General features: G+C 41.9%; 1 protein-coding gene across 3 annotated transcripts; it reads right to left on the reverse strand.

Moving 5' to 3' along the window:
- Positions 1 to 21,550: 21,550 nt before the first annotated feature.
- On the reverse strand, positions 21,551 to 239,950 carry zgc:63587 (uncharacterized protein LOC393431 homolog). 3 transcript variants are annotated; one of them, XM_063040895.1, is made up of 14 exons: positions 239,832 to 239,950; positions 226,634 to 226,693; positions 212,116 to 212,164; positions 200,056 to 200,155; positions 199,065 to 199,151; positions 197,285 to 197,408; positions 152,818 to 152,952; positions 143,456 to 143,573; positions 117,981 to 118,082; positions 115,146 to 115,291; positions 89,930 to 90,013; positions 65,809 to 65,866; positions 41,236 to 41,343; positions 21,551 to 32,814 (listed from the first exon to the last, which is right to left on the reverse strand). In XM_063040895.1, the coding sequence occupies exons 3-13, from the start codon at positions 212,134 to 212,136 to the stop codon at positions 41,263 to 41,265; spliced, it is 1,056 nt and encodes a 351-aa protein (XP_062896965.1). In that variant the 5' UTR covers positions 212,137 to 212,164; positions 226,634 to 226,693; positions 239,832 to 239,950; the 3' UTR covers positions 21,551 to 32,814; positions 41,236 to 41,262. The 3 variants fall into 3 exon arrangements, with proteins under 3 accessions (XP_062896965.1, XP_062896966.1, XP_062896967.1); XM_063040896.1 differs by having other exon boundaries at positions 226,658 to 226,693; positions 239,832 to 239,937; XM_063040897.1 differs by lacking the exon at positions 226,634 to 226,693 and having other exon boundaries at positions 239,832 to 239,933.
- Positions 239,951 to 288,358: the final 48,408 nt, after the last annotated feature.

Raw genomic sequence — 288,358 nt, forward strand, 5'->3', positions numbered from 1 at the left:
CTTTGACTCTTCACTCATAATTTCTAGTTCTAATCTTACCCAAACTCTGAGATATCTATATATTTTTTAATGTATAGGATGTGGAGTGGGAATTTTCTAATAACCCATGTTGATGTTCTTAGAGGTACCAGTATAGAAAATATTTAATATTAATTACAAGATGCCTTGTTCTAGGCATGAGATGGTTATTAATAGGGAGGTTCCAATGGAGATAATGAATGCACCCTATGAAACACTATCAGTGGAATGCTGGTCTTTTTCTAAGAATGAATTGTTGGGAGCGAATTGCTACCTCTACTAGAGTTGGACACACATCAAGCTGTCTTTAGTTTACATCAGATTCAAGGTTGTATTTATTCTTCTCTAATCTGAAAATATGACTCAGGCCTATAATAATTATAAAAATGGACTGTGAAAATGCAGATATAATTACACAACTATGATATTATTTTCACTATTAACACCAAGTATTTTATGAACATAGATAATAGAACATTATAGCACAATATGGGCCCTTCAGCCCACAAAGTTCTGTAGACATATATCAACCTATTCCAAGATCAATATAACCCTTCCACCCACAGAGACCATAACCCTCCATGTATGTGCCCATCTAAGAGTATTTCAAATGTTCCTATTGTATTAGCCTCTACCACCACCTCTGGAAATGTGTCCAGGCATCCAAAACTCCCAAGAACGTGTGTCAGTTTGCAGCTGTAGTCAGGTTCCAAGTGTTTCTTTATTTTCCACTTTCTTTCAACTTACCAGGTTTTCAGTGAAATTCCTTATACCAGTGCGTACACATTTAAAAAATGCTTGGGTATTAATGTGAGTCGTATCCAATGGTCCAGAAAATATGCCAGTCTGATCTGCCGGATCATCAGAGTTTTACTGTTCATCACTTAGCATCCAGAACTAGTAATGTACAATGGAGGTCCTGCTATTGACAGAGAACTGAGCTGCAACGAAAGGGTGCCCTGTATTATACTACTGTATGTACAAGTCTAATCTCCTTACAATAGGGAAAACATGGAGGGAGTGAATCAAATGTTGTGGACGTTTATTTCTAGATACCGCACATAGTCATAGAGCAACACAACAGATACAGATATTTTAGATGCTGAAGAAATCAAGAGAAATGGAACTAATATGGGAAAGTAGGGCTGAGGTATAGGATCAGCCACGATTTAAATAAATGGAGCAATAGGCACAAGGGGCCGAGTGGTCTGCTCTTGCTTCTATTTCTTACAATCTTTTTTAAAAAGAATGCTTTTTTTGGCCCAAGCCCTAGGTGCAGGTCTGGAGAATCTCACAGCAAAGCAAGAATGCTTGTAAATAATAATTATAAAAATGGACTGTGAAAATGCAAATTGCTGGGTTTCAGACTTTAACCTCTGCCTTTTTTAGGACTGAGCAACGCCTTCTTACTTTATTTTAAGACAAGTATTGATGCAGCAAGATGACCGGGAGAGAGAGTTAAGAGAAAACAAGGAGACAACGATTAGATATTCTGGGTGGAGCGGCTGAGAACTGCTTCTTCCCTCTGTCTCTAGAGAAACATTAACATTTTTCTGCAGTCTGTATATTACTCCATTTCCGGCATAATACCATCTGCTCTACAACACTCTTCAATGTATTACACTTTCTCTTTCTAAACTGAGCTTCCCAGCTTTTTTATTGCACCTCCTGGAAGCTGGTCATCCTCTTATCTGGTAGACGCAGGGTCTGGTACTTAGAAGAGATTTCTATAAAATAAGACATTGGAGCAGAATTAGGCTATTTGGCCCATTGAATCTGCTCTGCCATATGATCATGGCTGATCTATTTCCCTCTGAACCCCGTTCTCCTGCCTTCTCCCCACAACATTTTACGTTCTGATTTATCAAGTAGCTATCAAATAGTTTCTGCTTTAAATACACTCAATGATCTGGCCTCCAAAGCTGCCTGAGGCAATGAATTCCACAGATTCAACACTTTCTCCCTAAAGTAATTCCTCCTCATCTCTATTCTAAATGGATGTCCCTCTATTCTGAGGTTGTGCCCTCTGATCTTAGGCTCCCCCACTATAGGAAGCATCCTTTCCATATCAACTCCTGTCTAAGGTTTCAATGAGAATCCACCCCCCCCCCAGCGTTCTTCTAAATTCCAGTGTACAGGCCTAGAGCCTTCAAATGCGAAGCCTTTCCATTCTGTAATCATTTTTGTGAATGTCCTTTAAACCTTTTCCAATGTCAGCACATTCACTCTTAGATAAGGGACCCAAAACTGCTACAAAACCTCAAATAAGGCCTCACCAATGCCTTATAAAGCCTCAGCACTATATCCTTGGTTTTATATTCTAGTCCTCGAAGTGAATGCCTTCCTCACCACCGACTCGACATGCAAGTACACTTTAGAGAAACCAGCATGAGGACTCCCAAGTCCCTCTACACCTCAGATTTTTAAATTTTCTCCTTGTTCAGAAAACGGTCTACCAAAGTGCATGACTATACACTTCTCGACATTGTATTCCATCTGCCACTTCATTGCCCATTCTCCTAATTTATCTGTCCTTCTGTCACCTCCCTGCTTCCTCAATACTACCTGCCACTCCACCTCTCTTCTCATCATCCAAAAACTTTGGCATAAAGATATCAATTCTGTTATCCAAATCATTGATATATAACATAAAAAGAAATGGTCCAAACAGTGACCCCTACTGAACTCCACTAATCACCAACAGCCAATCAAAAGACTGCCTTTACTCACAGTTTTTGCCTCCTGCCAACAGCCAACACTCTATCCATGCTAGTATCTTTCCTGTAATAACATGGGCTGTCAGCTTGCTAAACAGCCTCATATGTGGCCCCTTGACAAAGGCCATTTGAAAATCCAAGCACACAACATCCACTGATTCTCCGTTGTCTATCCTGCCTGTTATTTCCTCAAAGAATTCCAGATTTGTCAGGCAAGATTTTCCCTTAAGGAAATCTTGCTGACTTTGGCCCATTTTTTTATGTGCCTCCAAGTACCCTGACAACTCATCATTAACAATCGACTGCAACATTTTCGCAATCATTGAGATCACGCTAACTGGTTCTGTTCCTTTCTTCTCCACCCCTCCCTTCTTGGAGTGGAATTGCATCTTCAATTTTCCAGTCCTCCGGAATCATGTCAGAATCTAGTGATTCTTGATAGACCATTACTAATGCCTCCACAATCTCTTCAGCTGCTGTACCTGCTTCAGAACCACGGGTGTAGTCCATTTGGTCCAAGTAACTAACCTGCCTTCACACCTTTCAGCTTCCCAAACACCTTCTCCCAAGTAATGGTAACTGCACTCACTTCTGCATTCTGATACTCTTGAACATTCAGCATACTGATGGTGTCTCCCATAGTGAAACTGATGCAAAATACTTATTCAGCTCATCTGCCATTTCCTTGTTCCCCATTACTACCTCTCCAGCTTCATTTCTCAGTGGTCTGATGTCTGCTCACACCTCTCTTTTACTCTTTATACAAACGTATATCTGAAAAGACTTTTGGTGTTCTCTTTGATATTACTGGCTACCTTACCTTCATATTTCATCTTTTTAATCCTTATGGCTTTTTAGTTGCCTCCTGTTTATTTTTAAAAGCTTCCCAATCCTCTAAATTCCCTCTAATTTTTGTTCTGTTATACGCCCTCTCTTTTGCTTTTATGTTGGCTTTGACTTCCTTTGTCAGCCAGGTATATCATCCTGCCTGTAGAATACTTTTCCTTTGCATGTATCTATCCTGTGCATTCCAAATTGCTCCCAGAAACTCCGGCCATTGCTGCTCTGTTGTCATCACTGCTAGTGTCCCCTTCCAATCAACTTTTCCCAGCTCCTCTCTCATGCCTCTATAAACCCCTTTACTCCACTGTCATGGTGATACATCTGACTGTAGCTTCTCCCTCTTAAATTGCAGCCTGAATTCTATCATATTATGATTACTGTCTCCTAAGTGTGCCCTTACCTTAAGCTCCCTAGTTAAATCTGGTTCATTATACAACAAGCAATCCAGAATAGCTGATCCCCTAGTGGGCTCAACCACAAGCCGCTCTAAAAAGTAATCTCCTGGGCATTCTACAAATTCCCTCTCTCAGGATCAAAAATCAGCAATAACCTGATTTTCCAATCTACATGCATATTGAAATCCCTTATGACTATTGCCCTTCTGACATGCATTTTCTACCTCCATTGTCATATGTAGCCCACACCTTGGCTACTGTTTGAACACATGTATATAACTACCATCAGGATAGTTTTAATCTTGCAGTTCCATTAACTCTGCTCACAATGACTCTACATCTTCCAATTCTATGTCACCTCTTTCAAAGGATTTGATTTCATTTTTTTTTACCAATAGAACAAGGCCATGCCCTCTGTCTACCCTTATGATACAATGTGTATCCTTGGATGTTCAGCTTCCAACTATAATCTTCCTTCAGCCACAATTCATTGATGTCCAGAAAGTCATATTTGTTCATCTCTAACTGCACAAGATTATTTACCTTATTTCCCATACTGCATGCATTCAAATATAACACCTTCAGTCATCACCCTTCTCAATTTTGTCCTGCTGTTACACTGCAACTCATTCCATTGACTGCAATTTTGCCCCATCATCTTCCTGTCTTTCCTGACAATCCCACTGCACACTGCCTCTGCTTGTATACCAACTGCCCCATTGTCAGCCCTATCACTCAGTTTCTCATCCCCCTGTCAAATCAGTTTAAACTCTCCCCAACAGTTGTAGCAAACCTACCCACAAGGATATCGGTTCCCATCAGATTCAGGTGTAACTCATCCCTTTTGTACATGTCATACCTCCCCCAGAAGAGATCCCAATGATCCAGGAATCTAAAACCCTGTCCCCTGAACAAATTCCTCAGCCAAGCATTCATCTGCTAAATCATCCTATTCTTACCCTCACTGGTGCGTGGCAAAAGCAGAAGTCCAAATATTACTAACCTGGAGGTCCTGCTTTTCAGCTTTTTACTCAGCTCCCTGAATTTGCTTTTCAGGACCTCCTCTCTTTTCTTGCCTATGTAATTGAGCTAAAATGTACCAAGAATTGTGGCTGCTCACCTTTCAAATGCTGTGGACCCAATCTGAGTTGCCCCTGACCCTGGCACCTGGGAGGCAACATATCATCCCAGTGTCTCTATCACATCCACAGAATCTCATGTCTACTCCCCTAACTATGGAATCCCCTCTCATTACTGGAGTCCTCTTCTCCCTCCTTCCCTCTGAGCCCCTCGGTGCCAGAGAGCCTATCGCTACAGCTTCCCCCTGCTAGGTCAACCCCCAACAGCACCTAAAGAAGTATGCTTAATATTGAGAGGAACAGCACAGGGGTACTCTGCATTGGCTGCCCAGATCTTTTTCATTTCCTGTCATTCATCCAGGTACCTGCCTCCGGCAACTTATGAGTGACCACCTCTCTGGCGCTCACATCTATCACAAGAGCCATTTAGTTCCAGAAATGGAAGTCCTTCCGTCTCTGCATAGAACTGTGTCAAACTGAAATTTTATTCCAGCCTCTTGATCTGAGACCAGACAAGTTGCCATTACAAAATTGACTAAGATTCCAAGAACTGTGGTCTAGAAAGCACCAGCTAATTTTGCTTTTAAGAGTTTTCCTGCACTGGAAGACCAATAAGTCACAATGCAAGATAGAAAATGCATGGCTAATACGAGTGGGCATAATTTTAAGGTGATTCTGAGGGGGATGCTATTACACAAGCAGAATTGCCAACACTGGTGGTAGAGGCAGATACATTAGGGCCTTTTAAGAAACTCTTAGAAGATAGGCACAAGGATGACAGAAATATGGCAGGCTATGTGAGAAGGAAGGGTTAGATCAATCTTAGAGTATAAGATCAGCACTACAATGTGGACCATAGGGCCTCTATGGTGCTGTAGTGTACCATATTCTAAAAGTAGCCAGACAGTAGGAATAGCCAATGAAGATTTTACGCTCATACCCTCTGCTGACGATCTGTCCTAATTGAAAGATGTTGAATTCCAGACATCCTAGGTATAGACTTTGTTCATGCTTTAAAACCTACTGAGGTGATCTTAACCTTCAAGCATTAACATCACCTCATTCTATTACTGCCTGACTTTCTGCCAGCTCAGCCATTCCTTTTGTTCTCTCTGTTCTTGAATTAATCCTATGCACTCTCCTACTGTCCACACCCCGATAATATTGTCATCTACATTTCTCCTGCTGTGTACAACGTCACCTCCTGTTCACCGCCAGTGATGTACTATATTATCTACATTGGCTGATCAACTAAGCTGATTGGCTGATTATCTGAATTTGATCATTCTTACACTGGTTTCCAAGGCTTGCCTCGCCTCTCTATTCATCTGGATTCCTCGCCTTCCACAAGCCCTTTCATTGTTCATAAGCTGACCTTTCATGGATCTGCAATGTTAATCACTCAGGTAGTGGTTGGTTTGACTCCAGCAAGCAGGAGACTCACCTGTGCCTCTCAAATACTAAGAGCTGACAAATCAGAGCTTTACCTTCCTGAAATCCAGCAGATCTTTATAAGGCATGGTGCATAAAAACATTTTGCCTCTCAAAATTCTCTAAGTCTTTGTGATTATCCTTTGCACTAAATTTTAGTGATTTATTTACAGAGAAACTCAAATTTCTTCAATCTTCCACAACTGAACTTCTCAACAATTCTGGATGTTCTTTTAAATCTGAAGTACATGACCTCACATTCCTCAGACTGGATTCAGTCTGCCACAGTTGTAAATTACTGGCCTCTTTACAGTGAACAACAAATTAAAATCTACAATGTTATTCCTTTATCCAGGCCATTTACATTTTTGGTTAAAAGCTGAGGCCCATTACAAATCTTCCCTTGTCATTTTGCACCAACTGGAAATCTTCCATCTCCAATCTCTCTTTTCAAACCTCCATTCATCCTAAACTTCAAATGTCCTGTGCTCTCACTGTAAATCATAGGTTATGCTAATTCAATATCAACTCCTCTACTCACCTACACAATAATGACAATTTATGGGATGCAGGAGGAAACTAGAACCCTGAGAGGAAACCCAGATGGTCAAGGGAGAACGTGCAACCTCCACATTGACAGGTCTGGATTGAAACAAAGTCACTATGATGCAGCTGCTCTACCGGTTGTACTAGTCTGACAGCTTCTTCTGAAGATGTTGAACAGCAGTTGAAGAAAGTTAACAAGTTGTTGAACAGCAGAAATCACTAAATAGGCCTGTTCCTAATAAAGTGACCACTAAGTGTATGTTTGTGACCATCTGCTGCTGTAGCCCATCCACTTCAAGGTTCTAGGTGTTGTGCATTCAGAGATCCTATCCTACACACCCCTGTTGTAACTCATGGTTATTTGAGTTACTGTCACCTTCCTGTTAGTTTGAACCAGTCTGGTCATCCTCCTTTAACCTCTCTCATTAGCAAGGCATTTTCGCCCACAAAATTTCCACTCATTGAATGTATTTTTTGTTTATCACACCATTCTCTGTAAACTCTCGAGACTGTTCTGTGTGAAAATCCCATGAGATTACCAGTTTATGAAATACTCAAAACATCCCGTCTGACACCAACATCATCATTCAAAGGGCACATTTCTTCCCCATTCTGAACAACAACTGAACCTCTTGACCAGGTCTTCATGCTTTTATGAATTGAGTTGCTGCCACATGATTGGCTAATTAGATATTTGTATTAACATAGGGAATGTCGACTAAGACCATGAGAGGCCTGTGTCAGGCATTTTCATGCCTTACAAGGCGCAGATTGGAAATCTGTGTGGGGTGCCACTCCTCACACAGGCACTGGAGCAATGTGTAGTGCTGCCACAGCTGAGGCTTGAACTAGCAACCTTCAGATCACTAGACGAATGCCTTAACCACTTGGCCATGTGCCCAACATAATAACATAACGTAATAATAACATAATATAACATCAACATAATATACCTAATAAAGTAGCCACTAAGTGTATGTGCAGTTTTGTACATGAATTGGCCACTGTAAATTGCCACCAATGTCCAGGTAAGTGGTAGAATCTGCATGGGGGGGGGAAGAGAATAACGAAAAAATGGGATGCAATTTTTGATTAAATAACCTGGGAGGATGAGACTGCAATGTTGTATAAGTGGATTTTCATTGAGACTTCAATAAAGCAGTACACTCATCAGGCTTGCTAGGGAAAATGAGGCCAAGAGATATCCAAAAAGGGTAATGCATCCTGCATACAAATAATGGAAAAAAGATAGAAGACAATTATAGTGAAACACAAACACGAGGAAATCTGCAGATGCTGGAAATTATAGTGAAACGTAGTGTTTGGGGCAGGAGGACGGTATATAGTAACAGTCCAAAGATTCAGTACATGGATGCTTGGTAAGGGATGGGGAAGGATGTGGCATATACAGTATATTAAAAATTTGCAGATGACATAAAATTGGAAGATTCATAAAGAGGGAGGAAGACGTAGTGGGGTGGTTCGGGTTTAAACTGCTGACTCACATCTCAGACATCTGGGTTAAACCCTGACCTCAATGCTGTCTGTGTGGAGTTTGCATGTTCTACTTGTGAATGCCTAGGTTTCTTCCAGATACCCGGTTTGCCCCCACAGCAATAAGATTGAAAGAGTACAGAGAAAGTTTACAAAGATGTTGCTGGGATTTGAGGACCTGAGTTTATAGGGAAAGGCTGGAGAGGTTAGGAATTTATTCTCTGGAGACTAGGAGGTGTCGCAGTGGCATAGTGGCTAGCGTGACGCTATTTCAGCTCAGGGTGACAGAGTTTGGAGTTCAATCCCAACATCCTCTGTAAGGAGATTTATGTCCTTCCCATGGAATGTGTGGGCTTCCTCTGTGTGCTCCGGTTGCCTTCCACAGTCCAAAGATGTGCTGGATAGTAGGTTAATTGCTCAGTGTAAATCGTTCTGTGATTAGGCTAGGGTTAAATCAAGGGCTGCTGGCAGCACCGTTGAAAAGGGCAGAACAGCCTATTCCGTGCTGTATCTAGAAGTAAAAAACAAAATAAATAAATAGAATGAGAGGGATTTGATAGAGCTCAACAAAATTATGAGAGGTATAAACAAGGTAAATGAAAGCAGGTTTTTTTTTCCACTGAGGTCAGGTGAGACTGGAACTAGAGGTCATAAGTTAAGAGTGAAAAGTGAAATGTTTAAGGGGAATCTGAGAGGGAACTTCTTCACCGAGACGGTAGTGCGAGTGTGGAATAAGCTGCCAACAGAAGTGGCGATGCAAGTTCAATTTCAACAATTAAGATAGATTTGGGTAAGTACATGGAAGGGAGGGGTGTGGGGGGGGTTATGATCTAGGTGCTGGTCGATGGGACTAGGCAGAATAATAGTTTGGCATAGACAAGGAGGGCCAAAGGGTCTGCTCTGTACTGTGGTGCTTTATGACCCAATCCCAACAACATGCCAGTAGGTAGGTTAGTTAAGGTGCAGACTGAGTTGTTGGAAATGTGTGCAGAATAAAATGGGAACAATGCAAGATTAGCTTAAGTGGGTGCCTGGTGGTCAGTAGAAACCCAGTGAGCTGGTGGGGCATGTTTCCATTGTAAATGACTCTGACAGTGATAAATCAAACAGGCATGGATGGGCGAATCGACTAAATGAACACATGCTCAATGAAATTTAAGCCAGAAAGGTGAGGTGGCCACCGCTAATAGGGAATTGTTCATCAACAACATATGCTAAATAATAAATTTCAAAAGAAGTGCAAGGAAAGGACCTCAGAATACTTCCTCAAAAATTTATGCACATTAAAAATGCAAATTGGATCCAGATTTTATAAACTGAATCATATATTACAAAACCCAGAAAATTTTACTGACTTTATATATCTCAAAGTTCAAAATAAATTTAAATTTAAAATACATATATGTCAGCATATACAACTCTGAGATTCATTTTCTTACAGGCATACTCAATAAATCCAAGAAACACAATAGAATAAATGAAAGATCGTAACCAACAGGATGGACAAACAACCTATGCACAAGACAACAAACCGCAAATACAAAAGAGGGGAAAAATAAATAAACAATAAATATTGAGATTATGAGATGAAGAGTTCCTGAAAGTGAGTCAATAGGTTGTGGAAATAGTTCAGTGGTGCGACAAATGAAGTTGAGTGAAGTTATCCCCACTGGTTCAAGAGCCTGATGATTGAGGGTTAATAATTGTTCCTAAACCTGGTGGTGTGGGTCCTTCTGTATCTGCTTCTTGTTGGCAGCAGCGAGAAGACAGCATGACCAGGGTGTGGGGTTCCTGCTTTCCTGCAACAGCGCTCCTTGCAGATGTGCTCAATAGTGGTGTGAGCTTTACCCAGGATGCATTGGGCCGAATCCACTACCTTTTGTAGGATTTTACGTTCAAGGACATTGGTGTTTCCACCCAGGCTGTGATGCAACCAGGCAATATACTCTTCTCAACATATCTAGGAAGTTTTCCCTGAATCTTTGCAAATTTCTAAGGATGTAGAAGCTCTGCTATGTTTTCTTAGTAATTGCACTTACGTGATGGGCCCAGGACAGATCCTCTGAAATAATAACACCAGGGAACGTACAGTTGCTGAATCTCTCCTTCACGGATTATGTGACGAGGACTGGCTCATGAATCTCCAATTTCCTTCTACTGCAGTCTTGGTCTTGCTGACATTGAGAGGTTGTTGTTGTGGAACCACTCAGGCAGATTTTCAAACCCCCTCCTGTATGCTGATTCATCACCACCTTTGATTCAGCCAATGCCCATGGTGTCGTCAATAAACGTATATATGACATTGGAGCTGTGTGTACATCACAGTCATAAGAGTAAAGCAAATATAGCAAGTGGCTAAGCACACTGCCTTGTGATGCAGCTGTGTTGATCAAGATTGTGGAGACTTCATTGACAATCCGAACTGAGTGGGATCTGCAAGTGAGGAAATAAAGGATACAAGTGCACAAGGAAGTATTGAGGCCAAGGTCTTGAAGGCTATTCATTAGTTTTAATGGGATGATAGTATTGAATGCTAATCTCTATTCGATAAAGAACATCCTGATATATGCACCTTTGCTATTTATATGATCCAGGATTGAGTGAAAAGATAAAGAAGTAGCTTCTGCTGTGGACTTGTGTCGGTAGGCAAAATGGAGTGGATTCAAGTCACTCTCAGGCAGGAGTTGCTATGTTTCATCACCAACCCCTCAAAGCACTTTATCACAGTGAATGTAAATGCTACTTGATGGAAGTCATTGAGGCAGGTTTCCAAGGCACTGAAACCTGCTTGAAGCTGGTGGGGACCCAAGACTATTAAAGCTTGCAAATAAAGCTATCAGTGAACATTCCAGTCAGATGATCAGCATAGGTCTGTAAGTACTCAGTCAGGTACCCCATCTGAGCCAGATGCTGTACGGGTTCACTTGCATAAAAGGCATTGAACTCATCTGGGAGCAAAGTCTTGCTGTCATGTATGTTGCTTGGCTTCACTTTGTAAGCCCTGCCACAGCTGTTGGGTATTCTCCAGTGATTCAAATTTGATCCAGATTTGCCACTTTGTATGTGAGATGGCTTTCCAGAGACGATTTCTGGACCTCTTATGTCTTATTTTGTTGCCAGACCTGAATGCCACTGATCTGTCCCTCAGTAAATTGCCAATGTCATGGTTCATCCAGGACTTCCGGATGAGGAAGACTAAATGATTTTGTGGGGACACACTCATCTACGGCTGTTTTTTATAAAGTCCATGACTACAGTGGTGTATTCATTCAGATCCTCTGATGAAGTCCACCAACTTGAAGCAACCCCATAGCCACTCTGCCACTCGCGACCACCTCCTCGTAGTCCTTATCTCTGGAGCCTTGTTCTTTAGCTTCTGCCTGTGTGCAGGTAGGGGAAGGACAGTCAAGTGATCAGGTTTCCTGAAATGCGATCCAGGCATGGAACAGTAGACATTTATTATCATAGTATAGCAGTGGTCACGTGTGTGAGACCCCTAGTACTGCAGGTTATATACCGGTGATAGTTGGGCAGAGATGTGTCCAACCAAGCCTGACTGAAGTTCCTGACAATGATTTGAAATCCGTTGGGGTGGGCTATGTCTTGTTTGGTGATGGCAACATTCCACACCTTCAGAGCCTGATTAACGTCAGCTTTTGGTGTATGTAAACTGCAGTCAAGATCATGGAGGAGAACTCTGGTGGCAAGCAGAAAGGCTGGCACTTTATTGCTAGATGTTCTAGGTTGGGGGAATGAGAGTGTGATTGAACTGTCATGTCCCAGTACCACAATGAGTTTACCATGAAGCACAGACCCAACCCCAGAGCCCCCCGCCCCAACATTTTGCCTTCTACAAATCAGCAGTGTGGCCCATCCTGTGTATCAACATATTTGGCATGTCCAGAGTGAGCCATGTGTCTGAAACATAGGATGGAGCAATTCTTCACTTCCTTCTGATACAGCAATCTTGCCCTTAGGTCCTCAATCTTGATCTCTAGCAAATGTACATTGGCTAATATGATGTTGGGTAGAAGAACTTTCATTGCTTGGTGTTTCAGTCTGGCTTGAAGTCCTCCCTCTCTTCCAGCCATGGCGATGTACCTCCATTAAGTTAAAGGTGCCATACCTGCATGCTCGAAAGTTAAATCCGCTGAGTCCTCCAGGAAATGGTGAAGTCACTAGTTCATTAAGGCAGTTCAAAAGTATGTTGCTTAAAGGGAAATTACAGGCTGGAGATTACAGTGAGAGTAATTTAGAAGAGATGTATTTAGAGGTTTTGTAAGCAGTGCACAACATGTTGCTGTGGTTTATGGTAACATCTTGGTACTAGTTACACTACTCCTTAATTTTATGCCACTATATTGTACACCTAGGGTTATTTTTAACTTTCTATGTACCAATCAAATTTTGCCTTTTTCTCCTACTCTGAAAATTAATTTAAATTTCATTTAACACTGTCAGTTTTATTGGCTCTACAACAACATATATAAAATACATTTAAAAATTAACCAGCATCTAATAATGTTCCTTATGGGATGGACAGAAAGATGGGTGACACAGTGGAGCAACTAGTAACCCAGCAACTTGTGTTTGCATAGAGTTTGCATGTTTCCCCTGAGGCCATGTGGATTTCCTCTAGTTCAATCTCACATCCCAAAAATGTGCAGTTTTGTAATTAATTGGCCACTATAAATTGCCTGTAATGTGCAGTTGAGTGCTAGAGTGGGAGAGTGGGAGAGAGAGAGTGGGGGGGGGGAGAAAGAGTGTGTGCGTGTGTGTGAGTGAGTGGGGGAGAGGGAGCGGGAGTGTGTGTGTCTGTGTGTTAGAGCTGAAGAGAATGTTGGGAGAATAAAAATGGTATTAATGTAGGGTTTGTTCAATGGGTGATTGATGGTCAGTGAGCCTATTTCCATGCTGTAGCTCTCTATGACTATGTGGTTAGCAGTTGGGAGGTGAACAAAAGGAAATTCTTGGCCAGAGAGGCTGCAGCAAGAAGCAGTCACAGTAATAGACAGTCCAGTAGTTTTATAATCAATGTTACAGACAAAATCCAACCATAAGGAATAAATTTTGTTGGTGACAAGCAAAGTAGAATGTAAAAGGACTACATGATGTTCAGTAAAATCAGTTGAACATCTTAACTAGTCATAATCATTGTGCGTGGATCCTGCAATGCACAAATGTATGACATACTTCACCGCATCAGCTATAACATCTCAGAAAAAGATTGGATGAAGTGCCTGAGGGTGAAAATTCACAATAAAATGCTAAGTTTTTTGGAAAAGAAATCTCTTTGCCTACCATTTTACTTTGTTCGAAAGAGGACTTCCCTCAGATTTCCTTTACTGAATTCACTCAGTAAGTGTCAATTATTCTATGTGCTGCTCCAAACTTGCCTCTAACAGGTTAGATACATGTCACCATGGCACAGCTGGTAGAACTGCTGCCTCAGAGCTTCAGCGTGTTTGGTTCAATCCCCACCTCAGATCCTGTCTATACCGCCTCCCTACTGTACATGTGATTCCCCGGGATGCTCTGCTTTTCTCCCAAGTCGAAAAATATGTGGGTTCGAACTTCAAGGTAAATTTATTATCAAAGTACATACATGTCACCATATACTACCCTGAGATCCAATTTCTTGCAGGCATTTACAGAACAAAGAAAAATAGAATCAATGAAAAATGATATACCAAGACTGACAAGCAACTAATGTGCAAAAGAAGAGAAACTGTGCAAAAAACAATAAATAAATAAATAAATAAATCCGTGACTGTAAGATGCAGAGTCCTTGAAAGTGGGTCCATAGGTTGTGTTCTGTAATCAGTTCAGTGTTGAGGTGAATGAAGTTATTCACGTACACAACTAGCCTAAAGTGAGTGCTTAACGGTCGGTGTGGACTCAGTGGGCATGCAGACTAGGGTTGTGGAGGATAAATCATACAAAGTACTTAAGATAGAATTAGATAATTTTTTGAAAGATTGGTGGTCTTAGCAGTCTAAGGAATGAGCAGAAAGGAGGAGCTGATGGCTGGGATAGAGCAGCCAGGATTATGCTGAATGCTGGGACAGGTCAGAGGGGTCAAGTGGCCTGCTCCTATTTTCTTGTGTTATGAAGTTTATTTTACAAATAAATACATTAAACCAGCTGTAGAACAGTACCACTGATCCAGTTAGCCATATTTCTGTCTCTTTTCTCAATATGATACAATGCCATTTGATCACTATAGCACCCCACTAACCCCACATTCCAGTACTCAGGACTGCAATTTAAGTTGTGTAAAATTTCCAAAATTTCAAATGGATGCAAAGTTTTGAAAGCAGTGGAATTTCTCAGTTTTAAATTTATTTACATAAAATCATAAGGCATAAGAACAGAACTAAGCCATTCAGCCCATTGAGTCTGCCTCTCCCCGTTACCTTTGACATCCTTACTAATCAAGAACCTTTCAATCTCTGCTTTAAGTATACCCTATGACTTGTCCTCCTTGGCTGTCTGTGGCAATGAATTCCACAGATTTACTACCCTCTGGCTAAAGAAATTCCTCCTTATCTTTTTTTTTTCCCTGGCAGCCCAGTCAAATTGAGAACAAAAGAGGAGGTTACTCACTGGCCCGTAAGATTCTACAAAGGAGGTTTTTGCCAATTTCTGACAACCTAAAAAAAAAATCAAGATTCTTAGCATGGGCAAATAAAAATAAGGCAGAGATAAGTTCTGTTGGAGTGGGCAGGCCTTGGCTCATTAGGCTTGGGTGAGGTAAAGTACCTGGTAAGTTTCTTCTTCTTCATTCTTCCTCTTAGTACATAGTGCAATGAGGATAGCGCCAGGGGCTGTGTTGTGTTCTGCATTATATGTGGGAATTCAGCAATACATCCAGCCTCTTGGATAACCACATCTGCAGCAGGTGCACCGCGCTGCAACACCTCAGAGAAAGTGAGGGACTGGAGTCGCAGCTTGATGACCTTCAGCTGAGAAGGAAAATTGTGGAGATGAAAGAGAAGAGCTACAGGGAGGTACCTGGGTGGCCGTCAGGAGAGGGAAAGGAAATGTGCAGCCAAAGCAGAGTACCCCTGTGGTTGTTCCCTTCCATAATAAGCACACCACTTTGGATACTGTTGTGGGGGGTGGGGAGGAGGGGAGATAACCTACCAGGCGGAACCCGCAGTGATCAGGTCTCTGGCACTGAGTAGCTCAGAAGGGTAGTGGGGAGAACAGGACAACAGTAATGATAGGTGATCCCTTAATTAGAGGAGAAGACACGATATTCTATGGACATGAGAGAGACAACAGGATGGTATGTTGCCTCCCAGGTGCCAGGGTCAGAGATCCCATGGATCAGGTCCACACCATCCTCAAGGTGAGAGGCTGAGCAGCCAGAAGTCTTGGAACATATTGGCACTAACAATATAAGTAGGAAAAAGGAGGAGAACCTGAAGAGTGAATTTCTGGAGCTAGATAGAAAACTGAGAAGAGTAGTAACCTCTGGATTGCTGCCTGTGCCATGCCAATGAGGATAAGAAAACAATTTAGTAAATTGATGCATGGCTGAGGATCTGCATGGGGCAGGGTTTTAGATTTCTGGACCTGTGGGATTTCTTCTGGAGAAAGCATGACATGTACAAAAGGGAAGGGTTACACGTGAATCCGAGGGGGACTGACATCCTTGCTAGCAGGCTTGCTAGAACTGTTGGGGAGGGTTTAGACTGATTTGATAAGGGTATGGGAAACTGAGTGATAGGGCTGATAATGGGGCAGTTGGTATACAAGTGGAGGCAGTATGTAGTGAGATTGTCAGGAAGGACAGGCAGATGATAGGGCAAAATTGCACTCAGTGGAATGAGTTGCAGTGCAACAGGGGACAAAATCGTAAAGGATGATGAATAGGGGACCGAAGGGGTTATTGAAAGCATGCACTATATGAAGTAAGACAGATGATCTTGTAGTGCAGTTAGAGATTAGGAGGTGTGACATTGTAGGCATCACTGAATCGTGGCTGAAAGAAGGTTATAGTTGGGAGCTGAACATCCAAAGATAGACATTGCATCAAAAGTATAAGCAGGGAGGCAGAGGGGGTAGACTGGGTCTGTTCATTAAAAAGAAAAAGCATCAGGGTGCAGAGGTGCTATTGGGAAGCTGAAACATCTGAAGGTAGATAAGTCACCTGGACCAGATGAACTACACCTCAGAGTTCTGAAAGAGGTAGCTGAAGAGATTGTGGAGGCGTTAGTAATGATCTTTCAAAAATCACTAGATTCTGGCAATGGTTCTGGAGGACTGGAAAATTGTAAATGTCACTCTACTCTTCAAGAAGTGAGGGAGGCAGAAGAAAGGTATTTGTAGGCCAGTGAGCCTGACCTCAGTGGTTGGGAAGATGTTGGAATTGACTGTTAAGGATGAGGTTTCAGGGTACTTGGAGGCACATGATTAAATAGGCCAAAGTTAGCATGGTTTCCTTAAGGGAAAATCTTGCCTGACAAATCTGTTGATATTCTGTAAGGAAATAGCAAGCAGGATAGACAACGGAGAATCGGTGGATGTTGTGTACTTGGATTTTCAAAAGGCATTTGACAAGGTGCTACACGAGGCTAGCACGACAAGAGCCCATGGTACTCCAGGGAAAATACTAGCATTGATGGAGCATTAGCTGTTTGTCAGGAAGCAAAGAATGGGGATAAAGGGAACCTTTTCTGATTGGTTACCTGTGACTAGCAGTGTTCTGCAGGGGTCAGTGTAGGGAGCACTTCTTTATACATCGTATGTCAATGATTTGGGTGACGGATTTGATGGCTTTGTAGCCAAGATACGAAGATAGGTGGAGAGGCAAATATTGTTGAAGAAGCAGAGAGGCTGCAGATGAACATAGACCAATCAGGGGAATGGCAAAGGAGTGGTAGATGGAATACAGTGTCAGGAAGTGCATGGTCATGCACTTTGGTAGAAAGAATAAAAGCCTAGACTGTTTTCTAAACGGCGAGAAAATTCAAAAATCTGAGGGGCAAAGGGACTTGGGAGTCCTCACGCAGACACCCTAAAGATTAACTTGCAGGTTGTGGAAGGCAAATGCAATATTAGCATATATTTCAATTTCTACTAGAATATAAAAAACAAGGATATAATGCAGAGGCTTTATACAGCACCAGTTAGGCCTCACTTGGAGTATTGTGAGCAGTTTTGGCCCCCTTATCTCAGGACGTGCTTACATTGAAGAGAGTTCAAAGGAGGCTCAAGAAAATGATTCCGTGATGGAAATGCTCATCGTACAAGGAGTGTTTGATGGCTCCAGGCCTGTACCTGTATTCACTGGAATTTAGAAGAATGAGGGGTGGGTGGGGGGGGGGGGCGAATCTATTGAAATGTGTTGACTGTTGAAAGGCCTAGAAAGAGTTGATGTGGAGAGGATGTTTCCCATTTTGGTGAGGTCTAACACCAGTGGGCAAACCTCAGAACAGAGGGGCATCTATTTAGAATGGAAATTAGGATGAATTTCTTTCGTCAGAGAGTACTGAATCCGTGGAATTCGCTGCCACAGGTGGCTGTGGAGGCCAGGTCATTGAGTGTATTTAAAGCAGAGGCTGACAGATTCTTGATAAATCTGGGCATGAAAAGTTACAGGCAGAAGGCAGGAGAATGGGAAATAGATCAGCCACAATCAAATGGCGGAGCAGACTCAATGGGCCAAATGGCCTAATTCTGCTCCAATATCTTATGGTCTTAAGAGACATTTGTATTTATCACCATGATCAGACACTGCTGGCACAATATCAGATAATAGTAATGAAAAGCTCCAGTAACTTGGAAAATGCCTTTTCTGTTATTATTCAAGCCTCCTGTTCTTGAGTTTTTGACTATTTCATAACTTCAGTGTCATTGTGGCCGAAGCGCTGTCGGAATTTTCTTTTTTTTTAATTTTCCACTCTTCCAACTGCAGCAAGGAATGCCTTCACCCCCACCCCTGCAACCACCAGTGAGATTTCGCACATGCCCTTTTATACTATTTATACAGCATTTCAGGAAGTGTACCAACATACTCCAAATGAGTTATTTTTGTTGACTCCAAATCAACTGCTCAAAGGCTGGTGGAAAGCTGTTATTTCTCTAATGTCATCACATCCCATTTCTCTGATGTCATGCCAATGCACCCTTTCAGTTCCTCTGCTGAATTAGATTGGGAACTACGTAGTGTTCATTGTTTTAAGCATGACAGCCTCTACAGACAGCAAACAGAAAACAAACCTCTCAGAGTGAAAACTGGGCCAAGGTCTAAACACAAGAGATTCTGCAGGTGCTGGAAATACAGTAACACACAGAAAATGCTGGAGGAGCTCAGAATTCCTCTCTATAGAGAGGAATAAAGAGTTGGTATTTCAGGCCAAGACCCTTTATCAAGACAGGAAAGGAAAGGGGAAGAAGCTGGAAGCTAAACAAAAGACAAAACCATCCCTGTGCCTGGTTAGTTAATTTTCCCAGATATAATGCAGCCTCAGAGTAAAGGAAGATGATCAAATTGGCTAGCCCTGATACTATTGTGGTGGATGGTGAAACAGTCACACAACCTTGTATCTCAGGACTAACAGCCACTTTGGTGACATAGTCAAAGCACTCCAAGAGCGAAAAGGAGAAAAAGACCTGAAGGACAGGGAAGCAAGTTCACAATTCTTCTCTGAACTTCAAAAATTCAATTTCTACTGACTTGACAGAATTATGTAATGTTTTTGTTTGGATAGAATGCAATTTGGTTACCACCAGGAAAGTTACTGCACTGGCATGTACTAATTCTGAGTAGGAAGTGACTGATGTGAGCAGCTCTGTAGATATATTAGGTAAAAATAAAACTTCCCACAGAACTTTGGCTGATGAACATAGTTAGAAGGTTACAGTACAAATTTCACTTGAAGGATTTAGAGCAAAAATTGGCTTCAGCTACGCCATCGTTCACTAAAAGGCACTTCAGAGAGGCAATGGCAATTCCCCTGGTAACAAAAGTATGCAATGTCATGGACTGGATTTCTCCTGATAATCAGGACATTTACCAGAGGCTTTTATTAGTGAGTAAGCCGTTGGAAAGTTCGATGCAACAACTAATAGCAATCAAATTTCCCTTTAAAACAGAGTAACAAAAATTCCTCACGTACCTTCTAAATGCACAAGAGTTGGTGTCTTACAATAGAGAGAAATACATTTTTAGAATGCATTTTTGTGCAAGCTTAATCTACTGTTCAAGGATGAAGTTACATAAAATTATTAATTCCATAAAAAATCAGCACTAAATAATAAATAAATGCGCTGAAAATTAGCCTTTTGATTGTTGATAGATTATTAGTTCATTGGCACTGAAATGAGAGCATACTTCGGTTTGTTTCACAGAACTTGAAATAACTCTCCCAGACATACCCTAATGTGAAGCTTTAACTCACAAGAAGTCCCAGTTCATCTGATCCACCCAGAGCGTCCAGCTTACTAACACATCCCTCAACGGAATTTTCAACAAACCAACGCACACTCTCACAGCAAATCAAAATTAATTGCTTGCTTTCTTTTGTAATCTAAATTTCCACTTCTCAGAGTGAGTAAAGTTGCACTAAAATGAAAGGTACAAGATGTCAATGACCCATTACAGATCTTAGCATTTTAAGGCACTTAACTTCTTTTGTAACAACCAAAGTTTTGTTGTTTATATACTATAAATTACAAGAAGCTGCTTGCAGTTACTGATAGAAATATTTTGCCATGTAAAACAGATTTCTACTGCAAAAGTGCCAGTTTTTGGTCATGAAGGAATGCTAGTAATAGTATCTCAGAGAGCTTCCCCCCACTGCCCCCCCCCACCAACTTTACAGAGTACATAACAGCAACAGAAAACATCGACAAAATGTGGCTTCTAAACCTACGATCTTCACCAGCTGGTAGAAAAGACATTCACACTTCACGTATTATGCTGAACATATAGTATACAAGCATCTTTCATGGTCTAAACTGACAATTGCCATTGAAGCCTTGGTATTAATGTAAATTTGGCATTAGTTAATTAAAGAACAAACTGTAACTCAGACCAAAATGCAGGCTGTTGGCAGGAAGGGCAACCAAAGCTACACTGCAACCATGACCTTTCAGTCCCATTGACGCATGTTGATATTTAATAGCAAATCATGCACTGCCTATTGTGTTTCTAAATCCCAGTTCCCCTCAAGCACCAATCTAACCTAAATCACTATTCCTAAATATTTATGATTCCCACTTCAAAACAAGACTACAAATATCGTGGCCCTGTTGCAGAGCTGTACGCACCACAATAAATCCATTTATATTGGTTACTTTAAAATAAAAGACAAATTAAATAGAATATTCTGTAAATTTCTGCTAAACATTCCAACTGTGATCTTCAAGAATCTCCTGCAGTGCTTCTCAAATTATAACCAGCTTGCCAGAAAATTATCATTATTGAATCCCACATCCTCAGTACCACCATTGAGACATAAATATTTGCCTATATTATAAACTTAAGAGCTCCGTATTGAGTGACTAATCCAGATTCCCCAAGACTTTCCATCACCTACAGGGCATATCAAGAATGGGGTAGAAGATTTTATGCATTTATGATGGCCCTAGTTGTCTGAATCCAGGATGAAGCTGCCACTTGATTGGCATCCCATCTTAAAACCTGTTCCCTCCACCATTAGTGTCTCAGAGCGCTTCACAACCCCCCCCCCGCCACCTTTACAGAGTACATGACAGCAACAGAATCATCTACAGCAGAGCCTTCTAACCCCATGATCTTTACTAGCTAGTTGAACAGACATTCACACCTCACAAATTATGTGGAACATATACTACCATTCCTTTATGACAAAATCATGGAACCCTGCTTAATATTACAGTACTGATTGAAGCCCAACTGGAGACAGACACCACATCACAAGAACTAGTGCAAGAAGCAACACTTGTTAAAAATAGAAATATATTATACCATGTAAAATAGAATGCATTTTATTGAGATTTTGATGAATTCCATTTTAAGAACACAAACCCAAATTGATATTTAGGCAAGCATGACTTTGTACACAAATCGGTTTCAGACAAGCTGTCGGCATAGCTCCAAGTATGCCTGCTGTAAATTTCTGTCTGTGTGTAAATGATTACCTTTTTTTGTTTATATTTGCTTAGAGGCTGAAGATAACATTTTACAGTTGACTCAAAATAAACAGGCTTTACAACCAGTTAACATCTCTTTTCTTGTTTTTCTTGATAATTCAAGTAAGACTAGTGAGTCTTGCTTCAGTGGTTGGTAAGTTGATGGAGAAGATCCTGAGAGGCAGGATTTATGAACATTTGAAGAGGCATAATATGATTAGGAATAGTCAGCAAGATTAGGAATAGTTTTGTCAAAGGCAGATTGTGCCTTACGAGCCTGATTGAATTTTTTGAGGAAGTGACTAAACACATTGATGAAAGTAGAGCAGTAGATGTAGTGTATATGGATTTCAGCAAGGCATTTGACAAGGTACCCCATGCAAGGCTTATTGAGAAAGTAAGGAGGCATGGGATCCAAGGGGACATTACTTTGTGCATCCAGAACTGACTTGCTCACAGAAAGCAAAGAGTGGTTGTAGACGGGTCATATTCTGCATGGAGGTCGGAGACCAGTGGTGTGCCTCAGGGATCTGTCTTGGAACCCCTACTCTTCATGATTTTTATAAATGACCTGGATGAAGAAGTGGAGGGATGGGTTAGTAAATTTGCTGATGACACAAAAGTTGGATAGTGTAGAGGGCTATCAGAGGTTACAGCGGGACATTGATAGGATGCAAAACTGGGCTGAGAAGTGACAGATGGAATTCAACCCAGACAAGTATGAGGTGGTTCATTTTGGTAGGTCAAATATGATATCAGAATATAGTATTAATGGTAAGACTCTTAGCAGTGTGGAGGATCAGAAGGATCTTGGGGTCCGAGTCCATAGGACACTCCAGCCAAGAGGTAATGTTGCAGCTATACAGAACCCTGGTCAGACCCCACTTGGAGTACTGTGCTCAGTTCTGGTCGCCTCACTAAAGGAAGGATGTGGAAACCATAGAAAGGGTGCAGAGGAGATTTACAAGGATGTTGCCTGGATTGGGGAGCATGCCTTACGAGAATAGGCTGAGTGAACTCGACCTTTTCTCCTTGGAGCGACGGAGGATGACAGGTGACCTGATAGAGGTGTACAAGATTATGAGACGCATTGATCATGTGGATAGTCAGAGGGTTTTTCCCAGGGCTGAAATGGCTAGCACGAGAGGGCACAGTTTTAAGATGCTTGGAAGTAGGTACAGAGGAGATGCCAGGGAAGTTTTTTTTACGCTGAGAATGGTGAGTGCGTGGAATGGGCTGCCGGCGACCGTGGTGGAGGTGGATATAATAGGGTCTTTTAAGAGACTCCTGAACAGGTATATAGAGTTCAGAAAAATAGGGGCCTATGGGTAACCCCAGGTAAATTCTCAGGTAAGGACATGCTTGGCACAGCTTTGTGGGCTGAAGGGCCTGTATTGTGCTGTAGGTTTTCTACGTTTCTAATTCTCCATTTCTTCAATTTAAAATGTTAGTTCTTCCTTTTCCGAGCTCCCTGGATAACTGCACTTACTGGCAACCTGTGCCTAGGATTCTTTTAGTCCCTCTTTAGCTTTGTCAGGTGCATAACAGACGCTTGGACCAATATGCTCTCCAATCTGTACTTCTCCTTCCCAATGGGCATATAACCAGTTAATGCATTGTAGCTTCTCTGTACAATTTTAGCTCGTTTAAGCATAAGATTAGACTTCCACTGCTGAATGAAATAATCACAGGCAAAACATTGAGAACTGTTTGGATATACAGTGGATTCTAGTTAATTGGGCCATAGCTAATCAGGGCAGCCACTTATTTGGGACAACTCTTAAAGAACAAAAAAAACTAATTGAGAAAATAGCAGGGAAGATTCCCTTAGTTATTTGGTACACTAAGGCACTTAATTGGGGCAGAAGACAGTTGCTCAATAGTTTCGAACTAGTGCCAGACATGTGCATTTGTGTGGTCATTTGACATTACACAATAATTAGAGTGAATTGGTTTTAAATAGCATCAGTTGCGTGTGCTTATGTTCATAAAGTAACAACTTTTGTCACTGATAGTTGGCAAAAAAGATAAGCAGCATGACAATTCAGAACTGTTTTTCTTCCTGCAGTTTCAAGCATTCAGGCTTGGAGATGCCACAAACGGTCGGGAGTGGCACTGAAAGAATGTCACTTCTTCACCAAGTTAGGAATTAAGAATTTGAAGGCACCAACAATCATCTCGCATGTTACAATAGAAATGAAGGTTTGAAAGATGCAAATGTCAATAGCATTGTTTAAAAGCAGTTTGTTATCTACACTAGGTATCTGCGCTGATTTTGTTCACTTACGATCAATAAACGATCAATAAATGAATTCCTCCGTCGATAACTGGTAGGAACTAATATAGTTTTATAGTACTGTAGTAGCATTGGTAGTGCCAGCTGGTGGCACAGTGGCATCAGTGCCGGACTTCGGAGCGAAGGCTCTTGAGTTTGAATCCAAGTCAGGCCACCCCCCGAGCACGTTTTCCATCCGTGCCGGGTTGAGCATCGAGCTAGCCACTCGGCCTCATAAAAAACAAGGGTTGAGTCAGGAACGTTCACATTGTGACCCAGTTAATCCGAAAGAAGACCAATCCTGACACCACACGCCAGACAAGAATGGCTGACTGTCTGGTGCGACATGCTAGGAAGGAAGCATTGGTAGTGTTCTAATTTGTTTGGTGTTTCATTTCAATACAAAATTTGTTACTCAGTTACATGGTAGTTTGATTTTTTTTAATATACCCTTTCAACTATTTCCATGCAACTTGGACTAAATGGTATAGCTGCTTAATTGGGCCAAACTGTTCTGAACCTAACGTGTCCCAATTAACTGGAATCCACTGTATACAGAAAAATAAAATTATTACACCCATAAAACCAGACAAAATATTCCTCTTCCTTATACTCTTATGGCACAGCACTAGCACTGAAACCTTTTGACAGTTTAAGATTCTCTTGTCACTAGATGATTGTTTGTACATCCACTGCACAGCCAACTGACTGCTTCTGAGGACTAGAGGAAAGCTATTTCCTCAGCTTCATTTTGGCTAACCTCACAAAGGCCATTGAGGAAATATCAACACAACTTCCTTTAATAAATCACCGAGTAACTACATGGCAGAGTGTGCAGACAAAGGGCCATACTTTAAAATATTATATAAAACCATGTCACATTTTAAGCCAGACATCTCGCATAGTTAGTATCAACAACTTCTTAATGGCTACTTCCAGCCAATCTTCATGTACGAGTAAATAACTTGTAATTGGACACAATACATTCTTCACAACAGTACATTTATCATGTATGAAAACAGAAGTCACCTTAACATGCTAGGCATTACGGAAGTTTGTGTCTATCATTGTGTCCTGCTACACAAAAAGAGGAAAGACATATAATGGTTAATTGCACGACATTCTAACTATCCAGTCTGTGCAAGCTCTCTTTTAGAGCAACCTAAAAGTCCTCCCACAGAATCATTCCCCATAGGTCTGGGAATTTTTCTCCTTGTGTTGATCAAATCGGTAGTGTTGAAGGCCATAATTTAGGCAGTACATTTGCTGTTCCAGCCACACCACACCGAAGATTTTCCTCATGCTACTCTTAATTTTCTTCTTTATTTCACAACTGTGACTTCCAGATAGAACAGCTGTCACTGTCCTTGCCTCTCATTATTTTAACTACTTCAATCAAATCTCCCTTCAATCTCTATTCAAAGAAAAATTGAAACTAAATGACACAGATGACAACACAGCTTTGCTCCCAGATAAGCTTTCTATGCCTGCTTTGTCCTTCAAAACACTGAGGAATCTTCACAAACTCCCACAGTCCCTGATGACCCTGTGTTTTCATTCCAAGGCCAATGTGAGAGCATCTGGAGACTCAGTTCAGCGCAGAGCCAAGTAAATGTTACAGAGCAGTAATCTGAACCTGCCCGTCCCTCACCTCTGGCCCTGAGGTCTTGACCTTTTCAATCTGGCCGGGCATTTAAATCATTGTCCAAACATCGGGCTCTGTCACTCTGATAGGTGCTGGGGGCTTGGACCCCACCGCCTTGAATCAGCCTGTACCCAATCTTCCCAATCTAGCTCAGTACTTCGTCCAAACAATGGGTCCAGTCACTCCAGTAGGTTCTGGGGCCTGCCACGGCCTCAATTTGGCCTATACCTGACCTTTCCAATTCAGCCTGGCATGTCAATTGATTAAACCTCAGGTCTCTCCTCATTCTCGGCAGCAGACCTACTGCCTCGCCTCAGTTCTGCTTCATTGAATTGTCTCCAGCTCCAAAGGGAAGTTATAGGCTATTGCTTGTGGTGATTATTAATAGCACTTTTTCTGGTAAATGAAGTATCTTGTTGTTTCCTTGGTGCTGTTTGCTGCCAGTAAGTAGTTGCTGAGCTTCACCAGTGCCAACTTCTCTTTCATATTTGCACAGTTTGTTGTTCTTTGCACAATGTCTGCCCTGTTAGGTCCAGTCTCGTTGATTCCATTATGGTTCTTGTATTTACTGTGTATGCCCATAAGAAAACAAATCTCAGGTTCTATATGGTGACATATATGTACTTTGATATTAAATTTACTTTAAACTGTCCCAGGCTCTCTAATTTAACCTTGTGATTGTTCCCGTGATCCAATGAATCATTATCTTTCCTATAATATGGCACCTCGGAATGAACCAGCACTCGAAATGCTTCATTACCTTAATAATGTCCTCAGCATTCATGTAAGAGTTTCTTTTCATCCTTAGTAGGAACACTTTTGGAATCCCATTTATACTGAGTTAATCTTTTCCACAAACACACCTCTTCTCTCACGTTCACTACTAATTTTATTGTAATCAGGCTACTTCCTGCTAGTATGTCAATCCAGTAAACTCAGACCCCACTTAATGCTGAGAATGTGTTCCTCAGAGATGGAGCACCATGTAAATCAGCTCTTTGCAGGATCATTATAACATTACGTAAATGGATATGTGTGCCTGGTTTTTTAAAAAAATCAAACTTAAGATATGTAATGTATTATTTTATGTATACACAGTAATTGGTGGAGTAACAAACACACAAATAGGCCAAACCTGTGCATCAGTGGAACAGCAGCAGCAGAGGGAAGTGGGTAGTGTTACATCTTAGAGGAGGGACCAGGCTGTGGGTCCTCCTCTGACTTTGGCTCCTTCTTCTTCAAATAGACGTCAAGATTTGCCTGCCTTTGCTTAAGTTTCCTCTCATGAAGCAGTTGTCGGCAGCAGGAAATCATGTAAAGAACACCTCTCTTTGCCTTAGTGCTTCGCTCCCAGTCAGAGTCATCATAGATGAACTGGTCCATGATTTGTGTGATCTTGGTGATGCTAGTGCTGAGGAATTTTGTGGTTTTTGCTGGTGTTTCCTCTTCTCCATCCGTGTCCTCAGATTCACCTAGGATGCGCTGCTCCACCAATTCTCGGAGCTCTTCATTATTAAGGTTCTCACCATGAGAATGCAGTGACAGTTCAACATCGCCATCGTTAACATCCTCTATTCCCGCTTCATTGGCTAGTTCAACAATGTTCTGGATGACTGGTTCCACCTGAAACCATAGGATGTTGTTGCATGCTTCTGACCATAACTTCTTCACACTCTGCTCACGCAGTTTGAAGTTACTTCATTCCAGGCTGCTCTGATACTATATTGTCTACTGCTTCCATGACGTAGTTTTTCCAAAATTGCCTGGTTCCAAAATTGTCTTGACCATTTGTTTCCTCCACAAGTTGTCTGAATGTGCGACTAAGGTAGGAGGATTTAAAATTCAATATTACTCATTGTTCCCACTGGTTGGAGTAATGAAGTGGTGTTGGATGGAAGGTAAACCACTTCTACAGGAATGCAAGTCTGAAGCATGTCAAGATTCTCAGGGTGGCCAGGACTTTATCAATCACCAATGATGTTCTAGGTTCTAGGTCATGCTCCTCCCAATACCGTTTCACTGCTGAACAAAAATGTGAAACAAACCACCTTTGTTTCAACCGTCACCCAGTCTTTCTTGTTCAATTTCCAAATAACTGGTAGATTTGACTTTAAAATGTCTTTCATTGCTTGTGATGGTTTCAGAGTGATACTCAATCATAGGTTTTAACTTAAAGTCACCTTTAGCTTGCTTCCTAGCAAGAGAGTTAATTGGTCCTTTGCAGCCTTGAACCCAGATGCCTGTTTCTCTTCTCAGGGGCTGAAAGTACGAGAAGGCATTCTTTTCCAAAATAGGCCCGTTTCATCCACATTGAAGGCAAGCTCGGGAGGATAATCGTCCTTTTCAATTATGGCCTTCAGTGTTGCAGGAAAATCCTGGGCTGCCTTGTTTCTGCACTAGCCACTTCACCAGAGATAGCATTATGCAGGGCATGAGTGTATGTATCATACATAACCTTTTAAACTCCTTTTATTTTCCTCTTTCAATTATCAGGGAGGTCTAGGTATTTGTGTTCCCCTTGTCCCTGAATGGAATGTGCTCAACTGCACCCGATTCATTTCTTCCTTAACACAAAAGATTCTGAAGATGCTGGAAATCCAGAACAACGCACTCAAAATGTTGGAGGCACTAAGCAGGGCAGGCAACAACTGAGGAATGCACAGTCGATGTTTCGGGCTGAGATTCTTCCTTTTCTGTGTTCTGTTTACAGTTCTGTCTGCTATTTTTTGTTTTGCTTTACTCGGGTCAAATTGACTATCATCCCATTAATATCAACCTTTTTCTCTAAATAGTCACTTTTAAAGTTTGGATGGTTGTCTCTTTACTATTGTAACATTAAATATTGCAACTTTACGATCACTGTATGCTAATGTTCTCCCACCAGAGTTTGGTGCGTTTAATCTACCTCATTCACTAGACCCAGCAATGTTGTCTCCTAGAAACATACTGTTCTGGAAAATTATCCTGGAGGGGCTCAGAAACACTTCACCTTTTCTATCCTTACTATTATTGCTCTAATTTTACACTGGATAATTAAAGTCCCACTTTGTAATGATGCTGTGGTATTTGCATGTCTCTGTAAATTCCCTCCATCTTTCCCACTAGTTGGTTATCTACAGAATACACCCAGTCCCAGTTCCGTCTACCGTTTTATAGCCTTAACCAAAACAGATTTTATCTCGACCTTTCTGCAACATCCTCTTTCTTTAGCACTAATACTCTCTTTAACTGTCCTTTCTTCCTAAACATGTTTGCAAGAATATTTAAAGATCAGTTCTACCATAATTTTTCTGTTAGTATCACATTATATTCCCACCAAACTTATAAACCACAGCTGCACGTTCACATACATGTATAGTACATCAAGTTTATTGATAGAATGGATTCTGATTAATTGAAACACAGGACCAAACCAATGCTCCAATGACCCCAAGTTTTACAGAAATAGTTAAAAAATTATAAGAAAGACCAACTACTGTTTAACTGAGTAACAAATTATGTATTTAAATGAAATACAGAATAAATTAGGACACTACCAATGCTTCTACAGTGGTAAAAAGCAGTGTATTAGTTCCTGTTGTATTCCTCCTACACAGGAATTTATCTGGTGTCCACTACTGTCTCCGGGGTGTCCCGGGCAGGGGTAACATCTCTGGTGAAGGGGCTTGTCCTGTCCATTCTGGGGCAGCTCACCGGACACTCAGCTCTCACCTATGGCTCCAAGTAACCGTTTGCATGTGACAGCAGCCACACCCTTCAACAGGTGGGGCAAACCAGGCGAAGATACCCAGTGGGCCTCATACCCCAGTGAAGTCAGCTCTGGCGGACTGGGTGCTTGAGATCAACAGTGAGATACAATGGCCAAAAAGGCGGTTCTTCAACATTTGTGGAAAACTAAGGGCATGATAAAGTACAGAAGTAGTTATGGTTATCTACTGTAACCAAGACAGATTCCGATTTGTGACGACTACTTGTACTAGTAGACCTGGACGTCTGATATCAAGAGAGCAAAACTATCCCAGTGCAACAGCTTTTCTACCTTAAAAACCTTCTGCACAGGTTTCACCGTTACTGTTGGATACAACAGACAACCAACAGATGCTGTGTTCGCTTGATTGACTATAAATAAACAAAATAAGTGCAGACACTTAGCACAGATAATAAATTGCCTTCATACAAAATTTTCAACGATTATATCCTCCAAATCTTCATTTTCATTGTAACTTTCAAAATGATTGTCGATACCTTCAAATTCTATGTTGTTCCTAACTTGAAGTAGCTCTTTCTGACATTTCCAAGCCTGAATGCTTGAAACTTCAGAGAGCCAAACAGATCTGAATTGTCTTACTGCTTATTTCTCACCAAATATCAGTGACAACAATCACTGCTTTTTAAATACAAGCAAACGTAACTGATGCTATTTAGAAATTGTTCACTTTAAGCATAGTGTAGTATCTAATGGCCATACAAGTTCAGGCGATTGACACTAGTTAGAAACTGTTCAGCAACAGTTCCCTGTCCCAATTAAGCAGCATAGTGTCCAAAATAAACAAAGGGAATCTCAGCTATTTTCTCAATTAGTTTTTGTTCTTGAAGAGATGTCCAAAATAAATGGCTGTCCTGATTAACCAATGGAGCAATTAAGCAAAATGCACTGTATATCATTCTCACTTTATTTCAGTCCTTTCTACTGAACCCACAACCGCTCCAGTTATGCACTACCATAATCTTTTGGTTAACGAACTCCTTGTGGGAAAATCAGGTTAAATATATTAAAATGAGCACAGTTAGTTATTTCATTCCTGTACAGTTTATTGCTCACTATTTGATATAAAAACAAATGCAGGGTACAAAGATAAAAGCATTATATGATTATGTCTGGAATAACTAACGAAAGCTCCTCGTGGCAGATTATTGGCATTTAACCAAAAACAAAGAGTCCCAGTTCCCTAGAAAATTTGAAGTCAATCTTAAGGCAATTTGGTCAACAGAACAGTAGCTGGCTTTGCAAACAATATTAGAAACACAGATCCAAGCACCAAGATTCTTCCTTCCGGTATAATGAAATGCAATTTCATTAATAACATGTACAAGTTATACACAAGATGGCAGCGATATTATGCACAACAAAACAGTGAGCACATGCACTTCCAGGAACATTGGTGCCATGAAGTATTTTAATCATACTCAGGTGGGGAGTTTTCTGAAAATGGGGAACAGCAAGGGCAACAATGCCATTTAGTCTGTAGGTCCTTGAAAATCATATCTAGCATTTAGTAGTTTTAAGTGTTTGCAATTTCAAAACTATAGATCTAACAGGCGACCTGGTACTAAGAGTTTCCCAAGGAATGCAGGTTCCCCATTTTCAGACACCTACTTAAACTCTGATCAGGTCATATAATTTAAGTCAGCCATTCAAAATAAACTACATGTTGTTGCTACATTGCTGCAAACTAATGCTTGCACTCCAAAAAAAAACCTTACCTAACTATTCAAATAGTAATTAAGATTAAAATGGAAAGACTGGAGTTATAATTGGCATATTTTAGTTTCTCTGAAAGAGCAGTAAATTTGATATATTTAATTTTTAAATATAGGATCTGTGTTTATGCAATTAATCAAATTCAAACTTATCCCAACTGCCTCAGTTAAAACAGCATTTATTAACCGTTCATAGTTCTGTAGATTTAAAAAGGGTCAGTATTAAAATGAATAAATTATGCTTAGATTTGCAGTATGTGATTTGAAAAAAAAAAATCTGCCTGGAATGATCTGCAGCAATTCTAATAAGGAATATCAGTGGCCCATCTTAGTAAGCAGCCTAAAAGACATATGTAGAACTTGTAAATACCTCTGGGTTTCCTGCACAATTAGTTATACTGGAGTTATGTAAACAAAATTCAGGTCCTTTTAATGCTGCACAGTCTTGCAAATTGGAGCAAGGTAAATTAACACATCGTCAGTTATTGTCAGTGTTAATTAACTTTGACTGGACAAAAGGTGAACATCTGATCCTTTGAAAGAGCAAAGAGATTAAGAACATCTACCTGAGTTACCAAAGATCAAAATTCAATCCAAATATCAGTAACTCCATAATTCTGTACATCTTTGGTCCAGCACTGATCATCAGCAATAGATGGTGCACTTGGTCCTTGAGATGAACTTGAACCCCAAATTTTTGACTAATGTGCAAAACTGCCATCAATTGAATTATGAAGAACCTGTACTTATATAGTGCATCTCATGATTTCAAAATGCTAAAGATACCAAAAATGTGCAAACACATGACTAAGAATACACATATAATAAATACATGAAATTCTAATTATCAGTACAGTTATCCTTCAACATGCTACATTGCACCATGTTTAACAAAATCTTGGGCATGTCTGAGACTCACTTCTTCAAAACACTGGTTTACAAGGTTTCGTTTTAGTGTTTTGAGTTTCAACTTAAGGAATTTTGTATAGTAATACATTTGCTGGCATGAAACCCCAAGTTACTTAATGTTGAAAACCTCAAGGATTATCAAAGTCTACCACAGATTAATGAGTAAGCAATTTAGCTGCATCTGTTGCAGACTACAAAGTAAATGGGTGACTATAAGTTTATTTCAGCCCTTCATCAAGCTTTAAAATATGACAGAAAGTAATTATCACCATTAACCATTCTCACTTATCGGGAAACTTGTCAGCAGGAACGCCATGTGACACTAAGTAACTGTGCCAACACACAGAATTGAAAAACAATCATAGTGTTTGATTCACTTAACACATTGAAATACTGTCAGCAGCATATTTTTACATGGTTGGCAAATTAAAGAAGGGTTTCATGTACCAATTTTTTTTTCAATGGATCCCATTGGGGCTTCAATTGGGCAACTCTGCTGGCTTTCCCTTCTCCTCGTTAATGACTGTATCTCTGATGTTGATAGGAGCTGGGATAGGCACCAAAATCTGCCACTTGGAAGAAAAGGATTATATGCCTGTGAAAGCTCGAAAATGTGCAGCCATAATACATGAAGGTTTACAAACTATATAAAAACCGTATAAAGATTCCCATTGTAATCAAGTAATACCAGTACAAACAGGAGGGTAGAAAATATATCTGTGATTACAGTAAAGTGATACCAAAATTCCATGCAAGGTTTGTAAAGGCCGCCTCTTCTTCAGCTTCACTATAGAGTCAGTATTGCATCTGAGAGATAAAGAGAGTTTGCAACCACGGGATGCATCATATTCCATCCCTGCAGAAAAATAGAAAGGTGTTACGAAATGGCATCTTTCTCTTAATGTTTCTTTGAATTTATTTCTCAACTGGCAAAACATTAAATAATCCTAGAAACTGATCATAAGTGCTTCTCTCAAGTCCAATATAATTAATGTAACAAAGCTAAGACACTTTAAAGTTAAGTCATCCACAGCATACTTACGTAATCATATTTTTAGTGAACTCTGATATGGTAAAGTTAATATAAATATTCAGATGTGTTTCAATATCTGAACCCCTACAGATAATGTGATGTCATTGCTTATAGGATCATACATCAGAATCTTGCTAAATAAACACAATTTCAGCAGGGCTACCCAGAAGAATAAGAATTGCAAGGGCTTTTGTCACAGCAATATGCTTCAGATGCAAGTATCCATAAATATTCCTAGACATCCCATCCTGCAAAAACTAATTTCAGGGAGGTAGCACTCAAGATGAAGCTAACACCTTATATTCCATCTGGGTAGCCTCCAACCTATTGGCATGAACATTGACTCTCAAACTTCCGCTAATGCCCCACCTCCCCCTCGTACCCCATCCATTATTTATTTATTTACATACACACATTCTTTTTCTCCCTCTGTCCCTCTGACTATACCCCTTGTCCATCCTCTGGTTTTCCCCCCCCTCCCCCTTGTCTTTCTCCCCAGACCTCCTGCCCCATGATCCTCTCATATCCCTTTTGCCAATCACCTGTCCAGCTCTTGGCTCCATCCCTCCCCCTCCTGTCTTCTCCTATCATTTTGGATCTCCCCCTCCCCTTCCCACTTTCAAATCTCTTACTAGCTCTTTCTTCAGTTAGCCCAAAACGTCGACTGTACCTCTTCCTAGAGATGCTGCCTGGCCTGCTGCATTCACCAGCAACTTTGATGTGTGTTACCTGTAATCTGGTTCCTTTGATAATCCGGCACTGATTATGCCTAATGTGATCCTTCTGTAGTTCGGCATTTTCACTAATCTGGCACTCCTCAGGTCCCAATGGTGCCGGATTAGTGAAGGTGGGCCTGTATTATATTATATTATGTTACATTATCATGGAGTAATTTTTTTATTCTATTACAACATTAAGCAAATCTACAGGGAGTTTGGCCTCATCACGTAGGACATCAATAGAGTAGTTCCTTAGCAGCTAGCCAGCTCGTTTAAATAATGTTAGCTATGCTAATGAATGAATGACACCTGTTATACTCACCACAACATGTCTTTTACAGTCATTTAACCCACCATGGGCAATAGGTGCAAACAGTGCAGCGAGCAACACTGTCATTATTTTTTACCCCTATTAGGCAGGGGTACACTTTAGTGTAATCTGGGGTGCAGTACGTTTTATATTTTCTCATTTTGGAACACTCTGCCATGGTGTTGCAGGACACTAAACTGAACTGATGGACAATGAAAGAGAGAGAGAGGTCGACTGTAAAGCCCGCCCACAGAGAAAACTGATAGGTCTACTTAGCACAAAGAGAGACCAATCAGGATGCTCTCTCTGTCACTCTCTCGCTACATCTGTCACTCGCTCTCTGTCTCTCTCTCTTCCCCACCCCACCCCCACTCACTCGTTCTCAAAAAAACTGATTTCCAGGATATTGTATATAATTTGCGTTCATCAGGGAGCCGTTATCAATATGCAGGAGACTCCCAGAACTTCCAGGAGAGGTGGGATGTCTGTTCCTAGAACTTATGCACTTATTTCTGGTACCATGTATTGCAAAGGATGACAATATCACTTAGAGGTTACATTAAGGAGATATAAAATCTTTATCGTGGGTGTTGGGCCTTAGTTGTGTGAAGAAGCTAGATAAACTGGGATCATTCTCCAAACAGCAGAGAAAGCCAATAGAGGAGAACTTAAAATAATGGTGAAAGATTTTGCTCACAGCAAGCAAGGAGAAATCGCTTCCAGAGGCAGAAGGGTCATTACTCAAAGAGCAGATTTAAAGTGAGAACCAAGAGAACTTGGCACAATATAAAATATTCTTAAGGATTCAGAGTGTGGCTACAAATCTGAAGCACACCATAAAAGGGAGGTGGAAGCAAATTCAATAGTAGCTTTAATCAGGAAAGTGATAGAATACACTAAAATGCAGAAACCACAAGGGTGTGAAACTAACTGGGTGACTTTTAAAGAGCTAGTACAGATACAATGGACCAAAAGGCCTCTAGTGCTGCCTCTGATTCAGACAATACTAGACCTTGAACATATTGCACAATATCTGAGCAGAAATACTTTGACATGGTGTTCAGAATGTCTTGTCCAATGTCCACTTTATTTAACACCATTTACTTAATTTTGTAATTTATAGATTTGTGTCTTTGCACTGTATTGCTACAGTAAAACAGATTTCACACATATTGCAGTCATAATAAATCAAATACTGAATGTCTCCATGATACATCTTGCTCCAACTCATATTCCTACACAACAATTCTCTATTTTAAAAAAACAAAATAATTTCTATTTCTCTCCTTCAGGGATCGTGTAATCCTATATGCCACCTTTCTTTGGGAGTCTACAACAAGTCAGTTACAGCAAAGCTTTTCAATCAAAAAGAAAGCAAGATTGACTGTAATCCAGTGGTAAGTATTTTAGAGCACTCCATATAGGAATCTTAGAAAGAACTCAAATGTAGTATTGCTACCAAGATTCCTAGAGTCTGATTAACCTACAATACAGGCTGAACACCCATTTCCCAAGGATTACATTCAGTAAAGTGTTCCTTGGGGCACAACTGAATGTTCATTAATTAAATGAAGCCTAAATCTCTATTACTCTCCAAATTTTTACATCTGTCACATGACCGGCAAAAATGAATATAGAAATGAGTCGGGTTTTATGAAAACAAACAAACATTTATTAAACTTTGCTCAACATTAGTAAAAAGATAAACAAACGAAAACCTTAACTGGAAGTAAACTGCTATGCGGCCATTTAACAAACCACCAAACTCAGTACTAGTTCTTAAAGCAGTAAATGCGAACACAGTCTTAAAGTGGTAAATTAGAACACAGTTCTTAGAATGGTAAATCCGAAAGTCCAAGAGATTTATACAGTCAATTAGGAGAGCCTTTCCTGAAGTAAAGAATTCCTCGAAGACTTGACGTTACTGCTGATCCCAGCCAGAACCTGCCTTGTCCGCAGGATTCACGACGACGGAAATAAAACGGTTTAAAGGAACTGACCTGTAGAATAGACACCGCACAACCTTTTCTGCTTCAGCAGAGGTTATCTCATGCAGATCACTCTTTCTTGAACGAAGATTCAACAATGGTCGATCCTATCCAATACCGCCGAACGATATCAGCTTTACTCGACTCCTTCAGGTTCTGTACCTTAGTAATGTCTTCACTCTCCAATACTACTGAAAAAGTACACCAATAAAGCTGGCAGCTATTGGTGAAACTGCCGGCCTAACACTTCTGTACCTTACACTAGAAAGTAAAACTCCGTTTTAAAACTAAACTGCATCATGGGACGAATACGCAGCATAGCGGAGTATCTGACAATCTAACTGAAAACTAACTGTGTCACATCGAGAGTCTCTTTTATATACCTGTTGAGAATAGGTCATCATGTGACCGCACTGGCAGGAAAATTACATCATGTGACCTCCGCAAGACCATAACATCATCCTCATAAGACAGTCACAAGATATCCATGAAGTATGTGACACATCCATAATGGAACAGGAATGTGAACTACCTCTGGGGATAATGCATTTCACTAACTACATGATTCGTGGGGTGTGCCATAGAGAAATTAATCCTAATTTACTATGTTTTGCTAGAGACATTAGTTGATTGTTCTGCCACAGTGTGGAAGGATGCAAGAACTTGCAAAGTGACTGCAACAGATTATGGCAAATATGTTACAATACTGGCAAATGTTGGGTTATGATTTCAAAAGAACAGAGCATCTTCTAAATTCTGCATATCAAGCAACACACAAAAACCTGGAGAAGCAGTGGACCGGGAAGCATCTGTGGAGGAAAATGGACAGATGACCTGTGCTTTATTCCACAAGGAAATAAGAGAGCCCTGAGACCTTCCTGAAGGGGAACGGCAGGGTATAGGGTACAGGGACTGGACAGCTGTGGAAAATATGAGGTGGAACCGACCAGGAAAAGCCTTGGGGGCTGAGGGGAGAGGAAGAACAAGAAGTCGTGACCCAAAACATCAACTGACCATAAAAGCTGCCCGACTCACTGAGTTTCTCCAATTTTCAGGATTAAATACTTAAGAAAGAAATCAGGAGGGCTAAAAGAAGACATGAGGTTGCCTTGGCAGTCAAAGTGAAGGATAATCCAAAGAGCTTTTACAAGTATATTAAGAGCAAAAGGATTGTAAGGGATAAAATTGGTCCTCTTGAAGATCAGAGTGGTCGGCTTTGTGCGAAACCAAAGGAAATGGGGGAGATCTTAAATAGGTTTTTTGCGTCTGTATTTACTAAGGAAGCTGGCATGAAATCTATGGAATTGAGGGAATCAAGTAGTGAGACCATGGAAACTGTACAGATTGAAAAGGAGGAGATGCTTGCTGTCTTGAGGAAAATTAAAGTGGATAAATCCCTGGGAGCTGACAGGGTGTTCCCTTGGACCTTGAAGGAGACTAGTGTTGAAATTGCAGGGGCCCTGGCAGAAATATTTAAAATGTCGCTGTCTACAGGTGAGGTGCCAGAGGATTGGAGAGTGGCTCATGTTGTTCCGTTGTTTAAAAAAGGATCGAAAAGTAATCCGGGAAATTATAGGCCGGTGAGTTTAACGTCGGTAGTAGGTAAGTTATTGGAGGGAGTACTAAGAGACAGAATCTACAAGCATTTGGATAGACAGGAGCTTATTAGGGAGAGTCAACATGGCTTTGTGCATGGTAGGTCATGTTTGACCAATCTGTTGGAGTTTTTCGAGGAGGTTACCAGGAAAGTGGATGAAGGGAAGGCAGTGGATATTGTCTACATGGACTTCAGTAAGGCCTTTGACAAGGTCCCGCATGGGAGGTTAGTTAGGAAAATTCAGTCGCTAGGTATACATGGAGAGGTGGTAAAATGGATTAGACATTGGCTCGATGGAAGAAGCCAGAGAGTGGTGGTAGAGAATTGCTTCTCTGAGTGGAGGCCTGTGACTAGTGGTGTGCCACAGGGATCAGTGCTGGGTCCATTGTTATTTGTCATCTATATCAATGATCTGGATGATAATGTGGTAAATTGGATCAGCAAGTTTGCTGATGATACAAAGATTGGAGGTGTAGTAGACAGTGAGGAAGGTTTTCAGAGCCTTCAGAGGGACTTGGACCAGCTGGAAAAATGGGCTGAAAAATGGCAGATGGAGTTTAATACTGACAAGTGTGAGGTATTGCACTTTGGAAGGACAAACCAACGTAGAACATACAGGGTTAATGGTAAGGAACTGAGGAGTGCAGTGGAACAGAGGGATCTGGGAATACAGATACAAAATTCCCTAAAAGTGTCGTCACAGGTAGATAGGGTCATAAAGAGAGCTTTTGGTACATTGGCCTTTATTAATCGAAGTATTGAGTATAAGAGCTGGAATGTTATGATGAGGTTGTATAAGGCATTGGTGAGGCCGAATCTGGAGTATTGTGTTCAGTTTTGGTCACCAAATTACTGGAAGGATATAAATAAGGTTGAAAGAGTGCAGAGAAGGTTTACAAGGATGTTGCTGGGACTTGAGAAACTCAGTTACAGAGAAAGGTTGAATAGGTTAGGACTTTACTCCCTGGAGCGTAGAAGAATGAGGGGAGATTTGATAGAGGTATATAAAATTATGATGGGTATAGATAGAGTGAATGCAAGCAGGCTTTTTCCACTGAGGCAAGGGGAGAAAAAAACCAGAGGACATGGGTTAAGGGTGAGGGGGGAAAAGTTTAAAGGGAATATTAGGGGGGGCTTCTTCACACAGAGAGTGGTGGGAGTATAGAATGAGCTGCCAGACGAGGTGGTAAATGCAGGTTCTTTTTTAACATTTAAGAATAAATTGGACAGATAAATGGATGGGAGGTGTATGGAGGGATATGGTCCGTGTGCAGGTCAGTGGGACTAGGCAGAAAATGGTTTGGCACAGCCAAGAAGGGCCAAAGGGCCTGTTTCTGTGCTGTAGTTTCTATGGTTCTATGGTTCTATCTGCAGTCTCTTAAGTCTCTGCATTCAAAGATTAAATGATGAGACAGATTACAAGACTATGAATGTATTCCTTATCACAAGGAAGTCTGCAGATGTTGGAAATCCAAAATGCTGGAGGAACTCAGCAGGTCAGGCTACATCTATGGAAATGAATAGATCGTCAACGTTTCGTACCAAGACCCTTCCTCAGAACTCTGACATTCAGAACCCTGACAATGTGATTTTTATCAAAAATTTATAGATATTGTAGAACACTGATCTGGTGAATGCAAATTATTTCATCAGTTTGAGAGTCCATTACCTAAAACTTAAAGACAGTCCATTCGGGATTGAACCCAGGAAAAAAAAATACTTTAAAAAGATGGTACAAGCTTGGAGCTTATTCACCCTTTGAAGTAAGGTGAATTGTTAAAAAAATTTAAGTACAAAATTGATAGATTTTTGTGAACTAAAGATCTTGAAGAATGAAGGAGCATAGGCCATTTAGATTTAGCTCACAGATAAGCAAGGATCTCAGCAAACTGGCTTTGAGAGAATACACGGTTTCCTTTTATTCTTGTAAACCTCTCCCCAACCACAAGTCTGCTAATTCAGCACAAACTAAGGAATGAAACACTGCTTTCAGCTAATACGGGATTCCTCTTGTCAGGGACCTTTGCCGACTGTTTGATCCACACAACAAAGTTCTTGGTTGAAAATGGGAAAGGAATGGATTCAAATTTTATATCAGGTCCTTCATTCTTGGCAGATGGAAGAGGAGGGAAAATGGCGAATTATTTTATGCTGGGAGTTACAACCAAACAGATTGCATCACTTGAAAGGGTGATGAAATCAGATGTAAAAATAACCTTCAAAGTTCAGTTAGGTATATACATTAACTATTTGATGGGCTATGAATAGGGGCGGACGACAGACAAATTGGGATCATGCTTTCAATGAACAAGCATCAGCAAAAGAACTGAATGGACTTGTATTATATGATTAATTGAACAACAATGAGTTACCCCTATTACCTCCAAAGACTAACACTGCTGGAATTTCAACTTTGAAAATGTTAACATGGAGAAAAACACTAACTTTAATCTGAAGAAAAACAGCAACAGAAATGAGCACTGTGAACATTCAGAGCCAGCCCTGTCACTCAAACTTATAATCATCAGCTACAGACAAAATAACTCAAACCACCCACACTAACAGGAAGTTGTTCAGAGATACAACTCTCAAGAGTCGGTAATTTGAAGCATTCTGAAATGTAAACATAACTCCCTCACCTTGCATAGAAAAATGAAGGAAAGTGGGGAAAAAATATAAGGCATATCTTGTGGTCCATTTGACCTCTGGCCAGCCTCACAGCTTGAATTCCACAGAACTGCACAACAGTTTGATTGGACAGCTTGAGAAACATGCCGAGGTGGAAGCAATTAAACAGAAGCAGTGGGAGGATTCTTTGGGGCATTGTTTAAAATGCAGCTGACAGCTTCCCTATTTTTTCCAAAGTTTCAAGTTTTCACATACATTCCTATCCCAAATTAGAAACTCTGTGGTCGAACTGTACGATTCTAAACATCTATGAAAAAAAATTCACAGCCATCTTCCAGCTTTTGCTTCGTCAATTCTGTTTTGCAGCCAGACTTCATTCAGCCAAAAGGACAGAACGTTCGACAGCAGAGACCTGGCTGTATTTTTTGAATTAATCAAGAAAGTTCTCACATTAACTCTCTGCTTTAAAAAGCCATTTTCACAACATGGTCATAAAATGAAGAAGGCCTTTCCAGCAAGAATTGTCACACTACAGCTCTGGTTTTCTACCTTGCCTTCCTCCAGGGAGAAAGCTATTCCTATCTGCTAAAGGTAAAGGACTAGAGAATACAGACTTAGCATTTTGGCCAAGAACTCTAGGGGGAATGTGAGAACTACCTTTTTCAAACAATGGGGCAATTGGCAATAACCAGGAACCACTGACATGAGGGTGGAGAAAGTGAAAACAATAAATGATTTCAAAAAGAAAGCAAAAAGTAAACCAGTGGAAGGCTGCCTGAATTGATCTACAGAGCATCAGCATTGGCTCATTAGGCAGGATGGCTTCTGGCTTGTAATAATCCTGATTCTACGGGCTCAAGGAAGAAACTATGTGGATACTCCGTTGTAAGATTCAGGCAACTGATGGTTCTCAGGTGCAACTCCATTCATTTAACTGATATCCAATTTCCAATAACCCACAGAGAGATTGTGGGGTAGGCTGAGATCACTAATGGTTCTTACCTGTAAATAAGAGAACTAGTTCATCACTCACAGTCCATCTCCATTATCTGCAGGCTTCATTCGCATCTGTGCCTGCATCTGAGCAATCATTTCTTGCATTCGACGCAGCTGAGGAGAAAATAATTGTTCATTTATAGCATAATTTTACTGCACGGTTCACAGCAAATACTTGCACAAAGTGAGCAATGTCACACTTACACAACATCAATCTGCAAGTCTCATTTAAAAATGTAACTAGATATGACACAGTGTTATATTCTTTGTACACAAATATATAGAACATTAACTAAGAAGTTCTTTGATTAATAATGGAGAGGTAAACTGATAATCATAGTTACATCATAAACATAATTTTGATTTGTAAAAAAAAAGGACCCCCAAAGCAAGGCTCCCAGCAAGGACAGGGTCTCCTGACTTTTACAGAATATAATTCACACTCCACTTGTGGTATATTCCTTACAAAATATATTATCGGCTTTATGAGGCTACATTATAATGACAATACTATGCTTGGACTGGAGCAAGAGTAGGATGCTTCAAAGATCCTTTTATACCAAAAAAAAACAATGGGGTTTTGCATTCTGCCTCATACTCAGTGCTTTTAAAGACATCAACTCATTCTGCACAATACATTGATTTAGAAAATCAACTTCTGTCTCTAGCAATGGCTTGTAGATCAATGCCAATACTGGCTTCAAGTCCAGAGCATTCAAACAGTGGAAGGGTATCTACTGTTAACAATATTTTCAGGCCCAATACTGGCAGCTCTGAAACAGTCTGTGTGAAACTTTAACTAAAACATGCTATTTAGTTTCTTAATCTATGAAATTTCTTTGACAGTGAGATCATTTGTTGAGTGATTGTTTACTCTGGAGCACAAAATGAAATAACTCATACATTAATAAAGTGCATTGGAGATTTGAAACAGATTTGAATGGATGGCACTAATTAAAAATCACCTTAAATCCTAAACATTGCCAATTAGTGTCCTCATAATCTAAATTTATACAGCCCTAATAGATTGAGAGAACCTGGAGAGGTGCAATCATAGAGGTTACTTATTAGCATTCTCTTAATATGCATGGAGACACTGTCTTAGTCATTATGTTACACTGATAGAAATTAACCTTGAGTGAATGCAGTCCTGAGCATTGCACTATTTAGCAAATTATTGATGAATAGATGCTCCTCAACCTCAGTTTACTAGGAATGACAGTTTCTATGCATATGTAAACTGGATTTGGTGGAGGACATGCTCTGCACTGGTCAGTCTCTAGTTTCCCTGAGCATTCACACTGACAGTACTGTGCCATCCAGTGGCAAGCTCTGCTAATCACTCGACCGCCTTTTCTCTTTCCCTCCCCCACACCCGCCCATTTCTGCAGAGCAGCTGAACACTCACAATGAAATTAAATTCCAGACCACTGGCTGGGAATATTTAATTCTATCCTCAGCAGGCAAGCCTATATAACAAGTGAGGAGTGAAAAATTGCAAATTCGCAGGGAAGGCTTTGTTCTGCAGATTGCATGGAACTGAACAAAGTGGAAGGGTTTATCAGGTCTGATATTTTCTGCAAATATAACAATAGGAAAAAAATGATGGAAAAAAAGCAGGGCAAAATGACTGACAAAAATGTAACATATCCACAAGATGGTGAGCTTCCACATACAGGTAGTTGCCAGACAAGAGCAGGCACCGCATGTGAGTTCAATGTGATAAAAGTCAAACCTGAAGCAGCAAAGTCTGTATAATGAAAACATCTCCTCGGTAAGGTCTGTTCCTTAAAGTTCAATGGTTTACTGATGTAAATGATCCCCTTGAATAATCGGACAGAGAAAAGATGAAATCTAAGTACTACAGCCTACAATTGAGATGTTTGGCAAATTAAATTCCTTTTAAAAGTTATTCATCCATAGGATGTAGCAGTCACTGGCAATGCCAGCAAGTAGTGTCAATTCTTAATTGTCCCTGCACTATGACGACAGTTGAGTCAACCCTATTAGTGGATCCGAAGGCACCTACATAGCAGAATTCCTTATCCAAAGGGCATTAGTGAATGAGATGAGTTTTTTTTAAAAACATTCAGATAGTTATGGTTACTAATACTGACTATGTATGTGAATTCCAAATTTATTTAATCAAATGAATCATGCTGCTATGATGAGATTCAATAAATGAAGCAATGTTCCTTCCAGGCTATGGATGCTAGTCTGGTAACTTACCTACTAGGCAACAATATCCCTACAAATTAATACTCATCAGACACTTTCAGGCATTACCTTAGTAACTCAGTAGTTACTACTTAAACTTCTCAGAGCTCAGCAAGAATTTTTCAGGCCAATTATTTTGTCCGTTTGAATATTGATATGCCAGGTTTGAAAGAACTGTGGTCTCGCTCATAGAATGTGATTTCATGCCTCAAATGAGTATTATTTTAAATTAATGGATGCTATGATCAATTATTTGCACCTTCACAGTCTCCAGACTCATTGGTTTGGACAGACTCAAGAACCAACACAGAATTTAAACTCCCAATCTATACTAAATTGGTTATGGAAATACAGAATTCTGCACTCTGATCACTTGGCTAAATTCTCTGACTAGTTGAGATAGTTTACCTTTGTATTCTATCCCAAATAGAATTTAAAAGATTTAGAAGATGATCTTCATTTTGCAATTGTGCAAATGCAGGCATCAATACTCCCACTGGCATTGAAATTACTGATGAAAATTAAAGTCAGCATTCATTCTACACAGTTGGCATTGCTTTCTAAGACCAAATGACACAGACTCAGAATAGAAGGGAGTCCTTTTAGAATGTAGGTAAAGAGGAATTTCTTTAGCCAGAGAGTGGTTAATTTGTGGAATTTGTTGCCATAGGTAGTTCTGGAGGCCAAGCCTTATGTATATTTAAAGCAGAGATTGATAGATTCTTGATTGGTTAGGGCATGAAGGGATAAGGGGCAAAGGCAGGAGATTGGGGCTGAGATGAAAATTGCATCAGCCATAATGAAATGGCGGAGCAGACTGGATGGACCAAATAGCCTAATTCTGCTCCTATATCTTATGGTCATGGTTTGGCAGTAAGGATGGTCCGATATCAGGTACATCTGGGCTAGAATCAAGTATCATTACCTGATTATATAAACTATATATACATTATAGTATATCCTGTATCATTAACTACCAAAACACAAAAATCTTCAGCACAGTCTTGAACCATGGAGCTGCATCAACTAATGATTGAGCTCTCACGTATTCAATTAAACTCACAAAAGAACTGCAAAACCAAAAATGGTATCTATCCAAATGGATTCAAAAGCAAAATACTGAAATTGCTGGAATCTGAAATAACAAACAGAAAATGCTTGAAATACTTAGCATCTGGGCAGGGTCAATGATTATGCAATGAAACAGGGAAATACAGGTTTTGAGATGCAGTAGGGAAAGAAAGTGGAGAGAGAGTGAAGGGGAAGATCTGTTCTACAATAGAGCACAGGAACAATTAAATAAAACACGGGGTGCATTAAGTAAAACAAAAGCCAGAAGAGGTGAAAATACAGAACAAATGTCAGAATAACAACACTCAGTACTAATAAAACAGGGTGCAAGCTCCATGTAGTCAAATGGATATCAAGGCACCAATCTGAAATTTATGCTGTATTTGAATGGCCCTGATACTGGACAATTCTTATTCATTTTCACAACTTCAGTGAAAAATAAAATTGCCACTTTGGGATGTGCAACTGCTGTCAATACAAGCCAAACTTGGACACAGATCACTGTTCCCTCATTGTCAAAGGTTGAACATCCTGGAACAGCTCTCAGGAAGGTAGAAGTAAACATGGTAGAAGATCATTTTTCTCAAGTTAACAGTACTTAGTACTGAACACTGTCATCTGCCAGCACTGTGTGCTCCAAGAAACATGATTCACTACAGCCTTCTACAAGCAAATTGCCATAGGTTTGTGCCATTTCACAACACAGGAATAGAGTATCTGAAAAAAAGATCATTACTTGCAGATGACCAATTGTAAAGAGATTCTTCATCAACACAGAAGACTGCTTTGGGATTGTTGGGAACTAAAACAAATTCACGAAGTATGTAACAGATCAATGACCATGTCATACATAACAAGAACCATCATTTTAATATTGAAGATATTACACACCAAACAGCTTTGAATGTCAATACTTAATGGCTGCTGGAATAAGGAAAGGTTGCAGCTGTTGACTGAAACTGAAGCACACACCTGTATTGCACATGTGGCAGAAACTATTCAAAATACTATAGCAGTTAACAAGACCATTTACAGACAGAGTCAAAGCTTGGTTCGTGCTCCATGAGATCAAATGGTGTGGTTGCGTACTGCCCATATAGTTGTTATAATGTTGAAATGTAGATGAGGAACCATTAGACAGCAAGGGAACTTTAGCAGTGTGGCAACTCACAGAGTGCCTGAATCGCATCTCTATTGACTAGGTGTTCTACTTGCCTTACACTTATGAGTGGGTGGTTCCAATGCCAAATTCAAGTTTGCTGATGACACCACTATCTCAGGCTGAATCAAAGATGGTCATGAATCAGCATATAGGAGGGAGATTGAAAATCTAGCTGAGTGGTGCCATAACAACAACCTCTTACTCAATATCTACAAGACCAAGGAGCTGATTATTGACTTCAGGAGGAAACCAGAGGTCCATGAGCCAGCCCTCATCAGAGGATTAGCAACTTTAAATTCCTCTGTGTTATTATTTTGGAGGACCTGTCCTCGGCTCAGCAAAAGTGCATCTATGAAGAAAGCATGGCAGCGCCTCTACTTCCTTAGGAGTTTGCAAAGATTTGGCACAACATCTAAAACTTCCACAAACTTCTATAGATGTGTGATGAAGAGTATATTGACTAGCTGCAACATAGCTATGTACGGAAACACCAATGCCCTTGAACAAAAAAATCTTACAAAAGGCAGTGGATGCAGCATAGTCAATCGCAGGCAAAGCCCTCCATACCAGAATCAGAATCTCCAGCTCATATCATGAAATTTATTGACTTTATGGCAGCAGTACAATGAAATGCATGACAAAGAGAGAAAGAGAAAAAAAACGAGTTACATTAATACTTATGTCTATTAAATAGCTAAATTAAAATAAGTAGTGCAAAATAACAAGAGGTAGTGAGGTAGTATTCATGGGTTCATGTCCATTTCGAAATCAGATGGCAGAGGGGAAGAAGATGTTCCTGAATCCCTGAATGTGTGCCTTCAGGTTCTGTACCCACTTCCCAATGGTAACAATGTGAAGAGGGCATGTCCTGGGTGGTGGGCATCCTTAAAGATGGACACCAACTTCCTAAGGCACCACACCTTGAAGATGTCTTGGATATTATGGAGGCTGGTACCCATGAAAGAGCTGACTAATTTTACAAGTTTCTGCAATTCGTTTTGATCTTGTTCAGTAGTCTGCAGGCGGTGATGCAGCCAGTAAAAATGCTCTCCATGATACATTTGTAGAGTTTTTGAGTGTTTTAATTGACAAACCAAATCTCCTCAAATCACTGAGCACGTCTACACGGTTTTGTCACATCATCAGGAACCCCACCACCCAAGAAACGGAGACACCTCTTATTCCCTTATTAGGAGAGAGAGAGAGCCTGTGGTATGTCGAATACCAGGTAAACGAGCAGTCTTTGGAGTACTGCAAGTCTGTGTCTTTGATGTTGCTTTGCTCATGCTTGAGTGCTCGGTGGTGGGTGCTGATGCTTTTTTTTACTGGTGGGGGGAGGGTGAGTCCTTGCTTGCTGCCGCTTACGTGCTGGAGGGAGGGGAGCTTTGGAGGCGGGGACTTCGGGGTTCTAACATTTAACTGTCATTCATTCTTTAGGAACACTTCTCTGTTGTTATGAATGGTTGTGAAGAAAAAGCATTTCTCTGACATTAAATGTACCTTTGAAGACATGCTTTTGTCTTGCTGCCGCCATCAGGAAGAACATAGCAGAGCCTCAGGATTCACACCACCGGGTTCAGGGCAGATATTACCTCTCAACCATCAAACTCTTGAACCAAAGGAGATAACTTCACTCCACTTGCACCATCATTGAAACACTCCCACAATCTATGGACTCAATGTCAAGGACTCTTCATCTCCTGTTCTTGATAATATGCTATTTATTTATTATTTCTTTCTGATTGTATTTGCAGAGCTTATTGTCTTTTGCACACTGGTTGAATGTTCAATGGTGCAGTCTTTCATTGATTCCATTATGGTTATTATTCTATTATGGATTTATTGAGTATGCCTGCAAGAAAATGAATCTCAGGGTTGTATATGGTGACACATATGAATTTTGATAACACATATGAATCTTGATAACAAAGTTACTTTGAATTCAATCCTGACATCTGATGTTGCCTGTGTGGACTTGGCTCATTCTCTCTGTGATGGTGTGGATTTCTCCCAAGTCTCCTGTTTTCACTCACATCACAAGACAAGCTGGCTGGCTGATAAATTGCCCACTATAGATATCACCTGGTCTACAAGGGAGGGGTGAAATCTATGCAAAGTTGATGGGAATATGAAGATTGTAAATTACGGGAATTTTAACGTGAGCTGGCATAAACCCTTCAGCACAGGCCAGGAATTTGATGCTTACATTACAGAACTAAATGAAGCTTCTCCTGGCTAAGAAAAATTACAATCTAAACTATTAAGTTATTTTGTAAACTTACGCTATCCTCCATGGTTTCTATGCCAGTTTGAATATGGAACAGTCTTTATTCAGGATCAAACTATACTAAAATCATTAGTTTTGGCAGTGTTCAATGCAAGTTTTAATCATTAAAGTGCAATAGGAATTGCTTCAAACTCACCAATACTGAAATAATGCATGTACCTTACAGATTTATAATTATTATGATAATGGTGCTGAACGGCAACACTTCTGCGTGCATCTTCGGAAACAGCTCTATTTCTATCCTTAATATCGTTTCCCCTTGCAAGGTTCTTTTGAAGTCCCTGACCTGGAGTTACACTCTGACTTCAGTTCTTTGTGGGAATGGGGCCCACTCTCAGGGCCTCACGACCGGTGGTTTTTTGATAGCCCAAGGACGCGGCCTGGAAGGCGAGCGCTCCTTCAGGGTTCTGGATTTTCGTGGCTCTGGAGGCGGGCTAATTCAAGACTGGTACCACTGCCTGATGCATCGTGGGAGAACACGGAAGATCGGAAGCAGCGGGTTTGCTGCTGGCTATGTGCCCAGTGACCCAATGCTTTGGGCACAGAGCTCGGAAAAAGTGACGCACAGACTTTTAACAACGTAAATCAGCAAGTTATTTGTTATGTCTCCCCTCTCGCTGTGAAACAGGGACACCTCTTTTTCCCTTATTAGGGAGAGAGCGCCTATGGTATGTCAAATCACTGGGTAAATGGGTAGTCTTTGGGTACTGCAAGTCTGAGTCTTATCGATGCTTTGCTGCAAGCTTGAGTGCTCAGTGGAGGGCGCCGATGCTTTTTTTTTGCTGGTGGGGGAGGGTGCGCCGTTGCCTTGCTGCTGCTTGTGTATGGGAGGGAGGGCTTGGGGGGACTTTGGGGTTCTAATATTCATTCTTTAGGGCACTCCTCTGTTTTGTGGATGTTTGCAAGAAAAAGAATTTCAGGTTGTATATTGTATACATTTCTCCGACATTAAATGCACCTATTGAACCCCTATTGCATTCAACTGAAACTTTAAAAAATATTAATATTGTTTAGGATCAAGGCATCACCAGCAACTAGTAGTTGCTCTCCATCACAGAGTTATATATACAATCTCGCTAACGCCATTGAGAAAATGCATGCCTGATGTTACATCTGTCTGGCCTGCTACAGTGTGAAGGACACCAGTGGCCACCTTGCTGTCTGATCCATCTGTCTCTAAGCACTAAAGGTACAGGGCTCTCTCAAAGATTTTTTTAAAAAAAGAACTTTTGCGAGAAATTCCTACTAACTGTAAAGAACTAGGGCAAGGGTTCCCAAACAGGGGTCCACAGATCCCTTGGCTAATGGTTGGGGTCCATGGCATAAAAAAAAGATTAGGAACCCCTGCTCTAGGGTATCAGTTCAGCTTGTTTTGCTCATTCTAACTTTGCATATGGCTATGAATTCACAGCACCCCAAAACAGCCAATAATGTAGTTTTCCCCAATGACCTGCGCATTCCATCTCATAGCAGTCAACAAAAATCATCCATCTTCAATGATGTGAATGGAATCCATTTAAAACGAGTTAACTCAATGAAAGGAACTAGAAAAGTAGTCGAGAAATTAAGGAAAAATTACTTGCTTTAGGATTCATGGATGGAGAGGACTCCTGAAGCAGGCTGTAGAAAGTACAGAAAAGAATTTGAGAGGAAGTGGAAACACATGCAAGGATAGGTCTGCACAACGAGGATCTGGAGAGGGAGAAGATTCTGGATAAGTTGAAACATGAAGTGATGGTGACTGCTGTATGAAAAGCTTTGGGTAGGTTCTGCCCAAGATGGCCACACATGGTGCGTTTCAGCAAAGAGCGCATTTATTTAGCCAATGTTCAAATTATGAAAATGGTCTGGCTTAGGCAACACAGCACATAATGAACAAACCTGCTTCGGCACTGGAAAAACATGTGACGTAGAAAATTCATTTTGATAATGAAGGCACTGGGGACATAGTCTGATAGTCATTAACCCGCACAAAATATATCAGAATGTGTTAAGCTTGAATATGTTTCTCTGCAGAAAAAGAATTCTAAAGAAGAATGTAAAGAGTAAAATCACTAAAAATATAAGACCAAGTCTTTAATAAAAGTATTATTATCCTCTTTGCATGCTGGAAGACAGTATGTTTACAGCACTGAATTTCATAAGTTATTTTATCTTCTTCCGTTGGATATTCCTACCAACAAAGCAGGCAAGTCATATCACCTCAATCCTTCCTTTCCTAATGGAGGTGGCCCTGATGGCTGCCCAGTAGTAATAAAGTCATTGTTTTACAATTTGTAAGGACATAGCTGTCATGAAACACAAAGGGGATAAAAATACAACAAAATGGCCTCCAGCAACTTCCAATCTATTTACTAAATTACAAACACAAAGGATCTGTTAGGTGCAGGAGTCTTCAAGTGCTCTGAGCAGCCAAGCATAAATGGAGCAACTTTCAAGAACTGCTATTTCTGTCGACATTACTAGTTTTTTGGCTATACTTCAAATGCATGAATTCAAAGGTTTTCATCAACTGGGAATGTTTTAAACAGGTGAGATGCAATGTGTTTGCAGGAAAACCACATCAAAGCCAATAGGACCCCCTCCTTAAAATGAAAACCTGGTTTTATAAGGGGGATCATGTGCACTTGAGACAGGAGGCAAATGCCTGGGTTCAATCTTGTTAATAATTAAACTAGTCATTTCATGTTCTGCACTTCAATATTTGTGTACACTCAAGGCCACATCAACTTCCATGCTCCAATATTATAAAGCTTATCCATAAAAGCCTACAAAAATCACTTTTCTCACTTGAAGCTTCTGAAGCGGTGGAATTATTGCACGTGGCTATATATGAAAAGGCTAGGATTACAAGAACGCCAAACTATTGCCATACCCACAACTGGTCACATCTGAAGGAGAACTAATGATAAATGATTTATTTAGGGAGCAGAGAAGATGAAGAGAGGAATCAATGTGAATGAATACATTTCCATTAGCTCTTCATATATAATAAACAGCTCTTCAATAATTACATACTCTATGCATCTTTTTCTTTCCCACTTCAAAATATTTTATGGGGTGCTACTTTATTTACAAAGATTATCAGTAGCACAGTCAGTCATAACCAAAATAGACATATAGATTATCAATCTGGATGTAATGCCTATCATCTTCACCCGCTTTCCTTGTTCAATGACCAATCTGCAGTATATTTCTCTCAGTTTTTATCCTTTTTTTAAGATTGCCAACAATTGAAAGCCCTGTGAACTACCACAATGTTGTAGATTTAAGTCCCACTGTAGAGATTTGGGCATGAGATCAGGCTGTTGCTCTAGTGGGGTGCTGAGGAACTGCTGCAGCAGAGTGTCTTGCTTCAAACAAGATCAAAGCTCACCTGTCCATCCTACTGGATGTAAAAATCCCATGATACAAGCTATTTGAGCAGGAAATGACACAGCAAGTTCCCTGGTGTCCTACAATACTGATCATCTCTCAAATGCTATTCAAAAATTATGTTTGGGCACTTATTTAACTCCTATGGAAAAAATTATACTGTATAACCTGGCTTTGGCTGTAAAGAGGCAGTGAAAAAATACCTAACAAGTGTAAGTCTTTCTTGTTTATATATATCAACCTACACTTGTATATTTGGCATTTTTAATGCTGAACTCAGTCCCAAATAATTTCCTCAAGAGGTAATGCTCTCTAAGGAAATCCCTTCCTTTACACACCTCTGGCATCTGCTTCACTGCTTACTAAAGGAAATGATGGGGCACATTGAGCTTCACACAACAGCTCTGACAATGGAAACATTTATAAAAATTTAGACTTTCTACAAATCGAAACAAAAATACATTCTACATAACTGATGCTGCCATTTCCAACTTCCAGGGTGAGCAAATACATGTGGAGTATGTAACTCCAACTATAAGACATTCATGTACAAGAAACAAATTAATTTTGAAGGGCAAACTGCAATTAGAGATCATTTGCAAAATAGAATGTAAATAGTTGCAGGGCATCAACTATATTTCCACATTAAATTATAAAGGGAAACAAATTTAAATGCTCTTGTGCCCAACTCTTGAGTGAGTGAGACCGAGAGAGACAAAAACTAGGAATGGTCTTCCAAATGTCAGTAAATTTAAAGATGATATTTTCAAATTCACAAACAATCAAGTTATAACTCAAAATTATCTATAAAAATCCAGTTAATGAAAGGGTTAATGTATGAGGAGCATTTAATAGCTCTGGGCCACACTCACTGGAGACAAATGGGGGGGGGGGGTTGGAATCTCATTGAAACTTATCAAATATTGAAAGGATAGAGTAGACACAGAGAGGACGTTTACAATGCTGGACCAATCTAGGGCAAGAGGAAACTGCCTCAGAATACAAGGACATCTCTTTAGAACAGAGATAAGGAGTTTCTTTAGCTAGAGGGTAGCGAACCTGTGGAATTCATTGTTACAGACAGCTGTGGAGGCCGTCATTGGTATATATAAAGCAGAGGTTGGTAAGTTTCTTGATTAGTAAGGACATCAAAAGTTTCGTGAAGAAGGCAGGAGAATGAGCTTGAGAGAGTCAATAAATCAGCTATAATTGAATGGCGGAACAGAATCAATAGGCTGAGTGGCCTAATTCTGTTCCCATGTCTTATGGAATTATCACTATTGCCTCCAACTGGTAAGAAATCCATCTCTCAAACAACCCAAGCTAATCTCTACGGCAAATTCCCCAATTCGGCATCTTTATTTATACTGTTAACAAGTCATTCCTCTCCCAGACACGTTCTGCATGGATGTCAAAATAATGACTGGGAAACATCATAACAAAGAGAAAGATGCTGCAGTTATAAAAACCCACCGCAATAAAATAGCACATTCTAAACGAAAGTATGGTAATTGCAACAGGGGTAAACAACACTGCTTGCTGGACTGATCATAATGGGTTGAGCCAGTAAATAGACTAGTGGCAAAATAAGCAATGTTCTTGCATTCTTAACTGAATGCAAAAGAATCTATCCCTCTTCTAACATGAGCTTCAAGAGCAGTGAAAGATGGAACTACAAATCACAATTCTTTCCTGCAGCCTCAGAAATACTGGGAGAACGCAGCCAACTCACAGACACTGAAGGCAAGTTTCTTCTTGTTTGAAAAGTATTTCTAAAACAACTAAGATTCAGCCACTGGGCAAGTACTTGAAATATTTATTCATATAATTCTGTACACACCTTTGTACAGAAAGGGAAGGGAACAGAATAAGTTATCTCAAGTAGAAGAGTCGATTTCATTAATAATGGAACCACTCATTATTGCAAATTTTTACCTGTATTTGTTGAAAACCTAATATAGAAAGAAAAAAAATCCTGAATTATCTTCATGTAATGATAATCATTCATATGCATTATTTTCATGTAAACTTGTCCACAGAATAACATCTTATTCCAGATAGATTGTATGTGGGTGTTGTGTGTGTCATTTTGTGATGTTGCAGGAGAAGGCGAATAGAATTTTGCACTGCAGCTCCCCCAAACTATTGTTTTTTCACAGGATAATATTTGTCAGCTATAATTTGGTAGCTGAAGTCGAGAAGCATAACTAATAGATTAGAGAGAATGAATGGAAGGTTTCTTTGCATGAATTACTTAATTCACTTTAGCTCTGATGATTATTTTTGAGATTTGCTCCATTCTAACAAATGGTTGCAAATGGATTAGACAGATTTCATTGAATCAGAATAGTACGATCATCCAGTTCATCAGTTCTGCCAATCAAGGACAAAAAGTCCTACCAGATGATCTGTTGAGTTGCTCGCCCCCAGCTAGCCAGATTGCTGTGAGGAATGAATCCATTGCTTCGTGCATGAATCTGTTTTAATCTAATTACTGTGTTCTCTGCCCTGAGATTTTCTTGCTGCTTGCATGACTTGGCTTCTTGCCAGATGATAGTTACACTTTAACTGCAAGGCAATTGTGTATAATGTTGAGTATGTGTTTGTGTGTGTGTGCGTGCCTGTGGGGCTCTAAGGAGCACTCTAATAACCAATTTGCAAATGTACAAACAGCTGATGTCTTAGAGAAGCAGGAGACTGCTGTTGCATAGGTGCATGTTACTCCAGACTTTGCTTTGGAGTTAACTGTTTCCTTACCATTCTAAGCCTAATACATACAGCCAAAAAAATTGTCAATTTTAGTTGAATTGCCATTTTATTTGGATATATGAGAAAACATATATACCAAATAAAAATGGCACTACAGGGATTTGTTGAGCTTAAGAGTTTAAATAGCCAGGTGCTGGATGCTGTATGGAATAATGATTTTGAGATTAGATTTATTTGTCACATGTACATCAAAAAATAGAGTGATACACGATGTTAGTGTCAAATTAGTAAGGATTGTGCTGAGGGCAGCCCACAGGCGTCATCACTTTTTCAGTGCCAACACAGCACGTCCACAACTTATTAACCCTGACTGTATGTTTTTGGAATGTGGAATGAAATCTGAGCAACTGCAGGAAGCCCAAACAGTCATGGGGAGACTCAAGCTCCTCACTGACAGTGACAGTAATTGAACTCCAATCGGTGATCGTTGGCACTGTGAAGCGGTTGCACTAACCACAATGCTACCTTGCCACCCTGAATGTCTACTGTTGTTAATATGTTTATGTAACACCCTGGTTAAGATTTTTACTGCTATGCTGTAGGTACTTCATCTTAACAGTTCTGTAAGAGCAGTCTGTTCTGCTTTCAGCCTGTTTGGGTTTGAGCTAAGGTAAGGGGCTTTGTTGTTCAACTTAGGAATGTGGTGTCAGCCAGTCAGGATGGTGGAATTGGGAGAAGGTACTAGAGAACGCTGGGTGGAGAGGTTTTTGTGATGGCCTGTTATTTCTTGCCCATGGGCAACTGCATGAGAGCAGTAAGTTACACAGCATTCACACAAATCAGGAGTTTGGGTGAGCAAGACATGCGTACCTCAGGGGTATGGCGGGACCAAGGTCATAGCTACCCTAGACAAACAGAGTTTGAGAAAGGTGGTTTTCTCACGGCTGAGTCTGGTGGCTGTTAGCGAGGGGCTATCAAGCCGCATCTCTAGAGACATCCAGTTTAATGGGGTCTCATAGATATTCACAGTACTGTTTTACTTGCTGACTAAAGTGATTCTTTAACCATCCTTGGCAATTTGGATTCAGATTAGTTTGTCATATACATCACTTGAGTGCAATGAAATAAACTGCTTATGTGAAGCTTCAAGCTAAATTCACACACTCTCACAGTTACCAGACCCTGATTTAACATACAGAATAAACAGTGTTTTACAACAGCAAGAAAAATCATCCAATGTTGGAATTCAATACTTTAAAACTGTCATTTCAATAATATTTTGAATAGACTAAGTACTCTTTCAGAGATTGGAGAGGATAGCCATAAACATGGATTTTTTTTATTCACCATAATGTCTCAAATTATTAAAAAAACTGATGCACTTTTGCCCAACCATTTTTAATCACTTTATGTCGTAAGAGTCTCTGAGTTAAAGCTAACAGTTATTGTGAAATATGCCTTTATCATCAGAACACTCACTGGGTGGCTTGTGAGAAAATCAGATGACCACTTGTGGCTTTTGGGAATTTCACATAAACAGCAGCTTTTTTTTAAGCTAGTCCTGGTTTTCTTTGGTGAAATGTCCTGTCAAAATGCGCTGGCAGAGAAAATGACTGCTAGCCACCATAGCCTGAACCATTTAATTACTGCGATGTGGATTGCAGCTTTAGGTTATATAAATCAGAATGTGAATGTAATAAATTTTGTTAATGGATGGGTTACCCAATGCACTTTACACTTGGGTGGCTAACTGGAAGTTTCCCACTTTATAATTTTCTTCTGAGCAGCATCTGCTTTATAAAACAAGCAAGGAAGGAAGGAAATGACGTTGGCATAATTTAAACTGTTGTTACAGAATATTCAATGCCTATTTACAACATGTACTAGTTCAGCATCCAATATCAATTAATGGAGTCACATGTATGTGGAAAGTAAGGAAGGTGCTGTCATTGGTTTAATTCAATAACCCAGGGGAAACCCAACTCCAGGAGAATTTCATCAAAAAGAAAGTTTTCCATCATATGTTTGATTTTGATTGAAGCTTTCTTCTCAAAATGGGGCAATTTTGTGGCTGGAAATAGATCTGCACGTGGAGACATAGATATGAAAGGTGGATTTGCATTCCTAGGTCACAGTACTGAGTTACAGATTTCAGGGTTCAGAAGGCTGGATTATTTAAACCTTATTTGATTTGTCTGATGAACATGCTTAACATACAGTATATAAAATAAATTTTATTCCACAAGTAACAACCAACTGACTTCACCACAAACACATTCTGCGGGTATCTCGACAACAGAAGACCATACTACCATAAGACAAAAGAGCAGAAGTCGGCCATTCAGCCCATCGAGTCTGCTCCACCATTTTATCATGAGCTGATCCATTGTCCCATTTAGTTCCATTCCCCTGCCTTCTCACCATAACCTTTGATGCCCTGGCTACTCAGATACCTATCAATCTCTGCCTTAAATACACCCAATAACTTGGCCTCCACTGCTGCCCATGGCAACAAATTCCATAGATTCACCACCCTCTGGCTAAAAAAATTTCTTTGCATTTCTGTTCTGAATGGGCGCCCTTCAATCCTTAAGTCATGCCCTCTCGTACTAAGCTCCCCCATCATGGGAAACAACTTTGCCACATCCACTCTGTCCATGCCTTTCAACATTCGAAATGCTTCTATGAGGTCTCCCCTCATTCTTCTAAACTCCAAGGAATACAGTCCAAGAGCGGACAAACGTTCCTCATATGTTAACCCTCTCATTCCGGGAATCATTCTAGTGAATCTTCTCTGTACCCTCTCCAACGTCAGCACATCCTTTCTTAAATAAGGAGACCAAAACTGCTCACAGTACTCCAAGTGAGGTCTCACCAGCACCTTATAGAGCTCCAACATCACATCCCTGCTCCTATACTCTATTCGTCTAGAAATGAATGCCAACATTGCATTAGCCTTCTTCACCACCGACTCAACCTGTAGGTTAACCTTAAGGGTATCCTGTACGAGGACTCCCAAGACCCGTTGCATCTCAGAACTTTGAATTCTCTCCCTATTTAAATAATAGTCTGCCCGTTTATTTCTTCTGCCAAAGTGCATAACCATACACTTTCCAACATTGTATTTCATTTGCCACTTCTTTGCCCATTCTTCCAATCTATCCAAGTCTCTCTGCAGACTCTCTGTTTCCTCAGCACTACCGGCCCCTCCACCTATCTTCGTATCGTCAGCAAACTTAGCCACAAAGCCATCTATTCCATAATCCAAATCGTTGATGTACAATGTAAAAAGAAGCAGCCCCAACAGGGACCCCTGCGGAACACCACTGGTAACCGGCAGCCAACCAGAATAGGATTCCTTTATTCCCACTCTCTGTTTCCTGCCAATCAGCCAACGCTCTATCCACGTACTTAACTTTCCCGTAAATCCATGGGCTCCTATCTTGTTAAGTAGCCTCATGTGTGGCACCTTGTTAAAGGCCTTCTGAAAATCCAAATATACAACATCCACTGCATCTCCCTTGTCTAGCCTACTTGTAATTTCCTCAAAAAAATTGTAATAGGTTTGTCAGGCAGGATTTTCCTTTAAGGAATCCATGCTGAATTCTGCCTACCTTGTCATATGCCTCCAGGTACTCTGTAACCTCATCCTTGACAATCGACCCCAACAACTTCCCAACCACCGATGTCAAGCTAACAGGTCAATAATTTCCTTTTTGCTTCCTTGCCCCCTTCTTAAATAGCAGAGTGACATTTGCAATCTTCCAGTCCTCCGGAACCATGCCAGAACCTATCGACTTTTGAAGGATCATCGCTAATGCCTCCGCAATCTCCACAGCTACTTCCTTCAGAACACGCGGGTGCATTCCATTTGGTCCGGGAGATTTATCTACCTTTAGACTGTTCAGCTTCCTGAGTACTTTCTCTGTCGTAATTGTGACTGCGCACACTTCTCTTCCCTGCCACCCTTGAGTGTCTGATATACTGCTGATGTCTTCCTCGGTGAAGACTGATGCAAAATACTCGTTCAGTTCCTCTGCCATCTCCTTATCTCCCATTGGAATCCCATAGAATCTTACATCACAAAAGGATACCATTCACCCATCGCCTCAGCATCAATGACTTAGTGCTGTCTGTGTGGAGTTTGGATGTTCTCCCCGTGACATGGTGCTCCAGTTTCCACCCACATCCAAAGGTGACTGAAGGATCAGGGAGGAGATGATAGGAATATGGGGATAATAAACTGTTTGCTGGTCAACAAAGTAACAATGGGCAAAGGACATGTTTCTGTGTTGTATGATCTACGAGTACATTTGCTGGGCGAAAACCCTACAACTTTCAGGACCACACACCACAACAGATATGTGGTGGATGTTTGGGAGCACTTGCTGAGGGTTCTGGATAGATTTGTACCACTGAGACAGGGAAAGGATGGTAGGGTGAAGCAACCGTGGTTGACAAGCAATGTGGTACACTTAGTTAAGAGGAAGAAAATAGCTTACATAATGCTTAAGATCAGACAGGGCTCTGGAGAGTTACAGGGTAGCCAGGAAGGAGCTTAAGAATGGACAGGAGAGCATGAGAAGCCCTTGACAAGTAGGATTAAGGAAAACCCCAATGTGTTCTAAATGTTTTGTGGCGAACAGGGGGACGGCCAGATTGAGGCAAGGACTAATCAGAGACAGAAGAGGAAACTTGTACCTTCAGTCTGAGGAGGTAGAGAGGGGTACTTTGTTTCAGTATTCACAAGTGAGTGAGACCTTCACGACTGTGAGAATAGTGTAAAACTGGCTGATATGCTCGAACATGGTGATATTAAGAGGATCTGCTAGAACTTTCGAAAAACATTAGGATAGGTAAGTCCCTGGGGCCTGAAGGGGTATACCCCAGATTACTACAGGACGCAAAGAGATGGAAGAATGGAGGATTATGTAGGAGTGAAGGTTAGATTGATCTTAGAGTAGATTAAAGGGAGAGCACAACATCATGGGCTGAAGAGCTTGTACTATGCTGTAATTTTCTACGTTCTAAGTTACTCACTACCAGTATATGGTTTCTGAAAGTTCTCATAGAACCTGATGCCATTGGATGATGAGTTCCAGATTCATAACAACTCTCCAAATGACACAATTTCCTTATTTCTGTCTCCAACCATATCCCCAGATATAATAAATACATAACCTGGGCTACCCCTCCAAGTTTTGCAAGGAAAATGGCTTACATGCCCTTTCAAAATTTACCAGGATTCCATGGAAAAGGCAAGGATAAAATACCTGACAACATGAAATGAGAGAATAGGAAGATGATCTACAAGATTTCAAAATTAGGTTAATCTAGTATGATTCCGTATGGGGAAGGCACCAACAACATAATCCAATCACCAAAGAAGAGTATTAGATACATTTAATCTATTGAGGAGAAATGAACAGAATGGGAGTCATCTCAAGCAGAGCCCAAACACCAGGATAAATCAATCCAAGCTGAATAGTCTGCTTCTGCAGTGTAAATTCTATATTAACTGAGCAACACTCCTGAGTCACTGTCAATCTTTTATCCTGAAGATGAATGGTCAGTTTCTCTAATCATCCAGCATAACTGAACTCTTATCCACACCATTCAGTACACCACCTGTGCTCTTGCCACTACATCAACATTCATTCTAAAATGGATTGCCCAAAACTATACATAGGAATTGAACCAGAATAAGACATATATTGAAGACTATTTTTCATTCAGAAACTCTATTCACAAAGTTATCTGCCCCACTTTGTTTCTTAGCTTCTTCTGACAAATGAATAATTTGTAAACAATCACACTCTCAATTCCCATTAATGCACTTCAAAGTAACATCATTTAAATTATGCTGCTCTCCACATTATTTCTCCCAGGCAGAATGACGACAGTGGAAAGGTTAAGGGAAATGGTGATGAGACAGTGCTAGAGGCCAGTAATACTACAATCACATTCCATGTGACGATTCATCAAAGAATGTGAAAGAAAATATGGGTTCTGGTGAAGTGATTTTATACACTACATCATTCAGCTCTTCTAATATTCAATTATGTCTATAATCTCCAACTCCTTCCTTCCTTCCGTTTTATCTTGATACCTGGACAATTAGCCAGATCTACAGAAGATAACAAAGGAAATTCCTAAATGGGAAAACAGCATGAACAGAGTATATATAAATGATATCTCTAAAGTTGTTGCACCTTGACAGTGAAGCCCACAGTGCGGGTCAGGAATCATAAAAAATAATTACTTTTCTCATCATTTTCTCTAGTCTTTGATGTGACCTGCTTCTCCACTTCTGCTTATATTATAGAATAGCCAGCCAACAGCTGCACAATTGCACGTCATCCACAAGCATTAAAACTCTTGGACCTTTTCTGGTACTTAAGTATTTCTTTTTATCACTTTTTGTGTTTTAAATTCCACAGCTTTTATTGAGCTTTTCACTGAGCCATTATCATGAAGGTAGGACCTTGCATGGAATTTGCTCCCTTAAAACATTTGTTCCATCTCACGACAAACAAGAGAAAATCTGCAGATGCTGGAAATCCAAGCAACACACACAAGATGCTGGAGGAACTCAGCAGGCCAGGTAGATCTACAGAAAAATGTACAGTTGACGTTTTGGGCCGAGACCCTTTGGCAGGACTGGAGAAAAAAAACGGTGAGTAGATTTAAAAGGTGGGGAGAGGGGAGAGGCAAACGCAAGGTGATAGGTGAAACCGGGAGAGGGAGGAATGAAGTAAGGAGCTGGGAAGTTGATTGGTGAAAGAGATACAGAGCTGGAGAAGGAGGAGTCTGATAGGAGAGGACAGAAGGCCATGAAAGAAAGAAAAGGGGTTTTATATAAGGAGCGAGGCAAACCTTTCCAAGGTACCTTAAGCAGCAAAACATTGCTGCCTGTGACCAGCACAGGGGTAAGTTATTGGTACCAAGTGCACCAGTTTTTCTATTTGTACGTAACCAGCAAGATGGTGCCAGCGACCAAGGGCGATATCCTGCAGACAGCTCGAAACTACTAGATACTCTCCCTTCTTTTAAATATCCTTGCTCTGAACTGCAATTGATTGCAGCTTATAAATTACATTTTACAGATGTACTTTTGAGCTGACTAAATGATCTGCCACTTTTCCAATCTCCTAGAAGATTCACCAAGGATGAAAGGGAAGGCCATCGATCTGTAACAGCGGAACACAAATCCATGATCAGTTCCATTACTCCGTACTGGTTAATGCATCAAGATTAAAATCAACGAGGACAAGAGCAGAAAATGAACAAGTGTTCAGCACGTTGCCACCATCTTGCTGCTATAGATGGAAGGTGTAGGAGTCTTAGGTTCCACGTTACAAGGTTCAACTCCTATTCCTCACTGGCTTGTGGCTGTGAATTCAGTGGTTTGATGTTTAATGTCCATAATGCAGAACCTGCTCTGTAGTTGTGGCTCATTTTGGGGACAGTGCAGTTGATGTTACATGTGCTTTTGTTTACCTTTTTTTTTACTAATTGTGCAATTTGATCAAGGCGCTTCGGTGCGGAAGCAGCTATGCGGCGATGGCCTGCAGCACTGAACTGACTGACTCGGTGGCTGTGGCTTGCGGCCATTGCCTTCGAGACAGGCTTCACTTGCCCTGGCACCTCACAGATGTGGTGCGTCTGTCGGGGACTCTGCAGCTTGATGTTTAATGTTCTATGTGTTAATTGCTTGTTGTCTAAGCAAATTATTTTCTTTTATTCTTGTACTGGGTGTTTGATGGTCTTTGTTGTGTGGTTCTTTTTTAATCTCGTTCTATGGTGTTTCTTTGTTCGTGGCTGCCTGCAGGAAGACAAATTTCAGGACTGTATACTTACTTTTGATAATAAATGTACTTTGAAACATGGTGATGATGAATGTAATGAAACACTCTGCAGCTCCTTTGCAAACACACTGGTTGCACCTTACTGAAAATATTACTCAGTACAAGACAAAATTGACCAAATGGAGGTCAAATACTTGGTACAGTATTGCTACATTCCAGTCTCATTCCCATTTCTGTACATAAAACAACCCTCTGCAGGCCCCTGAGCACTGATATTTGATTAGATTAGTGATTCCCAATGGGGCGGAACTCTCTCCCCCAAGGGGCAATTAAGTGTTCTAAGGGGGTGTAGGTGAAATAGAAGTTATTGAGATGCATTCAAGATTCTTGTGGGGGCGGGGAGGCTGTGGTGCCGGTAAATGGCATCCTAACTTCAGGTATGAGACCTGACCGACTTTTACTAGAGCAGGCACTTCCATAAAAAAAGAGAATGAGGTACTGGAACATAGGAAGAACCACAGCTCTGCAGGCAGTGAGCACTCATAGTCAAAATGCGCCTGAAACTCGGCAATCCCAACCAACCTTATCAACCAAACAGACATTATTGGGGATACATAAATTAGTAACCAGGGGGCCCAACAGTACCCTTTGACTCACAGCACGGAACGAGTTGTGCAATTTAACAGTTGATAAGTCAAGTACACTCTCTCAACTTTCTCTACATATCTACAGAAAACAGGTCACAGAACAACACAGCATTCACTGGAACCAAATAGTGAGATAGAGCCAATCAGGGAACCTGCTGACCCTAAGGATTCCTCTAGAATTGTTCAAAGCAACCATGCAGTCAAGAACCATTACAGGGATGATGAGATCTTACGTGGGACCAACATGCTGCGGTCGTCAACATCCGATAGGCATCCCCAGTATGTGTTAATGTTCTATTTTAATTTAGCCCTATTAATGATGAATAAATATGTATGGTGCAATCTCTATGAGTCTGAAGATGGTGAAGCTGTGAATTCTAATCCTGCTAAGAAACAGAAACTGCAGGAAGTGCATCAGTACAATGTTACATACTTGGAGTATGGTTCTATTTCATTCCCCGCAGATCAGCAATGCCCCATATGTCTTATTTGTAATACTGTACTGTCTAATGAAGCCATGAAACCATCAAGATTGCCCGAAGTCTTCCATAAAAGACACCCTGGAAAGGCTATTCATGGTATTACTTAGTTCCAGAAGAAGAAAGAAGCATTTGAAAAGCATTGCACATCGAATTATTTGCCAAGAAAACTAAAAATGACCTTGATAGTGGTCTCATTGCTTCTAATAACATTTCCAAAAATGATAGCAAAGTGTGGAAAATCTCATACATTTGGTGAAAGATGAATATTGCCTGCTGCATCAGAAGTGCTCACCACTGTTCTCAAAATTGATGCCGGTATTTTAAAATTATTCCTCTGAGCAATAACTCTATCACGTCGTATTGACAGAATGAGTGAAGACATTGAGTATCAACAATTTATAAAGCAACAAAAAAAATGAATTTGGGATACAAGTGAATGAATCAATTGTGTGAGACAAGGAGGGATTGCTAACAGGATATGTACGGTTTATCAAAAAATGGAAAAGTTTATTAAAATATTCTCCTTTGTAAAAAGTATTTTTTTTAAAAAAATCAATCTACGACAAGCTCAGAATGTATATTGAGGATAAAAATATTCCAATTAGGGACATGATTTCTTGTGCAACAGATGGAGCACCTTATATGACGTGTCGCCAGGCTGGTTTGGTGGCATTTATGAAAAAAGAAATTCCAAGTCTGTTTGTAATCTATTGTGTAATTAATTGTCAACATCTCGCAGCCAAAAACCTCAGCCAGCGACTTTTTCAAGCATTGACTCTTGTAATATCTGCTATCACCAAAATTAAAGCTCAACCATTAAATAGCAGCATATTTCGCTAGTATGCCAAGATAATGATGAAGACTTTGAACACTTGCTTCTTCACACTGAAGTGTGTTGGCTGTCAAAAGTCTGCTGCTTAACTGAATTGAATTGACTTTATTACTTACATCCTTCATATACATGAGTAAAAATCTTTACATTACCTTTCAATTCAAATGTGCAATGTACAATTATAGTAATTTATAATAACTATTATGTACAACAGGATAGTCAATATAACACAAAAATACAGTTGCATCAGCATGAATTAAGTAGTCTGATGGCCTGGTGGAAGAAGCTGTCCCGGAACCTATTGGTCCTGCCTTTTATGCTGCAGTACTGTTTCTCAGATGGTAGCAGCTGTAACAGTTTGTGGTTGGGGTGACTCGGGTCTCCAAATATCCTTCAGGCCTTTTTTACACACCTGTCTTTATAAATGTCCTGAACAGTGCGAAGTTCACATCTACAGATGTACTTGGCTGTCCACACCACTCTCTGCAGAGTCCTGCGATTAAGGGAAGTACATTTCCCATGTCAGGCAGTGATGCAGCCAGTCAGGATGCTCTCAATCAGGTCCCTACAGAAAGTTCTTAGAATTTGAGGGGGCTCATACCAAACTTCTTCAAAGATCTGAAGTGAAAGAGGCACTGTTGTGCCTGTTTCACCACACAGCCGGTAGGTACAGACCACATGAGATCCTCGGTGATATTTAGGCCGATGAACTTAAAGCTGTTCACTCTCTCAACCTCAGATCCATTGATGTCTACAGGGGTTCGCCCATCTCCATTCCTCCTGTAGTCCACAACCAGCTCCTTAAAACCTTTCTTTGATCTTTTTGACACTGTGGTTGTATTTTTGCTCAAAGTCGACAAGAGTTTGGGAAACAAGATTGAACTACATGGAGATATGGCATACCCTTGCCGATCTGAATGACAAAATGAACATTCTAAATATGAAACAGCAGGGTGAGAATCACAATTTAATCCAGGCAAAGAGCGTAGTGTCCCACTTTTATCAGTAAATTGGAAATACATAAGTAAAACATTGGGAGAAGAATGTTCTCACAGTTTCCCTGCACAGAAAGTATGGCAATCTCTTTCACAGACAGTGATTTGCAAGGGTACTGCTTATACTTGTAGTCACTGAAGAAGGATTTTCAGAATCGATTCAAGGATTTGAATGATCTGCAAATTTTGACTGGGTAATTAATCGATTTCTTTGCAAGGTGGAAAAACAGGAAGAGAGCTTGCAAGAAAAACATATCACAATTCAGAATGATGAAAAAACAAAAACGCTTTTCAAAAAGGTTGGCTTTTGTGGTATATGACTACACCATCTTTGGAGAAGAGCCAAGCTGCTCCTCATTGCATTTCTATCCTCCTATCTTGTTGAAAGAGGCTTCAATACAGTGAACCACATACTCACAAACAACAGAAACCACCTGGACTTTGTTATGCATAAGGACTGAAAGCTTTTGCTGTCACAACTTGAACCAGATATTTCAACTCTTGCTTAAAAACCATTCATCAAGCTCAAGGACCACACTGAATTCGAAGCTGCTGTAAAGTGCACAGGTACCTTGTAAGCCAGGTTTAAAGACAAATGAATATTTAAAGAAGGATCATTTCTCTCATGTTAGCATATGGTAGACATGTTTTTGCACTATGGGGGCACCAGAGAGGTACTGTGCCTAAGAGGGTGTTGGCAAATACGAAAGTGCTTTAGCAGGGCGTTGGGCTAAAAAAAGGCTGAGAAACACTGGGCTAGATCATTCAGTAAAGTGCATCTTCTGGTAGAAGATAAACAAAAGGTCATTAAAAACAAAGAGAGCAGGCAAGAAAAATGTAAATAATGAACTGATGACTCGGAAGGATTTGATTCGTTAGTCGATTTAGTCGTAAACAGAAGGCACACACTATAAGATGTTGAGAACTCAAATTATAGCTTATCTTACTACTTACTGATTTCTGCACATTTCTCCTTACAAGTTAATGCACTCACCTCTGCTTCCTTCTGCAACAGCATCTTGTCCTTGTCAACCGTTTCATCTTCCACATTCCTATCAGTACAAAGAGATAAAGAAAGTAAATTGGAAACTCAAATTACATCTGTTGATTAGAACTCAGGCAGTAAATCCCTATGCCAAGCATTTCCACATGAAAGTATGAAAATTTTGCAATACTTCAGTACCTGGAAATTATCTGTACATAAACTTAAAGAATTGCAACAATCACCGTACCAGCGTGACCATATTTTGCTTAACAATCACAAATGATAAAGTTTATCCCAAACCAAAGTCAGCCACCTAATTGTACTGCGTTATATTGTTGGAACATAAATACTAAATCCAGGAGTTTTTAACCAAAGAATGATCAGTGAATTTATATTCTATCTTTTTCTAGAGAGCACTGACAATTTGGCTCAAATAGGGAGCATTGATTTGTGGCCAGTTCCATCACTTAGCAACTAAATCCTCACCATGACAATCCTTCATCAATATGCTGGGAGAAAGATAATACCTTATATATCATACTCTGCTAAATTTTGCCTATCATCCCTTTTTGACATCGTTTAACATTTTATTTTTTAAGTGTATCTAATTACAACACAGTATTTACTTTTGCCCAAATATTTCTAATTCTTCAAATTCTTTTGCTCAAATACCGGCATATACTCAAAGCACAATATCTTTTTTCATTAAACAGCAAAAACATGATCAAGTACTTTTGGCACATTTTCCCATTTCAGTCTAGCCTAGCATATAATGAAAAAATACAACTCTATTTGTAATAAATGCTCTTTAAATGTATGTGAATGTTTCATGCACTTTCTGCATTCCAGTTTTCGGAGAATTAGAATACAACCCATACAATATAATCAAGCCTTCACTATTGCACAATTTATAACCAGTTTAACCCTTAGAAATGTGATAATAACCACTCCTCATTTTTTCTGTAACCATGTCCAAAGGGTTTTTACCAAGCAATAATTAACTCCAAATCTTGGTTGAGTTGCATTAATGAGTCAGGCCCTGCCATTTACTATTTTCTATTCTGTTCAGATACCTACTTACGATTGTTACTCAAGACTTCACATCTGCATTATCTTGGGTGCCTACAATTCTTACCTCTTGTGCATCAACTTACAACACATTTCAGCTTGGATTTGTATTTTTTCCTCAACTGAGCTACCCGTCCACAATCCTATTTCATGCACTGAACTGTAGAATTCTCTCCATACTTTCTGTGTACCCAGTCTGAAAACAATTCCCACTGCTGCTTATTTCTTTGCTTTTCAAGCTTGCCTGCTCCATTCAGTAACCCATCCATTTTTTCCATTCAGTAACTTATCCCAAGTTCAAATGAACATTTCTGTGAAATTCCTGTCAGGTTCATGCCACCCTGATGACACAGCTTACTCCTGCCATAAAACCTGAATGCACGAGTACTCTGTTATTCCTCTCTACAACACACCTCCAAGCATTCATATACTGGGCAGTCGGCCTTTGTTTCAACATCAAAGAATGCATTTACTAAGAATAGTTAATTACAAACATATGATCCATAGGTCAGACACAAGTTCCTTTCCAACTTCGGTTTTGCATCCCCAGCTCACAAACTCAATGGAAGACCTTTCCTTATTTGTCAGGTTTCAGCCACTGACCAGTATGGGGGCGGAAGAGAGGAAAGTAAACATCAATACATTCATTATGATTTTGGCAGAAGGGAGATTAAATCTTAAAATACTGTTTACCCTGATCTTCAAATGACAAGCAAAACACCTCAGCTTGCCAGTCTCCCAAGTCAGACTAAGCAGGGGAGGACCTCTCCAATGGCAATCAGCTGTCCACCTCTTGATATGCGATCAGTTCCTGTCCAGGACTCAACTGTTATCAAGGCTGCTATTTGTGAATTTACAAGCAAGCAGCACTTCAGAATGCTGTCACAACGTGGCATAAATGTAAACAACTGTTATCAAAATCTGTTATTTTACAAGATGGTGCAGATAAACCTCAAACATAAAAGTTGAATATCCTTTTTTAATTTGAAGACAAACAACTAAGACCATATGCTAACTAACAGACAAGCTACTGAATGTAATGCAAGCGTCATTCACAAGTTAAAATACCCCTTCACGCTTGCAAGCAGGGAGAAGCTCAGTGACAGAATCATTAAAAAATGTAACTATGTGGGCTGTACAAGAACCTTCCCAGATTCACTGCTGGAATGCAGTCCTACCATCTTGCTGCAATCATACCCAAGTTTCCTTTTTGTCTACCATATGTTTTTATGCGTATGGATCCAAATCTTGATTGAGACATTTGTATGAATGTTTTGTCTAGGAATCATGCTCAACAAGCAACTCTTGCCAAAAATATGCTAATACATGACCAAAATAAGGGCAAACAATAAAAAAGGTGTGTCACAGATAAAGAAGTGCAGTGATTTGAAAAAAGAAACATGAGATGTTAGAGAAAAAAGAGAGCAAGTAAATATGGCATGATAAGCTAAATGAAGTATTCAAGCAAAGCTGAAGATTCATCAGTAAGAGTGTAGAAGAAACGAAGAAATAAAACAACCCTTCATCAAAATCATTGCTGATTGGTGTCATTTCCCGACACAATCCTCACATCCATTATTCACTTAATAACCAGAAATTGATTAATCTCTGCTTTTAAAGAACATATTGACTGAACCTCCAAAGCCCTCTGGGACAGAGAAATCTTCTGGGAAAGGTTCACGACTCTCTGAAAGAAAAATTTATCCTCATCTCATGTCTTAAAAGGACAGCCTCTTTTTGTGATACTGTGACCCCTGATCCCAGACCCTCATACAGGGGAAATCTTCCCCCTGCATCCAGTCTGTATACCTTCATAAGAATTTTATGAATTTTAAGATTTCGCCCCACTATAAACTCCAGATAACACAGACCTAGTCTACAAAGCTGCACAGTCAATTGGACATTCTTTGTAACAATTAAATTAAAATTTCTCGCAACACACACAAAATGCTGCAGGAACTCAGCAGGCAGTATCTAACGAAAAGAGTACAGTCGACGTTTCAGGCCGAGACCCTTCAGCAGAACTTCTGCATTAAGGTGTGACGACAAACCAAGTTATCAGAAGATTGAAGCTAATGAGAGAGATAAGGGAGACAATGGAGAAACGTTCAAAATGTTAATGAGAGAGGAGAGAGAGGTTAACGAAAAGAGACAAAACTCAGAATATTGACAGACCGGTTGCTTTGAACCTGAACTATTTGAAGTTTGATGGACAGGCTATACCCCAGCAGGGGGATAAAGCGAACAGGTTCGCTAAGGCACGACACACACCATGAGATAACGAGACCCTGGAAGAGCGGTGTGCCCCCACAAGTTGGTAGAAGTTTGGTGGTCCGGTTTGCGGGAACCGACCATAGACTCACAGGGTGAAAAGGTATGATTGGCGGGAACCTGGTGCGTGTGTCCACCCTTGCCTGGGTGCCGGGTTCACCGCGGAAGAACGGTCGTATCTGGAACGGAGGGGTCACAGTCGGTGACCACAGTGGGATAGAAGACGTAAAAGGATCCGCCCGAAAGCCAACTTCGAAGAACATCAAAGGTCTGCTTCAATCAAAATTTGCATCTCTCTCTCTCCGGCACAACAGCGATTACTGCTAACTGTACTAAGCTGAACTGAACTCTGCATCACTTAAGACTGATCATTTTACCCCTAGACTGCGATAGAGCTTGGTTGATTCTGTGACAAGAATACACATAGATAAGATGTTAGCAGTCCTGTGTGATCAGCAGTTGGTCTGCCACCTGTCTTCAGGAGAGAGAGATATAAGGGAAACAATGGAGCAGCATTTGGAGATGTGTAATGAAGGGACGGGAGAGAGAATAACAGAAGGAGAGAGCTGTCTAGAGCGGCCCCCCCCCTTTGAACCCTGAACTGTTTGAAGTGATGGACAGGCGATACCCCAGCAGGGGGATAAAAAGGGACAGGCTTGCTAAGGCAGGACACACACGACACCCGAGGTAACGAGACCCTGGAAGCGGTGCGCCTCTCACAAGTCGGTGGGAAGTACCAGGCCATAAACGCCCAGGGTGGAAAGGCACGATCGGCAGGAACCTGGTGTGTGTCCACCCTTGCCTGGGTGCCAGGTTCAGCACAGAGAAACGGTCGTATCTGGAAACGGAGGGGTCACGGTCGGTGACCTCAGATGACATCACAGAGGGCTCGCCCGAAAGCTGACTGCGAAGGTCTGTGTGGAAGCTGTGTTGAATATTCATTCGTTTTGCTCTCTCTCCTTCCCCACCTCCAACTGTCCATCGCCACGGCAACGATTACTGCAAACTGAACTAAATTGAACTGAACTTTGTGTCACTTTGAAACTGGTCATTTGCCCCTAGACAACGAGAGAGCTTGATTGATCCTGTTTTCTGAATTCTGTGTACATGTATGTTTATCATTGCTGAACTGTTGCATTCATTATCCTTTTGATTAGAGTACTGTGTTGCTTGTTTCTTTAATAAAACTTTCTTAGTTCTAGTAATCCAGACTCCAACTGAGTGATCCATTTCTGCTGGTTTGGCAACCCAGTTACAGGGTACGTAACAATTCCTATTACCCTAGTTCTGTGTACATGTGTGTTTTATCATTGCTAACCTGTTGCATTTATATCCTTACGATTAGAGTACTGTGTTACTTATTTCTTTAATAAAACTTTATTAGTTTCCAGTAATCCAGGCTCCAACTAGTGGTCCATTTCTGCTGGTTTGGCAACCCAGTTACGGGGTATGTAACAAAGGATATACATGTTGAAGTGGAAGTTTCCAATAATGTTGTTTAGGAACTGAATGGGTAAATCCAAACTTTACACGGGTAATGAATTAAGCTACACAGGATGCCCAGTAACTAATCTTCAGCACAGACAACTTCCGAGGAGCTCAAAGCACTTACCTGCCTGCCTACCCTCTAGTAATGATAGTGATAAGTCAGATCGGTATAGGAAGAAATGTATTGGGGGGGGGGGTGCAAAAGACAGTAAGGTCCTTCTAACATACTGAACTTTATTGTAAGCTCACATGCCTAAACAGGACTATTGCCCATCTAAGTAGAGAAAATAAGTGACTGCTAGCTGTTACCCTGCCTCCATGAACTAACTGAAGTCCTGTAACTCTGATACTTTTCCCACACTCAATACTTTCTCACTTTTTAACAGATTTGCCATATGAAGGCAAGCCTATGGTTAACAGGATCCACTGGTTGAATTACTTTCAAATACGCTGAACATGGATATCAATTATACGGCTGTCTGAATGTCAGAAAGGATGCATGCTGCCCTCTGCTTTCAGTGCATGTTAGCAAAGAAAGTTTTTTCAAAGCAGCATCTCAATGTAACAAAGAGCACAACAAGCCAGAAAGACTGAATTGTTGGGGGAAGTTTAGCAAAGTTCTAAAGTAGCTTATGCAATCTTTGAGCACAGTCAATTGTGCATTATTGCATCTTTAATTTAACAGACTAACATTCAGAGGTCAGGGAATTTAAATTCAAATAATTATACAGAACCAATAATGGTTATCATGAAACTACCAGACTGCTTTCAGCTGGTTATCAACATAAACTCAGTATGGCCTACAAGTGAGTCTCAACTCAATACAGTTGACCTTAACTACCCACTGAAATAGCCCATCAATCTACTCGGGGGAAATGGGAAATATATATTATATACAGGCTATTCCCAGGTTACATACACCAAACTTGTGGACACTCACACATGCAAATGAGCTCCAGTAATATTACAAAACTCAAAAGTCTGTACTTACGTTTAGTTCCTACACTTTAAGACTACAGAGCATGCACCTAAGGTGAGAAGATTTCAAAGCAGATGTGTGGGGTCATTTTTGGTACCTGGAATGTTCTGCCAGGGTTGGTAGTGGATGCAAATACAATAGAGGTAGTTAGACAGCCACAATATGCAGAAGTTGAAAGGACATGGACTTTATGTAAGCAGAAGATAGCAGTTCAGTTAAGGCTTTTAATCATAAGTCTCATTTGTTTGGAAACTCTCTCTCTCTATTGCTCTGTCTATTCTTCTCTCTCTCTTGCACTACCCATTCCCACAACCCCTGCAAAACAGGAACCCATTCATAACCCAGGATAGCCTATATATAAAAATTGTGACCAAATCCAATAATAGTTAACAAAATTAAACTCTGTTTTCTGTGACATAACAAAGAGCCCAAAGCTATTCACAAACAGTATCAGAATTACAGAGATCCAGAGGCAGGAGGAATATGATACATTTAAAGGGCAACAGATAAAGTAAACATTGCTTTATGAAAGGAAAATCACATCTGACCAATTCTACAGATTTCTTTAAAGGGAAATAAGAGGGCTAAGATGACAGTTCGCTCAACAAAACATTAACCGGGCATTACCACAGTATTCTAGGAAAATCCTGGTTTAGCAACTAGGGCAAAAGGATAATAATTCTGAATGAAATCTCCAGCATCAATGAAGGAGTTCGGGGTGTGGCTACACAGAAGAGATATGCTGAATTGAATGAATGTATAAAAATTGAATGAAAGTAGAAATATTAAATGGTTAATGGATTTTATAACCGCAACAACAGCTACATTTTTATTACAGGATTGGACTAAGGTATAAGGTGCAATGATGAGTGACTTCTCCATATTTAAGTAATTCTGAGCTTCTTGGAAATTAATCCAAAATAATTTCCAGCGTCAACATTTTTTAAATTTGGTTTAGTTTACTTTAAAGCAATTTATCATCATAAATCATGTTGCAATTTGTCTCAAAGGATGTTCAGATTATTTCAGCTTGCGAAGTAGAACAATGAGGTTTACGGCAGAAGCCAACAGCTGCATGGCTACCAAAGAGCTTCTTCAGTAACACTTCACCAAAGCCAAAATGTCACTCAACACATTCCCTCCTTGGATGAATACTGTGTCCTCACTTGTTTTTAATCTTTCAATACGTCCAGTGAATTGGTCTTCCCATGAAGTTTGAAAACACAAAGTTACTTGCAGTTCCAAAATGTTTTAAGTAAACTGCATTGTAATAGAGGGGCACCATCTTTGCTCTAAGATCTAGAATAAATAGCAGCCATCTTGTGTGAATTTCTGGCAATCATCAAAATTGCGTAACTGCTGCAGCCACCATTTTCAAGATCAGTAAGCTGCTAACTTTATCAGTGAAATTTATCAATCTGAAGTTTAATGAGGTTTAATGAAGAGAACATTCTTAGTAACTGAGGTCTTGGAAATAACAATGACTCCTGCAGGCATGTTGGTACAAGACTTCTAATTCATGGATTCAAGGCAGCAATAATCGCCTGAGTCTGGTTCTGAAATGAGGGAATCAGCAACCAGAGGTTAAAATAGTTGAGATACGGCAACCACAATATAATTAGCTTCAGAACAATAGAGATTTTAAAAATCATGTAAACAAAAAGTGTGTTTTAATATGTAAAAGGTTTTGTTGGTATAATAGAAAATACTGAGAAATATAATAAATAAAAATGGGAAAGGAGGAGCAGAATAACATGTTAAAATGCTGGAGGAACTCAGCAGGTCAGGTAGCATCAATGGAAATGAATAAATAGTCAGTATTTCAGGCTGAGACCCTTCTTCAGGGACGGAAGCTGAATGTATTGAGGAGAAAAGGTATCAAACCATATTAATACAAACTGAAGCAGTGCTTAATGGAAACCATTTGGAGTGGAAAGGTGTGGCAAATAACACTAAACAAGAGTCTACGTCTGGGCCTCTGATATACTTCCATACACAACTAATTTGTTATAAGACATTGATGATACACTAAGGGCATGAGGACCACCCCAAATTGGAGCACCACAATTTTATAAATAAACATATTGGGCAGCAGAATAGGCAAATAGACAGGTTATTATTTATCAACCTGAAATAATTGTCATAAGACAACCATTATCTAAAATGGTAATATTGACATACATACAGAATTTCTGGTCTATATAAAATATAAATACTGTAACTAAGTTCTCTGCACCAATTGGCTATGAAACAATCATAGGCAGAACTAAAAGGGAAGATGTAAAAAGAAATCTGTAGTGATTGGAATGTGAAACCAAAACCCAGAAATTCTTTCTAATGGAATAAATAATTACAGAATGCGAAAAACTGTAGCTCTCCCTTCTCACTTAGGATAAGGTGATACCTCTCTCTCCCTTATTAATGAGCGAGTGAGGGAGAGGGAGCATGCATGCGAGAGAGGGGGGCATGCGGGCAAGAGAGAGAGGGGGGCCGAGAGCTTGCGCACGTGAGAGCGAAGGGGTGGCGAGAAAGGGCGGGCGAGACTGTGGCATGTTGAAGAGCTGGGTTATGAGCTACAATTTTTAATGGTCTCTAGATCATGGTCTCTTTGGGGTCTTTGCTATTGCTTGCACGGTGGGTGGTGGGGGGGCTGATGCTACCTGCTGGAACAAGTAGGGGGAGGAGGTTGATGCTTTATTGCTACTTCTGCATGGATGGGGGAAGGGGCTTTGAGGTTCTTTGTCTTTTTGTCATTCATTTTTGGGGTTTTCTGTTTCATGGATGTATGCTAAGAGTAAGAATTTCAGGTTGTAGGTATCCTCTGACATTAAATGGAACCACTGAAATCAATGAACCGAGCAGCTTATTTCTACACAGTAACATTTTAAGACCCCATACAGTAACACAGAGACCAGCTAAATAACAACACACTTTATGGAGTAAATTGCTTTGGTATATATCTTTCAAAAGTCAACTGCTACAAACACAATACACCTTCCATTGTACTGATCTACTGATTAATTACATTAAGAGCAGAAAAATGCTCTGAATGTGATTTGGGATTATTTACAGAAAAAGCAATAAATTGAAACCCTTCTATCAGAGCATTTCTGATTAACCATCAATGAGCTGCATGTTACTGCTATTTCCTTCTCCAAAGATGCTGCTTAACCTGCTCTGTGCACCATATACCTTAATATATTATAAACTTTAATGAGTACTGCAGATACTTAAAGCATTATGATCATTAATATACTTCACAGAAAATTCTTCAATGATGTGCACATAATAAAGAAACTGCAACATATGTACAAATGTCATTATGTAAATATCTTCTGCACAATAACGTTTAAATAAAACTCCTTTGATCATTATAAAATCCATTCAATGTGAACAACAGTCTATGCAACAATAAATTACAAACACACATTCTTCTGGACTCTCATCAATCAAATCTAACTTCTTCAACCAAAATAGAAAGTGACTTTCAGGTTTTACTACAATTACAAAGGCATTCTCAATGTACATGTGCAATCAGAAGCAAGGAAACAGTTTTTTTCAACTTGTCACATGTATAGATCGACCTTCACTAATCTGACTACCTATAATCCGGTTCCTTCGATAATCCGGCACTGATTATGCTTAATGTGGTCCTTCCGTAATTCGGCATTTTCACAAATCCGGCACTCCTCAGGTCCCAATGGTGCCGGATTAGTGAAGGTCGACCTGTACTGAGATAGAGTTTTGTCTGCATGCCATCCAGACAGATCATTGCACACACAAGTAAATCAAAGTAGTAAACAATAACAGAATGTAGGATATACTGTTAAAGTTACACAGAAAATGCATTATAGGTAGAAAATAAAGTGCAACGGCCACGACAAAGTAGATTAAGAGATCAAGAGTTCATTGATTTATAGTCTTACAGCATGGAAACAGGCACTTCAGCCCAACTTGTACAACTTATTGCCTGGCAAGATAGTCCCACCTGCTCTCCTTTGGCCCATTGACCTCTAAACCTCTCCTATCCATGTACTTGTTTTTTGAAGTGTTGTTAATTTTCCTGCCTCAACCACTATTTCTGGCAGATTATTCCAAATATGCATCACCACAAAAAGCTTCCCTGATGCTCCATTTACATCTTTCACCTCTGATCTTAAACCTCTCTTCTTGTAATTCAAGCCCTCAGCTCCATGCAACATTCTGAAAAATCTTTTCTGCCTCTTTCAAGCTTAATAATATTTTTCCTAGGACCAAAACTGTACACAATACTCTGACTGCAATAGTACATTGACCAATTAGAAAAGTACAGCACAGTACAGGCCCTTCGGCCCACAATATTGTGCCGACCCTCAAACCCTGCCTCCCATATAAGACCCACTTTAAATTCCCCCATATACCTGTCTAGTACTCTCTTAAACTCACGAGTGTATTTGCCTCCACCACTGACTCAGGCAGTGCATTCCACGCACCAACCACTCTCTAAGTAAAAAACCTTCCTCTAATATCCCCCTTGAACTTCCCACCCCTTACCTTAAAGCCATGTCCTCTTGTATTGACCAGTGGTGCCCTGGGGAAGAGGCACTGGCTATCCACTCTATCTATTCCTCTTATTAACTTGTACACCTCTATCATGTCCCCTCTCATCCTCCTTCTCTCCAAAAAGCTAGTACCCCCTATGCTTCCTTTACCACCCTAACTGAGACTTGGCTTTCAGTAAACTTGCACTCCTAGATTCCTTTGTTCCAAAACACTCTGCAGGGTCCTACCATTCACTGTACAAGCCCTACCTGGCTTGATCCCCAAAACACAAAACCTCACATTTACCCAAAATGAAAGCCATTTGCCTATCTTCAGCCCACATATCTAGCTGATCAAGATTCCCTACATTCTACACCAGCCTTTCTCAACCTTTTTTCCCTGGAGAAACTCTTGAAATCATTTTGAGCTCTCAGGGAACGCCCCCCCCCCGCCCCATAAAAGTTATTATATCTAGAGCTCATGGGACATTAGCATGATCGGTAAGCTGTAAATATAACAATCCAAAAGTAATTGTCAATGCTCTTTTGAATAGAGAATGAATTTTTAGCCAATCTTTTCTGGAAAAAAAAGTTAAGCTTAGCTTACCTTTCTTGAAATTACTTTTTTTCTCTTTCGTAAAAGGTAAACATAATAAATTTCTCAATTCTGGGTTGAACTTGGGATAAGCACACATGCATTTCACCTTCAACTGAAATGAGACCATTTCTATCCTTGCTCTTGATGCTTGTTAAACAGAAAAAGCTTGTAAGGAGATGAAAACTGCAGCAAAATATTCATTCTCGAGTGAACTGGTCTTAAAGCTACTGAATAAGTTGCCTCCTGAATCTTTTTACTGACTTTTGATTTGAGATTTAATTAGTCGTTTAAAATAATCAGCACTTTTATGTGTCATATGGCTGTGATTTGTAGTTAAGTGTCTTTTTAATTTTGAAGGAACCATTACTACATTTGTAAATTGTTTGCCACAGACTAGACACAATGGAATAGGACAACTTGGATCACCAGTCCATGTAAAACCCATTGATATGTAGTTTTCACTGTAAAGACATGGTAGCAGTTAATTACATGAGTCCCGCCCACTGCTTGTCTCCAGGACCCAGAAGAGGCTGATGGACTTCTTCTGGCGCAACAGGAGGCAATGGGTCTCTGCTATGGTCTTGAGTCTTCTGATCGCAGGAAGTGGTCAGTCATTGGTGAGTGCATACCCAGCTGGCAGCTCTCTGCCTCAGAACCCTGCAGAGATACCTTTATAGCAACCACCCTCTGAGACGGCATGTGCTGGTGATACACTTTCTCAGCAGGGGACCTGCCTGCAACAGCACCAGCTGCGCCACTTTGAGGGAACTGCCTCACTTTTACCGAGAGTTGTTGAGGGTACGGTGTCTAGTCTCATTCAGACAGGATGCTGGGGGACGGTGCTCTAACTGTGAAGGGGACTGGTCCCCATCCTATCACAGTAAGTGAGGAGGGGGATTGGGAAAGCGGTGGGGTTCCGGCTGCACCACCATCTGGAGGAGCGGAAGTGCTCGTCGGACCCAGGCCTCAGGAGACCACGTGGGGAGAAGGCCCTGCATAACACGAGCTGTCTCACAGGAATGCCTACTGTACCCTTCCGTGACCTCCAAAGCACTTTCACTTTGTCTGCTGACCAGACTTAGCTTGGTGGTCTGTTTTACCGTCTGGCAGTGGAGGAGGTTCCCAGTAGAAATATCTTTATGCAGGTCCCTTCACATTGAAGAACTGGGGTGGAAAGTCTGACATAGGGCAGTGCCATGCAACGGGTACTGACACTCCGTCCACCTGTCCATCCAGTGGTCCGGACGAGTCAGTGTACCGCGCATACATGGAGTGTGAGAGGTTGCACGTCCTCTGAAGGGGCTGCTGCTCAAGTTCTGGTTGAACTTCAGCCCCACGCTCTTCATATACGGTATAATGGCCTCAGTACTGAACAGTGCAGGTCAGGAAGAGGACGTACTGGTGAGCATGCTCCTGGGCTTAGCCAAGATGGCCATTCATGGGTCTAGGCGGTGGGTAATCGAGGGCTCTGCCAGGGCTGACTGCCTGCCCCTCTTCCGAGGATATGTTTGTGCCCAACTGTCCTTGAAGAGGGTGCATGTGATCACAATGGGTATTGTGGGGGATTTCAGGGAGCAGTGGGCCCTCTGGGGGGATTGATTGTTTTATAGACAGTAATCATATTTTAATCTGAACTTATTCACCGTCTTGTAAATGCTTAATGTTTGTACTTTGTGTATTTGTTGTGTAAATAAACTTTCATTGTTTTGTAATAAAAAAAAGGATGGACTTTTTTTAGTCTGCTGTTGCATTATTTCAGTGAAATGACTCAGGAGATTGTAATTCTTCATCATTACCCTTATCAAAATTGTCCATAGGCCTAGGCTCAGAATTCTCCTCCTCCATCTCACACTTCCTCTTCAAAAATCGCCATATTGACCATCTGTAGAATGCGAATTTAGCTCCAAATTTTTTCTACACTGGTCAAGTTTGTTCACTCCTAAAAGTCAGTCAGCGGTGCCCGAGGGAAAGTTGGGGGAGGTAATTCATGTGGGAGACACTGACGTCACAGCTCAAGTTGGGAGAATGCATTCAATGCCCAGAAAATGTACTTAATGCTGCTCATCAGACTGCCATCCTCCCCTCCGTGCAATATAGCACTCACCAATTATCAGCCTACCATCCTCCCCTCCGTGCAATACAGCACTCACCAATTATCAGCCTACCATCCTCCCCTCCGTGCAATATAGCACTCACCAATTATCAGCCTACCATCCTCCCCTCCGTGCAATACAGCACTCACCAATTATCAGCCTACGATCCTCCCCTCCGTGCAATATAGCACTCACCAAATATCAGCCTACCATCCTCCCCTCCGTGCAATATAGCACTCACCAATTATCAGCCTACCATCCTCCCCTCCGTGCAATACAGCACTCACCAATTATCAGCCTACCATCCTCCCCTCTCTGCAATACAGCACTCACCAATTATCAGCCTACCATCCTCCCCTCTCTGCAATACAGCACTCACCAATTATCAGCCTACCATCCTCCCCTCCGTGCAATACAGCACTCACCAATTATCAGCCTACCATCCTCCCCTCCATGCAATATAGCACTCACCAATTATCAGCCTACCAGCCTCCCCTCCCTGCAGTATAGCACTTACCAATTATCAGCCTACCATCCTCCCCTCCGTGCAATATAACACTCACCAATTATCAGCCTACCATCCTCGCCTCTCTGCAATACAGCACTCACCAATTATCAGCCTACCATCCTCCCCTCTCTGCAATACAGCACTCACCAATTATCAGCCTGCCATCCTCCCCTCCGTGCAATATAGCACTCACCAATTATCAGCCTACCATCCTCCCCTCCGTGCAATATAGCACTCACCAATTATCAGCCTACCATCCTCCCCTCCGTGCAATACAGCACACACCAATTATCAGCCTACCATCCTCCCCTCTCTGCAATACAGCATTCACCAATTATCAGCCTACCATCCTCCCCTCTCTGCAATACAGCACTCACCAATTATCAGCCTACCATCCTCCCCTCTCTGCAATACAGCACTCACCAATTATCAGCCTACCATCCTCCCCTCCGTGCAATATAGCACTCACTAATTATCAGCCTACCATCCTCCCCTCCATGCAATATAGCACTCACCAATTATCAGCCTACCATCCTCCCCTCCGTGCAATACAGCACTCACCAATTATCAGCCTACCATCCTCCCCTCCATGCAATATAGCACTCACCAATTATCAGCCTACCAGCCTCCCCTCCCTGCAGTATAGCACTTACCAATTATCAGCCTACCATCCTCCCCTCCGTGCAATATAACACTCACCAATTATCAGCCTACCATCCTCGCCTCTCTGCAATACAGCACTCACCAATTATCAGCCTACCATCCTCCCCTCTCTGCAATACAGCACTCACCAATTATCAGCCTGCCATCCTCCCCTCCGTGCAATACAGCACTCACCAATTATCAGCCTACCATTCTCCCCTCCGTGCAATACAGCACTCACCAATTATCAGCCTACCATCCTCCCCTCTCTGCAAAACAGCACTCACCAATTATCAGCCTACCATCCTCCCCTCTCTGCAATATAACACTCACCAATTATCAGCCTACCATCCTCCCCTCCGTGCAATATAACACTCACCAATTATCAGCCTACCATCCTCCCCTCCATGCAATATAACACTCACCAATTATCAGCCTGCCATCCTCCCCTCCCTGCAGGATAGCACTCACCAATTATCAGCCTATCATCCTCCCCTCTCTGCAATACTGCACTCACCAATTATCAGCCTACCATCCTCCCCTCTCTGCAATACAGCACTCACCAATTATCAGCCTACCATCCTCCCCTACATGCAATACAGCACTCACCAATTATCAGCCTACCATCCTCCCCTTCATGCAATACAGCACTCACCAATTATCAGCCTACCATCCTCCCCTCTCTGCAATACAGCACTCACCAATTATCAGCCTACCATCCTCCCCTCTCTGCAATACAGCACTCACCAATTATCAGCCTACCATCCTCCCCTCCGTGCAATACAGCACTCACCAATTATCAGCCTACCATCCTCCCCTCTCTGCAATACAGCACTCACCAATTATCAGCCTACCATCCTCCCCTCCGTGCAATATAACACTCACCAATTATCAGCCTACCAACCTCCCCTCCGTGCAATATAACACTCACCAATTATCAGCCTACCATCCTCCCCTCCGTGCAATACAGCACTCACCAATTATCAGCCTACCATCCTCCCCTCTCTGCAATACAGCACTCACCAATTATCAGCCTACCATCCTCCCCTCTCTGCAATACAGCACTCACCAATTATCAGCCTACCATCCTCCCCTCTCTGCAATACAGCACTCACCAATTATCAGCCTACCATCCTCCCCTCCGTGCAATACAGCACTCACCAATTATCAGCCTACCATCCTCCCCTCCGTGCAATACAGCACTCACCAATTATCAGCCTACCATCCTCCCCTCTCTGCAATACAGCACTCACCAATTATCAGCCTACCATCCTCCCCTCCGTGCAATACAGCACTCACCAATTATCAGCCTACCATCCTCCCCTCCGTGCAATACAGCACTCACCAATTATCAGCCTACCATCCTCCCCTCCGTGCAATACAGCACTCACCAATTATCAGCCTACCATCCTCCCCTCCGTGCAATACAGCACTCACCAATTATCAGCCTACCATCCTCCCCTCCGTGCAATACAGCACTCACCAATTATCAGCCTACCATCCTCCCCTCCGTGCAATACAGCACTCACCAATTATCAGCCTACCATCCTCCCCTCCGTGCAATACAGCACTCACCAATTACCTCAGCCTACCATCCTCCCCTCCGTGCAATACAGCACTCACCAATTATCAGCCTACCATACTCCCCTCCGTGCAATACAGCACTCACCAATTATCAGCCTACCATCCTCCCCTCCGTGCAATACAGCACTCACCAATTATCAGCCTACCATCCTCCCCTCTCTGCAATATAGCACTCACCAATTATCAGCCTACCAACCTCCCCTCCGTGCAATATAGCACTCACCAATTATCAGCCTACCATCCTCCCCTCTCTGCAATACAGCACTCACCAATTATCAGCCTACCATCCTCCCCTCTCTGCAATATAGCACTCACCAATTATCAGCCTACCATCCTCCCCTCTCTGCAATATAGCACTCACCAATTATCAGCCTACCATCCTCCCCTCCGTGCAATACAACACTCACCAATTATCAGCCTACCAACCTCCCCTCCGTGCAATATAACACTCACCAATTATCAGCCTACCATCCTCCCCTCCGTGCAATACAGCACTCACCAATTATCAGCCTACCATCCTCCCCTCCGTGCAATACAGCACTCACCAATTATCAGCCTACCATCCTCCCCTCCGTGCAATACAGCACTCACCAATTATCAGCCTACCATCCTCCCCTCCGTGCAATACAGCACTCACCAATTATCAGCCTACCATCCTCCCCTCCGTGCAATACAGCACTCACCAATTATCAGCCTACCATCCTCCCCTCTCTGCAATACAGCACTCACCAATTATCAGCCTACCATCCTCCCCTCCGTGCAATACAGCACTCACCAATTATCAGCCTACCATCCTCCCCTCCGTGCAATACAGCACTCACCAATTATCAGCCTACCATCCTCCCCTCCGTGCAATACAGCACTCACCAATTATCAGCCTACCATCCTCCCCTCCGTGCAATACAGCACTCACCAATTATCAGCCTACCATCCTCCCCTCCGTGCAATACAGCACTCACCAATTATCAGCCTACCATCCTCCCCTCCGTGCAATACAGCACTCACCAATTATCAGCCTACCATCCTCCCCTCTCTGCAATACAGCACTCACCAATTATCAGCCTACCATCCTCCCCTCCGTGCAATACAGCACTCACCAATTATCAGCCTACCATCCTCCCCTCTCTGCAATACAGCACTCACCAATTATCAGCCTACCATCCTCCCCTCCGTGCAATACAGCATTCACCAATTATCAGCCTACCATCCTCCCCTCCGTGCAATACAGCACTCACCAATTATCAGCCTACCATCCTCCCCTCCGTGCAATACAGCACTCACCAATTATCAGCCTACCATCCTCCCCTCCGTGCAATACAGCACTCACCAATTATCAGCCTACCATCCTCCCCTCCGTGCAATACAGCACTCACCAATTATCAGCCTACCATCCTCCCCTCCGTGCAATACAGCACTCACCAATTATCAGCCTAACATCCTCCCCTCCGTGCAATATAACACTCACCAATTATCAGCCTACCATCCTCCCCTCTCTGCAATACAGCACTCACCAATTATCAGCCTAACATCCTCCCCTCCGTGCAATACAGCACTAACCAATTATCAGCCTACAATCCTCCCCTCCGTGCAATATAGCACTAACCAATTATCAGCCTACCATCCTCCCCTCCGTGCAATACAGCACTCACCAATTATCAGCCTACCATCCTCCCCTCCGTGCAATACAGCACTCACCAATTATCAGCCTACCATCCTCCCCTCTCTGCAATATAGCAGTCACCAATTATCAGCCTACCATCCTCCCCTCCGTGCAATACAGCACTCACCAATTATCAGCCTACCATCCTCCCCTCCGTGCAATATAGCAGTCACCAATTATCAGCCTACCATCCTCCCCTCCGTGCAATACAGCACTCACCAATTATCAGCCTACCATCCTCCCCTCTCTGCAATACAGCACTCACCAATTATCAGCCTACCATCCTCCCCTCCGTGCAATACAGCACTCACCAATTATCAGCCTACAATCCTCCCCTCCGTGCAATATAGCACTAACCAATTATCAGCCTACCATCCTCCCCTCCGTGCAATACAGCACTCACCAATTATCAGCCCACCATCCTCCCCTCCGTGCAATACAGCACTCACCAATTATCAGCCTACCATCCTCCCCTCTCTGCAATATAGCAGTCACCAATTATCAGCCTACCATCCTCCCCTCCGTGCAATACAGCACTCACCAATTATCAGCCTACCATCCTCCCCTCCGTGCAATATAGCAGTCACCAATTATCAGCCTACCATCCTCCCCTCCGTGCAATACAGCACTCACCAATTATCAGCCTACCATCCTCCCCTCTCTGCAATATAGCAGTCACCAATTATCAGCCTACCATCCTCCCCTCCATGCAATACAGCACTCACCAATTATCAGCCTACCATCCTCCCCTCCGTGCAATATAGCAGTCACCAATTATCAGCCTACCATCCTCCCCTCCGTGCAATATAGCAGTCACCAATTATCAGCCTACCATACTCCCCTCTCTGCAATACAGCACTCACCAATTATCAGCCTACCATCCTCCCCTCCGTGCAATACAGCACTCACCAATTATCAGCCTACCATCCTCCCCTCCGTGCAATATAGCACTCACCAATTATCAGCCTACCATCCTCCCCTATCTTGCATCAAAAACTGAGAATGGAGTCAACCAAACAAATACAGTTCTGCTGCACACTGCCATACTGGGCTGAGAGACCACTAATGACTTAGGAGATTGTCCTTTACCCTTATCAAAATTGGGCTGCTTGGTCACTGCAAGCTTTAGCACTGCAGGTTGTGTGAAGTTCAAGAATTGATGTTTATTTTTAATTTTCTTTAATTTTTCTCTCACAAAACCCCTAACCATCTCTCACAGAACCCCATTTGAAAAAGAAATCCTGTTCTACACACTATTGACAACAGCAGCTATTTTAGTATCATCTGCGAGCAGCCAAAAAAGTTGAGCAACAACTCTACGTTTTCAGGAGGCTAAAGAAATTCGCATGTCCCTGTCGACTCTGACCAATTTTTATCAGTGCACCAAAGAAAGCATTACAGCTTGGTATGACGACTGCTCTGCACATGACAGCAAGAAACGGCACAGACCTCAGGACACCACTCCAGCACATAGAAACATAGAAAATAGGTGCAGGGGTAGGCCATTCGGCCCTTCGAGCCTGCTCCGCCATTCAGTATGATCATGGCTGATCATCCAACTCAGAACCCTGCACCAGCCTTCCCTCCATACCCCCTGATCCCTTTAGCCACAAGGGCCATATCTAACTCCCTCTTAAATATAGCCAATGAACTGGCCTCAACTGTTTCCTGTGGCAGAGAATTCCTCAGATTCACCACTCTCTGTGTGAAGAAGTTCCTCCTCATCTCGGTCCTAAAAGCTTCCCCTTTGTCCTCAAACTGTGATCCCACGTTCTGGACTTCCCCAACATCGGGAACAATCTTCCTGCATCCAGCCTATCCAATCCCTTTAGAATTTTATACGTTTCAATCAGATCCCCCCTCAATCTTTTAAATTCCAGCGAGTACAAGCCCAGTTCATCCAGTCTTTCTTCATATGAAAGTCCTGCCATCCCAGGAATCAATCTGGTGAACCTTCTTTGTACTCCCTCTATGGCAAGAGTGTCCTTCCTCAGATTATGGGACCAAAACTGCACACAATACTTCAGGTATGGTCTCACCAAGACCTTGCACAACTGCAGTAGTACCTCCCTGCTCCTGTACTCGAATCCTCTTGCTATGAATGCCAGCATACCATGCGCCTTTTTCACCGCCTGCTGTACCTACATGCCCACTTTCAATGACTGGTGTACAATGACACCCAGGTCTCGTTGCACCTCCCCTTTTCCTAATCGGACACCATTCAGATAATAATCTGTTTTCCCGTTCTTATCACCAAAGTGGATAAACTCACATGTATCCACATTAAATTGCATCTGCCATGAATTTGGCCAGTCACCTAACCTATCCAAGTCACCCTGCACCCTCTTAGCATCCTCCTCACAGCTAACACTGCCGCCCAGCTTTGTGTCATCCGCAAACTTGGAGATGCGGCATTTAATTCCCTCGTCTAAGTCATTAATATATATTTTAAACAACTGGGGTCCCAGCACTGAACCTTGCGGTACCCCACTAGTCACTGCCTGCCATTCTGAAAAGGTCCCATTTATTCCCACTCTTTGCTTCCTGTCTGCCAACCAATTCTCTATCCACATCAATACCATACCCCCAATACCGTGTGCTTTAAGTTTGCATACTAATCTCCTGTGTGGGGCCTTGTCAAAAGCCTTTTGAAAATCCAAATATACCACATCCACTGGTTCTCCCCTATCCACTCTACTAGTTACATCCTCAAAAAATTCTATGAGATTTCTCAGACATGATTTTCCTTCACAAATCCATGCTGACTTTGTCCAATGATTTCACCGCTTTCCAAAAGTGCTGTTATCACATCTTTGATAACTGACTCTAGCATTTTCCCCACCACTGATGTCAGGCTTACCGGTCTATAATTCCCCAGTTCCTCTCTCCCTCCTTTTTTAAAAAGTGGGGTTAAATTAGCCACCCTCCAATCCTCAGGAACTAATCCACAATCTAAAGACTTCTGAAAAATCATCACTAATGCATCCACTATTTCTTGGGCTACTTCCTCAAGCACTCTGGGATGCAGACCATCTGGCCCTGGGGATTTATCTGCCTTTAATCCCTTCAATTTACCTAACACCACTTCCCGACTAACATGTATTTCCCTCAGTTCCTCCATCTCACTAGACCCTCGGTCCCCTACTATTTCCGGAAGATTACTTATGTCCTCCTTAGTGAAGACAGAACCAAAGTAGTTATTCAATTGGTCTGCCATGTCCTTGGTCCCCATGATCAATTCACCTGTTTCTGACTGTAAGAGACCTACATTTGTCTTAACCAATCTTTTCCTTTTCACATATCTATAAAAGCTTTTACAGTCAGTTTTTATGTTCCCTGCCAGGTTTCTCTCATAATCTTTCTTCCCTTTCCTAATTAAGCCCTTTGTCCTCCTCTGCTGGGCTCTGAATTTCTCCCAGTCCTCAGGTGTGATGCTTTTTCTGGCTAATTTGTATGTTTCTTCTTTGGAATTGATACTATCCCTAATTTCCCCTGTCAGCCACGGGTGCACTACCTTCCCTGGTTTATTCTTTTGCCAAACTGGGATGAACAATTGTTGTAGTTCATCCATGCGATCTTTAAATGCTTGCCATTGCATATCCATCGTCAACCCCTTTAAGTATCATTTGCCAGTTTATCTTAGCTAATTCACGTCTCATACCTTCGAAGTTATCCTTCTTTAAGTTCAGAACCTTTGTTTCTGAATTAACTATGTCACTCTCCATCTTAATGAAGAATTCTACCATATTATGGTTACTCTTACCCAAGGGGCCTCGCATGACAAGATTGCTAACTACCCTTCCTCATTGCTCAATACCCAGTCTAGAATGGCCTGCTCTGTAATTGGTTCCTCGACATGTTGATTCAAAAAACCATCCCGCATACATTCCAAGAAATCCTCTTCCTCAGCACCCTTACCAATTTGGTTCACCCAATCTATATGTAGATTGAAGTCACCCATTATAACTGCTGTTCCTTTATTGCACACATTTCTAATTTCCTGTTTAATGCCATCCCCAACCTCACTACTACTGTTAGGTGGCCTGTACACAACTCCCACCAGCGTTTTCTGCCCCTTAGTGTTATGCAGCTCTACCCATATCGATTCCACATCCTCCCGGCTAATGTCCTTCCTTTCTATTGCGTTAATCTCCTCTCTAACCAGCAATGCCACCCCACATCCTTTTCTTTCATGTCTATCCCTCCTGAATATTGGATATCCCTGAATGTTGAGCTCCCATCCTTGGTCACCCTGGAGCCATGTGTCTGTGATCCCAACTATATCATATTCATTAATAACTATCTGCACATTTAATTCATCCACCTTGTTCCGAATGCTCCTTGCATTGACACACAAAGCCTTCAGGCTTGCTTTTACAACACTCTTAGCCCTTACGCAATTATGTTGAAAAGTGGCCCTTTTTGATTTTTGCTCTGGATTTGCCTGCCTGCCACTTTTACTTTTCACCTTACTACTTTTTGCTTCTACCTTCATTTTACACCCCTCTGTCTCTCTGCACTTGTTCCCATCCCCCGCCACATTAGTTTAAATCCTCCTGAACAACAGTAGCAAACGTGGAAACCAGCCTCCCATCTATAGATTCTGTCTATATGTCTCACTGCATTAGTAAAGCAGCCAACATAATCGAAGAATCCACACACCCTGGACATTCTCTCTTCTTCCCCCTTCCATCGGGCAGAAGATACAAACGCCTGAAAGCACATAATACTAGGCTCAAGAACACCTTCTGCCCCGCTGTTTATAAAACTATCAATTAATACCCAACTATTATGAGCTGGACTCTTGATGGCACGATATGCCTTGTTGTGATCTTGCACCTTAATTGTCTACCTGCCCTGCACTCTCTAACTGTTACACTCTATTGTTTTACATTTGTATTGTTTTCCCTTGTTTTACCTCAATACAGTGCTGTAATAATCTGAACTATACAAACAATATGCAAGACAAGCTATTCACTGTGCCTTGGTACATGTGACAATAATATAACTAATTCCAATTCACTAACCAAGCCTTGAATATTCACATCCAATTTCTTTATATAAATCAGAAACAGTAAAGGTCACAACACCAGCCCTTGTAAGCAAGACACCAATCCAAAAGACAATCCTTAACCATCACCCACTGCTTCTAAGCACTGAGCAAATGTGTGCAATCAGTTATCTACCCCTCTATCCCGTGAAATCTAACATTCCAAACTAGCCTGCCATGAGGAACCTTGCCAAAGGACTTATAAAGTCCAAAGAGGCAACATCCACTACCCTACCCTCATCCACCCTTCTCAATTACTTCCTTGAAAAATCATAAATCTTCCATAATAAGAGAGTTCCACAACTTAAGATAAAAAGTACTCCATTAATCATTGCTTTAATTATATAATGTACTTAATCTTCCAGAATATCCTCTTAAATTTACCATGCCCTGAATGCCCTCCCACAACTGCACCTTCCTTGCCATTATGTGCATCATAATTCATTTGGGCAATTCACATTGTTGACTTAGAATCCTGACAATGAATGGCATAAGGCCCTTGGATAACAGAAATAACCATAAGACTAAAAGACAAAGGAGCAGAATTAGGACACTCTGTCAATCGAGTCTGCTCCGCCATTTCATCATGGCTGTTTTATTATCTCTCTCAACACCATTCTCCTGCCTTCTCCCCTAACTTTTGACACCCTGACTAATCAAAAACCTATCAACCTCCATTTTAAATTTACTCAATGACTTGGCCTCCACAGCCATCCACAATAATGAACTTCACAGATTCACCACCATCCGACCAAAGAAGCACAGATTCATTGCCCTCCTCAACTGATCCAAGTGGATGTCCCTTTATTCTGAGGCTGTGTCTTTTCATCCTAGACCCCCACCCCATCCCTGCCCACCCTTACCTCGAAAAGGATATTATTAATCTGCCTCCATTCTATCAATTTGTTTTATCCTTTTGATTTCAGTAAATGCACAGGGAGTTCAAAGTCTGACAGTTTCTGTCACTGCCTCCTCTTTGTATTATCGCTCCCTTGAGAAACAGAGCAACATGCCAGTAGCCTTTTTTGATCACCTCTTGACCGGTGCCCTAGTCTTTAGCGATTTAACTACTGTACGTGGAATCTGCAAGAGTCTTTCTCTTCCATAAATTCATATCTTTTTTCATTAAGAAATAAAAAATAATATACAAGATGCCCTTAATTTTTTTCCCCACCTGAATCTTTCCTCTTCAGAAACCCAAAACAGTTTTCACCATTCCTTTTGAATCACAGCCACATGTTGCAAGAAGTTCCCACAGGAGGCAGCTGCTCTTCACTGCCTCACCCAAGAAGTCATTTTATTTTTATTTGTAGCTTACACATTCGGAGAACTTAAAACTTTGATCAAGATGAGGAAACAAGCTTTGTTTTGTTAATTCTTATTCCAAAAGCTGCAGAAGCCAATGTCGAACCATTGTCTAGTTGAGATTAATTAATTCAACACAGATGTGGGATAAGAGCTACAATTTCAATGACTTGGCATATTTCTACTCAATCAGCCTATAAACCATAAGGATTCCATGATCCTTGAATTTAAATTGCTAACATATTAAAAACAATTTTAAATTCACACCAGATGACTTAAAAAAAACAACAAACATTTGGTAAAATTTTTATACAGGACCCAATAACAACCAAGAATGGCAGAGAAAAGAAAAACTGTAACCAACCTGCCAACACGCTTCAGCCGCTCAGAACGGAAATTCTCATAGTGTAGGTCCTGGGTGACTTCTTGCAGATCCTGCATGTGTGTGCTGGAAAACAGTAAAAATTCAAACATGAAATTTTAGTCAGCGTCCTCTTCTGTTTCTATGCTTCTTAGCTATTTTCAACTATCTTTCCTACAAGTACAGGAACCTGGTAGAGTTGAAAGTGGTGCCTTCTTCATAAAATCAACCTGCAAATCTCAAGCAGATCACTCAACTGGAGATGTACCAACAATGCTAACACTAACTTTTCAGAGTGAGTGGATAGCAATCAAAATAATTTCTGACAGAAAAAAGTAGTTTAAAAAAAGAACATACACATGGATTCTATTTGGTCCTTTGCTCCTCATCCTCATCCTCAAAGCCATTTAGTTTCAACTGAATTGAATCAATCATTGAAACTATGCCAAGTTAGATCTAGTTCAAGGTCAGAAGATGCAAGAAAACAAGAGCAGGCATAGGCCACCAGGCCAATCAAGCCTGCCCTGCCATGCCACATGAAGTGATGGAGAACAATAATATCACCCACCACAGAAACAGGCCATTCAGCCTATCAAGAATCTGCCTTGACCATGGAATACACAATTATACAAACCCCACTTTATTCTCCTTGCATTATTATCAATCCTTCCAAGTTTCTACCACTCGCTGACACATTGGGACATATTTACAGTGGCAAACCAAAAGAGATTAGAGGTCAAGAGAGAAACTGGCTGACCAACTGTGCAACAATTGTCGCAACAGCTGTGCCACCTCATGGCTGACTGCCCCAGGCCTATCTCCAGTTCTGTCCCAATTTTCCATAACCTTGAAAGATTCCACAATCTTTCCAAACTTTTTTTTTAACTCCTCTTTGAGTGCCTTCAGCAATCTAGCTTTTGCAACCTTCTGGTGGAGAGGCTTCCTCTGTAAGAAGAAATTTCTACACACCTCAGTTTTAAATGACCACACTCTTGTAATTGTATTACCTTGTTTAAATCACTCCCACTGGTGGAAAAGACAAATACTGCAAATTCAGTGGTCAGATTTCTCAATCTAGGTGCTAGAAAACTGCAGGAATCACTAGAGTCCATGAAAAGTGCAAACATTATCTTCGTCAAGATCGTGGTTCAGACTTAGTTATTCGTAGGGATGGTTTTACGAACAGAAAGAGGAGTTAGAGATCAGTTTACAGTCCAGGGACAGAGGTGTGGGGAAGCTGGAGGTCAGGTCTTGTTCCGTATTTGAAGTTCAGTAACATGGACCGGTGACAAAGGACATCTGCAGTCCAGGCATCCACTCTGTGCTTGAAGGCCAGTGACATGGAAAGGTGTCGTAAGACACCTGTGGTTGTAGGGCTGTCCCAGTCGGTGGGTCCCACAATCGGATGCCTATGCAAGCAGGAAGCATGAGGGCATGGAAGCCTGGAGTTTTGCATTCCATCATCAGCTAGTCTGTGGGTTGATAGCTAAAATTGGACCCCAAAGGTCAATCAGTAGTCCGGAAATCAAAGATCAATGGCCAGAACCTGGAGTCTGGAAATTGTTCTTGAATTGCAGTCTGTGCATGTGCATGTGTGTGTGGCAGGAAAGAGGCTTGTTTTGACCATAAGGCCATAAGATATAGGAGTAGATTCAGGTCATTTGGCCCTTTGAGTCTGCTCCACCATTTCATCCTGGCTGATCCATTTCTCCTCTCAGACCCAATCTCCTGTCTTTTCCCCAAATCATTTTATGCCCAAACCAATCAAGAATCTATCAACCTCTGCCTTAAATATATATAAAGACATGGCCTCCACCGCTGTCTATGGCAACAAATTCCACAAAGTCACCACCCTGGCTAAAGAAATTCCTCCTCATCTCCATTCTAAAAAGACGCCCTTCTATTCTGAGGTTATATCCTCTGGTCTAAGACACTCCCATCATAGGAAACATCCTCTCCCCATCCACTCTATCAAGGTCTTGCACTATTCGATAGATTTCAATGAGGTCACCCTTCATTCTTCTGAATTGTAGTGAATACACCCAGACCCATCAAACAACTCTTCATATGACAAGCCACTCAATCCTGGAATCATTTTCGTGAACCTCCTTCGAACCCTCTCCAATTTCAGCACATCCTTTCTAAGATAAGGGGCCCAAACCTGCTCACAATAATCCAAGTGAGGCTTCTCCAGAGTTTTATAAAGCCTCTCAACATTACATCCTTGCTTTTATATTCCAGTCCTCTTTTAATGAATACTAACATTGCATTAACCTTCCTCACCACAGACTCAACCTGAAAATTAACCTTCGGGACTCCAAAGTCTCTTTGCACCTCAGATTTCTGTATTTTCCGTCCATTTAGAAAATTGTCTACCCTTACATTTCTTCAACAAAAGTGCATGACCATACACCTCCCAACACCATATTCCATCTGCTATTTCTTTCCTCATTCTCCTAATCTGTCTAAGTCCTTCTGTAGCCTATTTCCTCAAAACGACCTGCCCCTCCTGCAAACTGTGCAACAAAGCCATCAATTCCATCATTCAAATCATTGACATATAACACAAATAGGAGCGATCCCAACACAGACCCCTGTGCAACAGCACAAGTCACCGGCAGCCAACCAGAAAAGGCTCCCTTTATTGCCACTCTATGTCTCCTGCTAATCTGGCACTGCTTGATCTGTGCTAGAATCTTTTCTGTAATACCATGGGCTAGCTTGTTAAGCACCCTCATGTCTGGCACCTTGTCAAAGGCCTTCTGAAAATCCGAGTACGCACCTTCAATCCATTCTCATTTGTCTATCCTGCTTATTATTCCTTCAAAGAATTCCATCATATTTATCAGATAAGATTTTCCCTTTAGGAAACCATGCTGCTACTTAACCAAGCGTCTCCATTTACCCCAAAACCACACCCATAACAATCGACTCCAATATCTTCCCAACAACTGAGGTCAGACTAACTGGCCTATAAGTTCCTTTCTTCTGCCCCTCTCCCTTCTTAAAGAGTGGAATGACATTTGCAATTTTCCCATCTTCTGGAACCATTCCAGAATCTAGCGATTCTTGAAAGATCATTACTAATGCCTCCACAATCTCTTCAGCTACCTCCTTCAGAACCCTGGGGTGGACTCTGTCTGGTCCAGGTAACTTATCCACCTTCAGACTTTTCAGTTGCCCAAGAACTTTCTCCCTAGTAAGGGTAACTTCACACACCTCACAACCCCTGACACCCTGGAACTTCCACCATATTGCTAGCGTCTTCCACAGTGAAGAGTGATGCAAAATACTCATTCAGTTCGTCCATCGAGTCTGGTTGTAGTTGGGAGCTGCATGTCCATGGTTACACATTGTATTGGAGGGAAAAGAAGGTACACAGAGGGGGTGGAGTGGCTCTGCTGGTAAAGAATGGCTTCAAATCAGTAGAAAGATGTGACATAGGATTGAAAGATGTTGATTCGTTCTGAGCTGAGTTAAGAAACTGCCAGGGTAAAAAGACCGTGATGGCAGTTATATACAGGTGTCCCAACAGTAGCTGGGATGTGGACCATAGATTACAACGGGAATTAGAAAAGGCATGTCAAAAGGGCAATCTCATGGGAGATTTCAACATGCATGGCGATTGGGTAAATCAGGTTGGTGATGATCTCAAGAGTGAGTTTATTGATAGCGAGAGGATTCGAGTACAGGAGCAGGGAGGTACTACTGCAGTTGTACAAGGCCTTGGTGAGACCACACCTGGAGTATTGTGTGCAGTTTTGGTCCCCTAATCTGAGGAAAGACATCCTTGCCATAGAGGGAGTACAAAGAAGGTTCACCAAATTGATTCCTGGGATGGCAGGACTTTCATATGAAGAAAGACTGGATGAACTAGGCTTGTACTCGTTGGAATTTAGAAGATTGAGGGGGGATCTGATTGAAACGTATAAAATCCTGAAGGGATTGGACAGGCTAGATGCAGGAAGATTGTTCCCGATGTTGGGGAAGTCCAGAACAAGGGGTCACAGTTTGAGGATAAGGGGGAAGCCTTTTAGGACCGAGATGAGGAAAAACTTCTTCACACAGAGAGTGGTGAATCTGTGGAATTCTCTGCCACAGGAAACAGTTGAGGCCAGTTCATTGGCTATATTTAAGAGGGAGTTAGATATGGCCCTTGTGGCTACGGGGATCAGGGGGTATGGAGGGAAGGCTGGTGCAGGGTTCTGAGTTGGATGATCAGCCATGATCATAATAAATGGCGGTGCAGGCTCGAAGGGCCGAATGGCCTACTCCTGCACCTATTTTCTATGTTTCTATGTTTCTATGTCTATCTACAAAACGGCTTTTTAGAGCAGTTTGTCATTGAGTGTACTAAGGGATCAGCTATACTAGATTGGGTGTTATGTAATAAAGCAGAGGTGATTAGGGAGCTTAACGTAAAAGAACCCTTAGGAAACAGTGATCACAATGTGATTGAGTTCGACTTGAAACTTGATAAGGAGAAAGTAAAGTCTGACATAGCAGTATTTCAGTGAAGTAAAGGAAATTAAAGTGGTGCGAGAGAGGAGTTGGCCAAAGTAAATTGGAAGGAGATGCTCACAGGGATGACAGCAGAGCAGCAATGGCGTAAATTTCTGGGAGAAATGAGGAAGGTGCAGGATAGATGTATTCCAAAAACAAAGAAATACTGAAATGGCAAAATAGTACAACTGTGGCCGATGAGGGAAGTCAAAGCTAACGTAAAAGCAAAAGAGAGGGCATACAACAAAGCAAAAATTAGTGGGAAGACAAAGGATTGGGAAGCTTTTAAAACCCTACAGAAAGCAACTAAAAGAATCTTTAGGAGGGGAAAGATGAAATATGAAAGCAAGCCAGCAAACATTATCAAAGTGAATAGTAAAAGCTTTTTCAAATATGTAAAAAACAAAACAGCTGAGAGTGGATTTACGACCATTAGAAAATGTAGCCAGAGAAATAATAACGGGGGATAAGAAGATGACAAATGAACAAAGTGAGTATTTTGCATCAGTCTTCACTGTAGAAGGCACTAGCAGTGTGCCAGATGTTGAAGGGTGTGAGCTAATGCCCCACCTCCCCCTCGTACCCCATCCGTTATTTATTTATTTATATATACACATTCTTTTTCTCTCTCTCCTTTTTCTCCCTCTGTCCCTCTCACTATACCCCTTGCCCATCCTCTGGGCTTCCCCCCCTCCCCCTTTTCTTTCTCCCTAGGCCTCCTGTCCCATGATCCTCTCATATCCCTTTTGCCAATCAACTGTCCAGCTCTTGGCTCCATCCCTCCCCCTCCTGTCTTCTCCTATCATTTCGGATCTCCCCCTCCCCCTTTCAAGTCTCTTACTAGCTCTTCTTTCAGCTTGTCCTGACGAAGGGTCTCGGCCCGAAACATCGACTGTACCTCTTCCTAGAGATGCTGCCTGGCCTGCTGCGTTCACCAGCAACTTTTATGTGTGTTAGTCAAGCATACTGTCGTTTTTCAAGCCTTCCACATCAGCCACAGCAGACGACGAACCTCGACCTTCGACATCGATGCAGGCAGACATAGAAGATGACCCGCCTGCCCTGATGAAAACAGACGATGAGATGACACCCCAGTGTCCCACCACCCCAACCCCCGGGCCACGGACCGATACATTGCCGCAGAGAATGCAGCGGTAGCCGGGACGCACCCAGCACATCTTTAAGAAAAAAGCCAAAATAAACATGCTAATTAATTAGGTGCCGCCCAGCAAGTAAATGTTGGCCCAGATCAGAGACGATTGCCGATGGCTCAGCGCTGTCTTCCTAATTGCAGTAAGTGATACTACACTGTACATACATTATTTCTACTTCATATAGGCTGTGTATTTTTGTGTATTATTTGGTATGGTTTGGCAGCTTCATAGCTTAAAGGTTACTGGAGAGAGTGTTCCTGCCGAGAGCGCTTCCGCAAGATTTTCGCTACCAAGAACAGTGCGGCAATGATCGTAGAAAAGTATTTCTACTTTATATAGGCTGTGTATTTATCATATCATTCCTCTTACTATATGTGACTGTTATTTCAGGTTTTATGTGTCATTTAGTATGATTTGGTAAATTTTCACAAATTTTTCCCATGTGGCGGTTCCCCCACGCAGCAAGCAAACCGACTCCAGCAGTCGCCAGCAAACCCACAGCCAGCGGCAACCGAGAGGAATCTGCGTGCGGGACAGACCTCAGCCCGGAGGCCAAAGTTGCTTCTGCCCCGCAGAGAGCGGGGGTTGCTGGGAGCAGGTTCTTAAGCGCACGCCGATTCAAACAGTAAACGGTTCAACCTGACCCTGCTCGAGTTAGTGTGTTGTTTTCACTCGTCGCGTATCAGTGCGGCTAATTGGTGACCCCGGCAGTCCAACGGCATTTGGACCCAACATGAATGACTCGGCTCAGCAGAATGCAGTTTCCCTTAAACTGCCAACCTTCTGGACCACCCAACCCCTGGTCTGGTTTGAGCAAGCGAAGGCCCAGTTCCAAGTCAGGCAAATTGTTTCAGACGCCACCAAGTATTACTATGTGGTGGGCGTGCTTGACCAGGAGTCAGCGAGTCGCATTATCGACTTTCTGCGTCAGCCCTTGGCAACAGACAGGTATGAGGCACTCAAGGCCCTGTTAATCCGCATATTTGGCCTCTCCTGCCGTGAACGGGCCACGCGGTTACTGCATATGGACAGCCTGGGCGACCGCGCACCATCAGCCCTGATAAGTGACATGCTAGCACTGGCAGACGGCCATAAGCCTTGCCTGCTGTTTGAACAGATCTTCTTGGAGCAAATGCCGAAAGATATCTGCCTCCTGCAAGCAGATGAAGACTTCAGAGACCCGCGCGGGGTGGTTGCCCGCGCAGACGTGCTTTGGCATGTCAAACAAATGGGTGGAACCACCATCGGAATTAGTGCTGCAGCACGGCCGAAAGCCCAGCCCTCCCACACCCCAGCAGCGGAGCACCGAACACCCACACCAAGGGACTTCTGAGTCTTAGTGCTTTTATCATCAAAGGTGGGGTTCCGGGGCCCGCCACTGCCGACTGCCATGCTTGTTCCAGGGAAAACGCCAGGGCCAGCTGTCACTGATGGCTACAATAGCTGGTCACCGTCATAGCCTCCTCTACATTTGGAACAAGCTCTCCGGGTGAAGATTCCTGGTGGACACAAGTGCGGAAATCAGTGTCCTACCCCCCTCGAGCCACGATACCCGAACTAGAAGAACGGGACCGGAACTTACGGCAGCCAACAGCAGCACCATCCGCACCTACGGCACAAGAACCATCCCCTTGCAGTTCAGTTCCAGCCGCTTTACATGGACATTTACGCTGACCACAGTGTCACAGCCATTGCTAGGGCGGACTTCCTCCATGCGCACTGCCTGCTTGTGGATTTGAAGGAACGAGGATTGGTCAATGCGAAGACATTCCAGACTTTCTCCCTCGGTGAGGCCAAGTTACCAGCCCCACATCTGAACTCCGTCACTCATTCCAACAACGAGTTCGCCAGAGTGTTATCGGAGTTCCCATCTATCATCACACCGCAGTTTTCCTCAACAAACCCCAAGCACGGCGTGATGCACCACATCCCCGCACAGGGACCTCCCCTTCATGCCCGGGCCCACAGGCTACCGCCCGACAAGCTCCGCCTCGCAAGGAGGAATTCAAGATGATGGAGGAGATGGGGATTGTGCAGCGTTCCGACAGGCCTCCCTACTCCATCTGGTGTCCAAGTCCGCGGGAGGGTGGAGACCATGCGGCGACTATTGGAGGCTGAACGACGCCACCACGTCCAATCGCTATCCGGTACCACACATCCAGGACTTTACGGCCAACCTGCACGGGGCACGCATCTTTTTGAAGATTGACCTAGTCCGAGGGTATCATCAGATCCCAGTCCACCCGGATGATGTACCCAAGATGGTCCTCATTACCCCCTTTGGCCTGCTCGAGTTTCTCAGGATGCCGTTCGAGCTCAAAAACACGGCGCAGACTTTCCAGCACTTGATGGACGCAGTAGGGCGAGGTCTGGACTTTCTGTTCATCTACCTGGATGACATACTTATCGCCAGCCGCTCCCACCAGGAACATCTAGCACATCTACGTCTGCTCTGCCGCCGCCTAAGTGACTACAGCCTGGCTATCAACCCCGCCAAGTGCCAGTTCGGCCTATCCACTATCAACTTCTTGGGACACCAGATTGACCGCCATGGAGCTGTTCCTCTGCCGGCAAAAGTTGAAGCCATCCGCCAATTCGCCAGGCCCAGCACTGTTAGGCCTGCAGGAGCTTGTTGGGATGGTTAACTTTTACCACCGTTTCCTGCCCTCAGCAGCCCGGATCATGCGGCCCTTTTTTTGGCTTGATGTCCGACAAGGTCAAAGAGGTCACCTGGACAGAGAAGGCGAAGGCGGCTTTCGAACACGCCAAGGATGCGCTAGCAAACGCCATGCTCCTAGTCCACCCCCCCCGGGTCGACGTCCCCACTGCCCTCACTGTGGATGCCTCCAACGTGGCAATTGGTAGCGTGCTCGAGCAGCTCATCGAAGGCCAGTGGAAGCCACTTGCTTTTTTCAACCGGCACCTACGACCCCCCGAACTTAAGTACAGCACTTTCGACAGGGAGCTGCTGGCCCTGTACCTTGCCATCTGGCACTTCAGGTACTTCCTGGAGGGAAGAAAGTTCATGGCCTTCACAGACACAAGCCCCTCACTTTTGCGTTTGCCAAGGTGTCGGGTCGTGGTCAGGCCGCCAACAACGCCATTTGTCGTACATCTCGGAGTTTACCACCACGATCAAGCACATCTCCGGGAAGAACAACATGGTAGCAGATGCGCTGTCACGAACCTCCGTCCAATCAGTGTACTCTCTGTCTCCGGGGGTGGATTATGCGGTGTTAGCTGAGGCGCAATGGCTGGACGGAGAGATGCCGGCGTACCGAACCACAGTCTCAGGACTCCACCTTGAAGATGTACCCATTGGGCCCGAAGGTAAGAAACTCCTTTATGGAAAACCTCGGCCCATTGTTCCGACTGCTTGGAGGCGCCACGTTTTTGACACCTTGTACGGTTTAGCCCACCCTTCCATCCGGGCAACCATCCGGCTGATCGCAGACAGGTTTGTGTGGCACAGCCTAAGCAAGGAGGTCGGGCACTGGGCCAGGACATGCACGCACTGACAAACATCCAAAATCCAGAGGCACGTGAGGGCCCCACTGCAACCCTTCCAGCCGGCACATAGGAGGTTCGAACATGTCCACGTGGACATCGTCGGCCCACTGCCAGTTTTGAGAGGAGTGAGGTACCTGTTCACCGTGGTGGACAGGTTCACGAGGTGGCCAGAAGCTGTCCCACTCGCTGACACGGCCACGGAGACATGCGCCAGAGCCCTGATTACCACCTGGGTGGCACAGTTCGGATTTCCAGCCCACGTCACTTCAGAAAGGGGTGCGCAGTTCACATCGGCTTTGTGGTCTGCGCTGGCACAACTCCTCAGAACCCAGCTCCACCGAATGACTGCTTACCACCCGCAGTCTAACGGCCTGGTGGAACGTTTCCACAGGCACTTGAAGTCGGCCCTGATGGCACGCCTCCGAGGGCCAGACTGGGTGGACGAACTCCCCTGGGTGCTGCTTGGTATCCGCACGGCACCCAAGGAGGACCTGGCTGCATCATCGGCTGAACTGGTTTATGGTGCCCCGCTCACAGTTTCCGGTGAGTTTGTGCCAGCACCCCGTGGACACCCCGAGGACACACCTGCTGGGGTCCTAACTAAACTCCGGGAGCGGCTTGGAACACTGCTCCAGTCCCGACATCCCACCACGGAACAAACCCTCGTTCGTGCCCAGGGACCTACAACAGAGCAAGTATGTTTTCGTTCGCCGAGGGGCGCACAGACCACCCCTGCAGCGACCATACGAGGGACCCTACAAGGTGGTACGCCATAATGGAGCGACCTGCAGTCTCTACATTGGCGGTCGGGATAAGACTTTTACCACTGACCGTCTCAAACTGGCGCATCTGGACCTTGAACGCCCAGTTGCAGTACCACCCCCACGACATCGAGGCTGGCCACTTAAAAGAACTGAAAGTGTGCAGGCTGCGGACTCTGCACCTCCTATTGCTGGTTCTGGGGGTGGGGGGGGGTCATGTGGCGGCTTGCCCATGCAGCAAGCGAACCGGCTCCAGCAGTCACCGGCAAACCCATAGCCAGCGGCAACCGAGAGGAATCTGAGTGCGGGGCAGACCTCGGCCCGGAGGCCGACGTCGCTTCCGCCTCGCAGAGAGTGGAGGTTGCTGGGAGCGGGTATTTAAGCGCGCGCTGATTCAAACAATAAACAGTTCAACCTGACCCTGCCCGAGTCAGTGTGTTGTTTTCACTCATCACGTATCAGCGCGGCTACACCCATATAAATAAATGATAACTGCTTCTTCACTTTACGACATTCCAGCTTACGAACCGTTTCATAGGAACGCTCTACCTTCGGATGGCGGGGGAAACCAGTACATCAATTATTTAGATGATGGAATAGATGGCTTTGTTGCCAAGTTTGCAGATGATACGAAGATTGGTGGAGGGGCAGGTAGTGTTGAGGAAACAGGAAGGCTGAAGAAGGACTTAGACAGATTAGGAGAATGGGCAAAAAAGTAGCAAACGAAATACAATGTTGGAAAATGCATGGTCATGCACTTTGGTACTAGAAATAAATGTGTGAACTATTTTCTAAATGGAGAGAAAATCCAAAAATCTGAGATGCAAAGAGACTGGGGAGTGCTTGTGCAGAACACCCTAATGGTTAACTCACATGTAGAATCGGTGGTGGGGAAGGCAAATGCAATGTTAGCATTCATTTCAAGAGGTCTAGAATACAAGAGCAGGGATGTGATGTTGATATTTTATAAGACACTGGTGAGAATGAAAGGGTTATCATACAAGGAAAGTTTGTTAGCTCTGGGTCTGTACTCACTGGAGTTTAGAAAGATGAGGGGGGATCTGATTGAAACCTTTCAAATGTTGAAAGGCCTAGACATGGTAGATGTGGAATAGATGTTCCCCATGGTGAAGAAGGCACAGCCTCAGGATAAAGGGGCATCCATTTAAAACAGAGATACAGAAAAATTTCTTTAACTGGAGGGTAGTGAATTTATGGAATTTATTAGAACAGACAGCTGTAGAGGTCAGGCTGTTGGGTGTACTTAAGGCAGAGATTGATAGGTTCTTGATTGAACACAGTATTAAACATTATCTTGGTGCTTGTTGTGTTCTGTGTTGTTCTGCCGACCATTGTGGGCATGCTATGCTGGTGCTGACACTTGAGGGCTGCCTCCAACACACTTCCAGTTCCATTAGCTGCTAATGCAAATAACACATTTCACTCTATATTTCAAAGCACATGTAATAAATAAATCTGAATCATCACTTGGGGCATTTCAAACGACTGGGCTTGCATTAGTAGTCCTCCAGTGTGTTTCAGATTATTACTCGAGTCCGTCATGAAAACAAATTGTGAACCACTAATCTAGCTCCTGTTTTGCAGTCATGACTGATTCATTGTAATCCTCTTGGCCACTAGAGGGGTCTGTTATTCCATCAATTAAACTGGAAACCTGGAGAAGGAAAACTGATCCTTGGCGACAATTTCACAAGCTCACTGACAAACAAGATTTCATTTTACTTAAGAAACTAAAGTATTGGTTTAATGTTTTTAATTGGATGTAGGAGTCCTATAGAAGATTGCTAAACTTCCCCAAAAGAGTAAAACGGGATTGCTGAGACTAAGCACATTGACATAGATTCAAAGGCAGCCACTGATCTTGTGCCAGGCTGCCTATTGAAGCAAATGACAAATTATTCATTCATGCCTTGTTGTCCACAGGGAAGAAAATCCTTCAAAGAAAAATGTGTTAAATGTGATTGCCTTCATATAACTGTGCAGTTCATCCTTGAAATTGGCACTCACTAGGCAAGTCAGTCTTAAAAGTGAAAATAATACTACTCTGGTTACACCTACTAGTAGCAGAGAGTATTAAAGTTCACCAATTAAATCGTACATTTGAAATTATCATTAATTTTAAAATCAAGCCAAATGGAAAACTTACAAAAGATTGATCTGTAATGCAAAATGTCAAATAGATTTGACAAATAGAAAAGGAGGTGGAGCTTAGCAGACAACAGCGCCTAACAGCGACTCCTTTGCTTGCATCTTCGGTAACAGCTCTACTTCTATCTTTAATATCTCTATCTTTCCCTTTCAGGGTTCTTTTGAAGACCCTAACCTGGAGTCACACGCTGACTTTGGTTCTTTGTGGGAATGGGACCTGTTCTCGGAGTCTCATGACTGGCTGTTATTCGATATAACAAGGGCGCGACCGAGAAGATTAGCTCACCTTCCAGGTTTTGGGATTTTGTGGCTCTGGGGACAGGCAGACGAGGTTGGAGCTCTGCAGGAAATTGTTGTGTTGTGGAAGATGGAAGATCGAAAGCAGCAAGCTGGCTGCATGCCCAGAGACCTGAGTTCTTTGGGCACAGAGCTCGGAAAAAGCGACGCAACAGACTTTTACCAGCATAAATCAGCAAGCTGTTTGTTATGTCACCCCTCTCTGTGAAACGGAGACATCTCTTTTTCCCTTATTAGGAAGAGAGAAAGAGTCTGTGGTATGTCAAATACTGGGTGAACAAGTAGTCTTTGGGGTACTGCAACTCTGTGTCTTTATTGATGCTTTACTGCACCCTTGAGTGCTTGGTGGGGGGAGCCAATGCTTTTTTTGCTGGTGGGGGAGGGGGATCATTTCTTTGCTGCTGCTTACGCGTGGGAGGGGGGAGCTGGGGGGTGCTTTGGGGTTCTAACATTTAACTGTCATTCATCCTTTGGAGCACTCCTCTGTCTTCATGGATGGTTGCAAAAAAAAATTTCTGGATGTATATTGTATACATTTCTCTGACATTAAATGTACCCTTGAAACTTTTGATTTTTCATAATTTATAGTTAAGATCCCAATGTACATTCCTTTATTAACAATGGTAGAGGAAGTAGAGGACCATACTTTAATTTCCATTGTCCATCATCTCTTTGCCTCCACCCTTGCTGGTTCTTCTTCCATATCCAATGGTAGCATTCTCCATATTTTGACAGAAACCCTTTTCCTAGCTATTTTACTATAGGTGACATCATATCCCAAACCAGTATTGTTCTTATCTGACATCTATATACTGTATACAGTTTCACCTGGGGCACCGGACAGGATGCAAAATCATACGGCGTCCTCTGTCTGTGCGAAGGCAGCAGTAGTCAATTACCTTGCTCAACCACTGACCTGGAAGGTTGGTGTTGGGCACAGTGGCGCGGATAGTAGAGCTGCTGCTGCACAACATCAGAGAGCTGGATTTGATCCTGAGCTCAGATGCTGCCTGTGTGGAATTTGCACAATCTCCCTACTACTACTACTACTTGGATTCCCTTTGGATAATCTGGTTTCCTCCTACATCCCAAAGACATATACACCATCAGTTTAACTGGCCACTGCAAGTAGCCTCAGGTGAATGGTGAAATTTCAAAGGAGTTGATGAGAACCTGGAGAGAAATGCAATTCATGTAGGATTGATCTAAATGGATGGTTCATTGTACAGAACTTCATAGGTTGAAGGGCTTGTTTCTGTGCTCTATAGCTCAAGAAAATAGAGACTAGACAGCTGATGATTCTGTTATACACTACAATTAGTTTAGTTGATACTGCTTACATCAGAAAAATCGGGAGAGAACAATACAATTATACCTTTAATTAAAAAGACAATTCCCAATAAAGTTGTTGCTGCAACTGCTTTACCTATTCATACTGTAGTACCACAATAACCTGATACTTAGTTTCTCCTACACATGACAGAAATTGGCTATATGTACAAAGTTACAATGAACGTCAGTTTATCCCACAATCCCACAGTAAAGCTCACGCCATTGATCTGAAACATGTAGGACAACCTTCTAACGCATTACTTGGTAATTTTCTAGTATTATAGCATTTACAGTGCTGCCAGAAAGCTTGTGAACCCTGTAGATCTTTCTCTATTTCTGCATAAATACGGCCTAAAATGTGATCCAATTTTCACGCAAGTCCTAAAACTAGATAAAGAGAACCCAATTAAATAAATAACACAAAAAAAATCATTATACTTGTTCACTTCTTTAAAGAGAAATTATCCAATAATACATGCATTTGGTGGAAAAAGTGTGTGAACCTTTGCTTTCAGTAACTGGCGTGACCCCTTGTACAGCAATATCTTCAACCAAACACTTCCAGTATACGTTATCAGTCATGCACATCAGCTTGGAGGAATCCCTAACAAAGCTGCTTCAGCTCTGGGATGTTGGTGGGCTTCCTTGCATGAACTGCTTGCTTCAGGTTCTTCTACAACATTTCTATAACATTAAGGTCAGGTCTTTGACTTGGCCATTCCAAGCCACAATTTTTCTTTTTAAACCATTCTGTTGTTGATTTACATTTTTCTTTCAGATCATTGTCTTTTTGCATCATCCAACTTCTATTAAGCTAGGACTGCTACCCTGACATTCTCCTGTAAAATGTCTTGATACAATTTTGAATTCATTGTTCCCTCAACCATTGCAAGCTCTCCAGGCACTGAGGCAGCCCCAAACCATGATGCCCCTTCCACCATGTTTCACAGTTGGGATGACGTTTTGGTGTTGGTGTGCAGTGCCTTTTTTCCTCCAAAAATAGCAATGTGCATTTCTTCCAAAAAGTTCAAGTTTTTTCTCATCTGTTCACAGGACTTTGTCCCAGAAGCATTGTGGAACATCCAGGTAGTTTGTTTGTGTTTTTTTTTTACAAATTTGAGACATGAGGCAATTGTTTTTTTTGTTTAGAGAGCAGTGGTTTCTTCTGTGGTGTTCTTCCATGAACACCATACTTTTTAAGTATTTTTCTTATAGTGGATACATGAACCCAGACTTTAGCAAGTGCTAGAGATTTCTGCAGGTCTTTTGCTGTTGCTCTTGGTTCTTTTTCATCTCTTTCACATTGCATGTTGTGCTCTTGGTGTGATCTCTGAAAGACGCCTTCTCCTAGGGAGAATAGCAACAGTACCGAATATCCTCCATTTGTAGACAATTTCTCTCACTGTGGACTGATAAACACTCAGGTCTTTAGAAATGCTTTTGTAGCCTTCTCTAGCTTCATGCATCTCTACAATTTTACTTCTAAGGTCCTCTGAAAGCTGTTTTGATCAAAACATGGTGCACATAAACAGATATTTCTTGAGAAGTGCAGACTCTGTCAGTAACCTGACTTTGTGTGTCTATTTTTAGAGGGCAGGGCACCTCTACAACCCACATCTCCAATCTCATCTCATTGACTGGAACACCTGACTCCAAATAGCTTTTGTAGAAGGCATTACCCCAGAGGTTCACATACTTTTTCCAACAAATACATGTAATATTTGATCATTTTTCTCAATAAATAAATGAACAAGTATAATATTTTTGTGTTATTTATTTAATTGGGTTTTCTTTATCTAGTTTTAGGACATACATGAAGATCTGATCACATTTTAGGTAATATTTATGCAGAAATACAGAAAATTCTGTAAGGTTCACAAACTTCCCAGCACCACTGTATAGTTCCATCCATCTTCTGGATGTATTTGTGATTTTACAAACTATAGCTCTGGATGTCAAAACCATTAGAATTAATTAGAACAGTACAGCACAGGAACTGCCTTTCAGCCCATAATGATGTGCTGAATTAATTAAATTAGCTATCAAATGCTTATCTAACTGTTTCTGCAGACAAAATTTCCCTATCCTTCCATTTCTTGCGCGTTCATGTGCCTCTCTAAGCACCTCTTGGAAATCTCTGTCATATTTGCCTCCTCCACCACCACCACCACCCTGGCATACACCACTGTGGAAAAACAAACCTTCCTACACATCTCACCCTCTGGTATTAGACAATTCAACCCTGGAAAAAAGATACTGGCAGCCTGTCTCTGCCTCTCAATCTTATAAACCTCATTGCCTCTCATAATATTATAAACCTTTATCAGATCTCGTCAGCCTCTGCCACTCTAGAAAAAAAACTCAAGCTTGTCCAGCGCTTCTTACAGCACATGCCCACTCACCCAGGCAGCATCCCAGCTGACCTCTCCAGCAGCCTCTCCAAAGCCTCAACATCCTTCTTATAATGTGGCAACCAGAAATGGATGTAAAACTCACAACACAGTTTAACTAGAGTTTTATAAATCTGCAACATATCATTCTGACTCTTGAATTCACTTCCTAACTAATAAAGGCAAGCATGTCATCCTATCAGCCCACAAGAGGCCACTTTCAGGAAGCTATGGACTTGACTAACAAGATCCCTCTGCACATCAACACTGTTAAGGGTCATGTCAACAAAAGAATATTGAAAAGAAAGTCCTATAGAGTAGAAAAACATTGCTATAAACATATAACATACTGGAGTATTGTGTCGAATCCTAGGCATCACAATTTAGGCTAAAGAGGGGAGGTATTTACCAGAAGGGTATGAGGTTTGATTACGTTGAAAGGCTCAAGAATTGCATTTGCTCTTTTCAGATCAGAATAGCTTCAGTAAAATTAGATATATGTTCTAAATCTGGAAAAACTTTGATGGATGAAATAAAGAGAAATTTTATCCACTGGCAGTTCTGAAACTACAGGACATAAATATCACAACAATGGCCAAAGTACGAGAGGCATTCTGAATAATATCTGAGTAATGATGTTCTAGAATATACTCCCTAAATGGGAGAGAAAAGCTGGTTCAATAACAACATTCAAGAAGTGAATTGGACAAATGCCAAGTGAAGAAGTGGTTTTGTGACTAACAGTGGAATCAATTATCTTTTTGAATAATGCTATATCATTCTACAATTCATTCATCAATGCCTTTTCTGTTCTCTTTAACTCCAGCCTGCACACCACTTAACAGCTGCATGAATGATTAATACCTGAGAGTCACCTTCCCTCCTAAGAAGAAACATAAGAAGTAGGTGCAGGAGTAGGCCATCTAGCCCACTGAGCCTGCTCTGCCATTCAGTAAAATCATGGCTGATCTGGCACGGACTCAGCTCTAATTACCTGCCCTTTCCCCACACTGCTTAATTGCCGTTTTATGCAGAAATCTGTCTGTGCCTCAATATATTTAATGAGGTAGTCTCTGCTGCTTCCCTAGGCAGAAAATTCTACAGATTCACTACTCTCTAGGAAAAGCAGCTTCTCTTTATCTTTGTCCTAAATCTGTTCCCCGAATATTGAGACTATATCCCTTTGCTCTAGCCTAGTAGATACAACTTTTTTGCCTCGATATTACCTACACTTCTCATATTTTTATGTTTCGATAGGGAATCCTGCTGGCTTATCTTCTCCTTGCCCAACCCCTCAAACCTCCATCTCTCTCCCAATGAGAGTAGACCATAGGCTTCTCATGCAAGGGCAGGGGTTATGGGAGATACAGTGATGTTGGCAAAATTGGAAGAATCAACTGCAACAGAGAAAAGGGAACAGCTTACAGAGAAGGTCACCTACTTACACAGATGGCCAATTGGATTGACAGAACATTGTTGGCAAAACAGCTTGAAGAATAGGATTAGTTCTCATTTATAAGAATATCATGAAGAATGCCTGAGACCAGGAGTTGGCATGACTTTAAACAAGAGTTCAGGTGGTTATTGAAGTTTAGCTTGCTGGCCCATGACATTGAGGTAGCAGCTCAACAATTTGTTGATATTTTAATATTAAGTTCATGAGCTCCTCAGAGGTAAATAAAGAGAAGGGAGTGCAGATACATTTAAGGATATACAATCAATCAATCTGCTGGAAGAACTCAGCAGGTCAACTAAGGCTGCTCGACCCACTGAGCTTGTCTAATAGATTGCTTATTGCTACAGACTCTTCTAGTTTCATCCATCTACGTATAAAGATGCTGCTGGTAGTAGTAGTAGTAGTAGTAGTGGGGAAAAAGTCAGGATTTTCTTTGCATTAGGATGTTTCTGGAGCAGCAAACAGATCTGCAGAGAACAATAAGGTGATGCTTAGAAATGCTTATGCTAGGTTTGGCAATTAAATTATCGACCATAAAAGGAACGGGATACTGATACAACCTTAACTGCACATATTATCTATAATTCAGGAATTCACCCTCTCGAGCTTTACAAAATCCAAAATTAAGGGGACAAAATGAGGTCAATGCAACAAGCAAAATAATACTAATGGTCCTGTTGAATTACTTTCAGAATTTGGCAGTTTTCAAACATGGCAGATAGACATATGTAGTTTCAGCAAAGGAAATTATATGACAAGAAGCATTAAAGAATTTTGTGCAAAGGTTTGGAATTAACGCAAAGAACTCTTTGTTGGAAACCTTTAAATGGATGAGCTATATTATGATTTGATCACATACATGAAAAATACAGCATACATACACAAGACACAAAATCAGACTATCAGCTATCTTTTTCAACATATTTCATTATTTAACAAGCAGAAGGAAAAAACTGGCTCAAGATGAGTAACCTAATGCATGCAAGTCAGTAACATCTAAAGATGTGAGAAAACAAGTGGGAGAGAGTTCCTTGAAAAGATTTGGCAGAGAGACTAAAGTGATGAATGCAAATAGTCAAGAAAACCTCACAAAACAAGCCTTTAACTAAACTAAATGGATTATAGAACATTACTCAGACAAAAAGTAAAAAGACAGCAATAATGGAAAAACATTTAATAATATGATGAATAACATGACTAATGTGACACAAATGAACTGCACCTCTTAAATGACCTTAGAGCCACTCAACACACAAAATGCTAGAGAGGCTCAGCAAGCCTGGCAACATCTATGGAAAAGAGTATACAGTCAACTTTTCAGCCCAAGACCCTTCATCAGAAAAAAGATGAGGAGTCAGAGTAAGAAAGCGGGGGGCGGGGGGGAGGAAGAACTACAAGGTGACAGGTGAAACTGGGGGGCAAGGGGCAGGTAAGGGGTGAAGTAAAGAGCTGAGACATTGGTAGGTGAAAGAGATACAGGGCTGGAGAAGGGGAAATCTGATAGGAGAGGACAGAAGGCCATGGAAGAAAGAAAAGGGGGAGGAGCACCAGAGGGAGTAAGGTGATAGGAAGATAAGGAGATACAGTGAGAGGAAAATGGGAATATGAAATGAGGAATGGTGAGGTGGGGGGGGGGGCACTACCAGAAGTTGAGGAACTCAGTGTTCATGCCATCAGGTTGGAGCCTAACCATACGGAATACAAGGTGTTGCTCCTCCAACCTGAACGTGGCCTCATTGTGACAGCAGAGACCATGGACTGACATGTCCGAATGGGAATGGGAAGTGGAATTAAAATGGGTGGCAACTGGGAGACCCCACATTTTCTGGCAGACAGAGCACAGGCGCTTGACAAAGCAGTCTCCCAATCTGCGTCGGCTCTCACCGATATACAGGAGGTCACACTGGGAGCACCAGATATAGCAGATGACCCCAAAAGACTCACAGGTGAAGTAATACCTTTTGTTTCCATTGCACAATTTCACCTTTTCTCTCAATACAATAGGAAGGGTCAAAACAGAGTACATAAAATGTGTCTATAGAAGTTGCCGCTTTTTGATTTGCAAGTACATACACAAATAATTCGACACACAGAACCACTAAGGTTTGGCACTGTATGGGATAGGCAACAATGATTCATATAAATTACCCAACAAACTTCCCTGCCATTGCCAACTAATTAGCAGCACACAGTGATAAAATAAAATGGGAATGACAACCAGCAGTAATGAAAAAATACCTAACATCTCTATTGACACTTGAGAATCATGAGACAAAAAGAGATGCCTCTTAATAATGAAGAGTTATTAGAGGGAACAAAACTTGCTCAGAATCTACCTTTGAAAGAGAGAGACAGAGGTACTGTGGTAAGAGAATTCTTGGGCATACAGTTCACCAAGATCAAGACATGATCCAGAAGAGGCCAAACCAGAGAAACAGACCAAGTCCCCTCAGTTCAAGCCTGAACAGACCATCAGAACCCATCTGTAGTACCGCTAATTAATCCCATATTCTCATCAATTTCCACCACACTACCTTTCCAGTGGCTTTGGGATCACCTGGTGAAGGAAGCCATTGAAATAAAACTAGAGAAAAAGAATTTTAATAAAGACAAAGGTCTCACTTTAAGTAAGAACTGGAATGTAACTGTAAACAAGGTGGGACAGTGGAAACTTGATTAGTTAGTCCTCATCCAATCAGGAGAGACAGATGATGCGGGGTGGGGGGGCAGGGGTATATATACCACTGGGCTAGACATGCCTAGGCATCATCACTGATGAAGATGGCAAAATTTGTCATCAAAACGTCAGTTAAAATCAATAACTGTACCTGGCTGGAAGCCCAAGAAGAGTTTATTCGAATAGAACAGTCATTTCTGGACATCTGCTTCAAAATAGGCAACAACAATATGGAGCATCAAGGGATAGTTGAGATGGGAAGTTCGGTGAAAATATGGCGTCTCTGAGTCAGCCCTAAACTTAACAGGTAGAAATCACAGCTTGACCAAGACAACATGGCACAGTAGACTTGAATTACACAAAGGCAGCAGCAGGGTTGAAGGTGAAAAAATTCGACTCTGACAAATTCCAAAACTTCAGTGATATAGTCAATCTCTTCTAAGGAACTCAGTGTTCATGCCATCAGGTTGGAGCCTAACCATACGGAATACAAGGTGTTGCTCCTCCAACCTGAACGTGGCCTCATTGCGACAGCAGAGACCATGGACTGACATGTCCGAATGGGAATGGGAAGTGGAATTAAAATGGGTGGCAACTGGGAGACCCCACATTTTCTGGCAGACAGAGCACAGGCGCTTGACAAAGCAGTCTCCCAATCTGCGTCGGCTCTCACCGATATACAGGAGGTCACACTGGGAGCACCAGATATAGCAGATGACCCCAAAAGACTCACAGGTGAAGTAATACCTTTTGTTTCCATTGCACAATTTCACCTTTTCTCTCAATACAATAGGAAGGGTCAAAACAGAGTACGTAAGATGTGTCTATAGAAGTTGCCGCTTTTTGATTTGCAAGTACATACACAAATAATTCTTAACACAAATATGTACAAGTTTTAAATTCCAATCAAACCTAACAAAACGTGTAAAGAGCAAGCAGACAACTCACTCAAGTTCAACTCTTATGTCTTATGGTCCAAATTCCATGTAACTGCATAATTACATTCAGAACCAGAGTTCAAGATTTTCTTGGGTTAGGTTGATTAGATTTCTGAACGTTCTTCAGTGCAACGTAGAAAACCTACAGCACAATACAAGCCCTTCAGCCCACAAAGTTGTGCTGAACATGTCCCTACCTTAGCAATTACTAGGTTTACCTTTTGCCCTCTATTTTTCTAAGCTCCATGTACCTATTCAAAAGCCTCTTAAAATACCCTATCGTATCCGCCTCCACCACTGTTGCGGGCAGCCCATTTCATGCACTCACCACTCTGAGTAAAAAACTTATCCCTGACATCTCCTCTGCACCTACTCCCCAGCACCTTAAACCTGTGTCCTCTTGTGGCAACCATTTCAGCCCTGGGAAAAGCCTCTGACTATCCACACGATCAATGCCACTCATCATCTTATACAGGTTTCCCCCACCATCTGAAGGTAGAGCGTTCCTATGAAACAGTTTGTAAGTCGGAATGTCGTAAAGTGAAGAAGCAATTACCATTTATTTATATGGGAAAATTTTGTGAGCCAAAAATAACCTGCCAGATCATGCCAAATAACACATAAAACCTAAAATAACAATAACATATAGTAAAAGCAGGAATGATATGATAAATACACAGTCTATATGAGGTAGGAATACTTTTCTACAATCATTGCCGCACTGTCCTCGGTAGCGAATATCTCGTGGAAGCGCTCTCTGCAGAAACACTCTCTCCAGTAACCTTTTAAGCTATGAAGCTGCCAAATCATACCAAGTAACACATAAAAATACACAGCTATATAAAGTAGAAATAATGTATGTACAGTGTAGTATCACTTATGGGAATCTGGAAGACAGCGCTGAGCACACTGATGTTAGGCTGTGGTAGGCTGAGTCGTCGGAGGTTGGGGTTGTGCAGTGGCCCCCACCCTCCAGGCATTGAACCGATACCGATCTGCGAAGAATGCAGAGGTACAGCAGTGGCCGGAACGCGCCCAGCACATCTTTAAGAAAAAAGCCAAAATAAACAAGCTAATTAATTAGGTGCCGCCCGGCACGTAAATGTTGGCCCAGAACAGAGGCGACACAATTGGCAATCGCCTCTGATCTGGGCCCACGCTTACCTGCCGGGCAGCACCTAATTAATTAGCTTGTTTATTTCGGATTCTTTCTTAAAGATGTGCTGGGTGTGTCCCGGCTACCGCTGCATTCTCCACAGCAATATATCGGTCCGCGGCCCGGGGGCTGGGGTGTCATCAGGGCAGGCAGGTCATCTTCTTCTATGTCTGCATACCTCGATGTCGAAGGTCGAGGTTCGTCGTCTGCTGTGGCTGATGTGGAAGGCTTGAAAAACGACAGAATGCTTGACTGCTAGCCTCGCGCATTTTTCTATCATCTCATGCAGTTGCTTCACCTTCAGTTCCTGGATGACTTCACTTTCGGTCCGTTCACTACTGCATTCGGTTTCGATTGTTATCCTTTCCTCTTCCAATTGCATCAGCTCTTCATCTATCAATTCTTGGTTATGGGATGCCAAAACCTCTTCAACATCATCTTCGTCAACTTCCACAAGCCGAACTCACTTTGTCCTTACTTCATTCACCACGATCAAAACGCTTAAATTATGTCTAGTTTTACGCTAAGTGTAACACCCTTACGAGCTCTTTTAGGCTTTTCCAATACCTTAGAACTCATCTTGCAAACGGCTGCTCACAGGCACATGTTTCAGCAATGCCACCAAGAATGCCATTCCGGGGGATGAGCGGCTGCTCGGGGCGCGCGCTGCCTTTTTTTGTAACAGTGAAAACACTTTCTGTTAGCGAAAACAGGTAACTAATGTAGGTCTTTCGTAACAGCGAGGTGTCGTAAAGCGAACGTTCGAAAAGCGGGGTACACCTGTACACCTCTATCAGGTCACCTCTCATCCTCCGTCGCTCCAAGGAGAAAAGGCCGAGTTCTCTCAGCCTATTCTCAGAAGGCATGCTCCCCAATCCAGGCAACATCCTTGTAAATCTCCTCTGCACCTTTTCTATGGCTTTCACATCCTTCCTGTAGTGGGGAGACCAGAACTGAGCACAGTACTCCAAGTGGGGTCTGACCAGGGTCCTATACAGCTGCAACATTGTCTCTCAGTTCCTAAATTCAATTCCACGACTGATGAAGGCCAATACACCGTATGCCTTCTTAACCACAGAGTCAACCCGTGCAGCTGCTCTGTACATCCTATGGACTTGGACCCCAAGATCCCTCTGATCCTCCACACTGCCAAGAGGCTTACCATTAATACTATATTCTGCCATCATATTTGACCTTACCAAAATGAACCATTTCACACTTATCTGGGTTGAACTCCTCCTGCCACTTCTCAGCCCACTTTTGCAACCTACGTCCCACTGTAACCTCTGACAGCCCTCCACACTATCCACAACACCTCCAACCTTTGTGCCATCAGCAAACTTACTAACCCATCCCTCCACTTCCTCATCCAGGTCATTCATAAAAATCACGAAGAGTAAGGGTCCCAGAACAGATCCCTAAGGCACTCCACTGGTCACCGACCTCCATGCAGAATATGACCCGTCTGCAACCACTGTTTGCCTTCTGTGGGCAAGCCATTTCTGGATCTACAAAGTAATGTCCCCTTGGAACCCATGCCTCCTTACTTTCTCAATAAGCCTTCCATGGAGTACCTTATCAAATGCCTTGCTGAAATCCATATACACAACATCTACTGCTCTTCCATCATCAATGTGTTTAGTCACATCCTCAAAAACTTCAGTCAGGCTCATAAGGCACGACCTGCCCTTGACAAAGCCATGCTGACTATTCCTAATCATATTGTACCTCTCCAAACGTTCATAAATCCTGGCTCAAAGGATCTTCTCCATTAACTTACCAACCACTGAGGTAAGACTCACTGATCTATAATTTCATGGGCTATCTCTACTCCCTTTCTTGAATAAAGGAACAACATCTGCAACCCTCCAATCCTCCAGAACCTCTCCCGTTCTCATTGATGATGCAAAGATCATTGCCAGAGGCTCAGTAATCTCCTCCCTCACCTCCCACAGTAGCCTGGGGTACATCTCATCTGGTCCCGGCGACTTATCCAACTTGATGTTTTCCAAAAACTCCAGTACATCCTCTTCTTTAATATCTACATGCTCAAACTTTTCAGTCTGCTGCAAGTCATCACTACAATCACCAAGATCCTTTTCCATAGTGAATACTGAAGTAAGTATGAAGTAAAGTATTCATTAAGTACCTCTGCTATTTACTCTGGTTCATTACACACTTTCCCACTGTCACACTTGATAGGTCCTATTCTTTCACGTCTTATCCCCTTGCTCTTCACAAACTTGTAGAATGCCTTGGGGTTTTCCTTAATCCTGCCCGCCAAGGCCTTCTCATGGCCCCTTCTGGCTCTCCTAATTTCCTTCTTAAGCTCCTTCCTATTAGCCTTATAATCTTTTAGATCTCTAACATTACCTAGCTCTCTCAATATATTGGGTTTATGACAATTAATTAAACAGGGTTGCCTAAATTCCATAATTAGATGGATACAAGAATCACAGAGAATTCAGCAGCCACTGAAGTGAAATTTATTACCAAAATACCTGAATCATTACACTATGCTATACCTTTCTCTCTCCATTATCCAACTACATTAAAATAATTTATTTAATAGGAACAAGACGATATTTTTGTATCATAAGCATTCACTTTAGAACCTGTGGGTGTTGTTACAATGAACAAGTCAACAAATCACTCAAAGACTTCTTACCAAAGCCTGTCCATGGGTAACCAGCATCCTAGATGGCTACACAGTAGTGCTTCAATGTAGCAAGCCTTCCTGTTCCAGCAGTATCTTACGTTCAATGAAATATGCACATTTGGCTGCCATACAAGTTTAAGGAAGCTCTATTAGCTGTACTGGTTTTGCACATTATCGTATGCCAGTTTGGTGCTTCACCACATACTAGGATACTTACACCAGCATTGTGCGTAGCTTGAGGAAATCATTATGTTCTGGATTCTCCACTTCAACCACACCCCATGGGTACAAGCGACCTCTGATCTTTTTGCCTTTCACCTCAATCAGTTGGTTGGACCCAATCACAGCAAAGGGAACACTAGCCTAGGAGCAAAAGGAAATTTGGATCCGAATGACACAACAACAAGAATAGATTTACTGCTAAGATTTGTTCCTTAATCTTAATTGTACAATCCCTTTTATTGTTGATAGATTTTGCTGGGCAATCTTAGTTTTAATCAGTTATAACAGTGGATTCTAACTACCATTAGTGCAATGAACTGTCTTGTGATAAAACAGCACCTTTGGTTCTCGATTCCTTAATTGGGAAATACTACTACTTTTCTACTGTATCAATTCCTTTGACCATCTTATACATTTCTTTTAGAATATATACAATTGCAAAAAAAGTGTGTGAGCCCTTTGTAATTACCTGGTTTTCTACATTAATTACTCATAAAATGTGGTCTGATCTTCATCTAAGTCACAATAATACAATATAACCTGCCTGTACTAATACAAACTACTGTACTTCTTGTATCTTTATTAAGCACATTGGTTAATCATTCACAATCCAGGAGAAAGTATGTGAACCCTTGTATTTAATAACTGGTAGAACCCCTTTTAGATAGATAGATTATTGATCCCAAAGGAAATTTCAGCATTACATATGCACAGATAGATATACAAATATTAGAAGAAAGAATAAAAAAAAAGTTACCTCAAACAGTCTAACAGGAGGGAGTCATCACTTCCCCAGCTATAGATTGACTCCATTATAGAGCCTGCTGGCCAGGGATAAGAATGACCTTATATAGCGCTCTTTGGAGCAGCGCAGTTGTCTTAGGCTATTATTAGAAGCGCTCCTCTGTTCAGCCAAGGTGGCACACAGAGAGTGAGAAACATTGTCCAGAACTACCAGGATTTTTCGTAGGGTCCTTTGTTCTATCGCAGTCTCCGGTATGTCCAGTTTGACTCCAATAATAGAGCCAGCCTTTCTAATCAGCAATAACCTCCACGAAACATTTCCTGTAGCTGTTGATGAGACTTGCACAACAGCGAGGAGGAATTTTAGACCCTTCTTCCACACAAAACTGTCTCCGTTCAATGTTTGTGGGATACCTTTCATGAACAGCCATCTTCAGGTCATACTACAGCATCTCAATTGGGTTAAGGTCTGGACTCTGACTTGGCTATTCCAAAACACAAATTTTCTTCTTTTTTAAACCATTCTGTTGTTGCTTTACTCTTGTGTTTCAGATCATTGTCTTATGCATCATTCAACTTCTATTAAGCTCCCGGTGACAGACCACTACCCTGACATTCTCCTGTAAAATGTCGATACAATTTTGAATTCATTGCTCCCTCAATGATTACAAGCTACCAAACCCTGAGGCAGCAAAGCAGCCCCAAACCATGATGCCCCTTATACCATGCTTCTCAGATGGGATGAGGTTTTGGTGTTGGTCTGCAGTACCCTTTTTCCTCCAAACATAGCAGTGTGCATTTCTACCAAAAATGTCAACTTTTATCTCATCTGTCCACAGAACATTGCCTCAGAAGTTTTGTGGAGCAGCCAGTGGGTCTTTTGCAAACTTGAGACATGCAGCAGTGTTTTTTTTTTGGAATACAGTGGTTTCTTCTGAGGTGTCCTTCCACGAACACCAGTCCTGTTCAGTGTTTTTCTTATAGTGAACACATGAACTGTGAATTTAGCTAGTCCTGGAGATTTCTGCAGGTCTTTCACTGTTACCCTTGCATTCTTTTTCACCTTCAGCATTGCACATTGTACTCTTGGTGTGATCTTTGCAGAATACCCACTCCTAGGGAGAGTAGCAACAGTACTAAATATCCTCCATTTGTAGACAATTTCTTTTTGTGGATGAACATTCAGGTCTTTAGAAATTCTTTTGTAGCCTTTTCCAGCTTAATGCATCTCTACAATTCTTCTACTTAGGTTGTCTGAAAGTTGTTTTGATCGAGGCATAGTGCACATAAACAAATATTTCTTGAGAGAAGCAGGCTGTGTCAGTAACCTGACTTTGTGTCTCTTTTTTAATAGGACAGGGCACCTCTACCTCCCAAACCTCCAATCTCATCTCATTGATTGGAATACCTGACTCCAAATAGCTTTTGTAGAAGGCATTACCCCAGAGGTTCACATACTTTTTGAACCTAGACTATGACTGTTTAAAATGTGCACTCGTATTGATGAGAAGTAGTACAATAGTCCGGGTGCTATTCATTTAGGCATATTGCTTTTTGTCTATTATTGTGACTTGGATGAAGAGCAGACCACATTTTATGGATAATTAATGCAGAACACTGGGTAACTGCAAAAGGTTCACAAACTTTTTCTTGCAACTGCACCTATTTAATGCAAACTTTCCATACAATTTAATCACATTAACCTGATCATTTGAATACCAAAGGAAAAATTTAACTTCTAGAAATTGCAGCCCAAACTGAACACAGTACACAAATTGACTTGTGCCAAGCTTTAAGCATCTGTAACATAACTCTCAAATTTCAAAAATAATTGTAAGCATCTGCATAACTCTAAGAGTTAGTTAAATCTAATTTCTCTCTAGAATAAATTACGCACAGGAAATCTGCTTGTCTCATCTTCAGCTTGAACAAAAATGAGTTTCTCAATTTTATCCTTGTATCACATTCTTCATATCTAGTTGGCCCATTCTTCCCACTTCATTATCTCTATTCCATGACCACTCTACTAGAACCTGCTCATTTTAGCAAAATGTTACTAAGTTGCAACCCATTAATGCCTCCTTACCTTTAGAATCATGGTTTGCTCCTTGAACTCCTCGTCCTCATCAGAGTCAGCATCCGGCAGTTGGTAAATTCTGATACCATGCTCAGTGATCTCCTCCAGTATCTAAAGTTAAAAGCCACAATAATTAGGAAACCTATAGTGCAGAAATTAAGAAAAACATTAAAGGTCCAAGTATTTTAAAATCTGAAGTTCGTAATGCAATAAATAAGATGAAGAAAGGAAAGGCAGCAGGTCCTGATGAATTAGTAATAGAACAAATTATCGCCCTTGAAGTTTATAGAATTGAAAAACTTACTGATTTAATCAATGACATTTATGAGACTGGAATAATACCAGAAGAGATGAAAAAATCACTATTTATCATTCTTCCTATGAAGCATGGAACAATAGAATGTAAATTACATAGGACCATAAGTTTAATGAATCATATCACCAAGATACTTCTAAGAATTTTGATGACAAGAGTTAAAAGTAAGATACAAGCTGAAATAGGCAAAGAACAATATGGATTTGTGAAAGACAAAGGTACAAGAAACACGATATTAATGTTAAGGATACTATCAGAACGAGCTATTCAAGTGCAAAAAGATTTTTTTGTTTGTCTTATCGACTACACAAAAGCATTTGATAAAGTGAAGCACAATAAGTTATTTGAAGTATTACAAAAAACTATAGATCTAGATTCGAAAGACCTCCGCCTAATCAGAAATCTGTACTGGGAACAAACTGCCACTGTAAGAATAGATGGAGAAGTGAGTCAGTTCACGAAAATCAAGAGAGGCGTTAGACTAGGGTGTGTTTTCTCCCCTGATTTATTTAATGTGTACAGTGAAACAATACTACAAAAAATAAGAGACATCTTGGGAATCAAAGTTGGTGGTGAAAGCATCAATAATTTCAGATATGCAGATGACACTGTGTTAATTGCAAGTATGGAGGAAGAACTACAGAACTTAATTAATATAATTGCTGAAGAAAGTGCAAAAATGGGTCTATCTATCAATTGCTAAAAGACAGAATGTATGGTGATATCCAAGAAGAAGGAGAATCCTATCTGCAAGCTGAGAATAAACAGGGAAGACATAAAACAAATAAAGAACTTTTGCTACTTAGGAAGCTAGGTGACATCAGATGGCAGGTGCGACTTGGACATCAAAAGAAGAATAGGGATGGCAAAAGACACCTTTACAAGAATGAAGAGTACACGGGCCAACACTAAACTAGGCATGACAACCCACCTCAGAGTACTGAAATGTTACGTTTATCCAATTATGTTATATGGCTCAGAATGTTGGATAATATCTAGTAACATGAGAAAACAAATTGTAACAGCAGAGATGTGGTTTTTGAGGAGGATGCAAAAAATATCACGGCCGAAACCAATATCTAACGAGGATGTCATGAACAGAGCAAACACAAAAAGAGAAATAATGTATGAGATCATGAAAAGGCAACGTAACTTCATTGGACATGCAATTAGGAAAGAGGAGTTAGAATGCACGGTAATTATGGGTAAGATTGAAGGGAAGAAAGCAAGAGGAAGACAAAGACAAATGATGATGGAGACAGCAGGCAGAGAACCGGAAATGAATACCAATGAATTGTTCCACTTGACCCAAAACAGGAGTGTGTGGGCCATGGCAGTCAAAGCTCAAACTGGGCATGGCACCTGATGATGATGATGATAGTGCAGAACATGATATTATAAACATTGTAGGATTTTATATTTTTTGGTTAAAGACTGAAGAATACAATTGAATTGTAGAATTATTTGTTATCAAGCTGGAAAAGGCAAGCAAGGTAGCAAGATAACATAAATATACAATAGAATGAACTATTTGGCCCAATTTTTTTAAAAGGGGTTTACAATTAGACTTCATTTCCAGTTTATTGCTTATTTATTATTTCTTTCTTTTCGTATTTCCCATTTGCTTTCTTTTGCACACTGGCTGAACGCCCAAGATGGTGCAGTGTTTCACTGATTCTATTATGGATTTATTGAGTAAAATGATTTTCAGGGTTGCATATGGTAGCATATACATACTTTTAAAAAAGAGCCACTACCATCTTGTCAACTCTCTTCTCTGCCTTGGGAAAATAACTTCCTTCATTTAGGCACCAAATCAAAGTCTCTGATAGCATATCAAACCTACTTCCATCACTTTCTCAAATATGGTGGTCAAAGTCAAAATGAAATTTATTACCACGAGCACAAGTCCATGTATATACAGGTGCAATGAGAAACTTGTATACAGCAGCATCACAGGTACACAAGTGATTTTAACCTGATAAAGGGTTGATTGAATAGCTACTAAGTTAATAGAAAACAGACTATTTTCGTGGAATTCACTTCCAATTTAACAGAGGTAGCATGAGAAGTGGGTGACCAATTCCAAACTCCAGACTAGTGATTCAAATAATTTAATTCAAGTGCATTTCACTTTAATAAAATTCCTTATTTTTGAAAATATCTGGCCAAGTTGTTCTGTCTTTGGGAAACTTGCCACATAAAAGGAACCAAAAGGAAGGCTGAAATTATAAATGCTTTGATGCTTGTGCAGTGAAAGAAAAACATTGTCGTCATAGACAACAAGCCTACCTCTGTATTCCCTCCAATGTGAACCTTCTTCATTTCCCATACTTACCCAACATACCTCGGCCTCTCTCAATCATACTTCCCGATTCTTCCCACACCTGACATCCACCCAAGCCTCTCCTTCCCAAATCTCTTCTAGATGCACCTGCTCTCAGCTCAACTAAGAAAGAAATGCTGCAGATTTTTATTCCAATCAGAAACCCTTCTTATCAACTGATTTTTTTCTTGGTACATTTGCCAATTAATAAAGACGGCCTAAAATTTTAAAAGCTAGAGCTGGGTGGGTGGAGGCTGTGATCCAAGAAAATGGCTTGCATCACAATTTTCCATAACATAATAGGTGTGTTACGTGTGCAAATGTCAAGAAACAGAAGTTGTACAAAATAGATGAGCTATCTATATAAACTTAAACTTACTGAGTACAGGTTTTTGAGAAGTGATTTGTGAATTCTATAAAAGCAAATTTCCATTTCGAAATTTTAGTCAAAACACCACCAAGATGGTCCACTGAAGTCATGGCTTACACCTGGTTGCTTCTTTTTTTTTTAAGGTTTGTAGGATGTTTTGGGGGACAGCACAGTGAGTTAGAGGCCAGGTTAGAGTTTAGGGGCAAGGATGAAGGCAAGTTAGAGGTAAGAGTTCAAGTACAGGTCGAATTGCTCCACGATCAAACATCAACGATCCCACAGGTCACATGAATCATCACTGAGAAGACCAGCGATCCCAGAGATTGCACATGAATGTTGTGATAGATACCATAGTTACTCAGACAGAAGACAACTGTATAATCTATTAAAGTCAACTGGCAGATTCAAATTGCAAGCCCAAATCTAAATTAAATGAAATCAAGGACAATAAGCAGCAGGAGTTGATCAGTAGTTGTGTTAAGGCTCAAGTTATTTTTCCCTCTGCTAATTATGCATCTAGCTAATCTTCCTCTCTACATGATTTACACGTGCTGTGAACATGTACTAGGATACCGGACCCCTGCATCGTTCTAAATGATGTTCCTGTACAGATCACACTAGGAACACAGCAAGCTCTGCTAAACACCTAATTTTACAATTAGTAGACCTGTTGAAGACACCACCTAAGGAAAATCAGGGCACCCAGCCCAAGCAAGACCAGATGTCCCTTTATTCACTGTCATTAATTGTGGTGAAACAAACAGTGTTTCTGTTTCCCTTGCTTGGTTTAGTACCAGCTGGTAAAATACTCTATATAGACACTGTGCACAGTCTGTTGCTATTCCACCTCTTGGCTTTGAAACAATTAGATTTGTAGCAGCTCATTTTGACAAACGAGCTTGAGTTCTCAGAGTAAACTGCTTTGCATCTTTCAAAGTTCAATACTAATGCATTTTACGAAATAAAAACCACAGTGTCCGGTCCTTCATTTTAGAACACAAGAACATAAGAAATAGGAGCAGGAGTAAGCCATCTGGCCCATCGAGCCTGTTCCACCATTCAATAAGATCATGGCTGATCTGGCCGTGGACTCATCTCACCTACCTGTCTTTCCCCATAACCCTTAATTCCCCTACTATGTAAAAATCTACCCAACCTTGTCTTAAATATATTTACTGAGGTAGCCGCCACTGCTGCATTGGGCAGAGAATTCCATAGATCCACCACTCTCTGGGAGAAGCAGTTCCTCCTCATCTCCGTCCTAAATCTACTCCCCTGAATCTTAAGGCTATGTCCCCTAGTTCTAGTCTCAAATGGAAACAACTTTCTGCTCTATCTTATCCATCCCTTTCATAATATGATATGTTTCTATAAGATCTCCTCTCATTCTTCTGAATTCGAGTCAGTACCGTCCCATGCGACTCAATCTCTCGTCATAGTCTAACTCCCTCATCTCTGGAATCAACCTGGTGAACCTCCTCTAGCACTGCCTCCAAAGCCAGTATATCCTTCCTCAAGTAAGGAGACCAGAACTGCATGCAGTACTCCAGGTGCAGCCTCACCAGTACTGGAGCATAATCTCCCTGCCGTTAAATTCAATCCCTCTAGCAATGAAGGCCAACATCCCATTTGCCTTCTTGATAGCCTGCTGCACCTGCAAACCAACGTTTTGTGATTCATGCACAAGCTTTCCCCAAGTCTCTCTGCACAGCACCATGCTGCCATTTTTTTACCATTTAAATAGTGATCTGCTCTTTCATTTTTCCTTCCAAAATGGATGACCTCATATTTATCAACATTGTACCAGACCCATGCTGACTCACTTCACCTATCTATATCTCTCTGCAGACTCTCCACATCTTCTGCACAGTTTGCTTTTCCACTCACTTTAGTACCATTAACAAACTTAGATACACAACACACTGTCCCCTCTTCCAGATAATGTATATTGTGAACAGTTGCAGGCTCAGCACCAACCACTGCAGCACACCGCTCACCACTGATTGCCAACTAGAGTAACACTCATATATTTCAACTCTCTGCTTTCTATTAGTTAACCAATCCTCTATCGATGCTAATACATCACCCCCAACTCTATGTATCCTTTTCTTTTTGGTAAGTCTTTTATGAGGCACCTTATTGAATGTCTTCTGGAAATCCAAATAAGTAACGTCCATCTGTTTCCCTTTACCACTGTGCTCATTAAACTCCAGTAAGTTTGTCCAACAGGACCTGCCTTTGCTGAATCCATAATGCGTCAGCCTAATGGATCAATTTCTTTCCAGGTGTCTTGCTATTTCTTCTTTAATGATAGCTTCAAGCACTTTCCCAACTACAGATGTTAAACTATCTAACCTATAAGTTACCTGACTTCTGCCTACGTCCCTTTTTGGACAGTGTCGTGACATTCACAATCTTCCAATCCACTGGGACCTGCCCAGAGTCCAAAGAATTTTGGTAAATTATCACCAAAGCCTCTACCATAACTTCTGCCATTTCTTTCAATACCCTGGGATACATTCCATCAGGGCTAGGGGACTTGTCTATCTTTAGGTCCACAAGTTTGCTCAGCACTAACTCTTTAGTGATGGCTATTGTATCGAGGTCCTCACCTCCCATTGTATCCATATCATCTCTCTTTGGCACGTTAGACATGTCCTCCACCATGAAAACCAACACAAAATAGACATTCAAAGCCTCTGCCATCTCCTCATTACCCAATATCAACTCCCCCTTCTCGTCTTCCAAAGTACCTGGTTTACTTTAGCCACCCTTTTCTGCTTTATATAATTATAGAAACTTTTACTATCCGTTTTTATATTTTGTGCAAGTTTATTTTCATAATCTAGCTTCCCTTTCTTTGTTGCTCACTTAGTGGTTCGTTGTTGCTTTTTAAAGTTTTCCCAATCTTCCAGTTTCCCACTACTCTTGGCAACTTTGTATACACAGGCTTTTAGTTTTATGCCTTCTTTTATTTCTTTAGTTATCCAAGGCTGGCTCTCCCCACTCTTACTGTCCTTGCTTTTAACTGGAATATACTTTTGTTGAGCATTGTGAATAACCTCTTTGAAAGTCTTCCACTGTTCCTCAACTGTCCCACCATATAGCCTTTGTTCCCAGTCTACACTGTCCAAATTCTCCCTCATCCCATTGTAGTCTCCATTGTTTAGGCATAATACACTGGTTTTAGATCAACTATTGCACCCTCCATTTGTATGAGAAACTCAATCATACCGTGATTACTCTTTCTAAGAGGATCCTGAACTACAAGATCACTAACTTTACCTGCCTCATTGCTAAGATAGCACATTATCTTGCAGGTTCAGTAACATGCTGTTCAAGAAAGCCACTGTGAATGCGTTCTATGAAGTCCATAAGATCACAAAGACCATAAGACATAGGAGCACAATTAGGCCATCTGGCCCATCAAGTCTGCTCCACCATTAAATCATGGCTGATCCTTTTTTTCTATCTCCTCCTCAACCTCAGTTCCCAGCCTTCTCCCCGTAACCTTTAATATCATGTCCAATCAAGAACCTATCAATCACCTATCAATCTCTGCCTTAAATACACTCAAATGACCTGGCCCCCACAGCTGCATATGGCAACAATTTCCACAATTCACCAACCTTTGGCTAAAGAAATTTCTCCACATCTCTATTTTGACAGGGCGCCCCTCTATCCTGAAGCTGTGCCCTCTTGCCCTAGACTCTCCCACCATGGGAAACATCCTTTACACATCTACTCTGCCTAGACCTTTCAACATTCAAAAGGTTTCAATGAGATCCACCCCCCCACCATCTTTCTGAATTCCAGCGAGTACAGACCCAGAGCCATCAAATGTTCCTCGTATGATAACCCTTTCATTCCTGGAATCATCCTTGTGAACCTCCTCTGGACCCTCTCCAGTGCCAGCCCATCTTTTCTAAGATGAGGGGCCCCAAACTGTTCACGATACTCAAGGTAAGACCTCACCAGTGCCTTATAAAGCCTCAAGACTGCCTCAACCAACCTGACTCACCCCACCTATGTGCAAGTTCGGAAGTTCCCTTCAATAACTGCTGTTCCATTCTTACATGCCTCAGATATTTCTATGTTTAATGCCTGTGCCACTGTAATATTATTATTCGGTGGCCGATAGACAACTCCCACCAGTGATTCTTTTCCCTTTACTATTCCTAATCTCTACCCAATTGGATTCAACTTCCTGCTCCTTAGATCGTCTCTCACTATGGCCCTGATCTCATCTTTAATTAAGAGCACTACCCCACCTCCCTTCCGTTCCTGCTTCTCCTTCCGTATTACCTGATATCCTCGTAAATTTAATTCTCAATCCTCTCCACCCCACAACAGCCCTTTTGTACTGATTTGTGCCACAAGTTCACTGACCTTGTTTCGAATACTACGGGCATTCAAATAAAGTGCCCTTACACTCATCGTGCTTTTGATGTCTTGTAATCTTTTACTCTTTTGCACTTGACTTTGTTTCACTCCACTTTTACTTTTCTCTTTCTTTTATCTTTTACTTTATCTTTATCCACACTTTTCTCTTTTACTTTATCCATATCTCTCCAATCTACTGCACCCACCCCCCTTATTATTTAGTTTAAAGCCACATCCACAGTCCTAGTTAAGCAATTTGCTAGGAATATGGACAAAATGGATATGCAGATGCAAAGTGGCACCAGAGGCACCCCCACCCCACCTCCCATTTTAAATACGTGCATTTGTGGGCAACGTTTGGTGTTCAGCTTCTTTTGAAAAGTAGCTTTAAAGTATAGGAACAAAAGAAATCACAACTGTGCCAATAAACACAGTGGAACATTTGTAACATAAATTGCAGAACAACACAAAAGAACACACAGACTAGCTTACACAAGAGTAACTTCAAGATCCACTACTGTATCTCTTTAGAAAGATTGTACATGTACATTTCTGCCTTGATGTAAGTCTCCCTACCCCCATATTTAAATACCGTGAGCAATAGTGTAATTCAAACATTTAAAGAGAATCACTATGCTGAAAAAATACTTAAATTGACACTGTAGTTCTGCATGTAATTTAATGCAACTATTTGATTTATTGTGGTGTTATTTCATGCTTGTGGGTAAGGTTTTGAATTGCCCAAGTCACAAAAAGCAAGGGAGCTCCTTGGTTCATCATACTTCAATTGAGGAAAAACCTGAAATTGCCCTACTACACTTTCTACTTTTCTTGGTGAAAGGCTCCAAGGATACATAATCTAGAGGTCTGCATCAATCAGCTGTTGTGACTTACTTTCTCGCATCAAGTCAAAAATTGTCTTTCCCTATTTCTCTTAATTTTCACATTTTCTTTGTTTTATTAATGTTTTAATCTGCTTTTGTCCAGATTAACTTGATTTCTAACCTTTATTACAATCGCACAATTTTCCTTGATTGACCTCTTCTGAATAAAAGGACTATACTCTGAATTTAAAGAATTATGCATGGTAAATTTCATACTCACAATAAATATGTAATCCTATCCTGTACAATACGCTGGAATACATAATAACTAGAACAAAACAGTAAATTATAAACAGGAGAAATGCTGCAGGTGCTGGAAGTCCAAAGTAACACACACAAAATGCTGGAGGAACTCAGCAGGTCAGGTAGTGTCTATGGAAATGAAAAAACAGTTGGTGCTTCGGGCCAAGACCCTTAATCAAGACTAAAACAGTAAGTTGCTTGGTTTATAATTATATTTTCCGAAAAAACATAAAAAGTCACAGATGTAAAATTTAATTTAGTTCACGCTCCATATGTAATAGAGGAATACCACCCTGGCTATCTGAGACTAGACCATGTTGGAAGAGAGGATCTGAAAAGTTAATTAAAAAAAAAACAAAGTACTGAAAAACTGAGCAGTTATCCTCAGTTACACAACTTAACTCCAACAATATGAAATTCAAAAGCTGGAGCAGCTGATCATTCAAAAGTTAAGGAACTCAATATATATTGAGGGCAGTTTCCTATGCAAAACTCTACTTGATCTGTTAGATGCTCTTTTGCAGCCTTGACACATTACCTGCCATCTGCTAGTCTATTTCACAGAGCATTGCAAAGCAATTCAGGGAGTATTACCCATGTTTGTTCCATGTTCTTCTTTGTGAATTTGACCAACTCATTTTATGGTTCTAAAGTACATTTTTATTTTTTGGATCTAAACTAAGCACTTGGCCAGCAACTAAAAATATGACAAATTGTGATCAAGCATCCAATTACAAGTTATTTGAAAACAATAAAGTACACATTTTTAATGTGTTAGGATTACAACAATTGGTCACTTTCTAGCACCAAAATCACAGATAGTACACTCAACATCACTGCTGCTATGACCTAAACCTTTCACAAATTTTAACGCCAAACCCTTGATTACTACTCTGTGTACTACAACTTTTCATACAAGGCTTTCATCAATTTTTTTTTGAAGTCAGAGAAAAGTACACTCAGTGGCCACTTTATTAGCTACACCTGCTTGCTAATGCAAATATCTAATCAGAATGTGGAAGAAAGGCTATCTAGTGACTTTGACCATTGAATGGCTGTTGGTGTCAGACGGGTGGTTTGAGAATCTCAGAATCTGCCAATCTCCTGGGATTTCCACATACAACAAAGAATGGTGCGGGAAAAACATCCAGTGAGCAACAATTCTGTGGGTGAAAATTCCTTGTTAGTGAGAATGGTCAGAGGAGAATAGCCAGACTGGTTCAAGCTGACAGGAAGATGACAGCAAATCAAATAACCACATTTTACAATGGTGGTATGCAGAAAAGCATCTCTGAACACACAGCACATCAAACCTTGAAGTGGATGGACTTCAACAAAGGAGCACACCAGGTCCCACTCCTGTACCCAATAAAATGGCCACTGAGTATACATTACTGGGGCACAAAAACAATGTCAGCAAAGCAAAAAAGCTGTTAATCAACGACAAGAAGAAGCAGCTGAAGGCCAGTGAGCCAGTTCCTCATTAAAGGATTGGAGACGGAGAGGATCGGTAACTTTAAATTCCTTTTATTTATCATATCAGAGGATCTGCCCTGGGACCAGCACACAAGTGCCATCACAAAGAACATCTCTACTATCTTAGAAGTTTAGCACTTCATCTAAAACTGACAAACTGCTACAGATGCACAGAGGAGAATATCCAGATTGGTTTCATCATGGCCATGGTATGGAAACACCAAAGCCCATGAAAGGAAAAGCCTATTAAAAGTAATAGACACAGCTCAGTCTATCACAGGCAAAACCTTCCCCACCACTGAGCACATTTACTGCCACAAGAGGCAACCATCATCAAGGACCCCACCATCCAGAACATGCTTTCCTCTTGTTGCTACTACGAGGTAGGAGATACAAGAGCTACACCACCAGGTTCAGGAACAGGTATTACCTTTCAACCATCAGGCTCCTGAATCGGCCTGGATAACTTCACTCACCTCAACTCTGAATGGATTCCAAAACTTAGGGGAAACCCTTTCAATGACTCTACAACTAATTTTCTCAGTATTATTTGTTATTTTTTAAACAGTTTGACTTCCTTTGCACATTGGTTGTTTGTCAGTCATTCTGTATAGCTTTTCACTGAATCTACTGTCATGTACTGTGAATGCCTATAAGAAAATAAATCTCAGGTAGTATATACAGACACATACATTGATAATATATTTACTTTGAACTTCTGAATATCACCCCTCAAAAAAAATGTCATTAACATCGGTGAGAAAGAGTCGCAATGGACTAATGTTGAATATGTACCTGATTATCATTTCAGAAATAATGCTAAATGTTGCATGAGTGGTGTACCTACTAAATTCAGACTTCTGCCATACTGTTACCAATTGCTAGAGCTATGAAATCACAGACAATTTGCAGATATTTGTAACCTCTCCCTGCTAAAATCTGAGGTTCCCATCCACTTTAAGAAGATTATTATCCTCCTATTACTCAAGGAAAACAAGAGAATATGCCTAAAGAGCTCCACCCAGTGGATCTGATATCTATCATCATGAACTGCTTCAGGAGGCTAAGGCACGGCACACTTTAATTCCAATCTCCTGGACAACCTTGACTCACTGCAATTTGCCTACTGCCAAAACAGCTCTACAATGGACACCATCTCCATGGCTCTACCCTCATCTGTGGAGTACTTGGAAGGTAAAGCCACCTATATCAGACTATTTCTTATTAACTACTGCATGCCTTCAATATTCTACTTCTAAACAAACTCATCACCAAACATCCTCTGCAACTGGATCCTTTACTTGCTGACCAGCAGACCACAATCAGTAAGGATGGGCAACACATCTAACACGATTATTCTCAATATTGAAGCTCCACAAATGTGCTTCCTCAGCCTTCTATTCTAGTCCCCATGAATCAATGGCCAAATTATATTCTGACTCCATGCAAAAGTTTCCAGATGATACAATCATAATGGGCTGCACCTCAAAAAATAATGAGTTGGAATACAAGAAAGCAACAGTGTCATAACAACAACCTTTCCCTTAATGTCACCAAAACAAAAGAGCTGCTCATTGGCCTCGGTGGGGTGGGGCGGGGGGTGAGAGAAAGAGGATGCACATGTTCCTGTTTATAAGAACAGTGTTGAGGTAGAGGGTTGAGAGCTTCATTCCTGAGACTGAACATCACCAATAGCCTATCCTGACTCAACTATGTAGAAGTTGCTGCCAAGAAAGCTCACCAATACCTTTACTTCCTCAGGAGGCTAAATAAATTTGGCATGTTCCTGACAACTCTCATCAATTCTTATCAACGCATCATAGAAAGCATCCTATTTGGATGCATGTTGGCTTTGACATGGCAACTGCTCTGCATATGACCACATAAAACAGCAGACAGCTGTGGGCAAAGCTCAGCACATCATGGAAACCAGCTTCTCCTCTGCACGGTCCATATTTACCAGAACATCAGATGCAAAGTGGTAGTGGAACCAGATGCAATGGAGGCATTCAAAAAGCACTTAGAAGCACATTAGTAGGCACAGATGTACAGATATGGACCACGACCAGGCAGAAGGGGTTAGTCAGGTAGCATCTATGGAAATGAATCAACAGTCGATGTTTCGGGCTCTGATCCCTCTTCAGGACTGAAAAGGGAGGGGAAAGACGTCAGAATAAAAAGATAAAGGAAGGCAAAGGAGGCTAGTTAGGTGATAGGCAAAGCCAGGTAGTTGGAAAGGTAAAGGGATGGAGATAGGAGAGGAGAGTGGACCAGAACAGAAAGGGAAGGAGGACGGAACCAGAAGGTGGGAGGGGGGTGATAGATAGATAGATAGATATACTTTACTAATCCCGAGGGAAATTTGGTTTCGTTACAGCCGCACCAACCAAGAATAGAGTGTAAATATAGCAATACAAAAAACCCCAACAATCAAACAACAAAATGCAAAACTATGCCAGATGGAAAATAAGTCCAGGACCAGTCTATTGGCTCAGGGTGTCTGACCCTCCACAGGAGGAGCTGCACGTTCGATGGCCACAGGCAGGAACGACCTCCCGTGCTGCCAAGTGTTGTATCACGGTGGAACGTGGCGAAGTCCAACAGTAAAAAGTTCAATGTCCAGTCTGCAAACACGTTCCTCGACCGTAATATACCCCGGATTGCACCATCCGTTGTTAGCCAGATCAGTAAGCACCCCACTCCTTCACGCCACTTACCACTCTCGGTGCACTTCCGGTCAGGCAGAACGGTATTACCCACCAAACTCCTCTTCTCCAAAAGTCTCTGTTGTCTCGACCCGGTCCTCTCTCCTCGGCTTTGTGACCCCGTCTGTGTGTTTTCCTCCGGATTTCAGCAGGGGTGTCTGCTGCTCTGTTTGCTAAGCCGACCAGAATTTGCTGGTCCGTGGGATACACAATGCGACCTTGCTTCTGTCCCGCATGCCGGGATGTAACCATTTCCAGCGCTAAAGAAAACCCAAATAAAACTCTCTCTACCAGCATATTAGAGAGGGTGCAGCTTCGACATGTTACCGTGAGAAAAAAATACAAAAAATAAAGCAAATTAAAAAGTAAGAAGAAAGTAAAAGAATAGATCGGAATGACTGTACCAGGCTGCATGCACACAAAGGCAGGTAATTAGAGGCAAAAGGCCAGAGTGGAGAATAGAAGAAGAGGGGAGGGGGAGAGATATTTTTTACTGGAAGGAGAAATTGATATTCATACCATCAGGTTGGAGGCTAACCAGATGGAATACAAGGTATTGCTCCTACATCCTAAGGTTGGCCTCAAATTGGCATAAGAGGAGGCCAGAGACCAACATGTTGGAATGGGAATCAGAATTAAAATGCTTGCCCATCAAGAAGTTCTGCTTTTAGCAGATGGAACAGAGGTGCTAGGTGAAGAGGCCCCCCACTTTACAATGGATCTCAACAATGTAGAGGAAGCCACACTGCAAGCATCAGATACAATAGACAACCCCAGCAGATTTGCAGGTGAAGTCTGGGGTCCTGAATGGAGGTGAGGGAGGAAGTGCATGAACACTCAAGCCGCTTGCCGGAATAAGTGCTGGGAGAGAGATTAGTGAGGAGGGTCAAGTGGATGAGGGAATCATGGAGGGAGCGGTCCCTATGGAACGTGGAGGAGGGAGGAGGTAAAGATATATTTAGTAGTAGGACCCCTTTGGAGAAGTTGCAGAGAATGACGTGTTGGATGCGGAGGGAAGCTCATGGGGTGGTAGCTAAGGACAGGAGGAAGTCTATCACTGTAAGTAGATGTTTGAGAAGTGAAGCGATGCGGATGAGAGCACTATTAATAGTGGAGGAAAGGAAACCATGTTCTTTGAAGGTCTTTTCTGATGTCCTGAAAAGGAAAGCAGCATCCTGGGAACAGAAGTGGTGGAGGTAAAGGAACTGAGAAAAGGGAATAGCATTTTTACAGGAGATAGTGTGGAAAGAGCTGCATTCAAGATAACTGGGAATTGATAGGTCTATAAAAGATGTCAACTGACATCTCGTCTCTAGAGATGGAGACAGAAAGATCGAGAGGTGTCAGAAGTGGACTGAGTGAATTTAAGGGCAGGCTAGAAGTTAGAGGCAAAGTTAATGAAATTGACGAGCTCAGCATGGGTGCACGAAGCAGCACCAATGCAGTCGTCATTGCAGCAGAGGAAGAGTTGGTGAGTATTACTGGGAAAGGCTTCAAACATGGACTCTTCTAGGACTAAAGTTCTATGATGGTCATCCTAAAACATCTTGAAACTATGCTTCAACATTTCAATAAAAACAAATATAATTACAGAAGCTGAAATATATGCATGTTTTGATGCATTCAGGAGTATAAAATACAAGAACAATTCTGCCCAGTAGTCACTGACAGGAGATTTGAACCATTAACTTATCAAACACTAGCCCAAGTGTCCAAAAGTAATAAAACTGATAGATTAAAACAGTATAATTTCCCACAAGGAACAGTTAAGTAGTAAAAGAATGTCCTAGGTTTGAACACAACCTTGACATGTTTACAGCTAAAAACCAGTTGTTCTAACTGCATATACTAAATAATTATCAAATAAAATTTATCAAAATCTAGACAGGAAAGTAATAAAATAATAAATTCAGTGATTATTATCCACATCATATTTCTTATTTTCTTATCAGTCATGTCAGCCAAAATGAAATGAATTCCATATGAAACTCTCAGGGAAATATTTCTGCATTCAAGATTGCAATCGCATTTCAACATGCTACATGTAATACAGACTCTCAATATTATTACACTTGTTTAGATCACATTCAGTTCAGCATAAAGACAAATTTATGTTTAGTGACAAGGCTGAGGTCAGAAGTGGAAGCCACACTATAACTAGCCATATTCTAACCCAAAGTTAATTTCCTCCATTTAAAACTAATCTTCATCTTTGCAATATTCATTTAAAGTTGGCCAAATCATCACAAATTAATGGCTCAGATTGATAATTAAAGCCCAAACAATAACCAAAGTTGGCCTGTTACAGTATAGAACCCCTATTTCAATCACTGCATGATCACCATTATTGCACAGCGTAGCAGGTGGACCATAGACCATGACACCATAAGACACAGGAGCAGAATTAGATCATCTGGCCCATCGAGTCTACTCCACCATTCAATCATGTGCTAATTAAGATAATTTTCTTCCTTAAAATATCACCCATCAAGTATTAAGCAGTTAGAGCAGAGTATTTTATCATATTTCAACAAAATTCTAATAAATTCTGCCCAAGAAAAGTTAGTAAATCATTGCTGTGGTAGAGATTCTTCGGAGGCCCTCTGTTAATTGGGATCAACCATGGATATTGCATGTATCTGACACGCAAGCCAGTACGCAAGCCTGAGCAGTACAACATGGAGACCAAGTTGTTGCCCATGCCGCAGGCTCCCCCTCTCCATGCAGCTGATGAATCCAAAGAAATGGCAGAGACCAATACAGCTTGGCACCAATGGCATTGCAGGAGTTGTCAGTCAGCGTTGGACCGCCTTGGGGATCCAGCTCCAGATTTTTCCTTCAGTGTTTATAACCAAAGCCCTCACCGTAAGTGGGTATAGCCGCAAGGCAGCAGAGGTTTGAGATCAGTTGTCCTTCTTCCAGATGAGCTGCCAACCACAGCTGACAAACCCCATCAGCCTGAAGTGACTGGTTTTAAGGCAGCAGCAACTTGGCTCTGCACCATCTCCTGTCAGTAGAAACAGTTGAGCGGCTTAGTAGCTAAGCCACATGTGAAGCCCAGGAGCTGGTCTTGGTTGTCAGGGAGACTATTTGAGACACACACCATTGGAAGCATTTAATAGGTAGAGCGAGCTTATCCGTATTACCACCCCTGGCTACATCAACCTTAAGGAACCTTAGTGTTATTCTTCCGATAACACGAAGTAAAACAATGAAGGGAAAGCCTCAGTTAGCATGGCTGAAATATTTATTACACCCTATCTGTCTTCAGCTTTCCTGTGGAAATGTGCATTTATAATGCAAGAGAGCCTATCATTCCCTTTGTGAAACAGTCTGTTTAATTCTGCCCTACTTCTTTCAGAAGTTGGGCTTCATACAATTAACTTTCTCATGAGAAACAAATTGCTCTAGTACTGATTTCCAGCTCAAGCTTTCCTTGCAGAAGAGCTGTAAAAACTGTTGACAACTCAACTGATGATGTCATACCCAGAGAAAAGTAAAGCCTGAAACAAACCTTTTGGCCCATCTGGTCCATACCAGACAATTTAAACTGCCAAGCCCCATCAACCTACAACCTATCCAAACTACTCTTTAAGTGTTGAAATCCAGCTTGCATGCACTACTTGCATTGGCAGCTTGTTCCACACATTCATGACCCTTTGTGTGAAGAAGTTTCCCCCCATGCGCCCCTTAAACTACTCACCTTTCACCCTTAACCTATGACCTCCAGTTGTAGTCCCACCCAATCTCAGAAGAAAAAGCCTGCTTGCATTTACCCTATCTACACCCCTCATAATTTTGTTCACCTCTATCAAATCTCCCCTCAATCTTCTACATTCCAAGGAATAAAGTCTTAACCTATTCAGTCTTTCCTTATAACTCAGGTCCTCCAGTCCCAGCAAAATTCTTGTAAATTTTCTCAGTGCTCTTTAAACCTTATGTACATCTTACCTGCAGGTAAGTGACCAAAACTGCAAGCAATACTCCAAATTAGGCCCCACCAATGTCTTATACAACTTCAACATAACAATCCATCTCATGTACTGAATACTTTGATTATGAAGGCCAATGTGCCAAAAGCTTTCTTTACAATCCTATCCTGTGCCACCACTTTAAATGAATTATGGACCCGTATTCTCAGGTCACTTTGTTTTACCGCACTCTTCAGTGCCCTACCATTCACTGTATAACAGCGGTCCCCAACCACCGGGCAGCGGACCGGTACCGGGCCGCGAGGAAACGATATGATTTGGCAATATGAGTCAGCTGCACCTTTCCTCATTTCCTGTCACGCGCACTGTTGAGTTTGAACGCACGCGAGGTCGTTACCCACGCATCATCCATGTCAGCAGGGGAAGGAGATCAACTTCTCAAGTTTGCAAATGATGGTGGGCTGAAAATTATGTTTGCCATAACATCTCTGCCGGCATTCTGGATCAAAGTCAAGGGCGAATATCCTGAGATAGCCACGGAGGCACTGAAAACGTTGCTTCCATTTCCAACATATCTCTGCGATGAATGTAACAAAAACTAAACTGTGGAATAGACTGGACATAAGGAACCCCCTTCGAGCATCGCTGTCTTCCATCAACCCTCGATGGGGCCGTCTTGTTGCAGGAAAACAAGCCCAGGGCTCCCACTGATTCAGCGATACTGGTGCGTTGCAATGATTTTATACGTTCATACGGGGAAAATATGCGCTGTGTTTAATATCCAAACGTTACTTAAAATGTTATGATGCTATTGACTTACTTATATAACCATATAACAATTACAGCACGGAAACGGGCCATCCCTGCCCTTCTAGTCCGTGCCGAACACTACTCTCACCAAGTCCCACCGACCTGCACTCACCCCATAACCCCCAATTCCTTTCCTGTCTATATACCTATCTAATTTAACTTTAAATGATAATATCGAACCTGCTTCTGCCACTTCTACTGGGAGTTCGTTCAACACGTATTTCAACCCCCCCTGTCCTCCCCTGATAATTGACTTATCGCTATATTCATGCGAGGAAAATATGCGCTGTATGTTTAATATTAAATTCGTTAGATAAACCCTTTTAGAAATGAAATTGAGTGTATTAGCCACTTATCACCGATATTCCGGTCGTGATTAACAGCGCCCCCCTCCCGAACAGAATCACCAAAAACGATTTGTAGCAAAAAACGGCACGTGCACGCATACGCAAGTCACGCATGCGCGCTGGTGCCCGCGCAAGGCTTCATGGTCATTGTAGTCTTTTCAGGGTAAACACAACATATTTGACTGCTACTGTACTCTTGTCCGTTGGCAACCATCCCCCCCCCCAACCCCCCCGGTCGGCCGGTCCGCACTGCAAAAAAGGTTGGGGACCCCTGCTGTATAAGACCTTCCTTTGTCCTACCAAAGTGCAACAATTACCCTTTCTCCAGTTTAGAATTTCAAGCCAAGTACCAGAGCATGGTGACTCTCCTCTGCTAGATCATTCTCCCAACAGTATTTCAAGTGGTATACCTTGAGGGGGTATATATTGAGGGGGTGGCCTCAGAAGTACTTTGCACTGGCTGTTTAACCCCTTTCCCCTTTCTGACTGTTATCCAGTTTCCTATGCCCTGCACCTTGTGTGTAACTAACTGTCAGCCCCTCAGCATCCCAAATAATCCAGATTTCATCCACTTCTAGCTCCAACTCCTCAACACAGACTGTTAGAAGCTACTGCTGGATGCACTTCTTGTTGCTGAAGTTGTCAGAGACACTGAAGGTCTCCCTGTCTTCTCACATCCCACAAGAGGAGCATTCAGTTATCCTGCCTGGCATCCTAACTGTGCAAATATAAAGAAGAAAGCAATAAATAAACTGGGGGGAAAATCTACCTACAGCTTTTCCGTCTTCTCTCACTCAAGCCTCAAAGAACTAAAGGCTCAAATAACCACCCTAGCACTATTCACTCCAACAATAGTCTCTCCACTTACCCCTGCCTTATTTTTATTTGTTCTTGCCCATCAATCCCGATCGCTGATTGGCCGCTGTTCAAGCCAACCTGCCAGGAATCAATGCCTTATGTACTCAAAACAGCAAACATGAGTTTAAGGTTCTAAACCATGTCAGTACATAAAGAATTCCAGTTACCACCTTCTGAAAATCTTACAAAATTTCAGTAACACATGCCAGCAGCAGGACATCATAGAAATGCATCAAAACCAAAGGCAGTTCTTTCTTTTTTTTAAATGTGAAATAGGGTGCAGGTAAATAACCTGGAAGATTTGGCAATTAAGGAAAACAGAATTATGTAATCTGTGAAGCTGTGGTAGAATGAAGCAGTATAGAATTCTAGGATTTTATTCCCTGGAGCATAGGAGAATGAGGGGAGACTTGATAGAGGCGTACAAAATTTTCCACTCAAGTTAGAGAAGACTCAACAAGAGGCCAAAGGTTAAAGGTGAGAAGTGAAATAATTAAGGGGAAAGTTGGGAGGGGGGTAGTTTCTTAACTCGGAGGTGAGAGTGTGGAACAAGTTGCCAGTGGAAGTGGTGGATGCAGGCTCAGGCTCAATTTCAAAATTTAAGAGAAATTTTGTTAAGTACATGCACATGAGGGGTATGGAGGGCTATGGTCCAGGTGTGGGGCAATGGTACAAAGCAGAATAATACTTTGGCACAGAACAGATGGGCCAAAGGGCCTGTTTCTGTACATAGCACTCTATTACTCTAATTCCATAGTCACAGCTTGGAAGAGATTGAATTAGTTTGAAGATGAAGACTTGCAAGTGAGCAAAGTAGTTTTCTGAGCCATTGTCTTAATAAAAAATCCCAAAGCAATTGTCAATGTCAAATTGATCAAATGAAACCCCTGAAGAGCTCAAGAACAGTTTAATATTAACTAGTTAGAACGCTGCCGTAACAGAAAAAAAATAGGAAGCTCAGATTTAGAGAATTAGGATGATAGTAGTATGGGAGAAGATCTCTTTCAGAAAGTATGTCAAAAAGATTTTAAAAAGCCTTCCCAGAAAACATCTTCAAGTTCAACCAAGGCCATTATCATTTTCAATTTTAATTACAGCTAACCAACTAGTTACATTTAACAGCCACATTTGGAACAGATATACAAAATAACCTCATTATAGTATCAGTCTAAAGTCTTCCACTGCATCACCTTTTACCACCCTCCCCCTATCCCAATGCACCTGGGTGCTTACAACAATGTAAGTATCTTTATATAAAAAGTCAACCCCTTCTGAAATAAACTTTACAAATTCATACCAATATCAAATTGAAAGACCTTATTGCATTTAACTGGAGCCTACAAAGACATCACTCCCACTGTACTTGTGGGAAAATTGCTATATCTTGGGAAAGAAGCAATATAGGCAAATTGATAATTACACATCGTAAACTTAATTTCTGAAGCCAATGTCATCAAGTAATTTTTGAATACCATTATTCTTCGAAAGCTCATCATTGAACGACAGATTCTGGATGTTAATACCTTCCCCTGCAACTGGATCCTTGACTTTCTGACCAACAGACCACAATCTACAAGGATAGGCAGATACACCTTCACCATGATTTTCTCAACACTGGTGCTACACAAGGTTGCATTCTCAGCCCTAACTCTACTCCCGGTACACTCATGACTGTATGGCCAGATTTTGCTCTAACTCTATCTACAAGTTTGCAGATGATACCATGGTAGTGGGCCACATTTCAAATAACGAAGAGTCAGATACAGGAAGGAGATAGTGAGCTTAGTCACATAGTGTCATGACAACAAAACAACAACCTGGTCATTGACTTCAGAAAGACAGCTGATGCATATGCCCTTCTAGGTAGACAAAGTTACGGTTAAGGGGATTGACAGCTTCATGTTCCCAGGTTTGAACATCACCAATTCCCTTTTCTAGTCCAACTACATTGATGTCTTGGCCAAATAGGCACTATGGTAGTGTAGGGGTTAGCACAACGTTAATACAGTTCAGGGCGGTCCAGATTTTGGAGTTCAACTCCTGCACCGCTCTGTAATGAGTCTCTGTACATCCTCAGCACATCACAGGAACCAGCCTGCCCTTTATGGACACTGGCTATACTTGTTGCTGCTTTAGAAAAGCAGCCATATTAATCTAAGATTTCACCCACTTAGGACACCCACTTAGGAGGTTATCTCTTCTCCCCTCTACCATTGGATAGAAGTTACAAAAGCCTGAAAGCACATACCACCAGGCTTGAGGATGTACTGCACTGTCCTCAGTCTCAAAAATTATAGTCTTACACTTAATCGCTTACCTTCATTGTACATTTTTGATAGCTTTTACACTTTATTCTGCATTATCACTGTTTTCCCTCATCCTAGCTCGATGCACTGCATAGTAATTTGATGTGCATAAACGGTATGCAAGACAAGCGTACTGTCATTGTAACTTCGTTCATGTAACAGTAATAATTCAATATCAATGAGGCTTTTTGAACATTGCAACTCTTTGAACTTTGCTGATGGTACGTGCAGAGCAGGGAGTTCTACAACCCTGCCTCAGGATTAGTAACTTGAGCTGCTGGAAGTTTCATCTTATTGCTTTAAGTGCTCTCAGAGGATATATAGAATAATTTACACAAGATTATTTCAGCTGTAAGTTTGCAATTTATCCTGTACTAAGCAGTAATATTCATTTCTATGGAGTGCCACAGATCAAAAAGACTCCATGTAACTATGTTTTCACATTGCCACTGCTTCCAAGTAAGCATTTTGTGACTTGGAGTGTGAGTGTGAGTGTGAGTGTGAGTGTGAGTGTGAGTGTGTGTGTGTCCTCTTTTTTTTAAATCCCTTTTTAAAAGGAGTCAGATCAGATTTTAAAGTGACAGCAATTATTTTTTCTCTCTTCTTTAATCAAGAAATCTGTGCTCTTTCTAGTAATACTTTTGGCAGAAAAGCTGGAAAGTGCAATTCAGTTCATGAAAATAGGAAAGGGTTTCCAAAGGGATGAATGGCCTCCTTTCCCTCTGTGATTGAGAATGGAAAATATGCTTTCCCTTTTAAGCTTAGAGGTTAGGCTTTACGCTTGGTGGCACAACATAAAGGATCTCACCCACCCTGTTTGCACACTCCCATCGAGGAGGCTACATAGCATCCACACGAGGACCAGACTCAAAAACAGTTACTTCATCCATGAATAAAGTCTAATCAACAACTCTATCCACTAATTCCACCACTATTTTATCATTTCCCATCAGTCAGCTAATGTACAGACAATCCCATACCTAGTGACACTTGATGGACATACCACCAATCTGTATATATCAGCTATCTTATGTATTTATATTTATTGTGTTTTTTTAATTAATGTGTTCTTTATCTTAGTTTTTTTTTCATGGTGCATCAGATCTGGAGCAACAATTATTTAATTCTCCTTTACACTTGTGCACTGGAAATTACATTAAACAATCTTGAAAATGATCTTTCCTTTAGTATAATATATTCTATATTAATCCATTTCACACCCAGTATTTTGTGCACCCTGGTTACACATCAAAATCTGAACACACACAAAATGCTAGAATAATTCAGCAAGTCACAGCATCTGTGGAGGAAAATAAACGATGTTTCAGGCTGAGACCCTTCAGAACTGGAAAAGAAGGGGAGACAGAATAAGAAAGTAGGGGGAAGGAAAGGGGTACAAGCTAGAAACAGGTGAAACTGGGGGGGGAGGGGAGAAGGACAAAGTGAGAATCAGGGAAGTGAGAGGTAGAAGAGGTAAAAGGCTAAAAAGGATTCAGTGGACCATAGAAAAAAGAGGAGGATGGCCGCCAGAGGGAGGCAGGTGAGAAGAAAAGAAGGGGTAAGAGGGGAACCAAAATGGGGACTGGAGAAAAGGGGAAGTGAGAGAAATTACCGGAAGTTAGGAAAATTGATGTTCATGCCATCAATCCAGAGGCTATCCAGACAGAAAATGAGGTGTTGCTCCTCCAACCTGAGTGTGGCCATTTTGTGGCAGTAGAGGAAAGCATGGACCGACACAATGAATTGGAAATGGGTAGTCGAACTGAATAGGTGGCCACTGGTAAATCCTGCATCGTGTGGCAGACAGAGCAAAATTGCTCGAAGAAGTGGTCCACTAATCAAGGTTGGGTATTGCCAATGTAGAGGAAGCCGCACCAGGAGCACCGGATATAGCAGATGACCCCAACATACTCGCAGGTGAAGTGTCACCTCACCTAGAAGGAATGTTTGAGGCCCTGAATGGTGGTGAGAGAAGAGGTGTTGGGGCAGGTATGACATTTGTCACATTTGCAGGGATAAGTGCCAGGAGGAAGATCAGTGGGGAGGGAGAAGTGGACAAGGGAGTCATGCAGAGATCAGATGGAAAGTGCAAAGTGGTGCAAGGGCAGGGGGAATAAAGATGTGCTTAGTTGTAGGATCCTCTTGTAGACAGTGGAAGCTATGGAGAATACTGTGCTAGAATCAGAAGCTTATGGGGCGGAGGTAAGGACAAGGTAACATTATCCCTGTTATGGCAGTGGGTAGATGGGGCAAGGGCAGGTCTGTGGGAAATGGAGCTGTGGGTGAAGGCAGCATTGATGGTATCAGTATTAATAAAGTTATAGGGCGTTTTGTACTCACTCAGCATGTCACAATGGGCTGAATGGCCTCTAGGTATGCATATATATTGTTTGATACAATTCTGTCAATGATTATTTTTCAGTACCAGATTTTCTTTTCTGCCCAGAAGTATAACTCACTTGGTAAAATTCTTGTGAAGAACTTCACAGGTTGCACAGTTTGACACAAGTGAAAAATACTCACATTTCACAGGATTCAAGAAAATAACTTACAAAGATCAAAATCAGCCCTCAAGGAAACAATACTGGATACCAGCTTTTATTTTTTTCCCCCGAAAACCATGTTATAAGAACTATTTTTCACTGGTTTGTGATTTTCTGCAGCAATAAACTGTGTTGATTTCCATGTTCATGAGAACAATAACTGAGACATAAATGGCTTGGTTTACAATTCCTGCAATAACTTAGTTTACTGATAAAAACTTTTATGTTTCCTTATGCCTTTTACAACAGACAGCTACAATTTATGCACAATGCAGCCCACCTACTAAGCTGCAAGGGCTGCTGAAACAAAGAATACTAGCAAAACGAATGCCTCCACCGAGTGTGCTGTTACTGTTAACCCTTTCCAACATCAAAGTACCAAGCAATGGCAAGCAAATTAGAAAGGACACACCTAAGTAGCTCTTTTCTGTAAATCAATCCTAGATTAAGCACCAATTCAACAGTAGCACCATCTGAAAATTGTATCAAGTGCAATGCTTGAATTTTCTGATCTTGTGCATGTCATTACTCCACTCTGACTTGACAAAGGCCAAAGGCAACAACAATGTGCCCTGTCTCAGTTGTTCCCATTACCTCAAGATCAGTTTTGCCCACCTTAGCAGTCACAGTGTCATATGATTTTGGGAGGCTAAACTCTAACTACAGGATAGCACTGCGTCTTTGACCTCAGTTGTCTAAAGCCCAATGGCGGGAACAGTGAATTGTCAATTTTGGGCAAACTGTTCCCCCTCTGTCCTTTGCTCTCTCCTCCTGATCTACCCAGTTCCTCTCACACCCACTCCAGACCCTGCCCCTCCCCCCAGTGTCCTTCCCAAACTTCCACTTTTTCCAGCTGCCTATCACCCACATAGTCCTACTGTGTTTCCTCACCTTGCTGATATCGTATGGCCGTCTCGTCTCCCTCATCTGAGTCTAGGCCCCACCTTTCTTTACTATCAGATTCCATCATGTGCAGTCCTCTGCTATCTGCAACTATCACTTCTGTTGCAATTTCCACTTCCCTTTTCCATCTGCTTATCACCCCTTGTCATCTGGATCCATCTGTCAACTTGCCAGCTCTTGTTCCACCCCTTCCCCTCTTTTCTTTATACTAGCTATTTCCTGTCTACCTTTGTTCAAATGAAGAGTGTCCACCCAAAGAGACCAACCATTTCCCTCCACAGATGCTGCTGCTCTGCTGAGTTCCTCCAGCATCTTGTTTGCTGCTCCAGATTCCAGCATCTGCAGTTTCTTTGGTCTACAGGATAATATGGCTATGAATTACCATCACAAACTCCATATCAATGGACTCAGGATATTCCAAGTAGCACTGCATGTGAGGGCATTGCAAGGGAATCCATCACCCATAAATTACAGGAAAGGATAGCATTAATCAGAGTTACAGATTCCTAACTCCATGGAAGATTGTTGCCAATGCAATACAGAACATAAAAGCACAATATAGGCCATTCAACCCACAATGTTGTATCAACCTTTCAACCTACTCCAAGATCAATCTAACCCTTCTCTCCTTTATAGCCTCCATTTTTCTATCACCCCTGGCAGGACATTCCACACACCCACCACTCTCTATGTAAAAAAAAATGTAACTCTGAAGCCCTCCCCCCTCCACCATGCTTTCCTCCAATTGCCTTAAAATTTTGCCTTCTCTTATTAGCCATCTCTGCCCTGACAAAGTCTCCAGCTATCCACTCAAATTATGTCTCATCATCTCTATAGTCATTTCTCATCCTCCTTTGCTACAAAGAGAAAAGCTCTAATTCACTCAACCTATCCTCACAAGACATGCTCTCCAATCCAGGCAGCATCCTGATCTCTGCAGAAAAAGCTAAATTTTTTTAAGGATTTTAGAACACTTATTACATAGTTATGGCCAATTTCCAATAATAATTGAGATATATTACAGAAAACTTGGTAGAACAGCAGACAATAAAAGTGAAACTTCAAGAGCAATAACTACTTACTCTTCGCTTCAGTCGTTCTCGTTCCTTCAACGTTAGTGTGTCTGCCTTAGCAATCACAGGTACAATGTTTACTTTGCTGTGAATGGCCTTCATAAATTCAACATCCAGTGGTTTCAGGCTGCACAAGATGGCAAATAGTTACATACTGTATTAAAAGCTGAACTCACCGTTCCCAAACTTACAGAAATAAAGTCCTATCTTTGAAACCTTTTAATCATTGTGTAGGCCAGAAAAAAAACTACAGTCTACAAATCAATGAATTCGAATGAATGAAGGTCAGTGGAAGCAAACAGACCAATGCCTTTGCTCTTGCCATGAGGGAGGAGATGGATGCTGCCATTTTATGAGGAGGCTCGTCTCCATATTGTGAGCTAAAATTTATCAGTGTTTTAAAGCAGACACAATGTTGCTTCCAGGTAATCTGCTGGACTACAGATAATATCCAAATAAGAATTATTTGTGAGGTGTTCTTCGGTTGGAAGTAACATGCAGGTTTTTGACTCCTGGGCCCTGTATCTCTTCTGCGTGATTCTGCGTGCAATGAACCGGATTTGATCAAGGACCTCGAGGAAAAGGAGCCATTAAGAGGTAGTGACCATAATATAATAAGTTTTAATCTACAATTTGAGAGGGAGAAGGGAAAATCGGAAGTGTCAGTATTACGGTATGGAGCTATGAGGGAGGAGCTGGCCAAAGTTCAATGGAACAATACCCTAGCAGGGATGACAGTGGAACAACAATGGCAGGTATTTCTGGAAATAATCCAGAAGGTGCAGGATCAGTTCATTCCAAAGAGGAAGAATGATCTTAATGGGAGTAAGGGGAGGCCGTGCCAGACAAGGGAAGTAAAGGACAGCATAAAAATAAAAGAGAAGTATAACATAGCAAAGATGAGTAGGAAGCCGGAGGATTGGGAAACTTTTAAAGAGCAACAGAAGGTAACTAAAAAGGCAACACGTGGAGAAAAAATGAGGTATGAAGGTAAACTAGCCAAGAATATAAAGGAGGATAGTAAAAGCTTCTTTAGGTATGTGAATAGGAAAAAAATAGTTAAGACCAAAATTGGGCCCTTGAAGACAGAAACAGGTGAATTTATTATGGGGAACAAGGAAATAGCAGATGAGTTGAACAGGTACTTTGGATCTGTCTTCACAAGGGAAGACACAAACAATCTCCCAGATATAATAGTAGCCAAAGGACCTAGGGTAATGGATGAATTGAAGGAAATTTATATTAGGCAGGAAATGGTGTTGGATAGACTGTTGGGTCTGAAGGCTGATAAGTCCCCGGGACCTGATGGTCTGCATCCCAGGGTACTTAAGGAGGTGGTTTTAGAAATCGTGGACGCATTGGTAATCATTTTCCAATGTTCTATAGATTCAGGATCAGTTCCTGTGGATTGGAGGGTGGCTATTGTTGTTCCACTTTTCAAGAAAGGAGGGAGAGAGAAAACAGGGAATTATAGACCAGTTAGCCTGACGTCAGTGGTGGGAAAGATGCTGGAGTCAATTATAAAAGATGAAATTATGACATATTTGGATAGCAGTAACAGGATAGGTCCGAGTCAGCATGGATTTACGAAGGGGAAATCGTGCTTGACTAACCTTCTGGAATTTTTTGAGGATGGAATTATGAAAATGGATAAGGGATAGCCAGTGGATGTAGTGTACCTGGACTTTCATAAAGCCTTTGATAAAGTCCCACACAGGAGATTAGTGGGCAAAATTAGGGCATATGGTATTGGGGGCAGAGTACTGACATGGATTGAAAATTGGCTGGCTGACAGAAAACAAAGAGTGGCGATTAACGGGTCCCTTTCAGAATGGCAGGCGGTGACCAGTGGGGTACCACAGAGTTCAGTGCTGGGACCACAGCTGTTTACAATATACATTAATGATTTAGGTGAAGGGATTAAAAGTAACATTATCAAATTTGCAGATGACACAAAGCTGGGTGACAGTATGAAATGTGAGGAGGATGTTATGAGAATGCAGGGTGACTTGGACAAGCTGGGTGAGTGGGCAGATGCATGGCAGATACAGCTTCATGTGGATAAATGTGAGGTTATCCACTTTGGCGGTAAGAACAAGGCGGCAGATTATTATCTAAATGGAGTCAAGTTAGGAAAAGGGGAAGTACAACAAGATCTAGGTGTTCCTGTACATCAGTCAATGAAAGCAAGCATGCAGGTACAGCAGGCAGTGAAGAAAGCTAATGACATGCTGACCTTCATAACAAGGGGAATTGAGTATAGGAACAAAGAGGTCCTTCTGCAGCTGTACAAGGCCCTGGTGAGACCACACCTGGAGCATTGTGTGCAGTTTTGGTCTCCAAATTTGAGGAAGGACATTCTTGCTATTGAGGGAGTGCAGCGTGGGTTCACAAGGTTAATTCCCAGGATGGCGGGACTGTCATATGTTGTACGATTGGAGTGACTGGGCTTGTATACACTGGAATTTAGGAGGATGAGAGGGGATCTGATTGAAACATACAAGATTATTAAGGAATTGGACATGCTGGAGGCACGAAGCATGTTCCCGCTGATGGATGAGTCCAGAACCAGAGGCCACAGTTTAAGAATTAGGGGTAGGCCATTTACAACAGAGTTGAGGAAAAACTTTTTCACCCAGAGAGTGGTGGATATGTGGAATGCTCTGCCCCAGAAGGCAGTGGAGGCCAAGTCTCTGGATGCTTTCAAGAAAGAGATGGATAGAGCTCTTAAAGATAGCGGAATCAAAGGTTATGGGGATAAGGCAGGAACTGGATAGTGATTGTGGATGATCAGCCATGATCACAGTGAATGGCAGTGCTTGCTTGAAGGGCCGAACGGCCTACTCCTGCACCTACTGTCTATTGATTCAAGTCGGTTGCTGATTGAGAACAAAGAGTCATAAATTACTGATTGTTATTTTCTGAGAAGAGGGAATAAATGGATGATGGGCTGGAGTGAGCCAATAAAAAGGTGTTAAAGTTAAGCACGTCACCCACAGCCAATGACACTATAATGTAACATTTGAATTGATAAGGAATAAGTTTAAAGCAGAGGTTTTTACACAATGTAGTGGTAACTCTGTAGGAGAACAACGATCGCTGATGACAAGGTCCACACAGACGTGAAGATTCAAAACAGGGCTAGGAGGAACATGTGATCAGCAGCAGAATCCTTTTCAACTGGTATTATATTGTGTTCGTTGACTGTTCATGGAAGTTCAGGAAAACTTAGTAGATGCCAACACAAGTATTTGGTTCTGTAAGTTCACGTGTTCTTCCGTCGAGACAATAAAGTTACTTATTGGTAATTACAGATTCTCTCTGTGCCTCCTGAGCATTATTACAAGGGGTGATTCTTGTAAACATTGGCATTGGCTTACTTTCATAACCCTGTTCCAATTAGTCATAATCTGTACCAAAAGGGAAGAAAAATGGCATTTTGGAGCATCTTTCTCTTCCATCAATGGCTACAATATGCTCTTCTATTCAGACATGATTCAGATTGGCTCTGATATCCCAACAGCAAGTTAATCACCTGACTTGTTAGCTGGGGCTCCTTAAGAACAAATAAATGGATAAAGGGTCAGAAGTCTATGAAACAATGACCCATAAAAGTAACAAAATTGCTGGGGGAGTGGAAACAAGAGGATGAAACCACAAGATAGTTTTACTAAACTGGCAATAACATCAGCAGGATTCAGCTAAAAACAAGATTTTTTTAAAATAAGGATTGCTGACTGTATCTATAAATAGTGAAGAAAAAATACTTCAAAGTAGTAAAATTAGAAAGAAAAAAAATAGTCCCAATAGTGCATATTTGAACTCCCAAGCAAAGGTTCAGAAGTTCAATTTGCAGTGATTTGGCTCTCCAAACTTACCCAAATACTGTGACAACAGACAGCTCCACCAAGAGCAAAAAATATTTTTAATATATATATATATATATTTATAGGTGAATTGTCAAAGTGCAAGAAAACAAGGCAATGTATAAACTCCAAACCTTCTCAACAGATTTCAAGACAGTGTAATTGCTAATATATCCAAATCAAATAGTTTATCTGAAAGTTTCTACTACATACAGTATGTGCAATTTCATCTCTTAATCAAGTACTGTGAATTTATATTTGTGTTAACACTAGTTATTACATTAAGGATCCAAATTCATGGTCATAAATAATCCGCTGCCTGCATGGAATTGAACACAAACTCGAGCAATTGCTGGTCAAAGGGAAGTGACAGAGTATAACACTTGCAGGGGAGGTTCTGTTTTCTGCAATAATGTACATTGTTCCAGAAAAGTTTGCTGGTTGAAGAATTAAGAACAACTTGAGTATTTGGAATTTGGAATACACAAATAGCTTTCCTCCAGGAAACACATATGAGCCAATCTGAACATGGAAAATTAAAAAAAATGGGCTTTAAGCATGTATTTTATTCATCATATAAATTGAGTCACAAAAGAGTGGTAGCTACTTTAATATCAAGTACTCTTAATTATGAACACATTTCAGAGACTAGAGACAAAGAAGGACGGTTTGTAAAAATCACAGGAAGAATAGAAGGTACAGAAATAACATTGCTGAATGTTTATGCTCCTCCAGGTAGTGAATGGTCATTTTATAGACACATTTTTGACCTAATGGTCAGTTCTCGAGGGGTAGTAATTTGTGGAGGGGATTTTAATATTAGATTAAATCCTATATTAGATTCTTCAAGAATAGTTACTCAGAATAAACCTCTGACTCGGAAAGTGAATTCATCGATGGAGGAGTTGGGAATTATAGATGGCTGGAGGGAATTACACCCTACTAGTAAAGATTATACATATTACTCTTTCCCTCATTCAGCCTATTCAAGGATAGACTATTTCTTTATCTTTAATACAGATAGACTCAGGATAAAAAACTGTAATATTGCAACAATTGATCTGTCGGATCATAGCCCAGTCTCTATGTCTCTAATCCTGGAAAGGAAAATGAGGAAAACACTATGGAGGCTAAACTCACATATACTTAATAACCCAAAAGTAATGGAGAGATTAAGGGGAGAAATCAAAGAATATCTAGACCTTAATGACACGGGAGAAACATCACCAGTGATTTTATGGGATACATTGAAAGCTGTACTGAGAGGGAAAATTATTTCCATTACTACTCACATGAAAAAAATCAATGCACAAAAATTAGCAGGCCTTCAAGGAAAATTAAAACAACTTCAAGTTGTAGATAGCAACAAAAGTAATTCAAATCGAAAACAGGAAATTAGGAAATTGCAAAGTGAAATTGATGATATTTATACGTTGGAAACTCAAAGAAATTTTCTTTACCTGAGACAAAAGAATTATGAAGTAGGAGGTAAATCAGCTAGATTATTAGCATATAAATTACGAAAACAACAAGCAGACAATACAATTCATAAAATAAAGAATCCAAAGACAAAGCTTGTGGAGAGTACAATAGGGAAAATTCAAGAGAGTTTTGAAACGTATTATCGAGAGCTGTACTCCCAACCCCGGGCCCCCAATGAGCCCTATATAGACAGTGCATTGAATTTTTTAGATCTACCTAAACTTACAGATTTACAAAATGAAAGTTTATTAGAACCAGTAACTGTCAAAGAACTGAACGTGGCCATCTCTAGGTTAAAGGCTGGAAAGTCCCCGGGTTCTGATGGGTTTACCTCAGAGTGGTACAAGTCCCTGAAGACACAGTTAGCCCCATCACTACTTAACACCTTTAATTGGATCTTGCAGAGAGGAGAAACTCCACCTTCCTGGAGAGAAGCGATTATTTCAGTTATTCCTAAAGAGGGTAAAGATAAACTAGAATGTGGCAATTATCGGCCAATTAGTGTTCTTAATTTAGATTACAAACTATTTACATCTATATTAGCGCGCAGATTGGAAAAGCTTTTACCTGGCCTAATCCATTGAGACCAGACTGGATTTATTCAACAAAGACAAACACAGGACAACATAAGGAGAACTCTGCACATATTAGAACAGGTTAATAAGAACGAGACAGAGACAATGGTAGTAGGATTGGACGCTGAGAAAGCTTTTGATTCGGTTAGTTGGGCATTCCTATACAGAGTGTTAGGAAGATTCAGCTTTCAAGAAAGGTTTATTAAAGTAATTCAGACTCTATATGATAGCCCTCCAGCCCGAATTAAGATAAATGGGGACCTCTCTGACTCCTTCATTTTAGAGAGAGGCACTAGACAGGGATGCCCAATTTCTCCTCTCCTTTTTGCGCTATATATTGAACCACTTGCCCAACTAATAAGACAGAGCGAAATCGTAAAAGGTATCAAGGTGGCAGGGATTGAACAGAAAGTGGCGTTATTCACAGATGATGTTTTGGTCTATCTGAGTGAACCAGAAAAATCATTTATAGGATTGTTTACACTGTTGGATGACTTTGGGAAAATATCAGGTTATAAAATAAATGTAAAGAAAACACAGGTTATGTCCCTAAATTATACACCATCCAAAAAATTGCAGGATACATACGATCTTAAGTGGGAAGCTAAATCATTAAAATATTTAGGAATAACCCTGCCGAAGGATCTTTCAACACTGTCACAGGTAAATTATGGGCCATTAATCTCAGAGATAAAAGCAGATATGCATAGATGGAATCTTATCCCCTTTTTAAGTTTAAATTCAAGGATAAATACTATAAAAATGAATATTCTTCCTCGGTTATTATATCTTTTCCATACTTTACCAGTGGAGGTGGATGATAATCAATTCAGGGAATGGGACAAATGGATTTCCCGCTTCATTTGGCAAGGAAGGAAACCTAGAATTCGATATAACACCTTACAGTTAGGGAAGGAAAGAGGAGGTATGGTTCTTCCTTGCCTGAGAAATTATTTTTATGCCTCACAGATAACCCCTCTGTTATATTGGTGTAATAGGGAATATAAGGCTAGATGGAAGGAAATAGAATTTGGATTAGTTGACAGTTTTCCTCTTCAGGCCTCAATAGCTGACAAAGGATTGATGGCCCAGTTGGAAAAATTTAATAATGCTTGGATAAATCTTACATTAAAAGTATGGCAGAAGGTGGTTAATTCATGTGGAATTAATAACATGCTAAAACTCTTTAGATGGTGTGCATATGATACCGAATTCCTTCCCAACAGAGGAGATAAAAGATTTGAGCTATGGATAAAGAAAGGTCTTACAACCTACCTCTCATTTATAGATAAAAGAGTATTACAAAGTTTCCAAATCCTGCAGGACAAACATGGCCTAGAACATAATGACTTTTTTAGGTACCTTCAAATACGAAACTATGTTAACCAGAGTTGTAGATATACAGACCTATCAACAGCAGAATTAGAATTTTTCAAGATTCTGAATTCGGCTTGCAGTTCAATACCTAGTAAATCAGTTTCTCGCCTATATAATGCACTCTCCCATGCTAAAAATGTAAATACACTGTATATTAAAGAGAAGTGGGAGAAAGAAGCGGGGTTGGTACTTTCAGAGGAGGCTTGGGGGAAAATCTGCAGCTTTCAATGGTCCTCGACTAATTCTTTGACTTGGAGAGAACATTGTTGGAAAAACATTATAAGATACTTCAAGACCCCATATCAGGAAAAATATAAAGATACAAATGTGATGTGTTGGAGAAGGTGCGGCTCCAAGGAGGCAAATCATTTTCATATTTTCTGGGATTGCCCTAAATTAAGTCTATTTTGGGAAGGTATTCATAGAACATTAGTTAAGGTACTTAGGTCCCAGATACCTCTGAACTTTGAGACGCTCTATTTGGGGCATGTATTGTTCCTTGAACAGAAGGAAGATGTAAAGTTGCTGCAGGCCCTCTTAGCGGCAAGTAAGAAATCAATCACTAGAAAATGGCTAAATCCAATACCACCTACATTAGAAGATTGGTACGAAATTATCTTGGAAATATTTAAAATGGAAAAGTTGACTTACTCCCTGAGAACTCAAAAAGAAACATTTTATCAAATCTGGAATAAATGGATTGAATATATAACCCCAATGCGAGCAGACTTTAGATGACTCTCCTAATGATTTATATTGCTCTTCTCATCAACACAGTAATATTGCTAACGTAAGCACCCCTAGTCTAAATGTTTGTGGTTTTTTTTTGGAAAATAGAGAATTAACACAAGTAAAGGGAAAGATTTGGAAAGGGATAAAAAAAAATGAAAAAATTAAGTAAATAAGTACATAAGGATTGGATAATTATGTCTGCGGGCAGGAACAAGCACGAACAAATTGGGATATAAACACCTACAATGGTTGGTATATAGGCTTGTATGCAACATTTTGGACCAGTGGAAATGGTCCAGAAGGGTTGTATGGAAACTATTATTACCAGTTTTCTTAACAACTAATTTCATTACTTAGCCTAATAGGTTAGATTTACCACAGTACATAATTATCTATTTAAATGTTTATTTTCCTTTTATATCATCTCAATGTGTACTTAAGAATGTATAAATAACTGTAGTTTTATACATATAAAAAAATGGAAAAGGTTATATGTGTGAAAAAAGTACATGATAATTGTGAATTCCTTATCCAAATAAAAATAAAATTTAAAAAAAAAAGGAATTTGGAATACACTGTCCATGGTGGTGGAAGTGGATTCCTCACATTTAAGTATCTGTACGAGCCTTCCATTGCCAAGGGATAGTAAACAGGGATACAACAGCAATTAATGGTCAGCGTGGATATGTTGAGCCAAAGGACCTTTCTCAGTACTGTACAGTATAAACTAAACCCAATTCCTCTAGTGGAAACCAGCAGATCCACTAGAGTGCTGGAGGAACTCAGCAGGTCAGGCAACATTCTTGGAAATGAAATTCCGGCCGTGACCCTTCATCAGGATTGGGTAAAAAGATGGTCAAACAAAGGTCTCACATACCTAAAACATTAACAGAAAGTTCACAGTTTATTTGGAAAATTAGGCTTTTAGATGGCCTGGCTGTTGAAGAATATGAAGGGAAGTTAAGGAAGTGTTTGAAAAAAAATAACACAAATGATGCAGGAAGTAGGACACTGGGATTGGGATGCAGATGCTTCCAAAAACTACATTGATCCGAATGGAGCTAATGGATGGTTTTCATGTCCAAAGCTATGATCTCATTGGATCCCTACCTCAATCACCAATTCATACAACTGGTTCTTATTGTTATACTGAATGGCCACACACTTTACGCAGTAACTGTTTTTTGTACATATCTCATGCTAAAACAGTCAAAACACACATTAGCTTACTGACTTATAGTTGTGGAAAGATGTACAGTGATATTAACTAAGCTTGAATGCAGTTAAGACTAAGGTAGGAATATGAACAAATCTCTCAGGAATCAGGATTTTTACTTACCCATGGCCAAAAGGAGAAATGAAGTAGAAACAGCAGTGTACTCGATTGTCTATTATATGGCGTCTGTTCAAGCCACTCTCATCGTGAAGGTATCGTTCAAACTGATTGTCAATGTACTGAATGATAGGTCTGAAGCTGTAAGGAGACAAACAATATGGTCTTAAAAACAACAACAGATTGTTCTACGACCATAAAATTCAGCCTTTCAAACCTTAGTACTTATGTGCTAACTCCCCACTGAAGATGATTATTTGTCAGAGAGCCTGTGCAATTCCACCAGATTGTTTCACCATCAATTTTATTACAATGCAAAGGTAGTCTTGGAAATAATCTTTCCAGATGTTATTGAAGGACTAATTAAATGAGTGCATACCCCTTCAGATCTTGATTTGCCACTATTGTTCACCACATTTTCCAGACTAATTTTATCAAGATAAACAAATTGTAAGAGTCTTGCGCTTCAGCAAGGTCCAAAAATTGGCTTCAGCTCAAATTAATTACCAATATTGCAAAATGGGACTGACTTCTAAGATCGGAGGCAATGGTCTACAAATGACACAACTCCCAGCCAAAGTGAATAATTAATTTTTCAGCAATCTTTCATTATGGCATGCTGAGTAACAGGAATGCGTCCTTACAGAATTCACAAACCACTACCCAGTAATCTGGGATATGGAAAATTCACTCGTGAACTTTAAACTGAAAGACAGTAAGTTAAAGAACAACAAACTTCGTTTTCAACTCTCATTTCTTGAAACAAGCACAGATCATGCAGCCCCATGTTACAGATCATAGCATAAAGGCTATTTCCTAGGGACATGGGGTTGCTTGCAATCACAATTGATGGCCAGAACTGAGATTCATTTTTAATCACAAAAACTATTCTCTTGTCACATTTGAAGGAGTTCGCTTATTTTTTTAAATACAGTGATACCTTGCTGCTGTATCCGGTATAGGTATTATCTGTTGTAGTTCATAAGCATTCTTTAAATAGATATTGTAAATTGAAATCTGAAATGAATGGCTTAAATAGAAACAAGCCCTATACAGTATACTGCAAATGTCAGGTCTTTAACCTACTAGCTAATATAACAGCAATAATCATAATGCAGTAGAATCTTCAAGAAGTCCAATTGTAGTAATTACAAAAGTCTTCATGCCATCTGTTATAGGAAGTCACTGCAAGAACCCTCCTCAATGGCTATGAAGCTCCATAGAGTTGCAATTCTGATTTTTCCCAGCAAGAGCCACAGTGAAAATTGTATCCACTTGCGAGAAATCCATGAAAAATACATCAACCACCATACATAGCCATTTTTTTATTTCATAGAAGCCTTCATTTAACAAAATCAATTAAGTTTATAAAGAGGGCAAGAAGTACTTCACAATGATGTGCACAATATCCATACCAACAAATCCACCAGATTCTGAATTCCTCTGGTCCAGAAAGGGTGAGTGAGTTTGAACACAAGTTTCTCAATAATCTTTCCTACAGTAAGTCACCTCATCAGAGTGCAAACTGTCCAACGTTCTTCACCTCCATTCCAGAACAAAATACTCCAACCTCATTCAGTTACAGAACACAATTACATTCAGAGGTCAAGCTTCAAACCATATCTCAGTATTTCAGGATTTGCAAGAGGATGGGTCTCAGATTAAACAAAAGAAAGACAAAGGCCCCATTACACAACACTATGCTCTGACAATCATCCAAATGTGACCCTATTCAACAAAAATTATCCCCATTTCCCAGAAGCTACCTCTCAGCAGAAACAGTATCAAAAAGAAGATCTACCATCTCCTCCAATCACCACCTAAAGGAAAAAGGTGTGTTTGCAGTCCTCAATCCCAGCATGGAATAGTGAATGCACTATCCTGTATGTTCTGGAGATGTAGTGAACAGCAGACGCCTTGAAGCACTGGAATATCATCAACAGTGATTCTGCAGAATACTCAATTAATTGGCACCAAAGGCAAGTAAGTAATCTCTGGTGGATGATATTCCCAGCAATGAGGCTCTGATCAAGTACAATCACTTCCAATTGCCTGCACGCATATCCCTAAACAAGCATATAACTTCAACTTGCTCTAACATAGTAAGCAGCTTCCAAGAGGATAGAAAAAATGTTTCCAGTTCTCAAAATCACCTTGAAAAAAATATAACATTTTCACTGATTCAGCAGAGAAAGTTGAAGAGCAAGCACAGAATGGGAGCATGAGGAGGATGTGGACAGGCAAACAACAGTTCGATAAACCCATCTGACTCAGCAAGTTTCACTTGTTCCACCTATGGCAGACTGAGGATACTGGAGTCCATTAGTTACCTCAGAATTCACAGAAACAGAATGGAAACAAATTGCCCTTCATTCAAGAGGACTGCTTAAGAAGGCAGCTAGTCAAACAAACATTGAAATGAAATTACAGGAGCACCAACAGATAATTGCCTTTTATTGCTGGTGATTCATCATATAGGCTCATTACTGAGTACCATTAATAAGTACAGATCACTAGTTAAAGTGAAGTACTTGAGATTAATGAGAACTTTAAATTAATGATCCTCCTTAGTTTATCTCCAGAAGTCTGAAAGTTAGTCCCTAAGGGAGTAAGTAACACAAATCTGTAGAACAACTAACATGCTAGAGGAACTCAGCAAATACACATGGAGGAAAATGATTAGTTGACGCTGAACATTCAGACCCTTCATCGTCTATTTCACTCCACCAATGCTGCCTGACGTGCTGAGTTCCACCAGCACCTTGTTTGGTGCTCAAGATACCAATATCTGGAGTCTCATGTCTCCAGAATGTTTTTTAAAATCATGAGAACTGAATAAATGAAACAGTACAATGTAATTACCAGCCACCTATTGTCCTATATACAATAGCCTTCACACTGTGGCAATGAAAATTTGTATGTATTCACAATGCAATCACATAATTTGACCTGTGATCTCCTTCCTGCCAGTATTATGTTAAAGCTGGCCCAAAATGGACTTGAAATTGACTCAAGCTAACAATGAATTATAATCTTGCCACTCAGAGAATAGTTTAGCTTCCTAACAGTTACTTATTCAAAGAACCAACTGGAAACATCCCTGATACAAGTTTTGTACAGAACTAGTCACTCTTAGCGAAAGCTGTAGCTGGTACATTGCACTTAGATCTTCAGTGGTGTCTGTTAAGAACATGCAAGGTTCTAACTTACAAAAGCTGGAAAAAAGCCTTATACACTGAGACCAGATTAGGTTCAGCTGCAACAAACGCATAAATGAAAATGTCTGTTAATAGTATTCAAGTTCACACAAGAATAATGGCTGATTATTGAGCTATAAGTGTCTTGTTGGCACATCTCGAGAGACAGTGGTGCATTTTACTGACTTCTACAGCAGCAAACTATAGTTGAGTGACATCCTGCAGTGCTACAGAAAGCAGAATAGAAGACTTCATCATGCACATCTGTCTTTTTCCTGCTCACAATTTCTGGTTTTTGTAAATCTTGCTACATTATCTGTAAACAATTTCATTTTAATGATTTAAAAGAATATGGACATCACTGGCATAGCTAGCATATATCCCACACACTGAGGTAGTCATCAACCAGTCACTGGAACTATTTCCAACATCACTGTTAATTAGAAAGCTCTTAAGATTTTGACAAGGCAAAGATAAAATAACTTTATACAATGGATCACATTGGTGCATTACTAGAATCATAGAACATTATTGCACTGAAACAGGCCTTTAGCCCATCTAGTCTGTACAAACTATGATTCTGCCTAGTCCCATCGACCCCTCCATACCTCACCCATTCATATACTTATCCAAACATCTGTTAAATGCTCAAATCGATCCTGCATCCACCGCTTCCGCTGGCATCTTGTTCCACACTCTCACCACCCTCTGAGTAAAGTAGTTGCCCCTCATATTAAATGTTTCACCCTTTCACCCTTAACCAATGACCTCTAGTTCTAGTCTCACCAAACCTCAGAGGAAAAAGCCTACTTACATTATCCATATCTATACCTTAATAATTTTGCATATTTTGCAAATCTCCCCTCATGCTCTGGGGAATAAAATCCTACAACTCTATACTCCTTCAGTCTACCAGAGAGTAAGTAATCCTGCTTTCCTTAATTACAAGTCTTCCAGGTTATTTACCTGCAACCTATATTCAACCTTTCCCTATAACTCAGATCCTCAAGTCCCAGCAACATCCTTGCAAATTTGCTCTGCACTCTTTCAATCCTATTGAAATCATTCCTGTAGGTAGGTGGCCAGAATTGCACACAATACTCAAAATTAGGCCTCACCAACATCTTGTACAACTTCAGTATAACAATCCAACTCCTGTACTCAATACTTCAATTTATGAAGGCCAATGTACCAAAAACTAGGAGGCGATAGCATTACAACGTGCTTGCAATGCTTGGTTCTCTTAGGAAGAAGAGGCCATGACATGCTGCAGTACATGTACAAGATGGTACACACTTGCAGGGGTGGGATACCAGTGTTCAAGGAAGTAAAAATTTAGAGTGGTGCCTTACCACTCTAGGCCATGCTCTCTTCTCACTGCTGCCATCAGGAGCCTTAGATCCCACACCACCAGGTTCAGGAGCAATTATTAGCCTTCAACCATCAGGATCCTAAACCAGTGAGAATAACTTCACTCACCTCAACTTTGAACCACAACCTATGGACTCACTTTCAATGACTATACAACTCATGTCCTCAGTATTATTTATTTATTATTTGCTTTTTTATATTTCCACTGTGTCTTCTTTTGCGAATTGGTTGTTTGTCAGTCTTTGTGTGTAGTTTCTCATTGATTCCATCGTACTTTTGTTTCACCCTAAGTGCCCACAAGAAATTTAGAGACGAGCAAACTGGAGCATCCACAGAGCACCTCTAGTTGATGTTTCAGCTTTGTCTTTTGTGCTTATGTGCCAACCTCTGCCAGATCTGCTTGAGGATTTCCTCCAGCATAATTTTGTTTTAATTTCTTACCTCTACATCTATTGATGGGAAGCATCACACAGCAGTCTCCAATCAGCACTGATTTTGATAAGATTCTACTGGTTGTGAGATCACTTGGCTCTTTTCTTCAGCAAACTGGCTCTATTGATCAGCATGCACCAGATGTGTTGCAGCTTTGCCACACAGCAATTTATACCAGGTCATCCTTCTGGCCTAACGTTCTACACTCCACGTTGAGGCAGTTTTTTTTTGTCTATAGTGTTGAAGTTGTGGCCTCTTATACCCAGTTATCAGAAGGCTTGGAAGCTCCATATCTTTCAATTTGCACAATCTTGAATAAATACATGAATGAAAATCGTGAGCAAGGGAAATTGAACAATGGTCCAAAATGATCAACATTCTCAGGTCTAATGAGGCATCAATCCTTCTTTGCGATTTCATTTATCAGGCAGATTGCAAGGCCAAGAGTCCATCTCTTGTACAATCAGATAGACTCCTGGCCTCACAATCTACCTCATTATGATCTTGCACTTTATTGTTTATTCTGCACTGTTACTGTTTTACCTCATTCTAACTCAATGCACTGTGCAATGATTTGATCTGTATAAACATAATGCAAGCCTAGCTTTTCACTGTATCTTGGTGCATGTGACAATAATAAATCAATACGATTAAATCACTATGTTATAAATCTAATTTTAAGACCAGCAAGGCAATATTTCCAAGACAAATACTCCCTTTTCAATTTCAAATCCCTTTGGTGAATTTATGGAAAATAGAACTCAGCAAATGGGACAACAAGAACATTCCAATCTCATGAACACCAAATCAACATTCACAGCAATACTATATGCATTAAAGCTACAATGACCTCATTCTGTCTCAGGCTTTTGCGTTATATACCAATGAAACTACACACACTGCTTGGCGCATACTGCAACCTGGCAGCAAAACAAGAGAAAGGAAGGCCAGTGCAATGCCTTACTCAAGCTGCAGAGCTAACTGCACCCATGGGAGGAAACACATGATGAAATTCAACTGGGCATGTGGGGGGAAAAGAACAAGTCTACATGGCCTAGATATTAGAAAATAGCAGAGCAACATTACAGAAGCTTGTTGAAATATTCCCAGATACACGATGGTAAAATGTGAAAGATCAGCTTAGTGGTTACGTAATGCTTTACAGCATCAGCTATTGCGACCAGGGTTCGATTCCTGTTACAGCAACACTGAGGGCTGCCGTCAGCACATCCCCAGACTGTGTTGGTCGTTCAAGCAAATGACGCATTTCACTGTATGTTTTGATGTACATGCCACAAAGTTGATCTTTAATCTCCTAACACTATGCTATGGAGGCCGATCATAATTCCTCTAATTAAGACAATACACAGAGACATCTAGATAGGCAAGGATTCCAAACTATGATGCATTTTCCCTATAACAAGTTCATACATACAAATCTGCGTTACTCCAGTCACCATCAAGTTTGTCTCATCACTGCACCTGTGACTCAAAGAGACCTCGTCAAAGACTAAATACTTTTAAATAAAACTGCAAAAAGCATTTCTGCCTTTTACTAGACCAAACTAAATAGTGGGAATTCCAATGTTAATTTGTCACAAGCGTTTCAGTGATTTTCATAGCATCAAGTGAGCAATTACTTTGGATTTTCTGGAAATAATACACACTGAAAAATCTACCCATCCAAACATCTTCATTACTTCAGAGATAATAGTCTGTGCATTTGCTCCCTCTAAGCTGCGCTGGGTAAGCAAATGCACAGTAACTGAAATGCTCCCACACATATAGACTTTGTTGCACATAGCTGGAATTCTCTTTCATATAATGCTAATACAATTTTGAGATTATGCTAATATAATTTTGGAATTTTTGTTAATATAATTGTGAAATACCCTGTAATGTGTTAATGAATATAATCCATAATTTTTCTAAATAATAAACATGTCATAACCTTTACTTTGAAACGTTTTAGAGCTTCAACATATTTACATTCAGTGTTTAAAATTACAACACATTTACAAAATGTAACAACAAATGCAAAATGGAATTCGGTAGCTCATTGTTAACTAATGCTGAAAAACTGGAACTCTTCAAGCTTCTCAGGATGACCGTGAATGTGGATTCAGCCTTATGAATTCAATCAAATGTAAATTCAGAAACAGACTAGAAGTGGAACATTTGGATGATTAATGAGGTTTAAGATGCATCTTTCATATGGATGCAAAATTAATTAACAGTTTTTATAGAAAATGTATTTGTAACAAAGGCAGATGAGAAAAAGTTTACGAAGTGTGGAAGATTTTCTTTGTTGTACTGTATTCATTATAACCTTCCATTAATAAATAAAATCAAAAGTATGTGATTTTTCAACTTTCATTTTACATATTCATAGATGCATATTACAAAAAAGAACATTTAAAGTGCCACGCAGTTCTCAGGTCGTGTGAAATTTTCTACTTAGAGCAATGGTTGGTCCAAGCAGCTGTTAAAAAAAAATTAGAGGGAATGTTGTTACTCAGGCTCTGTAAAACAAAATATCACAACTAGAAACAGATTACTCACACTGTAAACATTTTTGGAGTTTCATATCCGTTAAAAATAAATCTTGTAGCTGGCCAAAATGTGCCTGCGTTCTGCCAATGAAAGGAAATTTCAACAGAAAACAGTACGGCAGAATTACAATGGTGGGTGTCTCCCCACAGAGCCACATTCTCTTCATTGTTAGAATATGGTGACACAGTGTTACAACAACTGACTTCTGCTTCAGGTCTGTGATACATTTATACAGTTTTAATGCAGCAGCAGTTGAAGAATGTTCTGCTCACTGTTTCTATATAAAGTGATTATCTGTGTAACTGAACTCTTCTAACTACAGATACTAATGGACAATTTCAATATTACAGCAAGCAATTTAACTTCATGATTGTTATGTAGACACGTATAGGAATTAATTTGTCTGCATAGTTCCCAAACAAAAAAAGAGGAAATAATAAAGGTGAACTGCAGAGATCTTACAGAACAGGAACAGGCCATTCAGTTCTAGGCATGAACCCTCTCTCACTGCATGCCATCAAAACCTTTCACCTTCTAGCTTCTTCTTATTTAGCTTACCCTTAAAAGCAGGTTTAGAAATTCAGACCATAAGACACAGGAGCAGAATTAGGCCATATGGTCCATCAAGTCTGCTGCATCATTCGTCACAACTGATTTATTTTCTCTCTCACAATCCCATTGCCCTGTCTTTTCCCCCATAACCTTTAAGCCCTTACTGATCAAGAACCTATCAATCTCCGGTTTAAATAGACACAATGACTTGGCCTCCACTGCTGTCTGCGGCAATGATTTTCAGAATCACCTCTAATTGCCTCTTGATCTATACATGGTAACAAAATCCCCTTTTTAACCATGCTGTGTAGAATAAAGTTGCTCTTCAACTCCCTGCTGTACTTGTTAGTAATGTGTATTTATGAATCTTGGCTCTATATTCCTCAAACATCCTATATGTAAACAAAATAAAAATCATTTCTTAATGTTAATACGGTAGAAAACTTATATCACTCAGCTTTCTCTAGTCCAGATCAAGAAAAATACAACTTAGTCTTTACTGATAAGAAAATACAGTGTTTTATGACCCCTGCTCTTTCACCTTAACACCATATTCCTGTGCAATCCACTTAAACACTGCAATCCAGAATCTATTGACTCAGTATCCACAGATCTCTAATGTAAAGAATACCAAATATTCACAACTCTCTAGGAGAATGAGAATATCTCCCCCGATGTGGAAACAAACTAAAACTCATTGTTCAGTCCTCCCCCAATCTTATTTTCATTGAGACCACTTTTCCTTCCTCCAGGCAGCATAAGCCTACTTTTCTTGATCTTTTCTAATCCCTGGAATCAAACTAGTGATCCTCCAATGTACCACCCAAAAAAGCTACATCTATCCTTCACAAGTAAGGTCAATGGCATAAGCAGTATTCAATAAGTTGTGTTTTGTAAATCTTGCACGCTCATAACAAGGCCTCCTTTACATCTGTTTTCCATTACTAAATGACAAATATTTCATTTGCCTTTCTAATTATTTGTTGTATCTGCATTCCAATTTTCTTTTTCTTGTACAAATCTCCCATATTTCTCCAATAACTAAAATTTAATAGGCTTCAATAATTTAAATGTTAATTTCCTTCTCTTTTCACTTCCATTTCCTATTGCCATTTTGAACACTTGTTTAATAAATCCGTATCCCTTTGTAACTTCCTCACAACCATACTTTTCTATCTACCTTTGTCCTGCTAAAAAACCTGGAAATATTACACTCTATCCTTTCATACCAATTATATAGATTGCAAAACATCTGAATCAGAATTGACCCAAATAATTAGTTTCCCAACTTGAACATAGTCCATTTATACCTACCCTGTTTTCTATATGTTAAACAATCCTTTGCCTGTGCTGATATGGTTACTTTAACCCTACAGCACAAACCCTACTTTGTGCAGCAAACTTTTATATAGTTACTTAAATGCTCTATGGATATCAAAAATACATATTTTGGTTACCCTTAATCTGCTTTGCTAATTAAGCCCACAGACACTTATAAATGTTAAATTTTCCTTTCATATAGTAAATGTCATCTCTACTTAGTTATATTATAACTACCATTATCACTTCTTCAATACCTTTCACCTTTCCTTTACCAACAACCGATACTAGCAAGAGTATCAGGCTTATTAACTTAAAGCCTGAAGCTCCTCCCTCCCCCATTTTTCTTCCTTTCTTTAATGAATTTTCAGTTTTCAGTTTGCTACAATATTTCCAAACTCAATGAAATTTTGCATAATAACTATGTATCTGCTATTTCTTTTAGACCCTGAGAATATAGGCTTTCAGGCTCCCCACCACCCTCCCCATGGTGGCATTAATTGTCTTTATCCTCAGTCTCTCTTGCTCCTTGGTTACTTTCTATAACTGTAATGTTTCAGGTGTATTCTACTATACAAAATATTTAACACCTCTGCCAGTTTTTTTTTAATTCCTCATGTGTTAATCCTCCTGACATAGCTTTTAAGTGATCAAGATTTACCTCTGTTGTTCTATTATGTACTTACAAGTTGTATATTCTTTTTATTAATTTCCATCTAACATTTTTCTCTCGTTGTATTTTCTCATGTCATATTTTTAAAATTCTTTGCTGAATTCTAAGCTTCTCCCACAGATCGATCCTTGTAATTTTGTAAGTTTTTTTTTCTTTTAACCCAATACATCCTTGGTTTCTTCAGATATCATGCATTGAATTATTTCTTCTGTAGTACGTTTGACTTCCTATATTAAAAGAAACAGCACTAAAATCTCAATAAATATCATCTCATCCTCTTAACTTTTATTTTCCCTCAAACTACTTCAGCCAATATATAATATGGTATGAAGTGCAGTTTGGAAAATTAAATTAAAAACATACAGCTGGTATATATGACTTCTGAACAAATACTTCATAATTCTCATTGAATTTAAGACAAACACACTGCAGGAGAAACTATCTCACCATGATAAAAAGAACTTAAAGATTGTATTGAATTTAAGGAAAAGGCTTATAGACTGGAAGCTGCAATAACATCCTTGGAAATATTTTATCTTCTCTGATACTTCAATGCCCTCTGTTTCTGGAGATTGGAACTACATAGAAGTAATCTGAGTATCAGAATGACGTGTTGGCCAAGATACAAGAAAAAATCTACTATTTTGACCACTGTAATGGTATTTTTTGCATTTCATCTAAATACAGCAGGAGCTTAAAAATTACAACCGAAAGCCACTGCTTATGTGCAGCAGTCTTACAGAATTACATCAAAATATCAGCCTAAACAAGTTGCTTAAGCCCCGAGGCTTGAACCTGGAACGTCATATTTAGATATCTGAGTGTGCAATAAATATTTCAGATAAAAATAAATGAAACCCTTTTCCATATATTATAGATTATATGGGCGATTACAAAAGGAGTGGGGCGTCCAGGGAACGCTGCACCTCTGGCGAAGGGGCTTATCACATCCATTCCTGGGCAACTCACTCACCTTTGGTCGACATTGCACACTCAGCTCTCACCCTTGGCTCCAAGAAGCTGGAGAGTGGCCAATACCCTATACGCCCTGTATCCTATACACCCTGGTGAGATAAGGATATGATAGCCCCAGCCTGCAAAGTCAGCTCCAGCGTTCTGGGCAATGAGATCTACAGTGAGATCCAATTGCAGGAAGGTGGTAGGGCAACACTCCATGGAGACCAAAGGGCATAACAAGGCACAGAAGACACCACGGTCATCCACTTAACCAAGGAACACCTGTTTGTGATGCTTGTTCGTACCACTGGACTCTGACTTCTGACATCGAGAGAGTGGAACTACCCCAGTGTAATGGCTTGTCCACTTTAAAAACTCTCCCGCACAGGATTTTCTGTCATCATTGGACATGAAGGACAACCACCAGGCCACAGAACGTCACATCTCTCTCATTTATAAAACTCAACTCTTCCAACTTCCCAAAAATGATCCAAATTCATTTCCCCAAAACCTACCAGATAACATGCTCAGTATTTTGTCATACTGCCCTCAGGAATTAAAAAAACACTTAGCAATTTCTGTTTAAAGGCCAAACAGAAATTGACAGGATTCAGATTCAGTTCTAGTTTATTCAACAAGCACAAGTACATTTTGTTTCTTACTGTACAATAATGGTACAAATCAAAATGCAGTCAAAGGAACAATGTGTGCTATTAAGATATATAGAACACAGAATAGTACAGCACAGTACAGGCCCTTTGGCCCACATTGTTGTGCCAACCGTCAAACCCTGCCTCCCATATAACCGCCCCCCACCTTAAATTCCTCCATATACCTGTCTAGTAGTCTCTCAAATTTCACTAGTGTATCTGCCTCCACCACTGATTCAGGCAGTGTATTCCACACACCAACCACTCTCTGAGTAAACAACCTTCCTCTAATATCCCCCTTGAACTTCCCGCCCCTTAACTTAAAGACATGTCCCCTTGTATTGAGCAGTGGTGCCCTGGGGAAGAGGCGCTGGCTGTCCCCTCTATCTATTCCTCTTAATATCTTGTATACCTCTATCATGTCTCCTATTTAGATGAGGGAATTAAAAGTAACATTAGCAAATTTGCCGATGACACAAAGCTGGGAGGCAGTGTGAAATGTGAGGAGGATGTTACGAGAATGCAGGGTGACTTGGACAGGCTGGGTGAGTGGGCAGATGCATGGCAGATGCAGTTTAATGTGGATAAATGTGAGGTTATCCACTTTGGTGGTAAGAACAGGAAGGCAGATTATATCTAAATGGAGTCAAGTTAGGAAAAGAGGAAGTACAACGAGATCGAGGTGTTCTCAAACATCAGTCACTGAAAGCAAGCATGCAAGTCCAGCAGGCTGTGAAGAAAGCTAATGGCATGCTGGCCTTCATAACAACGAGAATTGAGTATAAGAGCAAGAGGTCCTTCTGCAGCTGTACAGGGCCCTGGTGAGACCACACCTGGAGTACTCTGTGCAGTTTTACTCTCCAAATTTGAGGAAGGACATTCTTGCTATTGAGGGACTGCTGCGTAGGTTCACAAGGTTAATTTCCGGGATAGCGGGACTATCATATGTCGAAAGATTGGAGCGACTGGGCTTGTATACTCTGGAATTTAGAAGGCTGAGAGGGGATCTTATTGAAACATATAAGATTATTAAGGGATTGGACATGCTGGAGGCAGCAAGCATGTTCCCGCTGATGGGTGAGTCCAGAACCAGAGGCCACAGTTTAAGAATAAGGAGTAGGCCATTTAGAACAGAGTTGAGGAAAAACTTTTTCACCCGGAGAGTGGTGGATATATGGAATGTTCTGCCCCAGAAGGCTGTGGAGGCCAAGTCTCTGGATGCTTTCAAGAAAGAGATGGATAGAGCTCTTAAAGATAGCTGAATCAAAGGTTATGGGGATAAGGCAGGAACTGGATAGTGATTGTGGATGATCAGCCATGATCACAGTGAATGGTGGTGCTGGCTCGAAGGGCCAAATAGCCTACTCCTTCATCTATTGTCTATCATCCTCCTTCTCTCCAAAGAGTAAAGCCCTAGCTCCCTTAATCTCTGATCATAATCTATTCTCTCTAAACCAGGCAGCATCCTGGTAAATCTCCTCTGTACCCTTTCCAATGCTTCCACATCCTTCCTATAGTGAGGCGACCAGAACTGGACACAGTACTCCGTGTGTGGCCTAACCAGAGTTTTATACAGCTGCATCATTACCTCGCGACTCTTAAACTCTATCCCTCGACTTATGAAAGCTAACACCCCATAAACTTTCTTAACTACCCATCTACCTGTGAGGCAACTTTCAGAGATCTGTGGACATATACCCCCAGATCCCTCTGCTCCTCCACACTACCAAGTATCCTGCCATTTCCTTTGCACTCTGCCTTAGAGTTTGTCCTTCCAAAGTGTACCACATCACACTTCTCTGGGTTGAACTCCATCTGCCACTTCTCAGCCCACTTCTGCAACCTATCAATGTCTATCTGTAAACTTCAACAATCCTCTACACTATCTACACCACCAACCTTTATGTCGTCTACAAACTTACCAACCCACCCTTCTGCCCCCACATCCAGGTCGTTAATAAAAATCACAAAAAATAGAGGTCCCAGAACAGATTCTTGTGGGACACCACTAGTCACAATCCTCCAATCCGAATGTACTCCCTCCACCACCACCCTCTGCCTTCTGCAGGCAAGCAATTCTGAATCCACCTGGCCAAACTTCCCTGGATCCCATGCCTTCTGACTTTCTGAATAAGCCTACCTTGTGGAACCTTGTCAAATGCCTTACTAAAATCCATACAGATCACATCCACTGCGCTACCCTCATCTATATGCCTGGTCACCTCCTCAAAGAACTCTATCAGACTTGTTAGACACGATCTGCCCTTCACAAAACCATGCTGATTGTCCCTGGTCAGACCATGATTCTCTAAATGCCCAAAGATCCTATCCCTAAGAATCTTTTCCAACAGCTTTCCCACCACAAACGTAAGGCTCACTGGTCTATAATTACCCAGAGTATCCCTACTACCTTTTTTGAACAAGGGGACAACATTCGCCTCCCTCCAATCCTCCGGTACCATTCCTGTAGACAACGAGGACATAAAGATCCTACCCAGAAGCTCAGCAATCTCTTCCTTTGCCTCATAGAGCAGCCTGGGGAATATTCCATCAGGCCCCGGGGACTTATCCGTCCTAACGTATTTTAATAACTCTAACGCCTTCTCTCCCTTAATATCTACCTGCTCCAGAACATCAACCTCACTCATATTGTCCTCACCATCATGAAATTCCCTCTCATTGGTGAATACCGAAGAGAAGTATTCATTGAGAACCTTGCTTACTTCCACAGCCTCCAGGCACATCTTCCCACCTTTATCTCTAATCGGTCCTACCTTCACTCCTGTCATCCTTTTGTTCTTCACATAATTGAAGAACGTCTTGGGGTTTACCTTTACCCTACTCGCCAAGGCCTTCTCATGCCCCCTTCTTGCTCTTCTCAGCCCCTTCTTAAGCTCCTTTCTTGCTACCCTATATTCCTCAATAGACCCATCTGATCTTTGCTTCCTAAACCTCATGTACATTGCCTTCTTCCACCTGACTAGATTTTCCACCTCACTTGTCACCCATGGTTCCTTCATCCTACCATTCTTTATCTTCCTCACTGGGACAAATTTATCCCTGACACCCTGCAAGAGATCTCTAAACATCGACCACATGTCCATAGTATATTTCCCTGCAAAAACATCATCCCAATTCACACCCGCAAGTTCTAGCCTTGTAGCCTCATAATTTTCCCTTCCCCAATTAAAAATTTTCCTGTCCTCTCTGATTCTATCCTTTTTCATGATAATGCTGAAGGCCAGAGAGTAGTGGTCACTGTCCCCCAGATGCTCACCCACTGGGAGATCTGTGACCTGACCCGGTTCGTTACCTAATACTAGATCTAGTATGGCATTCAATAGATACATAACAAAAACTTAGACCATGACTGATTTGTACTTCTAGCACATGTAAATACAGTGGATTCCAGTTTATTGGCCTATCAGTTAATTGAGGCAGCCACCTATTTGGGACAACTCTTATAGAACAAAAAGTAATTGAAAAACTAGTCAGGATTCCCTTCCCTGAACATATTCTGCTTAACTGGGGCAGGAGACTGTGGCCGAGCAGTTTCATTCTAGTGTCAAGTCACATAAACATGAGTGGCAGTTAGACACTACACTATGCTTGGAGGAAGCAGTATTTAAATAGCATCAGTTGTGTGTTTGTGCTCAAATGGCAACAATTTTTGTCACTGATATTTGGTGAGAAATAAGCAGCAAGAAAATTGAAAATTGTTTTGCTCATTACAGTTTCAAGCATTCAGGTTTGGAGATGCCAGAAACGGCTCAGAGTGAAAATGAAACAATTTCACTACTTCAACAAGTTAGAAATTATGAAGAATTTGAAGGTATCAACAAACACCTTGAATGTTACAATGAAAATCACAATTTGGAAGAGGTAATCATCAAAAGCATTGTATGAAGGCAGTCCATTATCTGCACTAGGTGTTTGAGTTAATTTTGTTCATTTACAATCAATCAAAAGAACACACCAGCGTGTTGGTTGTCTGTTGTATCCAATGATGACAGTGAAACATGAATGCGAGTTTTTAAAGTAGAAAAGCCATTGCACTGGAACAACAACAGAATGGTTTAAATTGAGATGCTGTGGTATGACCTAAAGAGGGCTGTTCATGCAAGGTATCCCACAAATATTGATGAACTAAAACAGTTTTGTATGGAGGAATGGTCCAGAATTCTTCCTCGTTATTGTGCAAGTCTGTTCAGCAGCTACAGGAAATGTTTGGTGGAGGTTATTGCTTCCAAGGGTTCCAGCTTTTTTCCAACCTGAACTGTGAATGGTTCAACAATGTGTTCAATAAAGACATGAAAAGTACAATTGTTTATGTGTTATTAGTTTGGGCAGATTATGTTTGTCTATTATTGTGACTTAGATGAAGATCAAACCACATTTTATGAATAATTAATGCAGAAAATGAGGTAATTGTAAAGGGTTCACAAACTTTTTCTTGCAACTGTACATAATTTGTTACTCAGTAAAATGGTAGTTTGTCTTTGTCTTATACCTTTTTAACTATTTCCACTAAACTTTGGCTAATTGGAGCAGGCACTTAAATAGGCCAAAATATACTAGTCACAGTATGTCCCAATTAACCAGAATCCATTGTACTTTCTCTCTATCACTTGTCATATTTTCATTTAAATTACTGTTTTCTAAATTCTAATTGGTTTAACATTATAACTATGCAAGACAACAAGGCATTGCTAATAGCATATGGCACAGTGCTAATGGTTTATCAAAAATGGAAAAGTTTATGAAGAGATTCTCTTTTGTAAAAAGTTAACAGCAAATATCAATAGAAAATCAATCTACGGCGAGCTCAAAAAAAAATCAAAAACACAGGATAAAATGATAATATCCCCTGTGCCAATGGGTCGGGAGCACTCATTCAAGACTGCCTTGATGTTGGGAGTGGCACAAAATTGACACACGGGTTTTCAAGTGGGCACCCTCGTATCTCAGTGTTTCTATATCTCGGAGGGCTCGCCAATGACTTCTGACGTCCCAGAGTCACCCACCGTTCTGTCTGCACGGTCTCTTGATGCTATCTTGGAGCCCAGAAGAGGTCTTTTCGCTTGATCCAAAGCCAGTGACTGTTTCTTTCCACCGACTCTGGTGGTCTGCCGTGGAGTCTGACCACAGATCCTTAGCTCCTTTAACAATTTGATGGTGAATGTGGCTATAAATCCCCTACAACCTACTCCACAGGCCAGACTTTGGTTTTCCAGCCCCGTCGCTAAGCTTCAGCTGTTAGATCTGCATAGCGTAGCCTCTTGTGCTCATATGCTTCAACCACTGAATCCTCCCATGGGACTGAGAGTTCCATGATGTAGACGACCTGTAATGAATTGGACCAGAGACCCAGGTCTGGCCTAAGGTTCGTGGTAACAATTTTCTATGGAAAGGTGAGTTGTATATTGAGAATAAAAGTATTCCAATTAGGAAGATGATTTCGTGTACAACAGATGGAGCACCATATATGACAGGTCGCCATGTTGGTTGAGTGGCATTTATGAAAAAAATAATTTCCTAATCTGTTTGCAACCTATTGTGTATATGACGCCCAGGTTCGGTCAGCGGTGTTAGTCTAATGAAGATAGACTGTGGCCCCACCAAACGTGTGAAATCTGAGGTGCAAAACCTCTTGTTTGTGTGGATGCTGCGTGATGTGTTCCCCTGTTACAAATCAGTACCACGAAATAACAGACAGTACACCATATGCAATTAAACAATTTAGCTTTATAATCCTAAATTTGACTAAAGGGTTGGTAAAGAAAAGCAAAAAGAAAAGGGCCCATTTTAATGAAACAGTCTAATGTGCATGTTGGAGCTCAGGGTTTCCTTTCCGTTGGTCCTCCATCAATTTCCCCCTGGGCATCGTCGACTCCCGGCCCCACTCCAAGTCCACGCCTTTTGGGTGTCCATGACCTCTCCTTTCAGGTATCTTCTCACTTCATCTTCCACCGAACAAAAAACCCAGATCACCTCGTTCTCAGGCACACAAGAAAAAAAAAACACTCCCTTCATTGGTCGACGCACATTCCAAAGCCCCCGTTATCTCTAGTCATAACCCAAACACTGCTGCTACAGAAAAACCATTACATTAGCAGTGCTCCTACAGGAAAAAAAAAACATTATATTAGCAGTGAAACCTTTCCCAGGAGGTTACATGTAATTCATCATCAACATCTCACAGCCAAAAACCTCAGCCAGTGACTTTTTGAATTTTTTTCAAACATGATTCTTGTAAGATCTGCTATCAACAAAATTAAAACTCATCCATTAAATAGCAGAATTTTCCACCAGTTTTGCCAAGATAATGATGAAAAGTTTGACTGCTTGCTTCTTCACACTGAAGTGTGTTGGCTATCAAAAGGCTGCTGCTTAAATCCCTTCTTTGATCTTTTTGACACTGTGGTTGAGTTTCTGCTCAAGGTCATCAAGAGCTTGGGAAACAAGACTGAACTTCCATGTGGAGATATGGCACACCTAGCCAATTTGTATGACAAATTGAACATTCTATATATGAAATTTCAGGGTGAGAATTTCAATTTAAACCAGGCAGAAAGTACACTGTCCACTTTTTTCAGAAAATTGGAAATATATAAGCAAAACATCAGGAGAAGAAAGTTCTCACAGTTTCCCTGCAATGAAAGTATGGCACTCTCTTTCACAGACTGTGATTTGCAAGAGTTCTGCTTACACCTACAATCCCTGAAGAAGGTATTTAGGAATCAATTCAAGGATTTAAATGACTGGAAATTCCGGACTGGATAATTAACCCATTTCTTTGCAAGGTGATAGAACAGGAACAGAGCTTTCAAGAAGAGATTATCAAAACTCAGAATAATGAAGAAGCAAAAATGCTTTTCAAAAATGTTGGCTTTTGTGGTATGTGGCTACACTGTCATACAAAGTTTCCTGGTCCTTGGAAAAACCAAACTCCTCTTCATTGCATTTCCATCAACCTAGCCTGTTCATTGAAAGAGGCTTCAGTGCAGTGAACCACACACTCTCAAAAAACAGAAACCTCTTGGACATTGACATTGTTACGCGTGGGAACTTAAGACTTTTGCTGTCACAACTTAAACCAGATATTTCAACTCTTGCAAAAAACCATCAAGCTCAAGGATAATGTTGACGTTGAAGCTGCTATACAGCGCACAAGTACTGTGCAAGCTGGGTTTAAAGACAAATAATTATAACTTTAAAGCAGAATCATTTTTCTCATGTTAGCATATGGTAGACACAGTTTTACTCTATGGGGGCGCCAGAAAGTATAATGTGCCTAAGAGAGGCAATGGCAAGTATTAAAGTGCTTTAGGGGGGCATTGGTCGAAAACAGATTGGGAAACGTTACTCTAGGTGAACTGAGTGATGCATTCAACAGGCATGAAACAGCACATCCCACATTTTGGGAGATTTCAACTCGGCCAGCTTGAAAAGTCACTGAATAATTATCAACAAATCACTTGCAGTACCAGAGGAAACAACACACTGGGCCACTGTTACACTAAGATCAAGAGTGCTTACCGTGCTATTCCTGCCCACACTTTGGAAAGTCACTTCTACCCCTGGGTATAGGCAGAGTCTGAAGACTGAAGACTACAGCACCAGTAGTGAGGACCAAGAAGATAAAGACTAGGGAGGCACAGGAGCACTTACAGGTCTGCTTTGAATCAGTGGACTGGACTGTATTCAGCGATTCATTTTTGAGTCTGGATGAGTATACCACAGTTGTCACCAACGTCATTTAAATCTGTGTGTATGAATGTGTGCCTACAAAAGCTTAGCATACTTTCCCAAACTAGAAGCTATGGATGAACCAGGAGGTTTATAATCTGCTGAGGGCTAGATCTCTGGCATTTAAATCTGGCAACTCAAGTCTGTATATATAAAAAAAACAGGTATGACTTGCGGAGGGCTATTTCAAGAGCTACAAAACAATTCCGAGCGTGGTTGGTGACAATATCAGATGCACACCAACTCTGGCAGGGTCTGCAGGCCATTACTTCCTACAAAGTGAAACCCAACATCATGAATGGCAGCAATGCCTCACTACCAGATGAGCTTAATGCCTGTTATGCTTGCTTTGAAAGGGAGAATAAAACTACAACTGTGAGGATTTGTGCAGTGATCTGTCCCAAGGCTGACGTCAGGCTGTCTTTCAAGACAGTGAACACTCACAAGTTGGCAGGTCCCGATGGGAGTACCTGGTAAGGCTCTGAAAACTTGTGCCAACCAATCAGCAGGGATATTGAAAAACATTTATTGCTACGTTTGGAAGTTCCAAACCTGCTTCAATTATACCAGTGCCCAAGAAGAACAGCCTTAAGGGCTATCTCCCCAATAGCACTCATATCTACTGTGATGAAATGCATTGGTCATGGCTAGAATCAACTCCTGCATCAGCAAGGACCTGAACCCACTGCAATTTGCCTATCGCCACAATAGTTCTATGGTTTTCAATGGCTCTCCATGTGGCCTTGGATCACCTGGACAATACAAATACCTATGTCAGGATACTGTTTATTGACAATAGCTCAGCTTTTAACACCTTCATTCCTACAGTCCTGATCAAAAAGCTACCGAATCTGGGCCTCTGTACCTCCCTCAGCAACTGGATCTTCGACTTCCTAACCGAAAGACCACAATCTGTGAGGACTGGATCTCCATCTCACTGACAATCAACACTGCACACCTCAGGGGTATGGGCTTAACCCACTGCTCTACTCTCTCTCTGTACTCATGACTGTGTGGCTAGGTACAGCTGAAATGCCATCTATAAATTTGCTGATGATACAGCCATTGTTGGCAGAATCTCATAGCGACAACCAACGTCAGCAAGACCAAAGAGCTGACCGTGGACCTTAGAAAGGGTAAGATGAGGGAACACAAATCAATCCACAGAGGGACCAGAAGTGAGAAAGTGAGTAATTCCTGGGTGTCGATATCTCTGAGGTCCAAACCTGTTCCCAACATATTGATGCAGCTATAAAGAAAGCAAGACAGTGGCTATATTTCATTAGAAGTTTGAGGAGACTTGATTTGTCACCTAAAACACTCAAAAACCTCTGCAGATGTACCATGAAGAGCATTCTGACTGGCTGCATCACTGCCTGGTTTGGGTGGGGGGGAGGGGGGTACTGCACAGGATGTGAAATAAGCTGCAGAAAGTTGTAAAATTAGTTAGCCCATTCATGGATACCAGACTCCATAATATCCATGAAATTTTCAAGGTGCGGTGCCACAGAAAGGCAATGTCCGTTATTAAGAATCCCCACCACCAAGGATATGCCTCTTCTCATCATGAAGGAGGTAGAGAAGCCTGAAGGCACACACTCCAATTCAGGAACAGCTATTTCCCCTCTGCCATCCTATTTCTAAAGGGATATTGAACTCATGAACACTACCTCACTACATTTTTTAAATTTCTATTTTGGCACTATTTATTTTAATTTAACTATTTAATATATGTACTTACTTTTTCTCCTATATTTATCATCCATTGCTTGGTACTGCTGCCACAAAGTTAACAAATTGTACAATATATACCAGTGATATTAAACTTGATTCTGATAATAATAAACCAATTCAGCAATTTTTCCAGCATTTTCTGTTTCTTTTTCAGATCTCCAGCATTTCATTTCTAGATTTTCAATTAGCAAAAAAGTGACTTTGATTAAGGTATAAATACAGATGAGATCGCATCTGGAATTCTTTTTATGGCCTTGCTTCTTTGTTTCTGGAAGGATGTTGATGGCTGGAAGCAGTTCAGAGAAAAGTTGTTAGATCAATGTCTGAAATGAGCAGGCTTTCTTACTGGAAATTGTTGAATAGACTTGATTGTATCTATAGGAACTTAGAAAAGTGAAAGGAGATGAATAAAACACAAAATTTTGCAAGGATAGATGTGGAGAGGATGGTTCCCCTCTTGGGTCAACCTATAACTACAGGTCACAGCTTGTAAATGAGGGTCATTTAAGAGACCAATAAGGCAATTTTTGTTTTTAAATCCTCAAGGTTGAGAGTCTTTGGGCAGAGATAAATAAGCATTGAATTTTTTTTTAAAAGATAGAGGTGAATAGTTTCTTGAAAAGAAAGGTTACTGGAGATAAAAGGGAATTTCAAGTTCAAATTATAACCAAACCAGTCATGATCCTATTATATGGTGCAGCCTATTCAAAGGATTGTTATACTCCTGCACTAATTCATATGTTCGCACAGCTTTTAACTTTTTAATGCCACCTGAAGTGCATGAGGATGACATTAGATGATCTCACGATTCCATGACCCAGACTTCAAAGTGTGCACTTTGCATTACAGTTGACATTCAGATTACCGTCTATCAGCCAGACCACATGTATGTACTGTCAATGTTCACACATGAATTCTGGCCAGTTAGGGAATGCAATGGACAATCTCCAGCATTTCAGGAATGAAGTCTTAATAAGAATCAGTGTTAAAGTAAAGAATGGAGCAGACAGGCAATCTATTTTAAAATAAAAATAAAATTTGCAGAGCTAACCCTGGCCCACCACTTTGAGTTACACTGGATCATTGCCACTAAAAACATGAAGGGGAGGAGCCAGCTGCATCCTGAGGCAGCTTTGATCATTCTGTAGGAGTGAGGTCACATTTTTAAAACATTATCAGAGCCAATTCAAACACACCCAATCCCAAAACATTATTAGCTGTGCATCTTCAGTGCTAGGAGAATTCCAGATAGACAACTCCAGATTGACACTAGATGATCCAAGACTAAACTTCCCTCGTGAACTGTTGGCAAAGAAGCAATGCCACTGCAGTTGCTCTGGAATAAGATACAATTTATTGACCTCTGGAAAAATTCTTAAAGGCCTTATTTCTTGCAAATCAGTGTTCCTAAATATAAATATGGAGGAACGCAAACATAATTAACCACTTTCCTCCACCTTATTCTTTTAAGTTTTAATGCAATCTGGAAAACAAAGTTAAGGATCAGGAAGCTAAAGTTCTGAGAAAGTAAAATACATATAGAATCCAACAACCAGTAAGAACTATAGCAAAAAGAGCAAATGTAAAGACAACAGTCACACATGTTGAATGAGTAAAAGGATATTTGTGATGAACTATCACTTGAAAGTGGCTATTGTTTTAAATTTAGATGGTCAATAATACAGCTGCAAATGCACATTACAATCTATATACAGGTTTCTCCCGCCATCCGAAGGTAGAGCATGCCTATGAAACGGTTCGTAAGCCGGAATGTCATAAAGCAAGGAAGCAATTACCATTTATTTATATGGGAAAAATTTGTGAGCGTTCGCAGACCCAAAAATAACCTACCAAATCATGCCAAATAATACAAAACCTAAAATAACAGTAACATATAGTAAAAGCAGGAACGATATGATAAATACACAGCCTACATAAAGTAGAAATACTTTTCCACAATCATTGCCGCACTGTTCTCCACAGCGAAAATCTCACGCAAGCGCTCTTGGCAGAAACACGGCACAAGTGCTCTCGGCAGAAACACTCTCTCCAGTAACCTTTAAGCTATGAAGCTACCAAATCATACCACATAACGCATAAAAATACACAGCCTATATAAAGTAGAAATAATGTATGTACAGTGTAGTATCACTTACAGGAATCGGGAAGACAGTGCCAAGCACACTGATGATGGTGTGTTAGGCTGAATCATCAGAGGTTGGGGTGGTGCAGTGGTCCCCAACCTCCAGGCCGCCGACCGATACCGATCTGCAAAGAATACAGCGGTAGCCGGGACGCACCCAGCACATCTTTAAGAAAGAAGCCAAAATAAACAAGCTAATTAATTAGATGCCGCCTGGCACGTAAATGTCGGCCCAGATCAGAGGCGACGCAATCGGCAATCGCCTCTGATCTGGGCCGGCATTTACGTGCCGGGCGACACCTAATTAATTAGCTTGTTTATTTTGGTTTTTTTCTTAAAGATGTGTTGGGCACATCCCGGCTACCGCTGCATTCTCCGCAATAATGTATCGGTCCGCAGCCCGGTGGTTGGGGTGGTGGGACACTGGGGTGTCATCTCATCGTCCTCTGTTTCCATCAGGGCAGGCAGGTCATCTTCTTCACGTTCAGTTCCTGGACGACTTCATTTTCAGTCCGTTCGCTATTGCATTCGGTTTCAATTGTTATCCTTTCCTCTTACAATTGCATCAGCTCTTCATCTATCAGTTCTTGGTCGTGGGATGCCAAAACTTCTTCAACATCATCTTCATCAACTTCCACAAGCCAAACTCACTTTGTCCTTACTTCGTTCACCGCGATCGAAACGCTTAATTATGTCTAGTTTTATGCTAAGTGTAACACCCTTACAAGCTCTTTTAGGCTTTCCTATACCCTAGAACTCATCTTGCTAACGGCTGCTCACAGGCATGTGTTTAAGCAATGCCGGCTAGAATGCAGTTCCGGGAGAGGAGTTTGGCTGCGCTGCCTTTTTTCATAACAGTGAAAACACCTTCTGTTAGCGAAAACAGGTAACTAATGTAGGTCTTTCATAACAGCGAGGTTTCGTAAAGCGGACGCTCGAAAAGCGGGGGACACCTGTATATGCAGGGGCTTGGCCTCAACCACAGACTGTGGCAGAGCATCCCAGAGATTCACCACTCTTTGACTAAATGAAATCATCCTTACTTCTGTTCTGATAGGTTGCCCCTCAATTTTGAAGCTGTGCCCTCTAGTTCTGGATACTCCTGCCAGAGGAAACATCCTCTCCACATCCACCTTATCTAGTCCTTCCAACATTCAGTAGGTTTCATTGAGATCCCTCCCACCCATCCCCGCATTCTTCTAAATTCCAGTGAGTACAAGCCCAACGCTGCCAAACATTCCTCATATGTTAACCCTTCGTCCCTGGAATCATCCTACATCCCCTCCACATGTCCCTTCTCTCCCACCCTCCCCCTATGTTCCCCTCTACATGTTGGTCCCCCCCCCAAAATCTCCTATCTTTCCTGCCTATGGGCTTCCCCGCTGATGGCAGGAGTGTGATGCGTCATTGGGTAAGAAAGCACGGAATGGATTGGTATCAGGATTATGGAGCCTTTGTGAGATGGGGGGCGGGGTGTTGTAATGGGAATGTGATTGTGAGAATGCCTTAGTGTGTTTGGGAGGACCTTCAAAATGATTTGAGTCTGGGATACATAAAAATTCAACAAAGCAGGCATCATCTATCAAGGGGAATAAGCAGTTGATGTTTCGGGCCAAGACTCAGATCTATCCACACTCAGGTTAGAGGAACAACACCTCATATTTCATTTGGGCAGCCTAAAACCTGAGGACATGAACTTCGATTTCTCTAACTATTGGTAATTGCCCCTTCTCCTCACCCACCTATCACCTCCCCTGGTGCCCCTTCTCCTTCCCTTTCTTCCATGGTCCACTCTACTCTGCTATCAGATTCCTTCTTCGCTCCTCACCTTTTACACCTCCCAGCTTCATACTTCATCTCCCACCCCCCCCCCAACCCACTTGGCTTCACCTATTACCTTCTTTTCCAGTCCTGATGAAGGATCTCGGCCTAAAACATTGACTGTACCTCTTCCTAAAGATGCTGCCTGGCCTGCTGCGTCCACCAGCAACTTTGATGTGTGTTGCTAAAGAATTGAACTCTGAACCACCATTATCCATGCCCAGTGCACAGTGACTGGCAAACTAAGTTGGCAACCAGAGTTGTTACTGTCCCAAGTTTGAGGTCCTCTTGGACAACCTCCACCAGATGAAAATAAATGACGACAGTGTGTGTACTGGGGTAAACGTTCCTTAAAATGTCTCAGCAAACACAATAACATTTGGACAAAATAAATCACCAACCCATAAAGAACTCCATCTGGATTTCACTAGAACTTTCATTAGCTGGATGCTCTGCAAACTATTTGTGCGATTAATTTAACACCATAAAATAAAATCTGCAAGTCTCTGCGGAAATTAATTTCCACTTATAACACAGGATTAAACAGCTGAGGGATATTTGCATTGGGGAAAAGTTGCAATACACAACAGTTTTCTACGAATGCAAGCCCTCCAAATCACCTGCTCTTTAATTGGAATCTTTCAAGTCCTTTATATCAAGTATTCACAAAAATGCCAACAATTCCCATAAATGGAAATTCAAATATTACTAATCCATACCCAGAGGGTTACTCCTGACAATATCCATTTTCACATCAATAGTGGCATAACTTTCGATCGTCAAACTTCTCATGTTTAAAGCCAACCTTAAAAGGCAGTATATCAGAATAGCAGATTCCAAGCATTGTACCTTATTAATCAGTTAGCCTGATTTGCACTGAAACTCAATGCACTTTCTTTCACAAAAGATATATTTATATTAATTTGAAGAATGTTAAATAGAGAATGCTCTTATTAATAATACAAATTTAAATCTCATATTGTACATCTTTCAAACATCCCAAATTATTCAAGTGCAATGAGCTACTTTGAAGTGAATGCATAGTATTAACACAAAGGAAGCAACTTAAGCATGAAAAAATCCAACAAACAAGTAAACAGATGATGACCTGTTGATTTGCTTTTTGGTGCGTGAAATAGCTGAAGAACTCAAAAATGAAAGCATTCTGTTCAAGTGTAAAAAGTGCAACACATATTGAGTTTCATGTAAACCACTAAATTGGTAGAAGTGATACTAATAATGTGAATGATGACGATACTGTTTGCATTAAGACACTCCGAGGAAATGCTGAGTGAAGCTGGATTTGAATATACACATTGCCACTTTTGCTGTTGCAATTAATGCTAATTAGTGAGTTTTAAAAACATGACATTTATTGACTGGCAATTCAAAGACCTGGAGACAAATCAAAATCCAATCACCAAGAAATTTAAATCAGCATTAGATGATTTTAAAATGATATGCTAGCAAGAAATGGTTATTTAATATCATTTGCTTCTTTAACAATCCTTATTCTTTTACGACTCTGCAATTCTTAGCTTACAGCAATGTGACAAACTAGCCAAGAAGGTCAAAACCTTTGTAATAAAGTATAAAAAGAATAACTTTGGAAGGGCCATCGAGCACTGACTGAAGCACGTCTCTCAGTCAACAACTGAAGGTTTTTCAACAACATGCTTAGTCAAGTCCAAACTCACCCAAGGTTGCCAGGAGATGCAGTATCCATTCCAGTCAGTGACCATATCATCAGAATACTCTCAGTCATTAGCACAAAAATTAAAGTATCAAGGACAGTGCTATTCTGAAGCACTTGTTTACCAAATAGACTGCACAATAACATTCAGCTTCAGATCTCCCTAGATCATTTATCTCCAAGTCTCAGTCATAGCTTTGATTTAACAACAAAATCCAGAGACATTGTTAGGTGTGCCCCCAAGTCATTACTTAAGTGTATCATATTCAGGAATCTCAGCAAAACTGAAGCTAATCAGAATGAAAACTCTTCACTGGCTAAAGTCAATCATAATGCAAAGGAAGATGACCATGGCTACTGGGTAGCAAATCATTTGTCCCTGCCACCTTCCTGTACTTGGCCAAATATAGGGGCTCGACACTGGTAATGTAATTAAATGCCAAAGGCAAAGCAGTAAAATACTCTTGTTGAATGGTAAATGCTTAACATTGTGCACATAAATGTTATTTGCCATCCTTCTAGCCTTGCTGTACAAAGGCCTTGCTCTGTTTCACTGTCTGAAGTCTAAGAACTTGTCTGCAGGAGTTCTTCGAGATGCCCACAATGTTGTTAGTGAAAAAGTTTCAGGATTTTGACACGATTACAGTTTCAATTATAACCTTTCAAATATTGAAGCCATCTATTGACAATGTGTTAGTGCTAGGCAATGATCAACTAGAACAGAGTCTCTTCCTTCCTTGGCATTCCATTTGTTTAGCTTTCCAAACACCTTAGTCAGGTCTTCATTACCTCACTGAGGCTAGAATATGCCACAAAAGATACACAGCAGCCACTTGCCCAAGTTTCTTGTTCGGACTTTCCAATTAATTGTTACCATATAGATGGTAAGAGCAGCCAAAATCAACATGTACAACCACCCCTAGATAGACACCATCCCAATTTAGAAATATGGCACTATCTCTTCACGTTTCCTGGATCCAAAGTTGTTTGCACATTTTCTTACACCACAGAGACTGCAGGTATTAAAAAGGGATTCATTGCCATCTTATCAAAAAATAAAAGGGAGATAGGTAGAAAGCTCCCAGATCCTATGAATAAATGACAATAATATAGAGTACTAGTATCAAATTATGTGAAGAAGATAAAATCAATATACTTAGATAATACATTGGTTCATCACCTCAAAATGCTCCCATGACAGAATAATAGTAATTCTGCAACCACTGTTTTCTACAGGCGCTCCTCTGCTCAGAATGTACTCCCCAGAGAGAGCCAAGCTTGAAAGCCATCATAACTCTATCACATATCATCTTTTCAGTACACTGAACATTTTGAACACCCATATTTCATTGAATGAGAGCAACTGTTCAGAACACACATTGCACTCTCTATCCTTAATCACAAAGGAATGAAAACAAAGCTGTAATTCACATTTAACATTTATTCTTTTGCTCATGCAAGGACACCACATTCAATATTCCATGGCCAATTAAAATAGTGTTTATACAGATGTTCAGCAATTAAACCTATGCTGTTTATAAAAGCTGAACTGGAATTGTTTCAATTAATGGAACAATTTGTCATAGAAAGCTCACACCATGTAATACAATGTTTATTTCATAATAGTGATGAGTTTACATATATTTAGCCCAAAATGGGCTCCACCTAAATTGTGAGGTGGAAATTTGATCAGCTCTCCTAGACATTTCCCAACATTAAATTGAATTAGTCTTATTACTTTATCTTCACTCTCTACTCCCTTTTGCAAATCAGTTTCTGCCAGACACATGTATATATTATCTAAGGTGATCCCAGAATTATTTTCCCTTTTCAATTGATCAGTGAAACTGACAAGAAGACTATCATTACTTTACCTCACACCCCCCGAAAATTCTCTGCTCTTGCAGAAAGCAGCTGACTGGACAGTCAAGGTCAGGTGACCAAGCATTTTGAAAAGCTCAAACAGATAAATAGAGGGATAGCTCAAGCGAAGTGGCCTGTGGAAAGCGGCCAGTGAGTGAGTGGGCCAGTGAAGGAGTGGAGCTTTGAGGCTTTGACTCGAGAGGCTTTGACAACAGGAGGCAGAGGACAAGCTTGCTCGCAGTTAGTCTTTACAATGCCTCCTGAGATGGTGATGTGCCTCTCATGTGAGATGTGGTAGTCTTGGGGGAACGCCCCACTCCGACAGAGTCACACCTGCCAGAACTGCATACGGCTGGGCGATCTAGAAGACCGTGTAAGGAATCTGGAGCAGGAGCTGGATGACCTTTGACTCAGAAGGGAGAATGAGGCAGTCATAGATGACAGCTACAGGGAGGTAGTCACACCGAGGCTGTCGGAAGCAGGTCGTTGGGTGACAGTCAGAGGGGGGAAAGTAAAGGTGAGCAGATAGGTAGTGCAGAGCACCCCTGTAGCCATTCCCCTGAATAATAAGTTTACCGTCCTGGATACTGTTGGCGGGGACAACCGACCAGGTCTGAGCCATGGTGGCAGGGCCTCCGGCACTGAGTCTGACCGAGTGGTGCAGAACGGTGGGACAGAAAAGAGAAGAGCTGTTGTCATTGGAGACTCTATAGTCAGGGGAACAGACTGGAGATTTTGTGGACGTGAGAAGGACACCCGCATGGTTTGTTGCCTCCCGGGTGCCAGGGTCCGGGATGTCTCTGGCTGGGTGCACGACATCCTGGTACGAGAGGGAAAGCAACCAGAAGTCGTGATACATGTTGGGACCAATGACATAGGCAGGAAGAGGGATGAGGTCCTGAAGTGTGAGTTTCGGGAATTAGGCAGAAGGCTGAAGAACAGGACCTCAAGGGTGGAGTTCTCAGGATTGCTGCCAGTGCTACATGCTAGCGATGGTAAGAATTGGAGGAGATGGCAGGTGAATGCGTGGCTGAGGAGTTGGTGCAGGGAGCAGGGTTTTAGATTTTTGGATCATTGGGATCTCTTCTGGAGAAGATAGGACCTGTCCAGATTGGATGGGTTGCACCTGAACTCGAGGGGGAGCAACATCTTTGCAGAAAGGTTTGCTAGCATGGTTCGGGAAGGTTTAAACTAATTTGAAAGGGGGATGGAACCTAAAGCGATAGAGCAGTGAAACAAGTACATGGAGTAAAGCCAGATGTAACATATAGAGAGGCTTCGAATAAAGAGAAGCAGAATAAACGGTGTAAAGACAGTAAGGTAGAAGGGCTGAAATGTGTGTACCTCAATGCAAGAAGCATCAGGAACAAAGGTGATGAACTGAGAGCTTGGATACATAAATGGAATTATGATGTAGTGGCCATTACAGAGACTTGGCTGGCACCAGGGCAGGAATGGATTCTCAATATTCCTGGATTTCAGTACTTTAAAAGGGATAGAGAGGGCAGAAAAAGGGGAGGAGGGGTGCATTACTGGTCAGGGATACTATTACAGCTACAGAAAGGGTGGGTAATGTAGCAGGATCCTCTTTTGAGTCAATATGGGTGGAAGTCAAGAACAGGAAGGGAGCAGTTACTCTACTGGGGGTATTCTATAGGCCCCCTGGTAGCAGCAGAGATACCGAGGAGCAGATTGGGAGGCAGATTTTGGAAAGGTGCAAAAATAACAGGGTTGTTATCATGGGTGACTTTAACTTCCCTAATATTGATTGGCACCTGATTAGTTCCAAGGGTTTAGATGGGGCAGAGTTTGTTAAGTATGTCCAGGACGGATTCCTGTCACAGTATGTGGACAAGCCGACTAGGGGGACTGCCATACTAGATCTAGTAACTAGGTAATGAACCAGGTCAGGTCACGGATCTCTCAGTGGGTGAGCATCTGGGGGACAGTGACCACTGCTCCCTGGCCTTTAGCATTATCATGGAGAAGGACAGAATCAGAGAGGGCAGGAAAATTTTTAATTGGGGAAGGGAAAATTAGGAGGCTATAAGGCTAGAACTTGCGGGTGTGAATTGGGATGATGTTTTTACAGGGAAATGTACTATGGACATGTGGTTGATGTTTAGAGATCTCTTGCAGGATGTTAGGGATAAACTTGTCCCGGTGAGGAAGATAAAGAATGGTAGGGTGAAGGAACCATGGGTGACAAGTGAGGTGGAAAATCTAGTCAGGTGGAAGAAGGCAGCATACATGAGGTTTAGGAAGCAGGGAGAAGAGCAAGAAGGGGGCATGAGAAGGCCTTGGCGAGTAGGGTAAAGGAGAACTCCAAGGCATTCTTCAATTATGTGAAGAAAAAAAGGATGACAGGAGTGAAGGTAGGACCGATTAGAGATAAAGGTGGGAAGATGTGCCTGGAGGCTGTGGAAGTGAGCGAGGTCCTCAATGAATACTTCTCTTCGGTATTCAACAATGAGAGGGAACTTGATGATGGTGTGGACAATATGAGTGAGGTTGATGTTCTGAAGCATGTTGATATTAAGGGAGAGGAGGTGTTGGAGTTGTTAAAATACATTAGGATGGATAAGTCCCCGGGCATTGACATAATATTCCCCAGGCTGCTCCACGAGGCAAGGGAACAGATCGCTGAGCCTCTGGCTAGGATCTTTATGTCCTTGTTGTCCACGGGAAAGGTACCAGAGGATTGGAGGGAGGCAAATGGTGTCCCCTTGTTCAAAAAAGGTAGTAGCAATAGTCCGGGTAATTATAGACCAGTGAGCCTTACATCTGTGGTGGGAAAGCTGTTGGAAAAGATTCTTAGAGATAGGATCTATGGGCATTTAGAGAATCATGGTCTGATCAGGGACAGTCAGCATGGCTTTGTGAAGGGCAGGTCGTGTCTAACAAGTCTGATAGAGTTCTTTGAGGAGGTGATCAGGCATATAGATGAGGGTAGTGCAGTGGTTGTGATCTATATGGATTTTAGTAAGACATTTGACAAGGTTCCACAAGGTAGGCTTATTCAGAAAGTCAGAAGGCATGGGATCCAGGGAAGTTTGGCCAGGTGGATTCAGAATTGCTTGCCTGCAGAAGGCAGAGGGTCGTGGTGGAGGGAGTACATTCAGATTGGAGGATTGTGACTAGTGGTGTCCTACAAGGATCTGTTCTGGGACCTCTATTTTTCGTGATTTTTATTAACGACCTGGATGTAGGGGTAGAAGGGTGGGTTGGCAAGTTTGCAGATGACACAAAGGTTGGTGCTGTTGTAGGTAGTGTAGAGGATTGTCGAAGATTGCAGAGAGACATTGATAGGTTGCAGAAGTGGGCTGAGAAGTGGCAGATGAAGTTCAGCCTGGAGATGGTACACTTTGGAAGGACAAACTCTAAGGCAGAGTACGAAGTAAATGGCAGGATACTTGAAAGTGTGGAGGAGCACCGGGATCTGGGGGTACATGTCCACAGATCCCTGAAAGTTGCCTCACAGGTGGATAGGGTAGTTAAGAAAGCTTATGGGGTGTTAACTTTCATAAGTCGAGGGATAGAGTTTAAGAGTCGCGATGTAATGATGCAGCTCTATAAGACTCTGGTTAGGCCACACTTGGAGTTCTGTGTCCATTTCTGGTCGCCTCACTATAGGAGGGATATGGATGCATTGGAAAGGGTACAGAGGAGATTTACCAGGATGCTACCTGGTTTAGAGAGTATGCATTATGATCAGAGATTAAGGAAGCTAGGGCTTTACTCTTTGGAGAGGAGCAGGATGAGAGGAGACATGATAGAGGTATACAAGATAATAAGAGGAATAGATATAGAAAGGATAGCCAGCGCCTCTTCCCCTGGGCACCACTGCTCAATACAAAAGGACATGGCTTTAAGGTTAGGGGTGGGAAGTTCAAGGAAGATATTAGAGGAAGGTTTTTTTACTCGGAGAGTGGTTGGTGCGTGGAATGCACTGCCTGAGTCAGTGGTGGAGGCAGATACACTAGCGAAGTTTAAGAGACTACTGGACAGGTATATGGAGGAATTTAAGTTGGGGGCTTGTATGGGAGGCAGGGCTTGAGGGTCAGCACAATATTGTGGGCCGAAGGGCCTGTACTGTGCTGTACTATTCTATGTTCTATGTTTGCAATCAAATTTGTAACCAAAGCACAATACTGTACATTTTAAATCAAATAATTCAAACTGGCACTTGATTGCTCTTAAGGGAGTTTAAAATACAGAGATTATACACCAAGCCAAGGTCCTAAATATCCAGATCAAGTACCATGGCTAACATATTATCCTCTGCCAACATCACCAAAACAGGATTAACTGCTGTGTGAAAATTGCTGATCACATTCATCCACAGAATGTGCAGCACCTGAGCCATTCTATGGAGAGATAAATAAAACGGCATTTTGAATACATTTAAGTCTGGAATTAATTTTTCATTCTAAAGGAAAGCACTCCAGCTGCCGCAGCTCTGAACATCTGATATAAAACAGAAAATTCTGACCTCCACAGGGCAGACAGCATCTGTGGTGACAGAAAAAGTGTTTATGTTTCAGGTCAATAATCTTTCATCAAAAGTAGGAACTATTAGAGATAAGCAGGTTTTTAAATACAGGCAAATAAAAGAAAAAAAAAGGGGAAATGAATGGGCACAAGCCAAAAGACATTTAATATAAAATGAAATGATAGTGCAAGGAGAAAGAATATGCCATCATAGTAATTAAAGGGAGAGAGACAAATGGGAAAAACAGAATCATCATTTGAAATCGTAAAGGATAATATTATAAATGCTAGAAGTCTGAAATAAATTTGCAGGAAACGTTCATAATCCAAAATTGTTGAATTGAATGCAGAATGAAAGCGATTATAATTTGTCTCCTTGAAATGGGAGTTCTGTAGCTAACCGGCTCCTGCCAATCAGAAAGATATGAAACAAATCTGGTTTGATCATGCAACCTTGTAACGAAAGATGAAGGGAAAGTAGTTAATAACTTTAGCTCTTTATGCAAATGCTCACTAGCCAAATACTTAGAAACAAAAATTGACAGAGCTGAATATTAACGAGACAGCGAAAGGAGAGAGAATGAAGACAGGAATCATGGCTTGGTAAAGGGGAAGGGGGAAGGGAGAAGAAAGCGAGAGGAGAGGGAATGGGAAGCACCAGAGAGACATTCTGTAATGACCAATAAACCAATTGTTTAGAATCAAACGTCCTTGCCCAGTGTTACAGGGTGGGTGCATCTGCACCCACACCAGCCTCCGCTCCAACAGTCCTTCTCTGCCACCTGTACCAGAAGCCTCTCCACCCTCACCTTTGCCTACACACTTTGCTCCCACTAGATTTACAAACTTGTTCTCCACTCCACATTGACAAATACAGTACTGTACAAAAGTCTGAGGCACTCTACCTATACACATGTGCCTAAGACTTTTGCGCAGTACAGTATCGACATCCAATTACAAAGCCAATCCAGGCTTATGCAATTAAAAGATTAAAGAAAAGGTGTTGGTGCTATTGCAATATACTTGTCACCTTTTCCCCCCACATTCAATAATCAAACTTCTTATTTGAAGAAATATCAATTTGCGAGATGGCGCTGGTGAAATACTGACATATTGCAGCCAATTTACCCAAAACTTCTAAATATACTTCTTCTGTCCTAGCATGGCAATCTGCAGTCTGTAGTTTCTCTTTCAGTAATATACATTAGTGCCATCTTAACAAGCTAGCGATTTTGCATACTTCCAAAGGACTTGGCTGACTAAACTCTTAAGCGTTCAAGTACGGCACCTTTAAGCAAATGAAGGCACTGACCAAAAGACAGGAAGGTGGGGAGGACTCCAAGCCAGACTAATACAAAGGGGTATAAAAGTTCTCTACCCAGTACCTTGTTGGCAAATCTACAGTCGCTGGAGGGCAAGATGGAGAATCTGAGGACAAGATTGCTCTATCGTTGGGAAATCAGGAATTGCTGCATTATGTTTCATGGAGACATGGCTCACTCTGGACAAGCCAGATACGTCAGTAGAACCCAAGGGCTTCCCAATACAGAATGGACCAGACTGCTGATTTGGAGAAGGCAAAAGGTGGGGGTCTGTGTTTCATGGTAAACTCAGATTTAATGATCTTGTCATACTCTTGTAACCACAACTTGGAAATTCTAATAAATAAATGCCGACCATCCTACATACCAAGACAGTTCTTCTAATCCTAACTGCAGTTTACATACTGGCAAAGGCGATATTAAACAGACCTTCGATGTACTGAGTGGCACCATCAGCAAACAAGAAATAGCCTACCCCAACACCTTTCAAATCGTAGTCAGGAACTTCAGTCAGGCTTCCTGAAGAAACCTCTGCCCAGTTATCATCAATGTATAACCTGTAGCACTAGGGGTCCTAACAAATTCCACTACTATGATTCAGAATGCCTATTATTCCATGTCTCGACTGCATTTAGGCAAATCTGATCACCTGGCAGTCCTCCCAACTGCATACAGGCAATGGCTAAAGAGCAAGGCTACAGCAAAGAGGAGTGCACTGGGATTGCATCAAGTTGGTGGACTGTCTGTGTACAAGGACTCCGAGGACCGGAACAAATACATCATGGTCGTCAGGAATTTTATAAAGTCTGTCATGGAAATTGCATACCACAAACTCATTCAGAGTCTTCAACAACCAGAAGCCCTGGATGAACCACAAAATCCGCAATCAACTGAGGCCAGATCAGTGGCATACATGTCTAGCGACCAAGGAAAATACAAGAGGTCCAGGTACAATCTTGAGAAAACCATCTCACACATGAAGTCGCAATTCCGGACCAAACATGAATCACTAAAGGATGCTTGACAGCTGTAGCAGTTGTTTGCATGCTACCACCTCCCACAAAATGAAACCAAGCAACATCATCATCTTCATCAGGTGCCATGCCCAGTTTGAGCTTTGACTGCCATGGTCCACACACTCCTGTTTCAGGTCAAGTGGATCCATTCATTGGTATTCATTTCCAGTTCTCTGGCTGTTGTCTCCATCATCATTTGTCTTTGTCTTCCTCTTGCTTTCTTCCCTTCAATCTTTCCCATAATTACCGTGCATTCTAACTCCTCTTTCCTATTCACATGTCCAATGAAGTTATGCTGCCTTTTCATGATCTCATATATCATTCCTCTTTTTGTGTTTGCTCTGTTCATGACATCCTCGCTAGATATTCGTTTCGTCCATGATATTCTTTGCAACCTCCTCAAAAACCACATCTCTGCTACTACAATTCGTTTTCTCATGTTACTAGATATTGTCCAACATTCTGAGCCATATAAAATAACTGGATAAACATAACATTTCAGTACTCTGAGGCGGGTTGTCATGCCTAGTGTAGTATTGGTCAGTATACTCTTCATTCTCGTAAAGGTGTTTTTTGCCATCCCTATTCTTCTTTTGATGTCCAAGTTGCACCTGCCATCTGATGTCACCCAGCTTCCTAAGTAGCAAAAGTTCTTTTGTTTTATGTCTTCCCCATTTATTCTCAGCCTGCAGATTCTTTATTTATTCTCAGCCTGCAGAAGGATTCTCCTTCATTTTGGATATCACCATACATTCTGTCTTTTTGCAATTGATAGATAGACCCATTTTTGCACTTTCTTCAACAATTATATCAGTTAATTTTTTTAGTCTTCCTCCATACTTGCAATTAACACAGTGTCATCTGCATATCTGAAATTATTGATGTTTTCACCACCAACTTTGATTCCCAAGATGTCTCCTTTTTTTTGTAATATTGGTTCACTGTACACATTAAATAAATCAGGGGAGACAACACACCCTTGTCTAATACCTCTCTTGATTTCCATAAACTGACTCACTTCTCCATCTATTCTTACAGCGGCAGTTTGCTCCCAGTACAGATTTCTGATTAGGCGGAGGTCTTTCGAATCTAGATCTAGAGTTTACTGTAATATTTCAAATAACTTATTGTGCTTCACTTTATCAAATGCTTTTGTGTAGTCCATAAAACAAACAAATCTTTTTGCAGTTGAATAGCTTATTCTGATAGTATCCTTAACATCAATACTGCGTTTCTTGTTCCTTTGTCTTTCACAAAACCGCATTGTTCTTTGCCTATTTCAGCTTGTATCTTACTTTTACCTCTTGTCATCAAGATTCTTCGAAGTATCTTGGTGATATGACGCATTAAACTTATGGTCCTATGTAATTCACATTCTATTGCTCCAACTTTGTTAGGAAGAGTGATAAGTACTGATTTTTTCATCTCTTCTGGTATTATTCCAGTCTCATAAATGTCATTGATTAAATCAGTAAGTTTTTCAATTCCATTTTCTTCAAGGGTAATAATTTGTTCGATTACTAATTCATCAGGACCTGCTGCCTTTCCTTTCTTCATCTTATTTATTGCATTACGCATTTCAGACTTTAAAATACCAAGCAACATAGCTGTTAAAAAACTTTCACTCCCAGATGAGCTCAATGCTTTTTATGCTCACTTTGACCATTAAAACAAAGAGGCATTTTCATGAACGCCGACAACCCCGATGACACTGTGATTTCAGTCTGACACCAATTTGCGGGCATCCTTCAAGAGGGTGAACCCTAGAAAGCATCTGGCCCAGATGGAGAACCTGGCCAAGTACTAAGGAACTGTTTCTGGCATACTCCCTGAGATCATTAGCCTCTCCCTTCATAAGCAGGCTTCAATTATACTGGTGCCTAAGAAGAATGTGGCAATCTGCCTCAATGACTATTGTCCAGCAGCAGTTACATCAACTGTGATGAAGGGCTTTGAGAGATTGGTCATAAAACTCAGAAATTCCTTTCTCAGAGGCGACTTTGATCTGCTCTAATTTCCCTACCATCACAAGAGGTCAACAGCAAATGCCAATTTATTGGTTCTTCACTCAACCCTGGAACATCTGGACAGTGAAAATGCAGAATCTCCATCAGCACAGGTGCACCACAGTTGTGTGCCTAACCCCTCGCTCTTCTTGCTTCACACTTATGACTGTGAGGCTAAGCACAAGTCCAATGCCATTTTCAAGTTTGATTACTACACCACTGTCATTGGCTGAATCAAAGGTGGCGGTGAATCAGCATATTGAAAGGAGTGGCTCAGTGGTGCAAAAACATAGAAACATAGAAACAGCCTGTCCAATCCCTTTAGGATTTTATACGTTTCAATCAGATCCCCCCTCAATCTTCTAAATTCCAACGAGCACAAGCCCAGTTCATCCAGTCTTTCTTCATATCAAAGTCCTGCCATCCCAGGAATCAATCTGGTGAACCTTCTTTGTACTCCCACTATAGCAAGGATGTCTTTCCTCAGATTAGGGGACCAAAACTGCACACAATACTCCAGGTGTGGTCTCACCAAGGCCTTGTACAACTGCAGTAGTACCTCCCTGCTCCTGTACTCGAATCCTCTCGCTTTAAATGCCAGCATACCATTCGCCTTTTTCACCGCCTGCTGTACCTGCATACCCACTTTCAATGACTGGTGTATAATGACACCCAGGTCTCGTTGCACCTCCCCTTTTCCTAATCGCCCACCATTCGGATAATAATCTGTTTTCCTATTTTTGCCACCAAAGTGGATAACTTCACATTTATCCACATTAAATTGCATCTGCCATGAATTTGCCCACTCACCCAACCTATCCAAGTCACCCTGCATCCTCTTAGCATCCTCCTCACAGCTAACACTGCCACCCAGCTTCGTGTCATCCGCAAACTTGGAGATGCTGCATTTAATTCCCTCATCCAAGTCATTAATATATATTGTAAACAACTGGGGTCCCAGCACTGAGCCTTGCGGTACCCCACTAGTCACCGCCTGACATTCTGAAAAGGTCCCGTTTATTCCCACTCTTTGCTTCCTGTCTGCTAACCAATTCTCCATCCACATCAATACCTTACCCCCAATACCGTGTGCTTTAAGTTTGCACACTAATCTCCTGTGTAGGACCTTGTCAAAAGCCTTTTGAAAATCCAAATATACCACATCCACTGGTTCTCCCCTATCCATTCTACTAGTTACATCCTCAAAAAATTCTATGAGATTCGTCAGACATGATTTTCCTTTCACAAATCCATGCTGACTTTGTCCGATGTTTTCACCGCTTTCCAAATGTGCTGTTATCACATCTTTGATAACTGACTCCAGCAGTTACCCCACCACCGACGTTAGGCTAACTGGTCTATAATTCCCTGGTTTCTCTCTCCCTCCTTTTTTAAAAAGTGGGGTTACATTAGCCACCCTCCAATCCTCAGGAACTAGTCCAGAATCTAACGAGTTTTGAAAAATTATCACTAATGCATCCACTATTTCTTGGGCTACTTCCTTAAGCACTCTAGGATGCAGACCATCTGGCCCTGGGGATTTATCTGCCTTCAATCCCTTCAATTTACCTAACACCACTTCCCTACTAACATGTATTTCCCTCAGTTCCTCCATCTCACTGGACCCTCTGTCCCCTACTATTTCTGGAAGATTATTTATGTCCTCCTTAGTGAAGACAGAACCAAAGTAATTATTCAATTGGTCTGCCATGTCCTTGCTCCCCATAATCAATTCACCTGTTTCTGTCTGTAGGGGACCTACATTTGTCTTTACCAGTCTTTTCCTTTTTACATATCTATAAAAGCTTTTACAGTCAGTTTTTATGTTCCCTGCCAGTTTTCTCTCATAATCTTTTTTCCCCTTCCTAATTAAGCCCTTTGTCCTCCTCTGCTGAACTCTGAATTTCTCCCAGTCCTCAGGTGAGCCACTTTCTCTGGCTAATTTGTATGCTTCTTCTTTGGAATTGATACTATCCCTAATTTCTCTTGTCAGCCACGGGTGCACTACCTTCCTTGATTTATTCTTTTGCCAAACTGGGATGAACAATTGTTGTAGTTCATCCATGCAACCTTTAAATGCTTGCCATTGCATATCCACCATCAATTCTTTAAGTGTCATTTGCCAGTCTATCTTAGCTAATTCACATCTCATATCTTCAAAGTTACCCCTCTTTAAGTTCAGAAACTTTGTTTCTGAATTAACTATGTCACTCTCCATCTTAATGAAGAATTCCACCATATTATGGTCACTCTTACCCAAGGGGCCTCTCACGACAAGATTGCTAATTAACCCTTCCTCATTGCTCAATACCCAGTCTAGAATGGCCTGCTCTGTAATTGGTTCCTCGACATGTTGATTCAAAAAACCATCCCGCATACATTCCAAGAAATCCTCTTCCTCAGCACCTTTAACAATTTGGTTCACCCAATCTACATGTAGATTGAAGTCACCCATTATAACTGCTGTTTCTTTATTGCACACATTTCTAATTTCCTGTTTAATACCATCTCCGACCTCACTACTACTGTTAGGTGGCCTGTACACAACTCCCACCAGCGTCTTCTGCCCCTTAGTGTTACGCAGCTCTACCCATATCGATTCCACATCTTCCCGGCTTATGTCTTTCCTTTCTATTGCGTTAATCTCTTCTTTAACCAGCAACGCCACCCCACCTCCCCTTCCTTCATGTCTATCCCTCCTGAATATTGAATATCCCTGAACGTTGAGCTCCCATCCTTGATCACCCTGGAGCCATGTCTCTGTGATCCCAACTATATCATAATCATTAATAACAATCTGCACTTTCAATTCATCCACCTTGTTACGAATGCTCCTTGCATTGACACACAAAGCCTTCAGGCGTTCTTTTACAACTCTCTTAGCTCTTATACAATTATGTTGAAAAGTGGCCCTTTTTGATGCTTGCCCTGGATTTGTCGGCCTGCCACTTTTACTTTTCTCCTTACTACTTTTTGCTTCTACCCTCACTTTACACCCCTCTGTCTCACTGCACTGGTTCCCATCCCCCTGTTGTGAACTAACCTCCTCTCGCCTAGCCTCTTTAATTTGATTCCCACCCCCCAACCATTCTAGTTTAAAGTCACCTCAGTAGCCCTCGCTAATCTCCCCGCCAGGATATTGGTCCCCCTAGGATTCAAGTGTAACCCGTCCTTTTTGTACAGGTCACGCCTGTGCCAAAAGAGGTCCCAATGATCCAAAAACTTGAATCCCTGCCCCCTGCTCCAATCCCTCAGCCACGCATTTATCCTCCACCTCATCGCATTCCTACTCTCACTGTCGCGTGGCACAGGCAGTAATCCCGAGATTACTACTTTTGCGGTGCTTTTTCTCAACTCCCTTCCTAGCTCCCTATATTCTCCTTTCAGGACCTCATCCCTTTTCCTACCTATGTCATTGGTACCTATATGTACCACGACCTCACCCTCCCACTTCAGGATATCTTGGACACGATCAGAAATATCCACCTCTCATTCAATGTCAGCAAGACCAAGTAGCTGATTACCGACTTCAGGAGGAGGAAACCAAAATGAGCCCATCCTCATCGGGAAATCAGTCAGCAACATTAAATTCCTCGGTGTTATCTTTTCAGAGGATCTATCCTGGGTCCAATACGCAAGTGCCATTACAAAGAAAATACAACGCCGCTACTTCCTCAGAAGTTTGTGAAGATTCAACATATCATCTAAAACTTTGACAAACCTCTATAGATTTGTGGTGGAGAGTATATTAATTAGTTGCATCACAGCCTAGTATGGATACACCAATGAACTTGAACAGAAATGCTGACAAAAAGTAGTGGATACAGCCCTGTTCATCGAGGGTAAAATCCTCCCCATGATAGAGAAAAGGAAGGAAAGAAGCATCCATCAAGAACACCCACCACCCAAGCCATGCGCTCTTCTCACTGATGCCATCAGGAGAGTGGTACAGGAGCCTCAGGACTCACACCATCAGATTTGGGAACAGTTATTTCTGGTCAAGATGGCACCTGCGTACAATGCTCCCTCAGTCGACATCTTCTGGATAAACTACGAAACTATTTTTTCCACATCTTTTATGTCTGTTTTTCATCTTGAATGTGTTTCTGGAACTGTTGGAGCCGGTTATTGTTGCTCTTCTTTTGGAGGGTGGAGGGGGGAGAAGAGAGAGGGTGCTTGGGAAGGGAGGGGGTGCTCTTGTTGCATTTTTGTTCATTTTTTGGCGTAGGGTGAGGGGTATTTGGAGGCCGATGTTCTTGTTGCATTTTATGCGGGGGGGAGGTGGTTAGGGGTTGACGATCACATTGCCATTCTTTTTTCTTGGCTTTGTAACTATATAGAGAAGAAGAATCTCAGAGTTGTATACTGCATTCATACTTTGATAATAAATAAACTTTAATAACCCATTCGCCATCAGGCTCTGAAACCAGAGGGGATCATTTCAATCAACTTCACTCATGCCATCACTGAATTGTTCCCAACACTATCAAGGACTCACCTCATGATCAATACTTATTACTTTTTTTTTGTATTTGCACAAATTGTGATTTGCACATTGGTTGGTTGTCCTTCTTGCTGGTGTGATTTTTCATTGATTCTATGATGTTTCTTCGTATTTATTGTGAATGCCCGTTGGAAGATGAATTATACATCCTATCCTCGTTAAATGCATCTTCAGACAATGTGGATTCACAGATATGGGAGGAACCCATTTCTACCAACTTCTCGTTGTATGCGTCCAAAACTCACAGTTATGTGGGGAGCACTGCTTTTCCGCCAATACAAGTCACGTGCGCACACCTCACAGTCCCACTGTTGAGATGAGAAGCACTGCCTTCCCGCCAATACAAGTCAGGTGTGCGCGCCTCACAATCTCTCTCCCGCCACTCTCGCATTGGCTTTGGCAAGGTGTGGATGCGTGGTCTTAAACTTCTGTTGATTTTACCTAATGGTGCAGTGATTTTGAGCTTGAAATATTTAACTATGCCTCCTAAGCGTCCGGTGTCATGTCCTGGGCCGTCAGCCGAGCAGCAGAGAGCTGCTTTAACACTTGAAAAAAAGTTGGAAATTATAAACAGCGCGGCATCAGCTGAAGGTAACACAGCTCTGGGACGCTACTGCCGGGAACAGAATCTTGCCTTTAAAGTTCTTTTGTTGCTTGACAATGCACCAGCCCATCCTAAGCATTTGGACAACATTCATCCTAACATAACAGTGCGTTTCCTGCCACTTAACACAACATCGCTGATTCAACCACTTGACCAAGGTGTAATCCACATTCAAGGCATACGTATTTTTTTTACTGCGAACTATCTCTCAGATGCTGCAACAGACGATTTTGAAAATCCCAGGAGTTTACCAACAGTGAGGGAATGGTGGAAGTCGGAACACTTGGCACAAATGGCGATGGACATGGGCCCACGTTTAGAACGGAGTCCGCATTTTAGTCGTTCCCTGCCGTCAACCCTTCTTCCCTACAAGCAAACTTAAAACAAAATGCTGCCAAGCAAACAACCCTCACCACTTCATTCAAATCAGTAACACCTTCTGCTGCCGGCAGTTCTAAGAGTTCTGTGAGTCTTCCTTCACCCCTTGCTGTGCTTGATATGATCCTGACGACCACAACCATCCACCTTATCTATGTAAAGCTGCCCGACACCACAACAACCACTTACCTCCTGGAGCAAACAAACCTGCCACTGTTGGTGAGTACTGTACATCCTCAGATGTTAACTTTCTATGATTTATTAAATTGGATATTACCTTAAATTGATGAAATATAATACAAATGTTGTCTTGTAGTACTGCTTTTGTGTCATATTGGTATGAAAATGTGAATAAATTACAGATAAAACATCTTTAGGAAGCCCTCTGGAACGCATCCCTATTTTCTGTATTTAAATAATTATTCATATTATGCGATTTTACATTACGCGTCAACTTCGAGGAACATATCCCCTGCATATAACAAGGATAGGGTGTATGTGGTGACATATGTGTACTTTGATAATAATATACTTTGAACTTTGAAAACTAGCCACAATCCCAGTTCTCAAATGTCATGACTTTCAAAATTGCAAATGGACTTCCAGATGCAGTGTTCCAGCAATTGAGAACACAAAAATAATGCAAACAAAATTCAGCAAAACATTATTTTATTCTTGAAAGATTTTTTAAAAAAGCACAAGGGAATAATATTACGGAGATCTTAAAAATGCCCAAAACATTTCTGTAATTACCGTAGGATTTCTTTAGCAACCATAAAGCTGCCAATTAGCACACAGCAAACTGAAAATCCAGACTAAACCTACTGAAAGGAAAACAGGCTAAACATTGACAGACAACTCCTTAAGAGCAAATGCACTGATTACAAGCAATTCAATTGCAACAATAGTTAGTGTTGCACTTAGTTCATTTTCCTAAAGGAAGCTGCACAAAAGAGAAAAATACATTTTCTCTGGGCTGACGCCAATTTCCTTAGTTAAATTTTACCTCTGCAGTGATTGGCATTATCCTAGTTTTGGAAATTACTAAAATAAACTATAACAAAGGAAATTGTAACATTATTTCCCCACTTTCTTGTTCATTTTACATCAACTTAACATTGATTTTAGATCAACCTCCAGGAAATGTTATTATTAACTAAGAAAATACCAAATCTTAAGGGGTTCCACATCTAACTCTCATGGTGCCCTTTGTTTCAAAACAAACAAAAAAAACATTTGAACAGAAATAACAGCATCCTTATCTAATTAATTCACAGCAATATTTAATTAAGCCACAATGTAGGTGTTGGTTAAGAATTCCACGATGAAATTCCCGTACACAGCAGCTGGCACAAACTCCAGAGCTAATTAAAACCAATAGACTGAAACATCCTACTTTGAGGAACTGCAAATAAATTGTTCACATGAGAAATATGGAACCTACCAATCTTGACTATTAATAGCATCACCATATCCTGGGGTGTCTACAACTGTCAGGCGTAGTTTGACTCCTCGCTCCTCAATTTCCACCGTTGAGGCTTCAATTTGTACTGTTCTTTCAATCTTTTCTGTGAAGGTAATAGGTAACACAACAATTTGTTTACAATCTATTCGAAGTACAGTCAAGAAACAAATATTATTACAGCCTTGAAGGTAGCTGATGTTACTTTAAATGAAATTTAAGGTTCAAAAGTCTCATGCAAATTCAGTCATTCTACACTTTGCTAGTCATGTTTCTGGGAGCCATCAGATAATTCCAATGTCAAAATTTCCATTGTTAAAATCTAACTCTTTTCCTATTTGTAGCCAGCAATATTTTTGGCCCCATTTATCAATTCTTGAAGATTTCTGTTTTTTACTTCAGCTATTCCTATTCTTGAAGAAAATATTTTTTGGCACTAGCAGCAGGCTTTCAAACTCTGATATTTTTTCTTAACTACCAGAATTATTAACACCTAAAGGCTACCGTCTGAGTCAATTACATTCTCTCACAATCTGCCCAAAAGCATGGCTTCTCATCTACTGCAGGTAAGCCCTCGGGTTAATGTACAGTAAAAGTATTGGTTGGCCAAGGTTATTACCTTCTGAAAAGCATCAACCTTGCAGTTAACTTCACAAGAGAAATGGGAGAGAACACTTTATCTCTTGTAACAGCTGTATTTACCATTTGCTGTGAAGACATATCCCTCTCACTACAAAGCTCCCAAAAGCATGAAAATTCTCAACATGGAAGTATTTTTATACAACTGTTTAAAGGCTTACAAATGGGCAACCATGAAAGAAGCCATAAGACAAGCTTAGGGCTACAACTTATCAGAATGAAGGCCGAATTGTACATCAATCTGTGTACAAAGAAACCATTTTTCTGTGATTGCTCACACATTATTCTTAGATAACTTTAATGATTCACTATCTATTTGAGGTCTGTGTTACTTTTTGGAGGAGGGTAGTAGAATTTAAAAGAGAGACAAATAAAGGAGTCCAACATAAATGTTTGGTTAAACTTGACAGCACCTTGCTACGCCTCTGCTGTGGGATACTATCAAATTATCTGAGGAAAAACAACGATATTTTGGAAAAAGAACATTAAATCCAAACACATGTAGTTTTGATAACCGGTACTATAGCTATTACATTGCACTCAACAAGAGGATTTCAGCATGACAGACAGCTCATGAGCCTTGACCTTGAAACCCAAACAAAGAAAGGCAATTTCAGAAAAACTATAAACACCAGCTTAAATATACTGCAGCTGCAGGCTTTAATTTTTATTTCTCTCTCACTGTCCACTTTTTCTTTCCCTGCAGCAATTAACTGTTACTGGGTGTAATTTCATTAGGCTCAAAGGCTGCCAATATAACTCAACTACTATTCCTTTTGTTTGAGCATAAATTGGGAGTGCACTGATTACTCAGCCAGGGAGGGCATCACTTATGACTGCACATCAAGTTTAAAAATTGTACTAAAACATAAACATATCCCAAAACCTAGCATATTACATTTATCAGGAACAAAAAAATTGCACAGCTATTTCTTCCATTGATCCTCCATAACACTATTTAAGCCATCTGAACTTTTACCACAGTTTACACTACCTAATTCAGCAAGTCAGCAATGAAGCACTGTTCATTTGTGGTAAACAGTGTAATCATTATTATTAATACGATATCATGTCTCTGTTAATAATATTTTATATTTTGGAAATCCTCCAGCAATTCATTCACCTGCAGCCCCAGGTACATAGCGTTCAGGGTAGAGGTCAGTCAGGAACAGGCTGTTGATTAATGTAGACTTTCCAAGACCAGACTCACCTAAGGAAGGAGGAATGGAGCAAAATGAAATCATAAGAGTAATCAAATATATGGTAAAGGGAATCAAGTACAAAATGAAAGCAAACTAAGAAACAAAACAAAACAGATTAGGAGGGACCAATATCCATAATTCAATTTTGTTTTATTTTACTTTAATTGACAGGAAATGTCATCCTGACAGATGGGCTTTATTTATACACACCACTGCCAGGAATAAATGACATAATTCTCATGACCATTTTGAAAATTTGTCAAAATATACTAGGCCATTGTTCAAAGGTATACAAACAGTTTTCATACACTAGGCCATTATTCTAAGGTATATACAGTAAGTAGCTTTCAGTTTGTACTTAGACCAGGTAATGGCCAAGTAAACACTAGATACTTGGAGCAAACGAGAATAATGGCTACTATAAAGATCATTCATCCAGTCTTAGGGAGAAGTTGATATTAGATGCAAAAGTGAGTTTTAATGACATCTTTGAGAACATACTGTAGTTCTCCAATTCATTCAGCAATCTAATAACATTAACTAGTTACATAACCAATGACTTAGAGCAATTAAGTCATGGAATTTATAAATAACATTCTTTAAAAAATTGTAACCAATTATCGTATCTGAAGAAAAAGTTACACAATCATTTCATTTGCTGTAGACTGCGTCCATTCAGGGAGGACAATGCCAGGTTTCTTACTGTGAGTTTGATTAAGAATGGCCAGCATTTCAGGTGCAAACAACCGGAAAGGCAAAACAAAAACAAGTCTCCTCTCCTAAAATTTGGTCATTGATAAATTTAATTTTCAAAGTCTATCGTGAAACTTTTGAAATCACAGACAAAATTTAGTTAACAAGCTTTAGGGACATTTGTTTCCATTGAGAGCCTAAATAAGCAGCACAACCCACCAACTACCATCAGTGTGAATTCAAATCCTTTCTTCACAGACTTCCTGTGGACCTGGTTGGGCAGGTTTGCAAATCCCACATATCCAGCAACATCTGGAAACTGTTGAGAGAAAAAAAATATTCCAGTCTATTGAATCATTGAAGAAAATAGGGAAAAAATAGGCAGAACACAAAATTCTCCTTTCTCACATCTCCCATTATTTCTCACACACATTATCATGTACAGTCAGCCACAAACAAATTCACACTCCCTTCCCAACCTCGATTTCTTATTAATGCTTTTAAGATGTATTATGCCTTCCTCCTATTCCACTACGTCATAACAAATTTGACTGTGCTGGAGAAAAGGCTAGTTTCCACTCCACTCATTACACTGTACATTATCAACAAGTGCCCAATGGCATTTGAAATTAAATATAAATTTCCCTCATTACACTTTCAGTCTCATAAACATGGCTTCACAATCCCATCAAGCTCCATAAACTGAAGGATATCAAGTGACAGCACCTATTCATTATCAACTTGTGGCAGGGAAAAAGAAAATGCAATCATTCAACTGTCATTACTATGGTGTTATTGGGGTCCTGCATTTCTGCATCACAGGCTGTTACAATAGTAAATTATAACTATAAAGTGCTTCTCACAGTAGATATCAAGCTAACTTTTCATCACAGATCCAGCAAAATTTATCATAACATGTGTTACGTAAACAGCAACAATGAATATCAATCAAGACAGGTTATATAAAAACAACCAAACATTTATTAAACACGTATAAACGATAAGGGAAAAAAAAACAAAGGAAAACTTTAACCGGAGGTTAACAGGTACGTAGCCGTTCACCAACTCCACTCGGCTCTGGTTCTTAAAGCGTTAAATGCAAAAATAGTTCTTAAAGCGATAGTCAGATATAGTTCTTAAAGCGATAACTTTAAAAATCCAACAGATTTACACTTTCAATTGGGAGAGACTTCTCTGGAGAAGGATTTCTTCACAGACGCACCTTTACTGCTGGTCCTGTCCACAGGATTCACGATGCCGAAAATAAACAGTTTAAATCGACTGACCTTAAATTCTTTTAGAGAGAGAGAGAGAGAGCATCTTTTTGCATGAACTCTTTGCTCTTTCTGGCAAGAGTTATCTCAATGCAGGTACTCCTCCAACGAAGACTCAATAAGGTCGATTCTTTATTAAACCGCCAAACGATGCCGACTTCTCTCGATCCTTCGATAAATTCTTCACTCTCCCTTCAACTGTTGGAATTGAGTAAATTGGCACATCCAGCCACAAATTTCCAGTCCAATAATATGGAATCTTTCAACAGAACGCACAATCGTTTTAAAAATGAAACTGCATCACAAAAACAAACACACAACAGAAACAGAGATACAGCACATTCTACCCGGAAATCTACAAAGTCAAAAAACTAACTGCGTCACCTGGGTCGACCCTTATATAGTCACGGGGCACATGTGACCTCACATCGGCGGGAAAATCACATCAGGTGACCTCCAAAAGACCATTACATCATTCTCACAAAAAAACAGATCTCCTTGAGCATGTAACACATGTTCAACAACTTGGAACGTGAACTTAGTGTTTTAAAACAGGTCATAAGTTTTGTCTTAAAAATACTGCGGCGAGCATTTGGTCCACAACAGACAAGAGCAGCTTATACAATTCAACAACTTTTTATTGTGATAAACACAAAAACAGACCGGGCACTATGACCCAGGGAGAGAACTTGCTCAGTCACAAACAGACAGGGCAGGTGATTATTACACACCCCAATTACAGTCAGGGTGACCCACAAACACACATGCCAATAACTATACAACCCAAGCTAAAATGTAACAATAAAATGAACTTGAACTTCTCATCATAATCTCACAAAAGCATTTTAACACAAGAACAGTAAACAGAAATCATCAGAAATTCAGGGGCGGGCTGACAATCACACGCAACACCCACCCCCAACCCTGGAGCATCACACTGTTCCCATCCGAGGGGTCTGCCATCCTCGGCAACCCCAGAAACCATAACAAAGTCCAAAAGTCCTGGTGGTAGTCAACGCTGCCAGCTGGGGCGCCGGAGGATTTCTGGAGCCCCCCCCCCCCCAGGGTAGGTAGTGTTTGATGAGGCAAGAGGCAGGGCATATGGTGTATCATTTCCTTTCTTTAGCCTCGCTGTGCTGGTGATGGCCAAGGGCCAGTACAGTGCCAGCCAGTCCCAGTGTAGCACAACTGCCTTCTGCCGTCCGATATACCACATTGAAGATGCGGTCGAGTACATCTCCCAGCCCCTCTTCAGTGGCTTCCCAGCTTGGAGAAATAGTCCCTTCTTCTTGGAGATCCAGTGGACCCATAGTGGGGTCCCCACCAGGTGCTGCTCCATTGGTGCCTAGACACATGGTCTGGCCCCTCTGGGATGTGCAAGCATCACAGCTCCACGTCTTGTCTTGTCTGTACCCAGGCTAGTAGAAGCGTTCGTGCAGCCTGCCCAATGTCTTTGCAACACTGAAATGGCCGGCCCCCACCAGCCCATGCATCAACTGCAGCACCGTGGCACGGAGCTCCTGGGGACCACCAACTGCAGGAGATGTCTGTTGCCGTCAGAAAGCAGCCACCGCTGGAACAGCAACCAGTCGTGCATGTTCAGCATACCCCACTGAGAGTACAGGACTTTGGTCTCTGGAGACCCCTGCCCACTCCAGCCGTTGTCCCACGCTCAGCCATCCCCCTCACCCAGGCCAGCATAGGACTGCTCACCTGCTCGCCACGCAGCTGCTGGTCGATGGTGGAAAGGTCTACCTCACTGCCTCTGCATCTTGCCCCTGGTTCCGCTGCAGTGCATTGGGCCAATGCAAAGTGTGCTGCAGTGCCATGGGCCTCTGCAAGACTGGTGGTGGTTGTTGCTGCGCCTGCCTGGTCCACTTCCGGCAGCTGCCCTGTCAGAGAGCCACGGTTTCAGTGCCGAGGTAGTGTTGCCAGCCACTCCCACCGCACACCAACCCCCCCCCCCCATCCCAGTGGGACAGTAAGCCCAGCCCAATGATGCAGGACAACTGGATGTCGGCTTGCCAGACCTTGTGGTCTTTTTTTTTGTTTTTCCCACCTCTTCCCTCTCATCATCGCACAGTCGTAGATGACCATAGCCAGCTGGACCACCGTTGCTGTCCAGCCAGGCAGGGATGGCTAGTCCATGCTGGGGAGGACACCCGAACGGATGAAGGTGATGGTTGACCCCGTGTCCACCACTGCATGGCATCTGATGCCCTCCACCACACAGTCCACATATGAGCCTAGCTCTACACCCAAACGGCTCACCCAAAGAGGCAACAATGGAGCGACCCTGCTGGAGGTCTCGAGAAGCACCATCCATTTCCGATGGCTGCACTGGGCTGTGGCGTGGTGCTGGTACAGAGCAGTTCCAGGCCCAGTAGCCTGCCTCGCCACACCAGTATCAGAGATTGTTCTGGTACCCGGTGGGGTCAGCACGGCACTGGTTGGGCCTTTCTCACAGGTTCCACCACTGCCTCAGTGACACAAGACTGGCTTCATGGCATGTGGGGGAGGCTGGCGCACCTTGGGAACCTAAAATTGCTTCTCCAGCTCTGCCAGCATTCTCAGCCAGCGATGATGGTGATGCCAGGCAAACATACTGCCAAAGGCACTCTGGCATCTGGCCTACAAAGGCACAGAGAGCAAGCTCTCCCCGGGCCACAGGAGGGAACTGTAGGTAGCCATGCCGAGCACAGTGGTGGAGATCTGCTGCAAACACCCCTGGCTTTCTCCCATAGGGTGCTGTCTGCTGCACAGTTCTTCCGTCACTGCTTCCTCCAATGGCCTCTGCTCGAAGTACCGCTCTGAGGGCTCTATAGTCACGCAGCTCAGCCGGCGTCAGGTCATGGAGGGCCCGCAGGCACTGTCCAATGCCAGGACAAAGAATGCCACCGTCTTGGTGGGGTCCCACCCATTGTGCCATGTGGCAAGTTTGACTTCCTGGTCAGGCTCTTGGCTGCTGGTACCATTGTATTTGGGAGGTTCAGGGTGGATCTTATGGCGTTAATTGTCAAGGGCCGTAAGTCTTCCTCTTGCTCAGGTGGCATTCTGTCATGGTGCCGATCTTCCCATGGCTCTGGTGTATTTGCTTCTCCACGGCGGGCCAAGAGGGAGGTGGGTGAGGTGCCCCGCTATGTCCCCCAGCTTGGGGAACCTGGGCACACTCAGCCTGTCAGCGTTCCCTGGGAAGGCACAATGCTCGGTTCCCAGGTCCTTCTCCCGCACACCCAGTCTTCAGCTCTTCCATCTCATCATCAATTTCTGATCCCACTCCTGACACCAATATGGTGAGCATTTACGTAGAAACATAGAAAATCTATCACACAACCCTTCAGCAGACAAAGCTGAGAAGAACATGTCATTACCTTGGAAATTACCGGGGGTTACCCATAGCTCTCTATTTTTCTAAGCTCCATGAACCTATCTAGGAGTCTCTTAAAAAACCCTATCGTATCCGCCACCACCACCGTCACCAGCAGCCCATTCCACACACTCACCACTCTCTGAGTAAAAAGCTTACCCCTGACATCTCCTCTGTACCTGCTCCCCAGCACCTTAAACCTGTGTCCTCTTGTGGCAACTATTTCAGCCCTGGGAAAAAGCCTCTGACTATCCACACAATCAATGCCTCTCATCATCTTGTACACCTCTATCAGGTCACCTCTCATCCTCCGTCGCTCCAAGGAGAAAAGGCCGAACTCACGCAACCTATTCTCATAAGGCATGCTCCCCAATCCAGGCAACATCCTTGTAATTCTCCTCTGCGCCCATTCCATGGTTTCCACATCGTTCCTGTAGTGAGGCAAGTTCTCTCCACAAATCCTGAGTTGTGGAGAGAAACTGGACTAGAAGATCGCCCAGAAGAATGTTATTGACAGTGTTTGTTACAATGTGAAATATACTGCCAAAATAAAAATATTTACAATGAATTAACTAGAATATGTGCCCTAAGTGATATGGAACTTACATCAGACTATTCTCATATCTTCATATTTTGAGAATAAAATTCTCCAACTCCCCAATGTGTTTACCGCAGTTACCCACCACTCCTCGGCAAGTCAGAAGGAAGAGTGTCTGATGCTGAGACTCATCATCGCACTTGAGTCCTATCAAAACCTTATTTCTTCTGAGGAAAGCACACTTTTCCAGCACAGGATTCACTCTTAATTACAGTACTACAATGAAATGAACATTCATCTGTTATAATATAGGCATCCGTTAGTCTCATGAGACCATGGATTTGCGCCTTGGAAGGTCTCCAGGGCGCAGGCCTGGGCAAGGTTGTATGGAAGACCAGCAGTTGCCCATGCTACATGTCTCCCCTCTCCACGCCACCAATGTTGTCCAAGGGAAGGGCATCAGGACCCATACAGCTTGGCACCGGGGTCGTCGCAGAGCAACGTGTGGTTAAGTGCCTTGCTCAAGGACACACACGCTGCCTCAGCCAAGGCTCGAACTAGCGACCTTCAAAACACTAGACCAACACCTTAACCACTTGGCCACGTACCAACTCCTGTTATAATAATACCTTGCAAAACAATCCAATTACTTATATAATATAATTATTCTAGGTTGTCTACTTCAGAATATATATATATATGTGTGTGTGTGTGTGTGTATATATATATATATATATATATATATATATATATATATATGTGTGTGTGTGTGTGTGTGTGTGTGTATGTATATATATATATATATAGATATAGATATAGATATAGATATTTGGATAACAGACGAGAACAGCTTGTATAACTTAACAACTGTTTTCACTGTGATAAACACAAAAACAGACCGGGCACTACGACCCAGGGAAGAACTTGCCTGATTATTACACACCCCAGTTACAGTCAGAGTGACCCACAAATATACATGCGAATAACTTTACAACCCAAGGTAAAATGTAACAATAAATGAACTTGAACTTCCCACCATAATCCTGCAAAAGCATTTTAACACAAGAACAATAACCTGCACTGGTCATTAAAAATACAGTGGTGGCTTGTTGGTCACATGCCTCCACACCCCCCCCCCAGAAATTCACAGTACTTTAAAATGCTGTGCATCTTTATCAATCTTTTATATTTTTATCCTATAAAATGCAGAGTAATTGTTTACCTCAGCTCAATTTTTAATATAGACCTCTGTCAATTAATAAAGGAAATTACTCTACCAAGAACAAAAGCTCAAAGTTCAAAAGTAAATTTATTATCGAAGTGCACGTCACCATATACAATCCTGAGATTTATTTTCTTGCAGGCATACTCAATAAATCCATAATAGAATTTTAACTATAATGTAATCAATGAAAGACCACACAAACTTGGGCACTCAACCACTGTGCAAAGGACAACAAACTGGGCAAATTACGGGGGGCAGGGGGGGGGAAATTACATAAATAAATAATAAATATTGAGAACCTGAGATGAAGAATCCTTGAAAGTGAGTTATGGGAACATTTGAATGATGGGGCAAGTGAAGTTGAGTGAAGTTATCGCCTTTGGTTCAAGAGCCGGATGGTTGAGGGGTAGTAACTGTTCCTGAACCTGGTGATGCGACTCCTGAGGCTCCTGTACCTTAATTCTGATGGCAGTAGCGAGAAGAGAGCACATCCTGGGTGGTGGGGGTCCCTGAGGGTGGGTACTGATTTCCTGCGACAACGCTTTATGTAGATGTGCTCAATGGTGGAGCGGGCTTTACCCTTGATGTGCTGGGCCGAATCCACTACTTTTTTGAAGATTTTCTGTTCAAGGGCCTTGGTGTTTCCATACCAGAATGTAATGCATAAAAGTTCTAATACAAATTAATAACCAATTCCACAAACAGCTTCAATTAATTATCTCTCATCTATAAATTAAGTATGTTGAATATATTATTTACCCTCAAAACACTGATAGCTATTGTCATTTGAGAATTTCATTATTGGGGACTATAGTGAAGGCTAAACACTAGCTGCTTAGTCACAGAAAAAGAAGTGACAAGTCCTGCCAATAAAATGATTCCTGGTTCATTTTTTCTACAACAAACAAAAGGGTTGGTGATGATTCTGCTGAAAGCTTTACCTCTGGTTCAACTGAGTCTGAATGCAGCTTTGCAAAAAATACACTGGGCCTTAAAAACTGGAAGACACTTTTCACAGAATGCACAGGGATTTGTGAAAAGTGACTTCATCCACCCCCTCCATGCCCATTCCTCTATGACCATGCACATAACAGTTACCAAAACTTCAATCTCATGACTATGAGGACGTTATGCTTATCTCAATACAACTATAAGAGTCTGTGCAGATGAGGCTAAGTCTCCAACAATGCTGGATGCCTTTAAGAAAATTACTGAGACAAGAGGACTATGAATTTTTTATTTAATTTTTCCATAGTTAGTCATCAGAGGCATTGGAAAAAATAAGAAAATTGTCAGAACAGTTTGCGCAACCTTTTCCGGCAAAAATAAGGTGACTAAGTTTCAGCTGTGTAGAATTAGCAATCCCACCCCTCCCCAAACTGTTAAAGGTTAAAGTTAAAGTCTGTCCCCAGCCAAGTGGCCCATCAGGCCAGTGCTTATGCCGGTTTCTGTGGCGTGAAGCAACTGAGAGTACGAGACTCCCCCCCCCCCCGCCCCCCAGATAGGACGCCAGTCTATCACGAGGTTAACCGCCCAGCATTTGCTGGTACCCATTTTCAGCTGGGTGAAACTGGAGCAGTGTGTGGTTAAGTGCCTTGCTCAAAGACACAACAAGCTGCCTTGGCCAAGACTTGAACCCACGACTTTCAGATTGTGAGCCCAATGCCCTAGCCACTTGGTCACGCGCCACACCCCTGAACTGAAACACCATCTACAAATTTGCTGACAAAACACTGATTGTTGGTAGAATTTCAGATGGTGAGCAGGAGGCTTAGAGGAGCGAGCTAGATCAACTGGTTGAGTGGTGTCACAAACTTGCACTCAACATCAGTAAGACCAAGGAACTGATTATGGATTTTATGAAGGGCAAGTTGAGGGAGCACACATCAGTCCTCCTCATCAAGGAATCACAAGTGGAAAAGGTGACCAGTTTTCAAGTTCCTGGGTGTCAACACCTCTGAAGATCTATCCTGGGCCAAACATATAGATGTAATTACAAGAAAGGCACAACAGCAGTTATAATTCAGAATTGATTTGTCACCAAAGACTCTCGCAAAATTCTACAGATGTACCACGGACAGCATTCCAACTGGATGCATCACTGTCTGGTATGGAGCGCCCACTGCACAGGATCAGAAAAAGATGCAGAGGGTTGCAAATTCGGACTGCTCCATCATGGGCACAAGCCTCACCAGCAGAGGACATCTTCAAAAGGCCATGGCTGAAAAAGTTGACATCCATTATTAAGAACACACTCCCAATTACCCAAGACATGCTCTCTTATTACTACCCTCAGAGAGGTGGTACAGAATCCTGAATACACACACTCAACATTTTAGGAACTATATATATAAAAAAACAAAACCCATTGCTAACAAATTGGCGACTGGCATGATAAGCTATACTGATGCACAACTGTCTGAATAGTTAATGCTGCAACATGGAACGAAACAGCATCATTTATCAAATCATAAATCTCACACCTAGGTTAAAATAACGAATAAATACACTGTTAATAGGGAGGCACTATATCAACCCACTCAGCTCAAGAAAGAGACAAGAGCGGTCCGTATAACAACTTACCAAGTCACATATAAAAGATAAACCAAATTTAGGTGGTGAAACCAAACTACGGAAGTCCTACACACAAAGAAAGGTAGTTCACCAATTACAAGAAATTTACCACTACCATTCCCATTCCATCAAAAACCCATCCTCACAACTCCTGAGTAAATCCTTCTTGACACAGATGCTTATCTGTTTAGGGCATGGACCCAAATTCCTCAATACACTGTAAAGCCATAATAAACATGTGCTGTTCTCAGCTTACAATAGTTTACCATGAAACTGCACCACATAAACAATGCTATCATTTACATGACATATTCTCTACTTTAACAAGTTCAACTTCTAAGGGATGAGCTAAATGCATACAGAGTTCCACAAATTACTGAAGAAACCCATCTGGTTTGGTCAAGCTGGTTCCCTGCTCAGCTTATGCCAACACACATTCAATAAAATTCTGATAACCCAGCACCTTCAGGGCCTTGGCAATTCCAGGCCAGCAGATTTTCCAGACTATCAGCTATTGCAACTATTAACATCTGAACACATTCACGTTTTTAGATATTACACAGTAGTATGACAATATTTTCACAAAGCCTTATGAACTTAAAAGTGTGGGAAATAGAGATGTGAGAATTTAAAGAGAAATAGGGACGGAATGCCAAACCACTAGCATTTCAGAACAAGCAAACCACAGGTTAACAATGTTCTACCTTAGTACAAATTTCTCAATCACTATATTAAGTAATATTAAATTGAGTTTTCAAATGAATTGTTCTTTTACCTGGATATGTATTTGAATAACCAAGGCATAGAGGGATAGGGAATTTATGCAAATAAACATAAAGTGTTAGACCAAAGGAGCTCTTTCTACACTGTACAACTCTATGACTCTAATCATATGATCTCCTCCCCACCCCTCCTCCCCCACCAAGGATGTGTTCCGAGCATTATGCCAGGGAGAGAAGCTGTCTCTACAGTTCAACATAACCTTAGAGCCTCAGATGGCAGAGCAATACTTATCAACGTCTACTCAATTATACTTTCCATCTAAAGCATTTTTAAGTGTCCCATCAGTAAATCTAATTTAATTGTATTGTTTTAAGAGAAATATATGAACTACTCCTGTTATCAGGATAACTGTGCTGAACTTGATCATTTGTTTATTTGTTCACCATTGTATGCTACCTTTTTTTAAACTAGTCTTGATCAATAAGAAGAAACTGTATTCAACAATACTGATACTTTGAGCTCCTAGAAACCATTCCTGAAATGTAACTGGGCTAATATAATTAGATCTTATCCAAGATATGTAAAGGATTCAAAACAGCCACTGATGATTTCATCGTTTTAATTTATACTTGCATTGAAACATTAATTTTTACTTTTATCCCTTTAAATCTTCTTAATAATTTTTATATGGAAATTGTTAGCCAAGTCAAATGAAACATTTATGTCTTATGTGTTCAAACATTGTGCGTTGGGGGGGGGGGGGTGCGAATTGATAAACCACTTGAACCAGCACAAGCCAATAAAGAAGCAGCATGGACCTGTTCAGATCAAATCCTATCTGACTAATTTGACGGAATTTTTTGATGAGATGAACAACAGTATGCAGTAATGCTGAGTTTATGAATGACTCATAATAAAAAAGTACCGTACATTAAACTTGTTAACAAAATTGAAACCTATGGATAAGATGAAAAGGAGCAAAGCTAAATTTGCCAAAGGGTATAAAATGGAATTGTAAAGCATGGCATGCAACCACTTTCCCTGAACACAGTAATGGCATATTGTTGTTTAGAAACAGAACTTCCTCAGCCCTTTGGAGAATGAAAAGGCACAGTTCACTGTAATGCTTACATGCACAGCACATGGAACACAAGTTACCACTACATGTTGTATGAAAAAACTCAACACATCTGAAGAGAGCTCCAGACAGAACTCATAGAAATGCAAACTAAACAATAGATGCATACCAAGTGTATCCCTTCTTAAAACTAAAAAGTTTGTTTCTTCATCCTGAGCTATTCAGGCAACTATTAGGCATCTTCCATAAAAACATTATGAGAAAAGTGACAAACCTCAGAAGGATTTAAGGATATAACTGCCCACACTGCAGATCACTGAATGTGACATGAAGACTATTCTGCATTTAAAGTAATCAGATAAGCAGCAATTCAAATGTTCGCTTGAGTTTGAGATTGTATTAAAGAATAGATAAAAGAACATTAAATCCATAGGCTATTGTGCACAAAAATAATGTGTATGTAACACAATGAACCTGTGCGGAGGAGAAGATGGCAGCTGAGCCCCGGCACCAGAACTGCCACTGACAATAAATGCTGACATATGAACAGTTTATAGTTCATGTGTACTAACTAGAATACACATGTATCACAAATCATGCACTCCTCCCTCCACCACTCTTCCAGATACTGTTGCAACTTATCCCACTGTTTTATTAGCCTATTTTAATTTTAATAGTTTAGTAAGCCTGGGTTCACCATAATTCTTCAATCTGGTGTATTGTTCACATTTCCCAGATTTTTGTTTAGGTGGGGCACAGATAGTAAACCTTAAATCAGAGAATACAGAAACTGCAAAGACAATCATGTATATACAGGAAAACTGGTTTGAAGTTTGAACAATCGCTGCACTTAATGAACTGCTTTCTTCTCATACTGTTCAAGAAATAGTTGTAAATAATTAAACAATTCCAGATAACGCAGTGAAATACCTAAAACTTGTACCAGGAACTTCCTTAATAAGGAATTTATATTTATAACTAGAATTTATGGTTGATCAAAGCTATTGATGTCATTTAATTGTACCAGTTCACTGGAAAGTAAACCAAATGAACAATAGTCCGACGAATTTGGAATTGAAAGTCAATAATCAATTTTAGCTTAAATTTCTCCACCTCTGTTCTGAATGGGTTTACAAATACTTTAAGACTAACTACTCTCTGCACCCACCCAACACCTGCCCCCCCCAACAAAAGTGTGGACTCGTCAGCCAAGGGAAAATATACACGTTTTCTTGCATTATTTACAATTGCCAGAGTTTCAACTCGTTCCATCTGTTTCAGACTTCACACAAGCATGAATGTAACAAAGCTCCAATGTTGCAACACACACACACACGCACACTTCTCCAAACATCTTACAACAACACCTATGGCCATTTCAGGAATGTTTTATCAAAAGGCATTTTAAATGAATTGTGTAAGTGAAGCGGGCATTATTAAATCACTCCGAGTTTCAGTTCAACGAATGCAATCATGTAGCTACTCATTTAAGTTACTAACCTTTGCCTTTTCTGTTGACATGCTGGCGTTTAACTTCACAGCTCAAAATCTGAAGGAAAAAAATACATACATGGAATTAACAGAACAAATCAGGAACATTAAAACTACCAGCACAGAACACACAATGAAGAAATGGTGCTGAAAGCCATTCACTTCATTAGATGTTGTTGCAGATGATGCAAAATTAAGATAGGTGGTAAAGCAGGTAGTGCTGAGGAAGTAGAGAGCCTGCAGAAGGATTCAGACAGATTGACAGAATGGGCAAAGAAGTAGCAGATGGAATATAGTACAGAGAATTATATGGTCATGCACTTTGCAAGAAGGAATAAAGGCCTAGACTATTTTCTGAACAGGGAGAAAATTCAAAAATTAGATGTAGAAATAGATTTGGGAGTCCTCATGCAATATTCCCTAAAGGTTAACTTGCAGGCTGAGTCACTGGTAAGGAAGGCAAATGCAATCTTAGCATTCATTTCAAGAGGACTAGAATATAAAAGCAAGGATGCAATGCTGAGGCTTTATAAAGCAATGGTCAGACCACACTTGGAATATTGTGAGCAGTGTTGGGCCCATTATCTAAGAAAAGATGTGTCATGAGAATGATTATAGGAATGAAAGGGTTAACATATGAAAAGTACGTGATGGCTCTGGGCCTGTATCCACTGGCATTTAGAATGAGGGGATTCTCACTGAAACCTGCTGAATATTGAAAGGACTAGATAGAAGGCACGTGGAGAGGATGTTTTCTACAGTCATTGGGTGGATTTAAAATAGAGGTTGACAGTTTCTTGATTAGTCAGGGTGCCCAAGGTTACAGGGAGAAGGCATGAGAATGGAGTTGAGAGGAATAATAAATCAGCCATGATGGAATGGTAGAGCAGCCTCGATGGACCAAATGGCCTAATTTTGCCCCTATATCTTATGGTCTTGTGCACACTGAAGCCAAAATTAACTAGAGTGATGACTTGAACCACATTGTCATTGCCTGCTGATTTTGGAAAATAAACAAACTTAACTCAAAATGATAAAGGTAACTTATAGAGCACTTTTCATACAGATGATGTAGTTCAAAGTGCTTCATGATTAGATAAAGTGCAAACATAAAAATAAAAATAAACATAAGCATGACAATGAACGACAAAAAGATGTTAGTTAAAAGTAAGGTTAAATTAATAGGTTTTAAGCTGGTGTTTAAACTGAGTCTACATCCCTTATAGTTTTAGGCATTGAATTCCACAGTTTAAGAGTGTAGTTCAAAAAAGCTGACCTGTGTGGAGAAGGATTATAAAGCAAAAGCAGTTCTATGATGAACTCTGGTCCCAGACAATGAAGAGCTTTAAAAATAAGTAAGAGAACTTTAAGATCAATTCTAAAAGATACAGGAGGTCAAAGCAGAGTAATTAGGATGGGAGTGATATGCTCCCTCATCATGGTTTTAGTTAAAAATTGAGTAGCATTGTTCTGAATGAGTTGAAGTTTGTCAATAGATTGCTTAGGAAGGCCAGAAAAAAGTGCATCGCAGTAACCTAGTCTATTCCATATAAAAGCATGAAATAATTTTTCAGCATTATTACATGACAGAACCAGATGTACCTTTGCAATATTTCTTAAGAGTAGAAATGCTGCTCTGGTTACTTTATGTGGAATTTAAACTTCAAATATGAATCAAGGATAACACCAGGCCTATATCATCTAATTTATTATAAATATGCACTCCTGAAGCAAAAACAAACACTTATCTGGGGTGCAAAAGCTGGGAGACTATGTTGTACTAGAATCAATAATAACAAAACCACTTTACTCACTACAGATATACCAGCAGAGTTTAAAACTGATTTTGCGACTTAACAACATTCACTAAACACCCATTGTACAAATGTTTTTGAACATGTTGGTAGCTGATGTAAGTCTTCAAACAAACAATTCCTGACAATAAAATACAAGACCATCTCAAAAGCACTAAACAAACCTTGCAGCTCAGTGCAGTCCATCATGAAAAAGTGGAAAAAAGTTGAAACTACAGCCACACTACCTAGGTCAGGCAGCCTCTTTAAATTTAATCACCGAAGAACGACACTTGTAAGAAAGGTCACTGTGATGCTAAGTCAGTCCGAGTGAGATGCAGAAGTCAGTGGCCGCAACTGAAGACGAAGTTCATGGCTCGACAATCTCTAAGGCCTTGCACAAAAGGGGTACTTATGGAAGAGTAGCAAGAATGTAGCCCCGGCTAAAAAAAAAAGGCATATCTTTGCCTGTAAAAACTTTGCAAGGCATCACTCAGAAGATACTGTAAAGATGTGGAAGTTAGATCTTGTGCTTGGATGAGACTGAAGTGGAACTTTCTGGCCTCAACACTAAGTGTGCTGTAAATCTTAATACTGTGGATCAGCCTGGTTACACCATCACTACTGTAAAGTATGGTGAAGGTAGCATCATGCTATGGGGATGCCTTTCAGCAACACGGACTGGAAGTCTGGTCAGATTTGATGGGAAGATGAATACTGCTAAATACAGAGAGATCCTCGCTAAACACCTTCTAGCCTCCCCTAAACTGGGGAGGACATTCATCTTTCAATACTTTACTTTATACTTTATTGTCGCCAAACAATTGGTACTAGAACGTACAATCATCACAGCGATATTTGATTCTGCACTTCACACTCCCTGGATTATAAATATCAAATATTAAAAATAGTTAAAATTAGTAAATATTAAAAATTTAAATTATAAATCATAAATAGAAAATAGAAAAATGGGAAGTAAGGTAGTGCAAAAAAACCAAGAGGCAGGTCCGGATATTTGGAGGGTACGGCCCAGATCTGGGTCAGGATCCGTTCAGCAGTCTTATCACAGTTGGAAAGAAACTGTTCCCAAATCTGGCCGTATGAGTCTTCAAGCTCCTGAACGTTCTCCCGGAGGGAAGAGGGACGAAAAGTCTGTTGGCTGGGTGGGTCGTGTCCTTGATTATCCTGGCAGCACTGCTCTGACAGCGTGTGGTGTAAAATGAGTCCACGGACGGAAGATTGGTTTGTGTGATGTGTTGCACCGTGTTCACGATCTTCTGCAGCTTCAATAGGACAACAACCCAAGGCACACTGCCAGAGTAACCATGGAGTGGCTTCAAATGAAGAAAATTGATGTCCTTGAGTGGCCCAGAGCCCTGACCTTACAGGATGCAATGTGAAAACAAGGATGTAATTCTGAGGCTTTATCAGGCACTGGTGAGGTTTCACTTGGAAAATTTCGAGCAGTTTTGGATCCCTTATCTAAGAAACGATATGCTAACATTGGAGAGGGCTCAAAGGAGGTTCACGAAAGTTATCACAGGAGCGAAAGGCTTATCATATGAGGCAAATTTGATGGCTCTGGGCCTGTATTCACTAAAATACAGAAGAGATCATATTGAAATCTATTGGAAGTTGAAAGGTATAGAGTGATTATGAAGAGGATATTTCCTATAGTGACGGAGTCTAGGACCAGAGAGCGTAACCTCAGAATAGAGGGATATCCATTAAGAACAGAGATGAGGAGCAATTTCTTTAGCCAGACGGTTGGTGAATCTATGGAATTCGTTGCCAGAGGTAGGTATGAGGCCAGGTTATTAGGTGTATTTAAGGTAAAGGTTGATAGATCCTTGATAAGTCAGGGATGAAAGGTTACGGGAGAAGGCAGAAGAATGGGGTTGAGAGAAAAATAGATCAGTCACGATCAATGGCAAAGCCGACTCAATGGGCTGATTAGCTTAGTTCTGCTTCCATGCCTTCTGATCTTATGGTCTTAACTTGATCAAACATCTCTGGCAAGATCTCAAGATCACTGTCCACTGCCGCTCCCCAACTAATCTGACGCAACCTGAGCAATTTTGCAAGGAGGAATGGACAAGTCTTGCTCTATCACATTGTGAAAGCTAATAAGAGATATATCCAAAAAGAAGAAGAAACTGTAATAGCTGGGAGAGGTGCTTCAACTAAATACTAAGCAAAGAATACTTCCTGAACTGCTGACATTCCAGTTTTTGAATTTCTAGTTTTTCATACTTTACTACTTTCCCTGCTTTTGGGCTGTACTGTGGAAAAAAAAAGGACGATGTGATACCCAAATAAAAATTCTCAGTTAAATTAATCGAAGTCCCTGGTTGCAATACTCATTTATGTGACCAAAGGGTTGGGAGCTGAATACTTTTACAAGGCACTGTATCGTCTGGAGCATCAGAGATCTTCCATTATGTTGTTTATTAGACCAAGCAATTGGCTGCACCAGAACACATCTGTGACATATTTGAACAATAAAATGTACAGAGGATTCTGGAGTTCATACATTATTGACCCGCATGAAGACATTTCCACCCTGACTCAATGACACAAACATTCCAGAATCCCCCTGTTCCAAACACTTAAAAGTTTCTATACTCCAGACACAACTGCTGAGTTCATTTTAAATCTCACCAGCCCACTCACATAATCAGTGCCATAGATAAAGCTCCACAGTATCTGGATCTTGAATTTTTCAGCAGACTAATGAGACTTATCTCAAAGACATACTCATATCAACTCAGAGCCCAAGAAAAGCACCTTGGATGAGATTGCAGCGCACCAGCACAGAAAACAGCAACTTCTAGGTGAGATTCCATGATCTGTATATGTTTATTTTGAGAACAAATATACGTACAGATAGCACAACATGCTACTCTGGCAGTACAGAACCTGTTCAATTTCCAGTCTATGAGACCATAAGATACTGGAACAGAATTTGGCCATTTGGCCCAATAAGTCTGGTCCGCCATTCTATCATGGCCGATCTATTATCCCTCTCAAAAACCCATTTTCCTACCTTCAAAAGAACACAAGACAAAGGCCCATTAGGCCCATTGAGTCTGCTCCGCCACTCCACCATGAGCTAAACTATTCTCCCATCTAGTTCCAATTTCTGGCTTTTTCCCCATATCCCTTGATACTCTGACTAATTAGATACCTATCAATCTCCTCCTTAAACACCCTCAATGATCGGGCCTCCACAGCTGTATGTGGCAACGAATTCCATAAATCCATGACCCCCTGGCTAAAACAATTTCTCCTCATCTCTATTTTAAATGGATACCCTCTAATTCTAAGTCTGTGGCCTCTTGTCCTGGACTCACCCACCAAGGGAAACAGCCTTTCCACATCTACTCTGTCAAACCCTTTCAACATTCAAAATGTTTCTATGGGATTTTAACATGCGAGTGGATCGGGAAAATCAGGTCGGCAGTGGATCTCAAGAGAGAGAATTTGTAGAATGTCTGCGAGATGGCTTTTTAGAACAGCTTGTTGTTGAGCCCACTAGGGGATCAGCTGTACTGGATTGGGTATTGTGTAATGAACCGGAGGTGATTAGAGAGATTGAGGTGAAGGAACCCTTAGCAGGCAGTGATCATAACATGATTGAGTTCACTGTGAAATTTGAAAAAGAGAAGCTGAAATCTGATGTGTCGGTATTTCAGTGGAGTAAAGGAAATTATAGTGGCATGAGAGGGGAACTGCAAAGTTGACCAGAAAGGGATGCTGGCGGAAAGGACGGCACAGCAGCAGTGACTGGAGTTTATGCGAGAAGTGAGGAAGGTACAAGGCAAGTATATTCCAAAAATGAAGAAATTTTCGAATAGAAGAAGTATGCAACCGTGGCTGACAAGAGAATTCAAAGCCAAAGTTAAAGCAAAGGAGGGCATAGAAGGAAGCAAAAATTAGTGGGAAGACAAAGAATTGGGAAGTTTTTAAAAGCTTACAAAGGAAACTAAGAAGGTCGTTAAGAGGGAAAAGATGAACTATGAAAGGAAGCTAACAAATAATATCAAGAGGATACTAAAAGCTTTTTCCAAGTATATAAAGAGTAAAAGACAGATGAGAGTAGATATAGGACTGATAGAAAATGATGCTGGAGAAATTGTAGTGGGAGATAAGGAGATGGCAGAGCAAGTGAACAAGTATTTTTTGAGGAAGACATCAGCAGTATACCAGACACTCAGGGGTGGCAGGGAAGAGAAGTGTGCTCAGTCACAATTACAACAGAGAAAGTATTCAGAGAGCTGAATAGTCTAAAGGTAGATAAATCTCCCGGACCAGATGGAATGCACCCTCGTGTTCTGAAGGAAGTAGCTGTGGAGATTGCGGAGGCATTAGCAATGATCTTTCAAAAGTCGATAGATTCTGGCATGGTTCCGGAGGAGTGGAAGATTGCAAATGTCACTCCGCTATTTAAGAAGGGGGCAAGGAAGCAAAAAGGAAATTATAGACATGTTAGCTTGACATCAGTGGTTGGGAAGTTGTTGGGAGTCGATTGTCAAGCATGAGGTTACGGAGTACCTGGAGGCATATGACAAGATAGGCAGAACTCAGCATGGATTCCTTAAAGGAAAATCCTGCCTGACAAACCTATTACAATTTTTGGAGGAAATTACAAGTAGGCTAGACAAGGGAGATGCAGTGGATGTTGTATATTTGGATTTTCAGAAGGCCTTTGACAGGGTGCCACACATGAGGCTACTTAACAAGATAAGAGCCTATGGAATTACAGGAAAGTTACATACGTGGATAGAGCGTTGGCTGATTGGCAGGAAACAGAGAGTGGGAATAAAGGTTCCCACTGGTTGGCTGCCGGTTACCAGTGGTGTTCCACAGGGGTCCGTGTTGGGGCCGCTTCTTTTTACATTGTACATCAACGATTTGGATTATGGAATAGATGGCTTTGTGGCTAAGTTTGCTGATGATACAAAGATAGGTGGAGGGGCCAGTACTGCTGAGGAAACAGAGAGTCTGCAGAGAGACTTGGATAGATTGGAAGAATAGGCAGAGAGGTGGCAAATGAAGTACAATGTTGGAAAGTGCATGGTTATGCACTTTGGCAGAAGAAATAACGGGCAGACTATTATTTAAGTGGGGACAGAATTCAAAGTTCTGAGATGCAACGGGACTTGGGAGTCCTCGTACAGGATACCCTTAAGGTTAACCTCCAGGTTGAGTCGGTGGCGAAGAAGGCGAATGCAATGTTGGCATTCATTTCTAGAGGAATAGAGTATAGGAGCAGGGATGTGATGTTGAGGCTCTATAAGGCACTGGTGAGACCTCACTTGGAGTACTGTGGGCAGTTTTGGTCTCCTTATTTAAGAAAGGATGTGCTGACGTTTTAGAGGGTACAGAGAAGATTCACTAGAATGATTCCCGGAATGAGAGGGTTAACATATGAGGAACGTTTGTCCGCTCTTGGACTGTATTCCTTGGAGTTTAGAAGAATGAGGGGAGACCTCATAGAAACATTTCGAATGTTGAAAGGCATGGACAGAGTGGATGTGGCAAAGTTGTTTCCCATGATGGGGGACTGTAGTATGAGAGGGCATGACTTAAGGATTGAAGGGTGCCCATTCAGAACAGAGATGCGAAGAAATTTTTTTAGCCAGAGGGTGGTGAATCTATGGAATTTGTTGCCATGAGCGGCAGTGGAGGCCAAGTCATTGGGTGTATTTAAGGCAGAGATTGATAGGTATCTGGGCATCAAAGGTTATGGTGAGAAGGCAGGGGAGTGAAACTAAATGGGAGAATGGATCAGTTTGTGGCGACCCACTTTCTAGCACACATGAACCGGCCCACAAAATAGCACCCGCCGGCAGAGAGGCTGGCCCCAAAAAAGGGCGCCAGGCCATCTTCACCAGCAGGGGGAAAATCCCGCACGTGGAAAGGGTCTGGGAATATGCATTCCCCACAGCAGTCCCACCCAAGGAGGGCGAGAATGGGAAGGCTTTAAAGGAGGCCGTGAAGTTTGAATAAATCTCTTTTATCGCAACTCCAACTCACCGACTACGTGTCGTTATTCTAGCGCTGTGTGTAGCACACCGCTACAACAGGTGACCTCGACGGCCCAAACAATATTTGGACCAGAGATGACCAACGCTGCATCTGTTCACGCAGTTTCATTAAAACTGCCAAGCTTCTGGATGCTGCGACCCCGCTTATGCGGGAGCACAATTCCACATTTGGCAGATAACCTCGGAGTCCACTCGCTACTACTACGTGCTGAGCTCCCTTGAAGAAGTTTATACAGTCGCCCCCGGAGGACGGCAAAGCCCTGCTCATAAGGACTTTCAGACTCTCACAGCGCGAACGAGCTGCCCGCTTACTGCACCTAGATGGTTTGGGAGACAGGCCGCCGTCGGCATTAATTAACGAAATGCTGCCCCTGGCTGAAGGACACAAATCCTGCCTCATGCTTGAGCAGGCGTTCCTAGAGCAATTGCCCGAAGACATATGCCTGCTGTTGTCCGACGCAGATTTCAGCGACCCCTGGGAGGTGGCAGCCTGGGCAGATGTACTGTGGAATGCCAGGAAAGAGAGAGGGGCATCCGTCGCACAGATCACCAAGCCGCGTGTCCAATTGCAGACCAGACCAGGCCCGGCAGCAGAGCCAACAAAACCCGGCGACGGGAGTGAGGAGCCCAACGAACAATGGTGCTTCTACCACCAGCGGTGGGGCACAGATGCCCGCTGCTGTAGACCATCCTGCAAATTCCCGGGAAACACCAGGGCCAGCCGCCGCTGATGGCTACGGCAGCTGGCCATCAGGACAGCCTCCTGTATGTCTGGGACAAGCAGTCGGGATGCCGCTTTTTGGTCGACACCGGAGCGGAGATCAGCGTTTTACCTCCAACAAGTTACGACACCTGCAACAGAGAACCGGGACCCACCCTGAGGGCCACAAATGGCAGTACAATATGGACCTATGGCACCCGCACGGTGAGGCTACAGTTCAGCTACAGCCGGTTCACGTGGGACTTCACACTGGCCGCCGTGGCCCAACCACTTCTGGGGGCGGATTTTCTGCGAGCCCATAACCTGCTGGTCGACCTGCAAGGGAAGCGATTAGTCCACGCCAAGACTTTTCAAACGTTCTCCCTGGGTGAAGCCAAGTTGCCAGCCCCACACCTGGACTCCATCACGCTGTCCAACGACGAATTCCCCAGGGTCCTGGGGTATTTCCCATCAGTACTGACAACGCAGTTCACGGCAGCCATGCCCAGACACGGAGTACAGCACCACATCCCGACCCAGGGACCACCTCTCCACGCCCGTGCTTGAAGGCTTCCCCCAGACAAGCTCCGACTGGCGAAGGAGGAGTTCAAGAAGATGGAGGAATTGGGGATCATACAACAGTCCGACAGCCCATGGGCCACCCCCCTGCACATGGTGCCCAAGGCAACCGGGGGGGGGGGCTGGAGACCATGCGGTGACTACCGCAGACTGAACGTGGCTACAACGCCAGATCACTACCCTGTGCCGCACATTCACGACTTCGCAGCAAACCAGCAAGGATCTTTTCCAACGTGGACCTCATCCGGGGATACCATCAAATCCCAGTACATCCGGACGACATCCCCAAAGCAGCATTCATCACCCCGTTCGGCCTCTTCCAATTCCTCCGAATGCCGTTCGGCCTAAAGAATGCCGCACAGACATTCCAGCGGCTAATGGACGCAGTGGGATGCGACCTGGACTTTGCATTCATCTATTGGATGACATCTTCATAGACAGCAGCAGTTGTCAGGAGCATCTGTCCCACCTCCATCAACTCTACGCCCGACTGAGCGAATTCGGCCTTACAATCAACCTGGCCAAATGCCGGTTCGGACTCAACATCATCGACTTCCTGGGCCAGAGGATTACTAAAGACGGGGCAACCCCGCTGCCCGCCAACGTAGACGCGGTCCATCACTTCCCGTGACCCAACACAATCAAAGACCTACAGGAACTCGTGGGTATGGCGAATTTCTACCACAGTTTCCTCCCCTCAGCAACCCTGATGTCGGGTAAGGGCAAGGACATTACCTGGGACGAAGAGGCTGCAGTCGCTTTTGTCAAAACCAAAGAAGCCTTGGCAAACGCCGCGATGCTAGTGCACCCCAGAACGGACGTTCCTACTGCCCTCATGGTGGACATCCAACACAGTGGTCGGTGGAGTGCTGGAACAACTCATCGAGGGTCGCTGGCAACCCCTGGCATTCTTCAGTAAACACCTACGGCCACCCGAACTCAAATACAGTGCTTTTGACCGGGAGCTATTGGCACTATACCTGGCAATCGGCATTTCAGGTACTTCTTAGAAGGTAGGCCCTTCACTGCGTTCACGGACCACAAACTGCTTACCTTTGCGTTCACGACGGTGTCCAACCCCCGGTCGCCCCGCCAGCAGCGACATCTGTCCTACAACTCCGAGTACACGACGGACATCCAGCATGCCTCCAGAAAGGACAACGTTGTGGCGGACGCACTTTCCAGACCGACCATACAGGCCCTATCCCAGGGGGTGGACTATGCAGCACTGGCAGAGGCACAGCGGGCAGACGATGAGATCCCTAGTTACAGAACTGCAGTCTCCGGTTTGCAGCTCCAAGACCTCCCCGTAGGCCCAGGTGAGAGGACCCTACTGTGTGACGTAGCTACCGGCCAACCGCGCCCCGTCGTCCCGGCAGCCTGGCGCCGGTGGGTTTTCGAATCCATTCACAACTTAGCGCACCCCTCCATCAGGACAACCATCCCGCTGGTCTCCAACAGGTTCATTTGGCATGGGCTTCGTAAACAGGTCAGTGAATGGGCCAAAACGTGCATGCAGTGCCAAACGGCCAAGGTGCAGCGGCACACCAAGGCTCTGATGCAGCAGTTCGAACCCACCCACCGGAGGTTCGACCACATTCATGTGGATATCGTTGGGCCCCTGCCAGTGTCGCGAGGAGCGCGGTACCTCATAACTATGATAGACTGGTTCACCAGATGGCCAGAGGCAGTCCCGCTCACCGACACCACCTCCAAATCCTGCGCCCGAGCACTGATTGCAACCTGGGTAGCACGCTTCGGGGTACCAGCCCACATTACCTCTGACAGGGGCACCCAGTTCACCTCCAGCCTGTGGTCATCTATGGCCAACCTTTTAGAATCACAGCTGCACCACACAACTGCCTACCACCCACAGTTGAACAGGCTAGTGGAGCGTTTCCACCGTCACCTGAAGTCGGCTCTCATGGCCCGCCTGGAAGGGCCTAACTGGGTGGACGAGCTTCCCTGGGTCCTGCTCGGAATCCGCACAGTGCCCAAGGAAGATCTGCACACCTCGTTGGCCGAGTTGGTGGACGGCGCACCCCTGGTAGTCCCAGGAGAGTTCATACCAGCCCCAAGGGGGCAAGAGGAAGAAACCGCAGCAGTCCTGGACAGACTACGGGAGAGGCTCGGTAACCTGGCCCCCCATACCCACTTCATAGCACGGACAGAGCCCAACCTGCGTACCCAAAGACCTGCAGAACTGTAAGTTTCTTTTTGTACGACGGGGCGGACACCGGGCACCGCTACAGCGGCCCTACGAGGGGCTGTTTAAGGTGATCAGGAACAACGGGTCCACGTTCGTGCTGGACACTGGGGGGAGAGAGGACTCAAACCAGCCCATGTGGACTTGGTGCAGCCGGTCCAGGCTCAGGCACCGCGGCGCAGGGGCAGACATCCCAAACAGAGGCCGATCCAGACTGTGGACATTGGGGGATGTATCGCCAGTTCGCCGGGGGGGGGGGGGTTATGTGGCGACCCACTTTCTAGCACACATGAACCGGCCCATGAAATAGCACGCGGCCGCAGAGAGGCCGGCTCCAAAAAGGGCACCAGGCCATCTTCACCAGCAGGGGGAAAATCCCGCGCACGGAAAGGATCTGGGAATATGCATTCCCCACAGCAGTTCCACCCAGGGAGGGCGGGAACGGGAAGAGTTTAAAGGAGGCCGCAAAGTTTGAATAAATCTCTTTTATCGCAACTCCAACTCTCCGACTACGTGTCGTTACTCTAGCGCTGTGTGTAGCACACTGCTACAAGCACATGATAAAATGGCGGAGAAGATTCGATGGGTCAAATGGCCGACTCCTGCTCCTTTGTCTTATGGTCTTATGGAGATACCGCCTCATTCTTCTATACTCTAATGAATACAGTTCAAGAGCCGACAAATGCTCCTCATATAGTAGCCCCTGCATTCCAAGAATCATCCTCGTAAATTTTTTCTGAACTCTCCAACATCAGAACATCCCTTTTAAGATAGGGGGCCCAAAACTGCACACAATATTCCAAATGAGGTCTTACCAGTGCCCCATAGAGCCTCATCAACACCTCTTTACTCTTATACACTATTCCTCTTGAAATGACTGCCAATGTAGCATTCGCTTTCCTTACTGCCGATCCAACCTGGTGGTTAACCTTTAGGGTCTCCTGCACGATGACCGCCAAGTCCCTTTGCACTTCCGATTTTTGAATTTTCTCCCCATATAAATAATAATCTGCCCGATTATTTCTTCTTCCAAAATGTACAACCGTACATTTCTCAACATTGTATCTCATCTGCCATTTCTTTGCTCACTCTCCTAAACTGACCAAGTCTCTCAGCAACCTTTCCGTTTCTTCAACACTTCCTGCTCCTCCACCTATCTTGGGTGTCATCCACAAACTTAGCCACAAAACCATTTAATCCATAATCTAAATCATCAATATACATTGTAAAAAGACGCAGCCCCAACACCAACCCCTGCAGAACATCAGAAGTAACCGACAACCAATCAGAATAGGATCCCTTTATTCCCACCCTTTGCTTTCTGCCTATCAGCCAATACTCCACCCGTTCCAATATCTTTCCTGTAATTCCATGGGCTCTCATCTTATTAAGCAGCCTCTTATGCAGTACCTTATCAAAGGCCCTTTGAAAATCCAAATACACAACATCCACAGCCTCTCCCTTATCAATCTTATTTGAGATTACCTCAAAAAATTCCAATAGGTTGATGAGGCAGGATCTTCCCTTCATGAAACCATGCTGGCTTGGGCCTATCTTGTCATGCGCCTCGAGGTATTTCATAACATCATCCTTGAGGATCAAGTCCAATCACTTTCCAACTACCGATGTCAGACTAACAGGTAATTTTCTTTTTGCTGCCTCCCTCCTTTCTTAAACAGCCGACCTACATTTGCAACCTTCCAGTCCTCCGGAACCATGCCAGAGTCTACTGATTCCTGGAAGATCATTTCCAATGCCTCCACAATCTCCAAAGCCATCTCCTTCAGAACCCGTGGGTGCACCTCATCCGGTCCAAGAGACTTATCTATTCTTAGTCCATTTAGCTTCCCAAGCACTTTCTCTCTAGTAATCTTGACTGTACCTAATTCTATTCCCTGAGAGCTCTGCCTATCAGGTATATTGCTAATGTCTTCAACCTGTAACCTTTAATTCCCAGACTAATCAAGAATCAATCAACCTCCACTTTAAATATACCCAATAACTTGGCTTCCACAGCATTCTGTGGCAATGAATTCCAGCGATTCACCACTCTCTGGTGGAAGAAACTCTCCTTTGTCTATCCTACATGTTATTTCCTCAAAGAATTCCAACAGATCTGTCAGGCAAAATTTCCCCTGAAGAAAACCATGCTGACTTTGGCTTATTTTATCATGTGCCCCGAAGAGCCACGTACCCCGAAACCTCATCCTTAATAATGGACTCCCAACCACTGAAGTCAGTCCAACTGGCCTGTATTTTCCTGTCTTCTGCCTCCCTCCCTTCTTAAAGTGGAATGACATTTGCAATTATGCAATCCTCCAAAACCATTCCAGAATCTAGCGAATCTTGAAAGACCATTACTAACGCCTCCACAATCTCTTCAGGTAACTCTTTCAGAATCCTGGGATGTAATCCATCTAGTCCAAGTGACTTATCTGCCTTCAGCCTTTCAGGTTCCTGAGCACCTTTCCTTAGTAACAGTAACATCACTCACTTCTGCACCCTGAAACTCTTGCATTTGGCATACTCCTAGTGTCTTCCACAGTGAAGACTAACATAAAATACTTAAGTTTGTCCACCACATTTTTTTGGTCATTTGTCCCCCATTACTACCTCTCCAGTGCCATTTTCCTGTGGTCCAATATCCACTCTTGCCTCTCTTACTTTTGATCTGACAAAACCTTTGGTAACCTCTTTCATATTGGCTAGCTTGCCTTCATATTTCATCTTTTCTCACTTATCGCTTGTTTTGGTTGCCTTCTGTTGGTTTTTAATAGCTTCCAAATCCTCCAGCTTGCCCGTAATGCTTGCTGTATTATAAGCTCCTTCTTTTGCTTTTATGCTGTCTTTGACATCCCTTGGTTGCCTCCTCCTTCTTTTAGGAATTCTACTTCATTTTTGAGATGTATCTATCCTGCACCTCTTAATATGAATGCATTTATACAACTCACCAGGCATATCATTTCACAGAGATACCATCCCAAAAGCACTTCATTCTAAAACAAACAGCATTACCACAGCCAGAAGTTACCAGAAGGTAGTTGTTGATGAAATCTCTTTCGGATGTCAGCTATAAATTAGTATTTTCTGTCCTTCTTTGGTTACATGTTTTTAACCTCTGGTACATTTGATACCCACTTCAAGCTCCCAGCTGGTTCAATAAGATTCTGCATTAGTTAACAAATTTCAGATGTCATACCTCCAATTCCACTTCTCAACTCACCAATGACAATCAGGTGCACAGTTTCCCTCAGTGACACTGGAATATATAAAAAACAGAATAATCAGGTACCCTGACCCACAGCAAGTTAAAAACATGCAAGTAAAATATTCCTATTCTGGTAGGAATGTAACCAGATATACAGTAATTCATTTTCAACAATTGCATAAACTAAGGGATATCAAATTGTCCATACTTCACGCATTCATTCAATAGTTAATTTCATCAACTATCACATAGAACAGTAATTCCATATAGATGTTGCCTGGCCTGCTGAATTTCTCCAGCGTTTTGTTCATCAGGACCCTGATGAAGGGTCTTGGCCAGAAACATCGACTGTTAACTCTTTTCTATAGATATCTACTTTGCATTCATGTTCAAACATGCTACAATCTTGGTTCCACAACAGTCTTGCAAAACAACACATTTACCGAAGACTAAAAATCGCTTTCCTCCATTGAAAGACAGAAAAATGTATTTCCTTAGGGTAACATGGCAACACTACACAACTGAGACTCTAGATTTCCGAATCAAATAGCACAGAGGGACCGAGTCAATGACAAAGCATCAGGATTTGCAGTAAATTAGGTAAAATCCCAATGTACAGATACTTTTAAATATGAAGAGGGGCAACTAATGGCACCATGAACCATACAGAGAACCAAGTCCAAAAACAAAAGGAATCCATGGACTCACCACAGCACGAAATGAGCTGATGCAATGTACTGACTTAGCCATGAAGAAACCGCAAGCTTCAAGAATAAAATACAGCAAGAAAAAGGGCTACCCATACTAAACCTCAATAAAATTAATTGTTTTGTAATCCCTTTTCTCCTTCCAATCACTTCTGAAAGAATGATAAATCTCAGCTCATTGTTGCTTATGCTAAAGCATTCCATGCCATGACAGCCAACTGTAAAAGCATTTCCTCTGACACACCCACTTTGTTCAATTGATAATCCTGAACTTTGCCAAATTACTAATTCACGACTCATACTTAGGATGTATTCTCATAATATATTTTAGAAACATGAAGGTCATTGTTGCCCTCGTCAATTTACTTGTCCTGTTCTAGTAAAAAAATACCAATTTGTTTGGTATTTCTTCACAAGTACATCTAGATAATCCATCTTGGAAAAATAACAGAACTACATCTATGCAAAGAACATTGTGTCGATATAATCTCATCACTCCAAAGTGAATGCAGGATTTAGGAAGCATCTTTGCTAGAATAACAGTGAAATAAATTGCCCAATTTGAGGTCTGCAACCCCTTCAAGCAACAGGATGCTAACAGGATTTGGTGACATTGATTAAGGATAGTGTGGAGGACTGTCAGAGGTTACAGCGGGACATTGATAGGATGCAAAACTGGGCTGAGAAGTGCCAGATGGAGTTCAACCCAGATAAGTGTGAGGTGGTTCATTCTGGTAGGTCAAATATGTTGGCAGAATATAGTATTAATGGTCAGACTCTTGGCAGTGTAGAGGATCAGAGGGATCTTGGAGTCCAAGTCCATAGGACACTCAAAGCTGCTGCGCAAGTTGACCCTGTGGTTAAGAAAGCATATGGTGCATTGGCCTTCATCAATAGTGGGCTTGAGCTTAGGAGCCAAGTGGTAATGTTGCAGTTATATGGCAGACTGTGCTGACTGGCAGACCACAATACATGTGCTTGCAACACTGTGTGTCAGACAGAGTGATCAGCAGCACTGGGGCTCCACAGGGGACTGTCTTGTCTCCCTTTCTCTTCGCCATTTACACCTCGGACTTCAACTACTGCACAGTCTTGCCATCTTCAGAAGTTTTCTGGTGACTCGGCCATAGTTGGATGCATCAGCAAGGGAGATAAGGCTGAGTACAGGGCTATGGTAGGAAACTTTGTCACATGGTGTGAGCAGAATTATCTGCAGCTTAATGTGAAAAAGACTAAGGAGCTGGTGGTGGACCTGAGGAGGGCTAAGGCACCGGTGACCCCTGTTTCCATCCAGGGGACAGTGTGGACATGGTGGAGGATTACAAATACCTGGGAATACGAATTGACAATAAACTGGACTGGTCAAAGAACACTGAGAACACAAGAAGGGTCAGAGCCGTCTCTATTTCCTGAGGAGACTGAGGTCCTTTAACATCTGTCGGACGATGCTAAGGATGTTCTACGAGTCTGTGGTGGCCAGTGCCATCATGTTTGCTGTTGTGTGCTGGGGCAGCAGGCTGAGGGTAGCAGACACCAACAGGATCAACAAACTCATTTGTAAGGCCAGTGATGTTGTGGGGATGGAACTGGACTCTCTATGACGGTGATGACTGAAAACAGGATGCTGTCCAAGTTGTATGCCATCTTGGACAATGTCTCCCATCCACTACATAATGTACTGGGTGGGCACAGGAGTACATTCAGCCAGAGACTCATTCCACCGAGATGCAACACTGAGCGTCATAGGAAGTCATTCCTGCCTGTGGCCATCAAACTTTACAACTCCTCCCTTGGAGGGTCAGACACCCTGAGCCAATAGGCTGGTCCTGGACTTATTTCCTGGCATAATTTACATATTATTATTTAATTTTTTATGGTTTTATATTGCTATATCTATACTCTATTCTTGGTTGGTGCAACTGTAACGAAACCCAATATCCCTCGGAATCAATAAAGTATGACTATGACTATATAGGACTCTGGTCAGACCTCACTTGGAGTACTGTGCTCAGTTCTGGTCGCCTCACTACAGGAAGGATGTGGAAACCATAGAAAGGGTGCAGACGAGATTTACAAGGATGTTGCCTGGATTGGGGGGCATGCTTTATGAGAATAGGTTGAGTGAACTCGGCCTTTTCTCCTTGCAGCGACAGAGGATGAGGTGACCTGATAGTGGTGTATAAGATGATGAGAGGCATTGATCATGTGGATAGTCAGAGGCTTCTTCCCAGGGCTGAAATGGCTAGTGCAAGAGGGCACAGTTTTAAGGTGCTTGGAAGTAGGTACAAGGGAGATGTCAGGGGTAAGTTTTTTTTAACGCAGAGTGTGGTGAGTGTGTGGAATGGGCTGCCGGCGTTGGTGATGGAGGCAGATACGATAGGGTCTTTTAAGAGACTCCTGGATAGACATGGAGCTTAGAAAAATAGAGGGCTATAGGTAACACTGGGTAATTTCTAAGGTAAGGACATGTTCAGCATAATTTTGTGGGCCGAAGGGCCTGTATCGCGCTGTAGGTTTTCTATGTTTTTTTCTAAGGGACAAGTGTTGGTCATGGCACTAACCAAATTCATATAATCTCTTTCAAATAGTCATTTGGATCACTTGGCAACATACAGCAAGTTTTGCAAGGTTTTAATATCTTTTCTATGACACACTAAACTTCACTTAGCAGTCAGCTGAATTATTCAGAGGCCTGGACTGATGATCTCAAGACAAGATTTCAAAGTCCGCCACACCGAAATCTCTAGATCCTGATGTGGCAACATCAACCCCACCTCAATAAACCTTACAAAATCTGTCTTACAAACATAACAGAATTAAGAATACAAGAAACATGAGGATGCTATTCAGTCCTCTATACCCATGAAGATCACATTTGATCTTTCACTTCAACCCACATTCCTGCACAAATCCCATTTTGTTCAATTCCTTAAATATCAAAAAAGCTTTCATTATCAATCTTGAAAACACCAAACATCTCAGTTTTCACAGCTCCTTTTTGGAAGTTTCTATGATTCACTCCCCTTTGTATAAAAATGTTTTTTTTTAAACTTGTTACTGTCCTGAAAGTGCAATCCTAACATTGAGACTGTGATCCATTTCCAGCACCACAACCAAGGAAACCATCCCTATCTATATAATCAAATTCCATAAAAACTGCAGTATATTTAAAAATGTACACCCCTCATTTCCAAAACTTAAGAGAGTACAGGCTCACTCTCCATTCATCACTCAGAAGTGATGAGATTCTGTCTTCACTAAGGAGGACATAAATAATCTTCCAGAAATAGTAGGGGACAGAGGGTCCAGTGAGATGGAGGAACTGAGCGAAATACATGTTAGTAGGGAAGTGGTGTTAAGTAAATTGAAGGGATTAAAGGCAGATACATCTCCAGGGCCAGATGGTCTGCACCCCAGAGTGCTTAAGCAAGTAGCCCAAGAAATAGTGGATGCATTAGTGATAATTTTTCAAAACTCGTTAGATTCTGGACTAGTTCCTGAGGATTGGAGGGTGGCTAATGTAACCACACTTTTTAAAAAAGGAGGGAGAGAGAAACCGGGGAATTATAAACCGGTTGGCCTAACGTCGGTGGTGGGGAAACTGCTGGAGTCAGTTATCAAAGATGTGATAACAGCACATTTGGAAAGCGGTGAAATCATCGGACAAAGTCAACATGGATTTGTGAAAGGAAAATCATGTCTGACGAATCTCATAGAATTTTTTGAGGATGTAACTAGTAGAGTGGATAGGGGAGAACCAGTGGATGTGGTATATTGGGATTTTCAAAAGGCTTTTGACAAGGTCCCACACAGGAGATTGGTGTGCAAACTTAAAGCACACAGTATTGGGGGTAAGGTATTGATGTGGATAGAGAATTGGTTAGCAGACAGGAAGCAAAGAGTGGGAATAAACGGGACCTTTTCAGAATGGCAGGCGGTGACTAGTGGGGTACCGCAAGGCTCAGTGCTGGGACCCCAGTTGTTTACAATATATATTAATGACTTGGATGAGGGAATTAAATGCAGCATCTCCAAGTTTGCGGATGACACGAAGCTGGGCGGCAGTGTTAGCTATGAGGAGGATGTTAAGAGGATGCAGGGTGACTTGGATAGGTTGGGTGAGTGGGCAAATTCATAGCAGATGCAATTTAATGTGGATAAATGTGAAGTTATCCACTTTGGTGGCAAAAATAGGAAAACAGATTATTATCTGAATGGTGGCCGATTAGGAAAAGGGGAGGTGCAACGAGACCTGGGTGTCATTATACACCAGTCATTGAAAGTGGGCATGCAGGTACAGCAGGCGGTGAAAAAGGCGAATAGTATGCTGGCATTTATAGCGAGGGGATTCGAGTACAGGAACAGGGAGGTACTACTGCAGTTGTACAAGGCCTTGGTGAGACCACACCTGGAGTATTGTGTGCAGTTTTGGTCCCCTAATCTGAGGAAAGACATCCTTGCCATAGAGGGAGTACAAAGAAGGTTCACCAGATTGATTCCTGGGATGGCAGGATTTTCATATGATGAAAGACTGGATGAACTAGGCTTGTACTCGTTGGAATTTAGAAGATTGAGGGGGGATCCGATTGAAACCTATAAAATCCTAAAGGGATTGGACAGGCTAGATGCAGGAAGATTGTTCCCGATGTTGGGGAAGTCCAGAACAAGGGATCACAGTTTGAGGATAAAGGGGAAGCCTTTTAGGACTGAGATTAGGAAAAACTTCTTCACACAGAGAGTGGTGAATCTGTGGAATTCTCTGCCACAGGAAACAGTTGAGGCCGGTTCATTGGCTATATTTAAGAGGGAGTTAGATATGGCCCTTGTGGCTACGGGGATCAGGGGGTATGGAGGGAAGGCTGGTGCAGGGTTCTGAGTTGGATGATCAGCCATGATCATAATAAATGGCGGTGCAGGCTCAAAGGGCCGAATGGCCTACTCCTGCACCTATTTTCTATGTTTCTATGTAAACTGAAGTCAATGAGCATCAATGGGAAAACATACATAGTAGACACACATAATATAAAAGGTGGATTGTTGTGATTGTTGGAAATCAATCACTATGTATGTTCATCAGGGCAATATCATGAGATCAAGCAGCTCCTGCTGAATAACCAATAACCTCCGAAAATATAATAGGGAATTGTGTTCCCTGACAACTGCAAAATAATCAAATTCAAAAACAGTGTTTGTGTTTGGCAAAATCTTATCCCATGAATTTGGTTTGAGTTGTTCTGAAGAGATCAGGGCAGGGATCAGGAACTCAGTTTAACTCCTGGAACTATACAACAGCATTATCAGAGCACCTCAACCACAAGGAGCTGTGCCATTAAGTTACTTACTACAATCGAGAGCAATAAATGCTGGTTTTATCAGCAACACCCACGCTCCATAGATCGAGGTGAGGAAATGACGTTTCGATTCATCAACAATGGACTTAATGTTATATGAGTGATATATTACTGTGTATTTCATAGTACTGAAATGTTATATTTGTCTAGTTATGTTATGTGGTTCAGAATGTTAGACAAAACAGGTGTCTCCCGCTTTTCGAACGTTCGCTTTACGAAACCTCACTGTTACGAAAGACCTACATTAGTAACCTGTTTTCGCTTTCAGAAGGTGTTTTCACTGTTATGAAAAAAATCAGCGCGCAATAAAAGGCAGCGCGCGCCCCCAGCAGCCGCTCTCCCCTGGATTCTCGCCGGCATTGCTTTAACATATGCCTGTGAGCAGCCATTTGCAAGAGTTCTATGATGTCGGAAAAGCCTAAAAGAGCTCGTAAGGGTGTTACATTTAGCGTAAAACTAGACATAATTAAGCGTTTCGATTGTGGTGAACCAAGTAAGGACAAAGTGAGTTTGGTTTGTGGAAGCTGACGAAGATGATGTTGAAGAGGTTTTGGCATCCCATGACCAAGAACTGATAGTTGAAGAGCTGATGCAATTGGAAGAGGAAAGGATAACAATCGAAACCGAATGCAGTAGCGAAAGTGAAGCAACTGCATGAGATTTTTGCTGCAATGATAAAGTACGACTTTAATTTTGAAAGGGTACGTAGGTTTAGGGGATATTTTCAAGATGGTTTGAGTCCTTACAAAGAACTGTGTGATAGAAAAATGCGCGAGGCTCAGCAGTCAACCAAGCCTTCCACATCAGCCTCAGCAGACAACGACCCTCAACCTTCGTCATCGAGGCGGGCAATCATAGAAGAAGATGAGCTGCCTGCCCTGATCGACGATGAGATGACACTCCCGTGTCCCACCACCCCAACACCCGGGCCCCGGACAGATACTGTACCGATTTGCGGAGAATAATAAAATAAATATATGTCGGCCCAGACCAAAGGCGATGCAATCGGCACTGATCTGGGCCGACAATTATGTGCCGGGCAGCACCTAATTAATTAGCATGTTTATTTCAGCTTTTTTCTTAAAGATGTGCTGCATGCCTTCCGGCTACTGCTGGACCCCTGCGTGCCTCGCAGCAATGTATCAGTCGGCAGCCTGGAGGGTGGGAGCCACTGCACGACCCAACCTGCGACGACTCAGTCTAACACACCATCATCAGTGTGCTCGGCGCTGTCTTTCCAATTCCCGTGATACTACACTGTACATACATTATTTCTACTTTATATCGGCTGTGTATTTTTACATGTTATTTGGTATGATTTGGCAGCTTCATAGCTTAAAGGTTACTGGAGAGCACTTGCACCGTGTTTTTGCCAACAGCGCTTGCGTGAAATTTTCTGCTGATGGCACTTGCGTGAGATTTGAGCTACGGAGAACAGTGCAGTAATGACTGTGGAAAAGTATTTCTACTTTACGTAGGCTGTGTATTTATCATATCATTCCTGCTTTTACTATGTGTTACTGTTATTTTAGGTTTTATGTGTTATTTGGCATGATTTGGTAGGTTATTTTTGGGTCTGCGAATGCACACAATATTTTCCCATATAAATAAATGGTAATTGCTTCTTTGCTTTACGACATTTTGGCTTACGAACCGTTTCATAGGAACGCTCTACCTTCGGATGGCAGGGGAAACCTGTATCTAGTAACATGAGGAAACAAATTGTAGCAGCAGAGATGTGGTTTTCGAGGAGGATGCAAAGAATATCACGGACGAAACGAATATCTAACGAGGATGTCATGAACAGAGCAAATACAAAAAGAAAAATAATGTATGAGATCATGAAAAGGCAACGTAACTTCATTGGACATGTGATTAGGAAAGAGGAGTTAGAATGCACGGTAATTATGGGAAAGATTGAAGGGAAGAAAGCAAGAGGAAGACAAAGACAAATGATGATGGAGACAGCAGCCAGAGAACTGGAAATGAATACCAATGAATTGATCCACTTAACCCAAAACAGGAGTGTGTGGGCCATGGCAGTCAAAGCTCAAACTGGGCGCGGCACCTGATGATGATGATGATATTATTGTGTAATCACAATTAGTGATGGCTTTACATAGCCAATGCATAAGAAATGAATCTGGTTCCATTGGACACGTTTTATGCATTACAACCAGCAGTTCCTAATTAACCCACACTATTTTAAACATCCCTTAATTTCAATCAATAGTATGGATCTTTCAAATAATTTCCATAAAGGCAAGACTAAATATATAATTTCAAAATTACCTTATTCTTTTTACAAGAGGATTTTCCACCATTTTTTCTTTCTAAAAGTTCTTTTTAATATAATGTTGTTATTCCCTCTCTAATGGTTAAATAATGAATGAAATGAATACATTTGTACATCACTTACCAAAATGTCTTTAAAAATGAATTGACAAAGGTGCAGCAATTAGAAGGATTCAACAAATGCAGCTTTTGTGCGCCAAAAATCAAAGTTCAGTACGTCAAATGAATGAAAGACCACGTCCTCTGCTCTGCTGTGGGACACAGATTATGTCTGTGTGAATAAATAGAGCAGCAACAGAAAATTCGGAGAGACAGATTTAACTCATGGCATATCAGAGAATGCACAAAGGACAGGGTTGGAGTAAAACACCAGGATGCACAATACCTTGTAAAGAGGAAGCATGCAGTGGGAACAGAGGAGTTATATTCCCAGACAACAACGCTCTCCACCCTTAAAATAAAAACAGTTACTTCATAACAATCTAGATCCGATGCTACAATCCATTCACTCAATACTCCCACCGTTTTAACTCAGTCCTTGTACACTAGGCTTGGATGTGAGAAAAAAAATATATACACACACACACACAGTAAATCTTTCAATCTGAGAGTCCTATTAACAGGTCCGCATAAAGTGTGTCTCGCCGAGATATAAAATACTTCCTAATGGGTTTTCAATCCCTGATTTCCAAATTTAAGCCTCATACCAGGGTTTAACAAGTCTGGTATTTGCGAACCACTTGCTTTATCTGGAATGCTTCCATCTAAGTAATGTGCATAAAGGCAGAAGAAATTCCTGCTCCAACAAACTGCAGCGACACACAACAGCAAATCCACAAATTTGGACACCCCTAAACTATCAACCTTCATCACGTGCAAAAAAATTACAGAACATATAAAGATAAGTTTTTTAAAAAAGTGTATTCAAAATTCAAGATGATCCACTCTAATGGCATATATTCAACAAATGATCTAATAAGAACAACAAACGCCTCTATACCAATGAAGAAGCGCTAGGACTTGATGTTAATATTACCTTCACTGCCATTGACTCAGGATGGAAAGAAAACCAACGATCCTTCTACTTATCACTACCCAGTGAGTGTACATTTACCATCAAACTTGATGCCAGGATAAAAGTTTGATGTTATACCAGCTCCAGTGCACTGGACAGACCAAAGGAAGGGTAAACCAAGAATTCTCCAGCAAACTGTTATCTAATGAGAACATGCATTTCCCATTAAATTACGACATTCATCAAGAAGGAATATATTCCAACTGGAATCCTCCAACTCCAAGGCAGCTAGCCACTGAACAGGATACATGCAATAATCAGGATTTCAACAACATTTCAAGGAAATGACAATGAAAAATAACCAGTTGTAATCAAATAAGATGCAAAAGATGTCATTATCCACTTAATGTAACTACATTCAGCTATTTTCCCCCAAACGCTGCTTTGAAAGCTACAATAGAACCTAAATAAAATTAAAGTACATACAAGAGCCCATCTTTTACCAAAAAACAAAAACATAAACTTGTTTACAGTTCTACACTGATTACATATGTTTCATGAGATAGCATTCCATTTTTCTTATCTTGAATAGGAAGCAGAGGGCTTCCACACATCGTGACATCCACCAAATAAGGAGGATTAATTGTACAATTATAGACCTAAACCTATGAACTATCATAACAGAAACAGACAGACCATAAGATATAGCAGAATTTAGCCATTTGGACCATCAAGTCTGCTCTATCATTTCATCACGGCTGATCCATTTTCTCTCTCAGGCCAGTCTCCTACCTCCTCCCCGTATCCCTTCATCCCCTGACCAATCAAGAACCTATCAACTTCTGCGGTTAATCTACTTAAAGATATTTGGTACACCACACAAAAAAAAATTGTGGTTCACCTCTCTGGGTTCTCAGAATATATTTGTGAAAGCTTATTTCAAATTACACTATGAAAAATATAGAATAAGAATCATTAAGGAAATCATGGCCAGTCATGTCCGAAACATTGTGAAGAATTTTAGTATCACCTCTCCAGTGGTCTGCAGAATGAGAAAATATTTTCACCCAAAAAAACTTATAAATTATATTTGATTGATTATATCTAAAATTGTTAATTTCATATTACAACATTTGAAAGTTTCGGCCCATCGATGCTTGGCAAATTCCTATTCACACTGTGTCTTAAAATAATTTAAGAGTTTAGATTTGAAAGTCTCTTAAGGTAATACTCTCAACTACGCAACTAGGTAGTTTGTTCCATGTGTCCACAACTTGCTGTGTAAAGAAATGTTTACAGATGATAGTCTAAAATTTTCCTTTAACCAGTCTCCATCTATTGCCCCGTGTCCTCGTTGATTGATTAATTTTGAAGCAGCAGCTGGCATCCATCTACTTACACCCTAAATGTTTCTGAACACTTCTATCACGTCTTCTGTCATTCTACATCTATTTAAGTTAAAAAGATTTAATTCTTTCAATCTTCCTTCATAGCTCATATCATGCAGATATAGTTTAATCTTATGAGAGGTAGAGAAATTTCTATATTAAATTGGGATTTTTAAGAACATATGCATCCTTTTCTCCGTATTTCTGTACCACTAGGCATATCATTAACTAATATTTAAGAGAATATTTTCTTCTACAAAAACTCTCAAGTCAGCATGCTGATCCCTCCAACCCTCAGTTTTACACCTTGGCAGGGCAAATGCAACGATACGTACGCTGTTATGGTCAAGATCCTTAAGAGTATTGCTGAGCAGAGTCCAAGTTCATAGCTCCTTGAAAGTGACCAGACAGGTCAATAAGGTGGTTAAGAATGCTTGCTTTTATTAGTCGAGGCACCGTGTTCAAAAGTCAAGAGGTTATGTTGCAACTTTATTAAACTCCAATTATGCCACATCTGGAGCATTGCTTACAGTTCTGGTTGCCCCACTAAAGGAAGGATATCCTGCCAAAGGGTCTCAGCCCAAAACGTCGACTGTACTCTTTTCCATAGATGCTGCCTGGCCTGCTGAGTTCCTCTAATGTTTTCTGTGTGTTGCTTGGATTTCCAGCATCTGCAGATTTTCTGTTTGTGATAGCAAGGATGTTGAGGAGCGGGTGCAGAAAAGGTTTGCCTGGTTTAGAGAGCATGTGCTATCTCAAGAGGTTAGATAAACTTGGGTTTATTTTATCTAAAGCGCTGGGGGCTGAGGGGAGATCTGATAGGTTTATAAGATTATGAGAGTCATAGAATGAACAGAGGGTATCTGTTTCCCTGGGTTGAGATGTCTCATACCAGAAGGTAAGAGGTGGTAGGTTCGACGGGGATGTGAGGAGCAATTTTTTTTTTTACTTGGTGGATGCCTGGAATGCACTGTCTGGTGTGGTGATAGAGGCAAATACATGAGAGGTTTTTAAGAGATGTTTGGATAGGTGTATGGATGTAAGAAAAATGTAAGGATATTGACATGGAATAGGTAGGAGGAGTTAGCGTTTGAGTGTTTTTGATTTGTTCTTTAGCTGGTTCAGTATAACGTTGTGGGCCAAATGGCCTCCTCCTGTGCTGTACTCTTCTATGAGTCACAGAGAAGGCCAGGTTCAGACTGTGACCAATACTACAGAAACTGGCAGAGTATAAGCACTCATCGTTTGAAGATCAATGAGGTAACATATTTAAGGAAAAAGTCTCAAAGGTCAGTGCTGCATTAGTTCCTGGTTTTACTCTTCTTTAGATGGGAACTCCACAACTAACCACATAACTGGTCAATGGAAGAAATGAGTTAGAAAAAATAGGATATACGACAATTCAGAAGTTAAAATGGTGTGAACTAAAAAGCACTGCAGTTTCGCATGGTCAGGTATAATCTGAGAATTAGTAAGGGTTTAAATTGCAGAAACTGAACTGAACTCTTCACTTGGCAAGCTGCCACAGAATGTTTCAAGGGAGAAACTGTACCTTAAAAAGAAAAAGGTGTGGATGTAGCCTATTCTTGAATGAGACAGAGGGCATGATTATTTCATTACTTGGAGTTGAAAAACAGAATGTTTACACCTGCAAGTATTACACCTCATCTGAAGCATATTAATCTAAGTGTTTTGAATAGAATTTGCTTAGTTTTGATGGACATTAAATAGTAGGAAGCCATTTTCATATTCAAAGACATTTTGGTCATGTAGACATGGCTTTAATGAGGATGTGCTTAGAACCAGACCAGTTAATTATATCCGTTGATAGCTGCACCCTGAGCTCCAAGAACTTGTGTCCAAAAACCAGCTAGCAGCATAATAGTTGAGGTGACCTGCCTGTTTTGCATAGGCAGCTAACACCATAAAAGGACACCATACAGACCTTACAAAAAGCGAGAAACTGATAGAAATAGACCATTTTGGCCCAGTACGTCACTAACTAGACAGCTGTGCTATTGAAGAGACTGTAGGGGGGATGTTAAACAGGATGAGTACTGATGGAGGTTGTCGACCTTCTCTCCCCCCCCCCCCCACAAAGTCGACTGTTATTTCCCTCCATAGATGCTGTTGGAACTTCCAGCATTTTGTGTGTGAACGAGATTCATTTCTGGCCAGTTTCTACTTGTGTCTTTCCTAATATTACGCCTTTTTATTTCATCAAACTGTTTTCTCCCCTCGCACTTAGTTCCAGTCTCTCCCTCGACCCCCAACCCCTTCGCCCCAGCTCTCGCCACTCCAATCCCTCCCACATTCCTCTCTCGGGCGAATTGTTTCTGAACCCAGTCTTCGGCTGTCCGATTCCAGGATACCCGGTAGCCTCGGCTTTTAAGCGATGCCACCGTTCAGGAGCCGCTACTCCACGCTACTTACGCAGAAGTTCTCTTGTGGCTCCAGCTCTCTTTCCTCAGGCCTCACACGAATCAATCATTCTCGCCCGCCTGCAGACACTCTACCAGTATCCCAGCAAGTAGCGCGCCCGCAGCTCCTCCGCTATCCCGACAACACCCGCGGCAGCATTCATTCACGGTCCCGACAGGCTGTGGAGTTGGTGTTCTATTACTTACGAGTTTCAGTTTACAGTTTAAATTAATTCAGATTTATTCTATTATGAGCTTTGTATCTGAGCTGAATTACATACCCCTGGCTGTTTCGTGCAAGTTTGCAACTGAAGGGATGAGACCTGCAGCTGTAGACATATGAGATTCTGCAGATGCTAGACTTTTTGAGCCTCTCTCTGAAAATTGTGCAGGAACTCAGCGGGTCAGGGAGCATCTTTTGAAGGGCATAAAATGGTCGACGTTTCAGGCGGAGACTCTTCGTGGAAAGGAAGGGGGCAGATGCCAGAATAAGAAGGTGTGGGAGGTTGAAGCTTAAACTGGCAGACCATGGGTGAGCAACACACAAAATGTTGGAGGAACTCAGCAGGCCAGGTAACATCAATGGAAAAAGAGTACAATCGACGTTTCGGACCGACACCCTTCGTCAGATTCAACACCCTCTGGCGAAAAAAATCCTCCTTACATCTGTCCTAAAAAGTCGGCACGCAATTTTCAGATTGTGCCCGTTAGTTATGGACACCCCACCATAGTCATAGTCATAGTGATACTTTATTGATCCCGAGGGAAATTGAGTTCCGTTACAGTTGCACCAACCAAGAATAGAGTATAAAATTAGCAATATAAAACCATAAAAAAAGATATGTAAATTATGCCAGGAAATAGGTCCAGGACCAGCCTATTGACTCAGGATGTCTGACCCTCCAAGAGAGGAGTTGTAAAGTTTGATGGCCACAGGCAGGAATGACTTCCTATGACGCTCAGTGTTGCATCTCGGTGGAATGAGTCTCTGGCTGAATGTACTCCTGTGCCCAACCAGTACATTATGTAGTGGATGGGAGACATTGTCCAAGATGGCATGCAACTTGGACAGCATCCTCTTTTCAGACACCACCGTGAGAGAGTCCAGTTCCATCCCCACAACATCACTGGCCTTACGAATGAGTTAGTTGATTCTGTTGGTGTCTGCTACCCTCAGCCTGCTGCCCCAGCACACAACAGCAAACGTGATAGCACTGGCCACCACAGACTCGTAGAACGTCCTCAGCATCGTCCGACAGATGTTAAAGGACCTCAGTCTCCTCAGGAAATAGTGATGACTCTGATCCTTCTTGTAGACAGCCTCAGTGTTCTTTGACCAGTCCAGTTTATTGTCAATTTGTATCCCCAGGTATTTGTAATCCCCCACCATATCCACACTGGCCCCCTGGATGGAAACAGGGGTCACCGGTGCCTTAGCCCTCCTCAGCTCCACCCAGCTCCTTAGTCTTTTTCACATTAAGCTGCAGATAATTCTGCTCACACCATGTGACAAAGTTTCCTACCGTAGCCCTGTACTCAGTCTCATCTCCCTTGCTGATGCATCCAACTATGGCAGAGTCATTAGAAAACTTCTGGAGATGGCAAGACTCTGTGCAGTAATTGAAGTCTAAGGTGTAAATGGTGAAGAGAAAGCGAGACAAGACAGTCCCCTGTGGAGCCCCAGTGCTGCTGATCACTCTGTCTGACGCACAGTGTTGCAAGCACACGTACTGTGGTCTGCCAGTCAGGTAATCAATAATCCATGACACCAGGAAAGCATCCACCTGCATCGCTGTCAGCTTCTCCCCCAGCAGAGCAGGGCAGATGGTGTTGAGCGCACTGGAGAAGTCAAAAAGCATGCTTGCTGGCTTGTCCAGGTGGGCGTAGACACAGTTCAACAGGTAGACGATGGCATCCTCAACTCCTAGTCGGTGCTGGTAGGTGAACTGGAGGGGATCTAAGCGTGGCCTGACCATAGGCCAGAGCAGCTGCAGAACAAGTCTCTCCAGGGTCTTCATGATGTGGGAGGTCAATGCCACCGATCTGTAGTCATTGAGGCCGCTGGGGCGCGGCGTCTTCGGCACAGGGACGAGGCAGGATGTCTTCCACAGCACAGGAACCCTCCGGAGCCTCAGGCTCAGGTTGAATACATGGCAAAGTACTCCACATAGCTGAGGGGCACAGGCTTTGAGAACCCCAGTACTGACACCATCCGGTCCTGCAGCCTTGCTTGGGTTGAGACGTTTCAGCTGTCTTCTCACCTGATCAGCTGTGAAGCCCACCGTGGTGGTTTCATGTGGGAGAGGGGTATAGTCATGAGAGCAGGGTGGGGGACTGTGAGGAGGGGTATGAGGGGAGAGTGGAATATGTGTTGGTTGGGGGCCGACAACAGATAGCTCATGTGGGGTATGGGCAGGGACCACAATGTCAAATCTGTTAAAGAACAGATTTAGTTCATTGGCCCTGTCCATGCTGCCTTCAGCTCCTCTGTTGCTAGTTTGCCGGATCCCTGTGATGGTCCTCATCCCCCTCCTGACCTCTCTCATGTTGTTCTGCTGGAGTTTCCACTCAAGCTTCCTCCTATACCTGTCTTTAGCCTCCCTGATCCTGGCTTTCAGGTCCCTCTGTATTGCCCTCAGCTCCTCCCTATTTCCATCTCTAAACGCCCTCTTTTTAGCGTTCAGTATGTCCTTAATGTCCTTTGTTACCCATGGCTTGTAATTTGAATAACAAAGGACAGTTCTTGTCGGAACATTACAGTCCACACAGAAGTTGATGTAATCAGTGATGCACTCTGTGAGCCCATCAATATCCTCTCCATGTGGCTCACAGAGTGCCTGCCAGTCTGTCACCTCAAAACAACTCTGGAGCGCCTCATAAACCTCCAACCATTTCCTCACTGTCCTCGAGGTTGCAGGTTTACTCTTCACCAGAGGCACGTAGCAGGGTTTTAGATGCACCAGGTTGTGATCTGACCTTCCCAATGGGGGGAGAGGGGAGAGGAACTGTATGCATCCTTAACATTAGCATACATCAAGTCCAGAGTCCTCTCCCCTCTGGTTGTACAGCTCACATACTGCGTGAAGTTGGGCAGTGTTCTAGCCATGGTAACATGGTTGAAGCATCCACCATAGGAAACATCCGCCCTATTTAGTCCTTTCAACATTCAGTAGGTTTCAATCAGATTTCACCCCACCCCCAACATTCTTCTCAATTCCAGTGAGCACAGATCCAAAGCTGCCAAACGCTCCTCATATGTTAACCCCTTCATTCCCGGAATCATCCTGGTGAATCGCCTCTTGGACTCTCTCCAGTGACAACGCATCCTTTTTGAGATATTGGGCCCAGAACTGTTGACAATACTCCAAGTGCAGCCTGCTAGTGTCTTATTAAGGCTTAGCATTATCTCCTTGCTTTGTTGCATTTTCGGTGTATACAACAGATTTTATATCATCTGCAAGCTTGTTAGTCACATCACTACATTTCCTTTTGCCATTTTTATAATTCAATTATTTCTCAGTAACAAAGAAGTCATTAGAAAAATATACAGAAAACAAGGATATATAACAGATATGCCCCAAATATAAGCAAACATTTTAATAAGATTCAAATATACTGTCATCTTAAAGCACGATTGAATTTCCTCATAATCCAGCTTCAATATGTGAGCAACACACACAAAATGCTGGAGAAACTCAGCAGGCCAGGCAGCATCTAGGAAAAGAGTAAATAGTCAATGTTTCAGGCCGAAAGTCCTACTGAAGGATTTCGACCTGAAATGTCAACTGTACTCTTTTCCATAGCTGCTACCTGGCCTGCTGAGTTCCTCCACACACACAACCAGCATCTGCAGATTTTCTCATGTTTGCATCAACATGTGAAAATACTGTTTGAGAACTCAGAGTATGTCACCTACTTTGGAGCTCTTTAGAAGGTCACGTATTGATGGGTGGGACAATGGACAAGAGGTAAAAGGCCATGCAATGAATCCACAGGATTACATTTAATCTGAGTCAGCAGCTTTATCAGTTGTAGCTGGGGAGATCATAGGGGCTGATGACATTCCAGTCATATTATTCAAGTAACCGAAATACTTGCTCGGTCGGGAGGAGAAGATGGTAGCACGACGCAGCTCGCAGCAGCCTCTCCAGTGGTGATGTCTGCTATTTGTCAAGTAGGGTGCCGTGCACAATCCTGATTTGATGGAGACAGACGTGAGAGCACGAAGGAACATCCAGAGAAGCTTCTGAAATGCCTACTTCGCTGCTGCTGCTACTGTGTGGTCCAAAATCTCTGGAGGAGAAGTTCCCGAGTCCTGGGCTTTGCTTGTTGCTCAGTGGCTGTGGCAGGGTCAAAGCATTCAGCAGAGGATGGTGCTTGGAGAGGCTATATTGGAGGGGCTGGTCAGAGGCTCGAAGTTTTCAGACAGACACAGAGTCAGCTGAGGTCGGGTGCTTCCAATGCATCGGCAAGTTGTCGGCGCTTGGAGGTTCATGGCAGGGAGAGTTTCTCCATTCTACCCTCTGAGTGAGATGATGCCTCGATCGGGACTTTGAGACTTTTTTTTACCATGCCCATGGTCTGCTCTTTATCAAATTACGGTATTGCTTTGCATTGTTGTAACTATCTGTTATAATTATGTGGTTTTGTCAGTTTTAGTCTTGGTTTGTCCTGTTTTTTTTGTGATATCATTCTGGAAGAACATTGTATCATTTTTTAATGCATGCATTTCTAAATGACAATAAACGAGGACTGAGTGTCCTCATAATCTAATCTAACCTATCATCACTAAAGCAGCTTACTTTTGCAATACAAAGGGATAAAGAAAAGCGTGAAACAGGGTCCGTAAGGAAATGAATTTCAAAGTTTAAAATAAATGTATTATCAAACTACATATATGTCATCATATACTAACCTGAAGTTGATTTTCTTGTGGGCGTTCACAGTCCCAACATATCAATGCAGTTATAAAGAAGGCAAGACAGCGACTATACTTCATTGGGAGTTTGAAGAGATTTGGTATGTCAACAAATAAAAGCAAAAACTTCTATAGGTGTATTTTTCAACATAATTGTATAAGGGCTAAGAGAGTTGTACAAGCGCGCCTGAAGGCTTTGTGTGTCAGTGCAAGGAGCATTCGTAACAAGGTGGATGAATTGAAACTGCAGATTGTTTTTAATGAATATGAAATAGTTCGGATCACAGAGACATGACTCCAGGGTAACCAAGGATGGGAGCTCAACATTCAGCGATATTCAATATTCAGGAGGGTTAGACATGAACAAAAAGGAGGTGGGGTAGCATTGCTGGTTTGAGAGGAGATTAACGCAATAGAAAGGGAGGACATTAGCCGGGAGGATGTGGAATCGATATGGGTAGAGCTGCATAACACTAAGGGGCAGAATATGCTGGTGGGAGTTGTGTACAGGCCACCTAACAGTAGTGGTGAGGTTGGGGATGGCATTACACAGGAAATTAGAAATGCTTGCAATAAAGGAACAGCAGTTATAATGGGTGACTTAAATCTACATATAGATTGGGTGAACCAAATTGGTAAGGGTGCTGAGGAAGAGGATTTCTTGGAATGTATGCAGGATGGTTTTCTGAACCAATATGTCGAGGAACCAACTAGAGAGCAGGCCATTCTAGACTGGGTATTGAGCAGAATGGCAGGCAGTGACTAGTGGGGTACCACAAGGCCCAGTGCTGGGACCCCAGTTGTTTAAAATATATATTAATGACTTAGACGAGGGAATTAAATGCTGCATCTCCAAGTTTGCGGATGACATGAAGCTGGGCGGCAGTGTTAGCTGTGTCGAGGATGCTAAGAGGATGCAGGGTGACTTGCATAGGTTAGGTGAGTGGGCAAATTCATGGCAGATGCAATTTAATGTGGATAAATGTGAGGTTATCCACTTTGATGGCAAAAACAGGAAAACAGATCTGAATGGTAGCCGATTAGGAAAAGGGGAGGTGCAATGAGACCTGGGTGTCATTATACACCAGTCATTGAAAGTGGGCATGCAGGTACAGCAGGCGGTGAAAAAGGTGAATGGTATGCTGGCATTCATAGCAAGAGGTTTTGAGTACAGGAGCAGAGAGGTGCTACTGCAGTTGTACAAGGCCTTGGTGAGACCACACCTGGAGTATTGTGTGCAGTTTTGGTCCCCTAATCTGAGGAAAGACATTCTTGCCATAGAGGGAGTACAAAGAAGATTCACCAGATGATTCCTGGGATGGCAGGACTTTCATATGATGAAAGACTGGATCGACTAGGCTTATACTCGCTGGAATTTAGAAGATTAAGGGGGGATCTTATTGAAACGTATAAAATCCTAAAGGGATTGGACAGGTTAGATGCAGGAAGATTATTCCCGATGTTGGGAAAGTCCAGAATGAGGGGTCACAGTTTAAGGATAAAGGGGAAGCCTTTTAGGACCAAGATGTGGAAAAACTTCTTCACACAGAGAGTGGTGAGTCTGTGGAATTCTCTGCCACAGGAAACAGTTAAGGCCAGTTCATTGGCTATATTTAAGAGGGAGTTAGATATGGCCCTTGTGGCTAAAGGGATCAGGGGATATGGAGAGAAGTCAGGTACAGGGTTAGTAGTTGGATGATCAGCCATGATCATACTGAATGGCCGTGCAGGCTCGAAGGGCCGAATGGCCTACTCCTGCACCTATTTCTATGTTTCTATGGAGAGCATTCTAACAGGCTGCATCACTCTCTGGTTATGGAGGGGCTACTGCACAGGACCAAAAGAGGCTGCAGACGATCATAAAATTAATCACCTTCATCTTGGGTACTAGCCAACAAAGTACCTGTACCCACGACATCTTCATGCAGTGGTGTCTCAGCGTCCATTATTAAGGACTTTCAGCACCCAAGGCAAGCCATTCTCTCACTGTTACCATCAGGTAAGAGGTACAGAAGCCTGAAGGCACACATTCAGCAACTCAGGAACAGCTCCTTCCCCTGTCATGGTCCGGTCCGTGAAGTCCGCATTGCAGTTCACGGTCTAGACCATCGACCCTTGCTCCAGGTTTTCCTGTCTACCCTGTTTCTGTTCCTGTTGAGCACTAATTGAGGCAGCTGATTCTCGTTGGGGCTGGCTGCATCAATACCTCCAGAGACCAGTGCGTGGCTGCTGGATTGTTCTTGTCCTTACTCCTTGTATCCCTTCCCCTGCCCTCTGTTTCCTCGCCTGAAGCCCTGCCTTGTCTTGCTGGTAACTCTCACCTCACTTCGCTTGTAGTCTTGTCTTGGAGCCACCCTGTACCTAGCTCCCTTCCTGTCCCTTGCCTCTGCTGGGTAAGTCAGGCCGTCTTGCCATGACCCTGCGGTTGGTTCTGTCCCTTCCTGTCCCTTGCCTCCATCGTGTAAGCCAGGCCATCTTGCCGTTACCTGCGGTTGGTTCTCTCCCTTCCTGTCCCTTGCCTCAGCCTTGTAAGTCAGGCCATCTTGCCGTTACCCTGCGGTTGGTTCTGTCCCTTCCTGACCCTTGCCTCTGTCGGGTAAGCCAGGCTGTCTTGCCGTTACCTATGCTTGGTTCTGTCCCTTGCCTCCGTTGGGTCAGCCAGGCCGTATTGCCATTACCCTGTGGTTGGTTCTGTCCCTTGCCTCCGTCGGGTGGAGTACCATGCCCTGCCCAGGAGGAGCTTCAAGACCCCAAGCCTCGAGCCTCATCCCAAGCCAAGCTTCAAGACCTCAAGTCTCTGGTCTCTGGCCTCGCCTCAAGTCTGAAGACTCCAGCCTCATCCTGCCTGCAAGCCAAGTCATGTCCTCGCCTAGTTCTGAGGTCCAAGCCAGAGGCAAGACCCAGGTTCTGGGTCCTTGTCCATCTCTGGCTCGGAGTGCAAGCCCAGGCTCCTAGCTCTCTTGTCCAGTCCTGTTCCGGGTTCCCGGTTTTCGTGTCCATGTCCTAACCCTCACTCTGTATCCTAGTCCTATCCCTAATACTTCAGTGTTTGTGTCTTGCACTTGGGTCTGTTCCCAGCCACCATCCTATGAAAGAACAATCCAGCCAACCATGGACGCAGTGACACAGATACTGTCGTTTCCCTCTTGCCACCCGGGATTCCCTTCTGTTAAATACCCTCCCACCCGCCCGGATTGTCCATAGTCTGGATAGCCTGTTTGGTCGCCAGGAGGCTCCCTTAAGTGGGGGGACTGTCATGGTCCAGTCCATGAAGTCCGCATTCCGGTTCACGGTCCGGACCATCGACCCTTGCTCCAGGTTTTCCTTCAAGACCTCAAGTCCCTGGTCTCCAGCCTCGCCTCAAGTCCCTGGTCTCCGGCCTCGCCTCAAGTCCCTGGTCTCCGGCCTCGCCTCAGGTCTGAAGACTCCAGCCTCGTCCTGCCTGCCAGCCAAGTCATGCCCTTGCCTAGTTCTGGGGTCCAAGCCAGAGGCAAGACCGAGTATCTAGGTCCTTGTCCAGTCTCTGGCTCGGAGTGCAAGCCCGGGCTCCTAACTCTCTTGTCCAGTCCTGTTTCAGGTTCCCAGTTTTTGTGTCCATGTCCTAACCCTCACCCTGTATCCTAGTCCAGTCCCTAACACTTCAGTGTCTGTGTCTTGCATTTGGTTCTGTTCCCAGCCACCATCCTATGACATCCCCTCTGACATCCAATTCCTAAATGGACATTGAACCCGAGAACACTACCTCACCTTTTTTCATACATATTATTTCTGTTTTTTTCCACAATTTTTAGTCTATAATATATGTATTTTTAGTAATTGATATATGTATACTGTAATTGATTTATTTTGTATTTTACCTCTTCTATATTATGTATTCAATTGAACCGCTAAGATAACAAATTTCATGACACATGCCGGTGATAATAAACCTGATTCTGATTCTAAATACAAAGAAAGACAGTAGAATCAATGAAAAAAAAACACTGCACACAACAAAGAGAGACAACCAATGTGCAAAAGAAAATGCAAAAAGAAAATAATAGTAATAATAATAAATATACACTTGAGAACATGCCTGTTGAGCCCTTGAAGGTGAATCAATGGATTATAGACTCAGTTCAGAGCTGGGGTGAGTGAAGTTATCAACTCTGATTTCAGAGCCTGACATCTGAGGGGTAGGTAAATAACTGTTCCTGAACCTGGTGGTGTGGGGGCTAAGGCTGAGAATCTCCTTCCTGATGGTAGCAGGGAGAAGAGAGCCTAGATTGGATGGTGAGATTTCCTCATGATGGACACCTCTTTCTGTGATAGTGAGTCTCGTAGATGGCCTCAATGCTGGGGAGGACTTTACCTGTGACGGGCTGGGCTGTATCCATTAATTTTTGTCGGCTATTCCATACCAAGCCATGGATCATGTCATAATTTTAAAGTGTCGCTGAGTCTTTAACATTTAAATTCTTCAATGCTGATCTCTGGATGATCAGAATGGTAATCTGTGTCTAGAGCCAAAAGGGATGGAGGAGATCTTAAATGGGTTTTTTACATCTGTATTTACTCAGGAGACACGGAGCCTGAAGAGGCAAAACAGCATCAACTGCATGAGCCCTATACAGATTACAGAGGAGGTTTGCTGCCTTGAGGCAAATTAAGGTGGATAAATCCCCAGTTCCTGACATGTGTTCCCTTCGACCCAATGGGAGGCAAGGGCAGAAATATTGAAAACATCCTTAGCGACAGGTGAGGTGCCGTATGATTGGAGGATAGCCAATGTTGTTCCAGTGTTTAAGATCTAAAACTAAACCAGGAAATTAAAGCCCGGTGAGCCTGACATAGGTAGTGGGAATGTTATTGAAAAGTATTTTAGGAGACAGGATACATGATTAAGGATAGTCAGAATGGCTTCATGCATGGTAGGTCACGTCTATCCAATCTGATAGAGTTTTTAGAGGAAGTTACCAGGAAAGTTGATGGAAGTGAGGCAATAGATGTTGTTTACATGGACTTTAGCAAAGCATTTGACAAGCTCCTACATGGGAAGTTGGTCAAGAAGGTTCAGTCGCTTGGCATTCAAGATGAGGTAGTAAATCGGCCTTCTGGAAGAATATATTCTCTTACAATGTTTAATACAATGTTTAATTTTTGTAAATGTATTTATAGTTGATCAGAAGAATTTGAAACCATGGAAGCATGGAGAGATTGCTGGAATGATGAAACTTATGTTCAATATGACTGAGGAGCTGGAAGGTTCAACATCAACAGACAAAAAGCTGGAGCAACTCATCAGGTCAGGTTAGATCTCATTTCCTTCCATAGCTGCTGCCTGACTGCTGAGTTCCTCCAGCTTTCTGTGTGTTGCTCTGGATTTTCAGCATCTGCAGTCGCTATATCACAGGATATATACATCCCAAAGCGGAAGAAGTACTCTAAAGGCAAGATGACACAACTGTGGCTAACAAGTGAAGTCAAAGGCAACATAAAAACCACAGAGAGGGCATATAATAGACCAAAAATTAGTGGGAAGTCAGAGGATTGGGAAGCTTTTAAAAACCAACAGAATGTAACTAAACAAATAATTAAGAAGGAAATAATGAAATACAAAAGTAAGCTAGCCAATAAATATTAAATAAGATACCAAAAGTTTCTTCAGATACATAAACTGGGAAAGAGTGGTGAAAGTGGTATTGGATTGCCGGAAAACAATGCTGCAGAGATAGTAATTGGGGACAAGGAAATGGTGGACAAACTGAATAAGTAATTTGCATCAGTCTTCACTGTGGAAGACACCAGCAGTATGGTGGAAGTTCCAGAGTATCGTGGGTCAGAAGTATGTGAAATTGCCATAACTAGGGAGAAAGTTCTTGGGAAACTGAAAGGTCAGAAAGTAGATAAATCACATGAACTAGATGGTGTACACCCCAGAGTTCTGAAAGAAGTGGCTGAAGAGATTGTGGAGGCATTAGTAATAACCTTCCAAGAATCACTAGACTTCAAGACTCTTGGCGGTGTGTAGGATCAGAGGGATCTTGGGGTTCAAGTCCATAGGACACTCATAGCTGCTGCACAGGTTGACTCTGTGGTTAGAAACATAGAAACATAGAAAATAGGTGCAGGAGTAGGCCATTTGGCCCTTCGAGCCTGCACCGCCATTTATTATGATCATGGCTGATCATCCAACTCAGAACCCTGCACCAGCCTTCCCTCCATACCTGCAGATCCCCGTAGCCACAAGGGCCATATCTAACTCCCTCTTAAATATAGCCAATGAACTGGCCTCAACTGTTTCCTGTGGCAGAGAATTCCACAGATTCACCACTCTCTGTGTGAAGAAGTTTTTCCTAATCTCAGTCCTAAAAGGCTTCCCCTTTATCCTCAAACTGTGAACCCTCGTTCTGGACTTCCCCAACATCGGGAACAATCTTCCTGCATCTAGCTTGTCCAATGCCTTTAGGATTTTATACGTTTCAATCAGATCCCCCCTCAATCTTCTAAATTCCAACGAGTACAAGCCCAGTTCATCCAGTCTTTCTTCATATGAAAGTCCTGCCATCCCAGGAATCAATCTGGTGAACCTTCTTTGTACTCCCTCTATGGCAAGGATGTCTTTCCTCAGATTAGGGGACCAAAACTGCACACAATACTCCAGGTGTGGTCTCACCAAGGCCTTGTACAACTGCAGTAGTACCTCCCTGTTCCTGTACTCGAATCCTCTCGCTATAAATGCCAGCATACCATTCGCCTTTTTCACCGCCTGCTGTACCTGCATGCCCACTTTCAATGACTGGTGTATAATGACACGCAGGTCTTGTTGCACCTCCCCTTTTCCTAATCGGCCACCATTCAGATAATAATCTGTTTTCCTATTTTTGCCACCAGAGTGAATAACTTCACATTTATCCACATTAAATTGCATCTGCCATGAATTTACCCACTCACCCAACCTATCCAAGTCACCCTGCATCCTCTTAGCATCCTCCTCACAGCTAACACTGCCGCCCAGCTTCGTGTCATCCGCAAACTTGGAGATGCTGCATTTAATTCCCTCATCCAAGTCATTAATATATATTGTAAACAACTGGGGTCCCAGCACTGAGCCTTGCGGTACCCCACTAGTCACTGCCTGCCATTTTGAAAAGGTCCCGTTTATTCCCACTCTTTGCTTCCTGTCTGCTAACCAATTCTCTATCCACATCAATACCTTACCCCCAATACCGTGTGCTTTAAGTTTGCACACTGATCTCCTGTGTGGGACCTTGTCAAAAGCCTTTTGAAAATCCAAATATACCACATCCACTGGTTCTCCCCTATCCACTCTACTAGTTACATCCTCAAAAAATTCTATGAGATTCGTCAGACATGATTTTCCTTTCACAAATCCATGCTGACTTTGTCCGATGATTTCACCGCTTTCCAAATGCGCTGTTATCACATCTTTGATAACTGACTCCAGCAGTTTCCCCACCACCGACGTTAGGCTAACCGGTGTATAATTCCCCGGTTTCTCTCTCCCTCCTTTTTTAAAAAGTGGGGTTACATTAGCCACACTCCAATCCTCAGGAACTAGTCCAGAATTTAACGAGTTTTGAAAAATTATCACTAATGCATCCACTATTTCTTGAGCTACTTCCTTAAGTACTCTGGGATGCAAACCATCTGGCCCTGGGGATTTATCTGCCTTTAATCCCTTCAATTTACCTAACACCACTTCCCTACTAACATGTATTTCGCTCAGTTCCTCCATCTCACTGGACCCTCTGTCCCCTACTATTTCTGGAAGATTATTTATGTCCTCCTTAGTGAAGACAGAACCAAAGTAATTATTCAATTGGTATGCCATGTCCTTGTTCCCCATAATCAATTCACCTATTTCTGTCTGTAGGGGACCTACATTTGTCTTTACCAGTCTTTTCCTTTTTACATATCTATAAAAGCTTTTACAGTCAGTTTTTATGTTCCCTGCCAGTTTTCTCTCATAATCTTTTTTTCCCCTTCCTAATTAAGCCCTTTGTCCTCCTCTGCTGAAATCTGAATTTCTCCCAGTCCTCAGGTGAGCCACTTTTTCTGGCTAATTTGTATGCTTCTTCTTTGGAATTGATACTATCCCTAATTTCTCTTGTCAGCCACGGGTGAACTACCTTCCTTGATTTATTCTTTTGCCAAACTGGGATGAACAATTGTTGTAGTTCATCCCCGCAATCTTTAAGTGCTTGCCATTGCATATCCACCGTCAATCCTTTAAATGTCATTTGCCAGTCTATCTTAGCTAATTCACGTCTCATACCTTCAAAGTTACCCCTCTTTAAGTTCAGAACCTTTGTTTCTGAATTAACTATGTCACTCTCCATCTTAATGAAGAATTCCACCATATTATGGTCACTCTTACCCAAGGGGCCTCTCACGACAAGATTGCTAATTAACCCTTCCTCATTGCTCAAAACCCAGTCTAGAATAGCCTGCTCTCTAGTTGGTTCCTCGACATGTTGGTTCAAAAAACCATCCTGCATACATTCCAAGAAATCCTCTTCCTCAGCATCTTTACCAATTTGGTTCACCCAATCTACATGTAGATTGAAGTCACCCATTATAACTGCTGTTCCTTTATTGCACACATTTCTAATTTCCCGTTTAATACCATCTCCGACCTCACTACTACTGTTAGGTGGCCTGTACACAACTCCCACCAGTGTTTTCTGCCCCTTAGTGTTTTGCAGCTCTACCCATATCGATTCCACATCTTCCCGGCTTATGTCCTTCCTTTCTATTGTGTTAATCTCTCCTTTAACCAGCAACGCCACCCCACCTCCCCTTCCTTCATGTCTATCCCTCCTGAATATTGAATATCCCTGAACGTTGAGCTGCCATCCCTGGTCACCCTGGAGCCATGTCTCTGTGATCCCAACTATATCATAATCATTAATAACAATCTGCACTTTCAATTCATCCACCTTGTTACAAATACTCCTTGCATTGACACACAAAGCCTTCAGGCGCTCTTTTACAACTCTCTTAGCCCTTCTACAATTATGTTGAAAAGTGGCCCTTTTTAATGCTTGCCCTGGATTTGTCGGCCTGCCACTTTTACTTTTCTCCTTACTACTTTTTGCTTCTACCCTCACTTTACACCCCTCTGTCTCTCTGCACTGGTTCCCATCCCCCTGTTGTGAACTAACCTCCTCTCGCCTAGCCTCTTTAATTTGATTCCCACCCCCCAACCATTCTAGTTTAAAGTCACCTCAGTAGCCCTCGCTAATCTCCCTGCCAGGATATTGGTCCCCCTAGGATTCAAGTGTAACCCGTCCTTTTTGTACAGGTCACGCCTGCGCCAAAAGAGGTCCCAATGATCCAAAAACTTGAATCCCTGCCTCCTGCTCCAATCCCTCAGCCACGCATTTATCCTCCACCTCATCGCATTCCTACTCTCACTGTCGCGTGGCACAGGTAGTAATCCCGAGATTACTACCTTTGCAGTCCTTTTTCTCAACTCCCTTCCTAGCTCCCTCTATTCTCCTTTCAGGACCTCTTCCCTTTTCCTACCTATGTCAATGGTACCTATATGTACCACGACCTCTGGCTCCTCACCCTCCCACTTCAGGATATCTTGAACACGATCAGAAATATCCCAGACCCTGGCACCAGGGAGGCAAACTACCATCCGGGTCTCTGGACTGCGTCCACAGAATCGCCTATCTGACCCCCTTACTATCGAGTCCCCTATCACAACTGCCCTCTTCTTCCTTTTTCTACCCTTCTGAGCTACAGGGCCAGACTCTGTGCCAGAGGCACGGCCACTGTCGTTTCCCCCGGGTAAGCTGTCCCCCCAACAGTACTCAAACAGGAGTACCCATTGTTAAGGGGCACAGCCACCGGGGTACTCACTATTACCTGACTTTTCCCCTTCCCCCTCCTAACCGTGACCCACTTGTCTGCCTCCCGTGGCCCCGGTGTGACCACCTGCCTGTAACTCCTCTCTATCAGCTACTCACTCTCCCTGACCAGACAAAGGTCATCGAGCTGCAGCTCCAGCTCCGTAACGCGGTCCCTTAGGAGCTGCATCTCGATGCACTTGGCGCAGATGTAGACGTCCGGGAGGCAACGGTGCATTGGCCTTCATCAGTCGTAGGATTGAGTTTAAGAGCAAAGAGGTAATGTTGCAGCTATATAGGACCCTGGTCAGACCCCACTTGGAGTACAGTGCTCAATTCTGGTCACCTCACTACAGGAAGGACATGGAAACCATAGAAAGGGTGCAGAGGAGATTTACAAGGATGTTGCCTGGATTGGGGAGCATGCCTTATGAGAATAGGTTGAGTGAACTCGGCCTTTTCTCCTTGGAGCGACGGAGGATGAGAGGTGACCTGATAGATGTGTACAAGATAATGAGAGGCATTGATTGTGTGGATAGTCAGAGATTTTTTCCTCAGGGCTGAAATGGCTAGCACGAAAGGGCATAGCTTTAAGGTGCTTGGAAGTAGGTACAGAGGAAATGTCAGGGGTAAGTTTTTTTATGCAGAGAGTGGTGAGTGTGTGGAATAGGCTGCTGGCGGCAGTAGTGGAGGTGGAAACAATGGGGTCTTTTAAGAGACTCCTGTATGGATACATGGAGATTAGAAAAATAGAGGGCTATGGGTAAGCCTAGGTAGTTCTAAGGTAAGGACATGTTTGGTCCAGCTTTATGGGCCGAACAGCCTGTACTGTGCTGTAGATTTTCTACATTTCAGGATGGTTCTGGAAGATGAAAATATTGCAAATGTCATTCCACTCTTCAAGAAGGGAGAGAGACAGAAGAATGGAAATTAGAAACCAGTTAATCTGACCTCAGTGGTTGGGAAGATGTTGGAGTCGATTGTTAGGGTGTGGTTTCAGTGTACTTGGAGGCACATGATAAAATAGGCCGTAGTCAGCATGGTTTCCTCAAGGGAAAACCTTGCCTGACAAATCTGTTTGAATTCTTTGAAGAAATAACAAGCAGGATAGACAAAGGACATTCAGTGGATGTTGTGTACTTGGATTTTCTGAAAGCCTTTGACAAGTTGCCACACATGAGGCTGCTAAACAAGTTAAGGGCCCATGGTATTACAGGAAAGATGTATGGATAATGCAGTGGATTATTGGCAGGAGACAAAGAGTGGGAATAAAGAAAGCCTTTACTTGTTGGCTGCCGGTGACTAGTGGTGTTCCATAGGGGTCTGTGTTTGGACTGCTTCTTTTTGTGTTATATGTCGATGACTTGGATGATGGAATTGATGGCTTTGTTGCAAAGTTTGCAGACAATATCAAGAGAGGTGGAGAGGCAGGTAGTTTTGAGGAAGTAGAAAGACTACAGAGGATTTAGATAGATTAGGAGAATGAGCAAAAAAATGGCAGATGGAATACAGTGTCGGGAAGGGTATGGTCATGCGCTTTGATAGAAGAAATGAAAGGGTTGACTATTTTCTAAATGGAGAGAAAATACAAAAATCTGATGCTGAAAGGGACTTGGGAGTGCTTGTGCAGAATTCTCTAAAGGTTAGTCTGATGGTTGAGCCTGTGGTGAGGAAGGCAAATGCAATGTTAGCATTCATTTCAAAAGGACTGGAATATAAAAGTAAGGATGTAATGTTGAGGCATTATAGAGCACTGGTGAGGCCTCACTTGGAGTATTGCAAGTAGCTTTGGGCCCCTTATCGTAGAACGGATGTGCTGACACTGAACAGAATTCAAAGGAGGTTTATGAAAATTATTCCAGGATTGAACGGTTTGTCATATGAGGAGCATTTGATGGCTCTGGGCCTCTATTCACTACAATTCAAAAGAATGAGGGGTGACCTAATTGAAACCTATCGAATGGTGAAGCATCTTGATAGAGTGGATGTGAAGAGATGTTTCCTATGATGGGAGAGTCCAGGACCAGAAGACACAGCCTCAGAACAGAGGGGTGTCCTTTTAGAACAGAGGTGAGAAGTTTCCTTAGCCAAAGAATGGTGAATCTGTGGAATTTGTTGGCACAGGTGGCTGTGGAGGCCAAGTATTTACATATATTTAAGGCAGAGATTTAGATTCTTGATTGGTCAGGACATGAAGGGATATGGGGGAGAAGACAGGAGACTGGGGCTGAGAGGACAAATGGATCAGCCATAATGAAATGGTGGAGCAGACTCGATGGGCCAAATGGTCTAATTCTGCTCCTATATGGTCTTATATCATTGCTGCATAACTGGTGGGTTGGTGTAAAAACAATAAAAAACTGGAACTCTGAAATAAGACAGGATCTAAGAACATAAGGAATAGAAGCAGAGTGGGCCATTTAACCCTTCAAGCCTGGTCTCCCATTCATCAACCTTTCTTGGAATATCCTCACCTTTATCCCACAGATCCCTCAGTACCTAAAAACCTACTTTGAAGGAAATCAATGACTGAACCTCCACAGCCCCCAGGATAGGGAATTCCAAACATTCACCACGCCACACATGAAGACATTTTTCATTTCAATTCTAAAGGGCCTACTCCTTATACTGAGACTGTGTTCTCTGGTCAAATACCCCCTTAGCGGCGGGAAATGTACTCCAAGCACAGAAGTGATCTGCAGCACGAGAAGTAGAAATCCTGTTTCTCACCACTGCTGCTGCCTGACCTGTTGAATATTTATCCCAAGTAGAAGTTGGCCAGATGGCCAAAATCCGACAGACATTGGCAATAGGTCCACCTAGAGAATGGCCAGCTAGTGAAGAGAATTCTTTGCCATACCACTGACAACTTAATTTGCTGGATTGACTTTCAGTAGGTAGCTTTTCCCATCAGTGACTCTTCTGAGACATTTTGGTGAACTAGATCACTGATCAGCAAGAGGCCTCTGACTGAACAAGACTCGGGAAAGGATTATGTGTCTCTGGATTGGAAAATGGGGTGAAGACATTGGGTAGCTGTGCAATTCTCTGGTGTCCTTGGGAAGACAGAGACTTTGTGAATTGAGTTTGGGGAGGAGTGCAGATGTTTGATCTTTGGTAGGAGGGCCATTGATATATTTTATGCCAGCTGCATATTAATTAGTATTTTTTTTAATTAATCCTTTCTCTCAGGTGACTGACACGGTGACTTGATTTTTGTTTGGAAATGAGATCACAATGTCAAAAATGACACAACTGACAAAAATCTCCAAGGATTTTCCAGACAAGCACTGGGAGGACTGAACAATGTGCATTAGGAACTTGTATGTGGATGGTTACTTGTCCTACCAGCATCTCCCCAGCTCTTCTGATCACTGTTGAATGGTGCAGAATTTGCCAGAAGGCCAGCCTTCTGACCCTAGTTGGCAGCTGGAAGAGGGGTTACCAGAGATCACAAGTTGTGACTGCAAATTGGTTGGCATCCAACTGGATATTCAGAACAAGCTTCATATGGATGACCTTTCATTAGAAAGTGCATCCAACACTTTAAAAGCTGGCTACTTCAACAGCTTATTGCCTTGGCAACCCTAGCCTCAGCCAATCAGAGATATTCTCTTTGTCCTAACCTTTGCTAGCTTGTTTTCTCTTTTTCTCACTTCTGAAAAAATGTCCCAGACCTGGAACATTAACCCTGTTTCTCCATCCACATATGTTGCCTAATCTGCTGAGTGTTTACAGCATTTTCTGTTCTTCATTTCAGCCTTTCAATTGATATTAAATTAAAGTCAAATAGGATCACTATAGATCAATGTCTGGTGGCAATCTGGGCAATAATCATGGCCTTGGAAACAACGGTTAAGTGGAAAATGAACATCGGCCTATATTTCTCTTGATTTTCCTGAAATATGATTGATCAAGAAAAGATCCATCTTGGCTGTTATGAACCTTCTCTTCCATCCTGGAAGTCTGCCAGTATTTACTGCTCAGCTTTTTACATCAAGATTAGCATTTAGACTAACTGATCCTGGCAAACTTCCAGCAATTAAAAAATGATACACCAGCACATTGTATGATGAGAATCCATCTTTTTTAACTAAGTACATTGCATCTCTTTTTTTTGGTATGTAGCAATCTGTATAGTGTATAGTCCCTGAGCAGAGAGTGTGGGATCAACAATGTACAAAAGAGGGAAGAGAAAACAGAAAAATAAATTCCATAAGCTAGACTGAGCCAAAGAATCAAGAAAACAATCAGATGAAAGTAAGTAGCAACTGAGACTCCACGTGTTAGTCAGGAAGCAGAATAGTAATGTTAAGAAATAGTGATAAGAAGAATCTGAAAACTAACAAGCTAAAAAGGAGATTAAGCAAAGGAAACAAAGTAATGAGAAACTTGTTTTCAAACTACAAATTCAACAACCACTGCACGATTCGCTGTCTTTACTACTATGATTTAAAACCTCATAATTTCTAACTGACTCCATGATCCCACCTCTCCAAATTGGAGGGCTTCAAACCCCTCTCTACAACTCCCTGTTCATCTTTATTTCCACCGCATTACCAGTATGTATTAAATTAAAAACTAAGGGACATTTTGGAATCTGCAACTATTTGTGGAGTCTTTTCAAGCACAAAAATTTCAAACAAGGACAAGAGTGAGAATAAGTTTCATCATTGCATTGAGAAGCAAGACAATCATGTTTCTCAATAATGTAGTTAAAATGTCCAATGGAATCTTGGACACCTACCTTCTCATTATATTAAACACTTCACATCATATTTCACAACACAAGAGATTCTTCAGATGCTGGAAATCTTGAGCAACACACACACAATTCTGGAGAAACTCAGCAAGTCAAGCAGCATCTACAGGAGGGGTTTGGCTTCTGCCCCCATCCTTTCCAGTCCTGATGGAGGGCCTCAGCCCAAAATGTCAACTGGTTGTTCCCCTCCATGTTACGTACATTGTTGTTGTCATTGTTCACTCATTCTTTCCAATAAACTGTGGAATTCTTTACATCATCGCTGCTCCTTTCTCCTTGCAATACACCAATTTTTTTTAAACCCAGATTTGATATTATCTTCTAATTGGTTTGCACTTTTCCTTGTCAAAAACAACTTGAACCTATAACACAGGTTCTGGTAAGCTTTTCTAACACCATGCTTGATGTGACCAACTACATGGTTGAAGAAGTAGTTTTTAAAGAGCATCAGTTATTTGATTTAAAAAAATGAGTGATAGAGGCACAAACAAAATCAGTGGAGTGCTTATTCCAGAGCTTGGTGCCCCGACAGTCATCAAAGAAAAGGACTGGCAGAAAGCAATGGGAAGATGATAGGAATGCAGAAGGTAGAAGAGAAGGAAATGGGGATTTCTGCATTTAGGTAAGAATCTTCCAACTGAGCTACCAGTGGAGTGGGCCAACAAGTCCAGGGCAGAAGGCTGAGCAGGTCTTGATGCTTGTTAGGAAATGAGCAACAGGGGAGCTTAGCCTTGCTGAGGATGGAACAAAGAACCCAACCAGGTAATATGGAAAAATAGAATAAGTAAATGTTTCAGGAAGAGCAGTGATGCCAAATTCAAGAAGCAGGAGGAAGAATAGTTCACTACACTTACAGTCACAGAGAATGTATCTTAAATTAGGGCTATTTCAGTGGTGCCAGGATAGAAACACTTTTGGAGGGCTACAAACAGAAAGTTGCAGGAAAATTGAGCATGGATTGCGCAGAGACAACCTCTTTAGGATTAGGGAGGAACAGAAGATAACAACAACAGTGCATTTTTATGGAGGGGCTGTAGTTTTGAAAATAGACTGGATCTGTATCATAATTCTGTTGTAATTTGTATTCATATTCTATGCCCCAACATGTCCATGCCAACCATTCTACCCACATTTAGTCCGTAGCCTTCTATGCTGTGTGATATGTCTCACCGAAATGTGGCTTATACCTGCTTCACCTGATTGCACCATTCAACCGGATGGACCATATGGCATCCTTAGGCAAAGTTAGAGGCAGGAGTGCCTGATTCTTAATGAATGCCTTATGCTGCTAGGATCTGGCAATTCTTTCAAACTCCTGGCCACACAGTTTTGAATATGTAATGGTGAAGTATCTGCCACCAGAGTTCACTTCAGCTCTCCTGCTGGCAATCTGCATCCCAACTCAGACAGCCACAAAGCCTGTACTGTGGTGAAATAGGATACCCAGAAGCCCACTTCATTATTCTGGTGACTTCAACCAGGCCAAGTTCAAGACCACATCACCAAAATATCTCCTGTCCCACCAGGGGTCTAATCACCCTCAACCATTGCTATACCACCATCAAAGTGCCTACCTATCCACCTCTACCCTCTCCCCACCATCCACACTTCAGTAAATCAGAGCACCTACTCCCTGCATATTATCAGAAGCTGAAATGGAAGGATCCTGTACAAGGAGTCCACATTGATAGTCTGAGAAAACATACGAGCTTCATAGTGACTGTTTTATGTTGGTAGATTGGTTCATGTCAAAGACTCAGCTGCAAACCTGGATGGGTATATCACTGCTGTCATGGACTTTATCAGCAACTGCGTTGAGAACTGTGCACCGAGGAGGACAATCCAGGTGTTCCCAAACCAAAAACCATTGCAGGCCACAAACAACCCAGTCCATGTCTTCCTCCCAGCATATGCTTGACTGGGTTAGCTGACCTAGCACTAACAGTGAAACAAAGCCAGGACCACCCATATGTTCTGTGAATTTGCTGAAGCATCAGAGGCACCTCCCTTTTTGCACTGACCTTCACTCTTCACCCGTGCCATTTGCAAAAGAAAAAAATAAGAAAATAAGATATTCCCTGATTTGTATAAATTCTGCCTGTGATCAGTCAATAAAGAGATATAAATCAAACCTTACTTTGCTCATGAACCATTATCTTCTATTTAATTTTCAAACATATTTCTTTAACGTTAACCTGAATTAGTAAATCTTGAAAATAGGCAAAGAAGAAAACAAGATGTTCTCAATATATCAACTTATAAATCCAGTGCAGCAGTTAAGTTCCTAGACTATTGATCAAAGACATAAATTTAAATCAGGTAATTTAAGTACGTCTTTTTAAAGGTAGTCATCGTTACAGGAACCATGAAACCAGTTAGTTCACTGATGTCATTGCGTCATAGAGTTGTACAGCTCAGAAGTGGCTCCTTCAACTTACCAAGATGACCTTTTAGCCCATCTACAATTTGCCAACATTGGAAACATAATTTAACCTCTTCATCACGAAGGATGATTGCATTTCTTACTTTAATGGCTAGAAGGTCCATTTTGTTGAATTGGAAAGAGATTAACCCTCCTAATGTATTTCATTGGTTTTCACAAACTATGGTGTGTTTGAATTTGGAGAAAATTAGAAGTGCAGTTTATGACCCTTCCATTAAGTTTGAAAAAACTTGGAGGCCATTTATTCAGCATTTTCATTTGATGTAATTTGATCATTTCCAAACCTGTTTTATCTCTCTGTACTGTTGTTGGAGGGGAATGGAGTCGTCGACACTAAGGTTTTCTTCTTTTCCATTTTTAAGTTGTTAGTTTTGCCCAAGTCTTTTAGTTTGGTTGATTAATTTTGTTTTTTTTGGGGGGATGGGGTTTGTTTTTTTTTGTTTGTTTTTTTTTCTTTTTCATGATTTTTTTTTCCAGTTTTTTTTTTGCTTTGTATTATCCGTTGTTAGTTCTACATGATTGGGAGCCTTGTTAATTTACACTATTTGATTTTACAATTACTTTTCTTAAGTGTAACAATATATCTCCTACTATTTGTATTATTGCTATGTTTTGTTTCTATATTTCAAAATTAATAAAAAGATTGAAAAAGAAAGGAAACATATCCCTCTATTCTTTGCCTACTTAAGTGTCTGCATAAATATCTATTAAAATTAGTAGATGTATCTGATTCTACCACCTTTTCTTGCAGAACATTCCAGGTGTCAACTACTCTCTGTGTAGACAACAGTTGCCCATAAGATCCTGTTTAAATCTCCTGCCTCTCACCTTCAAATTATGTCCTATTGGTTTTGAAACCTACCATGCTCATCAAGAATTTTAATTGTCATCCTTAACCAGTCTGACCTACATGTGACTAAAGACCCTCCAATAAGCTTGAAACTTAACTGCTTCCTTTACAGAGGAGAAATTCTTGAGAAACAATAAATCTTGGCATTGCCAACAGCATGCACGCTCTATGAATGAACAAATACGACAAAACTCAGTTTTGAAAATTCAGGCCATGAAGGGTCTAAACTGATCCAAAGTTGCAAATTATTCCACGTTGCAGCAGCAATAGAAATTTGATTGTTTGCATAATGGTTATATTATTGAACCACAAATTCAAGAACCTAATCCTCTTGGCGGCAGTTTGAAAAAATGAATTTGATTTAAAATGAAAACCTCAAAATGAGTGTATCTATATGTGTAATACCCAAATTTTTTACACATTCCCTTTGGGGAAGAGAACTTGCTGCCCTTGACATGACTTTCAGTCAATCTTTTCCAAAGCAGTTTAGCAAGTCACACAGCTGCAGGAAACAGCACACCAGTCCAAAAAGAAGCCTTGGCTGCTACATCTCAGGTTACCTGTACTGACCTCTCCAAACAATAAGAGTATATTTATATGCCGGTAATTATTTTCGCAAGCTCCTAGAACATAAAATAATGAAAAAGATCACTATTTGTGCCCAAACTGAATTATTATGAAATAATTGTCTTTTATTTTTTCCACCACCCATGAGAATTTCTTATTTCTAAATAAATTTATCAAAATAAGGCTCTTCAACCAGAGGTGTTCACCCTATACCTTGCTCCATAGATGCTGCCTGACCTGCTGAGTGTTTACAGATTTTTTCTTGATTTTATTTTATTACACTGTTAAATGTCTTTTTGAAAGCATAAGTATTTTATTCTCTGATTTCAAAAGCTGTCTAATAAGCTTTTCAAATAATTACAGTATGTGGACTTAAATTCAAAATTAGTTGATTTGAGGTGCGGTACAATAACAGGCTCTTCCAGCCCAACAAACCCATTGCATCCATATGAACAATTAACCTCCTAACTCCTGATATGTCTTTAGAATGCAGAAGGAATCTGGAGCACCCAGAGGAAACCCATGCATTCATGGGAAGAATGTACAAACTTCTTATAGATAGCAACAGAATTGAACTTGGGTCACTGGCACGGTACTAGTGTTACTAACCAATGTGCTACCATGCTGCCCAAATATTTTATTTGAAATTCCTAATATCAAATACTTTTAGAAGAAATCATATTTATAGACAATAGACAATAGGTGCAGGAGTAGGCCATTTGGCCCTTTGAGCCAGCACCGCCATTCACTGTGATCATGGCTGGTCATCCACAATCAGTATCCAGTTCCTGCCTTATCCCCATAACCTTTTTAATCTGGATAATTCAGCTTTTAAATTGAAGAATCTTTTATGTTGCCTTTTCTTGCCCTTAACATTTACAAGAATGTCATGTTGGTTGGATATTTTAAGTTAGTTTTTAACATCAGATGAACTATGGAACCTCCAATGAGAGGAAAGATAATGAAAACTATTTCCTCATAGCAGAGCTGTCTAAATTCAGAGGGCAAGGACTTAGAGTAAGGGGTAAGAGGTTTAGGGTGATCTGTGGAAGAATGTTTCCACCCAGAAAGTGGTTGGAATCTGGAATTCTCTATCTTAATGGGTTATGGAGGCAGAGACTCTCCCAACTTTTAAGAAGTATCTGGACAAGATCCCAAAACACCAAGACGCAGAAGCTGTAGACCATGTGCTGGTGAATGGGATCAGTATAGGTGGGTACTTCTTGGTTGGCATGGAAACGGTGAGCCAAAGGGCTTGTTTCTGTGCTGTATGGCTCCATGATTCAAGTCCAACATGATTTGCATTAAGACAGAGCAACTTCACTGGTACGTTCATATCTCTCAGCTCGTCTCCCTTCCAATCTCCAAAAAGAAAATGCACAAGATTAAAACATCCATGCCTTTCAAGTGGAGGAAGACTCCAACTATTTCCTGTTTTTAAATTCCGAAATCAGTAGATAAGTTTTTGCTTCATGGATCTATCTACTATTACTGGGCTGATAGTACATTTATAATAACACAATAAAAGAGACCTGCTTGCACATCAAGTTTCCTTCTCACAAAGTCTGGTCTGTATTCTGGCAACAACATCGACTAGCAAGCCAGCTCGGATGCTTTTTAAAATGCAGTGCAAGTACCACTTGGTGTAGTGGCTGCTCTGCTGTCACCAAGACAAAAAAATACCCTTTCAAAGTTCAGCTGATTTAAAGCCAATCGTGGAAAAAGAATACAACAAAGCATTTGAAACTACTTCAAACAGTCAGGAACAGAAACTCCGAACCTTTCTACTCAGCCCCTCTGACCCTCGAAGGGCTTTCTTCTAGGACAACCCCTGGGAGCTAAGGTCACCAGAATGTGACCAAGGGGTGTTATGTGTGATCCACAGTTCCTGCTGCACATGGAACAGGTGGCAGGACAGACAGATCAATTGAGTATAAGTTTTTAAAAAATCAAATTGAGAAGAATATAGAACTACAGTTTAAAATTCTCTCTGGCACAAGCAAATCAGGAGGGAATTCTCACCTTAGCCAGGTATCGTGACAAAACCCACGATCATCTTCAATGTTTAAGATATCCAAGACCTCTGACCAACCACAAAACTCAAGATCCCCTTACCTTTGCAGTCTGTCTGAACCAATGGTCTCTCACCTAATCTCTAAGTCTATTCCATCCACCTGATCCCCAGATTCACACTGCCTTAGTCAAAGCTCACACCACCCCCAACTCCAATTCTGCTTTAGAAACATAGAAAATAGGTGCAGGAGTAGGCCATTCGGCCCTTCGAGCCTGCACCGCCATTCAGTATGATCATGGCTGATCATCCAACTCAGAACCCTGTACCAGCCTTCCCTCCATACCCCCTGACCCCTGTAGCCACAAGGGCCATATCTAACTCCCTCTTAAATATAGCCAATGAACTGGCCTCAACTGTTTCCTGTGGCAGAGAATTCCACAGATTCACCACTCTCTGTGTGAAGAAGTTTTTCCTCATCTCGGTCCTAAAAGGCTTCCCCTTTATCCTCAAACTGTGACCCCTCGTTCTGGACTTCCCCAACATCGGGAACTATCTTCCTGCATCTAGCCTGTCCAATCCCTTTAGGATTTTATACGTTTCAATCAGATCCCCCCTCAATCTTCTAAATTCCAATGAGTATAAGCCTAGTTCATCCAGTCTTTCATCATATGAAGGTCCTGCCATCCCAGGAATCAATCTAGTGAACCTTCTTTGTACTCCCTCTATGGCAAGGATGTCTTTCCTCAGATTAGGGGACCAAAACTGCACACAATACTCCAGGTGTGGTCTCACCAAGGCCTTGTACAACTGCAGTAGTACCTCCCTGCTCCTGTACTCGAATCCTCTTGCTATAAATGCCAGCATACCATTCGCCTTTTTCACCGCCTGCTGTACCTGCATGCCCACTTTCAATGACTGGTGTATAATGACACCCAGGTCTCGTTGCACCTCCCCTTTCTTGTAGTTTCTCCTTTCTCCTCCGCTGATCTTGGTCTAAATCTAACCTACTTCCTGCCTTTGGGTTTACAATGAATATAGATTTCAATTTACACTTCAAGGGCCCAGCACATAGGCGTGGTGACAGGGAAAGCACACCAGCATCTTTACATTCTTATGAGACTAAGCAGGTTCGGCATGTTTGAACACTCAGCAAGCCTCTATAGATGTACTGTTGGACGTATCCTGACTGATCGCATCGTGGTCTGGAATGGCAATTCAAATGCACTGGAATATAAGAAGCTACAGAGGGTAGTGGGCTCTGCTCAGTACATCACTGGCACATCGCTACCCAGCACTGGTAGTACCTACACGAGGTGCTGCCTCAGGAAGGCAGAATCCATCATCAAAGATCCCCTCCATCCAGGTTGAGGCATCTTCTTGCAGCTACCAATGGGCAGGAGATACAGAAGCCTGGCATCCCACAACACCAGGCTCAAGAACAGCAACTTCTCTTCAACTATTCGGTTCTTGCTCCAACCTGCAAAATTCTATAAACAGTACCTCAATATAGTAATACTCTAACATCTTCGCGCTACAACGAACTTTGCAGTTTTGTCCTACATGTGCTCTTTCTTGTAAAGATTGTACATAATTTATATTTAATTTATGTTTTTTTCTTGTGAATGTTGTATATCTGATGCAATGAGTCTGTGATGCTGCTGCGGGTGTTTCTCATTTCACCTGCGTACACGGAGTTTGGCATATGACAATAAACTCAACATTGTGCTTGTGACAGGACAATCTAAATGTAAATCTTTATTATCTTATATTTTCCCATCCTCCATGTGCCATATGGTCTTTATCTCAAAAACAGCTTAGACCCTAAGACCATAAAACATAGGAGCAGAATGAGGCCATTCAGCCCATCGAGTCTGCTCTGTCATTTTATCATGGTTGATCACAGATCCCAATCAACCCCATACACCTGCCCTCTCACCATATCCTTTGATGCCCCAACCAATCAGGAATCTATCAACTTCCGCTTTGAATATACCTACAGACTTGGCCTCCACCGCAGTCTGTGGCAGAGCATTCCACCACTCTTTGGCTAAAAAATTCCTCCTTACTTCTGTTCTAAAAGGTCACTGCTCAATTTCGAGGCTGTGCCACCTAGTTCTGGATACTCTCCCTGAGGAAACATCCTCTCCACATCCACCCTATCTGGTCCTTTCAACATTCAGTAGATTTCAATGAAATCCTCGTGTATTCTTCTAATTTCCAGTGAGTACAGGCCCAACGCTGCCAAGCACTCCTCATATGTTAACCCTTTCATAGAAACATAGAAACATAGAAAATAGGTGCAGGAGTAGGCCATTCGGCCCTTCGAGCCTGCACCGCCATTTATTATGATCATGGCTGATCATCCAACTCAGAACCCAGCCTTCCCTCCATACTCCGTGACCCCTGTAGCCACAAGGGCCATATCTAACTTCCTTTTAAACATAGCTAATGAACTGGCCTCAACAGTTTGCTGTGGCAGAGAATTCCACAGATTCACCACTCTCTGTGTGAAGAAGTTTTTCCTAACCTCGGTCCTAAAAGGCTTCCCCTCTATCCTCAAACTGTGACCCCTCGTTCTAGACCTCCCCAACATCGGGAACAATCTTCCCGCATCTAGCCTGTCCAATCCCTTTAGGATCTTATACGTTTCAATCAGATCCCCCCTCAATCTTCTAAATTCCAACGAGTACAAGCCCAGTTCATCCAGTCTTTCTTCATATGAAAGACCTGCCATCCCAGGAATCAATCTGGTGAACCTTCTTTGTACTCCCTCTATGGCAAGGATGTCTTTCCTCAGATTAGGGGACCAAAACTGCACACAATACTCCAGGTGTGGTCTCACCAAGGCCTTGTACAACTGCAGTAGTACCTCCCTGCTCCTGTACTCGAATCCTCTCGCTATAAATGCCAGCATACCGTTCGCCTTTTTCACCGCCTGCTGTACCTGCATGCCCACTTTCAATGACTGGTGTATAATGACACCCAGGTCTCGGTGCACCTCCCCTTTTCCTAATCGGCCACCATTCAGATAATAATCTGTTTTCCTATTTTTGCCACCAAAGTGGATAACTTCACATTTATCCACATTAAATTGCATCTGCCATGAGTTTGCCCACTCACCCAACCTATCCAAGTCACCCTGCATCCTCTTAGCATCCTCCTCACTGCTAACACTGCCACCCAGCTTCGTGTCATCCGCAAACTTGGAGATGCTGCATTTAATTCCCTCATCCAAGTCATTAATATATATTGTAAACAACTGGGGTCCCAGCACTGAGCCTTGCGGTACCCCACTAGTCACCGCCTGACATTCTGAAAAGGTCCCGTTTATTCCCACTCTTTGCTTCCTGTCTGCTAACCAATTCTCCACCCACACCAATACCTTACCCCCAATACCATGTGCTTTAAGTTTGCACACTAATCTCCTGTGTGGGACCTTGTCAAAAGCCTTTTGAAAATCCAAATATACCACATCCACTGGTTCTCCCCTATCCACTCTACTAGTTACATCCTCAAAAAATTCTATGAGATTCGTCAGACATGATTTTCCTTTCACAAATCCATGCTGACTTTGTCCGATCATTTCACCGCTTTCCAAATGTGCTGTTATCACATCCTTGATAACTGACTCCAGCAGTTTCCCCACCACCGACGTTAGGCTAACCGGCCTATAATTCCCCGGTTTCTCTCTCCCTCCTTTTTTAAAAAGTGGGGTTACATTAGCCACCCTCCAATCCTCAGGAACTAGTCCAGAATCTAACGAGTTTTGAAAAATTATCACTAATGCATCCACTATTTCTTGGGCCACTTCCTTAAGCACTCTGGGATGCAGACCATCTGGCCCTGGGGATTTATCTGCCTTCAATCCCTTCAATTTACCTAACACCACTTCCCTACTAACATGTATTTCGCTCAGTTCCTCCATCTCACTGGACCCTCTGTCCCTTACTATTTCTGGAAGATTATTTATGTCCTCCTTAGTGAAGACAGAACCAAAGTAATTATTCAATTGGTCTGCCATGTCCTTGCTCCCCATAATCAATTCACCTGTTTCTGTTTGCAGGGGACCTACATTTGTCTTTATCAGTCTTTTCCTTTTTACATATCTATAAAAGCTTTTACAGTCCGTTTTTATGTTCTCTGCCAGTTTTCTCTCATAATCTTTTTTCCCCTTCCTAATTAAGCCCTTTGTCCTCCTCTGCTGAACTCTGAATTTCTCCCAGTCCTCAGGTGAGCCACTTTCTCTGGCTAATTTGTATGCTACTTCTTTGGAATTGATACTATCCCTAATTTCTCTTGTCAGCCACGGGTGCACTACCTTCCTTGATTTATTCTTTTGCCAAACTGGGATGAACAATTGTTGTAGTTCATCCATGCAACCTTTAAATGCCTGCCATTGCATATCCACCGTCAATCCTTGAAGTGTCATTTGCCAGTCTATCTTAGCTAATTCATGTCTCATACCTTCAAAGTTACCCCTCTTTAAGTTCAGAACCTTTGTTTCTGAATTAACTACGTCACTCTCCATGTTAATGAAGAATTCCACCATATTATGGTCACTCTTACCCAAGGGGCCTCTCACGACAAGATCGCTAATTAACCCTTCCTCATTGCTCAAAACCCAGTCCAGAATAGCCTGCTCTCTAGTCGGTTCCTCGACATGTTGGTTCAAAAAACCATCCTGCATACATTCCAAGAAATCCTCTTCCTCAGCACCTTTACCAATTTGGTTCACCCAGTCTACATGTAGATTGAAGTCACCCATTATAACTGCTGTTCCTTTATTGCACACATTTCTAATTTCCTGTTTAATACCATCTCCGACCTCACTACTACTGTTAGGTGGCCTGTACACAACTCCCACCAGCGTCTTCTGCCCCTTAGTGTTACGCAGCTCTACCCATATCGATTCCACATCTTCCCGGCTTATGTCCTTCCTTTCTATTGCGTTAATCTCTTTTTTAACCAGCAACGCCACCCCACCTCCCCTTCCTTCATGTCTATCCCTCCTGAATATTGAATATCCCTGAACGTTGAGCTCCCATCCCTGGTCACCCTGGAGCCATGTCTCTGTGATCCCAACTATATCATAATCATTAATAACAATCTGCACTTTCAATTCATCCACCTTATTACGAATGCTCCTTGCATTGACACATAAAGCCTTCAGGCGCTCTTTTACAACTCTCTTAGCCCTTTTTAATGCTTGCCCTGGATTTGTCGGCCTGCCACTTTTACTTTTCCCCTTTGTACTTTTTGCTTCTACGCTCACTTTACACCCCTCTGTCTCTCTGCACTGGTTCCCATCCCTCTGTTGTGAACTAACCTCCTCACACCTAGCCGCTTTAATTTGATTCCCACCCCCCAAACATTCTAGTTTAAAGTCACCTCAGTAGCCCCCGCTAATCTCCCTGCCAGGATATTGGTCCCCCTAGGATTTAAGTGTAACCCGTCCTTTTTGTACAGGTCACACCTACGCCAAAAGAGGTCCCAATGATCCAAAAACTTGAATCCCTGCCCCCTGCTCCAATCCCTCAGCCACGCATTTATCCTCCACCTCATCGCATTCCTACTCTCACTGTCGCGTGGCACAGGCAGTAATCCCGAGATTACTACCTTTGCGGTCCTTTTTCTCAACTCCCTTCCTAGCTCCCTATATTCTTCTTTCAGGACCTCATCCCTTTTCCTACCTATGTCATTGGTACCTATATGTACCAGGATCTCTGGCTCTTCACCCTCCCACTTCAGGATATCTTGGACACGATCAGAAATATCCCGGACCCTGGCACCAGGGAGGCAAACTACCATCCGAGTCTCTGGACTGCGTCCACAGAATCGCCTATCTGACCCCCTTACTATCGAGTCCCCTATCACAACTGCCCTCCTCTTCCTTGCCCTACCCTTCTGAGCTACAGGGCCAGACTCTGTGCCGGAGGCAGGGCCACTGTCGCTTCCCCCGGGTAAGCTGTCCCCCCCAACAGTACTCAAACAGGAGTACCTGTTGTTAAGGGGCACAGCCGCCGGGGTACTCCTCATCACCTGCCTTTTCCCCTTCCCCCTCCTAACCGTGACCCACTTGTCTGCCTCCTTCATTCATGGAGTCATCCTCATGATCCTCCTCTGGACTCTCTCCAATGTCAACACATCCTTTCTGAGATAAAGGGGCCAAAACTGTTGGCAATACTCCAAATGCAGCCTGACCAGTGTCTTATAAAGCCTCAGCATCAGCTCCTTGCTTTTATATTCTATTCCCCTTGAAATGAATGCCAACGTTGCATTTGCCTTCTTTACCACAGACTCAACCTGTAAATTAACCTTCTGGGAGTCTTACATGAGAACTCCTAAGTCCCTCTGCACCTCTGATGTTTGAACCTTCTCCCCATTTAGATAATAGTCCACACTACTGTTCTGTGTACCAAAATGCAATATCATACATTTCCCACCTGCCATTTTTCTGCCCATTCTTCCAATTTGTCTAAGTCCTGCTGCAAATGCATTCCTTCTGCAGCACTACCTACCCCTCCACCTATCTTTGTATCATCCACAAACTTTGCCATCAATTCCACCATGTAAATCACTGACAAACAGTGAGAAAAGTAACAGTCCCAATACTGACACCTGAGGAACACCATTAGTCACTGGCAACCAACCAGAATTCCCACTCACTGACTCCTGCCTCTCAGCAACGCCAGAATATTTCTTGTAACACCAGAGCATTTTATCTTGTTAAGCAGCCTCATGTGAGTCATCTGAAAATCGAAGTAAGTGACATCCACTGCCTCTCCTTTGTCCACCCTACTTATTACTTCCTGCAAGAAATCTAACAGATTTGTCAGGCAAGATTTCCCTTCACAGAAACCTTGCTGACTTTGACTTGTTTTAACATTCGTCTCCAAGTACCCCGAATAATGGACTTCAACACTTTCCCAACCATTGAAGTTAGGCTAATTGGCCTATAATTTCCTTTCTTTTGTCTTCCTCCCTTCTTAAAGAGTGGAGTGACATTTACAATTTTCCAGTCCTCTGGGACCATGCCAGAATCAAGTGATCAAGAGATCGTGACCAATGCATCTGTTATCTCTTCAGCAACTTCTCTCAGGACTCTGGGATGTAGTCCACCTGGTCCAAGTGACTAATCCACATTTCAGTTTGCCCAGTATCTTTTCCACTGTAAAAGCAATAACACTTACTCCTGCTCTCTGACACTCACGGATCTCTGGCATACAGCTGGTGTCTTCCACAGTGAAGAATGAAGCAAAGTTCACATGCCATTTCTTTATTCCCCATTACTACCTCACTGGCATCATTTTCCAGTGGTCCAATATTAACTCTAACTCCCTTTTACTCTTTATATAACTGAAATAACTTGTAGTATCCTACGTTATATTACCTGTTAGTTTGCCCTCAGATTTCATCTTTTCCTATCTTATAGATTTATTAGTTGCCTTTTGTTGGATTTTAAAAATTTCCCAATCATCCAACTTCCCACTCACCATATGCCCTTTCCTTGACTTTTATGCAGTCCTTAACTTCCCTTGTCAGCCATGGTTGCCTACCCCTGCCATATGAGAACTTCTTCTTCTGTGGAACATATCTATCCTGTACCATGTGAACTATTCCCCGAAACTTCAGCCACCTCTGCTCTGCCGTCATCCCTGTCAGTAACCCACTCCAATCCACCTGGGCAAGCTCCTCTCTCATCCCTCTGTAATTCCCTTTATTCCATTGTGATACTGATACATGTGACTTATGCTTCTCCCTCTCAAACTGCAGTATGAATTCAATCATTTGATCACTGTCTCCTAAGGGTTCCTTTACATTAAGCTCCCTAATAAGATCTGGGCTATTACACTACATCCAATCTAAGATAGCCTTTCCCCGAGTGGGCTCAAGCACAAGCTGCTCTAATAAGCCATCTAGTAGGCATTCAACAAATTCCTTCTCTTGCGATCCAACACCAACCTGATTTTCCCAGTGGCTTTGTGTCCTGAATAATGTAAAAGATAAAAGAAAAGAACTATAGAAATCAGTGTGTGTTTTCTGTGTTCTTCTCCATTCAGAGGGGTATGTGACAGGATCCTTATGGAGCTAACTCATTCCATTCTACCCTTGAAAGAAAGTTTTTCTCTCTATCTTTGTATCCCTCTTTGATGAGTCTTAAAATATTGTTGAAATGCTAACAACATTATAGAAATGTCAAGACCCAGCACAATCATTTATTATCCAAATATTCAAATTCTAATGTGGTGGATTGGTTCATTAGCAGCTATATTTCATTTGGAGCTTGAGGAGATTTGGTTTGTCACCTAAAACACTTGAAAACTTATACAGCTGTATCATGGAGAACATTCTGACAGGCTGCATCATTGTCTAGTATGGGGCAGGGGGCTACTGCACAGGATTGAAAGAAGCTACAGAAAGCTGTAAAATTAGTCAGCTGCTCCATCTTGGGTACTAGCCTCTGTAGTGTCCAAGGCACCTTCAAGGAGCTGTACTTCAGAAAGACAGCGTCCAGTATTAAAGACCCCCATCTGCCAGGATATGAACTCTTCTCATTGTTACTGTCAAGAAGGAGGTACAGAAGCCTGAAGGCACACACTCCACGATTCAGGAACAGCTTCTTCCCCTCGGCCATCTCATTCCTAAATTGACGTTGATCCCATGAACACTACCTCACTTTTTTATATTATTTCTGTTTTTGCACTATTTTTAATTTGACTATTTCATATACATATATACTTACAGTATTTGATTTACTTATTTATTTTATTCTATATTATCATGTATTGGATGGTACTGCTTCCGCTAAGCCAACAAAGTTCACAACATATGCCGGTGGTATTAAACCTGATTCTGATTCTGGTGAGGGCTTATTGTGATCTGAGCTCTGTCAGATCACGGTTACCTTTATTGATGATTCCAGAATGGATAAACTATTCCGAAATAAAATGGAAAACATTTGCTCTCTTTTCCATTCAGTCTGAAAAACTGTGACAGTTGTAAATGGACAGGAGGTCTTTGATAACAGGGAAGATAAAGAAACATAGAAACATAGAAAATAGGTGCAGGAGTAGGCCATTCGGCCCTTCGAGCCTGCACCGCCATTTATTATGATCATGGCTGATCATCCAACTCAGAACCCAGCCTTCCCTCCATACCCCCTGACCCCTGTAGCCACAAGGGCCATATCTAACTTCCTTTTAAACATAGCTAATGAACTGGCCTCAACAGTTTGCTGTGGCAGAGAATTCCACAGATTCACCACTCTCTGTGTGAAGAAGTTTTTCCTAACCTCGGTCCTAAAAGGCTTCCCCTCTATCCTCAAACTGTGACCCCTCGTTCTAGACCTCCCCAACATCGGGAACAATCTTCCTGCATCTAGCCTGTCCAATCCCTTTAGGATCTTATACGTTTCAATCAGATCCCCCCTCAATCTTCTAAATTCCAACGAGTACAAGCCCAGTTCATCCAGTCTTTCTTCATATGAAAGACCTGCCATCCCAGGAATCAATCTGGTGAACCTTCTTTGTACTCCCTCTATGGCAAAGATGTCTTTCCTCAGATTAGGGGACCAAAACTGCACACAATACTCCAGGTGTGGTCTCACCAAGGCCTTGTACAACTGCAGTAGTACCTCCCTGCTCCTGTACTCGAATCCTCTCGCTATAAATGCCAGCATACCGTTCGCCTTTTTCACCACCTGCTGTACCTGCATGCCCACTTTCAATGACTGGTGTATAATGACACCCAGGTCTCGTTGCACCTCCCCTTTTCCTAATCGGCCACCATTCAGATAATAATCTGTTTTCCTATTTTTGCCACCAAAGTGGATAACTTCACATTTATCCACATTAAATTGCATCTGCCATGAGTTTGCCCACTCACCCAACCTATCCAAGTCACCCTGCATCCTCTTAGCATCCTCCTCACTGCTAACACTGCCACCCAGCTTCGTGTCATCCGCAAACTTGGAGATGCTGCATTTAATTCCCTCATCCAAGTCATTAATATATATTGTAAACAACTGGGGTCCCAGCACTGAGCCTTGCGGTACCCCACTAGTCACCGCCTGACATTCTGAAAAGGTCCCGTTTATTCCCACTCTTTGCTTCCTGTCTGCTAACCAATTCTCCACCCACACCAATACCTTACCCCCAATACCGTGTGCTTTAAGTTTGCACACTAATCTCCTATGTGGGACCTTGTCAAAAGCCTTTTGAAAATCCAAATATACCACATCCACTGGTTCTCCCCTATCCACTCTACTAGTTACATCCTCAAAAAATTCTATGAGATTCGTCAGACATGATTTTCCTTTCACAAATCCATGCTGACTTTGTCCGATCATTTCACCGCTTTCCAAATGTGCTGTTATCACATCCTTGATAACTGACTCCAGCAGTTTCCCCACCACCGACGTTAGGCTAGCCGGTCTATAATTCCCCGGTTTCTCTCTCCCTCCTTTTTTAAAAAGTGGGGTTACATTAGCCACCCTCCAATCCTCAGGAACTAGTCCAGAATCTAACGAGTTTTGAAAAATTATCACTAATGCATCCACTATTTCTTGGGCCACTTCCTTAAGCACTCTGGGATGCAGACCATCTGGCCCTGGGGATTTATCTGCCTTCAATCCCTTCAATTTACCTAACACCACTTCCCTACTAACATGTATTTCGCTCAGTTCCTCCATCTCACTGGACCCTCTGTCCCTTACTATTTCTGGAAGATTATTTATGTCCTCCTTAGTGAAGACAGAACCAAAGTAATTATTCAATTGGTCTGCCATGTCCTTGCTCCCCATAATCAATTCACCTGTTTCTGTTTGCAGGGGACCTACATTTGTCTTTATCAGTCTTTTCCTTTTTACATATCTATAAAAGCTTTTACAGTCCGTTTTTATGTTCTCTGCCAGTTTTCTCTCATAATCTTTTTTCCCCTTCCTAATTAAGCCCTTTGTCCTCCTCTGCTGAACTCTGAATTTCTCCCAGTCCTCAGGTGAGCCACTTTCTCTGGCTAATTTGTATGCTACTTCTTTGGAATTGATACTATCCCTAATTTCTCTTGTCAGCCACGGGTGCACTACCTTCCTTGATTTATTCTTTTGCCAAACTGGGATGAACAATTGTTGTAGTTCATCCATGCAACCTTTAAATGCCTGCCATTGCATATCCACCGTCAATCCTTGAAGTGTCATTTGCCAGTCTATCTTAGCTAATTCATGTCTCATACCTTCAAAGTTACCCCTCTTTAAGTTCAGAACCTTTGTTTCTGAATTAACTACGTCACTCTCCATGTTAATGAAGAATTCCACCATATTATGGTCACTCTTACCCAAGGTCGTGGAAGTTTGAACGAACAAAGCAAAGAATATGCAGCACGTGCATCAGCATCCGAAGAGTGATGGGACCAATAAATAGATTCTGTTGTTGGTCCTTGTTTATTTTTGGGAAAGATTGCTAAATTAAAAAATATTAAGCTTCCTTTTCCTCATTCAGATGCTGACAATCTTTTATACAACGTTTGTTCTTATTATTCATGACTCAAGATTGCTTATCGTCATTCTTCAGTAGTGAATGAGTGAAAGGAGAACAAATCTGATGCAGCCTAAAAAGCACAATAAGCACGAACAACATAATAATAAAAAGCACAACAAATATAAATGCAAAAGCAAACCTTTGAAACACAATGTACAGGTAACTGTTACATACATATACTGAATGTATGTACCTAAAGTGACGATAAGTGATGTGTGTGTGGTGATAGTCGGCGGTGGTGGGGGTTGGTAAATGGGTGGAGGTATTGATCAGCCTGGTAGCTTGGGGGAGGTTACTCAAAACATTAAAACATATTCCAAAGCACTTATTTTTATATTTTATGTGTGTGTTTCTCTTCCTTTGTTTCAAGCTGCTGGTACGGATAACATTGCCTATGCAGTCAGTGGGTTTTCCTTTGCAAACTTCCAAACAAATACTGATATTTTGCAGGGAAAGGTAGGCTTAATTAGATTGGACCAAAATGGTGCCCAAGTTCAGTAGAAATTTGACCTCTGACAGATTTGTACTTGAAACTTGTTTTCATTTGTTCACAGCTTCTCCAAAACCCTCTCAGTGGCCATTTCATTAGGTACACCCGTACACCCGCTTGTTAATGCAAATACCTCATCAGCCAATCATTTGGCAGCAACTGAACAAATAAAAGCATACAAACAAGGTCAAGAGGTTCAGTTGTTATTCAGATCAAACATCAGAATGGGGAAGTAACGTGATCTAAGTGACTTTGACCATGAAAGGATTGTTGGTGCCAGCTGGGGTGGTTTGACTATTTTAGAAACTGCTGATCACATGGGAGTTTCACACATTATAGTCTCTAGAGTTTATAGAAATGATGTGAACAACAAAAACATCCAGTGAGTGGCAGTTCTGTGGGCAAAACTGCCTTTTCAATGACAGAGGTCAGAGGAGAATGGCCAGACTGGTTCAACATGACAGGAAGGTGTCAGTAACTCAATCAACTATGCACTGATATTGAATCTTGAAGTGGATGGGCTACAGCTGCAGAAGACCACAAAGTTCCAGCGGCAAACAAAACAAAGAAAACCACGAAGTACTTCATTAATAACACTTTATTAATAGTGATCACCGCTAACAATGAGAGGCGAGGCAAGATGAAGCAAACGGAGGTGGAAGCAAGGCAGAATCATGGCAAGCAAAGGTGGAGACAGATTTGAAGGAGAGTCAAGGCATCCCTGAGAGTGAGGAAAGACCCAATATTTGAGGGGGCCGAATTTGAAAGTTTGGTTATGTGGTGAATCGTGGCAGCGGGGTCCACACCCCATAGCAGTTCAAGAGCGAGAAGTGACCCAAGGTTTGGATGATTTAAGCACTGGGCCAGATTGAAACGGTCAGCGTGCTGGGACCAGAGACAAGGGATGGGCCAGTCTCCATGATGTTTAATCAGTTCTGCGCTGAACTGGCCTGCTTTGTGATACCTGGCTTTGTGTCTTTCTTAAAACTTCAGTTCTGAAATCTCTTTGCTTACTTTTATTGTTTGCACGATTTGTTTTTCTTTTCTCTGCACATTGGGTGTTTGATGGTCTTTTATAATGGGCTGTTTTGGGGTTTATTTGCTTTAGTGGGTGCCTATGAGGAGACAAATCTTAAGGTTGTATAATGTATACATACTTCGATAATAAATGTATTTTGAACTTCGGACATATACTCAGTGGACGACTTCATTAGGTACAGGAGGTACCCAGTAAAAAGGCCACCCAGTGTAAGTCCACAATAGTGCAATGTCCAGAACTCTCACTGGCCTGAGGAAGAACAGTTCACATTTACTCAAAGAACAACCAAGTTGAGTTTCCCATTCCCCCTGAAACTGTCCTATTTAGTGTCAGTGGTTAGACGGTAATCATCATCTTTATTGAGAACCACTGTATGGAATTCAGGTTCATCCATGTGTCCGAAATGTCTTGCTCAGGGACATCATAAGACCATAAGACCATAAGACAAAGGAGCAGAAGTAGGCCATTCGGCCCATCGAGTCTGCTCCGCCATTTTATCATGAGCTGATCCATTCTTCTATTTAGTCCCACTCCCCCGCCTTCTCACCATAACCTTTGATGCCCTGGCTACTCAGATACCTATCAATCTCTGCCTTAAGTACACCCAGTGACTTGGCCTCCACTGCTGCCTGTGGCAACCAAAATTTCTTCGCATTTCTGTTCTGAATGGGCGCCCTTCAATCCTTAAGTCATGCCCTCTCGTACTAGACTCCCCCATCATGGGAAACAACTTTGCCACATCCACTCTGTCCATGCCTTTTAACATTCAAAATGTTTCTATGAGGTCTCCCCTCGTTCTTCTAAACTCCAAGGAATACAGACCAAGAGCAGACAAACGTTCCTCATATGTTAACCCTCTCATTCCGGAATCATTCTAGTGAATCTTCTCTGTACCCTCTCCAACGTCAGCACATCCTTTCTTAAATAAGGAGACCAAAATTGCCCACAGTACTCCAAGTGAGGTCTCACCAGCGCCTTATAGAGCCCCAATGTCACATCCCTGCTCCTATACTCTATCCCTCTAGAAATGAATGCCAACATTGCATTCGCCTTCTTCGCCACCGACTCAACCTGAAGGTTAACCTTAAGGGTATCCTGTACAAGGACTCCCAAGTCCCATTGCATCTCAGAACTTTGAATTCTTTCCTCATTTAAATAATAGTCTGCCCATTTATTTTTTCTGCCAAAGTGCATAACCATACACTTTCCAACATTGTACTTCATTTGCCACTTCTCTGCCCATTCTTCCAATCTATCCAAGTCTTTCTGCAGATTCTCCATTTCCTCAACACTACCGGCCCCTCCACCTATCTTCGTATCGTCAGCAAACATAGCCACAAAGCCTTCTATTCCATAATCCAAATCGTTGATGTACAATGTAAAAAGAAGCGGCCCCAACACTGATCCCTGTGGAACACCACTGGTAACCGGCAGCCAAGCAGAATAGGATCCCTTTATTCCCACTCTCTGTTTCCTGCCAATCAGCCAATGCTCTATCCACGTATGTAACTTTCCCGTAATTCCATGGGCTCTTATCTTGTTAAGTAGCCTCATGTGTGGCACCTTGTCAAAGGCCTTCTGAAAATCCAAATATACAACATCCACTGCATCTCCCTTGTCTAACCTACTGATAATTTCCTCAAAAAATGGTAATAGGTTTGTCGGGCAGGATTTTCCTTTAAGGAATCCATGCTGAGTTCTGCCTATCTTGTCATATGCCTCCAGGTACTCTGTAACCTCATCTTTGACAATCGACTCCAACAACTTCCCAACCACCGATATCAAGCTAACAGGGCTATAATTTACTTTTTGTTTCCTTGCCCCCTTCTTAAATAGCGGAGTGACATTTGCAATCTTCCAGTCTTCCGGAACCATCTATCGACTTTTGAAAGATCATCGCTAATGCCTCCGCAATCTCCACAGCTACTTCCTTCAGAACACGAGGTTGCATTCCATCTGGTCCAGGAGATTTATCTACCTTTAGCCTATTCAGCTTCCTGAGTACTTTCTCTGTCGTAATTGTGACTACGCACACTTCTCTTCCCTGCCACCCTTGAGTGTCCGGTATACTGCTGATGTCTTCCTCAGTGAAGACTGATGCAAAATACTCATACAGATCCTCTGCTATCTCCTTATCTCCCATTACAATTTCTCCAGCATCATTTTCTATCGGTCCTATATCTACTCTCATCTGTCTTTTACTCTTTATATACTTGAAAAAGCTTTTAGTATCCTCTTCGATATTATTTGCTAGCTTCCTTTCATTGTTAATTTTTTCTCTCTTAATGACCTTCTTGGTTTCCTTTTGTAAGGTTTTAAAAACTTCCCAATCCTCTGTCTTCCCACTAATTTTTGCTTCCTTGTATGCCCTCTCCTTTGCTTTAACTTTGGCTTTGACTTCTCTTGTCAACCATGGTTGCATCCTTTTTCCAGTCGAAAATTTCTTCTTTTTTGGAATATACCTGTCTTGCACATTCCTCATTTCTCGCATAAACTGCTGCTCTGCTGTTTTTCCTGCCAGTGTCCCTTTCCAGTCAACTTTGGCCAGTTCCTCTCTCATGCCACTGTAATTTCCTTTACTCCACTGAAATACCGACACATCAGATTTCAGTTTCTCTTTTTCTAATTTCACAGCGAACTCAATCATGTTATGATCACTGTCTCCTAAGGGTTCCTTCACCTCAATCTCTCTTATCACCTCTGGTTCATTACACAATACCCAATCCAGTACAGCCGATCCCCTAGTGGGCTCAACAACAAGCTGTTCTAAAAAGCCATCTCGCAGACATTCTACAAATTCTCTGTCTTGAGATCCAGTGCTGACCTAATTTTCCCAATCCACTTGCATGTTAAAATCCCCCACAATTATCATAACACTGCCCTTCTGACAAGCCTTTTCTATTTCCAGTTATAATTTGTAGTCCACATTCCTGCAGCTGTTTGGAGGCCTATAAATAACTGCCATCAGGGTCCTTTTACTCCTGCTATTTCTTAGCTCAACCCATAAAGATTCTGCACCTTCCGATCCTATATCACCTCTTTCTAATGATTTAATATCATTTCTTACCAATAAAGCCACGCCTCCCTCTCTGCCTACCTTCCTATCCTTCTGATACGCCGTGTTTCCTTGGACGTTCAGCTCCCAGAGACATGCATCCTTTAGCCATGGCTCAGTGATGGCCACAATATCATACCTGCCAATCTGTAGCTATACAACAAGATCATCCACCTTATTCCTTATATTGCGTGCATTTAAGTACAACATCTTAAGACCAGTATTTGATACTTTTTGCTTTGATTTCACTGCAACTCATCCCAATGGCTACAAATTTGCCCCATCACCTGCCTGTCTTTCCTGACATCTTTACTGCTCACTATCTTAGATTTATTTCTGTTTTCCCCTTCCTCCGCTCTATCATTCCGGTTCCCATCCCCCTGCCAAATTAGTTTAAACCCTCCCTAACAGCTCTATTAAACTTTCCCACCAGGATATTGGTCCCCTTCGGGTTCAGGTGCAACCTGTCCTTTTTGAACAGGTCATACTTCCCCCAGAAGAGATCCCAATTATCCAAGAATCTGAAGCCCTGCCCCCTACACCAGTCTCTCAGCCAGGCATTCATCTGCCTGATCCGACTATTCTTGCCCTCGCTAGCACGTGGCATAGGTAGAAGGAAATGGAGGAGATGTGGGTGAGGGCATCATTGATGATGGCAGAAGGGAAACCACAATCCTTAAAGAAAGAGGACATTTGAGATGTCCTGGAACGGAAAGCCTCATCCTGGGAGCAGATGTGACGGAGACGGAGGAACTGGGAATAGGGAATGGCATTTTTGCTTGTGGCAGGGTGGGAAGAGGTATAGTCGAGGTAGTTATGAGAGTCACTGGGCTTGTAGAAGATGTCAGTGTACAGTCTGAGGCAGGCATAGCTGGGGCCCATGCAAGTGCCCATAGCTACGACCTTGGTCTGAAGAAAGTGGGAAGAGCCAAAAGAGAAGATATTAAGTGTGAGTATCAGTTCCCCACCACCACTACCCTCCTCCTCTCATGGGCCCCAGCTATGCCTGCCTCTTCGTTGGTTATGTGGAACAGTCTGTGCTCCAAACCTATTCTGGTACTGCTCCGCAACTTTTCCTTTGCTACATTGACGACCACATTGGTGCTGCTTCCTGCACCCATGCTGAGCTGGTCAATTTCATCAACTTTACTTCAAACTTCCACCCAGCCCTCAAGTTCACTTGGTCTATCTCGGACACTTCTCTCCCCTTTCTCAATATCTCAGTCTCCATCTTCCAGTAATTCCCTTCCCCCATCCCTGTTTCATACTGCTCCCTCGCCCAGCTGTCTATCACCTCCCTCGTGGTTCCACCTCCTTCAACTACCCATTGTGCTTTCCCCTATTCCTTTTTCACCTTTCCTGCCTATCTCCTCCCTTCCTCCCCTCCCCAACCCCCTTATCTTTCCCCTTACTGGTTTTTCACCTGGCACCTACCAGCCTTCTCCTTCCCACCCTCCCCACACCTTCTTTATAGGCCACTGCCCCTTCCCTCTTCAGTCCTGACGAAGGGTTCCGGCCCGAAACATTGACTGATCTTTTCCACGGATGCTGCCTGACCTGCACACTCTCCTTATGACTGCTCCAGCTTCCTCCAGGCTTCATGCTGTAATAGAACTGTACAGCTTGGAAACAGGCCATTCAGCCCAACTTGTCTCTGCTAACCAGTGTATTAATCCCATCCCCCAGCACTTGACCTTCCATGCCTTGGCGATTGAATTGCTCATCCAGACTCTTACGTACTGTCAATGACCCAGTCTCAGACAGCGAATTCCAAGCACACCCCACTCTCTGGGTGAAGATAGTCTCCTCATATCCTCTCAAAATCTTTTTCCCTCTACCTAAGTTTGTGCCCCAGTGTACTGCCTCTATCACCACCCCTGGCTGGTACACTCACCACTCTCCATGTAAAGAATTTACCTCTGACATCCCCCCATACTCTCTTCCAATCATTTTGAAATTATGCCCCCGGTATTAGCCATTTCCACCCTGGAAAACGTCTCTGACTATCTGCTCAATCTATATCTTTTGCAATCTTCCACACCTTTATAAAGTCAACAAAGGATTAACATGTCAATAACAGTGACATGATACCCAGAGGTTTAGAAAGTCACAATATAAATACCTCCAATAGATGTCAAGACTTATATCTTCCCTGACTTCATAGTTAAGAGATATCACTGCATTTTTCAGTGGTCTGTGGAGCTACTGTGTTTGTGTTACACATTTCCTGCTTTCCAGCCCTGTATAATTCCCTAGCCTGAGACTGTGGGAACAGAGATTACTGCTAAATTGTGCTGGATCCAAGAGAGAAAGGCTTGATACTGGAAAGTCAGAGTCTTCATTAAAAATATAGCCATGTTGTAGGGCTAATAAGTAGTTAAATAGTGATGCGGATTGTGCTAATGTGGTAACAGGGAACCCAGACAGAAGTGGAGACATGGAATGCAGCAGCAAGGACATCTAAATTTCAGGAACTTCACTAATTATGTTATAGCATACACCCATTGTTGTAATAGAAAATAGGATTATTTTAGACCTGTGTATTCTGTAATCAGGATCTAGTCTGCTACTTAATTAAATCTTCCTGTCGCCACCATTATGTAGTTTACTGGTAAGTTCGCCAAATGAGAATGTAAAAGCTGTACTAAATTCATGCTCAGGTAGATCAGTTTTGTCTGGTTTCCTGGTGTGCACCAGCTTTTAATAAATTGCCCATTATTTGAACACCAACTGCATGTGATCTTTCAGTTTGCTCCCACTGGTTTTCTTCCAAGATACATTTTGTAATGGACAAAATGTTGCATTAAAATACATTGTCAAGTAATTTTTCAATTTAAACGGAGAAGACAGGTTAGTGGATATCACCTTTAGTATGTAAATTTCCAGAGTATGTTTTACAGGGTGAAATTAACAAACACTTAGAAAGGCATGGGCTAATTGGGTGAATCAGCACAGAATTGTAAAGAGCAAATCAAGCTTGACTAATTTAATTGAACCTTTTGAGGAAATCAGAGAGTACAGATAAAGGGAACGCCATGGAATGTGAAGTAATACATTCTAAGGAAAAAGGATAATGAAAGAGAGATCAAGGCGTGCAGATACATGCATCAGTCATGATGGGAGTACAATTAATAAGGAGCTTAATTAACTAAATTGGAACCTGTTAATTAAATAAAGCAAGAAATTGAAGTTGAACTTGCACAAGACATTCATTGCATCTTATCTAATGATTAAAGATGAGCTTTATTTGTCAAATGTGCATTGAAACATTGAAACATACAGTGAAAGGTGTAATTTGTGTCAACAACCAACACAGTCTGAGGATGTGCTGGAGGCAGCCCGAGCCCACATGTGTCGCCATGCTTCCAGCACCAACCCAGCATGGCCACAACTTTCTAACCCGAACATGTTCATCTTCGGAACGTGGGAGGAAACCAGAGTGCCTGGAGGAAATCCGCACAATCGCAGGGAGAACAAAGAAGCACCTTAGAGGCAGCAGAGGGAATTGAATCACAATCAGTAATCACTGGCACTGTAATAGCTTTACACTAACTACTACACTACCGTGTCGCCCCTAGAGTACCACATCTTCTACTGCATGTTGTACTGGAAGAAAGTTAGTGCTGTAAATAGAATACAGTGGCAGTTTATCAGCGTATCCCAAAAATGAGAAATGCCATTGCAAAGAAAGCTGAAATGAAAGTGAGACAAAGATGAGTGAACAATGATGATTTTGGGCAGTGATGGTGGTGCATACCTTTATTGTAGGGAGGGCAGCATTAGTAACAGGAATCATTTATAAAGACTAATCACATGAAGAGTATTTTAATGCAACTGTGCATCACCAGAAAATGATTTCTTTAGTATTGAACCTAACATCACAAATTCTAAATGTTACTAGCACCCTAGTTTTCATTCAGACTGGTACCCATCAACATCAGTCCAATAATGATCACATTTACGACTGAAGTGAACTCTGACTGGGGTTTTTAAGAACTGGACATCCGAGTCTGTTTACTATCCCTTACCCGTACTGTACTGCTACTGATCTTACCAGGATTCCATCGTGAACTTCAAAATGATCACTTTTTTACAAGATGGAAGTATACAAGATACAAAGTGTGCTTGGTAGATTTGAATCATCGAATCGTACAATGCAGAAGTAGGTCCTTTCGCTTGCCATGTTCATGCTGCCCCTGTTCCCCATCTGCACTAATCCCTCTTGCCCACTATAGCTCCATATCTTGCTATGCCTTGCCTTGCATTGTCTAGCTTCTTCATGAAAAGACGAAACTTCTTCCTGAATTCTCTCGTTAAGTTATCTCCAAATTGCCATTAAGCTACCTGTACCTACGCTTACCCTGAACTGAGAAGCACCCAATGCTCAGTCTGGAGTGAGACTAATTGCTTTTTCATGTTACTGTCTATCAAGTATTTGCATATAAATTAAGAATATGTTCCAATCTTCTTCAATCCTCTGATTTAGAAAGAAAACCTTTTGTTTATACCCAGGCATTGATGAGTTATTCACAAGCATGCAGGAGCAAGAGCTTTACACCTGACATCTGCCATTTTGAATAATAAATACTAAATTGATAACAAATTTACTTTGACATTGTCTCCAAGATCATCTTGGTGTTCACTAATTTCACCTTACATATGTTCCAGATGTTAAAATTAATTTTAGAATATGAGGACACTCAGTCCTCGTTTATTGTCATTTAGAAATGCATGCATTAAAAAATGATACAATGTTCCTCCAGAATGATATCACAAGAAAACACAGGACAAACCAAGATTAAAACTGAAAAAACCACATAATTATAACACATAGGTACAACAGTGCAAAACAATACCATAATTTGATAAAGAGCAGACCATGGGCACTGTAAAAAAAAAGTCTCAAAGACTCATCATCCCACACAGGTGGCAGAAGGGAGAAACTCTCCCCATCATGAACCTCCTAGCGCTGTCAACTCGCCGATGCAGCACCATTGGAAGCACTCGACCGCAGCGGACTCTGAATCCGTCCAAAAACTTTGAGCCTCCAACCAGCCCCTCCAACACAGCCTCTCCGAGCACCATCCTCTGCCGAGTGCTTCGACCCCGCCCCGGCTGCTAAGCAACAAGCAAAGCCGAGGACTCGGGGCCTTCCCCTCTGGAGATTCTGGACCACACAGTAGCAGCAGCAGCAGCAAAGCAGGCATTTCAGAAGTTTCACCAGATGTTCCTCCGTGTTCTTACGTCCATCTCCATCAAATCAGGATTGTGCACGGCATCCTACTTGACAAATAACAGACATCACCACCGGAGTGGCCGCTGCGAGCTGTGTCACGCCGCCATCTTCCCATCAGAAATTTTAAGACATTTGCAGGAAAATAAAGAATGCAATACAATTTACAAAAAAGCTATACATAAAGAAAGACTGACAAAATAACCAATGTTCAAAAGAAGACAAACCATCCCAATAAAAAATATTAAAATAAACAATACAGTGAAGATGATTTGAAGAATCTTTGAACGTGGCTTTGTTGGTTGTGAAATCAGTTCAGAGTTGTGGCGAGTGAAGTTATTCACACTGGTTCAGGAGCCTAGTGGTTGTAGGGTAATAACTGTTCCTCAGCCTGGTACTTTGGAACCTAAGGCTCCTGTACCTCCTGCCTTAGGTAGTAGCGAGAAGACAGCATGGCCTGGTTAGTGGGGATCCTTAATGATGGATGCTGTTTCCTTGTACTTTCACTCTATGTAAATATACTCAGAGGTGGGGAGGGCTTTGCCTGTGATGCGCTGGATGTATCCAGCACTTTCTGTGGACTTTTATATTCCTGGCTCCGTCTTTGTCCTGAATCAGTCCCGTCCAAATAAATATAAAATGACCAAAGTCATCGTTACTGTGGACTATTCCCAAGCCATCAAGCTACATTTCTGTTCCTGGCAATAGGCTGAGAACGAACTAGCCAGCTCAGAAGCTTGGTTTTATATTGAACACCCATGGTATCTGCCATCACATCCCCATCTCACTCAATGTCAACTAATCTGCTGCTGAAAGCACTGAGAGGTATCTTTTCATACATCCTGATCATACCGTTGAACACACTCCTTACCAAAATCCTTTAGAAACTTGATATTTGCCAAATCTCTGTCTGTTGTGTATTTTACATCTGACACCATATCTCATGATACTGTGCATGCACACTTCCCTTGGATGCTGGTTGTTTTACAATTCCCTCATGGTCTCTGGCTCAACTGAAGACCCAAAATCAAATGGATGATGCTGGGAATGCCTGGCATATCAGTCAGTAGCCACAGGGAGACTGAGTTATTTCAATTCTCCATCCCACTCCCACTCTGATCTATCTGTCTCTGACCTCCCGCCTGGTTCCAATGAGGCCGACATGAGGTTGATAGGCAGCTCCTTGTCTTCCATCTGGATAAGTTGTTGCTTTGGGGCAATATTAAATTTATTAAAGAGTCATTAGGAGTCAAAGAGTCCTACATACTTCATAGGCACAGGTCATTCAGACCACCATGCCCATGCCAGCCATCAAGCACCAATCTCAACTTCCACATTATCATCAACTCCGCTTCCCCTCCCCTCTGTCATCCAATTCTATTCAAGGAACAATTTATCAGTGACCCATTCAGATTGTTTTTCTTTTCACTATGTGTTAGAAATGACCAGCATTATTGTGTTTTTCTCAGGTCTCTGAAGGGCTTCTAATCTTAGTGTCAGATTTAATACTGTGTTGTGATGTCATGAAACTGTCCACCATTTGGAGAGCAGACGCACACAGAGTGAGCAGCCATGTTATGTCAACATGGCTAATTTAGCTTCTCGAGGTCATGATAAGGATGCAAACGGGCACAGATTAACAGAAGGCCAATAGCACAGGTGAACAAATATTTTGCTACAAAAGGAAAGCTTTTGGTAGGGCAGTGAAGAGATGCTCTGTTCTCTGAAGAGAATTCCAATACTTAGAGCAAAGATGTGGTCAGTCCAAAAGACCA

This window comes from Mobula hypostoma, chromosome 2, assembly GCF_963921235.1.
Source record: "Mobula hypostoma chromosome 2, sMobHyp1.1, whole genome shotgun sequence".
NCBI lineage: Eukaryota > Metazoa > Chordata > Chondrichthyes > Myliobatiformes > Myliobatidae > Mobula > Mobula hypostoma.

Bases quoted from the DNA above. Each gene is read 5' to 3' on its own strand.
- zgc:63587 (XM_063040895.1), bottom strand. From the start codon at position 212,136: ATGTCAACAGAAAAGGCAAAG. The intron at 152,953-197,284 runs GTAGGTTCCATA...GTCTCCTTACAG, and splicing joins GCTATTAATAGTCAAGATTG to CTTCAGACCTATCATTCAGT. The intron at 143,574-152,817 runs GTAAGTAAAAAT...CATCTTGTGCAG, and splicing joins ATTTCTCCTTTTGGCCATGG to CCTGAAACCACTGGATGTTG.